Source organism: Neoarius graeffei, chromosome 4, assembly GCF_027579695.1.
Source record: "Neoarius graeffei isolate fNeoGra1 chromosome 4, fNeoGra1.pri, whole genome shotgun sequence".
NCBI classification, from domain to species: Eukaryota; Metazoa; Chordata; class Actinopteri; order Siluriformes; family Ariidae; genus Neoarius; species Neoarius graeffei.
In genome coordinates, this window is record NC_083572.1 from 30,285,805 (window position 1) to 30,574,162 (window position 288,358).

General features: G+C 43.1%; 1 protein-coding gene across 1 annotated transcript; it reads right to left on the minus strand.

Moving 5' to 3' along the window:
• Positions 1 to 106,963: 106,963 nt before the first annotated feature.
• On the minus strand, positions 106,964 to 193,345 carry LOC132884556 (peripheral plasma membrane protein CASK-like). The gene is made up of 6 exons (XM_060918415.1): positions 192,715 to 193,345; positions 171,164 to 171,244; positions 171,011 to 171,091; positions 170,124 to 170,326; positions 169,949 to 170,032; positions 106,964 to 107,140 (listed from the first exon to the last, which is right to left on the minus strand). The coding sequence occupies exons 1-6, from the start codon at positions 193,343 to 193,345 to the stop codon at positions 106,964 to 106,966; spliced, it is 1,257 nt and encodes a 418-aa protein (XP_060774398.1).
• Between the last annotated feature and the right edge of the window lie 95,013 nt (positions 193,346 to 288,358).

A 288,358-nucleotide genomic window follows, 5' to 3' on the forward strand; every position in this document is an offset into this window, starting at 1 on the left:
TGCTGTTAGGACGGGACATACTGCAGGTCCACAAAGTACATCAGCAATACAATGGCCCACCAAGCAAACCCTTTGCCCAGAAGCATGACCTTGGGTGGGTGATTGTCGGCGACATCTGTTTGAGTGGAGCTCACTCTCCAAAAACAGTGAACACATTCAAGACATGCTTTATGGAAAATGGCCGTCCAAGCTGCATGGATCCTTGTCTAAATGTTGTCCGAGTCAAAGAACACTTGAGTCAGAGCTTCAAGCAAGATAGCCCTTGGTCATATGCTACTGTGCGACAAGAGAACCATCTGGGCAGAATAGTCTTCTTGAGGTCTGACAAGGACTATCATCTAGTGCCATCTATTGATGATCTGATGTTCCTGCAACTAATGGACAAAGAGTTTGTCAGGGATGACAGCGGAAGTTGGGTAGCACCACTGCCGTTTCGGACCCCAAGGAAACTACTCCCTAACAACAAGTGGTATGCCAATGAACGCTTCATGTCACTGCAGCGCAGCTTCCAGAGGCGACCCAACATGAAGGAAGATTTCCTACAGTTCATGCAAGGGATTCTGGATAATCACCATGCAGAGCAGGCACCGCCTTTAGAGGATGGAAAAGAAGCTTGGTATCTTCCTATCTTTGGGGTTTACCATCCCCAGAAGCCCGGGAAGATCCGGGTCATGTTCGGCTCAAGTGCTAGCTTTGAGGGAGTGTCCCTGAACGACGTTTTGCTTCAGGGTCCCAACCTCAACAATAGCCTTCTCAGAGTGCTTCTAAGGTTCCGGAAAGACCCAGTAGCAGTTACCACAGACATCAAACAGATGTTCTACTGTTTCTTTGCGAAGGAGGAACACAGGGATGTATTATGCTTCCTGTGGTTTAAGGACAACAACCCTGAGAATGAAGTGGTAGATTACCGCATGACAGTTCACGTGTTCGGGAACAGCCTGTCACCGGCAGTTGCAACCTATGGGTTGAGAAGATCAGCCCAAGAGGGAGAGAAGGACTTCGGCAGCGACGTCTCTGAGTTTATCAAGACTGACTTCTACGTTGATTATGTCCTCCGGTCCTTTCCCTCAGAGGCCGAAGCCGTGGATGTCTTGACGCGAGCTCAGCAGTTGCTGAAGTGCTACAACATAAAGTTTCACAAGATTGCCTCCAACAAAGCAGAGGTTATGGAAGCTTTTCCTGCAGACGATCGGGCCAAGAGCATCGAGGCTTTAAATATTGCTGTTGATGACTTACCTGTTCAGCGCAGTCTAGGTGTTGCCTGGGACATGACTAAGGACACCTTCACGTTCACCATTCCTAAGTTGCAGAAGTCTTTTACACGCAGAGGCATTCTGTCCACAATTAACAGCTTATTCGATCTGCTCGGATTCTTAGGACTCGTGACGATTCAAGGCAGGTTTCTCCTGAGAGAATTAGTGTCCCAAGGTACAGGCTGGGATACGCCATTACCTGATGAGAAGTTCCTTAAGTGGCAGAGATGGCAGGAGTCTCTGTAGGAGCTGAATCAGCTGAACATTCCTTGCACTTGCGCTTCCTTCCCAGTAATGACAGCAAAGTGCACAGAGCTATGCGTCTTTTCTGATGCTTCAGTGAAGGTGATTGCAGCAGTAGCTTGCCTCAAGGTAGAGGAAGAGAATGGCCACACAGAAGTAAGCTTTGTGTTGGGCAAGGCCAAGCTTGCACCTCTGACGGAGCTCACTATCCCCAGACTGGAGCTTTGCGCAACAGTGTTAGCTACAGAGATCGCAGACCAGGTCAAAGAAGAATTAGGCCAAGCACTGGACAAGATCACATTCTTCACTGACAGTAAGGTGGTATTGGGCTACATCAACAACAGGTCCAGAAGGTTTTACGTGTTTGTGAGCAATCGCATACACCGGATCTGGCAGTCCAGTCACCCGAGTCAGTGGAGGTATGTTGCCACCAAGAACAATCCAGCAGACCATGCTACGAGGTTAGTGTCAGCAACCCAGCTGCAAGCAACCAATTGGCTTATCGGACCAAAGTTCTTGCTACAGCCAGACAGCTCATCACCAGATGAAAGTGGCTTTCAGTTGATCGATCCAGATGCAGATCCAGAACTTCATCCTGAGGCCGCAACTTTCCTGACCAAGGTTGCAGGGATACAGCTGGACTTACAACGCTTTGAGAGGTTTTCATCCTGGGAGCGTCTGACAAGAGCTGTAGCACATCTGAGGCACATAGCCCAGAGTTTCCACGAACTCTCACCTGACACAGGATGTGTCGGATGGCATCTCTGCAAGAAAGGAGTAATAGCTTCAGAGCTTACCGCTGCAGAGCGCGTCATCATCAAAACTGTGCAGCCTGAGGTGTACGCAGATGAGATAAGATGTATCCAGCAGGGACAAGACTTACCTGCACAGAGTCCTCTGAAGAAACTTCACCCTGTGTTAGATGCAGAGGGTCTGCTACGTGTCGGAGGCCGAATCACTCACTTGAACTTGCCGACTGATGAGTCTCACCCACTCCTTATTCCTGGCAAGCACCATGTTGCCACATTGCTCATTCGTCACCACCACTTCAGAGTGCATCACCAAGGAAGGCACTTCACTGAAGGAGCAGTGTGTGCAAGTGGTCTATGGATAGTGGGAGCCAAGCGAGCCATCAGCAGTGTGGTGTTCAAGTGTGTGATATGCAGGCGGTTGCGCGGCAAACTGGAACAGCAGCAGATGGCGGACCTTCCTCAAGAGTGCCTAAAGCAAGAACCTCCATTCACCTACGTAGGGTTGGACATCTTCAGACCCTGGGAGGTCGTAACCCAATGGACTCGAGGTGGTAGTGCCAACAGCAAGAGATGGGCAGTACTGTTCACGTGCATGTCCACGAGCGGTTCACATAGAAGTGATTGAGACAATGAGTGCCTCAAGCTGCATCAATGCCCTCCGCAGGTTCTTCTCAATTAGGGGACCAGCGAAACAGCTACGTTCAGATCGTGGAACGAACTTTGTGGGTGCCAACTTGAAGGTTGCAACAGAAGCTGAGGAAGAAAGTGTGAATACTTACCTGTGCTCTCAGAGGTGCACCTGGGTCTTCAACCCGCCGCATGCCTCCAATATGGGTGGGAGCTGGGAGCGCATGATAGGTACAGCACGCCGCATCCTTGCTTCTGTGTTGCTCCAAGCTGGAAGGTCAAAGGTCACTCACGAAGTCCTGTGCACATTCATGGCAGAAGTCACCGCTATAATCAACTTCAGGCCGTTAATACCAGTCTCCTCAGATCTTGAAGCGCCGCTGATATTTACTCCAGCGATGCTGCTCACGCAGAAGAGTGGTACCCCACCAGCTCCTCCTGCAGACGGCTCAGAGGCCAGTCTGTTGAAGCAGCAATGGAAGAGAGTACAGGCCTTAGCAGAGACATTTTGGGCAAGATGGAGACGGGAGTACTTGAGCGTACTTCAAGCCAGGCAGAAGTGGCACGCTAAGAAACCAAACCTCAAGGAAGGAGACATAGTGCTATTGAAAGACAAGCAAGCCAGAAGAAATGAGTGGTCCATTGGAAGAGTTGAGAAGACCTTCCCAAGTGATGATGGACTTGTCAGAAAAGTGGACGTCAAGGTTGCATCTCATCATTCGCCGAAGACTTACCTGAGACCTGTCTCTGATATGGTTCTACTCCTGGAGGCAGAGACTGTTTAGGTTAAGGGGGTGTGGCATCTAGGGATGCCAGGCAGGGAGTGTGATGCCACGGGGAACATATTTTGATAAGGGCTTTTATTTTGATATTCTAATTTCTAAGACTTTGGTATGATGTAACTTCCTAGCTGAAATGATAGCGATAATATTGGCCCTGCAATGGGTAGAGGAGACAAAACCCAGTAAAGCGGTAGTATGTTCAGACTCAATGTCTTCATTAACTAGTATTCTTAGTGGAAGGTCTTCAAACCGTCAGGATCTTTTGGAAGAAATATATCAGATAATATACAAGATAACACAGCAAAAAACATTGCTGCAGTTTTTTTGGGTTCCTGCCCATAGAGGAATTCAGGGTAATGAGGCAGCAGATAAGTTGGCAAAAGAAGCAACTGGGGCTGAGCACGTAGAACTTGAAGTTCCTTTAAGTAGATTAGAAATGAAAATTATACATAAGGAAAACATTAACAAATTGTGGCAGGATCGATGGGACCAAGAGGAAAGGGGAAGACATCTGTACAGCTTACAGAAGAAGGTTGGCATTAGATGGAGTGGGGAACTGAAACGTAGAGAGGAGGTGTGGATTACAAGGCTGAGGATTGGACACACAGGTCTGAATAGTGGGTTATACATTGTGGGAAAGCACCAGACAGGAGCCTGTATGCATTGTGGAGAAAGGGAGGGAGTGGAACATGTTTTAGTTCACTGTTCAGCGTACTCCTAATGAGAGGGAGAAGATGCAAAGGGCAATTAAGACACCCATATCACTGAATACCTTGCTTAGTGCACCCAACAGACAGACAGCAGCTATAGTCAGGTATCTGATGGAAACAGGATTAGCCAATAGAGTCTGAAGTTTTCACTGCTCTCCACTTTTTTTTTTTTATTGGTTTGATAAAGCAGTAGTATAACTCCCTCAAGGATTACACCTCAGCCCTGTAGATGGCGGTAGTGCACGTCGTATGCAAGCTGCCAATAAAAAACACAGAAGAAGAAGATGATGTAACTTCCTGTTTCTGGAGTAGCCATTTTTCAGTTGTTCAAGGTGCAGGACACGTCAGCTCAGCTCCTCTGAAACTTTATCTTTCCTTTGGTGTGGTATTGCCAGTAAGTACATTTGTTGATTTACCTGTGGAAATGAATAGATAAATAGTTTAATTGAATATTTCATGAGAAAATAAGTTAATTCATGTGAAAATAGTAAGGCAGTTAATGTACTGGAAATGGTTCATGACTCGGCTAAATTGTTAGCAGTTCCTTTGTGTGACTTATCATAAACCTAATTAGCACGGACGCTAAGCTAAGTATAGCATTTAGTTACTTACCTGTCCTACCTATTAATGTAGATATTTTGTAATACTTACCTGATTAGTTGATACTTACCTGATGTTTAGATATTATTTTATACTTACTTGCTGTATTTGTATTTATTTCAGTTTTACCTTTTCAATAAACCTTGCTAACTACAAGACCTGCCTCTTCCTTGAGGGATTTGTTGAAGAGATGAGTTTAGCTGGCTGTTGGCTTTAAGAACAGTACAGTGGAACAGGAGTTGCTTCTTATCTAGAAATCAAATACGTTTTAATAATCCTGTGTTTTTCAAAAAAGTAAACAAATAAGATAAAATTTTCCCATTACTTCTTTGTAAGATATTTCTGACATTAAAGGGTGTATTATTGGCCTCAACTTGAGCAATAAAATTCTGTCTCTCTTGATAGTATTTTTGACAATGAATAAGAACATGCTCTACAGTCTCTGGGCTTTGTGATGCACAATACTCGCAGTTACCATCAGCATGCCTACTCATAATAGAGTACTATTAAGATGGGAGTGCCCAATTCTCAGCCTGGCCAATACCACTTCCTCCTGTCTTGCATTAAGTGAACCAATAGCTCTATGTATTTCAGGCTGAATGTTAAAAAGATGCCTCCCAGAAGACCCATTCTCTCAAAGGTACTGCCATCTCCCATGTACTCTGGCCTTAATGATGCTTTTGACTTCAGCCTTACTATACTGTATATTAATATCTATATTGTCCCTACTTGCCACTCTTTTGGCATATTTGTCAGCCAACTCGTTCCCCTCCACCCCTACATGAGCTGCAACCCATAAAAAGGAAAGTTTAAAACCTGCCTTCATTAACACACTTGTCAACTGTAAAATGTCAAGAAGAATGTCGTTCCTGGATGTAGAATGTGAGTTCTGAATACTCACAAGAGCAGAGCTAGAGTCAGATGCTATGACCACTTGCCTGTGCCTATCCCCATTACCCTCTATCCAGAGCAGGGCAAACCATATGGCTACCAGCTCTGCTGTATACACAGCCAGGTCATCAGTTATTCTCTTTTTAATGGCCAACCCCAGCTCGGGTACCACATACGCCACTCCCACCCTTTTATCAGGACCCTTTGAGGCATCTGTATATATGAACATACTCTTGCTGTAATGTTCATGACTGTACCCATCAAATCTCCACTTGTCCACCTCACATTCCTGCCTTTCTTCAAGCAGCCCCTGGTCTACTTTAGCTTCCTCAAAGGTCCAAGGGGGAACTGTAGAATATGATACTGTAGGGCAGATATTAAAGCTACTTAATCCCATATTCATAACCCAATCCCTGACTGTCCACCCAAAGCTTTTCCCTCCCTCATACAGTCGCTCTTGGCAATATCTCAGGACTGGCTGAGTAATGTGGCCATCATTGTGACCCCTGAGGTTAGCCCAGTACACCAGGGCAAGCTGCTGTCTTCTTAAATATAAGGGCATTTCCCCAACCTCAGTTTGAATGGCTGCCACTGGTGATGTTTTAACTGCTCCGCAGCAGATTCTCAAAGCTTGGTTGTGTATCACATCTAGTTTGTGCAACGATGACTTGGAAGCCGACCCATAGGCTATACACCCATAGTCTAATACTGACCTCATGAGGCCAGTATAGATTGATCTCAGTGCTGCACTGGATGCACCCCATTCAACCCCACACAGGCACCTCATTATGTTTAGAATTTTTTTTACACCTATCCACCATTTTCTGGATGTGGAACACCCACGTCAACTTCCTGTCAAACCATACCCCCAAGTACTTAAAAAAACCCGACTCTTTCCAGCTCTCTGCCTGCCAGGTAAATTTTAAGCTCAGGACTAATACTTCCCCTAGAGAAAATCATAACTTTTGTTTTCTCCACTGAGATCCTAAATCCCCACTGAACCGCCCATTGCTGAACTTCATTAACTGCACACTGCATTTTAATTACAATGAAACCCAAATTCCTCCCCTTCTTCCACATGGCTCCATCATCAGCAAACAAGGCTACACCATCAGGCTCCTGTACATTCTTAAATATTTAATCGATCATTATATTAAACAGTAATGGACTAACAAGACTTCCCTGAGGAGTGCCATTTTCTGCTACATAGCTGGAGCTTATGTCCCCATTTATTTTAACCCTTAGCCGTCTGTCAGTCAGGAAAGCCTCCACCCACTGGAGCATTCTACCCCCAACCCCTAATTGCTGCAGCTTGATTAACAAACCTTTTGTCCAAAGCATGTCATAAGCCTTTTCAATATCAAAAGATATTGCTACAACTGATTATTTACTTGGGTTCTCCTTATGAAGTCTTCTAGACACACTACTGGATCCATGGTACCTCTACCTCTCCTAAAGCCACTCTGGTAGCTTTGGAAAAGTCCCTTAGTCTCTAGCCAGTAGGTCAGCCTATCATTTACCATCTTTTCCATGGTTTTTCCCACCTGGGAAGTCAAAGCTATTGGCCGGTAACTACTTGGGTTATGAGGATCTTTACCAGGTTTCCTGATTGGCACAATCAAAGACTCTTTCCATTCCCTAGGAATCACCCCCTCTACCCATATTGAATAGCAGCAATAGCTTGTCTTTTCCCCCATCACTGAGCCTACTCAACATTTCATAACAGATAGTCCTTCCCTGAAGCAGACTTCCTTATTTTCCTCAGGACATTGTTTAACTCTAATCTTGTAAACAGGACACTCAAACTGCTTTCTTCCTGACCAACACTCACATTCTCAGTGTATTTTAAGATTGTTTCTTCCCTTCCTTTCCTTTCCACCAGACTTAGGTTATCAGAGCTATGTACTCTAGCTAATGTTTTAGCTATAACCTCTGCCTTATCTTTGCTAGTAGCTGCAACATTATCTTCATCAATAATCAAGGGGTAGTCATAGCTTCTGTTAATGCCATTCATTTTCTTAATCATACCCCACACTCTCTCTATGTGGGTAGTACGCCCCAAGGAGTCACAAAACCTCCAATACTCCTTTTTTGCCTTCTTCACAGCCCTCCTCATTAGAGCCTACGTTCTCTTATACTCAATCAAAGACTGAAAGTTATGAGATTTCTTTAATATCCTGAATAACCTATTCCTATTCTTCACTGTGTCTTGACATTCTTTTGACCACCAAGGTACAATCCTGCTCAAAGGCTTGGCTTCTGTCTTTGGGATAGCCTCCCCTGCCACAGCCACTATAGACCCTTTTCAGTCACGTGACCTTCGTAAACGCGACCACCATTTTGGACATGTAGCGGACTTCGGCTCGAATTGGTTTGAATGCGAGGAAGGCGACAAATGGAGAACATACAAGAAAAAGGAGCGAGATGCAGAAAACACCTTCGCTATCCAGCGACATAGGGCATTTACAGGGCGAGCAGAGGGAGAAATAACAGTAACGACACATTAGCAACGCCGTACAGAAATAACAGTTTATGGCACAGACCCTTTCGGTTCTTGCTCATCTAGCTGCTACAATGACTGCTTAGACTGCAACAATAATACCTAACACACATTTACAGTGGTGCTTGAAAGTTTGTGAACCCTTTAGAATTTTCTATATTTCTGCATAAATTTGACCCAAAACATCCTCAGATTTTCACACGAGTCCTAAAAGTAGATAAAGAGAACCCAGTTAAACAAATTAGACAAAAATATGATACTTGGTCATTTATTTATTGAGGAAAATGATCCAATATTACATATCTGTGAGTGGCAAAAGTATGTGAACCTCTAGGATTAGCAGTTAATTTGAAGGTGAAATTAGAATCCGGTGTTTTCAATCAATTGGATGACAAATCAGGTGTGAGTGGGCACCCTGTTTTATTTAAAGAACGGGGATCTATCAAAGTCTGATCTTCACAACACGTTTGTGCAAGTGTATCATGGCATGAACAAAGGAAATTTCTGAGGACCTCAGAAAAAGCATTGTTGATGCTCATCAGGCTGGAAAAGGTTACAAAACCATCTCTAAAAAGTTTGGACTCCACCAATCCACAGTCAGACAGATTGTGTACAAATGGAGGAAAATCAAGACCATTGTTACCCTCCCCAGGAGTGGTCGACCAACAAAGATCACTCCAAGAGCAAAGCATGTAATAGTTGGCGAGGTCACAAAGGACCCCAGGGTAACTTCTAAGCAACTGAAGGCCTCTCTCACATTGGCTAACATTAATGTTCATGAGTCCACCATCAGGAGAACACTGAACAACAATGGTGTGCATGACAGGGTTGCAAGGAGAAAGCCACTGCTCTCCAAAAAACTTGCTGCTTGTCTGCAATTTGCTAAAGATCACATGGACAAGCCAGAAGGCTATTGGAAAAAATGTTTTGTGGATGGCTGAGCCCAAAATAGAACAATTTGGTTTAAATGAGAAGCGTTATGTTTGGAGAAAGGAAAACACTGCATTCCGGCATAACAACCTTATCCCATCTGTGAAACATGGTGGTGGTAGTATCGTGTTTTGGGCCTGTTTTGCTGCATCTGGGCCAGGATGGCTTGCCATCATTGATGGAGCAATGAATTCTGAATTATACCAGGGAATTCTAAAGGAAAATGTCAGGACATCTGTCCATGAACTGAATTTCAAGAGAAGGTGGGTCATGCAGCGAGACAACGACCCTAAGCACACAAGTCGTTCTACCAAAGAATGGTTAAAGAAGAATAAAGTTCATGTTTTGGAATGGCCAAGTCAAGGTCCTGACCTTAATCCAATCAAAATGTTGTGGAAGGACCTGACGTGAGCAGTTCATGTGAGGAAACCCACCAACATCCCAGAGTTGAAGCTGTTTTGTATGGAGGAATGGGCTAAAGTTCCTCCAAGCCGGTGTGCAGGACTGATCAACAGATACCGGAAACATTTAGTTGCAGTTATTGCTGCACAAGGAGATTACACCAGATACTGAAAGCAAAGGTTCACATACTTTTGCCACTCACAGATATGTAATATTGGATCATTTTCCTCAATAAATAAATGACCAAGTATAATATTTTTTCTCATTTGTTTAACTGGGTTCTCTTTATCTACTTTTAGGACTTGTGTGAAAATCTGAGGATGTTTTATGCCATATTTTTGCAGAAATATAGAAAATTCTAAAGGGTTCACAAACTTTTAAGCATCACTGTAAGTATCCGTTGTAAAGACGTGAAACTTGTCGAGTGACGAGTGTGTTCATTGATAAGCTAACACAATCTAAAAGTAGACATACCATCACACTGCCCTGGCGCTGTGTACAGTTTACCTTCTATGGTTTGTGCACTCACTATTTGCCATTACTTTCTCCAACCGTTGTTACAGATTACAGGGAACGGCCTGGATTTAAGAGACAAATACATGTTCCTCTTGTTTTGAACACTTATTTGTAGGCAGTGCTTAATTTGTAAAGTGGGAGGTCCCGGAGCGCAGAGGATGAGCGGCTCCGGTGCGGAAAAAAAGAGGGGGGCACGGCGCTGCGCCTCTGGGCATGTTTTGTAATAACACTGCAAATTAAGTTCATCTGCAGATATTTTGTGGATGTCATTTCATGAGAGAAATCACCAACAAGACAGATATCAAAATCAGACATTAACACTAAATAAACTTGCATTTTTTTATTTAATTATTTGTTTGTTTGTTTTTTTGTTACATAGTCAAAAGAGGTGTCGGATCACCGGATCCAGTGTAAATAGCTGCCAGAGCCAATGCCCGAGGTTCCGGCGGGCGCTCCGGCTTGCTCCCCCTCAAATTAAGCGCTGTTTGTAGGACACTGCCTCTGATCTGTCCTACAGTCTACCAACAGCAAAGGAACACAACGCTAGCTAATGTCGTTAGCTAATAGCTACTACAGAAGAACAGAGGTTACAATGGGTTATTTTAGCCTATTTGGTTACACACTCACCGCCACAGAATGTTAACAGCAATGTAATGCCTTTTCTGGCTAATTTTATTCGTCTTACCTCCAACAAAGTGGTCACTGCACAAGTGCTGGTATGCCGAGGGCTGCTAATCTTTCCTGTTTATGGCCGCTATCCATCATCTTCGTCGGTCAGCATCTACCGGGATCCGATAAAATGATAACCCTTGCCTTGTTTGTTGATGGTTACTACATCCAGGTGCACAACAATATAGTGGCATGATGGAAGTCTTGCTGAAAATAAACACTTTCTTTGCTGCCGTTCCTCAATGCTGGCTGTGGTAAACTACTGGTAGTACATGTCCAAAATGGCGGCCGCGTTTGTCGTGACGTCACATGAAAAGGGTCCATACTTGCACTAATTCCCTTACACATCTCTTCCACACCCACATCATCATCCACCAATGATAGCCACTCATCACTCAACTCTGTATACTTCTCCCAATTAGCTTTTTCTAGTATCCATCTGCCCCCTCTTGTCACCCCATCTTTTAGCACCTCCACCCCCACCTGAACCCTAATAGGGAAGTGATCACTCCCAATTGTATTACTATCAAGCACCTCCCACCCACACTTATCAGCCATGTCCCTGGAAACTATGGTCAAATCTATTGCTGATTCTGTCCCTCTGGAAATGTCTATCCTAGTGGCAGACCCATCATTTATACAAACTAATCCTTCTTCACCCATGAACTCCGAGACATTACCATTACCATCATCCCTATACCCCCATAAAGTGCTATGTGCATTAAAGTCACCACACCAAATTATTTTCCCAGACATATCCTTAAAAATTTCAAGTGATCTCATTTCCAACTGCCTACAAGGATTATAAAAGTTAACAATTAAAACTTTACCAACATCACACCAAACTTCAACAATAATATATTCCATGTCATCTCCTTTCCTTACCTCCCTAAACTGTACCCCCCTCTGAATGAAGGTAACAACACCTCCACCCATACCAGAGTCCCTGTCCCTTCTCACTGAAATAAACCCTTTTTAATAACAAAGTCCAGCCTAGGTATCAGCCAGGGTTCCTGAATGCAAATAATATCAGGCATTACATCAAGATTCTCAATGTACTTCTTAAATTCCTGGCCATTGGAAATCAAACTCCTTGCATTCCATTGAAGGATATGCAACACCATTAATACGATACTAAAGGTCCTGAATATGATTGATAAAGAGAGGACTCCTCAACAGTAGTGTCTTGTTCATTAAGAGCATCCACAACACTTGCCCATTCCAACCATTGCACGTTCAAAAGCTTCCTGGCAGGCTTAACTATGATTTTAATCCTGTCTGTTCTGCTACTTGTTTGAGCCACTTTGTTAATGACATCGGCCATAAAAAACACAAAGTCCCGTTTCTTAACAATCAGTGAATCTTCTTGAATCTTTTTGCATGTTGTGCACTCTCCTTTCGATCTGCCATTATCATTCTTTGCCACATTAACTGGTCTAGGAACTTGCTTAACTGCCTCGGCATAAGACTTTCCTTGCTCAACTTTAATTCTCTGAACTTCTCTCATTCATTTATACACCTCACAGCCTCCATATGCTGCACTGTGATTACCACCACAATTGCAACATTTTTGAATTGACCCTTCCGCACATTCCCCATAATTGTGTTCTCCTCCGCACTTACTGCATCTTAATTTCCCTTTACATACTGCCGCTATATGCCCATACCTTTGGCACTTGAAACATCTCAATGGAGGAGGGATATACGCCCTTACATCAAAACTCATAAACCCTATAAACACTTTTTGGGGAAGCATGATTTCATCAAATGTAAGCAAAACCGACAGACTGTCGCTCAACACCCCATCCCTTTTCATTTTTAGGCGCTTAGCCTCTTTTACTTTGACCTTTCTAATACTAGCCATTAGGTCTTCCATTGAATCCTCAACAGGGATCCCAGTTATTACTCCCCTAATCAGTTTTTTATCCCGGCCTACCACACACTTTACATTCTGCCCAGCAAATTTAGTCATCTTTACTGTTCTCATTAATTTTGCCTCATCCATACATTCTACCAGAAGTGACCCACTCCTTGTTTTAATGGTACGCACAACTTCTCCTAACTCCTCATACACCTTCTTCGTCAACTGGATAGGACTCCAACCTGTAAACGAATCACCCTCTTTAACCAACGTAATAAATACCTTATACGATTCCTTCCTCACCAATGTATCCATATTCTCATTAATAATGTTATTAATCCCCTTTGATTTTTTACACTTGGGACCCCCATCCTCACCAAACCCGCGCTCAGATTCATCCATCCCACACTTCCTACTCTGTCACTTCCCACAAGCAACTCCTGACCATTCACCCCGCCCAACACCAGATGTCTTCCGACAGCCCTCCGGTGTCATGGTCTGATCGTGCGCTGGTATAAATTTACCATGCGCATGCGCAGACCGATTCCCCCCCCCCCCCCCCCGGTCAACTTCCAGGAAGTCTAAATTTACTTGCTGCGATTTTGTACCGAGCATTTCAACACATTTGTGGACTAATAGAACGTGAATTGTGACTACAATTGTGAGATTTGATTATCAGTAGACAAGAATGGTTTGGATTGAATTTTATTAGTATATGTGTAAATGAAGTTAATAAAGTTGTTCAAAACACTTTTTACATTCTGACTTCATTCTTTCATATATACTTAAATCAATATTCATGAAGACCAAGTTCATCATTCCTGGCTGCTCCTGATCAGCCTACTTAGTGCATAAACTGGAACTAAAACACTGGTAGCATTCATTCATCAAGATAAAGTGAAAATTTATTTGTGGATCAAGTATGAACATAAATCCCATATCATATTGGGCTGTTAAATTCTGACTAGGTCCAATGACAGGAGTCTAATTATACCAGGTTGGTAAATTTGACAGAAGAACTATATTATAATCATGATGAGTCTCACTCAAACACTAAACTAACTAAACTAACTCAAACACTAAACTAAAACACTGGTAGCATTCATTCATCAAGATAAAGTGAAAATAATTTATTTGTGGATAAAGTATGATCATAAATCTCCAATCATATTTGGCTGATAAATTCTGATTAGGCCCAATGACAGCAGTCTAATTATACCAAGTTGGTAAATTGGAGAGAATAACTAAATTATTATAATCATGAGTCCAAATCAATATTCATCAAGATAAAGTGTAAATAATTCAAGTATGAACATAAATCTCATATTAGGCTGGTAAATTCAGACTAGGCCCAATTACACCAAGTTGGTAAATTTATACTGTGGTAAATTCAGACCGTGGCTGCTACAGTATAAATTTACCTGGTAAATTCAGACTGGTGGTAAATTCAGACCGTGACACCGGCTTCGTTTGGGAGGGCAGGCCGGCTTCGGTTTGTTCCACGCGAATTCTGGCAAGATTGCAACGTGCTGCCGAGTTCAACAGAGACTGCAGATGCGGTGAGAGAACCCGGTTAACGGGATAGTTAACTTGGGCTGAACTGGACTATCATACCACAATTTTCTGATTTGATTCAAGTAGGGGGTAATGTGCTTTTAATTGTGAATGCAGCTTTGAGTTAAATGCTTGAGATGAAATCTATTGCTTGACATGCTTAGTGTAGCCTATGAAGTGAATGTTTAATGGCTTTATTTCAAATGCAACTTGTTTGTTTGAAATTTACATGTTTAAGATAAGCCTTTTACATTTTGAAGTTAAACCAAACACATGCTTAGCTTAGGCCTAATTTATTGAATGCAGTTTAATTTATCCTATTCTATATATTTGTGGAAGGTCCATCGTCATTTTACTTGGCATGCTCTAATTTTTAAAGTGAGAAGTGATGGTCTATAGCACTTTTAAAAACATAGCTCACTTTCAGTTTATTACTTCACTTAAAGATAATTACAAATCACATAATCAGAAGTTTAAAATTAAAGATGTCAGTGTCAGAAGGAAAAGGGAAATCCACTGAAGAGAGACTTGTCTGAAGAACCTGCAACAGGAGAAGGGAAATCAGTTGGCACGCAAGAAGTAGTCTCTGGTTCTAGTGAAAGGCGACTAACTGAACGAGGCAAGCAGATGCGTGAAGAAGATGTTAAAAGGCATTCTTGAAAGCTTATGAATCCTGGAAGCAGATAGCAAGAGAATGTAGGAAAAGTCTTAAGAAATTTTGTTCAAAAGATGATCTTGACAAAATAAACCAGCATATTCAAAGTGGATATGACTGTGTAAATCAGAATTATGAACCACTCCAACACAATTCTATTAACACTCTAGATATTGTGCAGAAATTGGATGCTTGTAATACACTGACTACTGAAGTATGTGATTTAGTGAGTAAACGAATGGAAGTGGACCTTGTCCAAGATGCCTTTAAAGCAGAGGTTGAAAAAGAAAGAGTGCAGATGATTTTAAATAGGGAAGAATATAAATCCATCTTTGGCGGAACAAACACTGAAAGTGTCATCTCAGAAGGGCTTGAAGGGTTGGATAATGCATCTGTTGCCAACTCCAAAGCTTCTAGTAAGTGAGCAGAAGCAGATCTTGCAGCCAAATTAGAGCAAGCAAAGTCAATGCAGGAGATACAAGCTCAACAGACTAAACTCAGTAAGCTGGAAAGTGAATGGAAACTTCATGAGTCACAGATGATGGTTGAAATGAAGCAGAAGCAAGCTGAAGTTGAGCTGAAGCTAGAGGAGGAGAAAACAAGGCTGAAAATGATGTAGGCAGACATGGATGTTAAGGTGGCTGCAGCTCGGGTCTGAACATGCAACAAATTTGAAGGTGAAGTGAAGAATGTAGTGGGAGAGCTCTGTGAGACAGTCCCTGTTAGAACCACTACAGGTATGACTTCAAGTAGACCAATAAGCACAGGAGTCACATTGTTGCAACCACATGCTTCTCCTCAGAGTTCAACAGCCAGCTTGGCTGAAGCAATTGCAAGTTCCCTAAGCTTAAATCGTCTTCCTGTTCCTGAATCAACTGTGTTTGCTGGTGATCCTTTGAAGTTTGTTGACTTTAAGATGTCATTCCTAACTTTAATTGGCAGGAAACCTATCCCTGCCAGTGAGATGCTTTATTTGAAAGGCTACCTTGTAGGAGAGGCCCGTAAAGCCATAGAAGGGTTATTTTACTGGAGCTCTGAAGACGCATATGAGGGTGCTTGGACTGTTTTAGAGGACCGGTACGGAAATCCTTTTGTTGTGCAGAAAGCTTTTTGAGACAAGCTTATGAAATGGCCTAAAGTTATTTCAAATGATTGTTCTCCATTAAGCAGACCCTCCAGGATTTCACGATGTTGCGATTTGCAACTTCAACGCAAATTCAACCAATCCCCACGAATTCAGGGCAGTATTGCAATTTTATCCAATCACCGCAACTTTCCCGCAAATTTGACCAATTGTTGGCATCATCTTGAGGTGACGTTGACAAACTACCTTCCGCCTTACTTCTGTGTATACGTTCAAGAGAAGCAGCATGTGCGAGTCAGTTTTTATATAGGCTTAAATTCTGTTACTGAAAGTGTTATGTTTACAGTGAAGGACTGTGTGCACTTTACATTATTTTTTTACTTAATACAAGAAATTAATGGATGCCAACATTTTTGCCAAAATGGTATTTTATTTTCCATTGTTTAGGCAGCTTCAGCATCATACTGTGAGATTCTGTTCAAATTGTTTTTTTCTTCTATGAAGCCTAAGCCATTTATTTTATTAGTTTATAATTATTGTTTAATTTAGTCTTCAGGAGAGACTGCCTGCACACAGTACTAGTATTAATAGTTTTTTTTTTTTTACAAGAAAGCTGAGGCATTAATATTATATTTTAAGGTAACTTCATGTTGTGCTGTGAGGTTCTATGCACTTTAACTTTTGAACCAACAGGTGCATTTGGATAAGTAAAGCCTATTTTTCTGCATTTTTGTAGTCCTGGTAATCTTTTATTTTGGTAAAGTTGTTTATAGGACCATTTCTCAGTGTCCTTTGTTTTTTTTTAATCAATATTTTTTCAGTAATAACTTAATATTTAACATATCACTCAATTTTAATCACAAAAAGAGAAAATCGCAACAATTTCTCGCAACTTTCACTTCCTCCCGCAATATAATCGCAACAAAAACCTAAAAAACACCGCAACTTTCATCGCAATTTTTTGGAAAACCCCCCGCAACATCAGCAGGGTTCCCGCGGGTCCTTAAAAAGTCTTTAAATACAACTTTCGGTTTTCAAGGCCTTAAAACGTCTTAAATTGTTTGGAATGACTGGAATTTTCGAAAGGGAGGTATTAAATTTAATATTGGACCGAATGAGTGAAATGTCTCCATCCGGTTTGGGGTATTTTTTTAACCGTAATTTTAAAAGTGACCAGCGTAGCTTTTGGGGGCAGCATTGGTTCTGTGCGTTCCGTAGAACAAGAACTAACGTTAGGAGGTGGAAGTGTGGTGTAGTGGTTGTGAGGAGTGAGAGATGCGCAGGTAGCTTACGCGGGCGCTAGAAAGCATTGATAATTATGGGAAGATGTCTGTTTAACGACAAGTGGTTGGGGGATGCCAAATACCCCCCAAAATAAGGAGAAGAATCGTTTGCGATAAAAAGCGCTGGATCGCACAAATGTGTTTAAAGACAGTACCGCAGCGCTGGGGACACGGCCCACTGGGAAACTGGTTTTTCACGGACACGAGGCGCGCGCGCGCTCCGGAGTGAAACACGGGGGTTCACGCATGCGCACAAGTCAGGTGGAAAATGGGACTTGTAGGAAATACTACTAATAATAGTGATTAGCATAATTTTTTTTACATACTTAACATTGTTTATTATAGCAAGTTTAATATAAATATATAAACAACCTTTATTTCAAAACTCAATTAAAAAAGAACTCCAGAAAATACAATAATTCTAAATATAGTACAATATAAATAATTTGTACAAAAAGTTTTATAGTTTTATTACTTATCGTCTACAACAGTGTTTTTAATATTATAATAATAATAATAAAAATATTAACAACCACTAATAATAATTAGTAGTAATAGTAGTTATTATTGATTATTAATCATTACTACTTGTGAATTAGTGATGAATAGGTACTAGGGATTATTAAATGTTATAAAATTAAGTTATTAAAAATTATTACAAATAATTATTAAAACGTAGTGTAGAGAGTTTAACGTGTGGGTGGAGCACAGAAGACGGCAGGACAGAGTTCAAGTTCATAAGGCGCTTTTATTGTTACACTTTTCAGTCTAACATGCGATAATAGACGCGCACACACACAACTGGCGTCTCGTTCGGGGGAGCGTCTCCTCTGCTCTCGCTCTCCTCCGTAAGTAGGGCATGGTTTACTGGGGAGAACACACACAAAACACAGGTTAATTACACTCAGGTGTAGCGATTCTGCCACTTACCTTCCCCAACTCCGCCCTCCCGTCACAGACCGGCACTTGATCACGCCCCCGCTGCCACATACCCCCACCGCCCGACTCAGGCCAGGCGCCCGTCCGGCCCGCAGCCGACCCCCCCCCCCCCCGACGGGAGAGGAAGTCCGCCACCACCATCTGCGCCTCCGGCCTGTGGACCACCTTGAAGTTGAAAGGTTGGAGCGCCAGATACCAACGGGTGATCCGCGCGTTGGCATCCTTCATGCGGTGGAGCCACTGGAGGGGCGCGTGGTCCGAACAGAGGGTGAAAGAGCGCCCCAGCAGGTAGTAACGGAGGGTGAGGACCGCCCACTTGATCGCCAGGCACTCTTTCTCGATGGTGCTGTAGCGCCCCTCACGCACTGACAGCTTTTAGCTGATGTATAACACTGGGCGGTCCTCTCCCCCCACCTGCTGGGACAAAACGGCCCCCAGCCCTCTGTCCGACGCATCCGTCTGTAACAAAAAGGGGAGAGAGAAGTCAGGGGAGTGTAAAAGTGGCCCCCCACACAGTGCAGCCTTTACCTCAGAGAAAGCCCGCTGGCACTGCTCCGTCCACTGGACCGGATCTGGCGCCCCCTTTTTAGTGAGGTCAGTCAGCGGGCTGGTGATGTCCGAATAATTAGGTATAAACCTACGATAATAGCCAGCCAGCCCCAGGAAATGTCTCACCCCCTTTTTGGTCTTGGGCCTCGGGCAGGCCACAATCGCTGCTGTCTTATTAATTTGGGGACGCACCTGCCCATTACCCAAGTGGAAGCCCAGATACCGTACTTCCACCCGCCCAATCGCACACTTCTTCGGGTTGGCAGTGAACCCCGCCCACCTCAGTGACCTAAGGATGGCCCTCAGGTGTTGCAGGTGCCGCTGCCAGTCATTACTATAAATGATGATGTCATCTAAGTAAGCGGCCACATAGGTGGCGTGGGGCCGGAGGCCCCGGTCCATCAGCCGCTGAAACGTAGCGGGCACCCCAAACAGCCCAAACGGAAGTGTGACGAACTGGTGTAAGCCAAACGGTGTGGAAAAGGCCGTTTTTTTCTCGGGATAGTGGAGTCAAGGGGATCTGCCAATATCCCTTCGTCAAATCCAGCGTCGAATAAAAGCGAGCCGTGCCTAGTCGATCAAGCAGCTCGTCAATACGAGGCATTGGGTACACGTCAAATTTAGACACCGCGTTGACTTTCCTATAGTCCACACAAAACCGGACCGACCCGTCGGCCTTGGGTACCAAGACCACCGGGCTGCTCCAGTCACTGTGGGACTCCTCGATGATGCCCATTTCGAGCATGGCCTGAAGTTCTTCCCAAACTACCTTTTTTTTGTGTTCGGGTAGCCTGTAAGGGCGGCTACGCACTACCACCCCCGGGAGCATCTCGATGTGGTGCTCTATGAGGTTAGTGCGACCGGGCAGGGGCGAGAACACATCCGAAAACTCGGCCTGCAACTGGGCGACCTCCGTGAGTTGGGTCGGGGAGAGGTGGTCTCCACAGGGGACCGGAGAGGTACGTGATGCCAATGTTCCCTTTTGAACCTCCGGCCCCAGCTCCGCCTTCTCCGGAACCACCGACACCAATGCCATGGGGACCTCCTCGTTCCAGAGTTTAAGCAGATTGAGGTGGTAAATCTGTAGCGCCCCACCCCTGTCCGTTCGCCTCACCTCATAGTCGACGTCCCCGACTCGCCGTGTGACCTTGAAGGGTCCTTGCCACTTGGCGATCAATTTGGAGCTCGACGTGGGCAACAGTACGAGTACCTTATCTCCCGGTGTGAACTCTCTAAGGCACGTACCCTTGTTGTACAGGCGGGCTTGCTGTTCCTGAGCCTGCCGCAAATTCTCCTGAGTTAGGTAGGTGAGCGTGTGGAGTTTTGTGCGCAGGTACATAACGTACTGAATTTCGTTCTTACTTTGCGAAGGTCCCTCCTCCCAATTTTCCCACAGCACGTCCAGGATGCCGCGCGGCTTACGCCCATATAATAATTCGAACGGGGAGAACCCCGTGGAGGCTTGGGGGACCTCTCGCACTGAGAACAGCAAGGGTTCGAGCCACTTATCCCAGTTATGTGCGTCCTCACTTCCGAATTTCTTAATGATATTTTTGAGGGTGCGGTTGAATCGTTCCACTAAACCGTCCGTTTGTGGGTGATACACGCTGGTGCGGATCGGCTTAATCCCCAATAACCCATACAGTTCGCGCAGTGTTCGTGACATAAACGTAGTGCCTTGATCAGTCAGAATCTGTTTCGGGATTCCAACTCGGGAGATGACGCGGAAGAGAGCCTCTGCAATACTGCGTGCTGAGATATTGCGCAGAGGCACTGCTTCCGGGTATCGCGTTGCATAGTCCACCAGAACTAATATAAAGTGGTACCCTCGTGTTGACCGATCTAATGGCCCGACGAGATCCATCCCAATTCTCTCAAACGGGGTCTCGATTAACGGTAGAGGGCGCAATGGCGCTTTTGGAATGGCCACTGGGTTTACTAACTGGCATTCGCGGCATGCCGTACACCACCTACGGACATCGCCGCGAATCCCTGGCCAATAGAATCGGGCCATTATTCGGGCTAGTGTTTTATCCTGCCCCAAGTGTCCAGCCATGGGATTAAAGTGAGCTGCCTGGAATACCAATTCCCGGCGGCTCTTCGGAATTAAAAGCTGCGTGACTCGCTCTTCAGTTTGAGTGTCCTGCGTCACTCGGTATAATCTATCCTTCATAATCGCGAAGTAGGGGAAGGACGGGGTGGCGTTCGGCTGGAGCGTTTGACCATCGATTACTCTCACTTGGTCAAACGCATGCCGCAGAGTCTCGTCTCGCGACTGCTCTAATGGGAAATCCGCGAGGGATTCCCCAATAGAGAGAGGAGGAGCCGGTGGCTCCTCACTCTGACGCGGAGATGACGTAGACGGCTCTGTGACAGCTGCTCCCGCCAAAGCGACACCGGGACCTCCCCCTGTCAAATGTCAGGACCCACTCTCGACTAGGCATGTCATTAAACCCCGAAATCCTGGCCAATCAGTCACCAAAATTAGAGAGTGGGTGAGGCGGGGATTAACTGCCGCCTTCACTATAAATTTTTCCCCTCCTAAAAATAATGTGGACCGACACCAAAGGGTAGCTGTGAACATCCCCGTGCGCACACAACACCTTCACCCCTTGTGCTCCCCCCAATGCCTCGTTTTGAACCAGGCTTTGGCGAATTGAGGTCTGATTACAACCAGAATCCACCAACGCCTGATATGTAGCCCCTTGGATACTCATCGGTATGCGATACGCTCTGGCCCGATCGAGGGCGGCCTCTGGCGCGTCGGGGATCCGAACCACCGCACCCACTTCCATTGCCGTGCACTGCTGTTGAAGGTGGCCCGGCTCCCTGCAGCGCCAGCAAACCGGCCCGGGCTTTCCCTCTGCACCGGTGGTTTGAGGGTCACTCACCTGAGGCTGAGGGGGGGAGAGACAGACACAGAAGGGAGAAACGGGAGGGCACCACGGGTGCGGCGGGCCGGCTGGGGTGGAGCCGGCCCCCGCCTCCATGGTGGGGGAATGGGGCGAGGACGGGACACAGGAGGAGGGGGAAGAGAGAGAGAGAGAGAAGAGGAGAGAGAAGACGACGTCCTCCGTTGTCCTGCCGCCAGGACAACTGCCAGATGATCCTCCGCCAGTCCCACGGCCTGATCCAGTGACGCCGGGCGGTGGCACTGGACCCACTCCACGGTTCCGGCGGGTAGGCGGGCGATGAATTGTTCCAGCGCCACCTGGTCGATGATCCCCTCGGCGTCGCGATCTTCGGCCCTCAGCCACCGCCAGCAGGCGTCCCGGAGCTGCTGGCCGAACGCGAACGGGCTGCCAACTTCCTCCATTCGCAGTGCGTGGAAGCGCTGGCGCTGCTGCTCCGGCGTTCGCCCCACGCGCTGGAGGACAGCCCGGCGAAGGTCGGCGTAGGCCAGCCGGCGGTCGGCAGGGAGCTGTAGTGTGGCTAACTGCACCTCTCCCGTCAGGAGGGGGAGGAGGCGCACCGCGCGCTGCTCCATCGGCCACCCCGAGGCTTCGGCAACCTGCTCGAACAACGCGATGAAAGCCTCAGAGTCGTCCTGCGGGCCCATCTTGGTCAAGGTGAGGGGAGATGGGCCCGCAGCCGGGGCGCTGGTGGACCCCGCCGACGCGAGGAGGCGCCGGAACGCCTCTCGGTCTTCCTGTTGAGCCAGCACCAGGGCTTCAAAGCGGCGCTCCTGCTCCTTCCAGAGCGTGACGAGTGCCTGGTGCTGGCTCTGCTGAGCCGTGGCAAGGGCGTGGACCAAGTCCGCGAACGGGGAGGATTCCATGGGGCTGCAGGACAGGTGCTCCACCTTCCCAGGTTTCGGCACCACTGTAGAGAGTTTAACGTGTGGGTGGAGCACAGAAGACGGCAGGACAGAGTTCAAGTTCATAAGGCACTTTTATTGTTACACTTTTCAGTCTAACATGCGATAATAGACGCACACACACACACAACTGGCGTCTCGTTCGGGGGAGCGTCTCCTCTGCTCTCGCTCTCCTCCTTAAGTAGGGCGCGGTTTACTGGGGAGAACACACACAAAACACAGGTTAATTACACTCAGGTGTAGCGATTCTGCCACTTACCTTCCCCAACTCTGCCCTCCCGTCACAGACCGGCGCTTGACCACGCCCCCGCTGCCACACGTAGTAATTGGTAGAATACAAACAAACACTCATGGATTATAGATAATTTTTTAAAATAGTGAACATTGATATGAAATAACTATACTACTAATAATAATAATAATAATAAACAATAATACTACTAGTAATACTTGTTGTTAATGTTATCAGTTCAATTGTTATATCAATGTTCACTATTAAAAACAAATTATTATCTATAATCCATGAATAATTGTTTGTATCACTACTACTAATATTTACTACTTTTTTAATAATAGTTTTAACTAATCTTATAACTCAATTTTATAGCATTTTAATAATCACTACTTATTAGTATAATTTAGTTGATGATAATAATAATTACTACTTATTAAATTAGATTTTGATAATCACTGCTTATTAATTAGTAGTAATTAATAATACTGAATTATAATAATTGCTACTCTATTAATTAATATAGCTAATAAGTAGTGATTATTAAAATGTTATAAAATTGAGTTAATTTTTTAAAATTATTATTAAAAAAGTAGTTATTATTATTATTATTAGTAGTAGTAGTAGTAATACAAACAATTATTCATGGATTATAGATAATGATTATTTTTGAATAATGAACATTGATATAACAATTGCACTGATAATTAGTTTAGTTATTACAACACATTGATTAATATTGATAATGGTTATGAAAGGTGACAGTTGTTTTTCTGTGTTTTAATGTAACGCTCTGATGATTGTATGACTGCATAAACAGGTTTATGTTGTTACCTGCTATAATGCAGAAGATACTCGAGAACTTCCTCAGCCAGCTGTATACTGTATGACACTCAGACTGATTTTGCTGTCGGACACAATCACACATCATCAAAGATAATCTTTGGGGATTGAAATAATGCTGGCTAAGGTTGTTCAGCTGGTTCTACTTGCCGTTTATTGTTTTCATTTTTGAAATGATTCATGGTGTTTTCTCCAGTAAACACCAGTCTTCTCCTTGCTGCTACAGTAGTTCTGCAGGCCCAAAACACACGACTTTGCTTCAGCTGTTTGCATGTCTAACAGTTGCCATTGATGCACCCTGTTGTTCACCAATTGTGTGCATTCTTCTTAAAGTTAGTAAAAAAAACTATTGCAGAAAACAGTTTTAAGTTGTATTTATCATTTTCTTTGCCATGATACAGTCTTAATTTTTCCATTTAGAGGTCTTGAAAAGGTCTTAAAAGTCTTTAAATTTGTACTTGAAAAATGTGCAGATACCCTGCATCAGACTTTGCTGCCAAGCCTATGGGAGATAAAAGGGCATTTATACATCAGAATCATCTTTGCTTTGGATGTTTGCATAATGGCCATATCACTAAGGACTGTAGGACAAGACATGCCTGTAGGGTGTGGTCGCTGCCATCCGACTTGTTTGCATGAAGAGAGAGAGAGGAAATCTGGGGAAGCTGCGATGAAAGGTTCCATGTCTACAGAAGGCCAAGCAACTCGGGAAGTCCATAAGGTCAACTCCTTTGCGCTGATTCGAGATACATCCACCACTTCAAGTATCGTGCTAGTTTTCTTGTCATCTGTGAAAGAACCTGAAAAGGAAATTCTTACATATGCTCTTCTGGATACACAGAGTGATTCAACCTTTGTCCTGGAGGATCTTGTTAGAGAGCTGAATATAGTCATTCAACCACTGCAGTTGAAGCTCAGTACAATGACTGCTGTAGATACAGTTATAGCCAGTCAAAGTGTGGGTGGCTTACAAGTTAGAAGCTTTCATAATGAAAATCATAATGTTACGGCAAGCATATACAGTACACGACTTTATTCCTGTTGACAAGTCCTGCATACCTACTAGACCTACAGCTTTGCAGTGGTCTCATCTTAAACATCTTGCAAATGAGTTGCCGTCACTTCAAGACTGCGATGTGGGACTGCTAATCGGATATGATCAAATCAAATCAAGTTTATTTGTATAGCGCTTTTAACAATAAACATTGTCGCAAAGCAGCTTTACAGAATTTGAACGACTTAAAACATGAGCTAATTTTATCCCTAATCTATCCCCAATGAGCAAGCCTGTGGCGACGGTGGCAAGGAAAAACTCCCTCAGACGACATGAGGAAGAAACCTCGAGAGGAACCAGACTCAAAAGGGAACCCATCCTCATTTGGGCAACAACAGACAGCCTGACTATAATATTAACAGTTTTAACAGGTATAACCCTCAACTGTCCTCATGGGGCCGTCCTTCACAGGAGTGGGGCGATAAAACTCCGACCAGACACAGGGCACCAGGATGGATCAAGCAGGTCCGAGGGGCAGAAGAGGCCAGCGTCCCAATCCCAGGATCAACATGTAACTCAGAGGGACAGATGGGGGGGGGGGAGAGAGAAAGAAAACACGTTGTTAGGTATGCCCTAAAAATGACAAGTATTAAATCTGTGTGGTAGGCTCGCAGAGACGAGAGTCTTTACATCAGGCATGACGCACAATGGCATGTTAATATGGTAAAAAATATATCATGACCTGCTCTGGCTGGATGCTTGATTGGGTGATGGGAGCACACTCCTCAGCAATGATGAGATGCAGATGGGACTCTTAGGCCTGGCCAAGACAATTCAGTTACATTTCACCGGGTCTGGGACATGCGACAGAATGTCTGACGGCCGATTCCCTGCAGGCTACGATAGCCAGTCGAGGTCCCCACCGTCTCCACCAAAAGATTTCCTGTTGACTCCATGTAACTCAGAGGGACAGATTTGGGGGGGGGGAGAGAAAGAAAACACAGGTGGTTAGGTATGCCCAATGTCACCTGAATAAGTAGGAACAGTATACATATTGCACCGAGTACAAGCAGGGACTCCGGCAACTAACTATGTGACAGCATAACTAAAAGGAGAGAGCCAGAAGGTAACACAGGCATGAGGGAGCCCCGGGACATAAAGCAGCCAGCCACTGCACCGTCAACAAACTCGAGTGAGCAAGCGAGTGGGGACTGACAGCATCCATACATCCCAGTTTACCAAAACACTCTATGTCTGAGGACCCTCCAGATCTACTCCTTTACCTCATAAACACCATTAACAAAAGGCTTGACTAAACAGATATGTTTTCAGCCTAGACTTAAATGCTGAGACTGTGTCTGATTCCCGAACATTACTTGGAAGGCTGTTCCATAACAGTGGGGCTTTGTAAGAAAAGGCTCTGCCCCCTGATGTAGCCTTCAATATACGAGGTACCAGCAGATAGCCTGCACCTTTTGATCTAAGTAGGCGTGGCGGGTCATAGAGGAGCAGAAGTTCACTCAGGTACTGTGGTGCGAGACCATTTAGTGCTTTAAAGGTCAATAGTAGTATTTTATAATCAATACGAAATTTGATTGGGAGCCAATGCAGTGTGGATAAGACAGGCGTGATGTGGTCATATTTTCTAGTTCTAGTAAGGACTCTTGCTGCGGCATTTTGAACTAACTGGAGCTTGTTTATGCACTTATTGGAACATCCAGACAGTAAGGCATTACAATAATCCAACCTGGAGGTAACGAAAGCATGAACTAGTTTTTCTGCATCATGCAATGACATTAAATTTCTTATCTTTGCAATATTTCTGAGATGAAAGAAAGCTATCCGGGTGATGTTATCAATGTGAGTTTCGAATGAAAGACTGGGGTCAATAATCACTCCGAGGTCTTTTACTGCTGCACGTGAAGAAACAGAAAGGCCATCCAGAGTTACTGTGTAATCAGAAAACTTACTTCTAGCTGTATGTGGTCCTAGCACAAGTACTTCAGTCTTGTCAGAGTTAAGCAGAAGGAAATTAACGAGCATCCAGTGTCTAATGTCCTTAACACATTCCTCAATTCTATTAAGCTGGTGTCTCTCATCAGGTTTTGCAGAGACATACAACTGTGTGTCATCAGCATAACAGTGGAAACTAATACAATGTTTACGAATAATATCGCCCAGAGGTAACATATATAGAGAAAAAAGCAGTGGACCCAAGACAGAACCTTGTGGAACACCAAACTTTACCTCGGTACGTCTAGAAATATCACCATTTATATCGACATACTGATAACGATCAGTTAGATAAGACCTGAGCCAGGAGAGGGCCATTCCCTTAACTCCCACAACATTTTCTAGTCTATCCAGAAGAATGGAATGATCAATGGTATCAAATGCTGCACTAAGGTCAAGCAACACAAGTAGCGAGACACAGCCCTGATCAGACACCAACAGTAGGTCGTTTACTACTTTAACCAGTGCTGTCTCTGTGCTATGATGAGGTCTAAATCCTGACTGATACATTTCATGGATGTTATTCCTATGTAAATATGAGCATAACTGCTGTGCCACAGCTTTTTCAAGGATCTTGGAGATAAAGGGGAGGTTTGATATTGGCCGATAATTGGACAGCTGACAGGGATCAAGGACAGGTTTTTTAATCAGGGGTTTGATAACTGCTAGTTTAAAGGATTTGGGTACATAGCCAATCATAAGAGAAGAATTTATTATTTTTAGAAGCGGTTCAATTACTCCAGGCATTATCTGTTTGAATAGATGTGTCGGTAAGGGATCTAGTACGCAAGTTGAGGCTTTTGATGTAGAGATTAATGAGAGTAATTCAGTTTCTTTTAGGGGAGTAAAACATTCTAACTGATGATCTGATACAGTTATATTGTTAACTACAAGGTCACTTTCATTGTCTAACCTTAAATTAGTAGTTTGAATTTTTTGTCGGATATTCTCAATTTTGTCATTAAAAAAATTCATGAAGTCGTTGCTACTACATACTGCAGGTGTGCATGTGTTGATAGTGGACTTATTCCTGGTTAATTTTGCTACAGTATTAAATAGGAATCTAGGATTATTTTTATCTTCTATTAGGGAGGAGAGATATGTTGATCTCGCAGCACTAAGAGCTTTTTTATACTTCAGGAAGCTCTCCTTCCACGCCAATTTGAACACTACCAATTTTGTTTGACGCCATTTACGTTCCAATTTTCGAGTGGTCTGTTTTAATGTGCGAGTGTCATCATTATACCAGGGTGCTAATTTTTTGTCTCTGACCATTTTCCTTTTTAGAGGAGCTACATTATCTAAAGTATGGCGGAATGTTGACTCTAAGCATTCAGTTGCCTGATCGAGTTCTGCAGGGGCTGACAGTGACCCAATCAAAGTTGACAGCTCTGGGAGATCATTTATAAAGCTCTGTGCAGTAGTTGACGTGAAAGTACGTTTAATACAGTAGCGTGGTGAGGTGCATATATTATTACTCAGACATATTTTGAATGAGATGAGACAATGATCTGAGATAACTTCAGACTGTGGAAGTATGACTATATTGTCTACGTTTAATCTGAATGTTAGTATTAGATCAAGGGTGTGACCACCATTATGGGTCGGTCCTATGACATTCTGCTTAATCCCGACTGAATCTAAGATGGACACAAACGCTGTTTTTAAAGGGTCTTCTGGGTTATCAAAGTGAATATTAAAATCTCCGACAACTAAAGCTTTGTCTAAGGAAATAACCAAATCTGAGATAAAATCTGCAAATTCAGAAAGAAACTCAGAATATGGCCCCGGGGGCCTGTAAATAATAAGCAATGGAATTAACTGGGTAGACTTATTTTTTGAGGCTACATACATTATATGAGTATGAAGAACTTCAAATGTATTAAATTTATAACCAGGTTTGTGTGTTACACCTAGATAATCGTTATAAATAACCGCGACGCCTCCTCCTCTGCCAGTTAGACGAGGCTGGTGTATATAACTGTATCCAGGAGGACTCGCTTCATTTAATGCTATATATTCATTTGGCTTAATCCATGTTTCTGTTAAACACAGTACATTAAACTCCTGATCAGTAATGAGTTCATTAACCATTAGCGCTTTAGATGTAAGAAAAAAAGTTAAAAAAGGATTAGTAATTAACGCCGGCACTCGCGGGAAAAAAGACTCGGCGCGAACGCCATATGACTGTCCTTCAGCTTTGGTGCCCCTTGAGGTCATCATTGGTCATAAAAATAAGCCATTTGCACAGAAGACCGAGCTGGGATGGAGTATCATAGGAGCAGCGAATCCCCATCTGGATAGACAAGGAGGTCAAAAGTTTGTGCACAGAGTTGGAGTGAAGAAAATTGCTGTTCCATCTGCCGCAGACATCCTGAGAGTTCTTGAGTCAGACTTCAAGAGAAATTCTGAGGGCAAACTTGTCTCTCAAGATGATGTGCACTTTATTCAGCTTCTTAGTAAAACCATTCGACAAAGAGCAGATGGCCATTTTAGAGATGCCCCTTCCGTTTAAATGCCAAAGTCTTCCCTCACTGCCAAATAATAAGAAACTGGCCACAATTCGCCTTCAGCATTTGAAGAGAAAGTTAAAAGCTAATCAGCAGTTCCATGATCGTTATAAAGCCTTTATGGAAAATGTGATCAACAATGGTGATGCAGAGCCGGTTCCAGAGGCAGCGGTTGAAGAGGTCCTTTGGTGTATATACCTCACCGTGGTGTACATCATCCTTAGAAACCTGGCAAGCTAAGAGTTGTCTTTGATTGTTCAGCTAAATTTCGTGGCATCTCTTTAAATGACACTTTACTGACAGGCCCTGACCTGATTAATTCACTGGTGGGAGTTTTCTGCCATTTCAGAAAAGGGGCAGTAGCCATCATCTGCAATATTGAAAGAATGTTCCATTAATTCTTTGTTACATCTGAGAGCTAGAGTTATTTGAGGTTTCTTTGGTGGGAGCATGGAGACCTTGATCGTGAGCCCAAAGAATATCAGATGGCTGTTCACCTTTTTGGCGCCGCGTCTTCTCCAGGTTGCGCCAACTTCGGCTTGAAGTATTTGGCACAGCAATACAAGTCACTATCCTTCTACAGCAGCCTTTGTGGCAAACAGTTTCTATGTTGGCGATGGGCAAGTGAGCGTTCCTTCAATCAAAGAAGCCTCTGAGTTGATAGTTGAAGCACGAGTTGTGTAAAAGAGGAGGCTTGTGGCCCCACAAATTCAACTCGAATCAGAAAGAAGTTCTTAGTTGTGCAGAACCATCTGAAAGAGCGGCAAGTGTTGAAAGCTTTGACCTCAATCAAGAGTCAGCCTCAGTGGAACATGCATTGGGCATTCAGTGACTAATCGAAAGTGACTGTTTCAGTTTTAATGTAAACTTGAAAGACAAGCCTGACACCCACTGTGGCATTCTTTCAGTCATAGCCTCCTTGTATGATCCACTGGGGTTTGTGGCCCCATTCATTCTGAGTGGAAAATGTGTTCTTCAGGAGCTGTGTCGTAGGAGCGTTGAATGGGACGATCCACTTCCTGATGACTTGCGTCCACGGTGGGAGGAGTGGAAAATGGGTCTCGAAGGGCTGATGTGTGGCCAGATGTTACTGTCCACCACACTTTGGCAAGAATGTGAGTGTTGAATTGCACCACTTTTTGGACACTACTAGTGTGGGATATGGTGCATGCTCTTACCTTCGATACAAGAATGACCAAAATAAAGTCCATTGTAGCCTCATCATGGCTAAGGCTAGAGTTGCGCTATCAAAGGTCACAAGTATTCCCCATTTAGAACTTTTCAGCTGCTGTGATTGCAGCCCGACTGAGTGTTCTGCTGAAATCAGAGTTGAGTATGAAGGTTGATAGAGTTCTGGACAGATTCTCAAGTCACCTTGGCATACATCAGTAATGAAGCGCAGAGGTTTCACGTGTTTGTAGCAAATCATTTCCAGCTGATAAGGGAGAATAAATACCAACTCAAGTCAGTGGCATTATCACTGTAAAACTTAATTTGTTGACTTAAAACTTAGGAAACTGATTGCCTCAATTTTCAAGTAAAGTTGATCATCAATTTTAAGTTGTTATAGCTGAAAAGAAATGTTAGGACAACTCATGTCATGGTAGTACACTTGAGTACAGTTAATCATTAGTTCCTTTCACTAAGGAAATGTCAATTCAGAGAACTGAGTTATGTTCAGTTAGCAGTACTCATTAAAACAAGTTATCCTTACAAGGCTAAGTGTTCACAATACTCGGAAAATCTTAGGAAACTGATTGCCTTAAAATATTCAAGTAAACTTTACTAAAAGTGTTAAGTTGTTGAAACAGAGACAACAGTTTGAAGGAATCACTGAAACACTATTTGTTCTCACAGACAACTTAGCAATCAAACTTGGTCGATTGAAAGTCTTCCATGTATAAAGTGAACAGCAGATGTGGATCTGCTCAACAAAAGCCTATGAAGGCAGTAAAACAAAAAAAAAATTCTCAGACAAGTTTGCAAACAAACCTGGTCAATTGAAAGACCTCCATCAATAAAATAAGCGATCATGTGTGTGTAAGAGAGAGAGGAGAGAGTAGTCGATAGAGAGAAATCAAGGTACATTTCAGTAGGGTTCAGACAAAAAAAAAACGGCACTAAAGAATTCAGAACATTTTGTTCCAAAGGCAACCATCTCGCGAGCTGCATGCCGAACCCAGCAACCTTTGAGACAAACTTTGACACACACTTGCAGTTCGTTGACGAAACGCAATTGTTGGGTTCGGCTCAACAAAAGCCTGTGATGGCTGTGAAACGTCCTTCTCTTCTTGAACATACAGCAACTGTTTCCCAAAACCATAGTTGCTAACTGTGATGGCAACTACCTTGGTTGTGACTGCCAAATGTGAGTTCATAGATTTGAGAAGTGTATGCACACAAATTAAAGTGGTAAGGCCAAGCACAAGATCTCATTAAAGTGGTACAGCTTTATATGTCGCATCACATTTTTAATTTTGGAAAATTCAAAAACGAGCATATTTTTTTGGCTTTTACTGAAATGTGACCGAAATATGACTGAATATCAATGCTGTATTTCTGTATTGTTTCTGTGTGACTCAAATGCAGTCAACTCACATTTGGCAGTGACGCTACGGAAGATGCATCGTAGTCACCAACTATACTTTTGGGAGACAGATCACATCAACTTCACATTCACTCACTGCACAAATGATTGTATTTTTGGTTTTAGGGATTTGCGTCCAAGCGAAAGAAGAACTCTTTGAATAAAGTCAAACGTGTTCTTCAGTTGTTCAGGGTACTGCAAGTTCAGGGCATAAATGAGCCCAAACAGCTGGCACATAGCATCTGGAAGATCTTCCAGGTCCTCCATTACCAGTGTTCTCTCCAAAATGAGGGCAGTACCTGAAACCTGTAGATGCAGCGAGTCAGGAGAAGATGGAGTATCTTCAGGGATTACTGTTAGAATCCTGATGGAGGTGTTGGCCAGGTCCAGTTCATCACAGTCCTAAAAAATACAATTACATGAGATATTGCACATTGACATGTAACCTTGCATTTCGGTATAGAAAACAAAACAGCCACTTTAGAAAGGAGGTTGATGGGTAGTCCTGATCAGGACCGACTGGGGGTATCTTCACAGCTGCTAGTCACATTTACATCTAAGGAGGCTTCTGTACAACTTCACCTGTCTGCTTATAACTATAGGGGTTCTAATAATTTCTTCTATGACCAAGCTAATTGTAATACGTGATTAAACACTGAACTAGAATTGTGGGTATTTTTTTCTTCTCATTAATGTTGTTTCCCTATTGAATATGGCTTATCCATATTACCAAACTGTCAATAGAGTGTGTGGTTTATGTTCATGCACTCTTCACATTGCAGAATAGCTGCTGTTGTCACCAGCTAACAAGGCTCCTCCTTTGCTGTTGTCACACAGGAACGTTTACAACATTTTTGTGTATAATTATGGCACTCTTACACTGGTCATAGGCAATATTGGCAGAACCTCTCTACATTCACACAGACAACTGAAGGTGTGTGGAGGGGGATTTTTCAGATACCTTTAAACAGACATGCAAACTGGTCAGGGGTAAAAAAGCTGAGAAGAGTGCACAAGATTAGTGGGGGAGTGGGTCATATGATTGATGCTTTTATGCTTGCTGCTAACATAGCAGCCTACCCTAATGGAAGCATAAAAATGGCCATAGACTTAGCATTCAAAATAGCCTATTAGATTATGATAAAAAAATATTACACTGCATTTTAGATAAAAGCAGTCAATAAATAAACCTAGTCCTAGATATGTGCATTTTGTAGAGTCTGTAGGCTGGCTTTAAAATGTTACATATTGTAGACCTCGCCTATACAATTCAGATTTTACTGTGGGTTTTTTGTTGTTGTTGTTGTTTAAAGAGCAACATGCAGGTTGGACACCCCTCTATAGCATAGTGTATATAATGATAAAACAACTAGATTTTCAGAACTGGAGAAATACAGTATCTCTCAAAAGTGAGTACACCCCTCACATTTTTGCAAATATCTTTTCATGGGACAACACTATAGAAATGAAACTTTGATACAACTTAATGTAGTCAGTGTATAGCTTGTATAACAGTATACAGGGTTTTTTCTAGAAAAAGTCGTATGAAGGAGCGAAGCGACTGGGGGGGATGGTGCGGAAGGGGGGATTCTCCCCCCCCCCTTCCGCAGTGCGAAGCCTTTGAAAAATTGAAGCTTAAATGGGACATTCTGAGGCTATCTTAGAGAGAAATTCTAGCACTTGCGGCCATCCTGAAACTTAAGAAAACAAGACATTATCAACAGTTGAACTATTGAGGAACTGTTCTGTTAGAAGTGCACAATCCTGTAAATGAAAACATGACAAATTTAAAAATATTGGCCAAACTTTTATTTACTTAAGTCTTGGATTGTACTTGCATACTTGTACACTTGTACATGATGTGTTACAGTACTTGCAATCACACACTAACCAGGGTTATACCACTATGACATTAACAATAACAGAGACTGTCACTGCTACCAGTAAAACAAAGACTGTTACTACAACAGTCGCCTGTTCCTTAGGCTGCCCCAACGCATCAATGCCTTGTCAAAGTCAAAGCTGTTGATGGCAGACCCCTGAATGCTGATCCGGAGGAGATGGTTAAGGTTGGTGTTTGTCAGTGTGGACCTCAGCCTTGTTTTTACCCTTTTGAGAGTGGAGAAGGCCCTCTCACAGTCAGCTGTGTGCACAGGGATAACCACCATTCTGACATAGAGGGAGGCTATTACCCTGTCCACACTAGGGATTTTGTACCGATACGAAACTACTTTCGTACCGCAACACCTGTCCACACTAGCAACTATACCAGTACTGTAGCGGTATAACTGTATCGGTACGAAACCCACAAATGGGTTTCGTACCGGTACAGTATCGGTACTGTAGTGCTTCGCGTAGTGTGGACAGATGAAGCGGCTCTGTATCAATATAAATATAACGCACATGCGCAAAGTCACACACCTTAATCGATGTCTTCGCTGAATAAAATAGTGAAGAACGGAGATTCATTTGTTTCTTTCTCAACTGCCTTGCGCGTTTTATACGATTCAACTGAATAAATGACCACCAGAAATACAGACTGTACATTGACAACAAAAAGCACACACACATTGTTTCATCCGTACGGAAGCCGAGAGAGGCCCTTCATATAATCCTTTTTTTTATTCACCTTGTTATCCCGAGATAACGACATAATTAATTCAGGATCTCGAGAAAACAACACAACTAATTAGAGATCTCAAGAAAACAAAACCGTTTTTTCGATATCTCGAAAAAACAAAATGATTCCGTGATCTCGAGAAAACAAAACAATTATTTCATGATCTCGAGTAAACAGCTGAGAAATGGTTCATTCAGGTGCGCCAAGAGACTTGTGATATGCTGACTTTGGGGCTATTTCTCATTCTGTATAGACGCAACTTTGGTCATTAGAATGTCTGGAATAATCGATCACCTAATAAGGCAATATTTTGATCAGGGGTTGACACAGGGAGAGATTGCATTAAGTCTTTTAATAAGGGATAATTTCAAAATTAGTCCGCGGCACCTCCGCAGAAGACTGGCCCGGCTTCGTCTCTACTGACGGCGATACAGTGATCCAGCTGAGATCATGAAATAATTGTTTTGTTTTCTCGAGATCATGGAATAATTTTTTCTCGAGATCTCGAAATAACGGATGCCATATATTCTCGGAAGGAAGTTACTCAGTAACCACAGAAACATTTCGCGCACGCGCATTTCAACTACCGTGAAAGAAAACTGCAAACATTTCTCGCTAGTGTGGACAGATGCACTAAACTGTACCGGTATACTTTGTATCAATACAGTTATACCACTTTCGTACCGGTATAAGTGTGAACACAGCATATGTTTGGATATTGGCAGGCTAGTGTTGGGTTGGCAGATAGCACCTGGCACATGTCCTTTGGTGACTTCTGATGGTAACTGCCCAGGTGCTGTCTGAAGGCAATCCATTCATCCTGAAGTGCTTCCCTGTCAATGGGGGAATGGCCATCTGAGTAGAAGGTGGACAGCTTGTCCATCTCCGCCCATCCGTACTCTCCAGTCATGGAGTCTGGTAGGCAGCCAGAGTCCAGCACACCAAATGCTGCCAGGATTTCCATTTGGGGGAACCGCTCCTCCAGGTTCTCTACAAGATTGTCGACGAAAGCACTTCGAACACGTGCAAATTCCTCCCGCTGCCGGTCAGAGACTAGGATGTCTAGAGCATCCAGCCGTCCCCCTGGGCCCAGGTCCACATCCAGGTCGGCCAGCCATCCGCCTTCAAATGGCTGATCCCTGGCCAGCTGCATCACTTGCTTTTTTTTTTTGGTCTCCACTGCCTTGTGGATTTCTGTCAGGTCAAGCTTTTTTTTGGTTCAACTTCATCTCCATGTCCTGGAGGATGTTCTGTAAGAATAATTCAATAAACGTTGTAATGATAAACAAGTTACAACTGCTTTGAAACATTAAAACAATACTTTATTGCAGTTTCCAGGACACATGGCTCTTGTAAAAATGAATATGGTTTACCTGTACCTCTTTCAGGCCTTCCGATCGAACTGCACTGCCATTGTAGTAGAGGTGCAGGCTCATGAGGTTCGGCTTGAAGACGTTGCCAATGTATTTCACCTTGTTACCAGCTTGTCCAACAGCAAGGGCCAGTCTGTGCGCAATGCAGTAGATACTTACTATTTTTGCATTGTCCTCCTTAAGCTGTGTGGCAACACCACTTCAATTTCCTGTAGAGGAAATAAAATAAATTGTTTGCTTTTATTAGCTGATAAGTAACCCAGTAGGGGCATTTAGATAACATCTCATCTCATTATCTGTAGCCGCTTTATCCTGTTCTACAGGGTCGCAGGCAAGCTGGAGCCTATCCCAGCTGACTACAGGCGAAAGGCGGGGTACACCCTGGACAAGTCGCCAGGTCATCACAGGGCTCACACATAGACACAGACAACCATTCACACTCACATTCACACCTACGGTCAATTTAGAGTCACCAGTTAACCTAACCTGCATGTCTTTGGACTGTGGGGGAAACCGGAGCACCCGGAGGAAACCCACGCGGACACGGGGCGAACATGCAAACTCCGCACAGAAAGGCCCTCGCCGGCCACGGGGCTCGAACCCGGACCTTCTTGCTGTGAGGCGACAGCGCTAACCACTACACCACCGTGCCGCCCATTTAGATAACAAATGTATTTAAAACTCACCTATCATACATGCTGCTCCATCTGAGCCAAAACCAGCCACCTTCTGGATGGACAGATCATTTTCCTCCATGTAGTGACTGAGGGCAGCTTTGACAGTGTTGGCCTTTTCATCTTTTAAGGCCACAACCTTCAGAAAGTTGGCCTGAAACTTGCCATCACCATCGATACACCTGCAACAGATAATATTGTTACATGTGATCAGCTAGAACAAATATGGAATGTTACATGACGTTTTATGTAACACTGTCACATATTACATGTATAAGTAATTTACATTCAACGTGTACCTGCAGTATAGGACCAGCTCATTGGTTGTCTATGTCCACAGTTTCGTTGCACATCAGTCCCAGGAATGGGCTACCTTTGATGGTCAGCTGGTCCTCCTCCAACTGAGTGCCAAGGACACTCAAGAATTCATCTACAACTGTGCTGCTGGTGTATGTGGCATTTCCACCAACATTCAGCCGGTTGAACACCTCACAACCTGTCACGAAAGTCATGAAAAAGGCCATGATTAGCAGTGTTGAAATTATAACAGTTTTTTAGGCACAATTTTTTTTTTAAGAATTAATTTACTCAATGTAAGGGTACTCCTTACCTAACTCGGTGACTGCAAACTTCACCAAGTCCTTGAAGTTGGTGTGGTGAGGTATTTCCTTTTTTGCTAGGTGATAGACCACCTTCAGTGCCACCTTCACGGCTTCTCAATTCCTGGACAGGAAGATCAGCAGAGGAAACCATGTCAAGATAAACTCAAATTAAACCAAGAAAACATGCACAAGGAGAGAAATTATATTTTGAGATTGTTGAACACCGACATGAAGACTTTTTACTTAGTGTTTGCCATGGCTTGGCCAATGCCTCCATTCATCTCTGCAGCAATGCGGGCATTTTCCTTTGCCTGCGCTGTTTGGATTTTGCGTGATCCCACACCTTGTCAGCCCGCAAGCTGGTGCAGGGAATCTTGCTCCAGATATATTCCCCATTTTGTTGGTGCTGGTTGTGTCGCTTACAAATGCAGCATGTCATCCCTAGTTTATTGTTGACAGGATAAAGCCAGGGGTATCCCTTCTCCCATGCCTCCTGGTATCCAACTAGATGTCCTGAGTTGTTGTTCTTGGGCCTTCGTTTCATATTGGTAAAAAGAAAAAAAATCAGCTTCATTGTAGACCCCATTATATTGGGACTTCGGGAGTCTCAGTTTGTTACTACGTACAGTATAAGTTGAAACCAAACCAAAAAATGGACATAGCTTTGCTGTAGACCTGGGGTCTTTGTCTATTTTTGTCAACAGTGGAAATTTAAATAACACTTTGACACAAACTAAAAACAATACTCAATTCAAATTACACACAACTACAACTACTAATTCCTCATTATTCAAATTGTGACTTACTCTACTGTGATTGAAATTTATATTTAGAATTCAAATGCATTCAAGTTGCACAGAAATAAACATTCATTAGAGAAATCTGATGTTTTCTTATACAGAGTTAGTTGTTCATAATGAATGGAAAAAAATAATTCCAGAATTATTTTCTCTAAAAGGAAACTATTATAAATAAAGTATATTTTGTAAAGTTGGAATCCAACTCAATTAACAAACTTTTAAAGTTTGAGACCATGCAAAAAATGTATTTAAAAAAATACATACATGAACTTTTCCAGGAACTCGGCCCTTTTCTCATTTTGCTTCTCCATTGAACACTCGGGGCTTTCATCTGAACAAGACACCTGGTCTTCGTTCGTCGCCAATTTTGCGGCGCCGTTGTCACAGCACTCGGTTGACGCGTCCTTCAATGTGGCCCCAGACCCGTTGTCATGGACTGATCCCTCGATTGTCGTGACCTCGCTATTGGAAACATCTTTATCTGCTTTGTGACTGAAAAAAGAAGTCATTATCTTCTGCCCCGGACATTCTTTAGCTTTCTTCCATTTCATGCCGTGGGATGACATCTTTAAATGCCCAAGCGTAAACAAAAATAACTCGCGATCGTAAGTTCCCCTGCTGGTGGGTGAAAGGTCATTCAAATTTGAGAAATCATGCTCTACAAGTCAGCTGACCTTACATATTACCTATATCAAATCTCGCGAGAGCAGAAAACAACAAACAAAACAACATGGTGACTCAGTCGGGGGAAACCCCGATTCAGACCGTTTTTGCAGTGTCAAACAGTCGGATCGGAATATTTTTGGAGTAATTATAACGCATTTGGGGAACAGACACATTGTCAGGCGGTGGTACTGGGATATTTTCACAGAGAAAAGATCGTTTTGAGAAATATTGTATATTGTACAGCAGCATGTAAGTACACGGCCCAAGTGTGACTTAGGTGAAATCGGCATTTCGGTAAGAGGGTGCAAGCTGGGAGTACGAGGGCGCAGAGCCCCTATTCCCTTATTTAGAAAAAAACCTGGTATAGATTTATTGTCCTCTGAAAATAACTCAACATACAGCCATTAATGTCTAGACAGCTGGTAACAAAAGTGAGTACACCCCACAGCAAACATGTCCTAATTGTGACCAAACTGTCAATATTTTGTGTGTGAGCACCATTACGCTGCACAGGTTTCTACTGGAATCCTCTCCCACTCCTTCATGATGACATCACGGAGCTGGTGGATGTTAGACACCTTGCTCTCCTCCACCTTCCGCTTAAGGATGCACCACAGGTGCTCAAATGGGTTTTAGGTACTTGGCCAGTCCATCACCTTTATCTTCAGCTTCCTCAACAAGGCAGTTGTCATCTTGGAGGTGTGTTTAGGGTCATTATAATGCTGTAAAACTGCCATGCCATGCATGCAGCCCAGTTTCCGAAGGGAGGGGGGAATCATGCTCTGCTTGGAATTCATGTTTCCCCTCTATGAACCACAGCTCACCAGTGCCAGTAGCACTCATACAGCCCTAGACCATGATGCTACCACCACTATGCTTGACTTTAGGCAAGGGACAGTTGTCTTGGTGCTTACCAGAGTGCCGCCACACATGCTGGACACCATCTGAGCAAGTTTATCCTGGTCTCCTCAAACCACACAACATGGTTCCAGTAATCCATATTCTTGAACTGTTTGTCTTTAGCACACGAGACTAAGATCAACTTGTTTGGCTCAGATGGTGTCCAGTGTGTGTTGTGGCACCCTGGTGAGGAGCACCAAGACAATTGTCCCTTGCCTAAAGTCAAGCATAATGGTGTCAGCATCATGGTCTAGAGCTGCATGAGTGCTGCTGGCACTGGGGAGTTGTGGATCATAGAGGGAAACATGAATTCCAAGCAGAGCATGATCCCCTCTCTTCGGAAACTGGGCCGCATGCATGGCATGGCAGTTTTACAGCATAATGACCCTAAACACACCCCCAAGATGAAAACTACCTTGTTGAGGAAGCTGAAGATAAAGGTGATGGACTGGCCAAGTACCTAAACCCATTTGAGCACCTGTGGTGCATCCTTAAGTGGAAGGTGAAGAAGAGCAAGGTGTCTAACATCCACCTACTCCGTGATGCCATCATGAAGGAGTGGAAGAGGTTCCAGTAGAAACCTGTGGAGCTCTGGTGAATTTCAAGCCCATAGGGGTTAAGGCAGTGCACCATAATGGTGCTCACACACAAAATATTGACAGTTTGGGCACAATTAGGACATGTTTGCTGTGGGGTGTACTCACTTTTGTTGCCAGCTGTTTAGACATTAATAGTTGTATGTTGAGTTATTTTCAGGGGACAATAAATCTATACTGTTATACAACCCCGATTCCAAAAAAGTTGGGACAAAGTACAAATTGTAAATAAAAACGGAATGCAATAATTTTACAAATCTCTCAAACTGATATTGCATTCAGAATAGAACATAGACAACATATCAAATGTCGAAAGTGAGAGATTTTGAAATTTCATGCCAAATATTGGCTCATTTGAAATTTCATGACAGAAACACATCTCAACGTTGGAACAGGGGCAATAAGAGGCTGGAAAAGTTAAAGGTACAAAAAAGGAACAGCTGGAGGACCAAATTGCAACTCATCTCATCTCATTATCTGTAGCCGCTTTATCCTGTTCTACAGGGTCGCAGGCGAGCTGGAGCCTATCCCAGCTGACTACGGGCAAAAGGCGGGGTTCACCCTGGACAAGTCGCCAGGTCATCACAGGGCTGACACATAGACACAGACAACCATTCACACTCACATTCACACCTACGGTCAATTTATAGTTACCAGTTAACCTAACCTGCATGTCTTTGGACTGTGGGGGAAACCGGAGCACCCGGAGGAAACCCACGCGGACACGGAGAGAACATGCAAACTCCACACAGAAAGGCCCTCGCCGGCCACGGGGCTCGAACCCGGACCTTCTTGCTATGAGGCGACAGCGCTAACCACTACACCACCGTGCCGCCCCAAATTGCAACTCATTAGGTCAATTGGCAAAAGGTCATTAACATGACTGGGTATAAAAAGAGCATCTTGGAGTGGCAGCGGCTCTCAGAAGTAAAGGTGGGAAGAGGATCACCAATCCCCCTAATTCTGCACCGATAAATAGTGGAGCAATATCAGAAAGGAGTTTGACAGTATAAAATTGCAAAGAATTTGAACATATCATCTACAGTGCATAATATCAAAAGATTCAGAGAATCTGGAAGAATCTTTGTGCGTAAGGGTCGTCTGGAAAACCCTACTGGGTGCCCGTGATCTTCAGGCCCTTAGACGGCACTGCATCACATACAGGCATGCTTCTGTATTGGAAATCACAAAATGGGCTCAGGAATATTTCCAGAGAACATTATCTGTGAACACAATTCACCGTGTCATCTGCCATTGCCAGCTAAAACTCTATAGTTCAAAGAAGAAGCCATATCTAAACATGATCCAGAAGTGCAGATGTCTTCTCTGGGCCAAGGCTCATTTAAAATGGACTGTGGCAAAGTGGAAAACTGTTCTGTGGTCAGACAAATCAAAATTTGAAGTTCTTTATGGAAATCAGGGACGCCATGTCATTTGGACTAAAGAGGAGAAGGACGACCCAAGTTGTTATCAGTGCTCAGTTCAGAAGCCTGCATCTCTGATGGTATGGGGTTGCATTAGTGCATGTGGCATGGGCAGCTTCCACATCTGGAAAGGCACCATCAATGCTGAAAGGTATATCCAGGTTCTAGAGCAACATATGCTCCCATCCAAACAACGTCTCTTTCAGGGAAGACCTTGCATTTTCCAACATGACAATGCCAAACCATATACTGCATCAATTACAGCATCATGGCTGCATAGAAGAAGGGTCCGGGTACTGAACTGGCCAGCCTGCAGTCCAGATCTTTCACCCACAGAAAACATTTGGCGCATCATAAAATGGAAGATACGACAAAAAAGACCCAAGACAGTTGAGCAACTAGAATCCTACATTAGACAAGAATGGGTTAACATTCCTATCCCTAAACTTGAGCAACTTGTCTCCTCAGTCCCCAGACGTTTACAGACTGTTGTAAAGAGAAAAGGGGATGTCTCACAGTGGTAAACATGGCCTTGTCCCAACTTCTTTGAAATGTGGTGTTGTCATGAAATTTAAAATCACCTAATTTTTCTCTTTTAAATGATACATTTTCTCAGTTTAAACATTTGATATGTCATCTGTGTTCTATTCTGAATAAAATATGGAATTTTGAAACTTCCACATCATTGCATTCCGTTTTTATCAGTGATGCAGTGCCTAGGCACGTATAACTATTGTTCTTGTGTGTGTTTCTTATTATTATTAGTGAAGGAGTACCTCGGCTCCCTAGAAATTTTGATTCTTAATAACCCAATAACCGAACATTGGTGCTATTACTTTGTTCATCGTTCTGTGATTTTTTTTTTCGCGACATAGTCGCGAAAAAATCACCCAAAATTTCCCATTCATTTCTATGGAATTAATTGAAAAACAACGCACTTTTTCAACGTTTTTCAAACCTCCGCTGCTCTGGCATGCTTTCACCTAGAGACATGATTCAAACTTTAAAACAGGGGTGTCAAACCTGATCCATAAAGGGCCGTGTGGCTGCAGGTTTTCATTCCAGCCATGCAGCAGCACCCTGATTTGGCTTATTCAATCAACTGACACACCCACCCTTTAATCAAGGGTGGGTGTGGCTGCAAGTATTTGACTGTGTGAAGACAGTTCAGTTGATTGAATGAGCCAAGTCAGGTGTGCTGCTGCATGGCTGGAATGAAAACCTGCAGCCACAAGGCCCTTTATGGATCAGGTTTGACACCCCTGCTTTAAAACATAGAGAAACTTCTCCTGTGTGGATCTGGCATTCGACTTTTTTGCTAGGTTCTATACTTTTGGATCAGTCCCAGCTCAAACACCATGAGCAAACCTGGAGAAATTCAGACTTTATAATGGGTGTCTATTGCGTTACACACCAGTGTGGCTCAGGAATTTAGAGTGTAGGCAGCCTGAAAAAAAAGGCTCTAACTTTCTCATTTAAACTGTGTTTTCAGCCACATTTTTCACTCTAGACACACAATTTTCTCAAAAGTTGTAGTCACACTTGTCCTGATTCACACAATGTCTCTACCTGCATGATAGGATTTACAGTTTTTGAATGAGAAGCCTGAAAGTAAGGAGAGGACAGGCGCGCTGCCCCATAGACTCCCATTATAAACGTGGCAGCACTTTTACTGCAAAATCAGAAAAGTCACTTGTTTTTAACTCACTCTATTGTCCTCAGTTTTTACACTACATACAAAAAAAATTACATCAATGTGTTCAGGAGAGCCTTGTGGCGCTCAATGTGAAAGAATTTTGTGAATATCTCCTTCTGTTTTCGTGTAAATCCCCGTTGTTTGGAGGGAGAACTCTAAGAAAATCCTTCACTTTCTGTGTGACACTGTGTCTCTGCGCTCAGCGCGCGGATGGGGGAGGGGCTGCTCACTCTCACACACGCGCACACACACACATGAGGGAGGGGCTGCTCCCTCTCAGAGAGACACGTGCTTGTAGCATCATGGCAAGTAACTCATTCACACAGTTCAGTGCAGCTCCTGCAATAGCGACTGCTACGCGCAGGGGTGCCGCCAGAAATTTTGGGCCCCATGAAAGATTAGAATTTTGGGCCCCCCAACTTTGCCCACCCTTGTCACAATTGCACTATTGTCATTATTTGACTTTTGATAGCCCATGGACCTTGAGTTTGTGACTTTATTACATTTTATGTATTAACCTACCAGGGACTAGATGAAAACTGGTCAGTGACTAATTCTGGTGCATTTACAATCACAAATGAAAATTCAAGATTTTGCCACATGCCTTCTTGTGCTAGGACAATTGGTAGTGAAATGTGTGATGTGACTGCTAATAAATCATAGAAAAAGTTTTCTACCCAGCATCAAAATACCTATGGAAATCCCATGGATGAAAAAGTTTAATGCATTCAAGTTTGATGCATTTAAATGAACTCCATACTCAGTAGCCTTACAAATGTTACCCATAAAAGACAGGAAACATCTTATTATAAATTTATTTCCAAGTGACACGGAGTGATATTTCAATTTGATCAATTACGTACGTATTTCTTCATATGTTGTAACCTCTATCCCTCTTTTATGTGTGCTGCACTTTCTCCAGCTCCTCAATTTGAAACCAATGGTTTAAAACATATGAACATTCCACACACGTAACCATGTCAAACACTTTACTGGTGTCCGTTATTAGCAACACTTTAATCTAGCAAACTGTATATGGCGCTCACTCATTAAAAACTTCAATCCTAAAGCATTTTGGGTTGTATTGCTGCTTACCTCCTTCTCCAAAGGGGGGTTCAGTGGTTTGGTAGAGCAGAGGTCCCCCTGAGGCTGAATCTGTGCATATTTAGGGCACCCCATTAGTTATGAAACTGGTTATTAGCACTAGTTATTAGCACCAGCATAACGTAATATTTCATCTTGTTTATCACACAAGTCAGTTCAGTTATTAAAATGGAAAAAATGTCACTGTACAAACTGTAAAAGTGTTCTCTTGATAGGCTAATCCAACCACGTTCATACTGTTCATTTACCATTCGCTAATATTTTGAACACACATGTGAGCGATAACTACCTTTCTTTGGGAAAAACTGAGTGACCAGTTGCCTGCCTCTCCGGTCCCTCTCAGCTTTCAGCTGCCTTTCTTTATGTTTTTGACAGCCACTCTTCATATTTAGCGATCATAGACTGTACGCACTCCACTGCTGGCTGGCTGGCTGCTGCACCGCGACACAGCAGCAAGTAGCGTTGCACTGATCAGCACACAGATTTAACGCATCACGCTTCTACCAGAACTGGACCGTACCATTTCGCAAAAGGGGGAGGGTTAAATGACTATGTTGAAGAACTCAAGAAATAGACAACCTTGTTCAATTAGCTCATTTTACCAGATGGAATATTGCATTGTTGTTATTTCAGAAGTCTTATTAAAATCATTTAAAAGTATATTATCAGCTCCTTAAAGGGCCCCATGACAGTGCTGGGCCCCTAGAATTGTTCTAACCTTTCCCCCCCGGCGGCGCCCATGGCTACGCACACTGCATCACTCTCACAATTTCCCACAGGGGAATTGTCTCTAGTTTATAATTTGTACTTTGTCCCAACTTTTTTGGAATCGGGGTTATACAAGCTGTACACTGACTACATTTAAGTTGTATCAAAGTTTCATTTCTATAGTGTTGTCCCATGAAAAGATATAACAGAATATTTACGATAGTCGTTCAACGACACTTTAGGGAAACGCACCCCTGGTCAGGTTGAACTAAACTTCAAACACTTTAGTAAAAGCATTAGCCTAAACATAGAATTGGATCATTTGATACCAGCATGGCAAGTCACCTCTGACATGGATAATTGGCTTTCAAATGCCAATTCTGTACAATTGTGGCTTGTTTGCACAATGTCCCAGGGATCTACAACAATTAACTATTTTTTGACTTAAAAATAAACTCAAAAGCTCAGACACATTGGATTTTCAATTATGTATGATTTGATTTGTATGGTAAGGACGTTTGTAATAAGAGTGGCAAACCTGTCAACATTTGAGTGGCAAAATCTATGGGATTTCAGCATATTGATTGATAAATTTGGACACTGTAAGTTACCATAGAGTAGCCTGCAGGGATAGAAAATCATACAGGAGGGGGGGCGGGAGAATGGTCTGAGTTGAAATGCGGGGGAAACGGGAGTGTTGGGCTAGCTGCCTGACAACAGCTCATATTCTAGCTTTGTACAAACTGCAAAATTGATGTCGGAAGGCAGACAATAATAAAAACCTGTTCTGAAGTTCAGTCTCTCTCTCTCTCTCTCTCTCTCTGTGTACAAGTTCTTCACTATAATAATACACACACAGTCGGCGCATTTTTAATCCAGATGACTGAATGGTTTCAGACGCAATTTTAGCTACCCCGGTCATTAAGTCATCAGCTACAAAATGTTTGCTCCAGGTCGATAATTCTCCAGGGTGAAATGAGCACCACAAATGACTGAGTGTATGGTGACAGACGAGGCAGAGAAGTCTGCTCTCTTCACCTGCACAAAATGGACCCAATGACGAAAAGCCTTGCTTTTCCTGGAAGGAAAATGATGGACATGATTAGGGATGCAACGGTTTTCGGTATTTTATCGAACTGTTTGGTTCGCTACAGCAGCCAGGTGAACCGTGATATTTCCGTACGCACGACATTTAAACTTTACTGTTTAATACGTGGTTATTGTGCACACATTCTGTGTATTGGGCGATAGTCAGGACTGCTTAGGACTCGGGGGATGTGTTTTCTATGTAGTTCTGCTCAGCGTGTCTCTCCACAACCATGCAACAACCAATCAGAATTTCTCTGAATTTCCCAGGAGCCAATCAGCGATTTGAATGCAGATGCTGGAGATGTGAGGGGAAAACTAATAAAACTTATAAATCCACTGTGCGGGAACATTTTGGCTTCAGCATTGAGTATGATGAGCAAGACAAAGACCCCATTTACATGTAGCCGGGTATCTATAAAAACGGATATTTATTTATGCGGTTGCACCCATCATTTACACGTAAACGGAGGTTTCAGTCACTGAAAACGGCTGCTTTCGAAAACTCCGGGCAAAGTGGAGATTTGTGAAAACACTGTTTTCATGCCTGCATGTAAAAGGTGGAAAACGGAGTTTTCTCCGTGTTATGGGGAAAACGGAGTTTTAGCATTTGTGATCTGACCGTCCGTCCCTCCTTGGCTTTCAGATCTCTGGTTGGCTTTCTATTTGTTTGACATGTTTTTGACAGCCTTCCCTTGCTGTTTTTGAGCATTGTGTAAATGGAATTATTTTCTAGTACGGGGGAGGAGAATATACCCGTTTTCATAAATACCTGGCTACGTGTAAATGAAGTTAAAAAGACAGTCAGCAAACAAAGCACGGTGTGCAAGCATTGCTTTGCAACTATCGCCTACTAGTAGTAGCAGTAGTAGTATAGTAGTAGCACCCTGTTTATTTGAAATAGGAAGGGCAAATAACCTACTGCATGTTAGAGCTAAGATAATATTGATATATCAAAACTGAACCGTTACCGTGGCCCAAAAACCACAATACAAACCGAACTGTGGGCACACTGTACCGTTGCATCCCTAGACACGATGTCCTGACGGGCAGGAATTCACGCAACCAGCACTTATCTTAAAAAAAAAAACCTCTCACTACTGCTCTTCTAACTACATCTACTTCCACAATGAGAGAGCGGAGCGCAAGGTATTGTTTGCCTCTGCCTACGTCATATGACTCGTTGCTAACAGGAAAGGCATATTTCAGAGCCTAGCTTAAAATGGGCACATTTTCATTAAAATTTCTGTTTTAGGTTTTGTGTAACAGTAATTTCTAGATATGTTTTTAAAAGGCCTCTTCAGACAAGATCAAGTATTAATCCAGTTATAAATTTAACCTGCACGTTGCTCTTTAACCAAGGCTAAATAAATGGCATGCCTTAGCCTTCCTTATGAAATACGTCCACATGTGTTGGGTCTGTTCTTTAACTTAAATTTGATCCTATAAGCATAGCCTATACATTACACATTGTACTGTGCAGTTTGCATTGCATGTCAAAATTGCATATATGAAAATAATAGGCTACTTTTATGACACCGTTTATTTCTGAATTTGGGAGGTGTTGTCTGAAAATGCAGGTGTTGTGGTATTTGCAGCGCATGTGTTGTGACTCCTCTCGGCCACCGTAAATTAGGACCTAAAACTACTTACAAAGCATGTCTTGAAGTCTTTTGTTCTCATTTCCAAGGATAAAAGGAAGGCCATGGAGGATTGCTGTTCACTTTGCAGTAATATCTGTATTCTGAAAGATCATTTCAAACACATGGCACCCCTAAATGGTCAAGGACAGTCAATTAACAGCTCTGCATATACAATGTGGTTGCACTATTTTGCTGACACCATTAAATAATTAAAGTGTATGAGAAACTTACCCCTGGTGCCAGGGACAGATTATGAGTCCGTGGGCCCCTGGGCCAGACGACGAGAAAGCCCCCCCCCCCCCCCCCCAACAATGCGCACACACGCTGCTGCAGCGGCACCCAACTCGCACACAACTCAGCAGCAGTACAAAGGTTGCGCTAAAAACTATACTACATTTTTATTCATGAAACATCACTTTTTGAACAAACAACTCACACAGAATATCTGATCTGAAATGTAGGCTATATGTAATGGTAACGTATATCAAACGAATAACTTTGTCAGACAAGAAATCGCTAATTACTATTCACATATTAACTGCATCTCTTCTGGACTTCGCACTGCGCGAATTCATGTACAATGTCATTAAAGTCCAATGACTTAGTCAGCTCACTCTCGATGGCCATCAGAGAAAGCCAGCAGAGACGTTCTTGTTTCATCTTTGTCCTTAATTCATTTTTAATTCGACCCAAAAGAGAGAATGATCGCTCTCCTTCACAGTTGGTAACAGGCAGTGTGAGGAATAACCGAAGCACAACGTATATGTTCGGAAACATAGACTGAAGGCCATACTCCAAAATAAGTCTGAGCAGTCCTTTTGGGCTTGTCATTCCCAGCCTTGATGAATGACCTCAGTTGGATTAGTTCGTCGCCTAAACATTCACCCAGATCAGATGGGTAGGCAGATGCCAGAACACTGGCCTTCTGCATCACTGAGGCATCCGATTCAGTCTTTTCGAGGAAAAGCACACTGAACAAGTCATACAAGTCCCTGTATGTCTCCAGACGGTGTCGGAGGCTCTGTGTGAGTCTGTCGATGGCAACATTAAAAGTCTCTATTTGAAATGTGCGTTTCTCCCCAAACTCAATGCAATGCCCTCCAGAACTGGCCCTGGACCTGCGCACTAATGAAGCAGATAGAGGGGTACGTGACATTTAATACCCCACGTTATTTGATTGAGAGGCCCCTTTTAGATATCAAGGATGACTAACATAATAGGGCCCCTGAACCACAGGTTAAGACATATGACATATCATACCCCATGCTATTTAATTGAGAGGCCCTTTCAGATACCAGGGATGACTAACATATTGTAACCTGTGTTTCAGGGCCCCATATGACATATGACCTAATTGAGGGGCCCTTTTCCAATATCAAGGATGAATAACATACACAACCTGTGGTTCAGGGGCCCTATATGACATATCACACACCATGCTATTTGATTGAAGGGCCCCTTTCACATATCAGGGATGAATTACAAAGCCTGTGGCATATAATGGAGGGGCCCTATTAAGACATATTACATAATATAACCAGTGTTATATGGCTTCAGGGTCCCAATAGGATATCGGGATGTATAATGTTGTAAAAACAATGTTGAAATGGTAGCGCGGAGGCTTGGGTTTCAGGGCCCCCTTGGGCCCCTGGGCCTGGTAGGCCTGTGCAGTAATCCATCCTTGCCTGGTGTGACTTGTTGCAAATACACCTGAAGTGTCTGGCCGGCACGTCCACCGTTGGACTTGAAAATGTCAAAGAAGCGAGGAGTGTATTTGTCCAGTTCTTTGAAGAACTTGATTTTGAGGTTTTTGCTGGTCAAGCAACAGAACTCTGCCACAATCTAAAGAAATAGTTAGACAAATTAGCATTGAAGAAAGTCATTTTGGATGCGTTTTAAGAACAAAACACTTGGCAACACTGGCCACAAAACTAGTGTTCCACTAGCCTCGCAAATGAACATGCATTACTGAAACTTCTGCATCCAGTCAGCTCTAATGAGTGCTTGGTGACAGTAAGGCACTTCACAAAGAATGGTAGGTAGCTTCACAGGGCAGTTTAAGCCCATCAAATACAGCAGTAGTAGGCCAGTGGAACACTTGTTTCCTAGAGTGAGACTTAGTATTTTGTTAGGATACTGTTTGATCATACTCTGGAACTGTTATTTACAATGATGAAACTGTTAGGAGTAGTTAATTCTAAGACTAAATAAAAGATACAGTGGTGCTTGAAAGTTTGTGAACCCTTTAGAATTTTCTACATTTCTGCATAAATATGATCTAAAACATCATCAGATTTTCACACAAGTCCTAAAAGTAGATGAAGAGAACCCAGTTAAACAAATGAGACAAAAATATTATACTTGGTCATTTATTTATTGAGAAAAATGATCTGATATTACATATCTGTGAGTGGCAAAAGTATGTGAACCTCTAGGATTAGCAGTTAATTTGAAGGTGAAATTAGAGTCAGGTGTTTTCAATCAATGGGATGACAATCAGGTGTGAGTGGGCACCCTGTTTTATTTAAAGAACAGGGATCTATAAAAGTCTGATCTTCACAACACATGTTTGTGGAAGTGTATCATGGCACGAACAAAGGAGATTTCTGAGGACCTCAGAAAAAGCATTGTTGATTCTCATCAGGCTGGAAAAGGTTATAAAACCATCTCTAAAGAGTTTGGACTCCACCAATCCACAGTCAGACAGATTGTGTACAAATGGAGGAAATTCAAGACCATTGTTACCCTCCCTAGGAGTGGTCAACCAACAAAGATCACTCCAAGAGCAAGGTGTGTAATAGTCGACGAGGTCACAAAGGACCCCAGGGTAACTTCTAAGCAACTGAAGGCTTCTCTCACATTGGCTAATGTTAATGTTCAAGAGTCCACCATCAGGAGAACACTGAACAACAATGGTGTGCATGGCAGGGTTGCAAGGAGAAAGCCACTGCTCTCCAAAAAGAACATTGCTGCTCATCTGCAGTTTGCTAAAGATCACGTGGACAAGCCAGGCTATTGGAAAAATGTTTTGTGTATGGATGAGACCAAAATAGAACTTTTTGGTTTAAATGAGAAGCGTTATGTTTGGAGAAAGAAAAATGCTGCATTCCAGCATAAGAACCTTATCTCATCTGTGAAACATGGTGGTGGTAGTATCATGGTTTGGGCCTGTTTTGCTGCATCTGGGCCAGGACGGCTTGCCATCATTGATGGAACAATGAATTCTGAATTATACCAGCGAATTCTAAAGGAAAATATCAGGACATCTGTCCATGAACTGAATCTCAAGAGAAGGTGGGTCATGCAGCAAGACAACGACCCTAAGCACACAAGTCGTTCTACCAAAGAATGGTTAAAGAAGAATAAAATTAATGTTTTGGAATGGCCAAGTCAATGTCCTGACCTTAATCCAATCAAAATGTTGTGGAAGGACCTGAAGCGAGAAGTTCATGTGAAGAAACCCACCAACATCCCAGAGTTGAAGCTGTTCTGTAGAGAGAAATGGGCTAAAATTCCTCCAAGCCGGTGTGCAGGACTGATCAACAGTTACCGGAAATGTTTAGTTGCAGTTATTGCTGCACAAGGGGGTCACACCAGATACTGAAAGCAAAGGTTCACATACTTTTGCCACTCACAGATATGTAATATTGGATCATTTTCCTCAATAAATAAATGACCAAGTGTAATATTTTTGACTCATTTGTTTAACTGGGTTCTCTTTATCTACTTTTAGGACTTGTGTGAAAATCTGATGAAGTTTTAGGCCATATTTATGCAGAAATATAGAAAATTCTCAAGGGTTCACAAACTTTCAAGCACCACTGTACATGACAACTAATGAAATTCAATTTTACATCAGGAGTCAGGAACCTGGTACATAAAAGATGTAAAAATCTTTTTGTCTGACTCTGTAAAAAGTGCAGGCCACCTCTCTATTGTGTCCTTCACTGGAGGTTCATAGTTCACCAACTCCTGTCTTCTCAAGGCATATGTACTGTCCATAATGTTGGCAGCAGCGGTTGGACACCGTTTCATCATCTCCTCTACAAGTTCCTGTCGTTTGGACTCCATGCTCTTCTCATCTTCACCATTAGGAAAATTGGGAAAAAAATTGACTTCACACCATTTGGGTTTTTTGACACTTCTTTGAGGTGTTCAGCTTCTTTGTCCTTGATTTACGGCTACATCTACACACCCAGCTCAGTGCAGTTTTCTGCGATAGTTGGCAACTTTGAACTTGATGCTATTTTTCCAGACATTGCATCCAGTGGAGGAGGCTGGTTCAGTGAGACATGGATGTTTGTGAATCAGTGCAATTGCAACATCTTGGCACTCCATCATTGACAAATGACTTGAAGCTAAAAATCGTCTCCACAAGTTTTTGAAGTGTATCATGCTTCATGTCCTTGGGCACAGTGAAGTATGCCTTATTGTGGCGAGACGCACTGAGTTAAGTGCTCATTGGTAATTGGGGCAGCCTCAACCAATGGCGTGCATCGCCAGCCTATTTATGGTAGAGTGATTTTGAACTCTGGAGGTGGAGCGATCTGTCCCCTCCCTCGCTGTTTCCTGTCATATCCCTTCCCGTTTACCTGTGGCCGTGCTCCCACCGCTTGGCTTTGTCCACTTTTTGTCAGCAGTGCACCTTCCTGCGATGTGATTTCTTGTCTGTTGGTGACTGGTATGTATGCTTGTTTGAGCATGCTATTACTTTTGTTTACTTTGCTCAATTCGATGCTGATCCGTCTTTGGTCACTTGACGGTGCATCCACTGTTTGGCTTTCCTTTGGTCTTGCCCAGCTGTGCATTTTGTGTGCGGTGATTTCTGAACATTCTCTTGGCGTTTGTTACTAAGTGCAGATACTCATGGAATTCGGTGAGCCTCGCTGGGACTAGGCGAGAAGTCTTGGATCGCTTGGTACGTGCCCTCTCCCTTCGAATTCCTACTACTCTGAGTTTATTAAGCATGGCATTAATTGAGTATTTTGCGTGTTCTTTAGGTGTTGCCGGTTTTGGTTCGGGTTTGCTGCTGTTCTTGCCAACGCGTTTCTGCCAAGTGCTGCTTTCTCTGATTGGTGCAGCTGCCTGCATGAGGAGGGCTGCGAAACCACCACAGCACTTTAACACTAGTTTTTAACTTTTGTTGTTGGTGTGTGTGTGTGTGTGTGTGTGTGTGTGTGATCATCATTCATCTATAATTAGTGTGCGTGTATGTGTGCTTGGAGTGTGGTGTGAGGGATATTTTCTTTTTTGTTAAATTGGGTATTTTTGTTTATTTGCTTTAGCCCTGCTCACATTCCACCTGCTGGCAGGAGGCCCTTTTTCTATAGCTGCGGATAGCCAGTGGGCTATCTTATTGGGCCTGATTTATGTTAATGTTTTTTTCTTTATTTTTTATCTGTTTATTTGGTTTAACGCTCTCGAGAGCTTATTTTATGTGAATTTGTGTGTAGCTAGCAACCACGTCTGCTAATCCCTTTTTTTTTGTGGCAAGTAGCCTCTTGTTGCCAGTTGTATGCCAGTACTGGTGGAAGGCTATTGCAAGCTGTGGATCATCAGTGGTCCACGTAGTTCCCCTCCCTTAGTTTATATTGTGTGTGGTTGTGCATTTTAATTGGTTAGTTTGTTGTGACCAAGCTGTATGTTATTTCTTGGTTTCTTTGTTTGATTTTTTTTCTCCTTGTACCTTTTTTCTGTTTATTTACTTTTCAGGTGTTGAGTGTCCAAGGTGGGGTGGCAGTTGATCCCCTAGGTGGTGGTGTTCCCCCATTTTCCGTGTGTGTGTTCACGTGTGCCTGTGTGGAATTCTCCTTTTGCCGTGTTTTTGATTTATTTGATTTATTTTGATTTGGTTTACAGTGAGTGTGACACGTGTGCTTGCATGGTGTGCCTCTTTGGATCCCTCCTCTGTTTCCTGGTATCTTGCCCCCTGCTGGTAGGCCTCAGCCCTGTTAATATTGATTTCTCCCTTGCCCCACATACATGTCAGTCAAACTTGTGGATTGTGAGTGTGAATGAAAGTGATTGTTTGTGAAGTAAAAGGAAAGAACTTTTATTTTTGTAAACATTGTAATAAAATAAAATAACCTTTTTGTATTTTCATAACTTTGGTCTCTGGTGTCTTTAGTCAAATGAACCTTGCGTGTCAACATTGTGAAGTGTTTTCTGGTTAATATTCCTGAGGTGAAAGTCCCCTGGTGGCATAGTCAGTAATTGCTCTTCTGCTTAAGGTCAAATTTAGTCAAATACTTGCTTTTCTGCCCACCAAGGCCACATTATCTCTCATATACAGTAGGTTTCTTTGGTGTAATCTGTACTCTACATCCACAGGAAATTTTGGAATTTCAAAGGTCTCTGGCCATGGGGACAGTCTTGGAGAGAAAAAGGGAGAATCTCTGTCAGCTGTAGATGTGCTAGGTGTGCCCGATATGGCTGCTGGCACCAGGGTGACTTTTAAGGTGGCTTTGTCAGACAGGTCAGCAATGTCAGTGAGGTTGACAAGAGCATTGTTAAACTCTGGATCCTCATACTGAAGATCCAACACCACCTCATGTTGTTGAACAAGTGAATCAAGGGTCTGTGGCTTCCCAAGGAGAGTAATTTTCCTGATATCAGTGTCATTTACAATTATCTGCAATGTTGTCTTCTCCATTTCTTGTTGTGATTCTGTAAAAGATTGATAAAAATGCAATTTAGTTTCCAACATCAAATTCTTCAGCATTCAATCAACAAAAAATATAATGTCTAAGGGTTACAAAACTTGTTCCCCTAATTCTGTAGGCTGCCAGAGGAAACGGGTCATTAAAATCAGAGAGCATGTTGATTGACAGTACCGTCACATGACTGCATAGCTCATAAGAATGCAGATGCTCATTATACCATGTCAGATCTTTGCACACAAACAAAACATCACTGTTAATGACAATTTTGTGAATTTGCTTAAATTCAGGTAGGCATGAAAAAGCACCAATAGACACAATCATATCTGGACTGTATTTGATGCTGTCAATGCTCACAGATGATGTAACAAGGACAGTGTTCTGAGCTGCATACTTCTGTTTCAGCAAGTCCTGAATATTATCAGGGAATGATGACACCAGAGAAACAGTCACCTTGTCCATTTGGATTTGTGGCTTGAAAAATGGAGTCTACATTGTATACCATCATTCTTTGATGCCGGACAGCCAGAGTTCGCGGGACATTTTTAAAGTTTTTTTTGTATTGTGAATGACTTGCTTAAAGAACTTGTGCTTTCCTTCACACCTCATTGTCCACATATCTCTAAGTGGCCCATACATCCTCATCAACTGTGGATAATGCTCAGTGAAATTATGCTTGGGTCGCAGTCTAAAATGAGGAAATATTGTTAAAAGTAAATCTCTGTGGTCTGAGATCTTTGCATCAAGAAAGTCAAGGGAATATTCTGTATATTTGAATGACAGTCAGTTCTAGGATGTTCTTTAACACTTAATTTCCCTTGAGCCATCATTCTCTGGGACATCAAAACCAATCATAAGTGGGAGAAGTCTTCTTTAGTGCCCAGTTTTCGTGGGTGTTCCCATCAATGGTACCTCTAGAGGCAAATGTGGCTGGGATGGTCTGAGGCTGATCAGTTCTGTCTGTGAATTTGTAGGGAAAAATTTTGTTGGCTTGGTTCAAGGACTCAAGGGAGATGTACTTCTTGGAGATTAAATCGTTAATGCACAACGACATCTCAACAGGAATTATACCTTCCAAGAGGTCATGCATTATGTCAGGTGGAAATGTTCCAAATTTTCTCTAAAAACACAAGGACCTTTCACACCATACCCTTTTGCCAAATTTGGATTCTCTAAAACTTCAGAAACATGCCGGTCATGATCCTGGCAGCTTCGGAGTTCAAATGCTCCTGACCGGACCTCTTTGTTTTGAATGTCACTCCTCTTTGCCATACAAAATTGACACGGATGCGTCACTGTGAAACACTCCTGAAAACCACCCAAAGAGTGAGCACCCAGGTTATCAGCTGACACAAACAGCACAGTTCCTTTCACACACTCACCCAACTGCTCAACATAAACACCATGTTTTTCAAGAGTTGCCAGGTCTTGAAGAGGGTGAAGGACATTAGCATAGCCATACTCTTTGACTGCACTTGCTTTGCATAACATCGCTAGCTGAATTGAGTGGAGAGAGGAGCGGTGTTTTGCAGGAAGATTGGCAAGAACCCAATAAATTCCACAAAGTTTGTGCTTCTTTTTTGAAGTGCCCAGAGGATTGGCAATCTCAAAGTCATCGATGTAAAGGCCAAGCGCAATCCTTAAGGCCTCAGTCTTAAAAAAAATCATTCCGATGATAGTAAGTGCCATCTCTGTATGTGTTGAATCCATCAACAGCACCATCTTGACTGAGAATTTTTTCAACATCAGGTCTGTTTAGGAGTGTTTGCAACACTGGCAGAATTGGCACATATGTCAGTGATTGTGTTTCTCTGTTAACCTTGTATTCAATTGGCATGACCAATGGAAATTATTTTTGAAAATATGATGTTCTTTTACTAGCTGTGTAGAGCAACTGGCCAGCATCAGTCATTTTCAAAAACTGGTTATTGTCTTTTGGCATTCATAATTTCCCTCACAACTGACTCATTGTCACTGACACCATGTTCATTGAGGATATCTTGAATGTCTACGCAGTAGGGCAGGGGTCTTCAATCCTATCCGCAAAGGGCCGGTGTAGCTGCAGGCTTTCATTACAGCCAAATTGGAGGCTCACTTGATTGTTGACTGGAGACGAGGGTGAAATGATTAAATAAGTGAAATCAGGTGTAGCTCCTGCTTGGTTGGAATGAAAGCCTGCAGCCACACTGGCCCTTTGTGGATAGGATTGAAGACCCCTGCAGTAGGGGTTCTGACAGAAGAACAATTTGATTTAGTTGTTGGATTACCTCCTGTAGTGCCATGTCAGATATATGCAAGACTGGCTGCAGTTTAAGAAAAAGCAAAGCTAAATTATGCTCTAGTTCAGGGGTCTTCAATCCTATCCACAAAGGGCCAGTGTGGCTGCAGGCTTTCATTCCAACCAAGCAGGAGCTACACCTGATTTCACTTGTTTAATCATTTCACCCTCGTCTCCAGTCAACAATCAAGTGAGCCTCCAATTTGGCTGTAATGAAAGCCTGCAGCTACACCGGCCCTTTGCGGATAGGATTGAAGACCCCTGCTCTAGTTGATGCTGTAAATCATCCAGATTTTCCACTGGAGCATCTTCCTCATATTCCTCTAGGCCAAAATCTGTGGGATCATTGCAAAGTGTTTCATCTGGATTAGAATTGTGAGGAGCAATGTGCAGGGTGATGTCGGGCCTCAACTTCTCACTGAGAAGCCTATGATATTTACTTTTATGAGCATTAAATGTTGAGTAGACATTGCTCTCAAAAGTGCAATTTGTATATGGACACTTCAGCATTTCCTGTTTTTTGAGATGTTGGCGCAAATGTGATAAAACAATGGTTTCCGTACGTTTCTTCAAAATCACAATGAGGACAATGGAATATCGCAGGGATTTCATCAGCTGCACTGATTTGTCTTTTGTGATTCCTTGTTAAATGCACTTTGAGGGCATTAAATGATTTGAATGAGCACAGGCAATCTGCGTGGAGGCAAGGAATTGGAGTAGTTCTGGTATAGCTTCCTTTTTTTAAGCGGTAGTGTTTAAACAGTTGAGCCCTCTTTTCAAAAGAAAAAAATCAGTACTTACACTTCCAGTCCATACCACAGTTTCTGTTAATGATCAGAACCTACAAAAGAAACAAATTAATCATTCGTCTCCATTAATCATACAAATTTAATATAATCATAGCCATCCCTCCATTTGATAACAGACCTCAATATATAGCGACAAGCTCTAAATAAATAAACATTATTCTACAACAGCATGAAGATCCTTGCAATAAATGGATTAACTTTGACAAATGAAATGCCAAGACATGTCTTAACAAATAGCAGGTTAGCTACCTCAATATCAATGCTGCAACAATATTGACTACAACATTCACAAAATATATTTGCACCAAAAAGATTTTTGGTTTGGTAAAATTAAATCAGATGAAATGTCTGCAATGCTACCTTAAATTTAAAACCGAGAAATCAATATCGAAAAACATTGATAGGTCAATCCATTGTTGCCTAAATTAACACCTTTTCATTAATGCCAGCTAAATCAGAATTGTAAGCTAGCTTAACCAAAGTTAGGGTCATGTTCATGCTAGCCCCGTCCTTCAGATTGTTTGACCCTTCAGCAGGGGTGAAAGTCAGCTGGTGCTGTCCTGAACTAAGTACCACTAAAAGATTCCCAGGCGGTACGTAGTTGTGGTAAGAGAAGCGAGCTGCTGCCTGCCAAAAATCCATATTCAAAACCAGTCACGACCGCAGTTTCAGCAAAAACGCATAACATGTCATCTGAAATAAACGTTTTTTTCTCCTCATTGAATGCTTCAGACTCGTCCCGAAATACCTCTGAACTGTCAGTGTGGTTATTTTGATCGGTGCATGCTGGACGTTAATGCCTGGTGCAGCCAGCTGACTATTAGGCTATTTACTGTTAGAGTTTGGCAGGAAGACGTTTATTGCAAAAAATCTCCCAAATAAAATGTGTAGCTGTTTCACAATATTGTGTACTTTTATTCCAGCATCACAGAACGAGGCTCAGACATTTTTCTGACATGGTTTCAATGTGTGCTACGTCAATGCGCATATTCCCCTGTGAAAAGGTGCACTTCATTTATCAACTCACATCTAGGTGTGATAATGCCGACAAGAAATTAAAACTACTTTCACCCCTGCCCTTCAGCTAGCTTACCACTCTGATTTAGCTGGTGTTAATGAAACGGGTTCATTTATCTGCTAGTGCCACTTGTTAAGGTCAACATGACTCCAACTTTTAGCACTAGGTAATTATGCTACTCTCTGAGCCACTTTTCAATGTTCAAGTCTTACTTCAAGTTTTTAGCAACTTTTACTGCACCATCACCGAATCACCATCAGTCTAATTTCTCAGTCCTGCTTAACAGCTAGCAGTTAAGTTTTACTGCGCCATCAACAGTTATAGCCTACGCATTCAACAGTTAATAAGCACAGTGCGTTTGCTGCTAGTTATTCATATTTACACTGAATGTGGAGATTTACATGGTGGGACTGTGGAGAGCTAACGTGGTTAGCTAGCTTTAGCTTACAGGTTACCTAGGGTGACCAGACGTCCCGGTTTTACCGGGACAGTCCCGATTTGGGGTTGTGTGTCCCGAGTCCCGACAAAAGTCTGTCGGGACACGGATATGTCCTGGTTTTCGCCACTTGCGACATTTGCGACTGAACAGTGTGGGAATCATTAGCGGAGAAATGTCTGCATTTACTATTTTGATGAATTGACAGGAATCGCGGCGGCATGGTGGTGTAGTGGTTAGCGCTGTCGCCTCACAGCAAGAAGGTCCTGGGTTCGAGCCCCAGGGCCGGCGAGGGCCTTTCTGTGTGGAGTTTGCATGTTCTCCCCGTGTCTGCGTGGGTTTTCTCTGGGTGCTCTGGTTTCCCCCACAGTCCAAAGACATGCAGGTTAGGTTAACTGGCGACTCTAAATTGACCGTAGGTGTGAATGTGAGTGTGAATGGTTGTCTGTGTCTATGTGTCAGCCCTGTGATGACCTGGCGACTTGTCCAGGGTGTACCCCGCCTTTCGCCCGTAGTCAGCTGGGATAGGCTCCAGCTTGCCTGCGACCCTGTAGAAGGATAAAGCGGCTAGAGATAATGAGATGAGACAGGAATCGCAAACTTTCCTGGTTACTGCCCCCTGGCCCTGTGGCATGGGTGTTTATTTAGCCACATTATTCCAGACAACAGAACGTGTTGCCATGCAACAATAAAATAAATATTAACCGGCGCGAATGTTCTTTGTCTAGCAGCTAGCAGCAGTAATGCTGCAGCAATTATGCCGAAAAGAAAATGTACCTTTTCCAAAGATTTACAGGGCACCTACCCCTTCCTCCGAGAGGTGCAGAACAATGCGCATGAAGCCTACTGCACACACTGTAAGTGCTTTGTTCTTGTACTGAGTTGGGTAGCCTATGTTGCAAATGATGTGCGCTCCTGTGGGGGCTTTCCTCGGGCTGTTGCCCCTCTCCTCCTTTACTGCTGTTTTGTTTGAGTGTATATTTTCCGGAAGCCGCGAGAGGCCCTTCATATAATCTTTTTTTTATTCACCTTGTTATCCCGAGATAACGACATAATTAATTTGAGATCTCGAGAAAACAAAACCGTTATTTCGAGATCTCGAGAAAACAAAACCGTTATTTCAAGATCTCGAGAAAACAAAACAATTATTTCATGATCTCAGCTGGATCACTGTATCTCCGTCGGTAGAGATGAAGCCGGGCCAGTCTTCTGCGGAGGTGCCGTGGACTAATTTTGAAATTATCCCTTATTAAAAGACTTGATGCAACCTCTCCCTGTGTCAACCCCTGATCAAAATATTGCCTTATTAGGTGATCGATTATTCCAGACATTCTAATGACCAAAGTTGTGTCTATACAGAATGAGAAATAGCCCCAAAGTCAGCATATCACGAGTCTCTTGGCGCACCTGAATGAACCATTTCTCAGCTGTTTACTCGAGATCATGAAATAATTGTTTTGTTTTCTCGAGATCATGGAATAATTGTTTTGTTTTCTTGAGATCTCGGAATAACGGTTTTGTTTTCTCGAGATCCTGAATTAATTATGTCATTATCTCGGGATAACAAGGTGAATAAAAAAAGGATTATGGATTATATGAAGGGCCTCTCTCGGCTTCTGTAAATATTCTCAAATCACTTCTCTTTTTTGTTTCTGTTTAACATACCATTCTGACAGTTTGGCCATATTGCTGTGTTGAACAGCTTGTTGCACCTTCCAGTAAAGTGTTCTCTTTTGTACACATCATCTTGCTTTATTCATTCAGTTGTGGGGAATGGTTAGTAAGGTTGATTCTGACCTAGGCTATGTTGAGGTCACATATCTACTTTTTAAGTTCATTCTATAGTGCATACAATTTTAGAGATATAGCCTGCATGTGCATATGCATTCTTCTTGGTGTTCTCACAAACAGGTGAAATAAATCAGTTTAAATTTGGCCTATGGACATAGCCTGACCTATTCTCAGCCATTACAAAATCTGTTGTCTGACCATAATTTAACTGATCTGTATACCACTATGCTACTAGATAACAAAATGCCTGTTTGTTTTATTTCATGTGAGATGTTGATAAATGTGAGCTTCAACAAAATGATAAGAGCACCTCTCTGAGTGTCACGTTTACGTAAAAAAAAGGTGTGCGTGCACGAGCATGGTCGCATGCAAAAGTGTCCCGGTTTCAGACTAGGGAAATCTGGTCACCCTAAGGTTACCTCACAAACAAAACTCAACATTTTCAAAGAACATAGTCCTGACTTTGCTAAATTGAAGAAATCAAGTTAACCTGCAAAATCTGACAAGCAGATAAACAATATGGCATGCGACTGACCAAGTATTTGATAGATGGCCAGTCAGAATTAACATTTTGCAATAACTTACCTTCAGGCAACTTGTCCGGACAAATGTTCTTCCCGCGTGTTCTAGTTCACCAATGTAACATGTCTTCAGGAGAACTGCGCATGTGCAATCTTCAAAGTCTGTCTATTGAGTTTCCCTGAATATTGAGGATGGTAAATCCTCACTCATACCGTACTTCTCAAGTAAAGGTTACTTAAGGCTGATTTAGTTTAATTACTCTCCTCACCAAAATGTTGTCAACTCAGTGTAAGCTAGTAGAGTTGTCAAATTATGAAGAAACTAGTTATCACTTTTATTTTAAGTAAAGTTAGCTATTACATTTTACAGTGTATGTTGATGCAGCAGAAAACCTGGCTGATCACGCCTCTAGGGGGCTTCGTGCATCAGAGATTCTGTCAACCAACTGGCTATCAGGTCCCAAGTTCTTGTGGAGGGAAGAAATTCAACTTTAACCCTGTCCATTAAATTACCTTTTGGTTGAGGACCCAGAGGTTAAGGCAGTTCAAGCATTTGCATCAAGTGTGAGTGAGTGCGCAGATGTACTTGATTGCCTGTCTAGATTTTCATCCTGGACAACACTCCTTAAGGTAGTGGCAAGAATTAAAAGACTGTGCTCTGAACGAAAGTGTCTCACAGATGTGACTGTCAAAGAGTGTGAGCATGAAGCCAAAGTTCTAATAAGGCTTGTCATTTAGCCAAGAGATAAAGACACTCAAAATGGGGCAAAGTCTTCCAAGTTCCAGTTCTCTCTTCTGTCTCGATCCAATCTCGAGTGAGGGCATACTTCACGCTGGTGGAAGATTGAAACATGCAGCTCTCCGTGAAGAATTTCGGCATCCATCTATTTTGCCCAATGATGGTCATGTCACTCAGCTTATTCTATCTCGCTATCATTCTCAAGTAAGCCATCAGGGCAGAAGTCAAACTCAAATGGAGCTTAGAGCAAATGGATTCTGGATCCTTGGTTGTAGCAAGTTGGTTTCTAAGCTCATGCATAAGTGCGTACAATGTCGGAGACTGAGGCGTCCTGTTGAACAGCGGATGGCTGAGCTCCCTAAAGAACGTGTTGAGGAATCTGCTCCTTTCACAAACTGCGGAATGGATTGCTTTGGACCCTTTCTCATTAAAAGAAGTCACAAGGAGCATAAGAGGTATGGCCTGATGTTTACTTGCCTTTACTCCCGAGCTGTGCACATAGAAATGCTAGAAGATCTATCTACGGATTCATTCATCAACGCTCTTAGGTGCTTCATCAGTCTAAGAGGAGCTGTGCTCCAGCTTTACTGTGATCAAGACAGGAATTTCATAGGAGCCAAGAACGAATTAAAAGAAGCACTCAGTGTGACTACCAGGCCTTGGAAAACTTTCTGGCTGAGAAGCAGTGTGAATGTGTTTAATGCCCCATCAGCAAGCCATGCTGGTGGTGTTTGGGAGCGTCAGATATGCACGATTCGAAATGTCCTAAACGCTACTTTGGCCCAAGGTGTAGGTAGGATCGATGATGTCTTCCTTAGAACATTCTTTTACGAGGCCATGGCTATTGTCAACAGCTGCCCACTGACCATAGATGGAATAAATTACCCTAATTCTCTTGAGCCTTTAACGCCCAGTCATCTAATTCTAATGAAATCAAAAGTGGCTCTTCTGCCTCCTGGGAAGTTTGTGAAAGAGGATGTATATTGCGCAGAATTCAGTATTTGACTGAGCAGTTCTGGAGCCGATGGAAGAGGGAATACCTTTCCAACATCTCCACACGGCAAATGTGGTATGTGCCCCGATGCAAGGTGAAATGATGTCATTTATTAAAGAAGAAATCCTTCCACGAAACCAGTGGCAGTTGGGACGAGTGGTGGAAGCGATTGTGGACTGTGATGGTTTGGTCCAAAGAGTCAAAGTACAAGTGGGGGAACAGAGATCACTTAAACACAATGCTCCATCTAGACTCTCCATCATAAAGACCAATACAAAAGCTAGTTCTGCTACTTGAGAGTGAATAGTTGAGAGGTACACATACATATATCCACACACAAATATACGGATAGACGAACATGCATAACTTACTTCATTAACATACCTTATGCTTATTTGCACATTTTTCTACCTTGGGATAGTAAATGGTCCTTAGAATTTTGGGGAATCATGTATGATTTGGGGCAACATGAGATGATTGGTGGGAGTGTAAAGGACCACCATTGTCCTTGTATGTGTGTTGTCATTTTGCCTGGGGAAAAACAACATACCTGTATATGTCTAATTTATTCTCTAACTTATTCACAAATATTTCTATTTTTGTATGTGCTTTGATCTGATTTGTGTGTGAATTTGTGATTGAATATTGTGTGTGCTCATAGTATTGAATTTTGTCCTGTGGGTGACACCATAGTTTGCACAAGGGGGAGCTCTTTGTAAAAGTAGCCTGCAGGTGGGAGTGATTGGAAGCTGCTTTGTTTGGGCCTAAGCCGCATGAGTTTTATCTCCAAGTTTTTTGTATTTTATTTACACAAGAAAAGCTCATTTTGATGCCTGTTTTAACGACAGGTTATTGTATCATACATTTTTCTTTGCATTCCTTGGTGAGCGCAGCGAGGTATGTTTTGTTTATTCAGTCATGGTTTGTAAGTCATATCTATGTATGTATGAAATGTGGTTGTGTATATGATTTGTTGCTTTTACATAAGTTTGTACTCGTGGAAACTAGATGCTAAGATGTTTGTATGTCTTGATAAAGTTTTCATGGTGCTATAAGGCTAAGACAAAATGGATTAAAGTTGATGCTATTACGAACTAAAATAAAAGAAACCTTAAACATCTGTCGAGATTCTCTTTGGGATCCAAGGGCTGCTACAGTGGTTCTGAGCCCTGCGATGACCAGGTGACTTGTCTAGGGTGTACCATGCCTCTCGCCCATAGTCAGCTGGGATAGGCTCCAGCTTACTTGCGACCCTGTACAGGATAAGCAGCTACAGATAATGGATGGATAGCGGTTCTGATCCATACAAATTCCTCGAAACGACTGGAGTGATGGTGCAGATTTGATGCTGAGCATTAGCTTTAGCTACGTGGTGGAATATACCTTCTTTTTCCCGAAGAGTCTTGTCATGGAAAAACAGTATTAAAAAAAAAACCTACAAAAGCAAGAAAACCTTCTGTGTAAATGATTTTTCCCGACATCAGTTTTTGGGAACCGAGTGCTGAAGAAGCCAAAGCATTTACTCTCAAAGGACTCAAATCTGAACTGTAGCTAGATGGTATTCCTGGCCCTTCATGTCTCAACAGCCCCAAGGACATCTAGTTACAGAGCTATTTGCACTCTTATCATTTATACAGTGATACTTATTATTGTTAAACAATATCTAAAGCGTTATTTGTAAAATAACAAAGAATTTTATCTTATAGGGGATGGTACAATAATTACGAACACTAACAGAATCAGCACATTCCACTTGTTGCAACAGTCATATAGTAATTATCACCCTTGTAGTAATAATTTCAATAAATGGTTAATGTTCAGTTCCCTCTTCATTTATTCTCTATTTAAAAGGCACAACTGAGTCACACAGGTTGATAAGTGTGTAATGGATGGTAACAGACCGGATAAGCAACTACAGATAATGGATGGATGGATGGATGGATGGATGGATAGTAACAGTTTTATCCAAAATAGTTTTTCCTGCCTTAGTCGATTTATTTCCATTTCACATACATGCAGCTGTTATAAAGTTCAGTCTGTGTTTTCAGGCTTACCTCTTCTCATCTCCTTTTCAGGCTTAGATCCTCTTGTCATATTCTCTTCAACCACTCATTTCTTTGTTGTTCTTGAAGAATTTGCTTCTCTTTGTTAAAGTTTTCCTTGATAGCAGGGACACAGTAATACCTTTTTATCTATTTGAAAGATTTGAACAACCAGAAACGGCACAAAAATTAACCATGTTGTAGACAGATGCCTTGCTTACACAAAAGACGGTGTCTGTTTGACCCCCAGGTGAAATTATCATGTGATGTGTGATGTCATGTGCAAGGGGTCTATAGACCCCTTGCACTGACAACACATTTACGTTAGCAACCATAGCTACCCTATACCTGGGGGACAAGCAAACTTTGTTTACATCCTGTTCACATACCGAAGCCAAGTGAAGATATCCAGCATCTGTTGCTGTTGTCTGAAGAAAACTACAGCTAAAAAAGCTCTACTACTGGATTACTTGGATAATCTAAGTCAGAAAGAAGCAAAGGATAGATATCCGTGGGAATTAGTTTATTAGCGGTCATGATCCCTACAAAATTCCTCAAAACGAATGGAGTGACGGTGCAGATTTGAGGCCTAGCGTTAACTACATGGTGGAATATACCTTCTTTTTCCCCAAAGAGTCTCGACACGGAAGAACAGTTTAAAAAATAAATAAATAAATAAATAAACAAGAACTTTCTTTGTCTCAAGACTTTTTCCTGACATCAGCTTTTGGCAACAGAGTGCTGCGAAAGCCGAAGCATTTACTCTCAAAGGACTCCTATCTGAACTGTGGGCTACATGGTATTCCTGGTCCTCCATGTCTCAGCAACTCCAGACATTTAGTTACAGAGCTATTTGCACTCTATCATTTATAGTGGTGCTTGAAAGTTTGTGAACCCTTTAGAATTTTCTATATTTTTGCATAAAAATGACCTAAAACATCAGATTTTCACACAAGTCCGAAAAGTAGATAAAGAGAACCCAGTTAAACAAATGAGACAAAAATGATACTTGGTCATTTATTTATTGAGGAAAATGATCTAATATTACATATCTGTGAGTGGCAAAACTATGTGAACCTCTAGGATTAGCAGTTAATTTGAAGTTGAAATTTGAGTCAGGTGTTTTCAACCAATGGGATGACAATCAGGTGTGAGTGAGCACCCTGGTTTATTTAAAGAACAAGGATCTATCAAAGTCTGATCTTCACAACGCATGTTTAAGTGTATCATGGCACGAACAAAGGAGATTTCTGAGAACCTCCGAAAAAGCATTGTTGATGCTCATCAGGCTGGAAATGGTTACAAAACCATCTCTAAAGAGTTTGGACTCCACCAATCCACAGTCAGACAGGTTTTGTACAAATGGAGGAAATTCAAGACCATTGTTACCCTCCCCAGGATTGGTCGACCAGCAAAGATCACTCCAAGAGCAAGGCGTGTAATAGTCAGCGAGGTCCCAAAGGACATCACGGTAAATTCTAAGCAACTGAAGGCCTCTGTCACATTGGCTAATGTTCATGAATCCACCATCACTGAACAACAATGGTATGCATGGCAGGGTTGCAAGGAGAAAGCCACTGCTCTCCAAAAAGAACTCCCCCCAATGGGACAGGAAGTCCTCCATCACCATCTGTGCCTCTGGCCTGTGGAGCACCTTGAACTTCAATGGCTGGAGGGCGAGATACCAATGGGTGACCTGCGCATTGGCATCCTTCATGCGGTGGAGCCACTGGAGGGGCACGTGGTCCGAACAGAGTGAAAGGGCACCCCAGAAGGTAGTATCAGAGGATGAGGACTGCTCACTTGATGGCAAGACACTCTTTTACAAAAGTGCAGCTTTTACCTCAGAGAAGGCCTGTTGGCACTGCTCCGTCCACTGGACTGGATCTGGAGCCCCCTTCTTAGCGAGATCGGTTTGTTGGCTGGTAACATCCAAATAATTAGGTATAAACCTACGATAATAACCAGCCAGCCCCAGGAACTGTCTCACGTCCTTTTTGGTCTTGGGCCTCAGGCAGGTGGGAACTGCAGTTCTTACAAATTTTATTTCTATTATATATGTCTAGCTTTTCAGCTGACTCACTCCCACACACGCACATGCACACACATGCATTCTGGACGGGAGAGTCCCTTTTCTCTGCTCTCTCCCTCTTTTTATGCTCCGTCCCTGTAAAATGTGTGTGTAATAAATATTTTATATATATATATATATATATATATATACACACACTGTGTGTGATTATCACACACAGTGTGTGTGTGTGTGTGTGTGTGTGTGTGTGTGTGTGTGTGTATTGTGAGGGAATTTTAATGGATGAACATTATTATTCTGTGTGTTTCTGTATGTTGAACTAAAGTGGCTTAGTTACTGAGAAGAGATGTTTTTCCACATGCTGTAATCGCTTTTCTGTGGCCTTGGTGGTAATGAGCAGGGTGCTTGAGTTCGTCCTAACTACGCATCTTCTCATGATGTAACCACCTTTCCTGACCTCGGTGGTGATAAGCAGGGAGCTTGAGCTCTCCCTAACTCGCATCCGCCTGCACATACCAGAGCACACCAGGTGCACGCTTTAACAAAGCTTCATAGAAAATCTTGAGCCAATCACGTGAAGACACAAGCAGTGAGCAAATGCTTTCAGAGTATAATAGATAACATTCCTAAAACACAACTCGGAGTGTGCGTACTCTCGGCATCATCAGAAGTGATGTCTTCTTCTATTCTTCTTTCCTTTCCTATTTTATATATCTTTTATATGATCTATAATAAATGACTGAAAAGACAACTGTTAAGCGTTCTGAAGTGTTTATTAGAAATTTCCATTACAATTTGGCGTCCCTGGGTGGGCCCTATGCGTCTGATCCTCGGACGACGGAACACTCCCAAGGCTACGGTGCGGAGCTGAGAACTCGGACGAGAGACCAGGCTGTCAGGGCTCACCGAACCAGTAAGTGATAACTTTGCATTCTTGTGTAAAGAAATTAGTGGAAACAGTATTTAAAGAATGATATAAGAAATGGACAGAGATTTGTCCTAGTATTTAAAGAATGATATAAGAGATGGACAGAGATTGTCCCAGTCAAGGAAGACTGATATAAGAGACGGACAGAAGTTTGTCCGAGCCCAGGAGGACTGCTAAACTGTGGTACCATCAATATGTTTGCAGACAATGGATAAAACACAATTTTGAGACAATAAACTGCGAGTAGTTTATTGGGTTGTGTAAGAGAATTATCCGCCTAAGTGACGACTGGGTAATTGCTCGCCTACTTGAGGAGGGGAAGTACGGGTGTGTGTTTCGACGGATTCACGTTCAGCGATTCGTGGGAATTGAATCTTGCTCCCTTTGTTCTGTGTGAACAACTGGCCCGTCTGGGGAATGGGATAGAGAGGTTCGATCGTGAAAACGCAAAGACACACCGGTGTGCACGCAAAATATTGATGAATTAACAGAGTACTGTCCTCCTTCAAATTCTGAAACCAAGAAACAGATTTTGTACACATGCGCTAGTTGTCTTTGAGGTTGTGTTAAATGATACCTACTTTGGTTTAAGGCAAATGTCAGATAAATTGTTTACTAATAAGAACACACCTAAAAGATTATTGTGTCGCATTTTTGGACATAGTCCAACCTGCTCTTCTTGTGATCCTAATAAAAACTCAGCCATTGTTGTCATAACCTATTGATATAACAGTGTACAATGAGGAACAGAAACAGTAACTTAGGGAAAGAAAAGAAAAAGCAAGTAAGTGTGAAGCTACATGTGCTATAATAAGAATTGGATGTTCCTATGACAGCCCAAACATCCAGTTTATGAAAACCTCGTATGGCGAGGATTATTTGGCACAGTTTGATATATGGGTAAAGGACTTAGGATTCCCTGGAAAGGGCAGTTTTAGTCCCAGGCAGATAGGACAGTTAGAAGAAAAGTTGAAACAGAAGGAAAAAGAAGAGTCTGCAGATAATGTTAAGTTCTTAGGGGACTGGAGGGCGCTTTCTGCATGGAAGGAAGAAACACTTAAGAGAGAGTACAAAAGAGAGAAATGATAGGCAGGGCTCTCACCCTCTTCTCAGTGTTTGAAATTTCAGATGGACCCTGACCTGGAGTCTGCCCCACCACCCCAACACACACTGCCTCCTCAGCGAGGCGGAGCATCATTCCCACAAGCACTTCACCCACAGAAAGGGGGAGAAGTCAAGACAAAGAAAAAAAAAGAAAAAAACTGAGCCTCTGGAATCTCTCCCAGCCTACCAGCTGCCTCCAGCATCAGCGCCTCTCAGCGCTTCTCTGTCACACACGAGATCCGGTCTTGCATATGGTGATGGAAAAGACACCCTCCTGGACCTGACCACGTGCTCACCAGTGGGTCCACAAGGCCATAATCTAAAGTCTGAAGTCCTTCATCTTCCAATGATGGAAGTGGCTGGAGCTGATGGCGTGCTTTTAGTCCACAGACCCTGGATGACAGCTGATATCAAGGAAAGCATGGCTTCTCTTCCCAATGTGAGAGAGGTAGGAGGAAAGAGATTTCGTAATGAACTGTTGATATTTTGCAGAGAATTCCGACCGACCACCCATGAACTTCGCTGCCTAATCATGACCAAGATGGGTATAGATTGGAACAAAGTTTCCAAAGAGTGGCTGGAAGCTGACCAGCGAATGACTACACCAGACTGGAGCGTGGCTGGCAATGGTGAGTATAGAGATACCATCACTGCTCTCTGTGCTCGTCTGGACAGTACTTTTCCCTTGAACATAGACATTACTAAGATCAGTATGTGTAAGCAAGAAGATGTGAAGTGGTGTCAGCATTTTTCGCCCGTCTCACCGCCGTGCATGAGAGAAAAAACAAAACAAAACACAGTGGCCTGACCAGACCCGTGAACCTGGCTGCAGTGGAGGGCACTCCTGAGTCTCACCAAGATCGAGCAGTACGCTGTGCATGCAGAAAAGCTGCTGAAAGAGAAGAAGACAAAGTCGACACAAAGAGACCAAGATCTACACGCCGCCAATCTCACTCTTTTCCAGACTGTTCAGCCTGGAGAAAAAGGAACAAGAGGAGGAAGAGGTCGAAGTAGGGGCCGAGACAGGACAACCTGGAGTGACTCGTCCTGGATAAAAGGTGCAACCTGCTACAACTGCAATCAAAAGGGACACATTACTCGAAATTGTCTCCACAGTAACAGGCAGAAGCCCCGTGAGGAGTACAGCAAAGCAGACTGATGGGCGGACTCCGGGAACGGGCCCCAGACAGAGAACAGGGGAGGTAACACACACACACCTGATGATACACATAGACAGGAGCATTCACATAACATTAAACACATTAGTAGCAGCACCTGCATGCAACAGCAAGACTACACAGAAACGCCCGATACACCAGTCCAAATAAATACACCTGAAGTTGCATTAAGTTTGTTAAAATACACAACTACTCCCTTTTCTAAACTCCCTTGTATGCCCCTCACTGTGTGTGGGCATGTGTTAGCCTTTTTAGTAGATTCTGGAGCAGCACACTCAGTGATACAACATGGGGTACTTCCAGTAGACCCACCGCTCAGCTCAAATTCTATTCAGACGATGGGCATCTCAGGACAACCTGTAACCGAAACTTTCTCAGTCAACCTCCCATGTAAAAGCGAGGGAGGAATAGTTACGTCCCACTCATTCCTCATCTCACATACATGTCCAGTAAATTTGTTAGCACATGATTTAATGTGCAAATTAGAAGTAAATCTCACATCCACTCCAGATGGAATAACTATTGAAGTAAGTGAAATGTGCGGTGTGCAGTATGGGTTTGGAAGCCCCCTGTATGTGTATGTCTGGCAGCTCTGCTCAGATCAGCTCACACAAACTCCAAAACACCTTGTACAGCTCGCATACTTGAACACTTCATCAGTTGACACAGATTATATGAAAGAGGAAGATTTGCATTGTACAGCACATGTTCACCAAGGTCAAGATGTAGAGTTTGAAAAGACTTGGTTTGCAGACCCCCATGCACGTGAAAGATTGACCCTCAAACTATGTATTGGTCTAAACATTATTGCGCTGTGCAGGTCCATTTTACTCATTGTCCAAACAGCTGCATCAATGTTCATTGCAGTGTTCTCAAACATGTTATACGCAGCCTCGTATCAGAGGACTCTGAGGTCGGCTGCTGCCAACATTATTTCTTTGACATCATTAATTCTATATCCCATGTCTCATTACCAAGGCCACGAGCCGCCCATTGGAAAGACATGGGGAAGTGGGTCAGGAAGTGTGCAGTCGATGGCAATGAATGGTCCCAAACAGAGGACCCTAGTGTGTTGTTTTGTCAAAGGCTTGGGGTCTACAAACAAAGTCATGCTGTGTGTGTGTATGTTAAGCGCAGCGTAATATTAGCCACTGATGACCAGGGTCCTGGGGACCCCAGCCATAGTGGCCTGTTTGTCTCTGTTTCCACAGGCATAACTCCAGCAGAGGTGCACCCCAAATTGGCGGGAGTTCCAAATTCCGTTTGGGCAAAGGGTAAACATGATGTGGGCCTAATAAAGAATGCTGAACCAGTGGTGATCACCCCCAAATCAGATTTCAGTCCTAAACAGACCCAGTACCCACTCAAACCAGAAGCAATCGCAGGTATAAGACTGGTCTTTGATTCGTTGCTGAAGGCAGATGTAATTGTCCCTTGCCAGGACTCTCCAGTGTGCACTCCTATTTTTCCAGTTAAGAAGGCAAGAAAACCGTCCCAGCCCAATGAGTGGAGGTTTGTCCAAGATCTGCAAGCAGTCAATGCTGCGGCTGTCCTGCACGCGCCTGACATCCCTAAAGAGCGCTCTGCAGACCACACCCACTCTGGGACTGCCTGACCCCAATAAACCATTTGTTCAAACTGTCGATGAAAAGAAGGGTTTATGACCTCTGTTCTTTTGCAGAAACACGGGGATAGATTGAGACCTGTAGCTTACTTCTCCAGCAGGGTGGATCCAGTGGCGGCTGGACTTCCTGTTTGCCTGCGTGCAGTTGCTGCAGCTGAAAAGGCGGTAACTGCCTCCAGAAATATTGTGGGGTATTCTAACCTCACCCTTTGGTCCCACATGCTGTCTCCCTGCTTCTGTTGGAAAAAAAAAAAAAAAAAGAGACGTCACATTTGTCAGCACAGAGATGGTTGAAGTATAACACTGTCATACTTGATATGCCTAACATCACTGTGAAACATTGTTCTGTTCTGAATTCTGCCTCTCTTCTCCCTATAGAGGACGATGGAGAGCCACATGACTGTGTAGCTCTCACTAACAATTTTTGTTCCCCCAGGGCAGACTTAAAGAGCGACCCTTTGGAAAATCCAGACATGATCCTCTATGTGGATGGTTCAGCCTCCAGAGACCCAGAGACGGGAAAGAACAAAGTAGGTTTTGCCGTAGTCTCAGATCACGAGGTCCTCAAGGCGTCGTGTCGGCCCTCAAACCTGTCGGCACAGGCCGCAGAGCTCTGTGCCCTCATTGAGACATGCAAATTGGCTGCAGGGTGATCTGTCAATATTTTTACGGACAGTAGGTACACGTTTGGCGTTGTGCATGATTTTGGCACCATTTGGAAACAGATTTTCTCACTAGCACAGGATCTCCCATTGCACATCATAAACTGGTCTCTGAGTTGTTGGATGCTGTTCTACTCCCTAGAGCCATTGCTGTGTGTAAGTGTGCTGCCCATACTAACAATACTGATCTTGTGTCTCAAGGGAATGCCAGGGCGGACACGGCAGCTAAGTGTGCAGCCTCAGCTTCCAGTTCACCCTCTAACCTTGCCTTTCCTCAGGTTTCTACCCCTTGTTTACAGCTAGCGGACCTTCAGAGCACTGCCACCCAGGACGAGAGACGAGTCTGGAAACAGGCAGGCTGTATCCTTGCAAACTCGGTCTGGGTTTGTCCCTCGGGCCGTCCCTGTCTACCAAAATACATGTTCCCTTTCTATGCACAATTGGCACATGGGCTCACCCATGTGTCAAAAAGGGGGGATGGTAGCAGAAGTAACAAAGAGATGGTTCACAAAGGGGTTTTCAAATTATGCTGCGAAATTTTGCAAGCAATGCTTGATATGTGCACAATATAATGCAGATCAAGGTATCAAACTAACTCAAGCAGCACACCCAATACCAGACAAACCATTTGATCACCTCCAAATGGACTTCATTGAACTGACACTTGGAGAGGGAAAATGGGTCACTTAAAAATAAACTAAGCAAAGCTTGTGCAGAAACAGGGCTAGGATGGACAAACGTCCTCCCTGTAGTACTCACACAAATGAGGATGCAAACTAGGCCTAAACATGGGTTAAGCCCATTCGAAATTCTGTTTGGACGAGTACCCAACACGGGGATAGGGCCTGTTCAAGGAACACTGACGAACACCACACTGTGTGATGATGCAATGTTGAATTACTGTGCAACGTTGTCCTCTGCTTTGAAATCTATCCACAAACAGTAAAGAAGCACTTCCCAAACCCGCTGAGGGACCTCTGCACGATCTACAACCAGGGGATTGGATCGTGGTAAAGGACTTCCGACAAACCAAGTGGAACAAGCCATGGTGGAATAGCCCATTCCAGGTCCTGCTCACGACCCCAACGGCAGTGAAGGTCACAGGCAGAGTGACGTGGATCCACGCTAGCCGCTGCAGGAGGGTACCTGAACCGGCTGAGCAGGAGGAAAAGTAAGGCCTAAGTGACCAGACGCTGACTAAAGCTCATGAGGAAGAAAGGCATCACTGCATGGAACAGTGCGAGTATCACATCAATCATGCACGCACCCTCAATAGGGAAGAGTATTTCAGTGTCTAGCCGATAGACAAGTCTTAGGGTTTCGAGTTTCCTCCAAGTCCCGGTGCCCGCCCTCTGAGCACCAATACATGTCAAGAAGGGCAAGGGTTAACTCGGTAACATTACTGAGGCACTGAACAAGATGCGCAAGGTTGCTGAACAATTATGAGCAGACGAACATGGAGGAGACAAAGACAGCTGGTGGCATTGGTTCAGTGGATGGAAGACTCTGATTCTATCCACCATACTGGTCCTGGGCTTAGTGATTGTGATGCTATGTTTGCTCCCTGTTTTCTGTCAATGTTGTCTGTCTGTGTTTCAGAGGCAGCTGACAAATATTGGTTACCAGATGGTGAAAATAGACTCTGATGACTTGCCTGACTGGCCTCCAAACTCACATGAAGACTATAACCCACCATTCGATGACATCAGCACAGTTGACATGAAACTAGCCCTAACTTAAAACACTTTCATTATGATTGTTTCCTGTTCTATTATTCCTGATCTATGTATATGGCTTGCTAGCATTCATTTAAGATGTCTATGTCTTATAAAACAGCCTTAGCATTATCCCTGTACACTCAATGACGTGTTAAGTCGAATCTCTCTGACAACTCTTATCACTGAAACTGTGTACAGTTCTTTTCTTTCCTTTTAGCAATTTATCCTATAGGATAAAAAGGGGGGAATGTGAGGGAATTTTAATGGATGAACATTATTATTCTGTGTGTTTCTGTATGTTGAACTAAAGTGGCTTAGTTACTGAGAAGAGATGTTTTTCCACATGCTGTAATCGCTTTTCTGTGGCCTTGGTGGTAATGAGCAGGGTGCTTGAGTTCGTCCTAACTACGCATCTTCTCATGATGTAACCACCTTTCCTGACCTCGGTGGTGATAAGCAGGGAGCTTGAGCTCTCCCTAACTCGCATCCGCCTGCACATACCAGAGCACGCCAGGTGCACGCTTTAACAAAGCTTCATAGAAAATCTTGAGCCAATCACGTGAAGACACAAGCAGTGAGCGAATGCTTTCAGAGTATAATAGATAACATTCCTAAAACACAACTCAGAGTGCGCATACTCTCGGCATCATCAGAAGTGATGTCTTCTTCTATTCTTCTCTTTCCTTTCCTATTTTATATATCTTTTATATGATCTATAATAAATGACTGAAAAGACAACTGTTAAGCGTTCTGAAGTGTTTATTAGAAATTTCCATTTGTGTGTGTGTGTGTGTATATATATATATATATATATATATATATATATATATATATATATATATATATACTGATATATAATCACACAGTGTGTATGTACAGTATGTATGTGTGTATATTTATTTTTACATATAAATAAAATATACACAAACGCATATCTGTGAGTGGCAAAAGTATGTGAACCTTTTGCTTTCAGTATCTGGTGTGACCCCTCCTTGTGCAGCAATAACTGGAGCTAAACGTTTCTGGTAAATATTGATCAGTCCTGCACACTGGCTTAGAGGAATTTTAGCCCATTCCTCCATACAGAACAGCTTCAACTCTGGGATGTTGGTGGGTTTCCTCACATGAACTGCTCGCTTTGGGTCCTTCCACAACATTTTGATTGGATTAAGGTCAGGACTTTGACTTGGCCATTCCAAAACATTAACTTTATTCTTCTTTAACCATTCTTTAGTAGAACAACTTTTGTGCTTATGGTCATTGTCCTGACATTTTCCTTTAGAATTTGCTTGCTTGTTTATTTTGAATTTGAATTCAAAATTCATTGTTCCATCAATGATAGCAAGCTGTCCTGGCCCAGATGCAGCAAAATGGGCCCAAACCATGATACTACCACCACCATGTTTCACAGATGGGATAAGCACAATATCCAAGCTCCATCGGTAGTAATAGAGAAATTATCCTATTATGAAAGTAAAATTCATTCATTCATTTGTTCACAATTATCAGTAGTAATAATCCTGCACTGAAGATTGTATTTCATGAAAATAGCATGTATTTTATTATCCTGAAAGGCACATGACTGCATAATGTTAGTGTTAGTAAACTACAAATGTATATGAATATTCAATTTGCTACAATTCAATGCTCAAACATGAGATAAATAAATGCATGCTTACCTGATATGGATTCACAAATGAGATGTGTGGGGTGCAGTAATGCTGGTTTACCATGCAATGTTATCTTAGTCAACTATAATTCCCTGACTTTTCAAAAATACCACGTGTTTCCCAGTCAACTAAAAATTGATGGCTTTTCAATAATATCACATCATTCACCAGCCAACTATAAATTGAAGCTCAGTCAATTACAATCAGGACAACAATAAATCAATGTTGTTATAATGCCCCTGTCATCAACATTACTGTACTGCCAGCTTTCATCAGTTATAATGTTGATCCAACATTTATTTAGCATTGAGAGATCAGTCTCAACCATAAAGATGATTCAGATGGAAAACTAAGATTTTTTTCAATGTCACCTTGCTATCTACTGGATGAATTCTAACCACAAAAGCTCTTATACAGAAAGTAATTATAACAAATTCTTGTTCATAGACAAGAGGCCTACCTCTCAATTTAAATGCTGCAAGTGATTAGAGGCTCACCAAACTAATTAAATGTTTGTCTGTCCTCTTTTATAGTTTATTACCAAACCCATAAATGATCATGGTGGGAAAAATATTTTCTCAAACTTTTTTGTTTGTTTTCCCTTGTAAAAGCTTCACATTGTCTGGTAAGTTGTGATAAATGATATTTACATGATGATTGGGATGCGAGTTGCATTAAAGATAGACTGCCTTTCAGATTTTTCAAGTGTAGGTCATAAAAAGAATTTTCCCTGACACCCAATTATTTTTGTTTAGTGGACCAAAAGCCACTGAATTTGAATTGCAGACTTCCAGTTTTATTAGTTTTTTTTTTTTTTTTCAAAATAAAACAATTAATAAATTTAGGGCAATGTGGCCCTAAATTTTCCGCTATGTTTGCCTGCTTCAACATGACCCAATTCAAGATACTACATCATACATCATGTGGTAGGCTTTCCCTGTTTGCGCAAGGAATTGTGGGATACAAATTTGAAACAGGAGAGAAAAATGGAGGACATGAGGATGCGAATGAAACGTGGAAGACCGACTCCAGTAACAGAAAGTGAGAAGACGTTATGTTGCGAAGGAAAGGAAACGCAGGACCAAACTAATAAATATTGGTCAGTGAGCAACTTGATGTGATCAGCTGTTCGTTTAGCGACAAAATGATGTAACGGTCAGTGCATGGTCAAAGGTAAACCTGTGCATGTGCACACAGACTTCCTCTGTCTGCTTTATTGCACAAAGCGGGTGATTTCATGCACATTATTTTGCTAGGGAACCCCCTCAAATTAAATAACATCCCAGTCACAGAATGGCCTGATATTTTATATTACAGAACTAAGCATGTATCACAGTGACCAAATTTCAGAGGGAAGTAAATTTCACCGATTTTATGAAATTGAAGGGCAGTCTCGCTTTAATGGGACTTTTTTTTTCTTAATAAAGGGAACATAAAAGTAGGCCGATTAAAACCCCACTGTTGGTTTGATCAAATGCACACATAAAGTAGCACTCATTTTCAAAAGAAGTCATCAAATGCTACATTGAAATATTCATGTGTTTTGTGTTGCAGAACACGCTGAATACAGTTGTTAGAATGTGGGTGAATCATCACAATCGATCAGTTGGAAACAGACATGATTTGCATTCTGGAAACCATTTTTTGCATCCAGTAGAATATGACAGAATGGACATAATTCTGCAAGAAGACATCTGTCTGTGGAAAACTGATATTCCCTGCAACCTTTACCTGTATGATCTTTGTTTGCTGGTGATGGAGGAAAACATAGCACAGTTTCGTAATGCTCCAGAAGCAAATAAGACGTTACAAAGACTTGAGACCTTCAATAAGGCCACTTCTGCCAGGGCCTGATTAGTGATGTCATTTGTAGCATCCATCCATTGTCTGTAGCCACTTATCCTGTGTAGGGTTGCAGGCAAGCTGGAGCCTATCCCAGCTGACTATGGGCGAGAGGCGGGGTACACCCTAGACAAGTCACCAGATCATCATAGGGCTGACACATAGAGACAAACGGCCATTCAAACCTACGGTCAATTTAGAGCCACCAGTTAGCCTAACTTGTATGTCTTTGGACTGTGGAGGAAACTGGAGCACCCAGAGGAAACCCAAATGGACACAGGGAGAACATGCAAACTCCACACAGAAAGGCCCTTGTTAGCCGTTGGGCTCAAACCGGGCCTGGTGCGATGGGCAGGCCTTTGGGGGCCCGGTGCGATGGGCAGGCCTTTGGGGGCCGGGCCCGCCCATTTAGTCACGTGGGCCTGCCCTGTCATAGGCTCGGGCCAACAGCTTAACACAATATTTAAAATAAATAAATCGCAGGCTACTACAATTAAACGCATTTTTTTTTAAAGGGCACAATATTAAAGAAAAAGTCCTTAATTTAAAATGTGTATACATGACACACTGTTTTCTTAATGTTTCGGCCTGCGCCCATCTCGTCAGCCCTGCGCTGTCATGCACTTGCCGTTTGATTTGCAAACTAAGCACTGGAGGTAAGAAACTGGTTTTGACGTTTCAGTTAACCTACAAAACACATCTGTATTAAAGATTAATATTGTCATGTTTCACAAAAGTAGATTTGAGACATAAAACTTTTAATGCGCATGGTTTCACTTAGAAGGGATTCAGTTACTGCAGTTAGGCTTTGTGCAGGGAGGATGAGTGTGATGTAATCTTCTGTTGCGCACTCTTAATTGTAAATATCAATCTTAATTTGCTGTCAACATTGATCACAATCATCCGTTTGCACATTCAGTGTTGGGTATTCGGAACGAGTTTACAACATGACTCGTGCGCAAACGGAATACTGCCAATATTCCGTATGAAACAGAATATTCCCTGCAAATGCGCTCAGTGACGGACAATATATAGCAGCGGAACAGGGTGTCTGAAGAGCTCAAAATACACCATTTTAGAGTGTTTTTCAAAAATTTCTTCCGGGGGAGCATGCCCCCAGACCCCCCAGTAAAATTGGGTTCGCCGATGCATGCCCACTCCCAGCCAGTGCAATGCCCGGCTACTAGACCACTTCTGCCGTGGGGTCTGGCTCAAACCCAGGACCTTTTTGCGATGAAGCGACAGTGCTAACCACTACATCACTGTGCTGCCCTGTTTGTAGCATATATAATCATAAATAGATGTTACTGACGACTAGAGACAGCTGAGTCACAGCACTTTGAATTCATGATAAACAGCCTATTCTCCCTCCCTGACTAATTTTGTTTATGAATTATGAGTTATGAATTTTTCTGATATGAAATTTCATCAATTCTTGCATATGGAATACCTTGGCAAAAAAGTCTATGTAGAAGTTTCATTTTTTTAATAGTATTGAGCTCAAACAGACACAGAATGATACTTTGCCTGGTGAATTTGTGACTGTTGAGCATATATAGGGAAGTAGTGCTTCAATAATTGGAGACAGGTGGCCTCAGTATTCCGGAGATGAGGGGTGCTGTGGCTCTTCAGAGTTGTAGTCCGTAGCAGCCATGTTTGGAGGCTGCTCCGAACTCAGGTTTTCAGCACTGTTACTGACAGCATACAGAGATTTCTCCAGATTCTCTGAATCTTTTAATGATCTTCTGTACTGTAGATGATGTGATCCCCAGATTCTTTGCAATTTTACATTGATGAATGTTATTCTTAAATTGTTGCACTGGTTACCCAGGCAGTCTTTCACAGACAATTGAACCCCTCCCCATCTTTACTTCTGAGAGACTCAGCCTCTCTGGGATGCTCTTTTTATGCCCAATCATGCTACTGACATCTTACCAAATTAGTTTCTGTTAGCATTACACAACTTTTTCAGTCATTTGATGCCTCTCTCACATTGGCTAATGTTCATGAGTCCACCATCAGAAGAACACTGAACAACAATGCTGTGCACGGCAGGGTTGCAAGGAGAAAGCCACTGCTCTCAAAAAAGAACATTGCTGCTTGTCTGCAGTTTGCTAAAGATCACGTGGACAAGCCAGAAGGCTACTGGAAAAATGGTTCTGATGATATCCACGTGCCCAATTTGATCCTGTGGTATAGCGCCACCATTTGGAACTGGACAGTAATTAATCCAGAACCTTTTGGTTTAAATGAGAAGCATTATGTTTAGAGAAAGAAAAACACTGCATTCCAGCATAAGAACCTTATCCCATCTGTGAAACATGGTGGTAGTATCATGGTTTGGGCCCGTTTTGCTGCATCTGGGCCAGGATGGCTTGCCATCATTGATGGAATAATGAATTCTGAATTATATAAGCCAATTCTAAAGGAAAATATCAGGACATTTTGTCCATGAACTGAATCTCAAGAGAAGGTGGGTCATGCAGCAAGACAACGACCCTAAGCACAAAAGTTGTTCTACCAAAGAATGGTTAAAGAAGAATAAAATTAATGTTTTGAAATGGCCAAGTCAAAATCCTACCCTTAATCAATCGAAATGTTGTGGAAGGACCTGAAGCGAGCAGTTAATGTGAGGAAACCCACCAACATCCCACAGTTGAAGCTGTTCTGTATGGAGGAATGGGCTAAAATTCCTCCAAGCTGGTGTGCAGGACTGATCAATAGTTACCGGAAACATTTAGTTGCAGTTATTGCTGCACAAGTGGGTCACACCAGATACTGAAAGCAAAGGTTCACATTACTTTTGCCACTCACAGATATGTAATATTGGATCATTTTCCTCAATAAATAAATGACCATGTATAATATTTTTGTCTCATTTCTTTAACTGGGTTCTCTTTATTTACTTTTAGGACTTGTGTGAAAATCTGATTGTTTTAGGTCATATTTATGCATAAATATAGAAAATTCTAAAGGGTTCACAAACTTTCAAGCACTACTGTACATACATGCATTTTCACTGATAAAATGTAAAAGGTTAATTAAATAATCAGATGAACTGAGAATCACATTCTGAAGCAAATTAAATAATCTTATACTGGTAACTTAAGCACACAATACAAGTTACATGTATTAATCTAAATGCAGGTAAACAACGTGTTGTGTTTGTTTTGTATCCAAATGAGAGTCGCAGCTTACCTGTCTGTGTTCTTGCTTCTTGAAGGCCGATCTTGTGGCCAATTGTTTTGAAATAATCTGACTTTCAGTTGTTCGTTCTGTTCTCTGTTCATTTGCTTCTTCCACGTAAGGGCGAGATATTGCTGCTGAGGCAAATATATCCAGCGGAAAAAATCAGATGGCTGGTCCACTCATTCTCCATTTTCTCCATACTGAGTATTCCGCCATTACTGCTTGGCTCAGGCAATTACTAAAACCCAGGATGGGACATCACCGGTTTTAGCAACAACCGCGGGGAGGTCACTACCCGAGCGATAAAGTCACGTCCTGTTCCGTCCCGGGTTTTACCACCAACCCTTGGCTCACACTCCAGGAGAACTGGTGCAACTGAACTTGCTTTCCTTTTTTAAATAAATAAATAAAAATAATTAACTACTTTCCTTTTCTTGCAGTTTTATTTAATTGTTGGTACTGCACCCTCTTTCAATATGGACTTATAGCCAACGCTCCAACAGATCAGAGGTTTCGCATGAGTCATCAGTAAAATGTGCAGAGCAGAGGAGAGACCATTTCGTAGGCGCCCAATTTGCCCGTGAACTTCTTGCAAAACGCGTCCAAATCTTTGCAGTTTGAACATTCTTGGGCCATGAATGCAATGTAAATCCACCTTCTGTCGTGTTGCTGCACCAGCCAGCAACACATCTCCGTGGCATGGTGATAAATTAGCTCAAAATGGAGGATCGCAGTTGCAGTCAGCTCTGTGTTTTAGTATAGCGGAAATGGCGATGAGACCAATAGACTTCCTGCTGTGACGTTACGGATGTCAAGGTCATTCACTCAAACCGCTACCTATATGAATCACTTTAATTGTAAAAAATTACTATATTAGATTTATTGTTAACACTTAACTATTCCTGTGCCATTCTTGAAGTCTCAAGGCATTTTTATAAACAAAGTTCTGCATATCTCCTTTAAGTTAACATTTAAGCTGAGCCTAAGTACACTTTGAGTTTAAATATTTAGAGGACCTCGTGTGTATGTGATCATCTTATGTTCTCCACCACTGATGATAATTGTAAAGGCATTTCACGTGACAAACATAGACTCGTCATTAAATAGTAAAACCCTTAGAATGCCATATGGTAAATGCTAGTATGTCTGTTTTCTTTGGAAAAATAGTGGGAACTAGGAATGTTTTCAAGGAACATGAGGCCCCTCCTGACCAGCATTTTTGTAGGCAATCATGCAGCTGTCATGAATGATCAGTTACCTAGGTTTTTCTATGATTTTTTTTTTATGGAAGTTTAATCACGTTTTCTGTTAAAAAGCTTATTATGGCATTCAAACCTGTCATAGTTCTTTGTCGTTTTCACCATAGAAAGCATGGAAACAACAGAGGGGACCAAAGACAGGAGGCCAATCTATGCTGTTGATTTTTTTTTGGACAACATATGCCATTAGCCTTATAATTACACATAGTGTCAATGAGATCCAGAGCATTACATTACGATGCAGAGCATGCACAATGTAAGAGGAATATCAAGTGTTTCATATTTAAATTTTTTTCAAGGCATTTTTGGCATTTCAGCAGAAATAATCCCCAACCTGTTAAATGAGAACACGACTGGAAAACATTCTCAGAGAAATCCAGCCTGTTCAGCCACTGCCATGGCAGCTGGATAGATGCCTGGTTCATTAAATATAAGTAAGTCACTTTTCTCATATGAAATTTTGACAGATTGATTCCAAACTGTAGCCAGGTCTAGAAAAGGGCATCCCCAATATATTTCTGCCCATTAATGCTGACCCCACACCTTCGTATTTCCTGGAGTTTGGTGACAAAAATGGTCACGAATCCACGCAAGTGAATCTATATAAATGTGTGGTGATGAGGACCGGTTGACGGAATAAAGGTCATTGAACATTCAGTCCCAGTCTTAATTTATCTCTCAGTAAAAGGCCAACATCAACAATGCAGCGCACTGCACCATGCAAAGGACACTGGGAAATGAGTAACCAATCACTTTTTCTAATAACACTGGTCGGGAATTTCCATCATCAAGTTTCCTCCTTGTGGAGACTTATCATGGTTCAAGCAAGACTCGTGATGGATTTATTTTTCATAATACAGTTTACAAACCCCATAAATTTTGGTGCCCTTATTTCGTGTGTGTGATCGGAGTTTTGTGGAGAAATTTTTTTACAGCGAAATTGCCGTAAATAAATTTTACTTATTATAGGGACTTACTGGTATGTTGATATTAGTAATAGTGAATCCTCCTCCTATATAGTGAATCCTCTTCTTGTCTGTCTTGTAACATGCATGCACACAGGTACGAGAACATGATTGGAATACATTCTCAGAGAAATCCAGCCCCTTCAGCCACTGCCATAGTGGCTGGATGCCTGGTATTTAATAAAAGTCACTTTTCTCATATGAAATGTTGATAGATTGTATCCAAACTGTAGCCAGGTAGAGAAAAGAGCATCCCCAATATATTTCCACCCATTAATGCTCACCCCACGCCTTAGTATCTCCCAGAGTTTGGTGACAAGAATGGTCACGAATCCACACAAGTGAATCTCTATATAAATGTGTGGTGACAAAGACCGGTCGATGGAATAAAAGTCAGTTTTCTGATATTAGATGTTGACAGTTTGTTGCCAAGCTGTTGCCAGATCGAGAAAAGGGCATTCCGAATATATCTGCACCCATTACTGTGCATCCCACACCTTAGTATTTCCTGGAGTTTGGTGACAAGCATTTTTGTTTTAGCCAATGTGAAGCCCCATATTGGACAGCTAATCGTAAGTCTGTGTTTCAAATAAAGAAAATCATTTTACAATTATTTTAATAGGAGCTGCCATTTTGTTTTGGGGCAGTTCTGGGGTGGGTCTCCTAAAGGGAGACCTGACTTTAAAAACTGTTAGCAGAAGTTCAGAAGTCAGTGTTTTTTCCAGGAATCACTCAGCGCTTTGTATTGGGTCTGTGTAATAAAAGTGTTTAAGGCAGCTTCTTTTGTGCAAGTATATATTTTGGCTACTTTTGAGATACAGACTTCCATGACACAAGAAAGTGGCTGCTCCATGGTGAGCTTGTGACTGACAATTTTTGCAAAAGGGTCTCTGCCAACAGCTTCAGCTTCTATATTCTTGGTGCCAGGTATGACTTTCAGATCAATTGTATGAGTGCACTTAGACACTCAGCACTGCTCACAAGTGTCAAGCTTAGGTTTCACCATGATATGAATGAGGATTGCTGTCAGACCATACTGTAAAAGAATGGCCTCTTAACCAATGACTGAATCTCTCACACCCACTTGACATATATATTATTATTATTTATTTATTTATTTTTCCTGAGAACTGCTCAGGGTCAAAGTAATGGTACATGCTTTTTTCTTCCCCAATGGGTATTTGTGACAATACAGCTCCCAACCATCTAGTAAGGCATCAATGGATAGAATCAGAGGCTGAGAGAAATTAATATACATCTGTAACTTGTCATTTCAAACCGGTACATTTCAAAGCAATATGAAAATAGCAAAAGTAATTCCATTGTATAAATCTGGGGATAAACACAACTTCACAAATTACAGACCTGTTTCTTTACTTCCTCAATTCTCCAAAATTCTTGAAAAACTATTCAATAACCGATTAGATAAATTTATTGAAAAATACAAACTACTCAGTGATAGTCAATATGGATTTAGAGCAAATAGATCAACAGAGATGGCACTAATTGAATCAATTGAACTCAGTAACTCTATAGATGATAAGAAATGTCGCTGGAATATTTATTGATCTTCAAAAAGCTTTTGATACTATTAATCATGATATTAATAAGATGGAACAATATGGGAGAAGGGGAGTTGTATTAAATTGGATAAAAAGTTATTTGAGCAACAGGACACAATTTGTGAAGTTGGGTGACTTTGTCTCAACTCATTTGAATATTGATTGTTGTGTCCCTCAGGGGTCAGTATTGGGTCCTAAACTGTTTATTCTTTTATATAAATGATATGTGCAATGTATCAAAGATATTTAAGATGGTATTATTTGCAGATGACACAAATATGTTTTGTTCTGGAACAAATTTACATGAGTTAGAAAACATAATCTCTTCAGAATTGTGCAGGTTAAAAAGTTGGTTTGATCGAAATAAATTATCATTAAATCTGTCAAACAAAAATCATGTTATTTAATAATTATAAAATAAATAGGGCAATAAATGTACAGGTAGATGATGTTGATATTGAAAGAGTTTCTAATAATAAATTTCTTGGGGTAATAATAGATGATAGAATTAATTGGAAATCACATATAAAATACATACTAATGAAACTATCAAGAAGCATATCTGTGAGGAAAGCTAAGCATGTCCTGGACTATAATTCACTCCGCATTCTTTACTGTTCCCTGGTTTTACCGTACTTAAATTACTGCTCAGTGGTGTGGGGAAATACGTATAAATGTTCACTCCATGCAATAACTATACTTCAAAAAAGAGCTATAAGAATAATTCAGCAAGTGGCACGGTGGTGTAGTGGTTAGCGCTGTTGCCTCACAGCAAGAAGGTCCGGGTTCGAGCCCCGTGGCCGGCTAGGGCCTTTCTGTGCGGAGTTTGCATGTTCTCCCTGTGTCCGCGTGGGTTTGCTCCGGTTTCCCTCACAGTCCAAAGGCATGCAGGTTAGGTTAACTGGTGACTCTAAATTGACTGTAGGTGTGAATGTGAGTGTGAATGGTTGTCTGTGTCTATGTGTCAGCCCTGTGATGACCTGGCGCTTGTCCAGGGTGTACCCCGCCTTTCGCCCGTAGTCAGCTGGGATAGGCTCCAGCTTGCCTGCGACCCTGTAGAACAGGATAAAGCGACTAGAGATAATGAGAATGAGATGAGAAGAATAATTCATAGTGCTGGTTACCGAGATCATACTAATTCACTATTCTTAAATTCAAAATGTTTAAAATTCAGGGATATTATAGAATATAAAACTGCCTTAGTAATGTACAAAGTAAGGAATTATAAAGTACCAAGGAATATCCAAATAATGTTCTCGGATAGAGAGGGGGGCTATAATTTTAGGGGGAAATTGAAATTTAAAATTCGCAGTGCTAGGACAACATTAAAAATGTTCAGTATCTCTATTTGTGGAGTAAATCTAAGGAACAGTTTGAATGTGGAGCTCATGAAATGTACAACTATAAACCAGTTCAAAAAAAGGTATAAGGAACAGATCTTTGAGGTATAGGGAGGAGGAATTACAATAACATGCTATTGATAATATAAGTGTATATATGTGGGTATGGGTACATACGGATACAGTGGTGCTTGAAAGTTTGTGAACCCTTTAGAATTTTCTATATTTCTGCATAAATATGGCCTAAAACATCATCAGATTTTCACGCAAGTCCTAAAAGTAGATAAAGAGAACCCAGTTAAACAAATGAGACAAAAATATTATACTTGGTCATTTATTTACTGAGGAAAATGATCCAATATTACATACCTGTGAGTGTCAAAAGTATGTGAACCTTTGCTTTCAGTATCTGGTGTGACCCCCTTGTGCAGCAATAACTGCAACTAAACGTTTGCGGTAACTGTTGCTCAGTCCTGCACACCGGCTTGGAGGAATTTTAGCTCATTCCTCCATACAGAACAGCTTCAACTCTGGGATGTTGGTGGGTTTCCTCACATGAACTGCTCGCTTCAGGTCCTTCCACAACATTTCCATCGGATTAAGGTCAGGACTTTGACTTGGCCATTCCAAAACATTAACTTTATTCTTCTTTAACCATTCTTTAGGAGAGCGACTTGTGTGCTTAGGGTCGTTGTCTTGCTGCAAGGCCCACCTTCTCTTGAGATTCAGGTCATGGACAGATGTCCTGACATTTTCCTTTAGAATTCGCTGGTATAATTCAGAATTCATTGTTCCATCAATGATGGCAAGCCGTCCTGCCCAGATGCAGCAAAACAGGCCCAAACCATGACACTACCACCACCATGTTTCACAGATGGGATAAGGTTCTTATGCTGGAATGCAGTGTTTTCCTTTCTCCAAACATAACACTTTTCATTTAAACCTAAAAGTTCTATTTTGTTCTCATCTGTCCACAAAATTTTTCCAATAGCCTTCTGGCTTGTCCACGTGATCTTTAGCAAACTGCAGACGAGCAGCAATGTTCTTTTTGGAGAGCACTGGCTTTCTCCTTGCAACCCTGCCATGCACACCATTGTTGTTCAGTGTTCTCCTGATGGTGGACTCACAAATATTAACATTAGCCAATGTGAGAGAAGCCTTCAGTTGCTTAGAAGTTACCCTGGGGTCCTTTGTGACCTCGCCGACTATTACACGCCTTGCTCTTGGAGTGATCTTTGTTGGTCAACCACTCCTAGGGAGGGTAACAATGGTCTTGAATCTCCTCCATTTGTACACAATCTGTCTGACTGTGGATTGGTGGAGTCCAAACTCTTTAGAGATGGTTTTGTAACCTTTTCCAGCCTGATGAGCATCAACAACGCTTTTTCTGAGGTCCTCAGAAATCTCCTTTGTTCATGCCATGATACACTTCCACAAACATGTGTTGTGAAGATCAGAGTTTGATAGATCCCTGTTCTTTAAATAAAACAGGGGGCCCACTCACACCTGATTGTCATCCCATTGATGGAAAACACCTGACTCTAATTTCACCTTCAAATTAACTGCTAATCCTAGAGGTCCACATACTTTTGCCACTCACAGATATGTAATATTGGATCATTTTCCTCAATAAATAAATGACAAAGTATAATATTTTTGTCTCATTTGTTTAACTGGGTTCTCTTGATCTACTTTTAGGACTTGTGTGAAAAGCTGATGATGTTTTAGGTCATATTTATGCAGAAATATAGAAAATTCTAAAGGGTTCACAAACTTCCAAGCACCACTGTAGGAAGTGAGTATTTGTGTGTGTGTGTGTGTGTGTGTGTAATGTAATATATATATATATATATATATATATATATATATATATATATATATATATATATATATATTACCCCAAACATTTGAACGGTAGTGTGTATATCTATCTATCTATCTATCTATCTATCTATCTATCTATACACACACACACACACACACACACACACACACACACTACCGTTCAAAAGTTTGGGGTCACCCAGACAATTTTGTGTTTTCCATGAACAGTCACACTTTTATTTACCACCATAAGTTGTAAAATGAATAGAAAATATTGTCAAGACATTTTTCTGGCCATTTTGAGCATTTAATCGACCCCACAAATGTGATGCTCCAGAAACTCAATCTGCTCAAAGGAAGGTCAGTTTTATAGCTTCTCTAAAGAGCTAAACTGTTTTCAGCTGTGCTAACATGATTGTACAAGGGTTTTCTAATCATCCATTAGCCTTCTGAGGCAATGAGTAAACACATTGTACCATTAGAACACTGGTTGCTGGAAATGGGCCTCTATACACCTATTGCACCAAAAACCAGACATTTAGTAGAATTTAGCTAGAATAATCATTTACCACATTAGCAATATATAGAGTGTATTTCTGATTAGTTTAAAGTGATCTTCATTGAAAAGAACAGTGCTTTTCTTTCAAAAATAAGGAAATTTCAAAGTGACCCCAAACTTTTGAACGGGTGTGTGTATGTCAAATCAAATCAAATCAAATCAAGTTTATTTGTACAGCGCTTTTAACAATAAACATTGTCGCAAAGCAGCTTTACAGAATTTGAACGACTTAAAAGATGAGCTAATTTTATCCCTAATCTATCCCCAATGAGCAAGCCTGTGGCGACGGTGGCAAGGAAAAACTCCCTCAGACGACATGAGGAAGAAACCTCGAGAGGAACCAGACTCAAAAGGGAACCCATCCTCATTTGGGCAACAACAGACAGCCTGACTATAATATTAACAGTTTTAACAGGTATAACCCTCAACTGTCCTCATGGGGCCGTCCTTCACAGGAGTGGGGCGATAAAACTCCGACCAGACACAGGGCACCAGGATGGATCAAGCAGGTCCGAGGGGCAGAAGAGGCCAGCATCTCAATCCCAGGATCAACATGTAACTCAGAGGGACAGATGGGGGGGAAGAGAGAGAGAGAGAAAACATGTTGTTAGGTATGCCCTAAAAATGACAAGTATTAAATCTGTGTGGTAGGCTCGCAGAGACGAGAGTCTTTACATCAGGCATGACACACAATGGCATGTTAATATGGTAAAAAAATATATCATGACCTGCTCTGGCTGGATGCTTGATTGGGTGATGGGAGCACACTCCTCAGCAATGATGAGATGCAGATGGGACCCTTAGGCCTGGCCAAGACAATTCAGTTACATTTCACCGGGTCTGGGACATGCGACAGAATGTCTGACGGCCGATTCCCTGCAGGCTACGATAGCCAGTCGAGGTCCCCACCGTCTCCACCAAAAGATTTCCTGTTGACTCCATGTAACTCAGAGGGACAGATTTGGAGTGGGGGGGGAGAGAAAGAAAACACAGGTGGTTAGGTATGCCCAATGTCACCTGAATAAGTAGGAACAGTATACATATTGCACCGAGTACAAGCAGGGACTCCGGCAACTAACTATGACAGCATAACTAAAAGGAGAGAGCCAGAAGGTAACACAGGCATGAGGGAGCCCCGGGACATAAAGCAGCCAGCCACTGCACCGTCAACAAACTCGAGTGAGCAAGCGAGTGGGGACTGACAGCATCCATACATCCCAGTTTACCAAAACACTCTATGTCTGAGGACCCTCCAGATCTACTCCTTTACCTCATAAACACCATTAACAAAAGGCTTGACTAAACAGATATGTTTTCAGCCTAGACTTAAATGCTGAGACTGTGTCTGATTCCCGAACATTACTTGGAAGGCTGTTCCATAACAGTAGGGCTTTGTAAGAAAAGGCTCTGCCCCCTGATGTAGCCTTCACTATACGAGGTACCAGCAGATAGCCTGCACCTTTTGATCTAAGTAGGCGTGGCGGGTCATAGAGGAGCAGAAGTTCACTCAGGTACTGTGGTGCGAGACCATTTAGTGCTTTAAAGGTCAATAGTAGTATTTTATAATCAATACGAAATTTGATTGGGAGCCAATGCAGTGTGGATAAGACAGGCGTGATGTGGTCATATTTTTTAGTTCTAGTAAGGACTCTTGCTGCGGCATTTTGAACTAACTGGAGCTTGTTTATGCACTTATTGGAACATCCAGACAGTAAGGCATTACAATAATCCAACCTGGAGGTAACGAAAGCATGGACTAGTTTTTCTGCATCATGCAATGACATTAAATTTCTTATCTTTGCAATATTTCTGAGATGAAAGAAAGCTATCCGGGTGATGTTATCAATGTGAGTTTCGAATGAAAGACTGGGGTCAATAATCACTCCGAGGTCTTTTACTGCTGCACGTGAAGAAACAGAAAGGCCATCCAGAGTTACTGTGTAATCAGAAAACTTACTTCTAGCTGTATGTGGTCCTAGCACAAGTACTTCAGTCTTGTCAGAGTTAAGCAGAAGGAAATTTATAAGCATCCAGTGTCTAATGTCCTTCACACATTCCTCAATTCTATTAAGCTGGTGTCTCTCATTAGGTTTTGCAGAGACATACAACTGTGTGTCATCAGCATAACAGTGGAAACTAATACAATGTTTACGAATAATATCGCCCAGAGGTAACATATATAGAGAAAAAAGCAGTGGACCCAAGACAGAACCTTGTGGAACACCAAACTTTACCTCGGTATGTCTAGAAATATCACCATTTATATCAACATACTGATAACGATCAGTTAGATAAGACCTGAGCCAGGAGAGGGCCATTCCCTTAACTCCCACAACATTTTCTAGTCTATCCAGAAGAATGGAATGATCAATGGTATCAAATGCTGCACTAAGGTCAAGCAACACAAGTAGCGAGACACAGCCCTGATCAGACGCCAACAGTAGGTCGTTTACTACTTTAACCAGTGCTGTCTCTGTGCTATGATGAGGTCTAAATCCTGACTGATACATTTCATGGATGTTATTCCTATGTAAATATGAGCATAACTGCTGTGCCACAGCTTTTTCAAGGATCTTGGAAATAAAGGGGAGGTTTGATATTGGCCGATAATTGGACAGCTGACAGGGATCAAGGTCAGGTTTTTTAATCAGGGGTTTGATAACTGCTAGTTTAAAGGATTTGGGTACATAGCCAATCATAAGAGAAGAATTTATTATTTTTAGAAGCGGTTCAATTACTCCAGGCATTATCTGTTTGAATAGATGTGTCGGTAAGGGATCTAGTATGCAAGTTGAGGCTTTTGATGTAGAGATTAATGAAAGTAATTCAGTTTCTTTTAGGGGAGTAAAACATTCTATGTGTGTATATATATATAAAATGCATAATTGTATATAATATATAAGCATAATATGCATAATTATGATATGGGTGTCTGTGTAAGTATGGATGTGTATAGTTATAGGTATGTGTATATATATATGTATTGTATGTGTGTATATATGCATAGCATAAGTATTTGTGTATATATATGATTTGATTTGGGCGATATTATACCATGTTGTTTTTTTTTTTTTGGTTGATTTTGCTTTCTTTTGTGTATATAGTTTATTATGGTGGAAAGTGACATTTGATTAACGGTGGTATAGAGGGTTAGGGTTTGATAAGTTATTTACTTCTTCCTAATCCTTTCCGAACATTATGATGTTATTGCCTTGTGGCTACGCTATTCTGTTTATGACGATGTTTTGATGATTGCATTTTTAATTTTTTTTGTTTGTTTTTATATCTTCTTTACTGTTCAGAATAAAGCAATCAATCAATCAAAATCTGGGCGTAATAGGATAACACATATCAAAAGACCACCCTTCACCTTACACAAGGCTGTATCACATTCATCCATCCAATCAGAGGGTCTGAGATTCCTGTTAGAGCCATCATTTGAATTTGCCCTGGATTTCCCACATCTCTTCTGTCCACTGGTGAGTGTGAACAGTGACTTGGGTATTGAGGAGCAATTAGAGAGAACATGTTGGTAATAAAACACCATCCCCAGAAAGGATTTTACCCTTTCCACAGCGTGCAGCTATTGTCCTCCATCAGGTCCGTCATTGACATCTTTCATATGACCTTGATTTTTGCTGGGTCCACAGCCACCCCTTTGCCATCCATAATGTGGCCCAGAAACATGACCGAGGATCTCAAGTGGCATTTCTTAAGACATGGTTTACAGTTATGGAGTCTCAGCTACTGAAAAACAATCTCCGGTCTCTCCAAAGTCTCTTCTTCAGTTGTGGCAAACACAAGCAGATCATCAAGGTAGCACAACAGGCTGCTGAAATTCAGATCTCCAAATATGCTGAGCATCATGCACATGAATGAAGCAGGACTGTTACACAATCCCTGCAGAATTTGATTGTACTCATACAAAGCAATTGTGGATGTCAATGTATTTCTTGTCTTCCTCAGCCATCAGAATATTATAAAAGCCTGAGGTCAGATCTATTTCGCTGAAGTAGATGCTTCTGCCTAGTGCAGCTGGACAGTCTGACTGGTGTGGAAGATGGTGTACATCCTTGAGTGTCCTCGCATTTAAACACCTGAAGTCAGTACATAGTCTCAAAACATTAACTTATTGCCATCTTTTTTCCACACTTGAACAAGAAGAGAAGCATACTCACTTACAGATTTCCTTATTATCTCCTGTTCCTCCATTTCAGGCAAAACCTACTGCAGTTTTTGGTAATGAGCTGGTGGGATCTGCTGGTAAGGGAGACGGAATGGTTGCTCATCAGTGAGCTGGATGCGATTTCACAAAAATCTTTTGCCTCACTCTAGTCTAGTGCATGTCTGGAGAAAATGTCAGCTTGTCTGACATGTTTGTGACTTTCATTGGCATTCAATGATCATAATGGTGTGATCACATGACTGACTGATGAAGGTTGATGACATGGGCTCAACAACTGTGTTGCTTAGTGACATGGGAATATTATTTGACAATTTACCCCAGACCAGATGTTCTTGCCTCACGAACAAGGTGATTTACTGCTGAAGCTTAACACTCCCAGTCCCCTTTGGAATTTCCTCACAACTCTAGAGTAGAGTTGACCAAACGGTTGATGAACTATTCACACGCTGGAAGAAAATTGCCACTGGAGATGAGACACCAATAGTCACTGGTTATTTTCAGCTGGTGCATGAGAAACCTAATGACATTTGTACCTATGATTAAATCATTATGTTGGCTGGGCACCACAAGGATGGGCACAATACAGCTCTCCCCATACACTTTCATTTCTGTCTCATACATTTGTAAAAAGAAATATGCTTTTAAGCCCTAAAAAGAAGATTGAGACACCAAAGAAGGAAGCAACTCTACCGCCAGAAGCTCAACTTGCTCAAGCATCAGATAAACCAGCTCCAGGAAATGCACAGAAAAGAGTCCCTGAGACAGCAGGTGGATCATATGCTGATGCATTTAAAAGCTCTTGAACTCAAGGCTGCATGGAGCTGCACATGGAAGAGTGGGGATGAGCAGCATAGAGCAACCAGTTAGCATCTTCTTAGCTCTTAGTAATTGTATAAACGAAACATGGGGACGCATGTGTGGGTTTGAAAACTTGTGCAAGATATAACCTTTTTTTGCTTGCTGTTTACAATAAAGAGTAGAATATCACAGAGACAGCACTTAAATTTTCCTTTGAGTCAAGCTTCACTTACTCTCATTGTCTCTGCTGATAACTTGGGGATTACAGGTCCTCTTTGAAAGCTTATTTTGCTATTTGTTAATTTTTATCCTGTTATTTTTGTTTTGTTTTATTCTTCAAGAAATATACTGAAACCCTGAGAGAGGGTGATTTCATATACCTTATTTCTGGCTTGAGTTTGGTTTATCTCATCCCCAAGACCTCATGGACTGACTACAGAAGACTTAAAGGTAAGACTTTACTCTCTGTACTAAGTACTGTACTTGTGCTGTAGCTCATCCTGCTATAACAAAGAATGCTAAGCTGTTGTACCTAGCTGAAGGATATGACTTTATAAGGAAAATGTGTGCATGACTACTTGCAAAAATAGACTCTCTTAGAATTGAAGATGGCTCTATAACTTCTGAAGAAGAAGCTAAAACAGATAATGAGGCACCTGATAGTGAGGATCAGGAAAATGGAGATACAAGTCCCTGGTTAAATAGCCCCTTCCCTTCAAGACCATATGGTCCAATTCCACAAAAGAACTACTGTAGCACAACCTGCTGAAAAATGTAATGCTGGCTAAAACAGAAAAGTCTCTTTACCTGTCAATGGTCTTAATGTTATGGTTGATCGGTATTTGAAGGACACTAGGTCATGTAGGGTTTTGCATGCATAATTCTATGCATTTGGAATTGGCAGGGAATTTGTATGGTGTAAAAGGCATCATGGTAATCTAAGGCGGTCTAAGGCCTGAGCACACTCCTCTCTGAACCACTGAATGCTTATACAGCTGAAATTAAAACTTAAGAGTTCTGCACGAGTCCTAGCCAGGTTTTCGCATTTTGTCTCAGTTGCACCAGTCATTTGTATAATTAGTACAGAAGTATGTCTTGGATTTTGGTGAAATCTAGGAGTGGTGGATATAGCTGATGCATTAAATCTATAGGTTTATATTTAATCAATAATCAATTTTCCATTTTTGCTTCAGTGTTATGATGTATATATCTGCTTATGTATATGTCTATTTTGGGGAGCTTTTATTTCATTCATTACTTTTGGTATAGGGCTTTTGACATTTTGGTGAGATTTCCTGTGATTTTATGGACCTTCTCAGTTGGCTGGGAGCCTTCCTGATGAGAGGTAGATGTATGCAAGTGCTCACACTAATAGTTTGTGAAAATGAGCTTGCAACAATAGACAGAGGTGAAAGTTTTACTTTATGCAAGTCACTTTTTTTTGTGTGTGTGTTTTTTTTTGTGTGGAAATGTTTATTTTTGTGTGGCATGTAGAAGCCTACTCGTATGTGAAACTGGTGTGGTATTATTGTTTTATACAGAATAAATTCCCTTCCTAGTTAGCAAGGTGCCAGTTGTCTTTGACTCATTCCCTTTCATCCACAAACATGGGGCAGATTGTGTGTGTATAGATAGATAGATAGATTTTTTTTTTTTGGGGGGGGGGTCAGGACAGGCCAGAAAATAGTCCCTTCCAGGCCAGGATCTGGTCTTCCCAGGCAGTCTCCTGTCCCAGTACTAATCAGCTCTTTGAGGCACAGGAGTGCGGCACCAATCTCAATTTCTACAGCCCTCGGCCTCTCACCTATTATGTAGCTAGGGTTACAGTGGGGGGCTAGTCTTCTGGTAACCGTGAGAGTTTGACTCCCTACTCGCATCTGTATTGCAGCTTGCCTTGCCAGATGGCAGTAGGTCCAATTTTTTATGATGGTCTTTGGCATGACCTTACCGCATGTAGAACTCGCGATCTCCCAGTCGAGAGGTGGACATGTTAACCACTAGGCCAACAGGGGGTCAGTCAGGACAGGCCAGCTACATTTAATTGAAGAAAGCTAACTGATTTACTTTGGAAAGGAAGGAAATGTGTGTGTACATTGAAGAACGTGTCCACGAGAGGATCAGGCAGGCGTGATATGTCACCTTATTGATTTCAATGAAACTTGATCATTTTGAAGTGTTCACCTAAAAATACAATTAGCCCAAATAGTAACAATTTCGAATTAAACCAGGTGTAGTCAGACCAGACCAACAATCCCCCCCCGATGTCCCTCCTAGTTTTGGATTTCAACACCAACTAAAATTACATACTAGCAAAGGATCCAGTGGAGATTAGATGGCAGCCAGAGTTTCAGTGACAAGATCTGCACATGTCTACCACGTCAGATGGCTAATTACAGATAGCAGAAAAATAGTAAATTTCAGAGCCGCCCATTATTTCCATCCATTATCCGTAACCACTTATCCTGTGCAGGGTCATGAGCAAGCTGAAGCCTGTCCCAGCTGACTATGGGCAAGAGGCGAGGCAGGCTTAGAAATTCATATATTTTTTCACCAGCCAGCCGGACTAGTTACCTTCCAAAGTAACGAGCCAAACAGAAAATCAACTAGCCAAAATTTGTTCATGTATGAATTTTACTTCTGTCAAAAATAACACAAAAGAGAGTAGTTACCATTGTTCATGACTTAATGTGCATTTATTTCAAGACCCGAGTATTTTGATACTGTTGTTAAATACATAAATGAGAACAACACAGCACCATAATATAATATCAACAAATAATAATATATTGGAAAACTTGGCAACTTGGTGTATGAGTATTGAAAACAAATATACTTACTATCATGACTATAGCACCCAAAATATGTCCAACATGCTTTCTGTATTTAACCATTTATGAGAGAGAAAGCATTAGGAGCTTCATATTGACTAGGAATCAACTTGAAAAAAATTAATTATTCCATAAAAATCATATCGCAGCCAAGGCCTACCCTGCTCCCACGTTTGCTTATAAGTCCTTTGTCGTTTCTCCGTCTCGTATGCTTTATCGGCGGCCTTTTTCTCCTCTTCAGACCGAGGTCGCTTTGTCCCCGTCTCTGGCGGTTTCTGTACACCTTTCAGAAAATTCCACATCGCAACGTAGCTTTGGCAGATGTAGATGTAAACAACAACAAAAACACGTGTTTAAATGGGCAATAATGTGGCCACATCTATTGAATTTGATAACATGATTACTGCGATATTCAACAAGATGCGTTATATGCATGCGCAGTAGTGAGAAAACCGACAGCCTGACTCGTGCACGATATGATTCGGAATTCTTCGGTATTTTCCGTCCTGCTGATAAACACATCGATTAATACAGACACGGCACACGCTTAATATGTGGCGGCTTTAGTTGACGGTGTGTCTGAATCTTCGCTTCATATATATATTTTTATTTTCAACTAGCCAGCTGGGCTGGCTAGTGACAGGAATTACCCACCAAATGACAAATTAAGTCGCCTCGGGCGACTGGACCACCGTGAATTTCGAGCCGTGCGAGGTACACCCTGGACAAGTCACCAGGTCATCACAGGGCTAACACACAGAGACAACCAACCATTCACACCTATGGTCAATTTAGAGCCCCCACTTAGCCTAACCTGCATGCCTTTGGACTGTGGGAGAAACTGGAGCACCCGGAGGAAACCCACACAGATACGGGGAGAACATGTAAACTCTTCAGGGTGCTCCAGTTTCCCCCACATTCCAAAGACATGTGGTTAGGTTAGTGTGTGTATGACTGTATACTGTGTGTATAACTATATGAGAACCCCATTGAAAAGATGCTCATGGTGGCAATTTATGAAATTGTGAACTGTGCACATAACTGGGCTATCCTAAATAAATATATTCCATTATTGAATTTTTTATGACTAGAACCAACTCCTCAATGTGACCTAACCATTTTTTCAAAACGGGTATCTGCTTACATTTTTAGTAAATAAAATACTGTTAAAGCCATTAACTAGAAAAGAATTACAACACAATATTAGCTATGTCTACTGATAACATCTAAGGAAGTATAAATGTCCTGAGTTGGATAAGACCTGAAAAATAGTTTTTATCTGCAATTCTGAAGCAATACAGATTCCCCTCTATGAAAATACACACTTTCGCCAATTTTTCATTCAGCTGTAAATTCTGCACAACTTATTTCAAATGAACCGAATTATCTGACACTTCAGTTGCTCGACAACTTGGATTTGTAATGAATCTTCTTTCTGATTATCTACTTGACCTCAGTTTGTGGGCTTGTCATGTAAACTTCTGGTCAAGCATAGATAACTGACAAAACAATTTAAAAAAAAGAGTGCAAGCAAAGAAGTGGCTTTTAAGGCCCGGTCCCACTGGCCAATGGACACAAAACGTATGCAAAAAGGACACAGCGGACAAGCAAAATTTCGGGGGTGGCTCTATCCGTTTTCATCCGCTCCAGAAATGGACAAAATTTGCGAAAACAGAACGGAAAAGAACGGACGTGGGTAGTATATAGCGGGGATGTTAAACGCATGTTCATAGGAAGCCTAGCGGATGAAAGCGGATGGAAGTGGATGACAGCTCCGAAGGGGTTACCGGTGATAACTGAGAAGCGGACGCATAGCAGAAAGAGCGGATGCATAGCGGATGAAGGGGCTGCATCACGTACGCCTAACGGAAACAAAGGGCATGTTGCGCGGATGTATATCGGATGCAGACCGATTGTCCGCTAGGTGTCCTTCTACATACTCTAGACATACTCCAGACATCCTAAATATACGAGATACATCCCAGATATAAACGCTTTGTCCGTTTTGAATACTTTATATACGAGATGCATACGCTTACATCCTTTCTATTTCCGTGCTACTAACGATGGATAGACGTTTCATGTACCTTATCTTTCCTCCCTCTTTCCGTTTTCAGCTGCAGCGGATGTGAGTTGCGAGGATGCCCAGAGGATGCAGAGAGGATACAGCAGACGTTTAACGGATGATAACGGACATAGAACGTTTGTTGCTCGTATATGTCGCGGATTTACATCGTACACAGCGGAAAGTTCATCCGTTCTAAAAGTTTTGTGCAGCTCAAAACTTTTTGCGCGGATGAAATCACAGTGGACGGATGCTCGATGGATAGAGCGTATGAAGCACGTATGCAATGAGTACACAACGGATGCATAGCGTTTTCCAACGGATGGCAAAGATTTTTTTACGTTTTACATCCTCTTTGCATCCATAAGTGCAGTGGGACCGGGCCTTTACTCAGGAATTTTTTTTCAATTCAAACTTTTGAGTGATTTAATCAGCTAACTAGAATTTTATATTCCCCATGAAAAACAGATGCCTAAAACATCAAGAGCACAACAATGTACAGTAATAGTTAATTTGCATGTATTGCATGATGCATGACCGCACTGTATAAATTGTTACGTTGATGAAGCGTAGAGGCACCAAGCTCGATAAGTTCTCTTACTACTAATAATAACAATAATGATGGTGATGGTCAATGTGATCATGGGATAGAAGTTTGCATAATTTAAAGAAAAACAGATGCATTGAACATCACAATGGACAGTGTCAGGTACGTGAGGGAGGTGGATGTATGTGTAGAAGTGTTCAGTTTAATAATAAAGTTTAAAAAAAAAATATGCAAACAGTCCAAATCGGCAGGCTAGCTCAGATCTGAGCTAGCCTGCTGATTTGGACTGTTTGCATATATATTTTTAAACTTTTCGCTTAGCCTTTCGCCTGTTTTCACGTCTCGAGACGTGAAAACAGGCAAAAGGCTAAGCGAGGACAATAACGAGAAACAAGCACAAGAATAAAGAAACCAGGAAAACAAGAACACTGGTAGAAAGGCTTGGTAATGCGTATACTCAATGTAGCGTAAGGCTTGGTAATGCGTACTCAATGTAGGCCAATTTATGCTGACAACCCAGTCCTCGCAGACGGTGTCGCAGACAGTGTCTGCGCAGCCCCCCCACCTTCGCAGACGCTCTGCGCGCACCTCCCAAAAATTGTGACCACCGCAGAAGCCTCGTAGACAGCGCCGCAGACAAGAGGGCTCTGATTGGTCCACTCTACCCGCTGTACACGCACTTCCGCTTCCCTACTTTCCCGGTTTTTGTTTTCACGACCGTCATTTTTAAAAACACGAGCGAAGATGGAGCAGCATGAAGAGTGGTTGATTGAGGAAGTACGTACATCTATACGACTCCAGTTCTAGTCATTATAAAAAAAAAAAGTTCTAGTCATTATAAGTAACCGGAGGATAAACACTCCACTAACCACACCCACCAACTACTCCTAGCGACTTCGCCCCCCCCCCCCCCCCGCGTTGTGCCGGTGAATAACATCGCGCACGCCTATTTCCCCGCTCAACAATAAATTACAACTGTCTGCGAAAAGCTATCTGCGAAAGCCTTGTCACAAGAGCATGCAGAGGCCTTTAGGCGCGCCTTCAGGTGCACACGCCACAGCGCGCAGGACTGACATACAGTAATAGTTCTTGTGTTTAAACACTTTACTTTTCTGTGAAGCTGCTTTGCGACAATGTCTGCTGTTAAAAGCGTGATACAAATAAACTGACTTGATTTAATAAAAAGGCTTGACTAAACAGCTGTTTTTTCAGCCAAGATTTAAATACTGAGACTGTGTCTGAGTCCTGAACACAACTTGGAAGGCTGTTCCATAACTGTGTGGCTTTGTAAGAAAAGGCTCGGCCCATGATGTAGCATTCACTATCTGAGATACCACAGTCTGCACCTTTTGATCCAAGTAGGCGTGATGGGTCATAAAAGACCAGAAGTTTGTTCAGGTACTGTGGCACGAGACCATTCAGTGCTTTATAGGTCAATAGTAGTATTTCATAATCAATGCAAAATTCACACCTGTCCAATTACTTCAGGGCCCTTAAAAGGGGAATCACATAAAATTACTTTTCAAGAAATTTCTCTGTTGCAGACAAATGTCCAATGTTGGAATTAAAAGAGCTGTGGTGCACTCCTGTCATATTGATCATTTGGTGTAAGGTGGTCAGAACAGCGGTCAGAAGTCAGCCCTTTTCATGTCCTGAAGTTCTGATAAAATCAACTATGTTTATTATCATAAGTTTTTGGTTTTGGCTCATGCAAATAGTGACATGGATATTGTCAATAACCAATAGGTGAAGTAAAGAAGCAAATAAGAAGCAGCAAAGTGGATACAGGAACATCTCTCAAAAGGAATCTAGTTGCAATCTTGCAAATAGTAACCCTGCAAGATCCCGAGCACAGTCTTTGCAAAATCATAGTCTGTGACTAAAAAAATCTGTTACTAATGACACATTATCTTTAGATGTGAGAGGCAATCAGACTTTAGCCTTTTAAAAGTCTTTGAGTATATGGTTAGCATACAAGAATAGGTATTCAATTTCAACAATACTCAAAGTATAAATAAGGAAAAATAATTCTTAAGTATAGTAATGAAGGACAATTTAGTCAAGTATTTTCCACCCCTGACATTCACAATTCAATTATAACTCAACATCAGGACAGTGTTATTACCCATTACAATTATGCAGAATTTGTGGAAGATATCAATTACATTTATTTAACCAATTAAATTATCTTTAAACAGATTTCATATAGGTGAATAGTGCAAGCATGAGATTATTAACTTCATACTTTGATTACCCAAAAATATAGAATATGCAAAAAAAAAAGGGGGGGTTGCATCGTCATTTCTATACTCTAGCAAATACAAAGCATCGAAACCAAATTTTTTTTTTAAGTAGGTCATATTTGGAAGGTCAGCATTGTGGCACAGGTTTACTTATTTAGTTTCTCTGCTCAACGTTTTACTTTAGAGTAGAGTGGGGTAATACGCCCCCGTGGGGTAATACGCCCCCGGCCTGTTTTACCCAAAATAACCACCAGATGGCGCAAAGTTACATTTCTATTGTTGCTATGGACTGGCTTGACAACAGGGATATACAAATATCCACTGTGGATCGCATATCAGCAACGCAGCGGAGAGAAATCAAATTTCATGGTAAGTGATATAATTTTCAGATATCAGTAAAACTGTATTTAGATAGCTGCTATTTCGTCAGATATCACAGCTGTGTATGTGGTATGAGTAGACAAGTCAGTACGTTAAAAAAAATACATTAGGTATAAAAAGTTGAATCACATTTTGAAAGTAAGACCCTTTTTTGTAAAACTGTAGTCTGTGGGGTAAAACGCCCCCTTAATGGCGGGGTAAATGGCCCCTGGGGGCATCGTTTCCTTTTATCATAATTACTGTATTTATATGATGTTAATGTAATGAATTCATTGATTCAATTAGCATTATTTATTGATGCACTTGTTCTTTGTTAATTCATGTTCAATCCACACAAAATGTGAAATTTAATAAAATAATGCATCTATTCATTAATTCAGGGATATTTTCTTGTTTCTTTCACATTATAGGCTTAAGTAAACACTTTTGCTATCCAAACAGCTTTTTTTGAGTGAGGGGGCCTATTGCCCCACCTCAGGGGCCCTTTTACCCCACTGGGGGGGGTAAAAGGCCCCCTTGGCACAATGTTTGTTTTTGTTTAAAAAAAAAAAAGTATTAACTTTAGGCAAACTTTAGGTGGCATTATTGTTCATGTCACTGTTGTCAAAAACTATGATTAAAACTAAACACATGGTTCATTTCAACTTGGAGAAAAACTGAATTTTCCTTAAGGGGGGCTTTTTCCCCCACTCTATATTAAAGAATCTTTAATCTCATTGTACATGTGTATAGTGACAATAAAGGCATTCTATTCTATTCTAGAAATGTTTATTTACACAATTACAGAAGCATAGAGGTCAGCAAAACTACAACCCCGATTCCAAAAAAGTTGGGACAAAGTACAAATTGTAAATAAAAATGGAATGCAATGATCTGGAAGTTTCAAAATTCCATATTTTATTCAGAATAGAACATAGATGACATATCAAATGTTTAAACTGAGAAAATATATCATTTAAAGAGAAAAATTAGGTGATTTTAAATTTCATGACAACACCACATCTCAAAGTTGGGACAAGACCATGTTTACCACTGTGAGACATCCCCTTTTCTCTTTACAACAGTCTGTAAACGTCTGGGGACTGAGGAGACAAGTTGCTCAAGTTTAGGGATAGGAATGTTAACCCATTCTTGTCTAATGTAGGATTCTAGTTGCTCAACTGTCTTAGGCCTTTTTTGTTGTATCTTCCGTTTTATGATGCGCCAAATGTTTTCTATGGGTGAAAGATCTGGACTGCAGGCTGGCCAGTTCAGTACCTGGACCCTCCTTCTATGCAGCCATGATGCTGTAATTGATGCAGTATGTGGTTTGGCATTGTCATGCAAGGTCTTCCCTGAAAGAGACGTCGTCTGGATGGGAGCATATATTGCTCTAGAACCTGGATATACCTTTCAGCATTGATTGTGTCTTTCCAGATGTGTAAGCTGCCCATGCCACACGCACTAATGCAACCCCATACCATCAGAGATGCAGGCTTCTGAACTGAGCGCTGATGATAACTTGAGTCGTCCTTCTCCTCTTTAGTCCGAATGACACGGCGTCCCTGATTTCCATAAAGAACTTCAAATTTTGATTCGTCTGACCACAGAACAGTTTTCCACTTTGCCACAGTCCATTTTAAATGAGCCTTGGCCCAGAGAAGACATCTGCGCTTCTGGATGATGTTTAGATACGGCTGCTTCTTTGAACTATAGAGTTTTAGCTGGCAACGGCGGATGGCACGGTGAATTGTGTTCACAGATAATGTTCTCTGGAAATATTCCTGAGCCCATTTTGTGATTTCCAATACAGAAGCATGCCTGTATGTGATGCAGTGCCGTCTAAGGGCCCGAAGATCACGGGCACCCAGTATGGTTTTCCGGCCTTGACCCTTACGCACAGAGTCTTCCAGATTCTCTGAATCTTTTGATGATATTATGCACTGTAGATGATATGTTCAAACTCTTTGCAATTTTACACTGTCGAACTCCTTTCTGATATTGCTCCACTATTTGTCGGTGCAGAATTAGGGGGATTGGTGATCCTCTTCCCATCTTTACTTCTGAGAGCCGCTGCCACTCCAAGATGCTCTTTTTATACCCAGTCATGTTAATGACCTATTGCCAATTGACCTAATGAGTTGCAGTTTGGTCCTCCAGCTGTTCCTTTTTTGTACCTTTAACCTTTCCAGCCTCTTATTGCCCCTGTCCCAACTTTTTTAAGATGTGTTGCTGTAATGAAATTTCAAATGACCCAATATTTGGCATGAAATTTCAAAATGTCTCACTTTCGACATTTGATATGTTGTCTGTTCTATTGTGAATACAATATCAGTTTTTGAGATTTGTAAATTATTGCATTCCGTTTTTATTTACAATTTGTACTTTGTCCCAACTTTTTTGGAATCAGGGTTGTATATGGATATGTGTCACCATCTGCTGGCATTAACTAAAATTCCAAAACTTACAGATGTCCATTAAGATTAACAGAGGTGGACAAAGTAACCGACTTCATTACTTAAGTCAAAGTACAGATCCCACTGGTCAAATGTTACTCCAATACAAGTGAAAGTTGTACAGTCAAATTTTACTTAAGTTAAAGTACAGAAGTACTTGCTTCTAAAAGTACTTAAGTATTAAATGTACATTTTCTGTCAATGCATTGTTGTATTATTGCCACAATGCTTACAAAACCTAATGCCTCTGAAACAACTGACTGGATTTACTGACTAGCTTGTATAACTTGTAGAATAAACACCTGGTCGAATGTTACTAAATTTTCATTTTTTTAATTGTAACACTCCTCCCCACCCCCACAAAGCAGCATGGTAGTGTTCTGACCCAGCTCTGGCAGTGTGTGCGCACACGTATGTGTATGTTAATCAGGAAGACAGTGGAATAGCTGTAAATGCAGCATGCTCAGAAAATAAAAATGACAGTCCAACCTGCTTAAAACCCAGGTCCACACCTTGAGCTTAATAACTACCCAATAGCAACACTGCTTTAAGCAAGACAAAAAAAAATGCAAGACCATCTGACATCAAAATAAAAAATTCCAGCAATTTGTTGTGACTGACTAGTACAATACTGTCCATCTCATAAGTCTCGTGTGCATGCGCAAGTGTAATGCACGTAGGAATCTGCCTGTGGAATCATGGCGGTTTAATGTTAAGTTAGGTAGTCAGTGAAGCACCACCTGACATGCTAGCAAAATCTTTTCAAACTTGAAATCGTATTGGGTAGCAAATGTTACTAGAAAAGAGAGATTTCTACATTTTGTTTATTTGGCAAGATTATGCTAAAACATTTCTGAAAGCACTTCAGATAAGTTAACATTAGCCTATTCATGTTAGCGTAACTCCTGTTTTTACATGCTAACTAACAGTGTCCAAGTTAACTAGCTATGTGTTTATCATTAGCCGTGGACAAGGCTGTAGCAACTTGGCAGGAAAATCCATAGAAAGTCATTTGACTAACCAGACTGCGTAGCTATTGCAACATTATTGCTAGCTCTTAAAGCACATAAAACTTCATTGCAAGCTTTCTCTTGGAATAAAACATTTATATACCTCAATATGCTCCCGCAGGTCGGACAGCAAGTTTTTGTAGGCCGTGATGTGGTTCGTTTTAGGCAAACAAAGCAAACATTTAAAACAAAACGACTCTTTAATCCTTTCAGAAAACTGAAACATGGGTTCTAGCTATAGAACCATGGGTGCGTGCATTCCCCAGAAGAACCGCCTCCTTCCATTCTGCCATCAACTGATCGTGTTAAATAATGCTGCTGAGAAATCATTGAACTTGATTTTATACAGTCTATGGATGTGACCTGACCCTGGTGATTATACTGATAGGCTGTCTTAGTGTCACCTGCGAAAAAAAAACCCCATCCACTTTCGAAGTCACTTCATGGTAACAAGTAATGAGGACCTTGATAGAAATGTAGTGGAGAGAAAAAAGTACAATATTTGTATTTCAAATGTAGTGAAGTTAAAATCATAAGTTGCCAAAAAATTAATACTCAAAGCACAGATACTCAAAGTGTACTTAAGTACAGTACTCAAGTAAATGTACTTCATTACTGTCCACCTCTGGAGATTAATCACCATTTCGATATGATTCCAGATCTCTGGTTATTGATGGCAGGCTCTCTGATACTGATCCTTTCCTGACAAACCCGTTTGCAAGTTAAGACAGTTTGTGCCAGTTGATGTAAGATGAGACCAAGAATAACACATTTTGCTTGAATTTAAAAGCGGTTTACTTTTCCCCACACATGAAATTAAATCTATTTACAAAAGCCATACAGCCATACTGAGGAGTAACTTATTTTCAGAGAAATTTATACAAGGGAAATATGAAATGATGCTGAGTTCATCTATGTCTATGCACCCAACAATTCTTCATTTCAGAAGACATGAAATACCATGGAAATGATAGACACAGTAAAATCCCCTCAGGCTCCATCATCTTGGCATAAACATAGAATAATAGCACTCTTAAGACAACACATTTCTGAAATGGCAGATTCAGGAAATTCTCTTTCCTCCCACCCACATGACAAATAAAATTCAAAGACAAAATTTACAAACCTCAATGGGCAAGTCATGAAAAAGGTTGTCCACGCAGAGGGTTAACCAGTGTTCCAGAGTTACAGGGATGTGCATAGATGTTTGTTTCCCCAGCACTGTTTTGACAATATTCTTATAAGTTTGATACTGGTAACACCAAACACACTGCACTCTTGAACCATACTGAATTATTCATTTGGAAAGAAACAAGGAGAAATTGAGAGATTGTGTGTGTGTGTGTGTGTGTGTGTGTGAGAGAGAGAGAGAGAGAGAGAAAGAGCAACAGAGAGAGAGCACCCATACACTCCACTGTCCATTGTGAAAATTAAGTGTTAAAGAAACAGAGGAATTTATAAGAGAGTTTGACAGACAAGCACAGGCTAAAATCATCAAAAGTCTAACATGTTCAGTCCAGTCTCTTTGAAAAATAAATATAGCATTTTGGCACACTCAAGCCAATTGTGCTTAACAATTGCCTATGGACATACCACTATGAACATGTCCAGGAAATGTGACATTGGACTGGTGAGGTAAGACAAAGAAGAATGCTTCTGCCCAATTAATCTGTGCCCAAGTATTAAGTCTGTGTATGGACACTTCCTTTCAAACATTCATGTCACCCAACACCCCCCAAACAATCACTGACCACCTTACTGTGCTCATCAATGCTCCTGAGGTGCAGTCTTTTACATTCAAAAAACAAATTACAAACTAGCTATAAGTACAGAACCATATTTATTCTTTTCATATTATTTGCTTATATATGTACAGCATTATGCTTTTGCCGTCCCACAGGAGGGTCTTGAAGATATCAACACATGGAATAGTAGTTTCTAAGTCCCTTAGAGATGAATGTGTTTTTTTTTTTGTTGTTGTTTTTTGAGGGAGATGAGTCTGGACCACACTGGTGTAAAACTGTGGCCTACAGGGGTTGCTAATAGACCCAGGACACAGGCACCCACTGAGCAGTGGTAGACACGACATCAATGGCTTCCTCCAGTAGCCAGATGGTTTCATCAGTCTCATTGTTGATGATGTTCATATCGAAGTAACGAGCATAGGACTTCTGCAGGGTCTCAGATTCTTTCTGTAGCCTTTGTAGAGACTCGTCCTGATGTAGGATAGGAGGAGAAGAAGAATTAGAGTGAGCCAAGAGCATACTGAGTAACATGCAGAAGGTTTTCTTGTGTTTTGAATTTTGATGGAGTTTGAGCATTGGCTTGTGTAACATAAGTTACTCAGGATATACAGCCCCAAATCAGAAAATGCAAATAATTAAAAAAAAAAAAAGAATGCGGGGATTTCTAAATATACTTGAATTGTATTTAATTATACAGTATGAACCCAAGATATTTTATGTTTTGTCTGGTCAACTTAATTTCATTTGTTAATTGTGTTTCAGGCCTGCAACATGTTCAAAAAAAAAGTTGGGATGGGACAATCTAGGGCCAGTAATGAGGTAAAACAATTGTGTAATGATGTGATTTGAAACAGGTGATGTCAATAGGTGACTGCAATCATGATTTGGTCCAACCTCTGTATTGAAGAAAGGCCTAGTCTTTGTGGGACAATAATCTCCAGTTTGTCAACAAATATGTGAAAAAAACTACTGAAATGTTTAAAAACATCCATCCATCCATCCATTATCTGTAGCTGCTTATCCTGTACAGGGTCACAGGCAAGCTGGAGCCTATCCCAGCTGACTATGGGCGAGAGGCGGGGTACACCCTGGACAAGTCACCAGGTCTCGCAGGGCTGACACATGGAGACAATCATTCATTCACACTCACACCTACAGTCAATTTAGAGCCACCAATTAGCCTAACCTGCATGTCTTTGGACTGTGGGGGAAACCAGAGCACCCAGAGGAAACCCATGCAGACATGGGGAGAGCATGCAAACCACACAGAGAGGCCCTCGTCAGCCACTGGGCTCGAACCCAGGACCTTCTTGCTGTGAGGTGACAGTGCTAACCACTACACCACTGTGCTGCCCTGTTTAAAAACAATGTTCCTCAAAGAAAAAAAAAAGTAAACATTTCATCTAGCATTTTATTTTTTAACTATTAAAAGCGTTAGACATTATTACAGTATTTTCTTGTTACTAATTTCAAAATGTTAAATGTGTCACAGTTAAGGAAATAAAATTCATAATATGTAAAGGGGCGGCATGGTGGTGTAGTGGTTAGCGCTGTCGCCTCACAGCAAGAAGGTCCTGGGTTCGAGCCCCGGGGCTGGCGAGGGCCTTTCTGTGTGGAGTTTGCATGTTCTCCCCGTGTCCGCATGGGTTTCCTCCGGGTGCTCCGGTTTCCCCCACAGTTCAAAGACATGCAGGTTAGGTTAACTGTTGACTCTAAATTGACCGTAGGTGTGAATGTGAGTGTGAATGGTTGTCTGTGTCTATGTGTCAGCCCTGTGATGACCTGGCGACTTGTCCAGGGTGTACCCCGTCTTTCGCCCGTAGTCAGCTGGGATAGGCTCCAGCTTGCCTGCGACCCTGTAGAAGGATAAAGTGGCTAGAGATAATGAGATGAGATGGGAATATGTAAAGGGTAAATTGTAAAAATGCTGAAGCCTTTTTAAAGGTTATACATACAGTACTAAAATGCTGCTATGATACTCCATATGTTGCAAGGTGGTTGTTATGCTAACTTGTTGGTTGCTAGGATGTTGATATGAACACTTAAGCATGTTTAAAGGCTAAACTCTACAGCTATGGTCAGAAGTTTACATACAGTGACATGAATGTCATCTTGGATATGAATGTCATGGCTATATTTGGGCTTTCAATTATTTCTCTGATCTGTTCTTTTTCTGTGGCAGAATGATTGTACAGCATACATCTTGAACAAAAACAAAAAACACTTGAATTCGGTGCACAATTTTCTTTGGGTTTTCTGAAATCAACATAGGGTCAAAAGTATACATACATGGCCAAAAATTTACATACACTCACTTAGATTATTAATTCAGAGATGCTGAGACTTCCAAAATGTCTCTTATCTTGCCAAGGCCTCTTAACTTCCTGTTAGTGATTGACTACAGCTGGTAGCTTCTCTGTGCCTTCATAAAAAGGGTTTGTTTACAGCACTCATTGGATTAACCAACACACAATACAATGGGAAAGTCCAATGAGCTCAGTGCAGAACTGAGAAAGAGGATTGCAGATATACACAACTCAGAAATGTCTCTTAGAGCCATTTCTAAACAACTGCAGATCTGACAATTAGTTCAAACAATTTTATGTAAGTTACTAGGAGGTGTAGTCACTTTGCCAAGCCACTTTGTTTCAAGAAAACCCAAACTGTCACCCTCAGCTGAAAGGAAATTCGTTTGGATGGTCAGGAATAATCTGGGAACCACCATGTCACAGCCCTGCCATGAACTGAAAGCTGATGGATCACCGTCTACAGTTAAGTGAGTTTTATATCACCATGGACTAAGAGGCTGCTATCCAAGAAATAACCCCCTGCTCCAAAATTGACACCTTCAAGCTTAACTAAAGTTTGCAACTGACCATGTGGACAAAGAAAAAGCTTTCTGGAGGAAAGCTATATGGTCATATGAGACAAAGATTGAATTGTTTGGCTACAATGGCCATGATGTACAGAGGAACACTGTACCAGCTGCTGGTGGTAGCAGCATTATGCTCTGGGTCTGTTTTACTGCCAGTGGAACCGGTTCATTGCACAAAGTGGATGGAATAATGAAGAAGGAGGAATTCTTCAGCTAACCTCACATCATTGGAAACTTGAACATGATTGGGAGTCACAACAGGACAATGAACCCAAACATGCATCAGAGCTGGTTGTGGAGGATAAAGCAGGCTAACATTAAGCTTAAAACAAACCCTGACTTCAACCCTATCAAAAATATATGGACCGTGCTTATAAGTCGAGTCCATGCCAAGAAAAAAAAATTAATTGAACTCTACCAATTCTACCATGAAGATTCATGAAATATCCAACCAGCATTCTGCCAGAAGCTTGTTCATAGTAAACAAAAAATTTTTGGTCAAGGTGAATCTTGTGAAGAGACATTTTGCCCAAATATTAGGTGTGCTGTATGTAAATTTTTGACCCTGTATGTATACTTTTGACCCAGTGTTGATTTCAGAAAACCCAAAGAAAATTGTGTACCGGATTCTATTTAAGATGTATGCTGTACAATCATTCTGCCACAGAAAAAGAATAGTTCAGAGAAATAATTGAAAGCCCAAATATTGCCATGACATTCATATCGAAGATGACACTCATGTCACTGTATGTAAACTTCTAACCAAAACTGTATGTTTAAAGCATATACGCAGAGCCATGGCCTCACTTTCATTTATAAATGCCTTGAGACCTCAAGAATGGCACAAGAATAGTTTTAAGCATTAACAATAAATCTAATATAGTAATTTTTACGATTAAAGTGATTTATATAGGTAGCAGTCTGAGTGAATGACCTTGACGTCCGTAATGTCACAGCAGGAAGTCTATTGGTCTTATCGCCACTTCCGCTATACTAAAACACAGAGCTGACTGCAACTCCGATCCTCCATTTTGAGCTAATTTATCGCTATGCCACGTAGATGTGCAGCAACACGACAGATGGATTTATGTTGCATTCATGGTTCAAGAATACTCAGACTGCAAAGATTTGGACGCTTTTTGTGAGAAGTTCACAGGCACATTGGGCGCCTATGAAGTGGTCTCTCCTCTGCTCTGCACATTTTACTGAAGACTTGTACGAAACTTCTGATCTGTTGAGGAGTGTTGGCTATAAACCCGTATTGAAAGAGGGTTTAGTACCAGCAATTAAAGAAAACTACAAGAAAAGGAAAGTATTTTATTAATTTTTTTAAAAGGAAAGTGAGTTCAGTTGCACCAGTCCTCTTGGAGTGAGCTGAGGGTTGTTGCTAAAACCCGGAACAGAACGGGACATATCACTCGGGCAGTGACCTCCCTGCAGTTGTTGCTAAAACTGGTGACATCCCGTTCCGTCCTGGGTTTTAGTAATTGCCTGAGCCGAGCAGTAATGGCGGACTACACAGTATGAAGAAAAGTGAATGAGTGGAGCAGCAGTCTTATTTCTAAACTGGATATTGCTGCCATCTCGCCCTTACATGGAAGAAGTGAATGAACGGATAACTGAACAAACAACTGAAAATCAGATTGTTTCAAAAACAATCGGCCTTCAAGAAGCGAGAACACAGATGGGTAAGTTACTAAGGAAACTTAGCTGGTTGCTATGGTGGTGTTGGTGGCTGTTAGAGTCCCAGGTGGTTTTGATGTTTCTAAGAGGTTACAGTTTGATCTTAGTTGGTTGCAAGTTGTAACTAGTTGCCAGACCTGTACTGGAGCTGTCTTCAGTTTCTGCTTGTTCTTAGGACATCTTGCCTTCATTTTTATGGTCAGCAAGTGAAACGCATACTCAGTTGAAGCATAGGAAGCATTTTCAATCAAATGTTTTGAAGCATTTGGCTGAATCTGAGCAGATAATATAGATAAGTGGTACACTTTGAATCATGAGCACTTCATACCCTGACATTCCTATAATTCTTGTACAAGTTGAAGCTTGTTTTAGATGTTTATTTTTTGGGTGATGGTGATGGGGGGGGGGGGGGGTCTCACACACAATTTCTGTAAGTCCTACACTGTTCACCCAATGTGGTTGCACTTTGAGTTCATAGTGGAGCTCCCAAGCGGAGCACCATACCTAAGAAAAAATGGTAAATCCATCGAGTCAATTTTTTGTGGTTTGTACATGTACCACCATTCAAACACACTGCCTAGTGGCCAGTGTTAGTAATTACCAGTCATACACACTGCCTAGTGGCCAGTGTTAGTAATTACCAGTCATACACACCGCCTAGTGGCCAGTGTTAGTAATTACCAGTCATACACACTGCCTAGTGGCCAGTGCTAGCCAGTAAAGAAATAAAACAAAAGAGACTGGCTATCACATCACACACACATCACATTATCTCTAGCCGCTTTATCCTTCTACAGGGTCGCAGGCAAGCTGGAGCCTATCCCAGCTGACTACGGGCGAAAGGCGGGGTACACCCTGGACAAGTCGCCAGGTCATCACAGGGCTGACACATAGACACAGACAACCATTCACACCTACGGTCAATTTAGAGTCACCAGTTAACCTAACCTGCATGTCTTTGGACTGTGGGGGAAACCGGAGCACCCGGAGGAAACCCACGCGGACACGGGGAGAACATGCAAACTCCGCACAGAAAGGCCCTCGCCGGCCCCGGGGCTCGAACCCAGGACCTTCTTGCTGTGAGGCGACAGCGCTAACCACTACACCACCGTGCCGCCCGAGACTGGCTATGATATAAGAAAATTCTACAACCCAGAAACAGATGGGAGCTCCGCTTTTAGGCAGTGCCTAAATCTGTTATTCATTACTTAATTCGAACACAGTACATCAACTCCAGTATACCATGGTAGACAGTGTGATGGTGGCCCAAAGAAGCCACTGCCCAAGCAGTGTATCACTCCTCACTCTACCACTGCTATGGTGCTGAAGAGACAGTGACACATCAACACAACTATTTTGGACTGCCAAAAGCAGTGTGGCCATGGGGCAGAGCCCACTGATTACACACTGCTGGAGTGGCTTAAACTACGCCTCAACCTACCTTCCTCAAGCAGCCACGGGAGTAAAAAGAGGAACAGCCATAAAACAGGTTCGTTGGATTTTCTCAGAGCATGGTGACCAATTCCTCCATCCTCTTCCTGCACAGGTCATCTCACCAATGCTGAGGACGACAAGGAAGACAACAGAGAAATCAGTGCTCTCACTGGCAATCGTCCCTACTTCTAACAGTAGAGTGACGAAAGACCCAGATGCATCCAGCCCTTGCTTGTGACTCAATGCTAGGCCAGCTCTGGCCCACCACTGCCTGCACCTGCAATACTTCTCTCACCCCTTGCACTTCCTCTGCCTTTTACTAAATAAAAAAAGCACTTAACTAGTCCACTGAATCCTGGGTTGAGTATGTGTTCCTTGCCGCAGATGCGACTGCCATACTAGTGGAAAATTTGGGCATGAACACGACACTGGGCAGCACTGTGGCGTAGTGGTTAGCACTGTTGTCTCACAGCAAGAAGGTTCTGGGTTTGAACTCAGTGACTGACGGGGGCTTTTCTGTGTGGAGTTTGCATGTTCTCCCTGTGTCTGTGTGGGTTTCCTCTGGGTGCTCCAGTTTCCCCCACAGTCCAAAGACCTGCAGGTTAGGTTAATTGGTGGCTCTAAATTGATCATAGGTGTGCATGAGTGTGAATTGTTGTCTCTGTGTGTCAGCCCTGTGATGATCTGGCAACTTGTCCAGGGTGTACCCCACCTCTCACCCATAGTCAGACAGTATGGGCTCTGGCTTGCCCGTGACCCTGCACAGGATAAGCGGTTACAGATGGATGGATGGAACACAACACTCCACCCACCCACTCACCCCCATGGAACCTTTCCTGCAGCATCTACTGGAAATCAGCCTCCAGCAGTAGTAGGTGACAGAGGCCCTTCACAAGCTCTTACAAGTTGTCACCCAGGAGCTGCTGCAGCAAAGAACTCTGCTCCCTGGCTGCCTTCCAGATCCCCACCAAAAGGTTCTTCATCTGGTCCCCAAGTTGACTCCATCTGACAATGTCAATGCTTACCTCTACACCTTCAAACAAACTGCTATATGAGAAGGCTGGCCTGAGGAGGAGTGGGCCCAGACTTTGGCCATTTTACTCACCAGAGAGGCCCAGCTCACTGAATATGATCTCCCACCAGGCTTGGCAGAAGACTACCCACTCTTGAAAGAGTAGATCCTGAAATGCTGCTGTTCTCCCTTGTGGGGCTCCCTGAAGCTCCTTATGAACCATGGTACACAGTTTGTGTCAAAGTTAATAATGGATGTGTGTCGGTTGTTGCAGTTCAAACAGATCCACACCTCAGTCTATCACCCCCAGACCAACAGAGTGGTTGAGAGGTTCAGTAAGACACTGAAGAAGATGCTGCAGCAAGTCGTAGATGAGGATGACAGGAACTGGGACCTCCTTCTCCTGTACATGTTGCTCATGATCCGAGAAACTCTGCTAACATGAACAGGCTTCATGCTGTTCAAGCTCTTGTTCAGGAGAAGGCCCTAGAGCCTCCTGAATGTGGCAAAGGAGGTCTGGTAAGAGGAGTCTTCACTCTTCTGAACCACCATCCTTTGATGATGGAGTGGCTGGCTGCTCTATGTCCCAGGCCTCCCTCATGTCTGTTTCTTCTTCTGACTCTCCCTTTTAGTTATGCTGTAATATTTAGGCTTCCCAGAGTCCCTGCTTGCACTCTTCACACAATGTGTAGGGGAGAGTGGGGTAAGATGAGCCACTTTTTACATTTTTCATCATAACTACATGTTAAAGCCATTTTTGCTTCCAGTCTACACACCATACCAAATTTCAAAGTGTACTGTTACTATCTGAGCAAAACATAATTGATAAGCTCTTATGGTTAGAGTGATATTACCTCTTGAAAAAAAATGTCAAGTGGCTCAACTTACCCCATGCACGGGGTAAGATGAGCCACTGTGTGGGGTAAATTGAGCCAACACAAAACATGTTAGGTTAACAAAGTAAACAACTTTTATTATTAGAAATGCAATCAATGAATCAAGTCAAGTCAATCAAGTGGGGGATAGGGCCGTTGCATAGAGAAGGGGAGATGAAGAGAGAGGTGATAGAACGAGATGGGATAGGGAGGGATAGATAGATGGATAGAGAGAGAGATATGCGTAGATAGATAGAAAGAGGGATGGTTAGAGAGGGAATGAGAGATATACTATATTATAGAAATTACTAAAACAGTAGAACAGTGCCAAAAGAATCTTATTTCTTTCAGTAGGTTAAAACATTGCTAAAACATGCAGCAATCATTCCATCAATCATTCAATCATTTCATCATTATTCAATGTTCCAAGCGTTCAAATGGCAAGGGAACACCATTTGCCTCTCCCTCCGTGCTGTCCCCCCAACAGTAAAGGGGCGGGGCAATTTTTTCACAATATCCTGTCTTGACAGGACAGCCTCATCTTTCTCTTTGAAGACAAAGGTTGGCTTTCTTGCAGAGCCATGGCATGACCGGCTTCTTTTGAGAAATCTTGCCTCTATTTCGAAGACATCCAATTTGATTATCTGGCCAATGAAGAAATGCACTTTCTTCTTCCCCGTGTATTTTGCCACAACATAATCCCCCACACCTAACAACTGGTCTTCCTCATCTGATGTCATATATATATATATATATATATGTTGTTGTCATATATGACCAGTAAATGTGAAAACTTAAGTGTCATCCATATTGGGTAAGCTCAGCCACCAATGGGGTAAGTTGAGCCAGTGGCTCAACTTGCCCCACATCTAATGGCTCATCTTACCCCATGGCCACCATTTTGTAGAAAAATGCTAATAAAGGGGATTAGGCTAATCAAAATTATTTTTATTAGCATTCATATCATAGCTTAGAAAGCCACTAACTTAACCCTAATGTGTCTAAATATTATTCTACTTTTGTCTTCTCTAAATCATCTTCACTGTGGACAAACATGGAATTGACTTAGAAAGCACAAAAACACATTTTTATAAATATGTCCCTCACCTAGTTTGACATGTGGTGCTCCTCTCCACAAGTGTAAGTAAATGGTCCCGGCCCCCTTTGAATGTGGTCACATGGTCACATTTGTTTACTGTTTCTTAGAAACAGGGGGTGGCTCATCTTACCCCCTGGCTCATCTTACCCCGCTCTCCCCTACTGTTCTTAACCATTAGGTGACAATGGACATACCCAACAACCTGTTTTCCCTCTGTCTCTCCCTCTGTCAAGTTACACATCAATCCTAAGATACCAGTGATGCTGGCCTCTCCTACTCTTTGTACCTGCCTAATCCATCCTGATGCCCTACTTCTAGCTGGAGTCTCATCACATCACTCCTGTAGAGGATGGCCCCATATGGACAGTCAAAAGAGACACTTAGAAGATGGCTCTGGAGATTTACAGTTTTGATATGATGGTTTAGGACTGCAGTTGACAAGATAACTTTAGGTCTGCAGTTGTCATGAACAGTTTTGCACAAAAGTCTACGGTACATCAATGAACAGTTGATAACATCAACAAAATAGACTTCAGGCTAAAATGATAATGAATTTCCTGGTTACACAATTATACACACAGTTATAGAAGCAAGTTATTTATAATCATGCTATTTGTTATCACCCAAATGAGGATGGGTTCCCTTTTGAGTCTGATTCTTCTCAAGGTTTCTTCATGTCTTCTGAGGGAGGTTTTCCTTGGCACCATCACCTCAGGCTTGATAATTAGGGATAAATATATTTATTAGGGATAAAATTAGTTCATATGTTCAGTCTTTACTTTTCTGTAAAGCTCCTTTGTGATAAATGTCTTCTGTTAAATGCATGTTTGTTTTATCTCTTTTTGTATATTCTTCAACTTTTTTTAAACTTTGATTACACACCTTGTGTTGTGTTTTACTTTATCCTATGGATATGACTTTTTCTCAACAGAATAGCAGCAGCAAACTTGTTTATTCAAGAGATCAGCTGTTCACACTATGAAGAAATGCCAGTGGTGTTTACCCTATACCAGAGGAACTGAGGCGGAACAACTGAGGCTGCAGAGCCAGTGCTAAGGTGAAAACTAGGCACCTAGAGAAATGGTGGAGGTACAAGCCCTCTATTCCATCAGTCATGATGGGGAATGTGAACTTGCTGGCTAACAAGACCGATGAGTTGGCTGCCCTGGTAAGGAACCTGGAGATCTCCAGGGAATGTAGCTTGTTGTACTTTACTGAAACATGGCTAACTAGCAACATCCCGAACGCTAATGTGGATCTACCAGGATTTATTATCGTAAGGGCAGACAGACACCAAACAGATGGGGGTCTCACACTTCATCAACAACAGGTGGTGCGATCCGGGGCATGTTACAGTTAGAGACTATATGTTACAGGGATATTGAGCTGCTGGTGGTGAGTCTCCAGCTGTAGTACATGCCAAGGGAGTTCTCACATGCCATTGTTGTGTGTGTTTACATCCCCCCCCCACGAGCGCTTGCAGAAACTGTGTGGGATGTCCTCCACTCTACAATTGTGAGGCTTCAAACTCAACATGCAGAGGCTTTTATGGCAATCACCGGTGACCAATCATGTCACACTGGATTCCACCCTCTCTGACTTTCATCAATTTGTGGACTTTCCTACCAGGGAAAACAGGACAACAGACCTTATGTATGCTAACATGAGAGATACATACAGTGCTACCCCCTGCACCTGCTGGGGAAAATCGGACTACAACTAAATCTTTCTCCAGCCAAAGTACAATATATATTTGCTATATGTGCAAAGGCAACCCACAACCACATGCACCTTCAGGAAGTGGACTCCTGAGGCAGAGGAGGCTCTGAGGGACTGTTTTGAGTCTACAGATTGGAACGTGCTACAGGAGCCACATGGTGAGGACATAGAGGTCACACACTGCACAACTGAGTATCTCAACTTCTGTATGGATGTTGTGGCTCTCACAAGGACTGTATGCTGCTTTCCAAATAATAAATCTTGGATTACTAGTGATGTCAAGGACCCCCTTAATAATAAGAGGGCATTCAAGGATGGAGACCAGGTGGAGTTCAAGCGTGTACAGGGTGAACTCAGTCAAGCTGAAAGAGGCAAAGGAGTCATACAGAAGGTGGAAAAAAAGCTGTGGGAGAACAATTTGAAAGAGGTCTGGGATGGCATGAAAACCATTATGGGATGTGGGAGGAGCAGTGGCATGGCAGACGGTGATGTGGTGAGAGCAAACCAGCTCAACCACTTTTACAACAGGTTTGATAGCCCTGCTGCTGCTATCTTTGCCATTGCCACTGTCGCAGCAACCACCCCAATACCTCCCCCCCCCAAGCTTATGCCATTGCGGACTGCACAGCTAACACCCCCACACTTCCCCCACCAACTGCTGGTGACTGTCCACTTGACACAAACCCCTCCCCCTCACATCAGCCATCAGACACAACTGGGGCCTCCTCACCCCCATCACCACAGACCAGGTCAGAGAAGAGTTGAGGAGACTACATCCCATGAAAGCAGCTGGCCCAGATAGAGTGTGCCCTAGGATGCTCAAGGCCTGTGCTGTGGAACTGGGAGAGCCACTTCAACATGTCTTCAACTTGAGTCTGAGACTGGGGAGGGTAACTACACTGTGGAAGACATCATGCCTCATACTGGTACCAAAGGTGGCACACCCCAGTGAACTCAATGACTTCAGGGCTGTTGCCCTTACATCACACATAATGAAGACCCTGGAATGGCTGCTGCTCCATCTCCTAAGATGCCAGGTCCACCATGCACTTGACCCACTGCAGTTCACCTACCAGGAGAATGTGTGTGTGGAGAATGCCATCCTCTATCTGCTACACAGGGTGTACTCTCATCTGGATTAAGAGAGTGGTGCTGTGAGAATCGTGTTCATTGATTTCTCCAGCACTTTCAACACCATCTACTGAGAGATAAGCTATTGCAGAATAGAGCAGATCCATGCCTGGTGTCCTGGATAACGGACTACTTCACAGGAAAACCTCAGTTTTTCAGACCGAGGGACTGCACTTCTGAGACTGTGGGCAGCAGCACTGGTGTGCCACAGGTGACTGTGCTCTCTCCTATCTTGTTCACCCTGTGCACTGCTGACTTCAAGTACAACTCTGAGTCATGTCACATGCAGAAGTTTTCGATGATACTACAATATTAGGGTGTATTTGGGATGGACAGGAGGATGAGTACAGGAGCCTGGTGGAGTACTTTGTGAAATGATGCAGAACAAACCACCTGCAGCTGAACACCACCAAGACCAAAGAGATGGTGGTGGACTTCAGGAGGTCCAGCCCCCCCCTCCCGCTACCAATCTCCATTGAGGGGGTCAATGTGGAGGCAGTTAAGACATATACAAATACATGGGGCTGAATCTGGATAATAAACTGGACTGGTCAGCAAACGCTGACGCACTCTACAGGAAGGGTCAGAGCTGGTTCTACTTCCTGAGGAGGTTGGGGCCCCTCAACATCTGTAGCAAACTCCTCCTGATGTTTTATCAGTCTGTCATGGCCAGTGCCGCCTTCTATGGTGTGGTGTGCGGGGGAGGTAGCACTAGGAAGAGAGATGCTGGGCGACTGGAGAAGCTGGTGAGGAAGACTGATTTTGTCGTTGGCACTGAGCTGGAACCCCGGACATCAATGGCGGAGAAGAAGACCCTGAATAAGCTGCTGTCAATAATGGACAATGACTGCCACCTCCTGCACAGCACATTCACCAGACAGAGGAGCATGTTTAGTGGCAGACTTCTGTCACTGTCATGCTCAACAGACAGGTTGAGGAGCTCCTTTGTCCCCAGGGCCATCTAGCTCTTTAACTCAGCACAGAAGGAGAGGGGTGAAATGGACTTTGGGACATGAGACTGCCTCACTCTGCTCCCAACACATCATTCACCCAGACAATCTTTTTTTTTAACTGCCTATAATTAGCCCCTACGCACAACCTTTTTTTTTTAATTCTTGACTTTAAAAAAAAATTAAAAATCTTGTCTGTATTGTCCTAAATTTTCACCTTGTTGTTATCTTTCAATTCAAGTATTTGTTTACAGGTATGAAATGAATTGTATGGTTAATTTCTATTGCTGTTTACATTTTTGTATTGGTATATTGTGTTTTTATTTTGAATAAGATGGAGTAATTGCACTGGCATATCCCTGCACTGTTCACTTTTTGCACTACCACCATGGTACACATTCTGTTCTACCATAACATTCTATTGAACCACTTCCACTATGCATATTGCTTTAGAATCTGTGATCATCTCACAATTGTCTTCTAGAATCTGTGATCATCTCACAATTGTCTTATGCAAGTTTTTTTTTCACATTTGCATGTGTCATGTTTCTATGCGTCATATAAGCTACTGGATGCCTTAATTTTCTTCAGGATGAATAAATCTATCTATCTATCTATCTATCTATCTATCTATCTATCTATCTATCTATCTATCTATCTATCTATCTATCTATCTATCATACAAATAAACTGACTTGACCATCAAACACATGAAGGGGATGCAGGGTCATATTGAGAAAGTGGCTCCCACCATCTGCCAACACATGCCAAACAGAGCTGCCTCTGTACCCACTCTGCCCAGTCCTGGGAGTTCCAGCCTGGCAACTGTGTCCTGCTGTCCAACCCCACCACTAACTGCAAGTTCCTTGAGTGGTGGCAGGGCCCCTTCACCATGCCTGAGCATGTCAGACCAGTCAACTATCACCTGCAACAACCAGGTAAGAGGAAGAGAACACAAGCTTATCACAATCTTCTGAAATTTTGGATCAAGTGTCTCCCACTGCTCTCAGCCCATGCTTCTCTTTCCCCAGAACCACCAGGGTGCACCTTGGTATAGCTAGGTGAGGACCTAATTGGCCAGCAATGCCAAGAACTAGGAGAGCTACTGGACCAGTTTGGGGACCTCTTTTCAACAGTACCAGGCCTGACCCATCTGATCCAACACAAGATCAAATCCCCCCTGGGGTAGTGGTCCGACAGTGCCCCATCCAGTGCTACGCAGTGCAACATGAGTGTTGGCGTTAATTGCTAATCTTTTTTTATTTTTTCTACAAATAATTTTCCAGTATCCTCTTCATTTTTTATTGTACTTTTGCTTTCCTTTCTGTACTTTCCACTTTCGCTTTCCTTTTTCTTTTTTTTCTCTTTTTTCTGAAGAATGTCGAGACCGGAAGCTTTTTTTTTTTCTCCTCCTGTGTAAAGACCACAAGCGGAGACCATCCACATCGGATCTGCTTTAATATCAACAGATCTTCGATTAAGGTACGTGAATCCTTTCATCATGGCACACTTTCAGCCTGTTCAGTATACTGAGTGCAGGATGTTTAGTCATTCTTCCTCCGTCACTAGCAATAGCTTTATTTGTGATAACTGCAGATTAGTTAGCTCTCTGATGGAGAAGATTATAGTGTTAGAAGTGCGCATCCAGGCTTTAGAGAAGGTCAATGAGAATGAGAACAGTGTAGTTTCTGTAGGGGAAAGTCTGGATGCCCTAGGTGGAGTTAGTAATCCCCCAACTCCGGCATTAGAGCCCTTACAGCAGAGTGAATGGGTGACGACTCGGCGGCATAAGCGTAGAGCCAAAGCTACCACTGAGGTTTGCCCACGGGAGCACCACTCCTCTCTGCATCACGTGTCAAACAGGTTTGCTCTCCTTAGTGATGCACCCACTTAGAAACCTGAAAGAGCTCTGGTTATAGGGGACTCTATCATACGGCACATGAAATTAGCCCAGCCTTTAGGGGCACCAGCAGCTTTAGTCAGGTGTATACTGGGAGCCAGGGTGCTGGACATAGCAGGTAATCTTAGGATCCTAGGCAAGCACAGGTTCTCAAAGATAGTTATGCATGTAGGAGCTAATGATATATGCCTTCGTCAGTCTGAGGTTACTAAGAGTAACTTTGTAGAGGTGTTTAAATTAGTGAAGGCAATGTCCGGTGCTGTAGTACGCTCTGGCCCCATCCCAATGCGGTGCGGCGATGTAGCTTACAGCAGGTTATGGTCGCTGAACTGCTGGTTGTCCATGTGGTGCACTGAAAACATTGTGGGCTTTATAGATAATTGGGATAATTTTGAGGGCACTGCTGGCCTGTTAGGGCGGGATGGTATCCATCCCACTCGGGAAGGTGCTGCTCTCATTTCCTGCAGCATAGGTCATAGTCTCAGAACAGGCCTAGTTAATTTCTGACAATCCAGAGCCAAGGCCAGGGAGCAGACAAACAGGCTAAACCCACTGTCTGCTAGCTGCACAGAATCGTCACTCAGGGTCCACTACATCGAGACTGTGTCTTCCCCGAGCTCAACAAAAAAGTAGAAATACTCAGTGTGTTTGTTCCAGGAACCTAATCAGTATAAAATTAGATCATACTGACTGTAGAGCTGCTGCCAACACCTTTGATCTAAAGGTGGGGCTATTAAATATTAGATCTCTTACATCTAAACACTAATGGTTAATGAACTTATTACTGATCAGGAGTTTAATGTACTTTGTTTAACTGAAACATAGATGAAGCCAAATGAATATATAGCATTAAATGAAGCGAGTCCTCCTGGATACAGTTATATACACCAGCCTCATCTAACTGGCAGAGGAGGAGGAGGCGTCGTGGTTAATTATAATGATTATCTAGGTGTAACACACAAACCTAGTTATAAATTTAATACATTTGAAGTTCTTCATACTCATATAAATGTATGTAGCCTTGAAAAATAAGTCTACCCAGTTAATTCCATTACTTATTTACAGGCCCCTGGGGCCATATTCTGAGTTTCTTTCTGAATTTGCAGATTTTCTCAGATCTGGTTATTTCCTTAGACAAAGATTTAGTTGTCGGAGATTTTAATATTCACTTCGATAACCCAGAAGACCCTTTGAAAACAGCGTTTGTGTCCTGTGGCAGCGGGGGCGTGGCCGAGCAGCGGTCTGTGAATGGAGGGCGGAGTCAGGGAAGGTGAGTGGTCATGTCATTACACCTGTTAATTAATGTGTGTGTGTCTCCTCCAGTGACTGTGCTCTATAAAAGGAGAGTGAGAAGGGGAGGTTGGTGCTGAGGGCTTGCTAGTAGCCTGTGTGTATGTGTGTGTCTGTGAGAAGAGAGTCTGAGTTATGTGCTGAAAAGCAGCAATAAAGCAAATAATTAAGTCTCTAACAACTGCCTTCTGTGCTTCTGTACTCCACCCACATCAGAGTCTAGCTACAGTGGTGCCGAAACCCAGGAGAGTGCAGAAGGGAACAGCCCCATGGAGTCCTCACTGTTTAAGACCTGATCCATGCCCTCGCCACAGCCCAGCAGAACCAGCACCAAGCGCTGGTCACCCTCCAAAAGGAGCAAAAACAACGGTTCGAAGCATTGGTGCTGGCCCAACAGGAGGACCGCCAGGCGTTCCAGCACCTGCTTGCATTGGCGGGGCCCACGACTGCCACCGAAGCGGACCCTCCCCACCTCACCCTAATGAAGATAGGTCTGCACGACGACCCGGAAGCCTTCCTTATGCTCTTCGAGGTGTGGGGTTGGCTGGTGGACCAGTGCGCAGCGTACCTCCTCCCCTTGCTGATGGGCGAGGCACAACTGGCTGTGCTGCAGCTCCCCACCAACAGCTGGCTCGTGTACTCAGACTTTCGAAGAGACATCCTCCAGCGTGTCGGCCGCTCCCCAGAGCAACAACGGCAGTGCTTCTGCTCGCTGCACTTGGAGGAGGTCGGCCAGCCATTCGCATTTGGGCAGCAACTCCGGGATGCCTGCTGGTGGTGGCTGAGGGCAGACGACTGCGACACCGAGGGAGCTATCAACCTGGTGACACTGGAGCAATTCGTCACACGACTTCCGGAAGGAACGGCGGAGTGGGTCCAGTGTCATCGCCCAGCATCGCTGGACCAGGCAATTGAGCTGGACGAGGACCACATGGCAGCCGTTCCAACAGCAGGATGGTGTGTCTCCTCTTCTCCCCTCTCTTCTCTCTCTCCCTCTTCATCTGCTTCCCGTCCTCGCCCCATTTCCCCCACCGTGGAGGCAGGGGCCAGCTCCCCCCTAGCCGGCCCGGTGCACCCATAGTGTCCTCCCGTTTTCCCCTTTCCTTGTCTGTGTCTCCTCCCCCTCAGGTGGGTGAGTGTCCATATTCACCGGTGCAGGGGGAGAGCCTAGGCCGGTGTACTGGCGCTGCAGGGAGCCGGGACATCTCCAACATCAGTGCTCCGCAATGGAGGTGGGTGCAGTGGTCCGGGTCCCTGACGCGCCAGAAACTGCCCTCAATCGGGCCAGAGTGTATCGAATACCGAAGTGTCCAAGGGGATGTGTATCAGGCTTTGGTGGATTCCGGCTGTAACCAGACCTCAATCCACCAAAGCCTGGTGCAAGGTGAGACATTGGGGATTTCCCGTTAGAGCAGTCGTGAGACGGGACTCTGCGGCATGGACAAGACACTAGCCTGAATAATGGCCCGGTTCTATTGGCCAGGGATTCATGGGGATGTCCGTCGGTGGTGTGCGGCATGCCGCAAATGCCAATTAGTAAATCCTACGGCCACTCCAAAAGCACCTTAGGGCCCTCTCCCTTTAATTGAGACCCCGTTTGAAAGAATTGGGATGGATCTCATCGGGCCATTAGATCGATCAGCACAGGGAAATCGCTTTATTTTAGTTCTGATGGACTATGCAACGTGATATCCAGAAGCAGTGCCTCTCCGCAATATCTCAGCATGCAGTATAGCAGAAGCACTCTTCCGCTTTATCTCTCGGGTCGGGATTCCAAAAGAAATCCTGACAGATCAAGGCACTACATTCATGTCACGCACACTGCACGAACTGTATGGGTTACTGGGGATTAAGCCTATCCACACCAGCATCGATCACCCACAAATGGATGGCTTAGTAGAACGGTTCAATCGAACTCTCAAAAATATAATTCTAAAGTTTGTAAGCGAAGATGCACATAATTGGGATAAGTGGTTCGAGCCCCTGTTATTTGCAGTACGAGAGGTCCCACAAGCCTCCACAGGTTTTTCACCATTTGAATTGTTATATGGGCGTAAACCGTGTGGCATTTTGGATGTGCTATGTGAAAATTGGGAGGAGGGACCTTCACCTAGTAAGAACAAAAGTTCAATACGTTCTTGACCTGCGCTCCAAACTCCACACACTCACGCACTTAACCCAGGAGAATTTGCGGCAGGCGCAAGAACATCAATCCCGACTGTATGATGGGCACGCGCCTTAGGGAGTTCACTCCAGGAGACAAAGTACTCATATTACTGCCCACGTCGAGCTCCAAATTGGTCGCCAAGTGGCAAGGGCCCTTTGAGGTCACACGGCGAGTCGGGGACGTCGACTATGAGGTGAGGCGAATGGACAGGGGTGGGGCATTGCAAGTTTACTACCTCAATCTATTCAAACATTGGAATGAGGAAGTCCCCGTGGCATTGGTGTCAGTAATTCCGGAGAAGGCGGAGCTGGGGCCAGAGGTTCAAAAAAGAAAATTGACATTGCCCACCACTCTGGTCCCCTGTGGAGACCACCTCTCCCCGACCCAGCTCACGGAGGTAGCCCAGCTGCAGACAGAATTTTCTGACATGTTTTCGCCCCTGCCTGGCTGCACCCACCTCATAGAACACCACATTGAGACATCCCCGGGGGTGGTAGAGCGCAGCCGCCCTTACCATCTGCCCGAACACAAAAAAAAAGTGGTCTGGGATGAACTTGAAGCCATGCTCAAAATGGGCATAATCGAGGAGTCCCACAGCGACTGGAGCAGCCCAGTCATCCTAGTCCCCAAGACCGATGGGTTGGTCCGGTTCTGTGTGGACTATAGGAAAGTCAACACGGTGTCTAAATTTGACGCATACCCAATGCCTCGCATTGATGAGTTGCTCGATCGATTAGGCGCTGCTCATTTTTATTCGACACTGGATTTAACAAAAGGATATTGGCAGATCCTCTTGACTCCTCTGTCCCAAGAGAAAATGGCCTTTTCCACGCCGTTTGGCTTGCACCAATTCATCACACTTCCTTTTGGGTTGTTTGGGGCGCCCGTGATGTTCCAGCGGCTTATGGACAGGGTCCTCCGCCCCCATGCCACCTACGCAGCTGCGTATCTGGATGACATTATCTACAGTAATGACTGACCACCTTAGGGCTGTCCTAAAGTTGCTGAGGCAGGTGGGTCTCACAGCCAACCCAAAGAAATGTGCGATCAGGCGGGTGGAAATATGGTATCTGAATTTCCACTTGGGCCATGGGCAGGTGCGTCCCCAAATTAATAAGACGGCAGCGATTGCGGCCTGCCCAAGACCATAAAGGGGGTGAGACGGTTCCTGGGGCTGGCTGGCTACTATTGGAGGTTCATATCTAATTATTCAGACATCACCAGCCCGCTGACTGAGCTCACTAAAAAGGGAGCACCAGATCCGATCCAGTGGACAGAGCAATGCCAACAGGCTTTCTCTAAGGTAAAGGCTACACTGTGTGGGGGGGGGGCACTGTTACACTCCCCTGACTTTTCTCTCCCCTTTGTTTTGCAGACACACACATCGGACAGAGGGCTGGGGGCTGTTCTGTCACAGGAGAGGGAGGAGTGTCATTACATTACATAGGGAGGAGTGCTGTACATTAGCTGGAAGCCATCAAGTGGGCAGTCCTCGCCCTCCGGTACTACCTGCTGGGGCACCCTTTCACCCTCTGTTCGGACCACACACCCCTCCAGTGGCTCCACCGCATGAAGGATGCTAACGCGCGGATCACCCGTTGGTATCTTGCACTCCAGCCATTTAAATTCGAGGTGGTCCACAGGCTGGGGGCAGAGATGGCGGTGGCTGACTTCCTCTCCCGGGGGGGGGCGGTCGGCTTCAGGCTGGATGGCTCCCTGGCCTGAGTCGGGCAGTGGGGGTATGTGGCGGGGGGGGCGTGGCTGAGCGTTGGTCTGTGAATGGAGGGCGGAGTCAGGGAAGGTGAGTGGTCATGTCACTACACCTGTTGTCAATGTGTTTGTGTATCTCCTCCAGTGACCACGCCCTATAAAAGGAGAGTGAGAAGGGGAGATCGGTACCGAGGGCTTGCTAGTAGCCTGTGTGTGTGAGAAGAGAGTCTGAGTTGTGTGCTGAAAAGCAGCAATAAAACGAATAATTAAGTCTCTAACAACCTCCTGCCATGCTTCTGTGCTCCACCCACATCGGAGTCTTGCTACATGTCCATTTTAGATTCAGTAGGGATTAATCAGAATATCATAGGACTGACCCATAATGGTGGTCACACCCTCGATCTAATATCAACATTCGGGTTAAATGTAGAAAATATAGTTGTACTTCCACAGTCTGAAGTTCTCAGATCATTATCTCCTCTCATTCAAAATATGTCTGAGTAATAATATATGCACCTCACCACGCGACTGTATTAAACGTACATTCACGTCAACCGCTGTACAGAGCTTTATAAATGACCTCCCAGAGTTATCAACTTTGATTGGGTCACTGTCAGCCCCTGCAGAACTTGATCAGGCAACTGAATGCTTAGTCAATGTTCCGCCATACTTTAGATAATGTAGCTCCTCTTAAAAGGAAAATGGTCAGAGACAAAAATTAACACCCTGGTATAATGATGACACTCGCACTTTAAAACAGCCCACTTGAAAATTGGAACGTAAATGGCATCAAACAAAATTGGTAGTGTTCAAATTAGCGTGGAAGGAGAGCTTCCTGAAGTATAGAAAAGCTCTTAGTGCTGCTACATCAACATATCTCTCCTCCTTAATAGAAGATAACAAAAATAATCCTAGATTCCTGTTTAATACTGTAGTAAAATTAACCAGGAATAAGTCCACTATAGACACATGCACATATGCAGTATGTAGTAGCAATGACGTCATGAATTTTTTTTTTAATGACAAAATTGAGAATATCCAACAAATTCAAACTACTAATTTAAGGTCAGACAATGTAAGTGACCCTGTAGTTAACAATATAACTGTATCAGATCACCAATTAGAATGTTTTACTCCCCTTAGAAAAATTTAATTACTTTAATTAATCTCAGCATCAAAATCCTCAACTTGTGTACTAGATCCCTTACCTACATGTCTATTCAAACATAATACCTGAAGTAATTGAACTGCTTCTAAAAATAATACATTCTTCTCTTAGGATTGGCTATGTACCCAAATCCTTTAAACTAGCAATTATCAAACCCCTGATTAAAAACCTGACCTTGATCCCTGTCAGCTGTCCAATTATCGGCCAATATCAAACCTCCTCTTTATCTCCAAGATCCTTGAAAAAGCTATGGCACAACAGTTATGCTCATATTTACATAGGAATAACATCCATGAAATGTATCAGTCAGGATTTAGACCTAATCATAGCACAGAGACCGCTTTGGCTAAAGTAGTAAACGACCTACTGTTGGCATCTGATCAGGGCTGTGTCTCGCTGCTTGTGTTGCTTGATCTTAGTGCAGCATTTGATACCATTTGATCATTCAGTTCTTCTGGATAGACTAGAAAATGTTGTGGGAGTTAAGGGAACGGTCCTCTCCTGGCTCAGGTCTTATTTAACTGATCGTTATCAGTATGTTGATGTAAATGGTGATTTTTCTAGACATACTGAAGTAAAGTTTGGTGTTCCACAAGGTTCTGTCTTGGGTCCACTGCGTTTTTCTTTATATATGTTACCTCTGGGTGATAGTCGTAAACATTGTATTAGTTTCCACTGTTATGCTGATGACACACAGTTGTATCTTTCTGCAAAACCTGATGAGAGACACCAGCTTAATAGAATTGAGGAATGTGTGAAGGACATGAGACACTGGATGTTATGGGTGCTGGAGGTGTGGTGAAATTTGGATCCAGAAGCAGAACATATACACAGACAGTAATCCAATAAATAAGGTGGGTTTAATCCAGGGAAAGGGCGTGGCAAAAAGGTAAACAAACTAGACGATGAAACAATAGCAAAATAGTCCAGGTAAAAAAGGAGGCAAAAACTTGACAAAAAAAACGAGGCAGGCAAGGACAAGAAAAGTGCTAGTGCAAAAAAACATGAACAAGAAAAACATTAGTGAGAAAAACCATGAAAAGTATACGAGACACAGAAATGGCTAGAGTAAACAAACGAGATGTTCTGGCAAAGTCTGTTTCTGAGAATGGCATTTAAAAAGGCAGCGGTGAAAACCAGGAAATGAATTCAGGGGAGCACTCGCTGAACAAGGAAGCAGGCAGGATGGAATTCCCATTCCCGATCAGCGTTGACGCAGGATTTACGCAAGCTCTGGAGCGGATGTCCGGGTGGAGCATGACACTGGATGCTTATTAACTTCCTTCTGCTTAACTCTGACAAGACTGAAGTACTTGTACTCAGACCACATGCAGCTAGAAGTAAGTTTTCTGATTACACAGTAACTCTGGATGGCCTTTCTGTTTCTTCACGTGCAGCAGTAAAAGACTTCGGAGTGATTATTGACCCCAGTCTTTCATTCGAAACTCACATTCATAACATTACCCGGATAGCTTTCTTTCATCTCAGAAATATTGCTAAGATAAGAAATTTAAGGTCACTACATGATGTGGAAAAACTAGTTCATGCTTTCGTTACCTCCAGGTTGGATTATTGTAATGCCTTACTGTCTGGAGGTTCCAATAAGTGCATAAACAAGCTCCAGTTCAAAATGCAGCAGCAAGAGTCCTTACTAGAACTAGAAAATATGACCACATCGCCCCTGTTTTATCCACACTGCATTGGCTCCCAATCAAATTTTGTATTGATTATAAAATACTACTATTGACCTTTAAAGCACTGAATGGTCTCGCACCACAGTACCTGAGTGAACTTCTGGTCCTCTATGACCCACCACGCCTACTTGGATCAAAAGGTGCAGGCTATCTGCTGGTACCTCATATAGTGAAGGCTACATCATGGGGCAGAGCCTTTTCTTACAAAGCCCCACAGTTATAGAACAGTCTTCCAAGTAATGTTTGGGAATCAGACACAGTTTCAGCGTTTAAGTCTAGGCTGAAAACATATCTGTTTAGTCAAGCCTTGTGTTAATGGTGTTTATGAGGTAAAGGTGTAGATCTGGAGGGTCCTCAGACATAGTGTTTTGGTAAACTGGGATGTATGGATGCTGTCAGTCCCCCACTCACTTGCTCACTTAAGTTTGTTGATGGTGTAGTGGCTGGCTGCTTTATGTCCCGGGGCTCCCTCATGCCTGTGTTACCTTCTAGCTCTCCCCTTTTAGTTATGCTGTCATAGTTAGTTGCCGGAGTCCCTGCTTGTACTCAGTGCAATATGTATACTGTTCCTAATTATTCAGGTAGCATTGGGCATACCTAACAACCTGTGGGTTTTTTTTCTATCTCGCTCTCTCTCTTCTCCCCCCCCCCAAAAAAAAAAAAATATTTTCCTCTGAGTTACATGTGGCGGCACGGTGGTGTAGTGGTTAGCGCTGTCGCCTCACAGCAAGAAGGTCCTGGGTTCGAGCCCTGTGGCCGACGAGGGCCTTTCTGTGTGGAGTTTGCATGTTCTCCCCGTGTCCGTGTGGGTTTCCTCCGGGTGCTCTGGTTTCCCCCACAGTCCAAAGACATGCAGGTTAGGTTAACTGGTGACTCTAAATTGACCATAGGTGTGAATGTGAGTGTGATTGGTTGTCTGTGTCTATGTGTCAGCCCTGTGATGACCTGGCGACTTGTCCAGGGTGTACCCCGCCTTTCGCCCGTAGTCAGCTGGGATAGGCTCCAGCTTGCCTGCGACCCTGTAGAAGGATAAAGCGGCTAGAGATAATGAGATGAGATGAGTTACATGTCAATCCTGAGATCGAGATGCTGACCTCTTCTGCTCCTTGGACCTGCCTGATCCACCCTGGTGCCCTGTGTCTGGTTGGAGTCTCATCGCATCGATCCTGTGGAGGATGGCCCCATGTGGACAGTTGAAAGTCACACCTGGAGGACGCTCTGGACACTTACAGTAATGCTTTTATGGCTGAGGACTACAGTTTACTTGCTAACTTTAGGACTGCAGTTGTCATGAACAGTTTTGTACTCAAGTTTCCATCAATGAAGAGTTATAACATCAACGAAACTGACTTCATGTTAAAACTGTTAATGTTAGTCATGTTGTCTGTTGTTGCCCAAATGAGGATGGGGTTCCCTTTTGAGTCTGGTTCCTCTTGAGGTTTTTTCCTCATGTCGTCTGAGGGAGTTTTTCCTTGCCACCATCACCACAGGCCATTGGGGATAGATTAGGGATAAAATTAGCTCATGTTTAAGTCGTTCAAATTCTGTAAAGCTGCTTTGCGACAATGTTTGTTTATTGTTAAGAAAGTGCTATACAAATGACTTGACTATCACATCCCAGCGGCCCACCATTGTGCAATCAAGGAGGAAGTGGCTTGAATGCTGCAGGATGGAATTATTGAGGAGTCTTCCAGCCAGTGGTCAAACCCCATCATGGCAGTGCCCAAGCCCAACAGAAGTCAGAGACTTTCTAGACTATTTCTTCTGCGGGGGTGCTATAACTGAAACACTGCAATATATTAACCCTCTAGGGTCAAGAGCTTCACCGGCAAAGCTCAGCAGGTTTAGAATGAGTAGGTCATGTATTTAGATTAATGTCTGTTAGTTTTTATCATACAAGCATGATAAACATATTGACAAACTTTATACTTGACACTTTCCTATGTGCCCACTGCCAAATAATATATATATATATATATATATATATATATATATATATATATATATATATATATATTTTTTTTTTTTTTTTTTTTTTAATTATCTAAATTAGATAAAACATAAAACTTGTCACCTTACTCAGTCACACCTGAATTGGAATGCTGGGTGCCTACTTACATAGTCATAAGACTATTCACATGGTAATTGCATAATAATTACTTTCACTCTTTTGGTTTTGATTGGTTTCTCTTTCGTAGTGGAAACGCCCACTGTAAACAGGATAAAATGTCAGCCATAGTTTAGGCTAGCTGTTTGGAGGTAAAACTTGTTGCAAGATGGCATGCGGAGTTTATGCTCAGAAGGTGCTTTGTATGATCCAGGACAGCGATTCAATTTGAGGACAGTGATCCAATTTATGATTCAATTCATGATTCATATCAGTGATTCAATTCAATCTTGAGAACTGCAACATTGATGATGAGTGGTGCCTTTTTTAATTTCGACTCGATCCGGCTGAAGATCAACTCGAGCAAGTGTAAATATTTCTTCTATTTCTTATGATATATAAGAAATAGAATATATTGTATATAGGTTGATATGCATGCACTATTGTGCATACACAGGAAAAATGACTGAGCAATATTTCCAGAATTCAAAGTATTTTCCTTAAAAATAGTTCATTTTGCTCTATTCTGAGTATAGAGTAAAATTTGGAGTGGGAGCAAAATTACACAGTAATTGTGTAACCAAGTAAGAGTTGGTTGTGGCTCTGAACTGAGTAAAACAGTACAAGAGTTAATTTCAAGACACTGAATAGAGTCAGATACCACCACAAAGAGTAGAATATTAACACTGAATTGAGGAGAATTGACTCTGGAAAAACAGCTCTATCAAAAGAATAACATTTACTCTTTTTAGAGAGATAACAAATGTTATCTGGCAGAGTGTAAATTTTTCTTCAATTTGAGTAAATTGTATGCAGGCAAATTTCCTGTGTGATCTTTGCATGCTTCTTGAGTAAACACAACTGGCGCTTGTTTACTCTCTTTTTTTGTCTTTTTCTGACACTAATGATTTTGGCATGCTCTGATGTCAATTTCAACAAATCTAAGCAGTATTTTCAGTCATATGACTTTTGTATTCAGCACAAGTTCAGCTACAATAATATTTGTTGTATGTATATCATGATTGTACTTTAGAAAAAACAGATAAATGAAAATGTTGTAAAAAGCAGTTTTAGAACTGTGTTGGAATGTGTGAAAAAACTTTATCTTACCTATTGTGTATAAACAATATGAATTGTTTTGATCACTTGACCTGATGGGATTAGAGTTGGCAGTGGGAGGGGTATGAATGAATGGAATGGAAATTTTTACTATTCTCTCATTGAATACCCCTCCCACTGCCAACTTTCTCCCAAAACAATTGAGCAGATTTAAGTTTTTATGCTCAATACATTCCTAAGAGTGAACAGAATCACCGCAAGTGATCAAAATGGTTCATCACAATGGGTAAGGTAATGTTTTTTCACACATTCCAACAGTTCTAAAACTGCTTTTTGCAACATCTTCATTGTACTTTTAAAAAAAATAGATACAATCATAACATACATATTACACATTATTGTAGCTGAACTTGTGCTGAATACAAAAAAGTCATATGACTAAAAATACTGCTTAAATTTGTTAAAACTGACAACAAAGTCAGAGTATGCCAAAATCATTAGTGCCAGAAAATACCCTCAGACCCCAGAAGGTTAAGAAAAGCTTTGTACTTAAACACTTATCCTGTTGAAGATGTTGATCCACTTCTAATTCCACCATTATTTGCAACTTCTGTGATGCTGCTTGAACTCTGATGATTGCCACTTGCAGCTTTGTCATCATTTTACTGCTAATATTTTAACATACTCTTTTTGTTACTTCTGATAATGAGGACGCATTTGTGAAATCCAACACTAAATACAGTCAGGTCCATAACTGTTTGGAAAGTGACACAATTTTTATAATTTTGCCTCTGAAAACCACTGCAGTGGATTTTAAATGAAGCCATCAAAATGTGTCATGATCCACCCTGGACTTCCACTCCGGAGATTTACTATCTCCCAGTTCAGCGCAATCGGGATCCGGGATGGGACTTCCATCTTGCCGGCATTCACTTCCTGGTCTGCTCTGCTGTGTATAAATAGGCCGTTCTCAGAAGGGGACTTTGCCAGAATGTGTTGTCTGTTTCTCATGTCGTCTCTGTGCCATTTTTTGCTTCCTGATTTCTGCTCTGTTTTATCTAGTCTTAGCCGCAGTTTTTTGTACTTACGTTTTGTCTTTTTTTTCTTGTTTTTTGCACGATGTTTGTTGTCTGAACTATTTTTCATGTTTTTTCATATTAGCACTTTGTCTACCTTGTTGTCTGGATTATTTTTGCTATTTTTGTTTGTTGACTTTTTTGGACTTTAATTAAATCATTTTTTATTCATTGTGGGTGGTAAAAGAAAGCAACTGGACTTGCTTAAAGATTCTTGAAGACGTTTCACCTCTCATCCGAAAGGCTTCTTCAGTTCTGTCTGACTGGTAGGGAGCATCAGGTATTTATCCTCTCATGGATGAAAAGCTCATCTAAGGTGTCATTGAGTCATCCTGCTGGTGTGGGTCACTGGGGGCTGGTTGTGAACAGCCTCGAGAGTCGTTAGGATGACCAATGGATTGCCCGTTAGGGTGATCAATGGAATGCTGATTCTCTCTGTCCTCCTGTGAGTCACTGAAAACAGCTGGGTTTTGGTGTGCATTCAGTTGTCTGGGAAGTATGCCAAGGACTGCATTGTAGGTGGCTGATAAATGATGTCTTAGACCCCCACCTCTGTTCAGTGAAGGCCGTTCCAGGTTGACAAAAATGGCTTCTTTAACTCCTCGCTCATACCAACGATCCTCTCTGGCTAAAATGTGTACGTTGCAATCCTGAAATGAGTGTCCTTTGTTGTTAAGATGAAGGTAGACAGCAGAGTCCTGGCCTGAGGAACTGGCTCTCCTGTGTTGAGCCATGCGCCTGTGAAGCGTTTGTTTTGTCTCCCCAATATACGAGTCCGTGCATTCCCCACTGCACTGAATGGCATACACTACATTGTCCTGTTTGTGTCTGGGTATTCTGTCCTTAGGGTGGACCAGTTTCTGTTTCAGAGTGTTACTGGGTCTGAAATGTACCGGAATGTTGTGTTTGTAGAAGATCCTCCTGAGTTTCTCTGATAGATCAGAAATGTAGGCAATGACAATGTTCTTGCATTTGTTCCTGTTATCCTCCTTGTCCATTCTGTTCCTTTTTCTGCTCTTGAGGAAAGACCAGTTGGGATACCCACAGTTCTGAAGTGCTTTCTTGATGTGATTCTGCTCCTTCTCTTTTCCCTCTATCGTTGTAGGGATATTCTGAGCCCTGTGTTGCAAGGTCCTAATGACCCCCAATTTGTGTTCCAGTGGGTGGTGAGAGTCAAAGAGTAGGTACTGGTCTGTGTGTGGGTTTCCGGTAGACCTCGATGCTCAGGCTTCCATCTTGTCTAATGTGTACATCACAATCCAAGAAGGCTAGATTATTCCCACTGACGTCCTCCCGAGTGAAGTTGATGTTAATATCCACTGCATTGATGTGCTTAGAGAAGGCTTCCACCTCATGGGTTTTGATTTTAACCCAGGTGTCATCCACATATCTGAACCAGTGGCTGGGAGCAACTCCTGAAAAAGTGGTCAAAGCTTTATGTTCCACTTCCTCCATGTAAAGATTGGCCACAATAGGGGATACCGGTGAGCCCATGGCGCATCCATGCTTCTGTCTGTAGAAACTTCCATTAAACTGGAAATAAGTGGTAGGCAGGCAGAGGTCCAGCAAGGTGCAAATCTGGTCTGTGGTGAGGTTTGTTCTATCCAATAAGGTGCTGTCTCAAAAGAGTCGTTTTCTAATCGATTCAACTGCTTGTTGCAAAAAGGCATCTCGTGCGAGAGAAAAAGCGGGGAGATGATAAACAAGACCCCCAGACCAGCGAGGCTATCCCTGCAACAGTGACTGGCACGACTCCGACAAGGAAACTTCGTTCCAGATCAAGCCTGCCCATCTCGAGCTCTGGCCCCATCCTTCCTGCCATCTGTATAATATGCAAGAAAACCTGCAAATATGTCGTCAAGGCTGTCAGACGACAAAAAGAAGCTTTGTCAAAGACACAGACTTTAACCGCAGGTAAGCTAAAAGGCATCTCACCCTCATCCCCCACTACACAGTAGGTAATCTATGCAAATGCATCCCATCCCCCAGCACACACACACACACACACACACACACACACACACACACACACACACACACACACACACACACACACACAGAGTAGTTGAATGACTACACTGCTACTGACTGCACACAATCTCCTTGCATTTGTCTAATTTCTAATTTATACTTTTTCACAGGGACGGGCAACAGGACATCATTGACATTACCAAGGTGTCATCAGCTCTTGGAGCCAGTGTGTGTTCAGCCTTGATTGGGATACATACATTCACTGGGTGTGACTCCACAAGTGCCTTTTATGGCAAAGGCAAAAGGAAGACATTTGCTGTGCCATGTGAGAAAGATGTCGACCTGAAGGCTTTCAAAAATCTGGGGACTGACTTTAACTTAGACCACTCAACATTTGCATTACTTTGCAAATATGTATGCCATCTGTACGATCAGCCAGCTGCAGAAAATATCAATGAGGCTAGGTACAAGGCTTTCTGTATGGCATCATCAGCCTTGCCAGAATTATCTATCCCCCCAACAAGTGATGCCCTCCACCAGCACTGCAAAAGGGCAAATTATTAGGCTGCAATCATGAGGTCATGTGTGAAACAAAACATTGGCGCGCCATCTCCCGCTGGATATGGTTGGCATCTGGAAGATGGAAATCTACAAGTGACATGGATGACAAGAAATCCAGCCCCTGACACTGTTCTGCATGTGATACACTGTGGTTGCAGAGGGAGTGCCTGTGAGACAAACAGATGCTCCTGTGTCTCTGCAGGACTCTGTTGTACAGACTTGTGCAGGTGTTCCAGCTGTTCGAACACAAAGGAAACAGAAGAGAAAGATGATAACTGCCCTGACACTGAGGAATAGCATGTCATGTGGTTTTTACCTCTATTCTATTCCATTGATATCATTATCATTCATTTTATGATGTTTATTTATATATGTATATGTTTATGCCAGTCAATGTATACTTGTTATGATTGTTTTTATGTGTTGTATATAGTTGTGAGTGAATAAATGAACAAATGAATACCTGAATGTTCCTTATCATTGATAATTAGAATTATTTCCATTTACTGATAAAAATGACAACATGAAAAGGTCTACCTTATCACCCACTTGCATCATTGTTCTTTGTGCTATAAATAAAGCACTGTTTGGAATCCATTTAGCCCACTTTAGAAATACATGAATGGTTATCACTGATAATTAAATTGTTTCCATTTATTGATCAAAATGACAACATGAAAGGTCACTTCCATCATTGTTCTTCGTGCTATAAATAAAGCACTATTTAGAATCCATTTGGCCCACTTTAGAAATACATGAATGATCATTATCATTGACAATTAGAATTATTTCCATTTATTGATCAAAATGACAACATGAAATGTCTGCCTTTATCATCCATTGCATCATTGTTCTTCGTGCTATAAATAAAGCACTGTTAAGAATCAATTTGGCCCACTTTAGAAGGATATTTTGGGAGATTCTTTTATGTTGGTTACATTTGACAACACCAGGCAGGCTGTCATTTTTCCAGTTTGTTGTCGTAAATCGGCTATGCAATTGGTTTAGCATGGTCACGTGGTGTCTCGTGACGTCAAAATCGCATTCAGCTCTGAGGAAAATATTTCTTCAGAAAATGTCTCGATTTAAAAAACGAGTGCGATTCTGTGACGTGGAAAGTTTGCTATAAGTGTAACATAACTCGGTCCTTTTTATCAGCTAAAGAGCATGTGGTTCAGAGACGTCAGAGCGACCTAAAGCGAAAACAGGGTTCACCTTATGGTCTACTTGGGAGTTTTTGATGTGATGTGGCGTATTCCCAATGAGAGGAGCCAGGATGCTGGCTAGGTGTTTGGCAATGTTGTAAAGTAACAGAGTTTATACTGCTGATGATAGGTCTGAGTGGAGCTCCTTCTTTGTGAATCTTATGGCCCTTTTCCACTACCCTTTTTCAGCTCACTTCAGCTCGCTTCAGCTCATTTCAGCCCGACACGGCTCGCGTTTCGACTATCTCAAAACAGCATGACTCAGCTCGCTTCAGCCCTGCTTAGCACCCAAAACTCGCACGGTTTTGGAGTGGGGCTGAAGCGAGCCAAACCGAGCTGAGTGAGGCTGGGGGTGTGAGCAGACACTCCCCTGTGCACTGATTGGTGAGGAGGAGTGTCCTCACATGCCCACACATGCCCTGCGAGCACGCTGGGATCTGTAAACACCGTAAACCCGGAAGAATAATAATTACGAATTACGAGAATTTCTGAAGCCTTATGCGCCTCGCCTCATCTATACGCTCTTGCCAGTATCTGTTGGCGTTGTCGGTGACAACAAGCCACAGCACCAAGACCAGCAACACTAACGAGTCCATGTCCTCCATATTTATTGTTTACTATCCGGGTCGTGAGACTACCGCTTAAAAGATCACTGATGTCACTGTTTGCGCCGCTTAACGACATCACGTGACGTCCACCCACTTTCGCTAACTCCACCCAGTGTGTCCACCCACTTCCAGCCAGCACGGTTCAGCGCGGTGGTAGTCGAAATGCAACTCCAACAGCCCCGCTCAGCTCGACTCAGCCCAACTCAGCACGGCACGACTCAGCCCAACTCAGCCGCGTTTGTAGTGGAAAAGCGGCATTAGGGAGTAAGATAACAGGAGGACAGAGAGAATCAGCATTCCTTTGATCACCCTAATGGGCAATCCATTGATCATCCTAACGACTCTCGAGGCCGTTCACAACCAGCCCCCAGTGACCCACACCAACAGGATGACTCAATGACACCTTAGATGAGCTTTTCATCCATGAGAGGATAAATACCTGATGCTCCCTACCAGTCAGACAGAACTGAAGAAGCCTTTCGGATGAGAGGTGAAACGTCTTCAAGAATCTTCAAGCAAGTCCAGTTGCTCTCTTTTACCACCCACAGTTTACCATGACCTGGATGACTGAGAATCTTCAGACATTTTTATTCATTGGATTTTCTGGTTTGTATTCTGCTATTGGATCCTAACCCGCCACATCTCGCCACCCTTCACAATGTGATTGAATTATAGAATTTCAAATTTAATTAATGGTGTTTAACAAAAATACCATTTAGGACTTAGTCATTTCTACATCGACCTTCCATTTTCACAGGCTCGAAAGTAATCAGACAATTGCTTGTAAACAGTTTCATGGCCAATTATGGACTGTTTCCTTGTCATTTCATGGCAAATTATGGAAATAAAAGGTCTGGCATTGATTCTAAGTGTTGAATTTGCATTGAGAAGCTGTTCATGAGAACTCTCAAAATGTGGTCCAAAGAGGTGTCATCATAAGTAAAGGAGGCCATCTATGAGAAACTTTAGAAGTGGCCACATCTAAAATTTAGTACATTCTTAAAAAAAAAAAGAAATGCACTGGCAAGCTCAACATCAAGCCTGGAAGACCAAGGATGATAATTAAAATGAATGATCATATAATTCTTTCTTTGGTGAAGAAAAACCCCTTCATGATATGGCCAAGTCAAGAACACTCTCAAGGAGGTATGTGCATCTTTGTCAAAGTCTACAACCAAAGAGACACCATCATGAATGTAAACTACAGAGGGTTTATACCTCAAGATGCAAACCAGTGGTAATACTGAAGAAGAGAAAGCCAGATTAGACTTTGCAAGAAAGCTTTCCCATTTCTGGAACAAAATTATTTGGACAGCCCTGCAATGACCTGGCAACTTGTCCAGGGTGTACCCTGCCTCTTGTCCATAGTCAGCTGGGATAGGCTCCAGCTTGCCTGCAACCCTGTACAGGGTAAGTGGCTACAGATAATGGATGGATGGATTATTTGGACAAATGAAACCAAGATTATCTTAACAGAATGATGAGAAGAGTATGGGGAAGGAAAGGAAGGGGTCATGATCCAAAGCATGCCACATCATTTATTAAACATGGTGGGCATGTATAGCTTCCAGTGGAACTAGGTTACTGGTGTTTATTAATGTAACTGCTGATGGAAGACGCAGGATGAATTCTGAAGCCAATAGAGCTCAACTTTCTGCTCAGATTCAGTCAAATGCTGTAAAACTGATCAAACAGCGCTTCACAGCACAGAACAAATAATGACTCAAAACACAACATGAAAGTAACCCAAGAACTTTTTAAGGCAAAGACAGTGTTCCAGCCAATTTATTTTACCGGGGCACCGCATCCTGCCCTGAAATACAATGCCATGCACAAATTTATATGCATCCTGCTCATAAACGCACCCTTGACATATATTCCACCGCATATAGGAAGTGTGCCCTCACGAGTATGAAAGAATGATGCCGACCTTCCAGTGAAGGTCCTCGCATCGAGTTCGTTACAAAGTAAAGCATGTTGACCAATCACAGCACACAGTGTGGGTCGTTGTCATACTCTGTCGACCATTTTGTCTTAAACTGCAAGTCTTATGAAAATGACATCATAAAATCCTGGGTTTTCTGTGTGTGATATGCTCAAATAGGTTGTAAAGTTCACTGATAGAAAAAAAAATTGGTTAAAAAAGATTTTTTGTGTCTGAATTCTGTTCCAAAAATCACTAAAAGCTTGTCCGCCATTAGATTGCAGTGATTTATAGGTCAGCGGTGCTGCATGTGTGACGTCATATGCACCACTGCCTTCTTTTGTGTCCACACTGACACTATAATATGACTGCAATAGCGTGCGTTCTCGATGCTAATTCTTTTGAAAAAGATGGCGAAAGGTACAAGGGGATGGTACACAAGTGTCGTAATAATTTTATAATTTTAAAATTGTATTTTATGCCTCTAGTAGGGAATGTTGAATGCTGTTTTATGCCCCAGTCCGACAATACCGATAACTATGACTATACCTATACCTGAATTTAGTTCCAGTCTGGAGCAGTCACAATACAACTATAATCCCAACTATCGGTTGTTGTTTTTTGTGGGAAAATGTAGCGGTTGTATGCTGTTTGAGTGCACACCCAGTGCGCTCAGCAGCACACAATGGCCGACAGTAACAGCGAGGAAGAGCTGCTTTTGATGCTCATTTTGCACAGAAGTCAAAGCTGAAAGAAGAAGAAAAGGAGAATCTGGGTACATGAAATTGCACATAGACAGTGTTGGGAGTAACGCGTTACAAAAGTAACGAATTAATGTAATGCATTGCTTTTTGCAGTAACGCGGTAATGTAAGGCATTACAGAAAAAAAAATTGGTAATATTTTACTCGGTACAAATGTCAGTAACGCGCGTTACAGTGCATTTTTAACCTGGAATGAAGTGGTGGGGTTTTTTTTCCTTCATACAAATTCGCCAAAATCACCGCAAGATCAGCAGAGGTGAAACGTCCGCGCAAAATGTTTCACTTCCTTTTCCTTTAGGCTAGTCACACAGGAGAGAGAGAGAAGAGTGAACCTGCAGCTGATCTAACCTCGGATAGCACATTCTCCAGATGGGCACACACCCATTACTTTAAGTTTGTGAAAAATAAGGATGTGAAGAACATCGTAGTCAAATGCACTTTGTGTGCTAAACTGTCCACTTCCCGAAATAGCACCAGTAATTTAACTAAACATTTACAGAGGTGCTATAGTAACATGAAGTTAGCAAGGAAGCAAGCGGAGGATAAGAGTGGCGATAAAATCACAAAGCAGCCAGAATTAATGTTCTCCCGCTCTGAGATGCTCCTTCAGCCTCAGGAGGTTAGGAGACTTGTGGCGGAGTATGGTGTTGAAGATATGCTGACAGTTTGTTTACATTTTTGTCCTGTATAACTGAGTTTTTTTTTTCTGGTCGGAAGTCAGACTAAAGTGATTGAGCTGCCTTTCCTTCGAGGGCTAATAGGCCTAAGCACTTCAATATCATTAAAAGCACTTTGATTTTGTTATTTCTAATTATGTTTTTCGAAATGTGACTGGGTAGCCTCATATAGCTAATAGTCATTGTCTAGCTGTGATTTAAAAGGCTTGTGGGTTTTTTCAGGCCAGTTTTATTGTAGGCTATGATTTGCCATAATATGTTCATTTTTGTTAAATTTCTGAAATGGAGTCATATCCCTTAGGGCTAATCTTTTTTTTTATTTTTATGAAGCATAAACTATGCTTAATGCTGTAAACTTGAAAACAATAAAGGCATAGAAATGCTAATTTTGTATCCTATCATATCTTTAGACATTACAATACAATACAGTTCAATTAATGTTAATATGAATAGGCCTAAAGTTACAGTATTTCTATCACAATTTGCCAGACTTTGACCTTTTGTCTGTTCTTGCGATGATTGTTCCTTGTATTGTGCCATAAGCCATCACTGTGGCTATTATATTCTACTGTTTTTAACCATAAGCCTAGCTCAGTCAGATACCACATCACCTTCCACTGGATGTGTGATGAGCTAATTGAGCGTCTTGAGCTACATTTAGATTGCCAAATCCATACTTCCAGTTATTTTGGTGAGAGTAACTTAAAAGTAATGCAACAGTAGTGTAATGCCTTACATTTTAAATACAGTAATATTGTAATGTAACTTATTACTTTAAAATGACAGTAACAAGTAATAAATAATGCAAAACAGTTTTGAAGTAACTTGCCCAACACTACACATAGATGACATCTAATCTCAGACTCCCGGCACTCCTGCATGTAATAGACCAACTTGGACAGTCAGTGGCATGGCAGACACACCTATACACTGTCCATACATAAGCCTGTGTGCTTAACTTTGAGAATGCTAATAAATTAACCTTTAACACAAACAGGTAGTCTAAATTATGACTGACATATTTTATCCTGTTTACAGTGGGCGTTCCCACCATGAAAGAGAAACCAATCGAAACCGAAAGAGTGAAAGCGATTATCATGCCGTTACTATGTGAATATTCTTTTGTGAATGTGTAAGTGGGCACTCAGCGCAACAACTCAGATGTGAGTAAGGTGACAAGTTTTATATTTCATCTAATTTAGGTAATTAAAAAAAATTGTTATATATATATATATATATATATATATATATATATATATATATATATATATATATATATAAAATACTATTTGGCAGTGGGCACATAAAGTGTATCAGACATAAGACCTCGCACTGCAAAATCTTTTTTACATGATCCACAGATAGTATTTGTGGCTGTGTGTGTACGTGTGTTTTTATATCCTACTGAGGACCAAATGTCCCTACAAGGATAGTAAAATCTGACAATTTTGACCTTGTGGGAACATTCAGATGGTCCCCACAAGGAAATTGCTGGGTTTTTTTTAAACAAAAATTAAAAATAAAGAGCCAACAAGTTAGGTTTAGGTGCAGGCACAACATTAATTGACTGCAATAATAATTATGTCAATGGAAAGTCCTCACAAAGATAGTGAAACATGCGCGTGTGTGCACTCTAAAATCTTGGTTTTAATCTTGCGCAGCCACACACACACACTTACCAGTCATACCAGCTCTACTGCTGATGATCTTCCATACAGCTTCCTTTTGGGCTGGATCTTTGTACAGCTTGTGCTTTTTGTCCATGGGATTCTTTGACACTTCTATAATCAGCTTCTCCTCCACTGAAGCAACAAGGATGTACAAATATGCCCAGGAAAAATAGCACGTGCTCAGACAACGTCACATGTAAACAAGTACCTGATTGGTCAGATGTTTTATCAGATCAGGTTCAGGTTTGAAAAATTCGGTCCAGAAGCAATCTCATTGATACCAATAAACCCAGGCCTGGGCTACAGGTATCATTATCGGTCCGGTGTGACCACCAGGCCCGCCGACGGGGGGGACAAACGGGCATGTTGTCCCGGGCCCAGGAATGGGGGGGGCCCAGAACTGGGCTCTCATGAAGTTGCGATTATTTTATTTCATTTCAAAATGTGTTGATTTGGGGGAGAAATGTGCTATATTTGCATTCAATAAATGATTTCTAGATCTTTTGCCTTTATTGTCTTTGAAAAAGGCATCAAGAACCCCCTACCACCCCTAATGCAAAAATGGTTTGGTCTGACTCTTTGATTAACGGGAAAAAACGACATCGTTCGATCATAGCACTTCGACAATCAGCGTGCGTGCCATTTGCCAACATGCACAAGTCAGGAGCACAGAAAAGAAAAGAGAAAAAGAGAGGAAGAAACCAAGAGACTCAGGGGCTCACTGCATAAATATTTTAAAAAAGATTCGGATGATGCAGCAGGTACTAGCAAAGGCAGTGGGGCAGCTGAGCCAGGTAAGAGTAAGACACAGCCAACTTTTTCCAGCCCCGTAAAGTAACCCCAACCAAGGCACGCGCGGCACGCAATTCATGTTACAAACGAGGGGAGAGCAAGTCACACTGAACACCATATCAAACGCATAGGGCATTGAATCATTTCATAACCACAACGGCTTAATAACATTGTGTTTCATATATCTGATTGAAGCTAAGAATATTCACATTAGCCCGCAATCATATCCCGCCGTTTCTCGAGCGGTGTGTTCTTCTCTGCTTTTCACGCTGGACAGTACGCACGCACGCACAACAAAAGTCCGGCGCATTGCATTTCGCACCTGAATAGTTGCAGACTAAGGAAATGTTAAAATGTTAAAACTGTAAAAATGTTGAAATGCTAAAATGAAATGGTTGTTGACCGGTTGAATGGTTTTTGAATACCTGTCATTTAAGGGTTGGAGTGAGTAGAGACTGGGATAAGAGAGGTGGGTGTGTGTGTGGGTTGGCCCGGGGGGGGGGGGGGGTTGTTAGGGGGGGCCCATTCAGAGAATTTCGTCCCGGGCCCAGCCAAAGCTGTCAGCGGCCCTGGTGACCACCAACCACATAAACTGCAGGGGACCGATTTATTTATAGTTATCGTTATAAGTTGTAGTAATAGAGCAGCAACTACAATTATAGACACCTTAATGATCTTTTGGCCATTGCAGAAGTAGAAAAGACTTCAATACGTAAATTGTGCATGATCAATTACTCAAACTTCCACTGGGAAAAAAAAAAATTAGTTGATTCCTGATTACTTAGTGTATCAGATCATGTGACACCGTTCCACAGTTATCGACATCCAGATGATTATTTATAAAAAAATTAAATAATTGGTATGTGGTATTAAGTTAACAAAACAGTTTTTATTTAAAATTTGTTTTACGAAGACTTGTATTGAGTACAAAATCTCTTTTATATAAATATATCAATGTCTGTGCTTATGTAAGTGAGGAAGTAATTGTAATGTTTGTAAACGAACTGATAATGCTTAACCTGTGTCAATTTTTTTTGTTCCACTTTCTACCCAGTTTCTAACTATTTTCAGAGATCACATTTTGTTAATCATTCGTTGTTGTTTGTATTCATTTCTAGTTTTGTAGTTTACCAATAAATGTCAACAGGCAATTGACATTGTAACCACATGAAAATCCAGGTCAAAGGTCGCATGCCATTCCTCAAACCAAAATATAAAATGTCTAGTGATATTATAATATGTGGTAGATATTTACAAGAAACTGCAAAAAAAAGAAAAAAATTCTGAATGGAATAGAAAAATCTGAATATTTCATCTCATCTCATTATCTCTAGCTGCTTTATCCTGTTCTACAGGGTCGCAGGCACGCTGGAGCCTATCCCAGCTGACTACGGGCGAAAGGCGGGGTACACCCTGGACAAGTCGCCAGGTCATCACAGGGCTGACACATAGACACAGACAACCATTCACACTTCTGAATATTTCAAGTATATCTCATCTCATCTCATTTCATTATCTCTAGCCGCTTTATCCTGTTCTACAGGGTCGCAGGCAAGCTGGAGCCTATCCCAGCTGACTACGGGCGAAAGGTGGGGTACACCCTGGACAAGTCGCCAGGTCATCACAGGGCTGACACATAGACACAGACAACCATTCACACTTCTGAATATTTCAAGTATGTAATTTTTTTTATATGCTAGGAATTTAATTCTGGTCTAATTCTATTTATTGCAATAGGATTCCAGATACTCTATAAGCATTCCATTCTGTCGTGAATCAGAAAAGAAAAATTATAAAAATCACAGCACTTTTATTTTTTTTAAAGTACTTAAAAATCAACTTCAACAATGTTACACAAAGATTGATACATAACAGTATTTACATTTACAGTTATAAATGTCACTTAATTCCACAGGGTGTTGATAATGGTGGACACCAGTGAAAGTGATCACTATAAGTGATCACTGTTATCGGCACCTCACGTGACTTCTCAAACACGTGTTTAGATACAAAATGGCGACTGTCAAATGAAAGAGTAAGAAACAAAAGTTTCAAAAAGGATATTTGCCACAGGCTTGCTTAATGGGGATAGATTAGGGATAAAATTAGTTCATGTTTAAAGTCATTAAAATTCTGTAAAGATGCTTTGCGACAATGTCTATTGTTAAAAGCGCTATAAAAATAAATGACTTGATATCATGAAATGTCAGTGAATTTGATAAGTAAAAACATGTCCATGATCTTTCCACCATGCTTACCTGTGATGATCACATCCGGGTTTTCCTCAAATTGCTGATCGTGCTAAAAAAAAATCCATCTCAGGTAACGAGCTGTGTCATCAGACGACAAGATCAAAGGGCGAGGGGGTCTTCTGGTTGATTAATTAATCAATAATAACTGTTGTAACTGAAACTCACATTTTGTATAATTGCTTTTTATTGATAAATCTGAAAAGGTTTTGATAATTATGGACTGTCGATAATTGTAGCTGCTGCTCTAGTTATAGTTATCAGTATTGTGGGACTGGGCCTTTAAGCACACCAGATCCATTATATTCATTACATGTTTTTCTATAAATGAAAACCAAATAAAAAGTTAAATTACAAAAAAAAGGAATGCAATGGATTTGAAGTCAGATTAAATAAAGGAAATAAAAAATAGCACAAATAAAGAAATGAGAAAATGAGAGTAAGTGCCTAACACAAGCTTGACACTTACTGTGCAGTGAGCTCTTTGGGATGGCGCTTCTGACTTTTGTTTCCAGATCGTAGGAACTGCTCCTTGTACCAGATGTTGTTCAAATCCTTCTATGTGAATTTGCCTTACAAATGTATCTTTTTCAAAATGTATGAAGCAGACACCAAACCGTCCTGTCCGTACAAATCGAACCCATTCATTCTGTAAGTGCCCTGCCAACTTTGGGCTATAATGGATCAAAATTCTGCTTTGTTTTTTTTTTTACTCGGCTACACTTGAACAGCCTTGAACAACATACCTCTTAGGAGGCATGCTTTGGTTTTAATTTTGTCTCATCTCATCTCTCATTATCTCATCTCATCTCATTCTCATTATCTCTAGCCGCTTTATCCTGTTCTACAGGGTCGCAGGCAAGCTGGAGCCTATCCCAGCTGACTATGAGCGAGAGGCGGGGTACACCCTGGACAAGTCGCCAGGTCATCACAGGGCTGACACATAGACACAGACAACCATTCACACTCACATTCACACCTACGGTCAATTTAGAGTCAACAGTTAACCTAACCTGCATGTCTTTGGACTGTGGGAGAAACCGGAGCACCCGGAGGAAAGCCATGCAGACACGGGGAGAACATGCAAACTCCACACAGAAAGGCCCTCGCTGGCCACGGGGCTCGAACCCGGACCTTCTTGCTGTGAGGCGACAGCGCTAACCACTACACCACCGTGTCGCCCGGTTTTAATTTTGTTTTGGAATTTAAAAAAATAATTAAAAACGTGCGACACTTTGCAAAGCAAATGAAGCCAGAAACGCTGTGAACTTTCAAGCATTGGGCATATGATGTCACCTTCCTTTGAATTAACAAAAAACTTACCAGAAACACATTCGTGTAATGACAGACTCAAAGAGCCAAACTTTTTACCTGCTAAATAGACCAAAGTTCCTGGTCTCATATTAAAATACAATTTAGACAGTAAACTATTTAATATGTCTAGTTTTATAAGGTAAAATTTCCAGGGGTGATGTAATTTTCGTAAGATTAGCACTTTAATAATGAAGCAAAGCTAAATACTGAAGAGAATGGTCATGCATCAACCTGATTTTTGATGGCCTTTGCAACCACAGGGAACCTGATCGTAAGTACAAAGCAATGTATTTCATAAATATTTGACCACTGGACCAATAAATAAATAAATAAATAAATAAATAAATAAAGCTTTTTATTTACATAAGATAGATGGGTTTTTATTCAGTGCTTTTTTTAAATTTGCTTTTAAAAAATAATATAGGATTACTTACCAATACATTTTGCAGAAAATATTTACAACAGTTTCAGTTTTTCCTTCACAGATTTCCAAGATGATATGCAGACATCCCAACCTGACAAAATTCATTTCAGGGAGGTCCTCCCTCTCTTTGGGGAATTTTTTTTTTTTTTGACAAATTCATTGCCGGGGGGTTATGGGGATACTTCCCCAGAAAATTTTGGATTTGGTTGATGTGATTTCCTGCATTCTTTGGGGTGGCCTTTTGGAGATGAACAATACCTGAATTCACTCAGATTCATAGCAGACACCCTGACTTGGGGACTTAAGGCCAATTTATGCTGACAACCCAGTCCTCGCAGATAGCGTCGCAGACAGTGTCTGCGTAACCCCCCCACCTTCGCAGACGCTCTGCGCGCACCTCCCAAAAATTGTGACCACCGCAGAAGCCTCGCAGACAGCGTCGCAGACAAGAGGGCTCTGATTGGTCCACTCTACATCCGCTGTACACGCACTTCCGCTTCCCTACTTTCCCGGTTTGGTTTGTTTTCACGACCGCCATTTTTAAAAACACGAGCGAAGATGTAGCAGCATGAAGAGCGGTTGATCAAGGAAGTGAGGACGTACGTACATCTATACGACTCCAGTTCTAGTCATTATAAGTAACCGGAGGATAAACACTCCACTAACCACACCCACCAACTACTACTAGCGATTTCACGACTTCGCGCCCCCTTGTGTTGTGGCAGTGAATAACATCGCGCACGCCTATTACTCCCCGCTCAACGATAAATTACAACTGTCTGCGAAAAGCTATCTGCGAAGCCTTGTCGCAAGAGCATGCAGAGGCCTTTAGCTGACCCCAACCCATAAGTATGATAACTCCAATGTGCCATATATTAAGCTCCTTACTGATTGAATCTGGACATCCCGCCCCCCATAAATAAGGAAGGATGACCAGGATAGATAGATATTTCACCACAGAACATTGTTTTACTTAGATACTGAAACACAGATGAATATAACAGAACAATGAATGAATTGCATGAATGACAATGAATGCAACTGTACATGTAGGCCTAGGCCTAAAGGGCTTTTTCTTTTCCTATGTTCTATGCTTTCATTGTATTTAGAGGCTGCTTGCTTTGCAGATTTGAGCAATTTTCCAGACACCTCCACCTCATAGCACTCTGTGTCAATTAACTTGTTAATCTTGCAAGACGACAGATTCACAAGTGTTTGGTGAGACATCTGACTCCTAAATTCTGTCCTGATGCGACGCACCATGCTGAATGCCCTTTCCACATCACAGTTATAATTTGGCAGCACCAATAGCAGCTTCATCAGCTGACAGAGTTCCCTGAATCTCAACTGCCCTGAGCTCACAGATGTGACTTTGGACAACTTCCCCCAGAACTCATCAACTGGTAAATTCTTATAATTGGCACCAGTGCTTCCAGATTAGATGAGACATAACCCAGGACTTCTAAATGGAGTTGTTCTCTGGCATCTGCCTTCATTACATTTGGAAATCTCTCTGCCAAAGTCAAAATCTGCTCTGGTTTCACATCATGGTTCTCAGGATTGACCACTGACAGATTCGTCAAGATTTTATCTCTTACTGGGAATTTTTCCTTTATTTTTTGAAAGCTTCTGACGTAGAATGCTCTCGCATCTCTGTAGAATTGCTTTGTCTTGTGACTGGAGAGTGCTGATTTTCACATCGGAAAATCACATATTTGATGGAAGATGGATATAATGTGTTAATAGTACCTGAAGATACAGTATTAATTGAACAGTGCAAATTTTGCTCATGTTGTGAGAGAATCTCTTTCAGATCCTATAAATACAGAAAAAACGAAGAGTTGAGAGAGATAACAGGATGGCGTGTCCATTCATTTGATATTGAAATCATGGTTTTAGATGTAATATAACATCACACGTGTTTCAGTGGACAAAAAGGGAACGGCAAGATTCAGAAATACACAGGGAAGTTCATCACAGAGTGATAAATTATAAATTAATCTTGCAATGGCCTTTTCCTTCACGCCAATTCCGTGATTATTGTAGGGACTTTACCTTAAAATTTCAATTCATCTTAAAATCAGCTCTCTTAAGGGACACCACAAGAAGATCATAGGTTTTGGAATTTTGGGAAAAAAAATCTTTTATGGTTGCAGAGATACGATCCATCCATCCATTATTTGACAAAAAAGCAATACTGGACAATGTGCAATATAAATGTGCAATACCTCTCCTGCTGGACTTTTTTCATATCTTTTGAATATATTTGTACATGTAAATACTTAATTTATTTATTTAGAGGTTTTCTAAAGACTTAATTTATCTAGAAGTTCTCTCTTTTTTTCTATTCTATTCTCTGTTTATCCTATAATGATGCTACTGGAATTTGGAACCTTCCTAAAGGGATCAATAAAGTTCTATCTAATCTAATTAATCTAATCTAATCGCTTATCCTGTCCTACAGGGTCACAGGTAAGCTGGAGCCTATCCCAGTTGACTATGGGCGAGAGGCGGGTTACACCCTGGACAAGTCGCCAGGTCATCGCAGAGAGATACGATGATTTTTGTAAAAAAAAAAAAAGAAAGAAAGTATAAATAAATAACGGTAATTGCGCGCTGACCCACAAAACACACACCTCTACTTAACGTTGTAGCACAAAATAGAAAGGGTGTACATGGTCCTAATTGGTTCTGTTTGAACCAGAAAAGGTTGTAGTTTTATGAGCGACTTTGTTTTGGAGGTGAATTCTCACAAATTCCTGCCTGTTGCACGACACCTGCTCCTGCCGCTCCAGCACTGTAAAGTGAAAGTAATTTATTGCCATTATTTAGCCTTGTGCCTAGCAAGTGAGCTTACAAAGATGACAATTACAAAGAGACACTGCTTTATCATAAATGTGAAAGTTGAACACCAAATTAGTTAAATAAATAAATAAATAAATAAATAACCGATGATTTGTATCATGTATAAATTTCCTGGGTTCTTCTTCATGCTCTGCACTGACTGACTGGTCGATAGGTTCGGGATGAAGCTTGCTCTAGATTCCGTGAGATTGTATGTAATTTGCGGGCATCAGGGAGCCGCTATCAATATGTGGGAGACTCCCAGAATTTTCGGGAGACTTGGGATGTATGTGAGTAGAAAAAATAAAACTCGAGTGCCTGTGGTGTTGGTGGGATTCCCCGACGCGTGCGTGCATCCAGGTCATTAACAAAATTAGTTTTGAGTTTTTTCGTTACTTTTTGTTTTCGTACATATAAGCTTGGTACTAAAATACTTCTAATGTCTTGCTTTCTTACAAGGACAATGATACAAGAGAATAAAAACCCATAACCATTTTGGAATTGCTTGAGGAAAAGTTGCAATGAAATGGTGAGTTATCACTTTGTATCCTTTGAAATTGCAATTTGAGAATTCTTGATACCTGCGAAAGAATTAAGCTTACTCAAACTTAACTTTCAAGTCTTGTGGAGAAACTGGATTATTTAAGCTTATTTATGTATTTATTTTTAATAATAATGAGAAGCCTTCAAGCCATGTAATTAGTCACACCTAGTCAGGAACATGGGTAGAAATGGAGTTTAGCGAGTCACCTGACGTTCAATTGTCTCATGTGAGGAGGAAATGCAGGTGGATTAGTTTAGCCTGTAACATGGGCCCACTCTTTGTCTGAAATCTAACAGTGCAGCAGTGGTGAGAGCACTGTTGGCGTGCAGTGTTTGCCGGCAGTGATATAACGTAGAGCGGGTAAGGGAAACATCTTTTAACACAGTTTATGCTACGTTAATCAACATAGAATGCAGACTTACTTGTTTATCTACCTCGCAGTATTTAAGTAAGTCCGGCTGTTTTCCTGGCTTGTGATAGCAGTCCCTAGTAACAACACAGCACCAAAGGTATCAAAACATTAGCCTGGCTAACGCGACTTCAAAGCTCTCCGAGCATTTGGTCTGGCCAAGTTATTAAGCCAAACCGTTTCCCAGAGCCCGTGGTTGACCCGCCTCCCTGAAATGCCTCAGTTTGCTACTGGTCGAAGCCAGAAAAGGCTGTGACGAAGCTTAAACCAATCACATCACTCTTTCCTCTGACGTATGTGACGCGACGGGGCTAACTGGTAGATTAAACTCTTACCGAAGCCAGTCGGGAGCAAGGCGAAAATGTCCTTCCTTTCAATAAATACCTCCAGGGCTGCTCTTTGCTCCGTTTTCAATGAGAACTTCCCGTTGAATGCTTTCAATACAGCATCTACCGCTGTGTTAAAGGCTTGCCGCTGCTCCATGTTCGTGATGTGAATGAAGCGCTTCCGGCATAGATTCTGTAAACAATCTATGGCTTCTGGTCACAGTTCTACTACGTCACTGCCTTGAACACGCCTCTACCCAGGGCCGTTGGAGATGCTCAAAGTTGATTGGTTCCCGATTTTTCGGGAGCTTGGAAATGCTGTAGATAGCCTGCCTGGCCAGACTAAGCTCGGAACAGGCCCTCGTGTTGCGTCATGCTTAGGATGGGCGGGCCCAGGCTATCAAAACATTGTCCATTGCTGCCTATAATGCTTAGTGGAGCTCATTTGTTAATCACGAGCATTTTAACTTCTAGTTCCCTGACCCACGTGACATCTAAGTGAAAAAGGATAGTCTACTGGTATGCGTAGTGGGGATTGTAAGAAGGTAAATTTTATGTCTTAGAGTCTAACTATTTGAACAGAAATGGGGAAATGTATGAATGTTACGATAGTATGAATGTCACGGTAGTGAACATGCAATTGTTGTTTTGTAGTTAATCGTGCCAAAGACTGTTCCTGCCTGTATGGTATGACGCCAGCGTAACAGTAACAGGTAGCCTAATGTTTACATGGATTTTATGTATATTAACATGTCTAAATGTATTCTGTGAATGTTGTCCTGATGAACAGGTGATTAACTGAGATCTTTTGTTAATTGCAGGAGCCTATTGTAGTCACTGTTTTTCCCATTGTAAAGTTTATTTTAAAAACTAATGCGGGCCTGTTTAATGCTCTTTAGGGTAGTCTAATCACCATCAGCATAAGGCCCACTGTGAAATGCCTTGTTATAATGTGTTGTAAGCGTGTGTAAAACCACCTCCACTTTTGTTTAGTTTATTTTTTTATTCGTATATTTATTCGGCGAGGTTTATTCCCTTTTCCCACTTTTGTCAGCCGGGGTGGTGAAGCACAAGGAGTTGTGAGGGCTTATTCCTAGTTTATGCTATTCGGGCTTGGCGAGTGTGTTGATCATACAAGCTTGTGTGGTGTGGTGCTGTGAAGTTTTATGTGAGTGTAGTGGATTCAAACTGACTATAGCACTGAAGTGATATAGTATACTTGTTGTTTGAGTGTGGTGCATAGTTACCTTAGTCATAGTGCTTACTGGTGTAGTACGCTTGCTGCTTGAGTGTGGTGTAGTGCTGAGCTGAAAATAGTAGTTTAGCAGTGTAGTGTATGATCTTGCTGCGCCCCTGTGGGGTTTCTTCTCCGGCTGGCTTCTTTTGTCTTTTTTCCCCCCTCGCCCTTTATAGCCTATTGTGTGTGCCCTTGTTAGGGGTGATTCTTTTTGTTTTGGATTTGTGTATTTGAATAATTTGTTTTTTTTTATAAGGCAATTCATATTAATAGTGGGGCTTTGACCTGTTGTAGTGTTTTTGATAACATCTTGTGGCTCATTGCTTAATTAAAGAGATATCAATCATTAAAGTGTTTTACTTTTGTACACAGTCTCTTGTTTTATTCATTCAGTTGAATAGCCATAGTGGGGGAATAGTGAGTCTTTGTACTCATGGGTTCAATTGATTCTGACTTAGGACAAATGTAAGGTTGGTCAGGTTACATTTTGGCATAGCCAGCAGGATCAAGAGGTTGTGTATAAATTTGCTTAGTTGTCTTTTTTTTTCCTTTTTGCTTTAGCATAAAATTAATTTTTATTGTTGGAGGTGGTTAGTTAAAAGGCATTTAGTAAAAGGGAAAAACAGTGGTTACAGAGAAGAACAATCAGCGCTCTTCGGGTTTGGAGTTGGCCTCGATCCAATCATTATGTCTTCCGAAGAGACCCTTGAAGACCAGGTTAGGGCTTTGACTGAGATGGTGAGTCAGCTTAAAAATGATAATCAGCGTCTTAGGGATGTGGAAGGGTCTTCAACCTCATCCGACTCTCCCCAGGTCCCATCCAGTAATGTAGCTGATGCAACTCCAGTTGAGCGCCTTGTACAACCCCGATTCCAAAAAAGTTGGGACAAAGTGCAAATTGTAAATAAAAACGGAATGCAATGATGTGGAAGTTTCAAAATTCCATATTTTATTCAGAATAGAACATAGATGACATATCAAATGTTTAAACTGAGAAAATGTATCATTTAAAGAGAAATTAGGTGATTTAAAATTTCATGACAACACCACATCTCAAAGTTGGGACAAGGCCATATTTACCACTGTGAGACATCCCCTTTTCTCTTTACAACAGTCTGTAAACGTCTGGGGACTGAGGAGACAAGTTGCTCAAGTTTAGGGATAGGGATGTTAACCCATTCTTGTCTAATGTAGGATTCTAGTTGCTCAACTGTCTTAGGTCTTTTTTATTGTATCTTCCATTTTATGATGCGCCAAATGTTTTCTATGGGTGAAAGATCTGTACTGCAGGCTGGTCAGTTCAGTACACAGACCCTTCTTCTATGCAGCCATGATGCTGTAATTGATGCAGTATGTGGTTTGGCATTGTCATGTTGGAAAATGTAAGGTCTTCCCTGAAAGAGACGTCGTCTGAATGGGAGCACATGTTGCTCTACTACTGTGAGACATCCCGGCTTCGGTAAGAGTTTAACCAACCAGTTAGCCCCGTCGCGTTGCATACGTCAGAGGAAAGAGTGATGTGATTGGTTTAAGCTTCGTCACAGCCTTTTCTGGCTTCGACCAGTAGCAAACTGAGGCATTTCAGGGAGGCGGGTCAACCACGGGCTCTGGGAAACGGTTGGGCTTAATATCTTGGCCAGACCAATAGCTCCAGCTCCTCCAGCTGTTCCTTTTTTGTACCTTTAACTTTTCCAGCCTCTTACTGCCCCGTCCCAACTTTTTTGAGATGTATTGCTGTCATGAAACTTCAAATGAGCCAATATTTGGCATGAAATTTCAAAATGTCTCACTTTTGACATTTGATATGTTGTCTATGTTCTATTGTGAATACAATATCAGTTTTTGAGCTTTGTAAATTATTGCATTCCATTTTTATTTACAATTTGTACTTTGTCCCAACTTTTTTGGAATCGGGGTTGTATCACATGAAAGGAAATGCCCAAGATTTTCTGGGAAAATGTCTGTTGATATGTCTGTACAGGACTGGATTGAGGAGGCTAGCAGATCATTAGCAGCACATCCTAGGCCTAAATTTGAACAGGCTTTGTCTGTGTATGACTTGTTAGATGGAGAGGCTAAGCGTGAAATCAAGTTTAGTCCAGCTGCAGATCGAAATGACCCCCAGAAAATTTGAGATCTTAAAGAATTTTAGGTGCTCCAAGTCTCTTATACCACCAGCTTTATCACCGCTGGCAGGGTGAAAGTGAATCTGTTAGGGAGTATTCCCATGGGTTAATGGAGTTAATGGAGCGGATAGAAGATAAGGATGACAATCTAGAACACTCAGACCACGTCTTTCATGACCAGTTTGTAGAAGGCCTTCGTAATGATAAACTTCAGGGTGACCTATTAGATAAAATTTCCAATAACCAGTGCTTAAGTTTCAGGGATATACGTAGTGAGGCCTTTGATTGGCTTAGTAGGCATGCACAGACACCTCACACCCATGCCTATTCCTGTAATTCTTACAAGGCTGACATAAATGCAGTTACAGTTAGCGCTGCCCCTGAGTTTATTGAGCTGAAGGAATGCCTACGCAAACAGCAAGCCTAGTTAGACGCCATTTTGACCCAGTTGGGACAATCTCAGGGTGCTCCCAGATCTACTCATAGTCCAGTCTCTGCTCAGCCTAGGCCCTACAAATTCCAGGCAGATGGGAAACCCATTTGCCTGTGCTGTAATAAAGCAGGTCACATCGCTAGGCTCTGCAGGACTATAACACCAGGGGGACAGGCTATTGCAACACAGGGTGACTTACCTAGTGGGGAGCAGACTGGGGTAGTCACCAATAGTGGGATGCAGCAGGGAAACTAGCGCCCTCCAGTGTTGGGAGCTCAGCACTGGGAGGGGGTTGGTTGGACTCAGAAGAGAATAAAACTTTGTCTACTCGTATTATTGGAACTGTCCAGATCTTCATTTAAGGTACGTGAATCTTTTCATCATGGCACACCTTCAGCTTGCTCAGTGTGCTGAGTGCAGGATGTTTAGTCATTCTTCCTCCGTCGCTAGCGATAGCTTTATTAGCTTTATTTGTGATAAGTGCAGATTAGTTAGCTCTCTGACGGAGAAGATTTCAGTGCTAGAAGCGCGTGTCCAGGCTTTAGAGCAGGTTAGTGAGCGTGAGAACAGTGTAGTTTCTGTAGGGGAAAGTCTGGATGCCCTAGGTGGAGTTAGTAATCCCCCAACTCTGGCATTAGAGCCCTTACAACGGGGCAAATGGGTGACGGCTCGGCGGCATAAGCGTAGAGCCAAAGCTACCGCTGAGGCTCGCCCACGGGAGCACCACTCCACTCTGCGTCACGTGCCGAACAGGTTTGCTCTCCTTAGTGATGCACCCGCTGAGAAACCTGAAAGAGCTCTGGTTATAGGGGACTCTATCATACGGCATGTGAAATTAGCTCAGCCTTTAGGGGCACCAGCAGCTTTAGTCAGGTGTATACCGGGAGCCAGGGTGCCGGACATAGCAGGTAATCTTAGGGTCCTAGGCAAGCACAGGTTCTCAAAGATAGTTATCCATGCAGGAGCTAATGATATACGCCTTCGTCAGTCTGAGGTTACTAAGAGTAACTTTGTAGAGGTGTTTAAATTAGCGAAGGCGATGTCCGATGCTGTAGTATGCTCTGGCCCCATCCCAATGCGGCGTGGCGATGTAGCTTACAGCAGGTTATGGTCGCTGAACTGCTGGCTGTCCAGGTGGTGCTCTGAAAACAGTGTGGGCTTTATAGATAATTGGGCTAATTTTGAGGGCACTGCTGGCCTGTTAGGGCGGGACGGTATCCATCCAACTCGGGAAGGTGCTGCTCTCATTTCCTGCAGCATAGGTCATAGTCTCAGAACAGGCCTAGTTAATTTCTGACAATCCAGAGCCAAGGCCAGGGAGCAGACGAACAGGCTAAACCCACTGTCTGCTAGCTGCACAGAGTCGTCACTCAGGGTCCACTACATTGAGACTGTGTCTGTTCCCCGAGGTCAACAAAAAGGTAGAAATTTTCAGAGAGTTTGTTCCAGTAACCTAATCAATATAAAATTAGATCATACTGACTGTACAGCTGCTGCCAGCACCTTTGATCTAAAGGTGGGGCTATTAAATATTAGATCTCTTACATCTAAAGCACTAATGGTTAATGAACTCATTACTGATCAGGAGTTTAATGTACTGTGTTTAACAGAAACATGGATTAAGCCAAATGAATATATAGCATTAAATGAAGCAAGTCCTCCTGGATATAGTTATATACACCAGCCTCGTCTAACTGGCAGAGGAGGAGGCGTCGTGGTTATTTATAACAATTATCTAGGTGTAACACAAAAACCTGGTTATAAATTTAATACATTTGAAGTTCTTCATACTCATATAATGTATGTAGCCTCGAAAAATAAGTCTACCCAGTTAATTCCATTGCTTATTATTTACAGGCCCCCGGGGCCATATTCTGAGTTTCTTTCTGAATTTGCAGATTTTATCTCAGATCTGGTTATTTCCTTAGACAAAGCTTTAGTTGTCGGAGATTTTAATATTCACTTCGATAACCCAGAAGACCCTTTAAAAACAGCGTTTGTGTCCATCTTAGATTCAGTCGGGATGAAGCAGAATGTCATAGGACCGACCCATAATGGTGGTCACACCCTTGATCTAATACTAACATTCAGATTAAACGTATACAATATAGTCATACTTCCACAGTCTGAAGTTATCTCAGATCATTGTCTCATCCCATTCAAACTATGTCTGAGTAATAATATATGCACCTCACCACGCTACTGTATTAAACATACTTTCACGTCAACTACTGCACAGAGCTTTATAAATGATCTCCCAGAGCTGTCAACTTTGATTGGGTCACTGTCAGCCCCTGCAGAACTTGATCAGGCAACTGAATGCTTAGAGTCAACATTCCGCCATACTTTAGATAATGTAGCTCCTCTAAAAATGAAAATGGTCAGAGACAAAAAATTAGCACCATGGTATAATGATGACACTCGCACATTAAAACAGACCACTCGACAATTGAAACGTAAATGGCATCAAACAAAATTGGTATTCAAATTAGATTGGAAGGAGAGCTTCCTGAAGTATAGAAAAGCTATTAGTGCTGCGAGATCAACATATTTCTCCTCCCTAATAGAAGATAACAAAAATAATCCTCGATTCCTATTTAATACTGTAGCAAAATTAACCAGGAATAAGTCCACTATCAACACATGCACACCTGCAGTATGTAGTAGCAACGACTTCATGAATTTCTTTAATGACAAAATTGAGAATATCCGACAAAAAATTCAAACTACTAATTTAAGGTTAGACAATGAACGTGACCTTGTAGTTAACAATATAACTGTATCAGATCATCAGTTAGAATGTTTTACTCCCCTAAAAGAAACTGAATTACTTTCATTAATCTCTACATCAAAAGCCTCAACTTGCGTACTAGATCCCTTACCTACACATCTATTCAAACAGATAATGCCTGGAGTAATTGAACCGCTTCTAAAAATAATAAATTCTTCTCTTATGATTGGCTATGTACCCAAATCCTTTAAACTAGCAGTTATCAAACCCCTGATTAAAAAACCTGACCTTGATCCCTGTCAGCTGTCCAATTATCAGCCAATATCAAACCTCCCCTTTATCTCCAAGATCCTTGAAAAAGCTGTGGCACAGAAGTTATGCTCATATTTACATAGGAATAACATCCATGAAATGTATCAGTCAGGATTTAGACCTCATCATAGCACAGAGACAGCACTGGTTAAAGTAGTAAATGACCTACTGTTGGCGTCTGATCAGGGCTGTGTCTCGCTACTTGTGTTGCTTGACCTTAGTGCAGCATTTGATATCATTGATCATTCCATTCTTCTGGATAGACTAGAAAATGTTGTGGGAGTTAAGGGAATGGCCCTCTCCTGGCTCAGGTCTTATCTAACTGATCGTTATCAGTATGTTGATATAAATGGTGATATTTCTAGATATACCGAGGTAAAGTTTGGTGTTCCACAAGGTTCTGTCTTGGGTCCACTGCTTTTTTCTCTATATATGTTACCTCTGGGCGATATTATTCATAAACATTGTATTAGTTTCCACTGTTATGCTGATGACACACAGTTGTATGTCTCTGCTAAACCTGATGAGAGACACCAGCTTAATAGAATTGAGGAATGTGTTAAGGACATTAGACACTGGATGCTTATTAATTTCCTTCTGCTTAACTCTGACAAGACTGAAGTACTTGTGCTAGGACCACATACAGCTAGAAGTAAGTTTTCTGATTACACAGTGACTCTGGATGGCCTTTCTGTTTCTTCACGTGCAGCAGTAAAAGACCTCGGAGTAATTATTGACCCCAGTCTTTCATTTGAAACTCACATTGATAACATCACCCGGATAGCTTTCTTTCATCTCAGAAATATTGCAAAGATAAGAAATTTAATGTCATTGCATGATGCAGAAAAACTAGTCCATGCTTTCGTTACCTCCAGGTTGGATTATTGTAATGCCTTACTGTCTGGATGTTCCAATAAGTGCATAAACAAGCTCCAGTTAGTTCAAAATGCAGCAGCAAGAGTCCTTACTAGAACTAGAAAATATGACCACATCACGCCTGTCTTATCCACACTGCATTGGCTCCCAATCAAATTTCGTATTGATTATAAAATACTACTATTGACCTTTAAAGCACTAAATGGTCTCGCACCACAGTACCTGAGTGAACTTCTGCTCCTCTATGACCCACCACGCCTACTTGGATCAAAAGGTGCAGGCTATCTGCTGGTACCTCGTATAGTGAAGGCTACATCAAGGGGCAGAGCCTTTTCTTACAAAGCCCCACAGTTATGGAACAGCCTTCCAAGTAATGTTCGGGAATCAGACACAGTCTCAGCATTTAAGTCTAGGCTTTTTTTTTGTTGTTGTTGTAATTTATACTTTATGTGTATCCATATTTTATGTGACAAATAAATTAAACTAAACTAAAAAAAAACTAAAAAACATATCTGTTTAGTCAAGCCTTTTGTTAATGGTGTTTATGAGGTAAAGGAGTAGATCTGGAGGGTCCTCAGACAGAGTGTTTTGGTAAACTGGGATGTATGGATGCTGTCAGTCCCCACTCGCTTGCTCACTCGAGTTTGTGGACGGTGTAGTGGCTGGCTGCCTTATGTCCCGGGGCTCCCTCATGCCTGTGTTACTTTCTGGCTCTCTCCTTTTAGTTATGCTGTCATAGTTAGTTGCCGGAGTCCCTGCTTGTACTCGGTGCAATATGTATACTGCTCCTACTTATTCAGGTGACATTGGGCATACCTAACAACCTGTGTTTTCTTTCCCTCCCCCCCACCCCAAATCTGTCCCTCTGAGTTACATGGAGTCAACAGGAAATCTTTTGGTGGAGAGGGTGGAGACCTCGACTGGCTATCGTAGCCTGCAGGGAATCGGCCTCAGACATTCTGTCGCATGTCCCAGACCCGGTGAAATGTAACTGAATTGTCTTGGCCAGCCCTAAGGGTCCCATCTGCATCTCATCATTGCTGAGGAGTGTGCTCCCATCACCCAATCAAGCATCCAGCCAGAGCAGGTCATGATATATTTTTTACCATATTAACATGCCATTGTTGTGTGTTATGCCTGATGTAAAGACTCTCGTCTCTGCGAGCCTACCACACAGATTTAATACTTGTCATTTTTAGGGCATACCCAACAACCTGTGTTTTCTTTCTCTCTCTCCCCCCCCCCAATCTGTCCCTCTGAGTTACATGTTGATCCTGGGATTGAGATGCTGGCCTCTTCTGCCCCTCGGACCTGCTTGATCCATCCTGGTGCCTTGTGTCTGGTCGGAGTTTTATCGCACCGCTCCTGTGAAGGACGGCCCCATGAGGACAGCTGAGGGTTATACCTGTTAAAACTGTTAATATTATAGTCAGGCTGTCTGTTGTTGCCCAAATGAGGATGGGTTCCCTTTTGAGTCTGGTTCCTCTCGAGGTTTCTTCCTCATGTCGTCTGAGGGAGTTTTTCCTTGCCACCGTCACCACAGGCTTGCTCATTGGGGATAGATTAGGGATAAAATTAGCTCATGTTTTAAGTCGTTCAAACTCTGTAAAGCTGCTTTGCGACAATGTTTATTGTTAAAAGCGCTATACAAATAAACTTGATTTGATTTGATTGTTATTAATCTTGGTGGTGTCCCTATGTGCTTCCTCCTTGACACTGGCTCCATGGTAATGACGGTGACTGAGCTTCTTTCGGCAATGGGTAGAACCACAAACCAGTGAGAAGATGCAGTCATGTGATTGGTTACAGCTCAAAGCAGCTAATGGGCTATGTAGTGGAAGTTCATTATGTCTGACTATTTATACCATCATTGGATTTTAGAGGCAGTGGAGATATGCAAGCGGGCACAAAGGACGATAAACCGGGATGAGGGAGCGTATGCGCTGTTGCACACCTGGAGCGCCGTCCTGGGGGAGCGACCTGACAGCAGGAGGCGTGAACTACCTGTCAAATTGGGTGGGACGTTCATGCCTCCGTAACGTAAAATCAGCTGATAAGGCATGTCACCACCTGACATCTGGTGACAGTTCTGAGGAAGGCGGAAGATTCACGCTGAAACTGTTAACAAGGTAACGATCTTAAAATCCTTTTCTAAGAAACAAATTTAAAAATAGCTAATGGGCTGTCCATCCCTTATCTAGGTTACATTGAGCTTGATTTGAAAGTGTTGGGCAAGTTGCTTCCGAAAATAGGGGTGTTGGTGGTTAGGGACTTGCCGGACCCAACCACGAGTCAACAGAAGATGTCTATCCCTGGATTATTGGGGATGAATGCCATTTGCTGCTGTTACCATGAACTTTTCAATGAACATGGGCAAAATCTGTTTCACTGTCCCCCAGTACAGACTGCAGACATTGGATGGAGCACCTGTCTGGCTCTGGATACATCGGTAAAGTAGTGGTTCAGCCAGGTCCTGCCCTCAGGGTACCCGCTGGGAGTCTTAAGTTCGTACCAGCTACATGCTCCATTCTTGGCCCATCACGTCATGTTTCCTGGAACCTCTGCCCTATGGGGAGGGTTGACTTCCTGGGAATCTCCTGATCTCTACAGCCCTATTGCCTGTTACTCGGGGCAAAGTTAACATTCCACTTGTTAATGTGGGAGCAGAGGACCAGTGGCTCCACCCTCATACTACACTGTGCAGCCTTTATGTGGTGGACCTCACCTCTGGTCTCAGTATCGATGGTGACCAGATAGATCTTGTTCAAACAGCAGAAGCCAGTATCAAAGCCCCCATAGATTTTTCGCCTTTACAGTGGCCAAACCTTTCCCTTCTAGAACAGCAGGAGGCTAGGGGGCTGTTAGAAAAATTTCAAGGGGTGTTTAGCAAACATGATGGGGACTTAGGTTGTACATCCTTAGTCCAACATGAGATACCAGTGGTAGACACAGCTCCAGTACGACAGCGCTACCGTCATTTGCCACCATCACAGTTTGCATAGGTCAAGGCTCATGTTCAAGAACTAGTGGAGAAGGGGATAGTTCAACCTAGTAGTAGTCCCTATGCTTCACCGATCGTTGTGGTCCAAAAGAAAGATGGGACCATTCACCTTTGTGTAGACTACAGGCAACTTAATGCCAAGACTAGAAGGGACGCGTATCCTCTCCCAAGAATAGAGGAGTCCTTGGATGTGCTGACAGGGGCCACGTTGTTCTCCACATTGGACTTGGCCTCTGGTTACAACCAAGTGCCCATGGCCGAAAAGGATAAAGAAAAGACCGCCTTTTGTACACCTTTCGGGTTGTTTGAGTTTAACCGTATGCCCTTTGGGTTATGTAACACACCAAGTACGTTTCAGTGGTTAATGGAACACATTTTTGGTGACCAAAGCTTCACTTCCTTGTTGTTGTATTTGGATGATATAGTCATCTTTTCATCCTCTTTTCAACAACATTTGCAGCAGCTTGAATTAGTTTTGGGCTGGCTCAAAGAATACAACTTGAAACTCAAACTGAGCAAATGTCACTTTTTCAAGGAAAAGGTCCAATACTTAGGCCATGTAATATCAGCCCATGGAGTAGCAACTGACCCAGACAAGATCCAGACTGTCCTGCAGTGGAAGCGCCCTCTTACCCTCACTGAATTGCGTTCGTTCTTGGGCTTTGCCTCATATTATCGCCAGTTTGTGGCTGGATTTGCAAAGTATGCAGGTCCCTTACACAAGCTGGTCTCAGAACTGCAAGGGGGAGGAAAGAAGGGTGGTAGATCTAATGCCAAGCTGGGAGACCGTTGGGATGACAAGTGTGAGCAGGCATTCCAGACTTTGAAGCAGGAACTTGTCACTGCCCCAGTACTCCAATACGCAGATTTTTCACTGCTATTCATTCTTCAAATTGACGCCAGTCACCAAGGCTTGGGTGCTGTTCTGTCTCAGGAAGTAGGTGGAGAAAAACGACCCATCGTGTTTGCCAGTAGAACTCTACGGCCGTCTGAGAACATGTTGAATTATAGCTCGATGAAGCTTGAGTTTGTGGCATTAAAGTGGGCTGTGACGGAATGCTTCAGGGAGTATTTGCTCGGGGCCAAATTCGTTGTCTACACAGACAACAATCCATTAAGCCATTTGCAGACAGCAACGCTGGTCGCCGTGGAACAAAAGTGGGCCTCTCAGCTAGCCGTCTTTGACTTCGAGCTAAAATACCGCCCTGGCACCGCAAACCGGAATGCTGATGCCTTATCACGTCAGCATGATCCCTTCAGTCTGCCTATGACAGCCATGACATCAGGCATCACTGTTCCACCAGAGCTGCAAAGGGGGAGGTATGTAGAGATGTCGGGATCCAGTGTAGTCATTGCCACATTAGATGCAGCCCCCATCCGGCTGCTGGCTGACTTATGGTCACTTCAGGCCAAAGACTCCATGATTGCAGCCTTCTTGAGTTACTGGAGGAGAGGCCGTCCATCAAACAGGCAAAAGACGGCTCAAGCGACCGAAATGGTATTGGAGCTGGCTTGGCAGTGGCGGCGAGTCCGAGAGAAAGATGGGATCTTGTTTCGCGAAATCCAACTACCTCCTACATGGGACAAGATACTACAGTTGCTACGACCAACAGCCTTGCATAAGGAAGTGTTAACTAGCTTGCATGACAACCATGGCCATCAAGGCGTAGAAAGAACAACCGAATTGATCCGACAGAGATGTTACTGGCCCAAAATGCATCAAGATATCGAGCATTGGTGTAAGCAATGTGAGAGGTGCACACTGGCCAAGGGTGTAGTGCCCACCTCTTGGACATACGCTGGCCATCTGCTGGCAGCCAGACCCCTGGAGATCATTGCCATTGACTTTACAGTCATGGAAAAAGCTGCTGACAACCATGAGAATGTTCTTATAGTAACTGATGTCTTTTCTAAATTCATCCAAGCCTATCCAACAGCTAATCAACAAGCAGAGACCATGGCCAAGGTCCTTACGGAAAGGTGGTTTTACTCATATGGAGTACCAAAGTGGATCCACTCAGATCAAGGCCGCACCTTTGAGGGAGACCTACGCAAGCGCCTGTGCAAGTTGTATGGAATAGACAAGAGCCGTACCACTCGGAAGGTAACGGGCAATGTGAATGTTTTAATCGTACCCTTCACAATCTTCTACGCACCTTGCCCCCAGAGAAAAAGAAAAGGTGGCCCCAAGCATTACCCCACTTGCTGTTTGCCTACAACACATCAGTCCACAGGCCACTCTTCATACGAACTTATGTTTGGGCGAAAGCCCCAACTCCCAGTGGATTTCTTAGTGGGGTTGGCGGCAGAAGATCCAGGTAGTACATCTCCAGCTGACTGTGTCACTACCCATAAAGAACATCTCACTGCAGTGCATGCTAAGACTCACCTGGAGGCTGCGGCAGCCAGCAGAGAACGTCACATGGTGCTCCCACCCCAACTTCCATCGCAGACGAGGGTATGTCGGACAAGCCAGCCACTTGGCAGACACAAAATTCAAGACCTGTGGGACCCGAGATATAGTATACTTGTTTGAGTGTGGTGCATAGTTACCTTAGTCATAGTGCTTACTGGTGTAGTACACTTGCTGCTTGAGTGTGGTGTAGTGCTGAGCTGAATATAGTAGTTTAGCAGTGTAGTGTATGATCTTGCTGCACCCCTGTGGGCTTTCTTCTCCGGCTGGCTTCTTTTGTCTTTTTCCCCCTCGCCCCTTATTGCCTGTTGTGTGTGTGCCCTTGTTAGGGGTAATTCTTTTTGTTTTGGATTTGTGTATTTGAATTTTTTTTTTATAAGGCAATTCATATTAATAGTGGGGCTTTGACCCGTTGTAGTGTTTTTGATAACATCTTGTGGCTCATTGATTGATTATCTTTTTTTTTAGTTAAGCAATCATTAAAGTGTTTTATTTTTGTACACAGTCTCTTGTTTTATTCATTCAGTTGAATAGCCATAGTGGGGGAATAGTGAGTCTTTGTACTCATGGGTTCAATTGATTCTGACCTAGGACAAATGTAAGGTTGGTCAGGTTATATTATTATTATTATTATTATTATTATTATTATTATTATTATTATTATTATTCAGGTTGATTTTGTGCTCTTGCAAATATTTTGCTCATACACTCATCCGGAGCGCCGCTTTTAGGCAGTGCCTAAATATATTAATGCAGCAATAAATCTAAATGTTAGATCTTTACAGTTAGGTTGCTGTACCTATAGGCCTAATGTTACTGGTATATATTTGGCCCAATATCTCATTTTATGTGATAATGATCATTTACAGAACTGTGTTCTCTAATATTTTTGCGGAAATGTGAATTAAAACTAACAATCCTAATTCAACATGTTTTCGGTGATTTGTGCAAAATACAGACATATGATCAAAGCTAAACTGATTAGATCCATACTGACAGTCAGCTCTAATGAATCCTTTATCATCTTTCAGACTTTTCCTTGAAATTAATTTAATTTACTTCAAAAAATTCCACAAATTGACTGACTAATTATTTGAATGCGGAAACCTGTCGGTGGACTTATCAAATCTGTCTTTGCAGTAATGCCAGCATTCAGCAATTTTCTGTAATATTGTATTAACCAGGACAGTAATATTAAATGTAGTTTGTGTTTCTATAATTTTTTTTTTTGAATGCAGTTAGACTGGGCCTCCTGAAAGCAGAGATGTTAATTGGCTGCAAGGTCTACATTCAGGATGAGTTAGTTTTTATATAAAATAGCCTGCACTGCTTGACAAAATTTTATAAATATTCAGCCTGTTTAGAAAAAAAATCCAGATTTATTAAATTTATTCCCAACAGATCTGCAGCTGGGGGCGGTATGCTGGCGTAGTGGTTAGCACTGTTGCCTCACAGCAAGAAGGTCCTGGGTTCGAGCCCAGTGGCCGACGAGGGCCTTTGTGTGGAGTTTGCATATTCTCCCCGTGTCTGTGTGGGGTTTCCTCCGGGTGCTCTGGTTTCTCCCACAGTCCAAAGACATGCAGGTTAGGCTAATTGGTGGCTCAAAATTGACCGTAGGTGTGAGTGCGAATGGGTGTTTGTCTCTGCGTCAGCCCTGCAATGACCTGACGACTTGTCCAGGGTGTACCCTGCCTCTCGACCATAGTCAGCTGGGATAGACTCCAGCTTGCCTGTGACCCTGTACAGGATGAGCGACTACAGATAATGGATGGATGGAGGTCTGCAGCTGAATGCAGGGACTGTTGCAGAGACAATCATTTCAAATGCTTTTGTTAGAATTATTAGTGAACTCTGATGATGTCACTTTTAATAAATGTGTGTGTAGAGTTCTGCACGGTATTAATAATTCTGCAATAATATTATGAAGCATTGTATTAAACTGATAAACTAAAGGTTTAGATTTGCTTACTTTATTTTATAAAAGTAATTTACCTTGTATAGTTGCCCATTATGACTAATCTTGCATGATAGTCTTTGTTTTAGTGATGTGTGCAAAATTGCCCTAGATGCACAAAAAATTGCCCACAATAATTATTGGCACCTTGCCCTCTTGGAAAGCTAGCTGGAACAAAAAGGAATGTTTTTAAATGGCTGAATCAAACCAATCGAGCATGGTTTTCACTTACTAAAGACAAAATAAAAGGCAAAAAGACCCACAAAAAAGCAGCAACTGTAGTAAACTGCAGTAAAGACCTGGCAAAGCATCAAAAATGCAGCATTTGGTGATGTCCAAGAGTTCCAGACTTCAGGTGGTCACTGACTGCAAAGGATTTGCATCTAAGTATTAAAATGATCCTTATATTTACAACTGTTAGTTTTTCCAATTAATTTTGAACCTGTGAAAATGGAGGGACTATGTAAAAATAGCTTTAATTCCTAAATGGTTAAGATATATATATATATATATATATATATATATATATATATATAATTTTTTTTTTGTTAAAAACCTTGACTTAAAGCTGACTAGTCTACACTTCAGTCACATCTTTAACTTAATTTCAAATAAATTTTGGTGGTATAGAGAGGCAAACTTATGAAAATTCAGGGATGAGAATTTTCTGTGGATCCGCGGAATTCCGAGTTTTTCCCGCTGAAAATGTCATTTTTGTGAAACGTGTAAATCCGTTGAGAAAATTTCGGGTAAGGGTCGGCGCGAGGCGAGGTCCTGCGGGTCCTTAAAAAGTCTTAAATACAACTTTCGGTTTTCAAGGCCTAAAAACGTCTTAAATTGTTTGGAATGACTGGAATTTTCGAAAGGGAGGTATTAAATTTTATATTGGACCGAACGAGTGAAATGTCTCCATCCGGTTTGGGGTATTTTTTTTTTACTGTAATTTTAAAAGTGACCAGCGCACCTTTTGGGGGCAGCATTGGTTCTGTGCGTCTTCTATGCATTCCGTAGATCAAGAACTAACGTTAGGAGGCAGTGTGGTGTGGTGTGGTGGTTGTGAAGAGTGAGAGATACGCAGGTAGCTTACGCAGGCGCTAGAAAGCGTTGATAATTATGGGAAGATGTCTGTTTAACGACAAGTGGTTGGGGGATGACAAATACCCCCAAAATAAGGAGAAGAATCGTTTGCGATAAAAAGCGCTGGATCGCACAAATGTGTTTAAAGACGGTAACGCAGCACTGAGGACACGGCGGACTGGGAAACTGGCTTTTCATGGACACGAGGCGCAAGTGTGTGTGTGTGTTAGAGGTCAAGCACTCCAGAGTGAAACGCGGGGGGTTCGCGCATGCGCACAAGAGTCAGGTGGAAAATGGGGCTTATAGGAAATAATAATAATGATTAGCATCATTCTTTTACATAATTAATATTTGTTTATTGTACCAAGTTTAATATAAATATATAAGCAACCTTTATTTCAAAACTCAATTAAAAAAAACCCAGAAAATACAATAATTCTAAATATAGTACAGTGTAAATAATTTGTACAAAGTTTTATTACTTATCGTCTACAACAGTGTTTTTAATATAATAAGAATAATATTAACAACCACTAATAATAATTAGTAGTAATAGTAATTATTATTGATTATTAATCATTACTACTTATGAATTAGTGATTGATAAGTACTAGGGATTATTAAATGTTATAAAAGTAAGTTTATAAACGTTTTAAACCATCATTGAATTTGAAAACATTCATATATAATATTAAAAAAAAGTGGGAAAGTTGGCAGACATTTCAGAGTTTTTTTAAATGTCCCATTCTCATCCCTGAAAATTGTGTCACTGTCTAAATACTTTTGGACCTGACTATATCCTATAAATTACTTTTTTTTCAATGAATTCCTCCCTTCCCACCCACCATTCAGCTCTCCCAGTCATACAATAGCTATTGACCAGGGGGAGCGAGGGCTATCAAGTTCTCCATCTGTTCAGCCAACTGCATTTTTTTTGTTTGTGTTTTTTTTTTTTAACTGCTGCTCATGCTGCATCACAGACCAGTGTAAATCACTTTGAGGACTTGCCTTCTGCATGCATGACTTCCCATATGCCTGCAATTGTCTAGTGTTACTGTGATTTAAGAGTATGTCATCTCTCCCTCTCAGAGACCATAGCCAATTTTGCTTTCTTGGACTCCTGGCCACTTGTTCTTTGGACAATAGGGTAAATTTTTTCCTGTTGCACCACTCAGAAGCTATAAATTACCATTGTGTGCTTTCTTCATTTTGTCCTATGGATGTGCACAACTGTAAACATTATATATAAAAGCCACAGTTGTGTGTGTTGATGGCTTATAATAGGGATCGTCAATCTTATCCTTAAAGTGCCAGTGTGGCTGCAGGCTTTCATTCCAAGCAAGCAAGAGCCATACTTAATTCCACTTGTTTAATCAGTTAATTTTCGTCACCATTGCCTCCTGGTTGGTTGGAATAAAAGCCTGTAAACGTTAGTACTTTGTGCATAAGCTTGAAGGCGTCTAGCTTATCCCCTTCAGACGGAATGTGTACAATTGTGCACGACGTTCCATAGCATTTTTCCTTGTGTCCGAAGGGGTTATAGAAACAGAGTTTTAAACATGGATGCAAAGCCTACATGTCATGTACTTGCAGGTGGTTTTTTGCACCACCTTGGGAGTTGAGTGCAGTGACAGGAAATATAAAAGTGTCAAAGAAACAACATGCAAAATGACTGACACATGTAGCATGCAATGAGCCACAAACAAGTTCAGAACGTCCTGAGGTTAGAAAGACTAGATCGTATTTTTAGAATCAATGCAGTTGTAAGCAGACAAAAGCATGATTGAAATTAAGTGAAAAGAAACAAGCTGAAACTTTAGCAATGGGTTATAAGTACCAAAAGTGAGAGAAAATTTTGCTTATGTGAATTGGAGGAAAATAGTACTCACCTCATTCATATCAGGGGTGACAGTAGGCGCAGCAATGAAAACAACATAGGGAGCAAATTCAGCTGTCCACAAAACTTTCAGTGCCTGTCAAAAACCACAGAATTACCAGTAACACATTACTATCCAAAGCAACACAATATCACCACAATTAGTCAGGAAACAATTTATCTGGTACCTGTGGCTCTACATCCAAGATGGAGATCATGCTCTGTTTGTGGATCTTTCGGATGGTCTCCAAACGTGTGCCATACATAGCATCCTCATGGCTCCCATACTCCAAGTACTCATTGTTTGAGATGTCCTGCATCATCTGGTCCTGTGACACAAAGTAGTAATTCTTGCCATTTTCCTCATCCTTTTTAGGAGGTCTGGTTGTGTCTGGGAAATTTGAGGGAAGATCCATGAGTTTATATACTGCAAACTGTATAAGTCCTGATTTATAATGGCTGCAGCCACAAATTTGCAAGCATTTGTGGCAGCATACATCAGTGTTTATGCCAACATAATGGGAATATCTGCCCTTGGGGGTACTGTCTGAACCAAGAAAGTGGAGAAAATACATAAACACAAATAAATCTCGTGTTCTCATATTGTAGCAGAGAATGAGCAGAAGAGTCAAATGACTGGATGCACTGAAGAATTTTGCTGTTTGCACTGTTCTTGATCATTTGTGGTAATATGACAGAACTTTATTAGCAAAAATATATATTATAGATTATATTCAGGGGCTTAAAAACATAGCTGTTATAAATCTTTAACTTTTTCTATTAATCATCTCAGCTCAACTAAAATCTTCAATCTTTCTCTGCCTCAATTAAATTATTTTCAATTTTTAATGTCTTTATAAGCATACAGTAAAAGATGACAAATGTAACAGTTCAGCAGTAAATAATCCATAAATGTTCCTCAAATCCCTTTCCCTCATTTTATGATTTCTTGGTTTGAATTAAGCCTAATCATTCTTCCGGAATGTGCAGCAGCATGCAGTAAATCTCTGTTTGCTCACTACTGGTGGCAATGTCAACCAGTAAACAACTGGATAGGTATTCTCTAAAGACTTACGTGGGATGGGGTAAGCAAATCTGTTTGGGTGCTTTGCGATAAGTGTATTCTTGATGTGTCGCCTGCCGACGCCATGGGCTCCTGCAGAGAGCAACATTATAGCAGGATAGTAGACACGTCCACACACACAGTAAATATCATTCAGCGACTTACCTAATAAAACCAGTGTTTTTCTCTTGAAATCGGGTAACTTCACAACTTCTTCATATGTGACAAGATCTAGTTGGTCAAACACTGCAGGAGAATGGAGAGATGAGATTATGTAGAACTGTTTGACACAATATGGCAGCAGTGAGATAATATTGTGTTATGTCAGTGAGGTGAAAATCCTCTTCTGCATGGACTCAGTGTTTGGCTCACAGACACCAAAAAAACCAAACATACAGTACTGGGGTCTGTATTAGCCTGAAAAGCTAATACAGCTTTTCAGGACTCAGTGTTTGGCTCACAGACACCAAAAAAAACCAAACATACAGTACTGGGGTCTGTATTAGCCTGAAAAGCTAATAGTACTGTATTATATGTTCTCAAGTTCTCCATTACAACCAACTAATGTATTTTATGCTGAGAATACATTAAATAATTTTAATTGACGTATAAAATGTCAGCATGTCAAGATTCGGTTTTCCTGCTAACTTTAAAAGTCATTAAGTGCATCATGAAAAGGGGAAACTTGAAATGTGATGTGGTAGATTGCAAATATGCATTATTGCAGAGAATAAAGGAATTTGTCCAAAGACATTTTCGATCTTTAGTATTTTGAGAATGTAGAACTTTTTGAGAACATCCATACCTTTTAAAAAGGTATTTGAAGGACTGGAATTGAGTACCTTTAAATTCCACACTGTTCCAGTGGAGTTATAGATTTTTTTTTTGCTGTTATAAATAAACCTGCATACTATACAGGTGTTTTTACACAAGATATACAATGGAATGTGTGTATGTTCTGTATATAAAAGATGTTGAATCAGGAAAAAAGTATGCATTCTTATAAGAAAATGTGGTTACACCTTTCAACATTCTTATGATTGCTATGATAAAATAAAACTAGTTAAAAAGCACAAGTCCACAGAGGGATAAAAAGGGTAAGGCTAATAAACACAAAAATGCATTATTGTCTTTCCTGTGATATGCAGAAATCACTGACCATTCTTACCAGGAGTGGGCAAATCACAAGCCCAGGCACCCAGGACAAACAGATTTCATGTCTGGAAAATTAATTTTTTTATTTGCAGTGGAAGAGTAGGTTTAACAATCAAAATTAAGTTTTCATTTGGTATGTAGGATTGTGATTCAATGTACCTCAAAAGCAATTAAACTTGGGTGTTTAGGCAGCAAAAAACATTGCACAGGGCAGTATACCACACCATTTTTTTTTTTGGGGGGGGGGGGGGGGGTGCTAGGTAATAAAGTTAAGATGTGTCCAGCCCACTTTCCCTTTCAATTATTCAGCAGTTAGGTTTAAATTACATATGAAAATTAAAACAAAAATGGAGGCATAAGTCTGTTATACTTACATGCAAGAAGGCCATTAAGGAGAGAAAGCATAAAAAATGGACAGGGTAAGAGGAGTGGGGCATCAAAATTGGTTAAATAGACAATATAACTGAGCTGTTATTGCAACACTGCCTGTTGATGTAGTTGCAGGGGCAAAGAAAACAGACACGGTAGCACATTGCTGGAGAGGACAGCAAGGCACATTCAGTCAAATCAAACTATTCCCAATAAAAAAAGGACGGTTCTTTTCTTTCTATAAACTGAAGACATTTGGGTTTGGGAGCAATAGACGAATATCAGAGAGATCAGAATTGCAACTTGTACAACCCCAAATCAGAAAAAGTTGGGTTGAACATGAAGATAAAACTGAAAACAATGACTGAAAAACAATCTTTGATCTGCATGCACTCAAAATGACACAACAGCACATTATTTGATGTTTTACATTGATTTTTTTTTAAATAAAAAAAATTCAATTTTGATTCTTGCAACACATTTCAAAAAAAGTCTGGATGGTAAAGAATTTCCCATTTTATAATGTTGCCATTCTTTCTCACAACATTTAGATGATGTTTAGGGACTGAAGACACCAAGTGATGAGCTACTTTAGGTGTTATTTTGTCCCATTCTTCCTGCAAACAGATCTTAAGGTATACAACAATACAGGTTATCATTGACATTTTTTGTTTCAAAATTCACAACACATTCTCTACTGGGGACAGAGGGGACAAGCACCTCTTCTTCTGAAGCCATGCTTTTGTAATGTGTGTTGAATATGGTTGTTGTATGTCCCTGAGGTAGGTGGAATACTGAAGATGGGAAATCATGTCAAACACAGTCTTTTATTTTTTATTTTGCTTTTCAGCTTAACTGACTCAAGTTCGTTTTACACACACACACACACACACACACACACACACACACACACACACACACACACACACACACACACACAAGTGCTCTGGCTGGGAGAGAACTCGCCTCTTCACTCTCTTCCTCCTTTTCACTGGAACAGACACACACACACACACACACACTCACTTCACAAACCGATGCTTGACCACGCCCTTGCTGCCACATATCCCTACCACCTGACTCAGGCCAGGCAGCCGTCCAGCCTGCAGCGGACTCCCCCCTCTGATGGGACAGAAAGTCCGCCACCATCATCTGTGCCTATGGACCACCTCGAATTTGAAAGGCTGGAGGGCTAGATAGCAATGGGTGATCCATGTATTAGCATCTTTCAGGTGGTGTAGCCACCGAAGCAGAATGTGATCCGAACAGAGGGTGAAAGGATGCCCCAGCAGGTAGTACTGGAGGTTGAGGACCACCCACTTGATGGCCAGGGATGCTTTCTCGATGGTGCTGTACTTACTCTCTTGCATCAAGAGCTGATGTACAGCACCAGACATTCCTCACCCTCCACCTCCTGGGACAGAATGGCCCCAGCCCTCTGTCCAATGCATCCGTCTGTAAAATAAAAGGGAGAGAGAAGTCATGAGAGTGTAAAAGTGCCCCCCCCACACACACTGCAGCTTTTACCTTGGTGAAGGCCTGTTGGCACTGCCCCATGCACTGGACCAGATCTGGTACTCCCTTTTTAGTGAGATCAGTCAGTGGGCTGGTGACATCTGAATAGTTAGGTATGAACCTGCAATAGTAGCCAGCCAGCCCCAAGAACTGTCTCACACCCTTTTTGGTCTTGGGCAGGTGCGGTCCTGGGGGCGGTCTGACCGGGCAGCCGCCCAGGGCAGCATCGCGGGGGGGGGGGGGCTATACGAGCGCGGGTGCGAAAAAAAAAATGGTCCCCCCCAAAAAAAGGTCCCCCCCAAAAAAACCCCGAAAAAAAAACAAGACGGGCAGGGTGTGTGTGTGTGAACATTTTGGATGGGGAAGCCCAATACCAAAGTTGCACAGGTGACGTCATCAGTGTGTGTGTGTGCCTAACTTGTCGTAGCCCCATAATATGCACAATCCCGCCAGCGGAACGTTGTACTAGTCATCAAAAAGACTTTACTACCATAGTACTACACTACTATGACATTACACAGAGTCTTAAGTAATACATTACGACTTGATCATTGCCATTCTGGTAACAGTAAATTTATAACAGGCCGTGTCCGCGACGTACAACACACGACGAGAAATGTTTAAATGACCATGTAAAGCTGTTAACATTCTGTTGGCTAATACAGAGCCCAACGCGGGGGGGGGGGGGGGGGGGGGCACGAGCGCGGGCGCGGAAAAAAAAAATGGTCCCCCAAAAAAAAGGTCCCCCCCCCAAAACCCCCCCCCCCAAAAAAACAAGATGGGCGGGGGCGCCAGCAGGGGGTTTCGCCTGGGGAGTAAATCACTCTAGGATCGCCACTGGTCTTGGGCCTCAGACAGGCCGCAATCACTGTGGTCTTGTCAATTTGGGGATGGACCTGCCCATGACCCAAGTGGAAACGCAGATACCATACTTCTAGCTGCCCACACACTTCAGCGACTCCAGGACAGCCCTAAGGTGTTCTAGGTGCCATGGCCAATCATTGCTATATACAACCCCGATTCCAAAAACATTGGGACAAAGTACAAATTGTAAATAAAAACAGAATGCAATAATTTACAAATCTCAAAAACTGATATTGTACTCACAATAGAACATAGACAACATATCAAATGTCAATTTTGAAATTTCATGACAGCAACACATCTCAAATAAGTGGGGACAGGGGCAATAAGAGGCTGGAAAAGTTAAAGGTACAAAAAGGAACAGCTGGAGGACCAAATTGCAACTCATTAGGTCAATTGGCAATAGGTCATTAACATGACTGGGTATAAAAAGAGCATCTTGGAGTGGCAGCAGCTCTCAGAAGTAACGATGGGAAGAGGATCACCAATCCCCCTAATTCTGTGCCAACAAGTAGTGGAGCAATATCAGAAAGGAGTTCGACAGTGTAAAATTGCAAAGAGTTTGAACATATCATCATCTACAGTGCATAATATCATCAAAAGATTCAGAGAATCTGGAAGAATCTCTGTGCGTAAGGGTCAAGGCCGGAAAACCATACTGGGTGCCCGTGATCTTCGGGCCCTTAGACGGCACTGCATCACATACAGGCATGCTTCTGTATTGGAAATCACAAAATGGGCTCAGGAATATTTCCAGAGAACATTATCTGTGAACACACTTCACCGTGCCATCCGCCGTTGCCAGCTAAAACTCTATAGTTCAAAGAAGAAGCCGTATCTAAACATGATCCAGAAGCACAGACTTCTTCTCTGGGCCAAGGCTCATTTAAAATGGACTGTGGCAAAGTGGAAAACTGTTCTGTGGTCAGACGAATCAAAATTTGAAGTTCTTTATGGAAATCAGGGACGCCGTGTCATTCGGACTAAAGAGGAGAAGGCTGACCCAAGTTGTTATCGGCGCTCAGTTCAGAAGCCTGCATCTCTGATGGTATGGGGTTGCATTAGTGTGTGTGGCATGGGCAGCTTACACATCTGGAAAGACACCATCAATGCTGAAAGGTATATCCAGGTTCTAGAGCAACATATGCTCCCATCCAGATGACGTCTCTTTCAGGAAAGACCTTGCATTTTCCAACATGACAATGCCAAACCACATACTTCATCAATCACAGCATCATGGCTGCGTAGAAGAAGGGTCTGGGTACTGAACTGGCCAGCCTGCAGTCCAGATCTTTCACCCACAGAAAACATTTGGTGCATCATAAAATGGAAGATACGACAAAAAAGACCTAAGACAGTTGAGCAACTAGAATCCTACATTAGACAAGAATGGGTTAACATTCCTATCCCTAAACTTGAGCAACTTGTCTCCTCAGTCCCCAGACATTTACAGACTGTTGTAAAGAGAAAAGGGGATGTCTCACAGTGGTAAACATGGCCTTGTCCCAACTTTTTTGAGATGTGGTGTTGTCATGAAATTTAAAATCACCTAATTTTTCTCTTTAAATGATACATTTTCTCAGTTTAAACATTTTATATGTCATCTATGTTCTGAGCCCTGTGATGACCTGGCGACTTGTCCAGGGTGTACCCCGCCTTTCGCCCATAGTCAGCTGGGATAGGCTCCAGCTTGCCTGCGACCCTGTAGAAGGATAAAGCGGCTAGAGATAATGAGATGATATGAGATCTATGTTCTGTTCTGAATAAAAAATGGAATTTTGAAACTTCCACATCATTGCATTCCGTTTTTATTTCAATTTGTACTTTGTCCCAACTTTTTTGGAATCGGGGTTGTATAACAATGTTGTCTATGTAGGTGTAGAGGTCAGAGCAGGTGGGTGGAGCACAGAAGTACGGCAGGACAGAACTGAGTTCAAAAAAACTATTTATTGTGTTCCTTTTCAGTTAAACACACACACTCCCAGTCACCCAGAGACACACACACACACACAAGTCGTCTGGTGCAGGAGAGAGCTAACTTCCTCTGCTCTCTCTCTCTCCTTATATAGGGCGTGGTTGCTGGGAAGACACACAAACAGGTTAATTGCTCTCAGGTGAAGTGATTCTGTCACTTACCTTCCCTGACTCCGCCCTCCTGTCACAGACTGGCGCTTGACCACGCCCCCGCTGCCACATACCCCCACCGCCCGACTCAGGCCGGGCGCCCGTCCGGCCTGCAGCCGACTCCCCCCCCCTTGACGGGAGAGGAAGTCCGCCACGACCATCTGCGCCCCAGGCCTGTGGACCACCTTGAAGTTGAAGGGTTGGAGTGCCAGATACCAACGGGTGATCCGCGCATTGGCATCCTTCATGCGGTGGAGCCACTGGAGGGGTGCGTGGTCTGAACAGAGGGTGAAAGGGCGCCCCAGCAGGTAGTAACGGAGGGCAAGGACCGCCCACTTGATCGCCAGGCACTCCTTCTCAATCATGCTGTAGCGCCCCTCACGCACTGACAGCTTCCGACTGATGTACAGGACCGGGCGGTCCTCCCCCTCCACCTGCTGGGACAAAACGGCCCCCAGCCCTCTGTCCGACGCATCCGTCTGTAACGTAAAAGGGAGAGAGAAGTCAGGGGAGTGTAAAAGTGGCCCCCCACACAGTGCAGCCTTTACCTCAGAGAAAGCCCGCTGACACTGCTCCGTCCACTGGACCGGATCTGGCGCCCCCTTTTTAGTGAGGTCAGTCAGCGGGCTGGTGACGTCCGAATAAGTAGGTATAAACCTACGATAGTAGCCAGCCAGCCCCAGGAACTGTCTCACCCCCTTTTTGGTCTTGGGCCTCGGGCAGGCTGCAATCGCTGCTGTCTTATTAATTTGGGGATGCACCTGCCCGTTGCCCAAGTGGAAGCCCAGATACCGTACTTCCACCTGCCCAATCACACACTTCTTTGAGTTGGCAGTGAGTCCCGCCCACCTCAGCGACCTAAGGACGGCCCTCAGGTGTTGCAGGTGCCGCTGCCAGTCATTACTATAAATGATAATATCATCTAAATACGCGGCCGCATAGGTGGCGTGGGGCCGGAGGACCCTGTCCATCAGCCGCTGAAACATAGCGGGCGCCCCAAACAGCCCAAACGGAAGTGTGACGAACTGGTGTAAGCCGAATGGTGTGGAAAAGGCCGTTTTCTCCCGGGATAATGGAGTCAAGGGGATCTGCCAATATCCCTTCGTCAAATCCAGTGTCGAGTAAAAGCGAGCCGTGCCTAGTCGATAAAGCAGCTCATCAATACGAGGCATTGGGTAGGCATTGAATTTAGACACCGCGTTGACTTTTCTATAGTCCACACAGAACCGGACCGAGCCGTCGGCCTTGGGAACCAAGACCACCGGGCTGCTCCAGTCACTGTGGGACTCCTCGACGATGCCCATTTCGAGCATGGCCTGAAGTTCTTCCCGAACCACCTTTTTTTTGTGTTCGGGTAGCCTGTAAGGGCGGCTATGCACTACCACCCCCGGGGGCGTCTCTATGTGGTGTTCTATGAGGTTAGTGCGACCGGGCAGGGGCGAGAACACATCCGAAAACTCGGCCTGCAACTGGGCGACCTCCATTAGTTGGGTCGGGGAGAGGTGGTCTCCACAGGGGACCGGAGAGGTACGTGATGCCAATGTCCCTTTTTGAACCTCCGGCCCCAGCTCCGCCTTCTCCGGAACTACCGACACCAACGCCACGGGGACCTCCTCGTTCCAGAGTTTTAGCAGATTGAGGTGGTAGATCTGTAGTGCCCCACCCGTCTGTTCGCTTCACCTCATAGTCGACGTCCCCGACTTACCGTGTGACCTCAAAGGGCCCTTGCCACTTGGCGATCAATTTGGAGCTCGACGTGGGCAACAGTATGAGTACTTTATCTCCCGGTGTGAACTCTCTAAGGCGCGTACCCTTGTTGTACAGGCGGGCTTGCCGTTCCTGGGCCTGCCGCAAATTCTCCTGAGTTAGGTGGGTGAGCGTGTGGAGTTTTGCACGCAGGTCCATAACGTACTGAATTTCGTTCTTACTTTGTGAAGGTCCCTCCTCCCAATTTTCCCGCAGCACGTCCAGGATGACGCGCGGCTTACGCCCATATAATAATTCGAACGGGGAGAACCCCGTGGAGGCTTGGGGGACCTTTCGCACTGAGAACAGCAAGGGTTCAAGCCACTTATCCCAATTACGTGCGTCCTCACTTACGAATTTCTTAATAATATTTTTGAGGGTGCGGTTGAACCGTTCCACTAAACCGTCGGTTTGTGGGTGATATACACTGGTGCGGATCAGCTTAATCCCCAATAACCCATACAGCTCGCGCAGTGTTCGTGACATAAACGTAGTGCCTTGGTCAGTCAGAATCTCTTTCGGGATTCCAACTCGGGAGATGACACGGAAGAGTGCCTCTGCAATACTGCGTGCTGAGATATTGCGCAGAGGCACTGCTTCTGGGTATCGCGTTGCATAGTCCACCAGAACTAATATAAAGCGGTACCCTCGTGCTGACCGATCTAATGGCCCAACGAGATCCATCCCAATTCTCTCAAACAGGGTCTCGATTAACAGTAGAGGTCGCAAAGGCACTTTTGGAATGGCCGCTGGATTTACTAACTGGCATTCGCGGCATGCCGTACACCACGTACGGACATCGCCGCGAATCCCCGGCCAATAGAATCGGGCCATTATTCGGGCTAGTGTTTTATCCTGCCCCAAGTGTCCAGCCATGGGATTAAAGTGAGCTGCCTGGAATACCAATTCCCGGCGGCTCTTTGGAATCAAAAGCTGCGTGACTCGCTCTTTAGTTTGAGTGTCCTGCGTCACTCGGTATAATCTATCCTTCATAATCGCGAAGTAGGGGAAGGACGGGGTGGCGTTCGGCTGGAGCGTTTGACCATCGATTACTCTCACTTGGTCAAACGCATGCCGCAGAGTCTCATCTCGCGACTGCTCTAATGGGAAATCCGTGAGGGATTCCCCAATAGAGAGAGGAGGGGCCGGCGGCTCCTCACTCTGACGCGGAGATGAGGTAGACGGCTCTGTGACAGCTGCTCCCGCCAAAGCGACACCGGGACCTCCCCCTGTCAACTGGCAGGACCCACTCTCTACTAGGCGCGTCATTAAACCCCGAAATCCCGGCCAATCAGTCCCCAAAATTAAAGAGTGGGTAAGGCGAGGATTAACCGCTGCCTTCACTATAAATTTTTCCCCTCTGAAAATAATGTGGACCGACACCAAAGGGTAGCGGTGAACATCCCCGTGCACACACAACACCCTCACCCCTTGTGCTCCCCCCAATGCCTCGTTTTGAACCAGGCTTTGGCGAATTGAGGTCTGATTACAACCAGAATCCACCAACACCTGATATGTAGCCCCTTGGATACTCACCGGTATGCGATACGCTCCGGCCCGATCGAGGGCGGCCTCTGGCGCATCGGGGATCCGAACCACCGCGCCCACTTCCATTGTCGTGCACTGCTGTTGAAGGTGGCCCGGCTCCCCGCAGCGCCAGCCAACCGGCCCGGGCTTTCCCTCTGCACCGGTGATCTGGGGTTCACTCACCTGAGGTGGGGGAGAGACAGACACAGAAGGGAGAAACGGGAGGGCACCGCGGGTGCGGCGGGCCGGCTGGGGTGGGGCCAGCCCCCGCCTCCGCGGTGGGGGAATGGGGCGAGGACGGGACACAGGAGGAGGGGGAGAGAGAGAGAGAAGAGGAGAGAAGAGAAGATGCCCTCTGCCATCCTGCCGCCGGGACAGCCGCCAAATGGTCCTCCGCCAGCTCGACTGCCTGATCCAGCGACGCCGGGCGGTGGCACCGGACCCACTCCGCAGTTCCTGCTGGCAAGCGAGCGACGAACTGTTCCAGCGCCACCTGGTCGAGGATTCCTTCGGCGTCGCGGTTGTTGGCCCTCAGCCACCACCAGCAGGCATCCCGGAGCTGCTGGCCAAACGCGAACGGCCGGCCGACTTCCTCCAAGCGCAGCGCGCGGAAGCGCTGGCGCTGCTGTTCTGGAGTGCGCCCCACGCGCTGGAGGACGGCCTGGCGGAGGTCCGCGTAGGCCAGCCGGCGGTCGGCGGTGAGCTGTAGCGCGGCCAGCTGTGCTTCTCCCGTGAGCAGGGGGAGGAGGCGCGCCGCGCGCTGCTCCATCGGCCACCCCGAGGCTTCGGCGACTTGCTCAAAGAGCGTGATGAACGCCTCGGGGTCATCCTGCGGGCCCATCTTGGTGACAGTGAGGGGAGACGGGCCCGCGGCAGGAGCGCTGGTGGACCCCGCCGACGCGAGGAGGTGCACGAACGCCTGTCGATCTTCTTGTTGGGCCAACACCAGGGCCTCGAACCGCTCTTCTTGCTCCTTTCGGAGGGTGAGTAGCACCTGGTGCTGGCTTTGCTGGGCCGTGGCAAGGGCGTGGACCAGTTCAGCAAATGGGGAGGACTCCATGGGGCTGAGAGGCTGCTGTGCTCCAGATCCCGGGTTTCGGCACCACTGTAGAGGTCAGAGCAGGTGGGTGGAGCACAGAAGTACGGCAGGACAGAACTGAGTTCAAAAAAACTATTTATTGTGCTCCTTTTCAGTTAAACACACACACTCCCAGTCACCCAGAGACACACACACACACAAGTCGTCTGGTGCAGGAGAGAGCTCACTTCCTCTGCTCTCTCTCTCTCCTTATATAGGGCGTGGTTGCTGGGAAGACACACAAACAGGTTAATTGCTCTCAGGTGAAGTGATTCTGTCACTTACCTTCCCTGACTCCGCCCTCCTGTCACAGACCGGCGCTTGACCACGCCCCCGCTGCCACAGTAGGCTGCAGCATAGGCATCATGGGGGTGGAGGAGTTTGTCCATGAGCCACTGGAACATAGTAGGAGTACCAAATAACCCAAAAGGAAGCATGATGAATTGGTGTAAGCCAAATAGTGTGGAAAAGGCTGTTTTCTCTCAGGATAGAAGAGTCAAAAGGATCTGCCAAAATCTCTTTGCAAATCCAGTGTCAAATAAAAGTGAGCAGAGCCTTATCGATTGAACAATTCATCAATGCGAGGAAACTGGGTACACATTGGATTTAGACACTGCATTGACTTTTCTATAGTCCACACAGAACTGGACAGACCTGTCGGTCTTGGGGACCAGGACCACCAGGCTGCTCTAATCACTGTGGGACTCCTCAATTATTCCCATTTCAAGCATGGCCGTGAGTCCATCCTGAACCACTGCTTTCTTGTGTTTGGGCAAGCAGTATGGGTGGCTATGCACCACCACCTCTGGGGGCATGCCAATGTGGTGCTCTTTGAGGTGAATGCAGCCAGGAAGGGGAGAGAACACGTTGGAAAACTCCGCTTGCAACCTGGCAACCTCTGCGAGTTGGGCCGGTGAGAGGTGGTCTCCACAGGGGACTGAAGTGGCTTGAGTAGTTACTTTCGTTTTTACCTCCAGCCCCAGTTCCACTCTCTCCAGAACTACTGACGCCAATGCCATGGGGACCCCCTCGTTCCAATGATTTAATAGGTTGAGATGGTATATTTGTAGTGCCCCACCCATATCTGTTCACCTCACCTCATAGTCGATGTCCCCGATTCTCCATGTGATCTCAAAGGGCCCTTGCCACTTAGTGATTTGTTCTGTGAGCACTTTATCTGCCGGTTTGAACTGTCTAAAGCATGCAACCCTGTTGTACAGCCGGGCTTGACATTCTTGTGCCTACTGTAAATTCTCCTGGGTTAAGTGACTGAGTGTGTGGAGCTTTGTGCACAGGTCGAGAACATACCGAATTTAATTTTTACTGTTTGAAGGTCCCTCTGCCTAATTTTCCTGCAGCATGCCCAAAATGCCAAGAGGCTTACACCCATATAATAATTTGAAGGGGGAGAATCCCGTGGAAGCTTGTGGGACCTTTCATACTGCGAATAACAGGGGCTCGAGCCATTTCTTTCTATTACATGCGTCTTTGCTTACAAACTTCTGAATTAAATTTTTAAGAGTTTGGTTAAATCATTCTATCAGGTCGTCTGTTTGTAGGTGATAAATGCTGGTGCAAATGGATTTAATTCCTACTGTAATAACTCATACAGCTCGCAGAGTGTGTGTGACATGAATGTAGCGCCTTGGTCAGTCACGATTTCCTTGGGAATCCTGACTTGGTAAATCATTTCAAACAGTGCCTCTGCCACATTGCATCTGGAAATGTTATGTAGCAGGACTGCTTCTGGATGTTGCATTGCATAGACATCTAGGATTAAAATAAAGCGATATCCTTGTGCTGACCAATCTAAAGGGCTAACGAGATCCATACCAATTCTTTTGAAGGGGATCTTGATCGGGGGAGATGGTGCAAGGGCACTTTTGGAGTGGCTGCTGGATTCACCAGCTGGCATTTGTGGCATGCCACACCCCACCTACAGACATCCTCACAAATCCCTGGCCAAAAGAACAAGGCCATTATTCGGGCTAGTGTCTTATCCTGACCCAAGTGTCCAGCCATTGGGTTAAAATGAGTCGCAGGGAATATGAGTTCCCTATGTTTCCCTTTGAACACTCACCTGTATGCGATGCACTCCAGCCTGTATGCGATACACTCCAGACGGGTGGTCTCTGGTATTTTGGGGATCTGGGCCATGGCTCCCACCTCCATCACAGAGCACTAGCCCTGGAAATGCCCAGGTTCCCTGCAGTGCCAGCATACCGGCCAAAGCTTCACCTCTGCACTGGTGTTTTGGGGATCACTCACATGAGGGGGAGAAGACACAGTAGGGACAGAAGGGAGGGGGACACCATGGGCATGGCGAGCCAGCTGCGGGAGGGCTGGCCCCCATTTCCATAGTGGGGGAATGGGGTGGGGACAGGAAAAGGAGAGGGGGGAGAGGGAGGAGGAGAGAGAGAACAAGAAGAGGCAGGTTGTCTGCCTGCTGCTGGAACTGCTGCCAAATGGTCCTCTGCCAACTCAATCATTCAATCCAGCGATGCCAGGCAGTGGCACTGTACCCACTCCACTCTCCCTTCTGGTAGCCATGCGATCAACTGCTCCAGCGCCACCACTTAAATGATCCTCTCAGTGTCGTGGTCTTCTGCCCTCAGCCACCGCTGGCAGGCATCCCAGAGCTGTTGACTGAAGGCGAATGGCCAGCCAACTTCCTTCGGTGTCAGCGTGCAGAAGCACTGACTGTGTTGTTTCAGGAAATGGCCGACATACTGTAGGATGGCTCACTTCAAGTCGGCACAGTTGAACTAACTGTTGGCAGGGAACTCTTGTACGGCAAGCTGGGCTTCTCTGGACAGGAGTGGCAATAGACAAGGAACGCGTTGCTCAATCGGCCACCCCATGCCTCTGCTGCTTGTTCAAACAGCGCAATGAAGGCTTCATGGTTGTCGTGCAACCTCACCTTCATGAGAGTGACGTGGGGAGGGTCTGCAGCAGTGGTGTTCAAGGGCCTTGCCAATGCGAGCAGGTGCCAGAACACATGGCGGTCTTCCTGTTGGGCCAGCAGCAAGGCTTCAAAGCACAGCTCTTGTTCCAATCAGTGGCCAATCAGTGCTTGGTCCTGGCTCTGTTGGTCAGCAGCAAGAGCATGGATGAGCTCCTTGAGTGGGGAGGACTCCATGGGTGGTTCCCTTCAGTATTCCTGGGTTTCAGCACCACTGTCAATATGTCCCTGAGGTGGGTGGAATGCTGAAGCACAGACAGGTTTGAAATTATGTCAAACACAGTCTTATTTTTGATTATTTTGCTTTTCAGCTTAACTGACTCAAGTTTGTTGTGCGTATGCACACACACACACACACACACACACACACACACACTAGTCAGGAGAGACTTCGGCTCTTCGTTCTCTCCCTCCTTTTTTCGACTCTGTCATCAGTGCAACTGACACACACAACATAAATTGACAACAGGTGTTTACCACTTTACCACTCATCTTCCCTGACCCCACTCTCGCTTAACAAATGAATGTTTGACCATGCCCCCACTGCCACAGTGGTTTTGCATTGCCTTGTTGAAATATCCCTGGAAACAATGTTGTCTTGAAGGCAACATATGTCGTTCCAAAATCTCAATGTACTTTTCTGAATTTGTGCACATTCTGTAACATGGGCAATAATCTTGACACCGGATTAAAGTCAACATTGTTTGCAAAATTACTTTCAAATAAAATAAATGTGAAAATTTGTGATTGCATAAGTATTTCTATAAATATTTAAAAGGTACAAGCCGGCATTGCAGGATTGGTGTGTGACATTTTTGACATTGATATTATTCTTTCTGAGACCAGTGAAAATTCAGACATCTCCATCTACAGCCTCTCAGGTCCACGTGCCTTTCTGCCTCAAATTTCTCCCACTTCTCTCCAATTTCTCCTCCACCAAATTTCTGATCACACAAACATGATGGGGCGGCACGGTGGTGTAGTGGTTAGCACAGTCGCCTCACAGCAAGAAGGTTCCGGGTTCGAACCCAGCGGCCAGAGAGGGCCTTTCTGTGTGGAGTTTGCATGTTCTCCCCGTGTCTGTGTGGGTTTCCTCCAGGTGCTCCGTTTTCCCCCACAATTCAAAGACATGCAGTTAGGTTGACGTGGGGCAGCCCTGGGCTGAGGTGCCCTTGAGCAAGGTACCTGACCCCTGACTGCTCCCCGGGCGCTCTGGTGTGGCTGCCCACTGCTCTGTGTGCGTGTGTTGACTCCTTCAGATGGGTTAAATGCAGAGGATGAATTTCACTGTGCTTGAAGTGTGCATGTGATGAATAAAGGTTTCTTTATGATGCCCAGCAACATTGCTTGCATCTGAAGAGTGTTATAAATGTCTCGCAAAAATGACTAGCAAAAACACCTCAACACTTCGTATTTCCAACATGAAGTGTGTTCTACATCACCCTAGATGCTGACATTCTGTTATGTCACTCTATATAAAAACGTACTCGTGTGGCTTTATGCTGGTTCAGTGTAAACAACCAAAGCTGGCATATTGAGAGGTCTTCTTTCCAGCAATATTGTGGGATCTCTGTGTAAAAGGAGCTAATGTTTAGGTAGGTGGTATATGTCAAAGTAACATTCACATGAATGCAAGAACCCAAGTTTTCCCAGCAGAACACTGCCTCTGTGAGTCTACCTTCTTCCCATAGTGCATCCTGGTGCCGTCTCTTGCCCAGGTAATTGATGCACATGCATCTGGTGTAGAGGAAAATTGCAGAGTAGTGATTTTTAGAGAAGCAAGTTTCAGAAAAAAAAACTCTATATAAGGTAAGGAATTTTGTTGCTGTGTCATGCTGTTCTGTTTTGCAAGGTTGTTGTACCGGTAAGCATGTGTATGTGTAGATAGCATTGTTATTCATGGCACACACCCAGAGAGCAATTCCAAGGCAGCAATTCCAGGGCCGAATGCCCTGACCAACAAGAGAAGGGAAACAGGAAAACATCTGGTGATCATCAGGACTGTATTAAAAGGTGTGCGTGAAGAAAGGAAGTGCTTCTCTGGGTGAAATGCTCTGTGATTCACTGCCAAGAGCCTGCTCTTGCAAGAGTATAAGAGAGTCAGATTCTGTTTGCTTTCTTCCAACAGTCTCAAGGTGTTAATTTATTACTTTTCCCCCACAATCCATGGGTCTTGTTGGCAGGATTTCACAAGCAGTGGGAATTTCCAGATCCTTTGAGGAGAAAACATCATTATCGAGTCTGATGAGCTCCCAGGAGATAGACTGTTTGATGGATGACAGGGGATCCCCCACTGCCACTGATGTCCAATGAACTTGTGGTGAGGAAAAGCTTTCTCCTTTATTGTTGTAAATTAATGGCAAATGATTATAAGTTGCAGTGAACTGTAAGAAATGTGTATGTAGATGAGTGGACCCATCTGTGTGCATATTTTTGAAAAGGTAAATACGTATCAATCTGAGAGAGACAAAAAAAAACCTTTCTGCTTTTTTTAAGTAAGGTTTTGGGCTAAACTCAAAACCTACCTGTTACTGATGAATAGAAGTAAAAAAAATCGTGATCACGACATGTTTTGGGTAAATGTGAGAGTAAAACACAGTCTTTGCAGTTCCTCTGCGACATATAAGTAAGATGGGACAAAAAGGAACAAAGCAATCAGAAACTGGGACAACTCCTGAAACCTACCCCTCCTTCTCCAAATGTCAAATTTATGTTAACTAACTATGGACTGGACTCGTGTCAGCAATTTAGGATGTGTGTAGAATGATGTGGCTTCCCAGAGGGAGGCAGTTTAAGTGTGCATCAGATACAGAATTTCGAGGAAAGGTTAACCCTCTGGGGTCGAGAGCTTCACCGGTGAAGCTCGACAAGTTTAGAATGGGTAGGTCATGTATTGAGATAAATATCTTCACGAGTTTATCATCATACAAGCATGATAAACATATTGACAGAAACTTTATACTTTCTTATGTACCCACTGCCAAATAATATTATAGTTTTTAAATTACCTAAATTAGATGAAACATAAAACTTGTCACCTTACTCAGTCACACCTGAAGCGGAGCTCAGAGTGCACAATTACGCATTCATAAAAGACGATTCACATGGTAATGGCATGATAATCACTTTCACTCGTTTGGTTTCGATTGGTTTCTCTCAGGAACGCCCACCATAAACAAGATAAAATATGTCAGACAAAGTTTAGGCTATTTGGAGGTAAAACTTGTTGCGAGACAGCAGACAGTTTTTATGTGCTTCGGATAATTCAGGACAGTAAATCAATTCATGATTCATTTCATGATTCAGGACAGTGATTCAATTTCAGGACAGTAAATCAATTCATGATTCAGTTCTTGATTCAGGACAGCGATTCAGTTCAATCTTGATAACTGCAACACTTATGATGAACAGTGCCTTTTTGTTTTGGTTTTTTTAACTTTGACTTGATCCAGCCACAGATCAACTCGAGTAAGTGTAAATATTTCTTCTATTTATTATGAGCAGATCGGTTGATATGCATGCGCTGTAGTGCATACACAGGGAAAATGACTGCGCAGTTTTTTCCAGAGTTAAAAGTATTTTCCTCAAAATAGTTAATTTTGTTCAATTTTAAGTTTAGAGAGTAAAATTTGGAGTTGGAGCAATATTTCTGAGTAATTATGTAACAGAGTGGGTTGTGGCTCTGAACTGAGTAAAATAGCACGAGTTAATTTCAAGACACACTGAACAGAGTCAACTATCAGATAAATGGAACTGTTGTAAAAATCAGTTTTAGAACTGTGTTGGAATGTGTGAAAAACCAATTAAATACCAATTGTGACTTGACCTGATGGGATTAAGAGTTCATTTTATGGGATTAAGAGTTGGCAGTGGGAGGGGTTTTCCCTCTCCTCCTTGAATGAATGGAAATTTTTTACCCTTCTCATTGAATACACCTCCCACTGCCAACCCTTTTGCCCAAAACAATAGGACATGATTTTTTTTGATGGCCAGTTAATTGTCCAAATCAATGAAGCAGATTTAAGTTTTTGTACTTGATACATTAGTAAGACTGAACAGAATCACCTCAAGTGACCAAAACAGTTCAACTGTTTTTCCCTCACATTCCAACATGTTTCTAACACTGCTTTTTACATCGTCTTCATTTATCTGTTATTTTTAAAAGTACAATTATAACATACATACCACATACAGTGGTGCTTGAAAGTTTGTGAACCCTTTAGAATTTTCTATATTTCTGCATAAATATGACCTCAAACATCAGATTTTCACACAAGTCCTAAAAGTAGATAAAGAGAACCCAGTTAAACAAATGAGACAAAAATATGATACTTGGTCATTTATTTATTGAGGAAAATGATCCAGTATTACATATCTGTGAGTGGCAAAACTATGTGAACCTCTAGGATTAGTAGCTAATTTGAAGGTGAAATTTGAGTTGGGTGTTTTCAATCAATGAGATGACAATCAGGTGTGAGTGAGCACCCTGTTTTATTTAAAGAACAAGGATCTATCAAAGTCTGATCTTCACAACGGATGTTTAAGTGTATCATGGCACGAACAAAGGAGAAGGGCATCTTTTTTATGCCCTGAGGACAGCCTGACTAAGGCAATAAAGAACACTGATGAGCGTTTGTCCAAAGTAGAGCAGGACTGGCAAGAACAACTGATTGCACAGAGAACATGGGACAAAGAGAGAGCCAGAAAGTCTGAGAGGGACTTTGAAGATCTCCAAATGCCCATGGTGGCTGTTGCAGGACCACAGGGGCCAATGATGGTTCATAGACCATGGGATCCACAAGATATTGTGCAAATGGCCACTGAGATAAAGGATCCCAGACAGCCTGGTGGTCCTAAGTGTGCTGAGGAACTTGACAGCTTCTGTAAAACATACCTCCCCACCAGCCATGAATTGCACTGTGTGCTTGCAAGGAAACTAGGTTTGGACTTTAACAAGGTCCAGGACCCGTTTCCTGAAAATGAAGAGCACGCAAACCCCCCAGATTGGATCCATGGCAGTAACCGGCTCTACTGAGAGTTCATTGCTAGATTGCGGGATATTGTCAGAACAAGGTTTCCAGTCCAAATGGACATCACACAGATAACAACCTGTAAGCAGCAGGATGATGAGACAGTAACACAATACCTACAGAAACTGACACATGCATGATACACACTCGGGACTCAAAAGGCCAACCAACATGGCAACCAGCAGGGAAGTAAAACCTTATGAAGCCCACCGAAAGAACGCTTTCCTCAGTGGCCTGAAGCCTGACATAGCTAAGATGGTCAAAGATGGATGTGTCAGGTGGGAGGTATGCAAACTTGCTGAGGTGGAGAGACACACAGTACATGCAGAGAAATGGTTGAATGAGAAGATGCAGCAAAAACAGAGGAAAAAAGATGACACTCTTCACAAGGCTATGCTTACAATGGTGCAAATTACACAAGCAAGCCAACAGCATGAAGCAGGATGTGGAAAGGGCTGAGGAAGAGGTTGACAATGCCAAGATGGCTCCTTCATCTGTGGCTCATTTGATCACTGGCATGACCAATGTTCGTAGTATTGGAGCAGTAAGAGTCCCAAGATCACTGAGATGGCAGACTGACCACCAGTCCTAGTCACTCAAGCTCCTTGCAATGAAGAATCTGCTTTGCGCTCACTGCTTGCTACAGCCTGCACAGAGAGTATGATAAGTGAACAAGTAGGTACATATTCATTTTCATTAACTGATGAGTTGTGCTTGAAATTGTCAATATTTTCTCTAACTATCTCTAATAAGCTTTTAGATTTCTTAGTAGATTCAGGAACATGACATTCTGTCATTAGATCCTCAGAGTTTTTCACACAGCCAAAGATCATAAGCTGATCCCAGATCACTGTGGGCACCTCTGGACAACAGGTCCTTGAGAAATTTACTGAGCCATGCCTCTGTAGACTGTGTGAGTCTGAAATATTTAAGTTTTCATTTTTGTTGTCCCATTGTTGCCCAGTAAATTTGCTAGGGAGAGACCTGATGCACAGGTTAGGCATAAATCTCCTCAGTACCCCAGATGAGTTACAGGTAGTGTGAATCCCAGATCACTCACTCACTCACTCCAATCCTTGTCGCAGGCGACAATAAGGAACTCTGTCACGGCGCTTCTGGTGGCGCCGGGCAGCACGGGTTGTCAGTTGGGCCTCTGAGGTGGTCTTGCCCCATCTTAGGTTGTGACGCCACTTGTCTCGGTCTGCGGTCTCCTGGAACCAGGATGAGGGGTTGATGCCATAACACTTGATGTCATCTTTGGCACATAGCCCAAGAGCATTAGCTCAAAATTGAGTCCAACCCGGAACAAATTAGTAACAAGCTGAATTTTTCAGAATATGTTCAGAATACCCTTAGGAATAACATACTAAAAGTCCCCGGGAATCCACCTTGTGCTCTCTGAGAAATTCAAGATGGCGTCCAGAATGGCCGCCGATTGGAGATTTTTCAATATCTCAGGGATAAAACATAATATAAATGCAATTAAAATGTTAGATTACATGTTCTCTCATACAATAAATGCAAATTCACCATTGTCACACTGTTAAAATTAAAATTAACCAAGATTACAAGGTCATTAATGTGGAAATTACATGGAATTTGATGGTTGACATGATTGACAAATTAGCTTAGTAGGCTACCTACATACATGAACATAATGTAAGACAACAATTAGACATCAATTTCCTTAATATTTAGTGCATCTTTAAGCTTTGATAAAATATTAAAAGGAAATTAAATTTGAGAACTCTATCTTCTAAAACTACAATGGCAAGCTGTTTCAGTACACTTCTTCAACATTCCGGCGACTTTCATGACAAAAAGGTCTGCCTCAATAAAAGCTCTTGCTTATAAACAACAAGTAGACTTAAACACTTCTCAGTGCCTCAGTTGTAATGCTTGGACCTTTGTTGTACCATCAGTGAAGTAGGGAATTTATTCAAGCTTGTTTAAGGGTGGAAAAAATTAATCTTTGAGTTTCTAGCACCAGTCTTTACTACTAGCAATGCCAGTGTGTTCGGACAAAAAATGACTAAACTCAGCATGACCTTTTAAAAATGACTGAACTCAGCATGACCTTTTAACATGCCATTTTTCATTTTATACCACCAATTTACTTTAATTAATATTAATGAAAATAAGTGCTCCAACCCCTAGTAATTGTGTTTGTTGTTTTGTGAACAGAATAGGATGATACGGAGTGAACGAGTAACCAATGGATCCACACTCTATAATCGGTAGTGTACATTAAATAGCACATGTATAGATTTACAATTATCAGTCTGTAATTATTATTGATTGTTGAAGTTGAAAGTTATAGAACAATGACCAGTTGTCTTCTTGTAAATAGGTTCATTATTTGAGGAACACTCAGTCGCCATGATTTATTGTGTTGGATTAGCTTCTTGTTATAATGAACAATATATGTAAATAAATTGTTATAATGGATTGAAGGTAATGTTTTGGAGTTCATGATGTTTTTGGTTTTAGTGAAACTCCCAGTGCCAAAAATATGACAATCTAACCAGACATGGCAAGCGAACACATTATACACAAATATACTGTTATAATAATGTGTACATTGTTATTATATAATGTTAATACACAATGTAATTAATACACACATGTTGGAATTTACTCTCCCACCCTACAAAACATATATTCTGACCTTTTAATTGCATTAATATTTTGTTTTGGGCCTGAGATATGGGCAGATCTCCATTTGGTGGCCATTTTGGATGCCATCTTGAATTTCTCAGAGAGCACAAGGGGGATTTCCGGGGACTTTTAGTATGTTATTCCTAAAGGTATTCTGAACATATTCTGAAATTTTCAGCTTGTTACTAATTTGTTCCAGGTATAACCCTATTACTCCTGGGCTAACAGTCTTTCCATCTTTTTAGGGGTCTGCCATGGTTTCGGGAGCCATTCTTGAGTTCTCTGAACAGAAGTTGTTTGGGGATGCGATGTTCTTCCATCCTGCACACATGTCCCAACCATCTCAGCCTGTTGCCTCTTGGTATCGTTTCTACTGTGGTGGTCTTTGCTCTGGACAGGACCTCCTGGTTTGTGACATGCTGCCACCACCTGATATTCATAATGCTCTGTAGGGACTGCTGATGGAATACCTCAAGCCTGTGGATGTGCTTGGCAAGGGTGGCCCATGATTCACTACCATAGAGGAGCGTTGGGAGGACCACAGCTTGATAGACTGTGAGCTTTGTTGTAATAGATAGCCCTGATCTGTCCCAGCACCTGGATTTGAGGGACTTGTATGCAGCTGCAGCCCTTGATATTCTCCTGCTGATTTAATTTTCTAGTGATGCATCATCAGTCATTGCACTACCCAAGTAGGTGAACTTGTTGGCCCTCTTGAGCTGATGGTCATCAAGCATGACTGGAGGAGGGTCCGCACAGTTTTGATGTAATACCTCTGTCTTTGGCTTGTTGATTTTTAGTCCCCAACTGTTGCATGCACTGTTTAGTGAGTTGGTGGCTGTCTGAAGATCTTCAACATTATCAGTAGCAACAGCTGCATCATCAGCATATAGAAATACTCCCATGGTGGTGGTGGGCACCGACTTGTTCTTCAGACATCTGGTATTAAACAGTTTGCCATCCTGCTTGTGCTTGATGGCCACCCCAAAACCTGGCAGCACCTTGAAGGCATGCCTGAGTACAAAGGTGAAGAACAGGATAAACAAGGTTGGTGCAAGAATGCACCCCTGTCTGAGCCCGGCTGTTACTTCAAATGGGTCTGTAAATTCTCCATTTATTGAGACTCTTGCTTTCATGCCATCATGGAAGCTGCGGATGATGTTAAATACCTTGGCTGGGATCCCAATTTTTAACAGCAGGCTCCACATGAGCGGTCTGTTGATGGTGTCGAAGGCTTTCACCAGGTCCAGGAATATTATGTGGCGCTCACGATGTTGTTCCCTGCTCTTCTCCATGAGTTGTCGTAAGACAAATATCATGTCATTTGTGGATCTGTCGCCTCTAAAGCTACACTAAGCTTCAGGTAGATGTCATTCGACCAAGGGCCGGATTCTGTTCAGTATGACTCTAGCGTAAAGCTTGCCTACCATAGCCAGTAAGGTGATACCTCGATAGTTACTACATGTGAAGCGACACTCCTTTTTGTAGAGGATAACAATGTCTCTGTCTTTAAAGTCCTGAAGGACCCTTTCCTCTTCCCAGATGGTAGTTAGGAGTGAGTACAGCTCTCAAAGTAGGGGTTCTCCACCAGCCTTGAGGACATCACTGGTGATGGAATCAGGTCCTGGGGCTTTGTCTGGGGCCAGCTGCTTGAGGGCCTTTACGAGTTCTTCTATCGTGGGGACTTCTTCCAGACTGGTGATCACTTCCTCTTGTGGAATGTTGTCAAGAGCAGCGGGGTCAGCAGTGCTTTGCTGGTTCAGAAGATTGCTGAAGTGCTCCTGCCATCAGCTGAGAATGTCACTCTTCTCTGTGAGGTGGTTGCCCAAGTTGTCATTGATAGGGCTGAGGCCAGATGTTATTCTCTGTGTGACTAATTTGATTGCCTTGAAAAACCCTTTGGAGTCATGACGCTCAGCACAGGATTCAATATCTTTGGCTTGGTCAAGCCACCATTTGTTTTTCATGTTGTGCAGTTCTTTCTGGCACTTGTTCCTAGCTAGTTGGTATCTGCATTTAGACTGTGGGCTGTTTTCACTGGGGTATGCTTTGAAAGCTTGGTGTTCCTCCTCAAGTAGTGTCTTGGTCGTGTGGTCATTTTCATCAAACCAGTTGCGATGCCTCCTTTTCTGGATGCCTAAAGTTTCCTTGGATGTGTTGTAAATGGTGTTCTTTAGTATATCCCAGTGCTCATCAAGGTCTGAGTGATCGATGTTGGTAAGATCATTGGCAAACTTCTCTTGGAGCTTTCATCTGGTATCCGGGTCTTTTAGAGCATTGGTGTTCAGTCTCTTCGGACCTGCATTTCTTCTAGCTTGTCTTGAGATGTGGAATTTGAGTTTGAGACATGCACAGACCAACCTGTGGTCCGTCCAACAATCAGCACTGTGCCGCACATGAGAGTCAATAACATCGCTCTTGAAGTGGTGACTGACAATGATGAAGTCTATCATATGCCATCTGTTGGATCAGGGGTGCTTCCAGGTGCCCTTGTGGATGTTGGGATGGGCAAACAAGGTGTTAGTGATGGTAAGTCCAAACCTGGTACACATCCCAAGAAGCATGTGGCCCTGTGAGTTAGCATCTCCAAGACAGTACGGGCCGATGGTGTTTGGCCATGTCGCTGTGTCAGATCCTACTCTGGCATTGAAATCACCCAGCAGAAATAATCTATCACCTTTGGGGACTTTTGACAGCAGGGTTGACAGTTGATCGTAAAAGAGGATCTTCTCTTCCATGGGCCTCTTGAAGGTGGGGGCATAGACGCTTATAATGGTGGCGTTGCAGTGTCTTCCAAGTTTAACTCGCATGGTCAACTCCTTGAGTTGACACCAGACCAGCTGATGATAGAGGGACACAACTTTGTCTTCATAACAATAGCAACTCCTTCCATTTTTGGCTGTTCACAACTACAACCAGAGTGGTAAAATGAGTAGTTGCCATCGGTAAACTCTCCTTCTCCTGGGATGCGGCACTCGCTCAAGCAGGCAGTGTCGATGTTTAGTTGCTCTAGCTCAGTTGCAACAAGAGCTGATCTTCGCTCTGGGGCCTGACAGCATGACGTAGAAGCGTCTGAAAGTGTGCGCACATTCCAAGATGCAAGTTTGACCTGAGATGATGTTACATGCACATCTGGGTGTGTCAGAGACAGGGGTTCCAGGAGGATTTGCCCGAGGCTCATCATAAATGCCGGATGGCTGCCCAAGCGTGCAATGTGGAGGTTGTTGTCTTTGTGTAGAGTTTGTAGTGGGTTTCAGGTTTCATGAGCCGAGGTTGCTGGCCTTTGCTCATGAGCAAGCAGGCTGCCCACTTCCGTGTTTGCGTCCTTCACTGGTATTGTCACAGAGTGGAACTAAGAGAGACGCATATCACTGTGACATATACTTGTGAAGCGGTCAAAGAAAGAGTCAGCGGGCTGACACCTGGTGGTACTGACCCAAGCATGCTGGCCGACGAGAGTTAGCATGTAGCTCTGTTGTGCCCTCAAAGGCGGTATGCTCAGCACACTCTCCATAGCTGACCATTGGTTCCTATTGATGATGTTACTTGTTGCGCGCCAATGGAACTCATCTGCTCAGATGCTGTGGTACCTCCATGCTTTGTCAGAGACAGGCTGTTGCGCTCGAGGCTCAGTTCTGACAGGGGCATGGACCCTAGACTGTTCTTTGAATCCCAGATAAGGATGGTGCAACCATGACAATGCTTAAGCAAGACCCATTACCACCCCTTTATGTGTACAAGTGGAGGCTGGCATCCTCAGATGTTCTGAATACGAATCGGGAGCTGGCTGAGATGGCAAAAACACACACTAGCCCAATTAGTACTGATTATATGCAACCAAAAGACTTCCACTGTACCACTCGCATTAGCCATGGGCATCCAGATGTTAAGTTTGAGCAGGACTGGTTTAAAGAAGGTAGGGGACATGAGAAACTATTATTAAAGTACTTGTTTTGGAATAGTCACAGGTGCACTACGTTTGTACAGCCACCAAGCAATTATTAACTGGCGTTTAGTTCATGCACGGCCTGGCATGTGTCATTGGCAAAACAAAAGGGGATAGGTGGAAGGATTTGGGCCTATGGTTGTTGAAGTGTGTAAATGCAAGTGATTGGCACTATACCACCAATCTAAGAGTACTGTAGAGTAAAAATATAAATGTGTTTCAAACAAATCTGGATTTCATTATCTCTATAAAGAGAGATGTAGTGTTAATTGGTGAAAAAACTGTGCCAGGGACATGGTCAGGATGGCAATTTACTAAACTTACAGTTGACTCCCCATGTTTAGTGGAGGTTCCTAAACAGCTTTGGGCACAGGGCAAAAGCGACATAGGGCTGATAAAGGGTATTGAGCCAGTGGTGATCACCCCAAAATCTAATTTAAGACCGTGTAAGTCCCAGTGTCTCCTGAAACCCAAAGCCATAGAGGGCATTAGGCCTGTGTTCAACTCCCTAAAGGCAGCAGAGGTAATTGTAGATTGTCCTAACTCCCCCATGCACGCTCCCATTTTCACGGTTAAGAAACACACTGGGGCAGCATGGTGGTGTAGTGGTTAGCACTATTGCCTCACAGCAAGAAGGTCCGGGTTCGAGCCCTGTGGCCAACGAGGGCCTTTCTGTGCGGAGTTTGCATGTTCCCCCCATGTCCGCGTGGGTTTCCTCTGGGTGCTCCAGTTTCCCCCACAGTCCAAAGACATGCAGGTTAGGTTAACTGGTGACTCTAAATTGACCGTAGATGTGAATGTGAGTATGAATGGTTGTCTGTGTCTATGTGTCAGCCCTGTGATGACCTGGCGACTTGTCCAGGGTGTACCCCGCCTTTCGCCCGTAGTCAGCTGGGATAGGCTCCAGCTTGCCTGCAACCCTGTAGAAGGATAAAGTAGCTAGAGATAATGAGATGAGATGAGATGAGATGAGATGAGATGAGATGAGATGAGATGAGATGAGATGAGAAACACACTGAGCCAGACTAACCCACTGAGTGGAGATTTGTATAAGACCTACAGGCAGTAAATGCAGCTGTAAGAGCTTGAGCTCCCAATGTTCCTAATCCCCATACTATTCTTTCACAAATACAATTAAATAGCATACATTTTTCCATAGTAGACCTCATGAATGCATTCTTTAGTGCCAATTCATCCAGACAGCCACTTCTGGTTTGCTTTCCAATTTGATTGTCAACCATACACTTTTACATACTTATGTCAGGGCTATTGCAAGTGCCCTGCTATTTACAATGAAGCATTGAGATAAAGCATCAGTTCTCTTGTGCTGACAGAAGGCTCTGCCCTAATTTAGTATGTCGATGATTTACTTCTGGCCGTCCCTTCTGAGGAGCAGTGCTGAGCTGACACAATTTCTTTGTTGAAACATATGGCTGCAGGCGGTCATAAGGCCAGTCTGCATAAACTCCAGTGTGTCCAAACAGAAGTGAAATTTCTTAGACACACTGTGTCAGGCTTGGGTAAGTCTCTGGGATCAGAAAGAATCACAGCCATATAAAATATACCACAACCTGCAACCAAGAAGCAAATTATGTAATTTTTGGGTATGTGCTCATATTGTTGTGCATTTATTCCTAACTATGCTATTCTTGAGGTTCCCCTCAGTTCACGGATCCATGGCAAGGGCCTACAACCTCATGACAAGGTGACATGGACCACTGAAGTGGAAGATGTGTTTCTCATCTCATCTCATTATCTCTAGCCGCTTTATCCTGTTCTATAGGGTCGCAGGCAAGCTGGAGCCTATCCCAGCTGACTACGGGCGAAAGGTGGGGTACACCCTGGACAAGTCGCCAGGTCATCACAGGGCTGACACATAGACGCAGACAACGATTCACACTCACATTCACACCTACGGTCAATTTAAAGTCACCAGTTAACCTAACCTGCATGTCTTTGTACTGTGGGGGAAACTGGAGCACCTGGAGGAAACCCACGCGGACACAGGGAGAACATGCAAACTCCACACAGAAAGGCCCTCGCCGGCCACGGGGCTCAAACCCAGACCTTCTTGCTGTGAGGCGACAGCGCTAATCACTACACCACCGTGCCGCCGGAAGATGTGTTTGTCGAGTTTAATTTAGCTCTCCAGAGCACCCCCACACTGGAGATTGCAGACCTCACTCATCCTTTCATCTAGACAGTTGATGAGAAATCAGGAAATATGATGTCAGTATTACTACAACAACATGGAGGTAAGTTATGACCAGTTGCATACTATTCTGCTCAACTTGACCCTGTTGCAGTGGGACTAAAAGAGACCTTTGTAAAGAAGGCACATGCACATTCTGTGTGACGTACTTCCTGGTTTCCGAGTTGTTTGCGACAAGTCTTTTTTTTGTTCGCAAGTGTTAGCATTAAATCACTAATATTTTTTATTTTCTCTACAAATAATTTTCCAGTATCCTTTTCATTTATTATTGTACTTTCACTTTCGCTTTCCTTTTTCTGCATTTTAAATTTTTTTGGAAGAATGCCAAGACCAGAAGCTTTCTTTTTTTCTCCTCCTTCCTGACGTACTTCCTGGTTTCCGAGTTGTTTGCGACAAGTCTTTTTTTTTGTTCGCAAGGGTTGGCATTAAATCACTAATATTTTTTATTTTCTCTACAAATAATTTTCCAGTATCCTTTTAATTTATTATTGTACTTTCACTTTCGCTTTCCTTTTTCTGCATTTTAAATTTTTTTGGAAGAATGCCAAGACCAGAAGCTTTCTTTTTTTTCTCCTCCTGCGTAAAGACCACAAGCGGAGGCCATCCACATTGGATCTGCTTTAATATCAACAGATCCTCAATTAAGGTATGTAAATCCTTTCATCATAGCACACCTTCAGCTTGTTCAGTGTGCTGAGTGCAGGATGTTTAGCCATTCTTCCTCCGTCACTAGTGATAGCTTTATTTGTGATGAGTGCAGATTAGTTAGCTCTCTGACAGAGAAGATTGCAGCTTTGGAGGTGTGTATCCAGACTTTATAGAGGGCTAGTGAGAATGAGAACAGGGTAGTTTCTGGAGGGGAAAGTCTGGATGCCCTAGGTGGAGTTAGTGATCCCCCAACTCCGGCATTAGAGCCCTCACGGTGGGGCGAATGGGTGACGACTCAGCGGCATAAGCATAGCGCCAAAGCTACTGCTGAGGCTAGCCCACAGGAGCACCACTCCTCTTCACTTTACATGTCTAACAGGTTTGCCCTCCTTAGTGCTGCACTCACTGAGAAACCTGAAAGAGCTCTGGTTATAGGGGGCTCTATCATATGGCATGTGAAATTAGCTAGGCCTTTAGGGGCACCAGCAGCTTTAGTCAGGTGTATACTGAGAGCCAGGGCATCAGACATAGCAGGTAATCTTAGGGTCCTAGGCAAGCACAGGTTCTCAAAGATGTCAATATTTACATATGCATGTAGGAGCTAATGATATACACCTTCGTCAGTCTGAGGTTATTAAGAGTACCTTTGTAGAGGTGTTTAAATTAGCAAAGGTGATGTCTGATGCTGTAGTATGCTCTGGCCCCATCCCAATGTGGTGTGGCGATATAACTTAGAGCAGATTATGGTTGCTGAACTGCTGGTTGTACAGGTGGTGCTCTGAAAACAATGTGTGCTTTATAGATAATTGGACTGATTTTGAGGGCACTGCTGGCCTGTTAGGGCAGGATGGTATCCATCCCACTTGGGAAGGTGCTGCTCTCATTTCTTGCAGCATAGCTCATAGTCTTAGAACAGGCCTAGTTAACTTCTAACAATCCAGAGCCAAGGCCAGGGAGCAGACAAACAGGCTAAACCGACTGACTGCTAGCTGCAAAGAGTCATCACTCAGGGTCTACTACATCAATACTGTATCTGTTCCCCGTGCTAAACCAAAAAAGTAGAAATACTCAGAGTTTGTTCCAGGAACTGAATCAGTATAAAATTAGATCATACTGACTGTATAGCTAATGCCAGCACCTTTGATCTAAAGGTGGGGCTATTAAATATTAAGATCTTTTACATCTAAAGCACTAATTGTTAATGAACTTATAACTGATCAGGAGTTTAATGTCCTGTGTTTAACTGAAACATGGATTAAGCCAAATGAATATATAGCATTAAATGAAACTAGTCCTCCTGGATACAGTTATATACACCAGCCTCATCTAACTGGCAGAGGAGGAGGCATCGCCGTTATTTATAATGATTATCTAGGTGTAACACAAAAACCTGGTTATAAATGTAATACATTTGAAGTTCTTCATACTAATATAATATATGTAGCCTTGAAAAATAAGTCTACCCAGTTAATTCCGTTACTTATTATTTACAGGTCCCCAGGGCCATATTCTGAGTTTCTTTCTGAATTTGCAGATTCTATCTCAGACCTGATTATTTCCTTAGACAAAGCTTTAGTTGTCGGAGATTTTAAGATTCACTTTGATAACCCAGAAGACCCTTTGAAAACAGCGTTTGTGTCCATTTTAGATTCAGTAGGGTTTAATCAATGTTATAGGACCAACCCATAATGGTGGTCACACTCTCAATCTAATATTAACATTTGGGTTGAACGTAGAAAATATAGTCACACTTCCACAGTCTGAAGTTATCTCAGATCATTATCTCATCTCATTCAAAATATGTCTGATTAATAATATATGCACCTCACCACACTACTGTATTAAACATACATTCACATCAACTACTGCACAGAGTTTTATAAATGAAGAAGAAGAAACCTTTATTTGTCACATGCACACTTCAAGCACAGTGAAATTCATCCACCGCATTTAACCCATCTAAAGCAGTGAACACACACACACACACAGAGCAGCCACACTAGAGCGCCTGGGGATCAGTCAGGGGTTAGGTACCTTGCTCAAAGGCACTTCAGCCCAAGGCCGCCCCACGTTAACCTAACTGCATGTCTTTCGACTGTGGGAGAAACTGGAGGAAATCCTCACAGACATGGGGAGAACATGCAAACTCCACACAGAAAGGCCCCCGCCCGCCACTGGGTTCGAACCTGGAACCTTCTTGCTGTGAGGCGACTGTGCTAAACACTACACCACTGTGCCGCCTTCAGTGATGATCTCCCAGGGTTATCGACTTTGACTGGGTCACTGTCAGCCCCCGCAGAACTTGATCAGGCAACTGAATGCTTAGAGTCAACGTTTAGATAATGTAGCTCCTCTTAAAAAGAAAATGATCAGAGAGAAAAAATTATCACCCTGGTATAACGATGACACACTTTAAAACTGGAACGTAAATGGCATCAAACAAAATTGGAAGCATTCAAATTAGTTTGGAAGGAGAGCTTCCTGAAGTATAGAAAAGCTCTTAGTGCTGTTAGATCAACATATCTCTCTATCCAAATAGAAAACAAAAATAATCCTAGATTCCTATTTAATACTGTAGCAAAATTAACCAGGAAAAAGACCACTATAGACAGATGCACACCTGCAGTATGTAGTAGCAACGACTTCATGAATTTTTTCAATGACAAAACTGAAAATATCCGACAAAAAATTGAAACTACTAAGTTAAGGCCAGACAATTTAAGTAACCCTTTAGTTATTAATATAACTATCAGATCAGGAGTGTTACTCCTCTTAGAGAAATCAAACTATTTTCATTAATATCCACATCAAAATCCTCAACTTGTGTAATAGATCCCTTACCTACATGTCTCGTCAAATAGATAATGCCTGAAGTAATTGAACCACTTCTAAAAATAACAAATTCTTCTCTTACAATTGGCTATGTACCCAAATCCTTTAAACTTGCAGTTGTCAACCCCCTGATTAAAAAACCTGACCTTGATCCCCGTCAGCTGTCCAATTATCAGCCAGTATCAAACCTCCCCCACTTTATCTCCAAGATCCTAGAAAAAGCTGTCGTGCAGCAGTTATGCTCATATTTACATAGGAATAACATCCATGAAATGTATCAGTCAGGATTTAGACCTCATCACAGCACTGAGACAGCACTGTTTAAAGTAGTAAATGACCTACTGTTGGCATCTGATCAGGGCTGTGTCTCACTGCTTGTGTTGCTTGACCTTAGTGCAGCATTTGATGCCATCGATCAGTCAATTCTTTTGGTTAGACTAGAAAATGTTGTGGGAGTTAAGGAAACGGCCCTCTCCTGGCTCAGCTCTTATTTAACTGATCACTATCAGTATGCACATGGTGATTTTTCTAGACATACTGAGGTAAAGTTTGGTGTTCCACAAGGTTCACTGCTTTTTTCTTGATACAGTATATGTTACCTCAGGGTGATGATATTCGTAAGCATGGTAGTAGTTTCCACTGTTATGCTGATGACACACAGTTGTATGTTTCTACAAAACCAAATGAGAGACACCAGCTTAATAGAATTGAGGAATGTGGAAAGGACATGAGACACTGGATGCTTATTAACTTCCTTCTGCTTAACTCTGAGAAGACTGAAGTACTTGTACTAGGACCACATGCAGCTAGAAGTAGGTTCCCTGATTACACAGTAACTCTAGATTGCCTTTCTGTTTCTTCATGGGCAGCAGTAAAAGACCTCGGGATGATTATTGACCCCGGTCTTTCATTTGAAACTCATATCAATAACATTACCCGGATAGCTTTCTTTCATCTCAGAAATATTGCTAACATAAATTTAATGTCACTACATGATGCAGAAAAACTAGCTCATGCTTTTGTTACCTCCAGGTTGGATTATTGTAATGCCTTACTGTCTGGATGTTCCAATAAGTGCAAAAACAAGCTCCAGTTAGTTCAAAATGCAGCAGCAAGAGTCCTTATTAGAACTAGAAAATATGACCACATCACCCGTGTCATATCTATACTGCATTGGCTCCCAATGACATTTCATATTGTTTTTTATCGTTATTGTTATTTAACGCACTGAATGGTCTCACACCATAGTACCTGAGCAAACTTCTGGTCCTTTATGACCCGCACCGTCTACTTAGATCAAAAGGTGCAGGCTATCTGCTGGTATTTCATATAGTGAAGGCTACATCAGGAGGCAGAGCCTTTTCTTACAAAGCCCCACATTTATGGAGCAGCCTTCCAAGTAGTGTTCAGGACTCAGACACAGTCTCAGCATTTAAATATAGGCTGAAAACATATTTGTTAAGTCAAGCCTTTTGTTAATCGTGTTTATGAGGTAAAGGGTCCTCAGACAAATAGTGTTTTGGTAAACTGGGATGTATGGATGCTGTCAGTCCTACACTTGCTTGTTCATTCGAGTTTGTTGATGGTGTAGTGGCTGGCTGCTTTATGTCCCAGGGTGCATTCATGCCTGTGTTACCTTCTGGCTCTCCCCTTTGTTATGCTGTCATAGTTAGTTTTGACGGAGTCCCTGCTTGCACTCAGCACAAAATGTATACTGTTCCTACTCATCGGGTGACATTGGGCATACCTAACAACCTGTTTTTTTTTCTACCTCTCTCTCCTTTTCTCCCCTCCCCCCACTCTGTCTGTACCTCTGAGTTACATGTCAATTCTGAGATCGAGATGCTGACCTCTTCTGTTTCTCAGACCTGCCTGATCCATCCTGATGTCCTATGTCTGGCTGGAGTCTCACCACATCGCTCCTGTGGAGGATGGCCCCATATGGACAGTTGAAAGTCACACTTGGAAGATGCTCTGGACACTTACAGTAATGCTTTTATGGCTGAGGACTACAGTTGACTTACTAACTTTAGGATTGCAATTGTCATGAACAGTTTTACATTCAAGTTTCCATCAATGAAGTGTTATCAACAAAATAGACTTCATGTTAAAACTGTTAAAAATGTTATAATCACATTGTCTGTTATTGCCCAAATGAGGATGGGTTCCCTTTTGAGTCTGGTTCCTCTTGAGGTTTCTTTCTCGTGTCATCTGAGGGAGTTTTTCCTTGCCACTGTCACCACAGGCTTGCTCATTGGGGATAGATTAGGGATAAAATTAGCTTGTATTTAAAGTCATTAAAATTCTGCAAAGCTGCTTTGCAACAATGTCTACTGTTAAAAGCACTATAAAAAATAAACTTGAAACTTGACTACCGCTGTGTCTCAGAGCCGTTGCTGCAGCTGAAAAGGCTGTCGTAACCTCGCTAGAAATAGTGGGCTATTCAGAGCTAGCGTTGCTGGTTCCACATGCTGTTTCTGCTCTTCTCCTAGAACAGGGATGGGCAACTGGCGGCCCGTGGGCCCACCTCCTTACTCAGTGCGGCCCGTAGATCATTTATTAATTATCAGGAAAAAAAATAACTGCGGCCTTTTTTTTTTTACAGTTGTAATTACACTGTTGACCGATAGAGGGCGCTTCCTATGCAAACAATATCAGGGCCCTGGGGCTTACCCCCTTCAGCGAGGAAGAGAGATGAGAGAGTGCAAAAAAAGACAACTCGATCAAGAAAACCATACCTTTCAGTCAAGATGGGAAGCAGATTATCTCTTCATAGAATTCAAAGGCAAACCCATGTGTCTGGTTTGCTTAGAAACCATAGCAGTCATGAAAGATTTCAACTTAAATCGCCACTACAACACCTTGCACAAAGTTAAATATGAGAAGTACACTGGAGCTGCAAGGGCCGCTGTTGTAGCCGACCTCAAATCAAAAGTAAACCAACAACAGAGCCACAACTACACAGGAATCAGCACTCAAAGCCTCTTATGCTGTTTCACTTGAGCTTGCCAAAGCAAAGAAGCCATTGTCAGATGGGGAAATTGTCATGGTGTGCACCGTGGAAATGGCTAAAGCTTTTGGTGACGATAAGATCGTTAAACACTTTGAAACGGTCTCTTTGTCCTGACACACAGTGACGCGCAGAATTTTTGACATTCCCGATCATGTCGAAATTAAGCTGAGAAAAGTCATGCATGACTGCAAGTACTTCTCCTTGGCTTTGGATGAGAGTACAGATGTGATGGATGTTAGCCAGTTACTGATTTTTACGAGAACTATTGACAGTTCATTTGAAGTGCACGAGGAGCTATTAAAATTGGTTTCTCTGCATGATACAACTGAGGGCACCGATATATTCAATGCCGCTGACAGTGTTGCAAGTGGATATGGTGGCTCTGACAAGCTGTCAACTGTTGTTACGGATGGCGCACCCGTGATGCAGGGAAGACACGGAGGTTTCGCAGGGCTCCTCCGACAGAGCGGGGTAAACTGCCCTATACTGCACTGTATCATACATCAGGTGAGTAGCCTCATATTAACTGTGAGATGTAGGCCTGAGTTTGACATGGCAGGACAAAAATATTTTTTTAACATGCCATGCATTTTACCGTCGGGGGCAGGCCAATGTGCCCGCATTGACGCGGCAAGCACGCGGTATAGACGCGGTACGTACCGCATCTGTTTTGAACTGAGCTGCAATGTACCCAAACGACCACCAGGTAGCACTTGGGAGCACTCGCCCCAGATAGCAAAATCCTCCGGCCCCCCTCTAATCGCGGGGTAGCCTATTTGCATATGAATAGCAGCGAAACTGCTGCATCAATGGGTAGCCTATTTGCATATGAATAGCAGCGAAACCGCGCGTGGTCCGAGAATTGCCTGGCTTGCCTCGAATTTCCTCACTCAGTATTGGATGAAAACACTACTTTTAAACCAAAGAAATCACTCGTGATTGGTTGGCAGATGCCACTAGGCCTAGGCTATTGGTTACCCTGGGTCATCATAACCACAACCTATATAAAAAATCTCCTTCTCACCCCCGGCGGGGGGGTGGTATCCATGTCATCCTCAAGCTCGGGTCCTCTACCAGAGGCCTGGGAGTTTGAGGGTTCTGCGCAGTATCTTCGATGTTCCTAGGACTGCGCTCTTCTGGACTGAGGCTTCAGATGTTGTTCCTGGGATTTGCTGGAGCCACTCTCCCAGTTTGGGGGTTACTGCCCCAAGTGCCCCCACTACCACGGGGACCACGCAACCCTTGACCTTCCACATCCGTTCCAGCTGCTCTTTCAACCCTTGATACTTCTCAAGTTTCTCATGTTCCTTCTTCCTGATGTTGGCGTCAGCTGGGATCGCCACATCTATCACCACCACCCTCTTCTGCTCTTTGTCCACCACCACTATGTCCGGTTGGTTAGCCAGGATCTGTTTGTCAGTCTGGAAGCTGAAGTCCCACAGAATCTTGGCCCTGTTGTTCTCAGCCACCTTCTGTGGTATGGCCCATTGGGACTTGGGTATTTCTATTCCATACTGGTTGCAGATATTCCTGTATACTATCCCAGCCACTTGGTTGTGCCTCTCCATGTACGCTGATCCAGCTAGCATCTTACACCCTGCTACTATGTGCTGGACTGTTTCAGGGGCTTCTTTGCACAGTCTGCATCTTGGGTCTGATCTACTCTGGTAGATCCTGGCCTCTATGGCTCTTGTGCTTATGGCCTATTCTTGTGCTGCCATGATTAGTGCCTCTGTGCTGTCTGTCAGTCCTGCATTATCCAGCCACTGGTAGGATTTCTTGATATCAGCCACTTCCTCTATCTGACGGTGGTACATGCCATGTAGGGGTTTGTCTCTCCAGGTTGTCTGTTCCTCCTCCTCCTCTGCACTCTCATCAGGGTTCTGCTGCCTGAGACATTCACATAGCAGTTCATCCTTTGGGGCCATCTTTCTGATGTATTCTCGGATTTTCGATGTTTCATCCTGGACCGTGGTCTTGACGCTCACTAGCCCTCGGCCTCCCTCTTTCCGCTTAGTGTATAGTCTCAGGGTGCTGGACTTGGGGTGGAACCCTCCATGCATGGTGAGGAGCTTTCTAGTCTTGATATCTGTGGCTTCTATCTCCTCCTTTGGCCAGCTTATGATACCAGCGGGGTATCTGATGACTGGTAGTGCGTACATGTTGATGGCTCGGACCTTGTTTTTACCATTCAGCTGACTTTTCAGGACCTGCCTTACTCTCTGGAGGTATTTGGCTGTGGTTGACTTCCTTGTGGCCTCTTCATGGTTTCCATTAGCCTGTGGGATGCCAAGGTACTTGTAGCTGTCTTGGATATCACCTATGTTGCCCTCTGGTAGGTCAATCCCTTCAGTCCGGATCATCTTGCCTCTCTTTGAGACCATCCGGCCACACTTGTCCAATCCGAATGACATCCCTATGTCATCGCTGTAGATCCGGGTGGTGTGGATCAGCGAGTCTATTTCTCGCTCATTCCTGGCATACAGCTTGATGTCATCCATGTAGAGCATCCAGAAAACCAGATATATATATATCTGTTGTAGTTATGATTAGCTATGATGCTGTATATTCATGTCATTGTTATCCTATCAATGACACATTTATTGAGGAAGGAAAATTTGCAAGGAACGTTGTATCAAACAAGAGCTTTATTTTCAAAATCAGAGTAAGTACAAGACGTTAAAAAATAAACAAAATGGCAGGATTCAGTCAAAGACAAACAGTAGTTGCCTATACATTCTCTAGTGCAAGAGAGATGTGCAGGATACAAAACTAAACAAAAGCAAATAAGCACCGTATTTTAGTCCTACAGCTCCATGAAGTGCATGCTTGCGGTCTCTGAGCTGTGGGGAGCAGGCGGCATCGGACCAACATGCAGTCGTCTGTGGTGGGTTGCCCTGTACTTTGGATCTGCCTCAAGCCTTGATTGCAGCGTAGCACATATGGCCCTTTTCCACTACCCTTTTTCAGCTCACTTCAGCTCGCTTCAGCTCATTTCAGCCCGACACGGCTCGCGTTTCGACTACCTTAAAACAGCACGACTCAGCTCGCTTCAGCCCTGCTTAGCCCCCAAAACTCGCACGGTTTTGGAGTGGGGCTGAAGCGAGCCAAACCGAGCTGAGTGAGGCTGGGGGCGTGAGCAGACACTCCCCTGTGCACTGATTGGTGAGGAGGAGTGTCCTCACACGCCCCACGAGCACGCTGAGATCTGTAAACCTGGAAGAAGGAGAATTACGAATTACGAGAATTTCTGAAGCCTTATGCGCCTCGTCTCATCTATAAACTCTTGCCAGTATCTGTTGGCGTTGTCGGTGACAACAAGCCACAGCACCAAGACCAGCAACACTAACGACACCATGTCCTCCATGTTTATTGTTTACTATCCGGGCTGTGAAACTACCGCTTAAAAGATCACTGATGTCACTATTTGCGCCGCTTAACGACATCACGTGACGTCCAACCACTTTCGCTAACTCCACCCAATGTGTCCACCCACTTCCAGCCAGCACGGTTCAGCGCAGTTGTAGTTGAAATGCAACTCCAACAGCCCCGCTCAGCTCGACTCAGCCCAACTCAGCACGGCACGGCTCAGCCGCGTTTGTAGTGGAAAAGCGGCAATAGTTCGCTGAGCTCCAGGTTATGGGACGGCGGAGGCTTAACGATCCACCCAGACACCCCATCCACCACCCCATTTTCCTCATCCGACATCAGGTCTACGGTAGCACACTGCCATACATCCATCTCATCCATAGCAAGGACACCTCGTCTCGCGTCAAACAGCTGTAAAAACGATCGATAAAGAGAATAAGTACTGAGCAATGCACTGCGTATGGACACAACACATGAAAAACACTGAAAAAAAAAGTTACATTGACCAAAACTGAAAAATCTTACCCTCTTTCTTCTGGAGCGACTACGAGCCGGCTACTTCATTGCTTCCGCCTGCAATGAAAGATCAGGCTGCTGGTACCTGTAGCTCCTGCGTAAGGTTTCGTAATACGTCTTGCAGGCAGCTAGAAAAACAAATGAGAGTACGATTAACAACATAGCAGTAGGCTAAGCTTAATAAGGGAAAGGAAGAAGGGAAGTGTAGACAGCAGAGAAAGGACAGTATAGGCTACCATAATATTTAGTGAAATAGTTGTTACTTACACACAATGTTGTCTTTGTCAGCATCATGAAGATTTGGATTTGTCGACAAAGCCCGCACTAAATAGCTTGTCACGGCTTCGTTATGAGGCAAAGTTAGTCTGTGAAAACAAGATGGCTACAGTTAGGATCAGGCTAGGATCTGCATCTATTAACGTATCTCATACAGAATGAAAGCATATTCTTTAAATCTTACCCTTGCGCCGGCTCGTATCGCCTCGTGTTTGTCTCCGAGTTGTGAAGATGGCGTACTGTTTCCTGTGAAAAGAACAAAACAACGTTTTTAAGTCACTTGTCCCTCATAGCTAGCTACTGGCTACTTTTAGCTTGGGCTAGCTGCTATGCTTACTTTTAGGCTATTTAGCTTAGCTAGCAGACACCGGACAAATTCTTACCGCAATCATGGGACTCTGCACCCGTCTTTTCTTCCTGGAGTTTGCGTTTTCCCCAAAGTTACGTCCCTCCAAAGCAGTCAATCTGTCTTCCACGGTGTTGAATCTGTCGTCCATAGAGTTGAATCTGTTGGTTACGAACGTAGTCAGCTCTGCAATCTGACAAGACAACCCACTGAGAGCAGACAGCAGTTTTCTCTCATCGGTCTGCGGACTTCCCGACACAGGTCCATCGCGTCCAGACACAGGAGTCGACGGAGAGTAGAACGCGAGGCGCCGTCCAGCCATTGAAGATCACCAAGCAGCAAAAATCCCAGAAACCAAGAGAAAGTTCCGGAGCACATGAAAACTACGGTACCTGGTACGCTACGGTACACCTGTTTATACTGTATGAGCCACGCCCATGACCGCCTGGTCCTGGTCCAATCACATGCGAGGTTATTGTTATATGGTACATGCTCGTATGTTTGTGATATAAACCATTTTGGATATTTTTGAATATAGAAGTATGAAGTTCCTGCTTACTGACTGAATTAAACAATTCAATTATAAGTAATTTCAAGATTCCCCTGAAATAAACACAGAGGCCACAGATTAGGCTTCTTTTAACAGCAGTTTGAGATGCATATGATTTTTTTAAACTATAGTTTCACAATCTTTTCATACTCAAATGGTCATGTTAACGATGGCCTATTCACAGTGTTCAAACTATGCCGATATTTTCGGGGGGTCCCTTTTTTTCCCTTGGGGGGGGTGCTTGTGCTTGTCTCAGAGTGCGGATCTCCAAACACATGAGAAGCCTATCTTACGCACATATCACGCGGACTCCACACCTCCACACACGCATCACGTCTGAAGTCATAACTCATCAGGGGAAATCATGTCCGCATTGGCATGTTCAAAAAACAACCTCGCATCAACAATGATATTAATGGGAACATTACCAATGGTAACAATGGGAAAATTCTGGGGACACAAACTAGTAGAAAGGAAGTGTGTTGGCACTGTTGGCAAACGTCCTTTCTACTAGTTTGTGTCCCCAACCTGGCAGCAGCAGTCGTTGTCATATCGGTTTATTTTATCTTTGATGTGAACACAACACTTCGGATATGCAAATGCTTCCCGTTACACACGATTGCTATGTCAATAAACATCATTTTGCCAATATTTTAGAGACCCCCCCAACATTTCCCAAATCATGTTTTCAAGGGATCTCATGTCTGTTTCAGGGGATCCCGGATCCCCCGAGTACCCCCGTAGTTCGAACGGTGCCTATTCACTCTGCCATGGACATATTCATGCACTGACTGTGGTCATTTGACTGGTCTCATACTAAAATGGCCATGCTAATGATGGCCTATTCACTCTGACATGGACATATTCATGCACTGAGTATGGTCGTTTGAGGTGTCGAATGTGGGCATTTGCATGCATTGTAATTTATTGCATGGATATGAATTTAAATGTGTGTTTTACATTTGCATAGGATGAGTATGTGACTGAAGAGGGGGAAAGCCTTGCTGAGGAGCAGAGTGAAGCCTGTCCAGACATACAAGATGGAGAGGGGCATGGAAGTGATCAGTCCAGAAGTGAAAAACCAGAAGACTTGATGAAATTTCTGGCCATGATGCTTTTGTCATGGCAATCAGCCTTCAAGATTTCTGATAACGCCATCACATCGCTTCTTCTGTGCATCAAACAGTTTGTGTGGATACTTGGAAATGTTCTCTGTGTTAATTCCCTCACTGCCTTTTCCAGCAATATTCCAGCAATATACAGGTTTTGTACTGTTGCTATTATTGATAGACATATACCCTTGGCTACTACTTTCACAGTACACTGTTGAAACACATTATTGTTGCATTCATGTCTTTGTTATTTTTAGTACTAGTAAAAGTTTTTCATCTCACTGTGTACTATGTATGGCTTAAATGACAATAAACCTTCTTGACTTGACTTGTGTGCAGCAACTCAGTTTTAAAAAGCTTACAATTCTACAATTCTTACAATTAAGTTAATACCTTTTAGTAAAATGTTACCTGGGAACTCCCCCTGCTCTCCTGATTTGCATTTGTATAGCCTTCCCTAGGCTTAGGGGAAGGGGGGTCATGGGGGACAACTGCCAAAGCAAGTTACACGTCCATTTCCGACAATTCACGGCAGTTTTCAGTGTTGCCTGCAAATTGCTGTAAATTGTCATAAACCTGAAATTCCACAGAAATCTACAGTCCCGTTTGCTCACGTAAATCCCACTTTTCATGCAGTGTCATTTCTGCTGCGCATTAAGCTGGAATGCTGAGAAATTAAATGAAACGTCACTGCATGATAACTAGGCTATGTGTTTAAATTCCACTTGTGCAAAAATGCTCAGCCTTCGTCCCAACAGTTTAGTAGCCTATCTTAACTTTTGTCATTAGATGCGTAAAATAGCGTAAATTATAAACCAAGTTTCACTAGTTCGCCCTTGAGTGCTTGGTGTACAGTAAGCATGTTTGGCATGTCAGCTGGCCTCGGTACCTGGATGCTTTCAGCGGAGATCATACGGGATGAGATCCGCTTCACACAACCCCTATGGACCCTTTTCACGTGACGTCACGACAAACGCGGCTGCCATTTTGGACGTGTACTACCAGTAGTTTACCACAGCCAGCATTGAGGAACGGCAGCAAAGAAAGTGTTTATTTTCAGCAAGACTTCCATCATGCCACTATATTGTCGTGCACCTGGATGTAGTAACCATCAACAAACAAGGCAAGGTTTATCATTTTATCGGATCCCGATGGAGAAGATGGATAGCGGCCATTAACAGATTGGCAGCCCTCGGCATACCAGCGCTTGTGTAGTGACCACTTTGTTGGAGGTAAGACGAATAAAATTTGCCAGAAAAGGCATTACATTGCTGTTAACATTCTGTGGCGGCGAGTGTGTAACCAAATAGGTTAAAATAACCCATTGTAACCTCTTTGTTCTTCTGTAGTAGCTATTGTTGACTAGCTAATGTCAACAACATCATAGCTAGTATGTTACTGTAGCAATGTTTACGTTCAGTCATTTGGATGACTGTTAAAACCTTTCAGTCTCAAGTTTTTCCTTTACTGGATTTACTAGTTTACTGTAATTATGATCCGGCAGCTATTTACACCGGATCCAGTATAAATAGCTGCCGGAGCCAACGTCCGAGAATTAAGCAGCGCGCTCTGGCTTGCTTCCGGAGTGCTCCGGCCGAGGTTCCGGAGCTCGCTCTGGCTTGCTCGCCCTCAAATTAAGCGGCTTGCTCCGGAGCAAGCCAGAGCGCGCTGCTTAATTTGAGGGCGAGCAAGCCAGACCGCGCTGCTTAATTTGAGGGCGAGCAAGCCGGAGCGAGCTGCTTAATTCTCGGACGTTGGCTCCAGCAGCTATTTACACTGGATCTGGTGTAAATAGCTGCCGGATCATAATTACAGTAAACTAGTAAATCCAGTAATGCCGGAGCGCGCTCCAGAACCTCGGCCGGAGCACTCCTGGAGCAAGCCGGAGCGCGCTCCGGAACCTCGGACGTTGGCGTGTATGTGTATGGCAATGGGTTTTTAATGACATAGGTATACAGATCATGTGGGCCGAAGTCAGGTAAAGACGAGGGCTTCGTGTACTTCCGTACGTCAGTGAACAATCCTGGTGGAAGCAGGTAAACGTCGTTCTCTAAGCCTGCTAACCTCAATTTTTGCAAATACCTCTCCCTCTGCTCGCCCTGTAAATGCCCTACGTCGCTGGATAGTGAAGGTGTTTTCTGAATCTCGCTCCTTTTTCTTTTATGTTTTTCGTTTGTCGCCTTCCTCGCATTCAAACTGATTCGAGCCGAAGTCCACTACATGTCCAAAATGGCGGTCGCGTTTACGAAGGTCACGTGACTGAAAAGGGTCTATAGAGGAATTGCAGCTGGGTGCTCTAGTGAAATGGAGGAGAAGGGGGAGGTGGTGGGACAATTCGAGAAGGCTTCGCGCATGACAGGTGAAAGGAGCAGGAGGGATTAAATCTCCGGGAAGGCAGGAGCAGGTAATGACAGCTGTCAATCACTCCGCAGGCTTCCTCCCGAACTACGTTTATACAAACAACATTTATTTTAAATACCGAAATCACGCACAGCCACTTCACCTCTCTAACTTAAATCCTGGAAGTGTGCTAGAGAATACTGTGCAGTTTAATGATCTTGTTATCAGCTGAATCGGCATGCGCTAGAATATTAATGTTATAAATTAAGTTGGGATATTTATTAATAACTAACATAACCAGACGAACTGTCTTCACCTACAAAACAACAGCAGTGTCTGTACAAAAAATTAAGTGACGGGGCATGCCAAACAAACTGTGCAATTGCAAATTTTTTTTTTAACAGCTGCATGGAGGAAAGGAGGTGAGAGGAGAAATTGGCGCATCTGCTCAAGTTTGTGGCATGCAATTATCAACTCGTATGCGTTCAATTGTCTCTGTTATTAGTTAGCAATAGAGGTAATTTGCTATCACCAAATCGCCGATTATCAATGAAAGGAGAGGGAGAGATGGCGGGCGCACATGTTTTGGCGGCCACTGACAAAGCCTACTTCAGTGTTATGCTGCCCCCATGGCTGCAAGGTGTAACTGCACCCTTATCGCAGCTTACCACGAGGGCCCCTACCGTTCTGCGGCAGACAGGCGAGCATTCTGAGTATGTCACTAGCGGTATCTCTCCAGGAAGCCCTCTGCGCGAAGACACTGAACTTTAGCCAAGTTATGGATTTAGTGACCAAAGTAACAAATCTCATCAGAGGGGGGAACAGGTCCCTTTGTCACAGGAGGTTCATTGCCTTTTTGGATGAAGTGGACGCCACGTATGGGGATTTACAAATGCACGCTGAGATCAGATGGATGAGTTGAGGGAAGTGTCTGGAGCATTTTTTTGCGCTGCGCTCTGAACTACCAGTATTCTTGGAGAACAGTATTAGTGGTGATACAAGCACCTACTGCAGAAAACTCAGACACACAGTTTATTTGCGACATGGCCTTTCTGACAGACATCACCTCGCATCTCAAACACCTTAACACACACTTGCAGGGGAGAGACCAAACTATTTGCGATCTGTATGCACACATAACCGCATTCCAGTGTAAACTCGACCTATTCATAGAAGGATTTTCTTCCCATCGTCCAAATTTGGCACACTTTCCCGCTTGTGAGGAGATGCGAAAAGATAACCCCAGGTGCGAGAAACTACTTCAGAAGTATAGGGCCGACATCGAAAAATTGCAGGAGCAGTTTAATGATCGTTTCCAAGATTTTCATGTGATGAAACCACAAATTACGCTATTCACGGACCCTGTCTCTGCTGCTGTCAGCGAGCAACCATCAGAACTGCAGCTCAAACTCTGCGAGTTGCAGTCATATCCGTATTTTCAAGCAAAGCACAATGAGAGGGGAATTTCATTTTGGAGACTGCTACCAGAGGCACGTTTTCCACTCCTCAGAGATTTTGCTCTGTCACTGGCCAGCATGTTTGGGAGCACTTACATTTGTGAGAGCAGCTTTTCAACAATGAAGCACATTAAGTCAAAAGAGAGGAACAGATTAACGGACAATACTCTTTTTCATTTGATGCAGATTGGATGCACAAAGATTGACATTGATATCCAGTCTATTGTGCGCCTATCTCATTGAGTTGCACTTAATGTTGGGCCGCTGTTTTTTTAGTTTTGTGCCTCATTGAATGCGAGCCCTTTGCACTTTGTTTCTTTTAAAACAAACTTGTGTTTGTCGTTTAACAAGACGAGCATTATGTTAAAAATGCATTTCAGTGTGGAAAATATTAAATAAATGTATGTTGGTTCAATAAACATACAGACATAAGAATATACAAATATTTTGTTCTTATTTAAAATTCTTTTGTAACTTCTCTCATATTTGATTAGTTGAAGTGCGCAGTCATGTGGCCCTCTGATGGTGGTGATGAAAAATTGTGGCCCTCTTTATCATGCAAGTTGTCCATCCCTGTCCTAGAACAAAAATCTGTCATCTGTCAGCTGCTTGCTGGCTCAGATACAACGTGGTGTTACTCAAAATGTCTAACATCACAGTGAAACCCTGTTCTATCCTAAACAACCCCACAACACTGTTACCCACTGAGGACAATGGTGAGCCTCACTGTTGTGTGTCCACCATTTCCCAGATTTGTTCACCTCACCCTGATCTCAGCGAGGTTCCTTTGCAAAAACCAGATTTAGTGTTTTGTTTTGTTTTTTTTTGTGGATGGCTCCACCTAAAAAAATCCAGACTCAGGTAAGAACCTTGTTGGCTTCACAGTGGTCTCTGCCCATGAAACCCTTGTTTTAGGGTCACTTCCAAGTCACCTTTTGGCACAGGCTGCTGAACTAGTGGCAGTCACAGAGGCCTGTAAATTCGCGGAAGGTAAGACAGTGACCATATACACAGACAGTAGGTATGCTTTTGGAGTAGCACACAATTTTGGTACATCATGGGTTCCTAACATCTACAGGTAAACCTATAGCACATCACACACTCATCAAAGAACTACTAGATGCCATTTTACTCCCTAAGCAGGTTGCCATTTTTAAATGTGATGCCCATATTAACTTGACTGATCCTGTCTCTGAAGGTAATGCTGCTGCCGACAGAGCTGCTAATGCAGCTGCCTCCAAATGTTCTCCATTTGCACTTGCTTTAACCCTAATTGTGTCTCAGAATCCTCTTCACAAGTTTGCTATGTTGGAGCAGGTTCAGTCATCAGCCACATCACAGGAGATAGCACGCTGGAAAAAAGCCGGTTGCATCAAATGTAATGGGGTGTGGGATGGTCTTCATACCAGGCCAGATCATGTGGGAATGTGCTGCCTCTCTAGTTATTTTCCCATGTTTGCTAAGTTAATACATGGGTGGGACCATGTATCGAAAGGGGGAATGATGAGCTATATGGCTAAGTATTGATTCACAAAGGGGTTTTCAATTTTCTCCCAAACATTTTGTGAAAAATGTCCCATCTGCATAGTACACAATATAGGGAAAGGTCAGAGTATGCCTACAGCTGCACACCCAACACCAGACATGCCATTTTCTCACCTGCAGATGGATTGAGCTCTCGCCCGCTGAGGGAAAAAGGTACTGCCTAGTGATTGTTGACATGTTCTCTAAGTGGGTAGAGGCATTTCCAACCTCCAAACAAGATGCAGGTGCAGTAGCAAAGGCCCTGCTGACTGAAATTATTCCACATTGAGGCATCCCAAAGAAAAACAGCAGCGGCAATGGAACCCCGTTTGTTAATCAGGCACTGAAACAAGTAAGTGAGGTGATGGGCATTGACTTAAGACACCACTGTGCCTATCACCTGGTGAGTGCTGGTGCAGTAGAGAGAGAGAGAGAATGGCACATCGAAGAACAAACTGGCCAAATGCTGTGAAGATACAGGCCTGAATTGAGTAAAGGCCCTCTCTATTGTGCTGTTTCATATGAGAACACATGTAAGAGCAAAAAACAATCTCAGCCCCTTTGAAATTCTGTTTGGCAGGCCACCCAATACTGGCATGGGCCCAGGGCCTAAACCACAAGCCCTAACTGTGTTGTGTGAAGATGAAATGTTGCATTATTGTATGGCTTTCTTCTCTGCCCTCTCTACCACTCACAAGCAGGTGAAGGACGCACTTCCAGTTCCACTGTCTGGACCTCTACATGATTTGAAGCCTGGCGATTGGATTGTTTTGAAGGACCTGAGAAGGAAGAGCTGGAGATAGCTGTGGTGGTTGGGACCATATCAGGTGCTGCTGATGATGCAAACAGCTGTTAAGATTGGGAAGAGAGCCATCTGGATACACACCTCACACTGCAAGCGCATACCACTGCCAGGAGGAACAGAGGAGGACGAAGAGGAACCATCGGAGACAAAGGAGGAGGAGAAAGAGAGCAGTGAGTAGGTGAAGTTAGTGGGGTGTCATGGAGTTTCGGTGAGGTGGGAAGAGTGCAAAAGGGCATGCCTGCACTTGGAGCACCAAAATACATCAACAATAGTGAAGTGTCACCCTCTAACAGCACCTATCTGTGTTTTCCATCTGATGCCACAATACTGACTGGCTGCCACTTGGTTCTGTAAGTTGCTGGGGCATAAACCTACTTGTACAAAGTGTTTTCCTGAAGGTGAAGTGCAACCATTAGTAGCTAACACCACTGACATGACACAGCCAAGGACCACCCAAAGAGTCAAGAATGAACCCAGTGGTGATTACAATTCTATTTCTCATTGTAAGAAATAGGGCAACGGCTGTGATTGAGTCATTAAGTGTCACAGGAACACAACATGTGCCCTGGCTATAGAGACTGCAAAGAACCTATCAATTAGTGACTCGTGCTGGATATGCTACTCATTGCATTCAAACTGGGTCAATGTGCTGCTGGACAGTGAGACAGCTGGAGAGCTCAACAAGGACAAAACCAAGTGCTGGGTGGGTGGGAGTATGCAATTAGTCCTCTCCATAGGACAACTACTTCGTAATACAAAAACTTCTAGGGGTATACATCAAACAGCAGATGGCCTAATCTCAAACTGTTCTAGACCCCCTGAACCAGTGCAGCACATGGTTTTATATCTAGTTCCACATGCCCACGGAGACATGTGTATGTTCTGATGGCTCCTCTTGGGATGTCTGAATGTAAAACATATATACAGTGCTCCCAGAATGAAACAAGATGCCACATCAGCTTTACTAATTCCATCAAAAGTATGAACAAAAAAAAGTATGTACCTTTTGATCATGTGGGTCTGCAGTTCGCACGCACATTCAAGAATTCCAACAGATTGGAACTGGAATGGGTGTTCTTACCCATCCATGGTGTTTCCTGGCCTAATGATTGCTCAAGGTAATCCATTCCAGAAGAAAGCTCACCATATCAACACCTGCTAGATATAATGGGTATGTTCTCGCTGACCCCTGGACATCACCCGGACTGAATGTGGGGTGGTTGCTGTTCCTGGATGGAGGAACAACAGCAGCACTAAATAAGATCAATGGGCTGGCATGGCAGCTGCTAAGATTAGCCAATGAGACAGACTCAGCCCTCACCCTCATGAATAACGAACTGGATACCCTTAGGAAGGCTGTGATTCAGAACAGACTTGCACTTGACACTTGATTGGCAGAGAAAGGTGGAGTGTGTAAGATATTAAACACCTCCTCTTGTTTCTATAGACCGGACAACTGCCAGAACATCTCCATTATTGCTCATATGCAAGAAGCAGTGATGACCCCGCCACCTCCCAATGATTCCTGGTTCTCCTGGTTTCTCCAATGGGATAATGGATGGGGACATTGGTTATTGACCATACTCACGCTGGTAATGTGTGTGTTGCTCCTGATATGCCTGGTCAGACCATGTGCCCTACGATGCTTGAGAGATATGGTGATGAAGATGGTGCATGCCATCATGGGAAGTTACCAGATGGTGTGGATGGATCCAGAGGAGTTCCTGGACTGGCCTCCAAGCCCATATGAGAATAAAAACCCCCCTTTCTCAAACGTGAATGATTATGAACTATAGATAAAATGAGGAACTGCTTATTTTCACTTATGCTTATTGCTGGCTGAAGAAATAACATGATAGCTATGTTTAACCTGTATAATATAAAACTGCATATTTTTCTACCTGTTCATTTACCATTTGTGTAGAGATGCCTATGTCTCACAAAAACAGCAGTGTCATCATTTCCATTTCCCTGTTAATGAAGTGCCTGTTGAAAACCTGTACAGGAGAGACAGGGACAGAAAAGATGCATTAGGGAAAGTCTTTTGCTTTACTATAGTTATCAAAGAATTGATAAAAGAGGGAATGTGTAGAGGAAAATTGCAGAGTAGTGATTTTTAGAGAAGCAAGTTTCAGAAAACACAGTCTATATAAGGTAAGGAATGCTGTTGCTGTTATGTTTTGTAAGGTTGCTGTAAGTATGTGTAAAGATAGCACTGTTATTCATGGCATACACTCAGAGAGCAATTCCAGGGCAGCAATTCCAGGGCTGAATGCCCTGACCGACAAGAGAAGGGAAACAGGAAAACATCTGGCAATTATCGGGACTGTATTAAAGAGTGTGCGTGAAAACAGGAAGTGCTTTTCTGGGTGAAATGCTCTGTGATTCACTGCTGAGAACCTGCTCTTGCAAGAGTATAATAAAGTCAGATTCTGTTTGCTTTCTTCTAACAGTCTCAAGGTGTTAATTTGTTACTTTTTCCGCCACCCTGGCCATCCATATGAGGGAAAAGAAAATGTGATTCATTACACAGGCCACATTTTTCCATTGCACTCTGATCAGTCTGCGGCTATGCCACCCCATACACAGCAAGCTGCAATGCACTGCGTGTTATAATACCTTTCTATCAAAGCCAGCATTAACTTTTTCAGCAATGTGTGCTACAATAGCTCTTCTGTGATCAGAGCAGATGGGCTAGCCTTTGTTCCCCATGCTCCTATGACCCTGTCACCAGTTCACCAGTTGTCCTTCCTGCTTCCAAAACATCAACTTCGAGAACTGACTGTTCAGTTGCTGCTTAATATATCCCACCCCTTGACAGGTGCCACTGTAATGACATCATCATCTTCTTTTGGCTGCTCCCAATTAGGGATCCCACAGCGGATCTTTTGTCTCCATTGCTCCCTGTCTTCTGCATCCTTCTCTACCACACCTGCCACTTTCATGTCCTCTCTCACCACATCCATGTATCTCCTCTTTGGCCTTCCTCATTTTTGTTTTCCTGGCAGCTTCATCCTCAATATTATCCTTCCCACATGCTCTGCATCTCTTCTCAGGATGTGCCCATACCATCTCAGTCTCATCTCTCTTAGCTTAATTCCCAAGCCCTCCACATGTGCTGTCCCTCTGATGTGCTCGTTCCTTATCCTGTCCAACCTTGTCAATCCCATCGCAAACCTTAACATCCTCAACTCCGCCACCTCCAACTTTGCCTCCTGTCTCTTCATTAAGGGTACAGTCTCCAATCCATACATCACAGCTGGTCTCACCACTGTCTTAAACATCTTACCTTTCACTTTTGCTGGGACTTTCCTATCACAAATGACTCCCGAAATCCTTCTCCAACTGCACCACCCTGCCTGCACTCTCTTTCTCACCTCACTATCGCAGCCCCCATTTTCCTGCACAGTTAACCCCAGGTACTTGAATTCACCAACTTTCTTTACGTCTGCTCCTTGCATCTTCACTACACTCTCATCCCCATTCTCATTGATGCACATGTATTCTGTTTTGCTCCTGCTCACCTTCATTCCTCTTCGTTCCAATGCATACCTCCATCTCTCCAAACCCAACTCAACCTTCCTTTCTACTTTCACCACATATCACAATATCATCTGCAAACATCATGTTCCATGGTGACTCTTGCCTCACTTTGTCCGTCAAGCTATCCACCACTATGGCAAACAAGAAAGGACTCAAAGCAGATCCTTGTTGGAGTCCCACCTTCACCTTGAACCATTCAGTTGTTCCAACTGCACACCTCACTGCTGTTTCACTGTTCTCATACATGTCTTGCACCACTCTAATATACTTCTCATTCACTCCACTCTCTCTCATACAATACCATAACTCGTCTCTCGGCACTCTATCGTATGCCTTCTCCAGGTCTACAAACACACAATGTAGCTTTCTCTGGCCTTCTCTGTACTTCTCCATTAAGATTCTTAAAGCAAAAATTGCAAACGACGTGCTCGTCCTTGGCATAAACCCGTACTGCTGTTCACAGATTGCTACCTCTCTTCTCAATCTCGCCTCCAATACCCTTTCCCATAGCTTCATGGTGTGGCTCATCAATTTTACTCCTCTGTAATTACTGCAGCTTGGTACATCTCCCTTATTCTTGTATATAGGGATGAGCACACTCTTTCTCCATTCATTTGGCATTTTCTCATTCTCTAGGATCTTATTAAACAATCTTGTTAGGAACTCCACAGCCGTCTCACCCAAACATCTCCAAGCCTCAATCGGGATACCATCTGGTCCGACTGCTTTCCCAGCCTTCATTCTTTTCATGGCTGCCCTCACCTCATCCTTACTAACCAACTCTGCTTCCTGATTTGCTGTCTCCAATAAATCTGATCTTTTCTCTCTTGGATTCTCCTCATTTAATAAATCCTCAAAGTACTCTTTCCACCTTCTTAATACACTTTCTTTGTTTGTCAACACATTTCCATTTACATCTTTCATCACTCTTACCTGCTGTACATCCCTTGCTTCCCTGTTTCTCTGTCTAGCTAGTCTGTCCAGGTCTTTCTCTCCTTCTTGGTCTCCAGTCTTTCATACAACTCCTGGTATGCATCTGCTTTCGCCTTCGCTACCACTCTTTTTGCCTTCTGTTTAATCTCTCTGTATAACCGCCTGCTTTCCTCATCTCTCTGATCGTCCCAATTCTTCTTTGCTAGCCTTTTCTCTTTTATAATTTCCTACACCTCTTTGTTCGACCACCATGTCTCCTTGTCTTCCTTCCTCCTTCCCGATGACCACCCTTGCACCTTCCTTGCTGCCTCTCTTACTAGTACAGCAGTAGTATTCCAATCTTCTGGCAGACTTCCATGACCACTCAATGCTCATCTCATTTCTTCCCTAAACTCTTTCTGATGTTCAACCTCTTTTAGTTTCCACCACTTAATCTTCGGCTCCACTACAGGGAGTGCAGAATTATTAGGCAAATGAGTATGTTGACCACATTACCCTCTCTATGCATGTTGGCCTACTCCAAGCTGCATAGGCTTGAAAGCCTCCTACCAATTAAGCATACCAGGTGATGTGCATCTCTGTAATGAAAAGGGGTGTGGTCTAATGACATCAACACCCTATATCAGGTGTGCAAAATTATTAGGCAACTTCCTTTCCTTTGGCAAAATGGGTCAGAAGAGGGATTTGACGGACTCAGAAAAGTCAAAAATAGTGACATATATTGCAAAGGGATGGAGCACTCTTAAAATTGCCCAGCTTTTGAAGCGTGACCATCGAACAATCAAGCGCTTCATTCAAAATAGTCAACAGGGTCGCAAGAAGCGCGTTGAAAAAAAAAGGCGCAAACTAACTGCCCGTGAACTGAGGAAAGTCAAGCGTGAAGCTGCCAAGATGCCACTTGCCACCAGTTTTGCCATATTTCAGAGCTGCAACATCACTGGAGTGTCAAAAAGCACAAGGTGTGCAATACTCAGGGACACGGCCAAGGTAACAAAGGCTGAAAAACGACCACCACTGAACAAGACACACAAGATGAAACGTCAAGACTGGGCCAAGAAGTATCACAAGACTGATTTTTCTAAGGTCTTATGGACAGATGAAATGAGAGTGAGTCTTGATGGGCCAGATGGATGGGCTCGTGGCTGGATCAGCAAAGGGCAGAGAGCTCCAGTCCGACTCAGACGCTAGCAAGGTGGAGGTGGGGTACTGGTATGGGCTGGTATCATCAAAGATGAGCTTGTGGGACCTTTTTGGGTTGAGGATGGCGTCAAGCTCAACTCCCAGTCCTATTGTCAGTTTTTGGAAGACACCTTCTTCAAGCAGTGGTACAGGAAGAAGTCAGCATCCTTCAAGAAAAACATGATTTTCATGCAGGACAATGCTCCATCACACGCATCCAAGTACTCCACAGCATGGCTGGCCAGAAAGGGTCTAAAGGAAGAAAGATTAATGACGTGGCCTCCTTGTTCACCTGATCTGAACCCCATAGAAAACCTGTGGTCCCTCATCAAATGTGAGATCTACAAGGAGGGGAAACAGTACACATCTCTGAACAGTGTCTGGGAGGCTGTGGTTGCTGCTGCACGCAATGTTGATCGCAAACAGATCAAAACACTGACCGAATCCATGGATGGCAGGCTTTTGAGTGTCCTTGTAAAGAAAGGCGGCTATATTAGTCACTGATTTGTTTTTTTTGTTTGTTTGTTTTTGAATGCCAGCAATGTATATTAGTGAATGTTGAGTTGTTATATTGGTTTCCCTGGTGAAAATAAATGAGTGAAATGGGTATATGTTTGTTTTTTGTTAAGTTGCCTAATAATTATGCACAGTTATAGTCACCTGCACACACAGATATCCTCCTAAGATAGTTAAAACTAAGAAAGCCCTACTCCAACTTCCAAAAATACTCAGCTTTGATATTTATGAGTCTTTTGGGTTCATCAAGAACATAGTTGTTTTTCAATAATAAAACTAATCCTCAAAAATACAACTTGCCTAATAATTCTGCACTCCCTGTATTTCATGCTTCCTCTTTTTCACTTTCAAGCTCATCCTGCACACGATCACTTGATGTTGTCTAGCTACATTCTCCCCTGCCATCACTTTACAGTCTCCAATCTCCTTCAGGTTACCCCTTCTGCAGAGTATGTAGTCCACCTGTGTAGATCTTCCTCCACTCTTAAACACCCTGTGCTGCTCTTTCTTCTCAAAGTATGTATTGGCTATTGCCAAATTCACACTCTTTGAAAAATCAACCACCGTTTGGCCTTCCACATTTCTCTCTCTTACACCATATCTGCCCATCACGTCCTCATCTCCTGTTTCCCCTCGCCAACATGTCCATTGAAATCTGCTCCTATAAGCACGTGCTCCTCCCTCGGTATACTTTCTACCACTTCATCCATCGTTTCCCAGAAAGACTCTTTCTCTTCATTCTCACATCCAACTTGTGGGGCGTACACGCACACAACATTGATTACCACTCCTTGAATCTCCAAGTTCATGCCTATCACTCTATCTGACACCCTCTTCACATCAATCACACTGTTGACCAACTCTCCCCTCAAAACAATACCAACACCATTTCTCTTTCCATCGACTCCATAATAAAACAACTTGCATCCACCTCCAATGTTCTTGGCCTTGCTTCCTTTCCACCTCGTCTCCTGTGCACACAAAATGTCCAACTTCCTTCTTTCCATCATACCTGCTAACTCTCTCACTCTGCCAATGTTCCCACATTCAGTGTTCCTACCCTCAATTCTAAGCTCCTTCCCTTCCATCTTTCATGCTCTCTCCTAACACGCCTCCCCCTCTCTTTCACCTTCTCTGTTTTGGCGCAACAGTAGCACACTTTCCACCAGCACCCTGTTGACCAACAGTACCAGAGGCGGTCGTTGTTAACCCGGGCCCCGACCGATCCGGTATGGTATTTCTCTTTTCATTCCGCATGTTAGATTTGGCGCAGTTTTACACTGGATGCCCTTCCTGACGCAAGCCTCTCCAATTTATCTGGGCTTGGGACCAGCACCAAGAGTACGCTTATGCATCCCCAGTGGCTGGATTGCCATGGGGGTGCCACTGTAATGGCATCATCAACATTATTCACTTCACCTGGTGAATGTTATGGCTGACTGGTTTATCTAAACAACACAATCTAATAGACACATGCACACCTGCAATATGTAGTCGCAATGACTTCATTAATTATTTCAATGACAAAATAAAAAATATCTGACAAAAAATTCAAATGACAAATTTAAGGCCAGATACATGAACAATGTATCTGCATCAGATCAGCAAAGAGAATGCTTTACTCCCCTTAAAGAAACTGAGCTAATTTCACTAATTTCCACATCAAAATCTTCAACTTGTGTACTAGATCCCTTACCTACATGACTCTTCAAACAGATAATACCAGAAGCAATTGAACTACTTCTAAAAATAATCAGTTCTTCCCTTAGAATTGGCTATGTACCCAAATCCTTTAAACTAGCAGTTATCAAACCCCTGATTAAAAAAAAGCCTGACTTCGACCCCTGCCAGCTGTCCAATTATAGGCCAATATTAAACATCCCTGTTATCTCCAAGATCCCAGAAAAAAGCTGTGGCACAGCAGTCATGCTTATATCTACATATGAATAACATCCATGAAATGTATCAATCAAGATTTAGACCTCATCATAGCACTGAGACAGCACTGGCTAAGGTAGTATATGACCTACTACTGGCCTCTGATTAGGACTCTGTCTCCCTGCTTGTATTGCTTGACCTTTGTGCAGTCTTTGACACCAATCAATCATACCATTCTCCTTGATAGACTAGAAAATGTTGTGGGAGTCAAGTGTACGGCCCTCTCGTGGTTCAGGTCTTATTTAACTGTTCGTTAAAAGTTTGTTGATGTAAATGGTGATTTTTCTATGAATACTAAGATAAAGTTTGGTGTTCCACAAGAGTCTGTTTTAGTTCCACTGCTTTTTTCTTTATAAATGTTACTTCTGGGTAATATTATTTATAAGCATGGTATTAGCTTCCACTGTTATACTGATGACACACAGTTGTATGTTTCTGCAAAGCTACATGAAAGACACCAGCTTAATAAAATTGAGGAAAGTGTAAAGGACATGAGACACTGGATGCTTATTAACTTCCTTCTACTTAACTCTGACAAGATAGAAGTACTTGTACTAGGACCACTTTCAGCTCGAAGTAGGTTTTCTGATTACATAGTAGCTCCAAGATGGCCTTTCTGTTTCTTCATGTGCAGCAGTAAAAGACCTTGGGGTGATCACTGACACCAATCTTTCATTTGAAACTCATATTGATAATATTATAAGGATAGCTTTCTTTCATCTCAGAAATATTGCTAAGATAAGAAATATAATGTCACTACATGATGCAGAAAAAAATGGTTCATGCCTTTGTTACTTTTAGGTTGGAATACTGTAATGCTTTACTGCCTAGATGTTCCAATACGTGCATAAACAAGCTCCAGTTAGTTCAAAATGCAGCAGCAAGAGTCCTTACTAGAACCAGAAGCTATGACCACATCACATGTATCATATCCCCATGCATTGGCTCCCAGTAAAATTTTGCAGTGATTATAAAATACTACTATTGACCTTTAAAGCACTGAATGGTCTTGCGCCACAGTACCTGAGCGAACTTCTGGTCCTTTATGACTCATCACACCTACTTTTAGTGGCTGGCTGCTTTATGTCCCAGGGCTCCCTTATGTCTGTGTTACTTTCTGGCTCTCCCTTTTAGTTATGCTGTCATAGTTAATTTTGCCGGAGTCCCTGCTTGCACTCAGTGCAAAATGTATACTGTTCTTACTAGTTAGGTGACACTGGGCATACCCAACAACCTGTGTCCCCCCCATCTTTTCCCTCTGTCTGTCCCTCTCTCTCTCTGTTGAGTTACATGTCGATTGCAAGACACCAGTTATGCTGACCTCTTCTGCTCCTTGGACCTACCTGATCCATCCTGATGCCCTACATCTAGCTGGAGTCTCATCACATTGCTCCTGTGGAGGATGGCCCTATGTGGACAATCAAAAGTTGCACATGGAAGATGGCTCTGGACACTTACAGTTTTGCTATGATGGCTGAGGACTACAATTGACATGATAACTTTAGGACTGCAGTTGTCATCAACAGTTTTGCACTCAAGTTTCCATCAATGAACAGTTGATAACTTCAACAACACAGACTTCATGCTAAGCCTATTATGAATTTCCTGGTGACAATTGTACTTTGTGACTATATAGGACAACATTATCGAAGCAAGTTATTTATAATCACGTTATCTGTTATCACCCAAATGAGGATGGGTTCCCTTTTGAGTCTGGTTCCTCTCAAGGTTTCTTCCTCATGTCATCTGAGAGAGTTTTCCTTGCCACCATCACCACAGGCTTGCTCATCAGGGATAAATTAGGGATAAAATTAGCTCATGTTTAAAGTCTTTAATTTTCTGTAAAGCTGGTTTGCAACAATGTCTGTTGTTAAAAATGCTATACAAATAAACCTGACTTTAATACAAGCAGTCAGCTCCATGCAATTTCAGTCCAAAACAGTTAAATACACACAGCCAAGCACTTCTCTGTACTCACCACTTCCTCCCATAACCCTTTCTGCACCATGCTGCTCTTCTGAAAACACTTCAACTAATTCATTTTAATTTCCTTTTGTTCAAGTAGGTACTAAACTCATCTCATCTCATCTCATTATCTCTAGCCACTTTATCCTGTTCTACAGGGTCGCAGGCAAGCTGGAGCCTATCCCAGCTGACTACGGGCGAAAGGCGGGGTACACCCTGGACAAGTCGCCAGGTCATCACAGGGCTGACACATAGACACAGACAACCATTCACACTCACATTCACACCTACGGTCAATTTAGAGTCACCAGTTAACCTAACCTGCATGTCTTTGGACTGTGGGGGAAACCGGAGCACCCGGAGGAAACCCACGTGGAGACGGGGAGAACATGCAAACTCCACACAGAAAGGCCCTCGCCGGCCACGGGGCTCGAACCCGGACCTTCTTGCTGTGAGGCGACAGCACTACACCACCACGCCGCCCCAGGTACTAAACTTGTCCAAGTAAAACCTTTTACCATGACTGAAGTTAATGAAATTGGGGAAAAGTCTGCCTTCCTCTAGTAATGTACATGCATTTTTTGATGACCTGTGCTCATCCACTTGTTATGCGCAACTCACAGGTCCCGATTTTCACCATATTCTGCTTCATGCATTACAGCATTCATGTACTAAAGAGGACCTCATAATTGATGTCCTCTCTCTGAAACTTGAAAATAATTTGCACCTTAAATCTGAAGCAGAATGCTTTCATGTTTATTTCTGGTCCAACCCTGAAATCTCAAGTACTTATACACACAGCTTTGGCATTTTTTTTTTAATCAAAAGATATTGTGGTGCACAAGATTTCTCTCATGCCATTAATTGTAAAAAACAGACTCAGGAATTAGCCTCCCTTTGTTCACCTGTTTCCATAAAGCACATACTCAACATGCTGGGTTATCTCTACATAGAAATATGTCTGTTTTCTCTGTGGCTATGTTATTTGGGCAATATGTTAGAGGTGAATAGTTAGACCATTAAATCCACCACTGTTGGATTGTACAAATTAATTCCTGCACAGCTTGCCAAGAATGTTTGTGAATTAGAATCAGTCAAGCCCACATGAACACACCCTAAAAATAATGTTCTCAGTGTTTCTTATCCACAAGGTCAGACCTGACCTTCACACAATAAAGGGAGCAAAAGGCACCCAGGCACCTGCCACTGTTGTGGAAAACCAGGCCACTGGGCACATGAATGTCATTCTAAGGGTTCTAAGGGTCAGAAAAATCAGTGCTCATGAAATAAAGCTCACTCTGCCCCTCTGAGGAAAGTAACTTCAGCACCTCCCTTCATAATGGAAGGTTGTGAACTTCCATGGCCCACAAGATTAGGGCTGCCCACAGAGTAGGAATCCCTCCCTTTTAAGTGCTGTTCTTACTAAGTACTATGAACAACTTCCTGTTTTGGAAGTAGCCATTGGTGGAACCATGTACCCTTTCCTTGTTGATACAAGTACTACCTGCTCCTCTCTTACTACACAGCAGTACAGTGGGGCAAAAAAGTATTTAGTCAGTCACCAATTGTGCAAGTTCTCCCACTTAAAAAGATGAGAGAGGCCTGTAATTTTCATCATAGGTATACCTCAACTATGAGAGACAAAATGAGAAAAAAAAATCCAGAAAAATCACATTGTCTGATTTTAAAGAATTTATTTGCAAATTATGGTGGAAAATAAGTATTTGGTCAATAACAAAAGTTCATCTCAATACTTTGTTATATACCCTTTGTTGGCAATGACAGAGGTCAAACGTTTTCTGTAAGTCTTCACAAGCTTTTCACACACTGTTGCTGGTATTTTGGCCCATTCCTCCATGCAGATCTCCTCTAGAGCAGTAATGTTTTGGGGTTGTCGCTGGGCAACACGGACTTTCAACTCCCTCCAAAGATTTTCTATGGGGTTGAGATCTGGAGACTGGCTAGGCCACTCCAGGACCTTGAAATGCTTCTTACGAAGCCACTCCTTCGTTGCCCAGATGGTGTGTTTGGGATCATTGTCATGCTGAAAGACCCAGCCACGTTTCATCTTCAATGCCCTTGCTGATGGAAGGAGGTTTTCACTCAAAATCTCATGATACATGGCCCCATTCATTCTTTACTTTACACGGATCAGTTGTCCTGGTCCCTTAACAGAAAAACAGCCCCAAAGCATGATGTTTCCACCCCCATGCTTCACAGTAGGTATGGTGTTCTTTGGATTCAACTCAGCATTCTTTCTCCTCCAAACACGACAAGTTGAGTTTTTACCAAAAAGTTATATTTTGGTTTCATCTGACCATATGACATTCTCCCAATCCTCTTCTGGATCATCCAAATGCTCTCTAGCAAACTTCAGACGGGCCTGGACATGTACTGGCTTAAGCAGGGGGACATGTCTGGCACTGCAGGATTTGAGTCCCTGGCGGCATAGTGTGTTACTGATGGTAGCCTTTGTTACTTTGGTCCCAGCTCTCTGCAGGTCATGGCCCAGTCTGAGTTCATGTGCACTAGAGCAGGTTTTCTTCTAGGATCTCTCTATATTCAGCTTCATTCATCATTCCCTCACTTCTGACCAGTCTCTCATTCCCTGCTACTGAGAGGCACCTCACGGAATGATGCTTTACCATAGGGATCGTATTACAAATTACTGAGCAGTTTTTGCCAGATGTAGTGCTTGAAATTCAGCCCAAAACTTTTTGTCTCATCAAAACAGAGAAAAATTTTGAGTCCAGCCACTCTACCATGAAGGCCTAATTGATGAAGCATTTCTGAAGTAGTTGTCCTTCTGGCGTTTTCTCATCTCTGCAGAGGACTTCTGAAGAATTGGATTCTTGGTCAACTCCCTGAACAAGATCCTTCTATCCCAGAGTTTTACTGGGTGGCCAGGAAAATTCTTGGTAGTTCCAAACTACTTCCTTTTTAAAAGGATGGTGCTCACTGTGCTCATGCAAACATTCAATGTTTTAGAAATGGTTTGATGTCTTTGTGCAGATCTATTTCTTGAGACAATTTAATTACAGATGTCTATGGAGAGCTCTTTGGACTTTATTGCTTGGTTTGTGGTCTGACATCCATTTGCGTTACCTTTTAAACACAAGTGTGTATCTTCCTAAATCATATCCAGTCAACTGAATTTGCCACAGCTGAACTCCTAGAAAATCAAAGCAAACAGAATGCACCTGAGCTCAATTTGGAGTGTCTTAGAAAATGGTCTGAACACTTAGCGACATGAGATTTTTAAATAATCATTTTTTTATTCTGGGTTACTCTGTACAGATTGATGGCAAAAAAAAAAGAAATAAATCTCATCCATTTTAAATGAAATCTATAACACAGTAAAGTGTACAAAAACTCTAGAGTTCTGAACTGCTGCAAACAAAGACATACCGTAAAAGCAGATTTTTAAAATAAATGATCCAGCAAGTACATATTCCAATTTTGCTATGGCTACATACCAAACTGCATATTAATATACTCTGACTAAGATGATTAAGGAAGCTTTTATTTGTCAAATCACACTATAGTAAAGTGTAATTCTTTTCTTTGTATATTCTATCTTATTAATTCCAAAAAAGTTGGGACAAAGTACAAATTGTAAATAAAAAGGGAATGCAATAATTTACAAATCTCAAAAACTGATATTGTATTCACAGTAGAACATAGACAACATATCAAATGTTGAAAGTGAGACATTTTGAAATTTCATGCCAAATATTGGCTCATTTGAAATTTCATGACAGCAACACATCTCAAAAAAGTTGGGACAGGGGCAATAAGAGGCTGGAAAAGTTAAAGGTACAAAAAAGGAACAGCTGGAGGACCAAATTGCAACTCATTAGGTCAATTGGCAATAGGTCATTAACATGACTGGGTATAAAAAGAGCATCTTGGAGTGGCAGCGGCTCTCAGAAATAAAGATGGGAAGAGGATCACCAATCCCCCTAATTCTGCGCCGACAAATAGTGGAGCAATATCAGAAAGGAGTTCGACAGTGTAAAATTGCACAGAGTTTGAACATATCATCATCTACAGTGCATAATATCATCAAAAGATTCAGAGAATCTGGAAGAATCTCTGTGCATAAGGGTCAAGCCCGGAAAACCATACTGGGTGCCCGTGATCTTTGGGCCCTTAGACGGCACTGCATCACATACAGGCATGCTTCTGTATTGGAAATCACAAAATGGGCTCAGGAATATTTCCAGAGAACATTATCTGTGAACACAATTCACCGTGCCATCCGCCGTTGCCAGCTAAAACTCTATAGTTCAAAGAAGAAGCTGTATCTAAACATGATCCAGAAGCGCAGGCGTCTTCTCTGGGCCGAGGCTCATTTAAAATGGACTGTGGCAAGGTGGAAAACTGTTCTGTGGTCAGACGAATCAAAATTTGAAGTTCTTTATGGAAATCAGGGACGCCGTGTCATTCGGACTAAAGAGGAGAAGGATGACCCAAGTTGTTATCAGTGCTCAGTTCAGAAGCCTGCATCTCTGATGGTATGGGGTTGCATTAGTGCATGTGGCATGGGCAGCTTACACATCTGGAAAAACACCATCAATGCTGAAAGGTACATCCAGGTTCTAGAGCAACATATGCTCCCATCCAGACGACGTCTCTTTCAGGGAAGACCTTGCATTTTCCAACATGACAATGCCAAACCACATACTGCATCGATTACAGCATCATGGCTGCGTAGAAGAAGGGTTCTGGTACTGAACTGGCCAGCCTGCAGTCCAGATCTTTCACCCATAGAAAACATTTGGCGCATCATAAAACGGAAGATATGACAAAAAAGACCTAAGACAGTTGAGCAACTAGAATCCTACATTAGACAAGAATGGGTTAACATTCCTATCCCTTAACTTGAGCAACTTGTCTCCTCAGTCCCCAGACGTTTACAGACTGTTGTAAAGAGAAAAGGGGATGTCTCACAGTGGTAAACATGACCTTGTCCCAACTTTGAGATGTGTTGTTGTCATGAAATTTAAAATCACCTAATTTTTCTCTTTAAATGATACATTTTCTCAGTTTAAACATTTGATATGTCATCTATGTTCTATTCTGAATAAAATATGGAATTTTGAAACTTCCACATCATTGCATTCCGTTTTTAATTACAATTTGTACTTTGTCCCAACTTTTTTGGAATCGGGGTTGTAGATAGATACATCTACTATGTCCACATATAACTCATGATACTGAGCAGCTGCATGAATGTTCCAGCTACTGAATGAACCATTTAGTATGAAGCCACGAGCCCAGTTATGTTCATCTTGACGTACCTGCATTATGCTTAGCTAGGTATTTATCTTTGTACTGTTTCTTCTTGCCAAACCAGGTACAACTGGCTTGCTGCTCCTGCTTGGTTTTCTCCATTGCTAAGCAGGCCACACGCCTAAGAGACACATATACACTTGATGTTAACTTGTACACCTTAAATACCTTCATACAGCCAACATGCATATTTTTCAGATGTTTTGGCAACTAAAATGTTGGAACCATCACAATACACTATCAAAATAGTCGTGCTATATTTAAAATACTTATTAGAAACTGCTTTTTCAAAATTCAGAATTTCCAGAAAATAATGAATAACATGGATCAGACAGTACAAATAAATTTAAAATAATGTCAGCATATTAGCCCATAATGCTATTATTTCTTCCTGAACTTTATTGGCTACCATAAATGCTACTTGGTACCTATTGGACATCAAAATACCAGAAATAATGCTGTCATGGATTTTAGGGTACACAAGAATAAAGCATACTTGTTATGACTGTCTATTAATTCGTGTTTTTGTATTGCCCAAAACTAACCCAGACAGCAAAGTTGTGCTGGCCCAATGCTGGGCCGAAGTCATTTGATGATTCTTTTTTGAAGTCGCACCGAAGCTGGTGAGCAGATTCAGCTCAGCGCCTTTTTGAATCTGCCTTTGGCCCAAACTCAGAACTGACTCACATTTATGCCCACATAAAAAATAACTATAGAAGACTATGGTAAATTAACTATAGCATACTCTCCATTTTACCGTACTAAATAATGTGTTTTTGAACACTACAATAGTAATTATGCTGTAGTATATTATAGTATTCTCAAATTATTATGCTGCAGTATACTATCATTATTGTACTATGGTATATGAAACTTAACATTTTACATATAGTACACTGCAAAAAAACCCCTGAAAACTGAATTTGAGGAGAAAATTCCTTAATACTATTGAAATTATCTTGCTGCATGAACAGATAATTTAACTTGACAAGACATCTTGGAATAAGTTGGTTACAGTCTAAAACTTGTCTTAATAATCTCAGAGTTGGTGTCTTGTATTCTTCTACACTGAAAAAATGATATCTTAACAAGTTAGAATATCTTGAATATAGTTGAAACGATCTAGCATTTCCGATTAGAAGAATACAAGACACCAACTCTGAGATTATGAAAACTAGTTCTAGATTGTAACCAACTTATTCCAAGATGTCTTGTGAAGTAAAATTATCTGTCCATGCAGCAAGATAATTTCACTAGTATTAAGGAATTTTCTCCTCAAATTCAGTTTTTTTGCAGTGTACATTTTAGGCCTACAATAAATGTAATGTATACTGTGGCAGCGAGGCGCCACAGTGGTGTAGTGGTTAGCACTATCGCCTCACAGCAAGAAGGTTCTGGGTTCGAGCCCAGTGGCCAATAGGGGCCTTTCTGTGTGGAGTTTGCATGTTCTCCCCGTGTCTGCGTGGGTTTCCCCCACAGTACAAAGACATGCAGGTTAGGCTAATTCGTGGCTCTAAATTGACCATAGGTGTGAATGTGAGTGTGAATTCTTGTTTGTCTCTATGTGTCAGCCCTGTGATGATCTGGCAACTTGTCCAGGGTGTACCCTGCCTCTCGCCCATAGTCACCTGGGATAGGCTCCAACTTGCCCATGACCCTGTACAGGATAAGTGGTTACAGATAATGGATGGATGGACTGTGGCAGCGCCGTATCCACGGGGGATAAGTTTCAAAGTTCTAATGCGTAGAGTTAAAATCACGGATCAAAGCAAACCACACAAAGGCTGTTTATCATGTAAATGTTTATCATGTAAATGTTATCCCTGTGATAACATTTATTTATGATTACACAAAATATGACATCAAGAATTAATATAATAAAATAATTATAACAATATACTGTCACAAAAGTTATGTGAATGTGATCTCTCTTCGGGATTCTAACATTTCCACTTAATATTTTTATTATGGTTGAGGTGTGGAAGTGGAGGCAAGTGTGGAAACCTTTAATTTACATGGGACAGTCAAAGTAACAAAAACTGGGGTTTAAATGGCAAATAGTAAGTGTTCAAAGAGAAAACGTGTGGGGATACGGCAGTCCCACTGTACAGCGTAATTTACACTGCCGTTTTCTACAATACAATAAGGACAATGTTAAAACAAATTTAAAAATCGAGATTAAATTGAAGCACAAAGGCTTCTTTATACAGTTGATAGACTATTTATTGAGTTTGGTTGCATTGTTGAGTTTCTGGCGCATAAAAGCCTTGAAGTTGCTGTCAATCACATATGGGAATCTGGCTTTGGCAGCACCTGTAATGGACACACACACACACACACACACGAACATAAGACAAGAATGTATCATATGCTGGGATGATGCAAGTTACTGTATATAATATTTTGATGGAAATGGAAATGAAATTTGATGGAAATATCCTGAAATGTGTAGTTTTTAGTAATTATTTCATAACCTACAGTAATGTGTTATTGTAGTCTCAAGAGTATAGCCCATGGATGAGGTCACTTGTAAATTTCTGGGTATTCTGGGTTGAGCATCTGTCCATTATTCTTTTTGACATACCTGCTGGAATGTAAACAATGGCACAACATAATTCAACATAATCATCATACCATCAAATCATGTGCCGAGAAATGTTTGTTATTAGATTTGTATATTAGAATAAGCAGCTGACAAACACTCGAAATACCCGAAAGTGTTCGGTTTTTAGATTAAAAAAAAGTCAGTTTTCTTAGATAATAGACAAATGTAAAATGTGTGGTGAATGCCTACTTTGATAATGTCTAAGTGGATGCACCTATTTAGAGGGAGTTAATGTCAGGGTAACAATAGGTGTCAAACAGTAGGAGAAGGAACAACAGTATGTGTTTTGTTATTACACTCTCTCTTTTGTTGTTACACAAAATGGAACCTATTTTAATGTTATGCTGATTTGAACACACTTGCTGTCTTCATGTCATATTTCCATCTATGATTTACTGCATGATGCCTACATGCTATTGTACAAGTCACAGAGGAGCCTGTATAGTCTGAGATTAGGACCAGATGCCATTTCAAGCACAGTCCCTTCAATCCTGTCGATCCATTGAGAACCCACATTACTCCCTTGTTGAAGCCCAAGTGCCATGGACACCTCTGAACTACTTTGAAAATTACTTTGATGATGACTTCTGGGGTCCAGTTAGTGACCAAACAAGAGTGCTACAGAATGGTTTACAGCTCAATACATTTCAAAGTGAAATAAGACAACTTGTGGGTTCTCATATTATAATGGGATGCTTGAATTCTCCATGCATAAGACTGTTACAAGTCAACAATACACATTCCCATTATCACTCAGATTCTAAGGCCCTGTCCACACGGCAACGGATTCAGGTGACTCCGATACAATTGCTTATCGTTTAGGCCTGGCGTCCACACGGCACCGGCGTTTTGGGTGCCCAAAACGCAATCTTTTTGAGAACGGGTTCCAGAGTGGAAAGATCTGGCAACGTTGCCGTTGTGAAGTCGTCTGGATGAGTAAAACGGATTTGTTTACGATGACGTCACAACCACATGACTGTGAGTGCTTCACGCCGGGTAGAAGTGTAACGAATATCACCAGGAAAAAGCCTTACAGAGCACTAGTGAGAGTGAAACACGAGCTTAGATATTATTATTATTATTATTATGTTCAGTGTTAGTTCACAGTAGTAATGCAAGAAGCAGAATAGTGACAGTAATAGTGAAGCAAAAACATGCAATTGTACAAACACTGCAGCTCTACAGCAAAATATTCATTTATGAAATGGTCTGATTCTTAACACCAGTAGTGCCAATGAGCTTCTCATTGCGATGCGAGTTGTCAACAAATCCTATAACTCGGTTCATGAAACGCACTTACAAAATATTTTCACTGTGAATATTTATTGTGTAATGGTGCAAAGTGAGAGAGAGAGAGAGAGAGAGAGAGTCAATCCCGCCAGCAAAAATAGAGAAAAAAAGAGCGATCTCACCTCTTCAGATGTGGGTTTAAGTCCTACAATACATTCCTCAAAAAGGGCGTAGAGGAGCAAATTAATCATTATTTAATTAGCATTCAATTTATTCCGGACCATTAAAGACACCGCCTTCCGCGTAGAATCATAGGTCATCCTCGCCGCCATTTTGGAGAGGTCAAAGCGGAGAATAAAGATTAGCTGCGTTTAACTGTACCAACAGGTTTGCCATCCAAACGAGATCACATGGGATTACCTTTCACAGGTGAGACTGGAAAAATACTTTTCATTGTATTTGGTCATTATAATGTAATTTTACAAACAGATTTTCCTGACTTTGTGGCTAATATGCATCCTTACTTCTTCTATTGTTCTGGTGTCTCCGAAGGGACCGTCTTACAGCGCCCCTAGAGGTGTGGCATGTGTATTGCATCGTTTTCAGCAAGCGTTGCGTTGCCATATGGACCTGATATTTTACTGATTGTTGCCCATTTGGACGCGATATATTTTTAAATAACATCTCGTTGCCGTTGTCGTGTGGATGTAGCCTAAGAGACAAAGTGTTCAAACTAAGAAACTATTTACACTTTGGAATGATTTGGATGTCACTGATGAAGAAAGCAAGTAACAGATTGTGGAAAGTGTGGCCAATGTTGAAAAAAAGTTTGAGATGTTTGCCAGAAATTGCCCAGATCAAAACATGTGGCTGTGGACAAACAAATGATTCCCTTTTCAGGAGCCACACCACTGTCAATATGTGCTAGGGAAGCCAAACCCTGTTGGCTTAAATAATTTCATTCTGGCTCCACCTAGGGCTGCACGATTATGGAAAAAATGATAATCATGATTATCTTGATCAAAATTGTAATCACGATTATTAATCACGATTATTCTTGATGTTAGGGAAATCACTTAAATTTTATTTCACTATATTCAAACAAACAATATGAACAGCTTTCAGTGCAGAATGAAATTTAAAAGAGAAATTCTGATTTCCAAATGACAAATAAATGAAATTTATCCAAGAAATTACCAAAGGATGAAGGAACTGAAAACTCAATTGCAACAATTACATAGCATTATACTGAGGCCTACAAGTTTTTAGCTAGAAAGACCAGCCTATCAACATGCTCTGGCTTTAAACATGAGTGAAGGCAGGTCACAACATTGCCTCCAGTGCTAAATAGTCTGTTGTTCCGACATAGTTAGCTTTTCTCTCTCACCTCAATCTGCTACCTACTCTCACACTATCACCCCTTGAAGAAGATATCACTGCACTGAAGCTCTGCGCACTTGACCAGTGTTGCCAGATGCTGCTGACGTTTTCCATCCCAAAATATGTTCAAAACCCGCCAAAATGACTTAAAACCGCCCAATCTGGCAACACTGCACTTGGCTTGCTTGCTTATTTAGGCGGAGTAATGAAACCTTACATGCGTCGGTCCGCCCCCTAATGGTTTGGCGGAGTATTGGTCAAAAAGTGCTTGATCAGATATACAGCAGAGCTCGCATTTTAAATGGAAATAAATCGCGATTTTCATTTAATTTAATCGTGGCAGCCAAAATCGCGATTTTCGATTAATTGTGCAGCCCTAGCTCCACCCATAGGATGTGTCCTTGATTTCTTTATTTAACAGGGTGCAACAACATGGTCTGACAAAACCCTTGGCATAGGTGGATCAGTTGTAATGAAACTTGTTCAAACCCTACCTATGGGCACAGAATTGTATTTTGACCACTAGTTGACATGCATTTTTTTTAATAGATCAATTGAACAGAGTTCCTACAGATTTTCCATTTCAAAATTACACACTTTTTTCATACTTAAATTTCCAAACTTCATGGTACATTGTTCAAACCATATTTGACACCAGAGAACAAACAACTAGATGTTTATTATTTAAATAAATTATTTTATGATTGAACTGTTAATATGCATGTTACATTGAGAGTATGTAAGCTACTATGTTGCCAAATAATTGCCAGAAGCAAGCAAGTAATTGCTGATATTCTTTCATAGAGCCCAAAATAGTGGCACCCCTGTGGCAAGGTACTGTAGCTCTGTGGCAGCAGGGGCATGGTCAAGCATCAGTCTGTGAATGGAGGGCAGAGTCAGGGAAGGTAAGTGGCAGAATCACTGCACCTGACGTGAATTAACCTGTGTTTGTGTGTCTTCCCCAGTGACCGCGCCCTATAAAAGGAGAGAGAGAGAGCAGAGAAAGGGAGCTCTCGCCCGACCAGAATGCATGTGTGTGTGCGCGCGCGTGTGAGAGAGTGAATGAGCTGAAAAGCCACATATACAGTGAAAAAATAAAAGTTTCTGAGAACTCCATTCTGGCCTGCCATGCTTCTGTGCTCCACCCACCTGCTCTGGTTGTACAGTGGTGCCAAAACCCAGGACGGAGCACAGAAGGAGACAGCCCCATGGAGTCCTCCCACTTTAAGGACCTGGTCCATGCCCTCGCCTTGGCCCAACAGAGCCAGCACCAGGTGCTGGTCACCCTCCGGAAGGAGCAGGAACAACTGTTCGAAGCCCTGGTGCTGACACAGCAGGAAGATCGCCAGGTGTTCCGGCACCTGCTCGTGTCGGCGGGGTCCACCATCACCACCGCCGCGGACCCTCCCCACCTCACCCTAATGAAGATGGGTCCGCATGATGATCCCGAAGCCTTCCTTGCTCTTTTTGAGCAGGCAGCAGAGGCATGGGGTTGGCCGGTGGAACAGTGCGCCACGTGCCTCCTCCCCCTACTAATGGGCGAGGAGCAGCTGGCCGCGCTACAGCTCCCTGCCGACAGCTGGCTGGTCTACGCCGACCTCCGCAGGGCCGTCCTCCAACGTGTGGGGCGCACCTAGGAGCAGCAAGGGCAGTGCTTCCGTGCGCTGCACCTGGAGGAGGTCGGCTGGCCGTTCGCGTTTGGCCAGCAACTCCGGGATGCCTGCCGGTGGTGGCTGAGGGACGACAACCGCGATGCCAAGGGAATCATTGACCTGGTGGTGCTGGAACAATTCATCACCCGACTTCCGGAAGGAACAGCAGAGTGGGTCCAGTGCCATCGGCCAGCGTCGCTGGATCAGGCCATCGAGCTGGCAGAGGACCATATGGCGGCTGTTCCGACAGCAGGACAGCATGTCTCCTCTTCTCCCCTCTCTTCTCTCTCCCCTTCTGTTTCTCATCTTCACCCCATTCCCCCGCCGTGGAGGCGGGGGCCGGCTCCACCCCAGCTGGCCCGCCACACCTGTGGTGCCCTACCATTTCCTACTTCTGTGTCTTCCCCCCCAGGTGAGTGAGCTCTGAAACACCAGTGCAGAGGGAGAGCTTGGGCCGGTATGCTGGCACTGCGGGGAGCCGGGGCACCTCCAGCATCAGTGCTCAGCGATGGAGGTGGGCGCGGTGGTCTGGATCCCCAACGCACCAGGGACCGCCCTTGATCGGGCCGGAGCGTATCACATACCAGTGAGTATCCAAGGGGATATGTATCAGGCTTTGGTGGACTCCAGCTGTAATCAAACCTCAATCCACCAAAGCCTGGTGCAAGATGAGGCATTGGGGAGAGCACAATTGGTGAAGGTGTGTGTGCACGGGGATGTTCACAACTACCCTTTAGTGTCAGTCCACATTCTATTTAGAGGGGAGAAATTTAGAGTAAAGGCGGTGGTTAATCCTCGCCTTACCCACTCGATAATTTGGGGGACTGATTGGCCGGGATTTAGGGAATCAATGTCACATTTAGTGAAGAGTGGAGCCTGCCATAATTTAGCAGGGGGAGGTCCCGGTGTGGCATTGGCAGGAGAAGCTGTCACAGAGCTGTCTACGTCATCACCACGTCAGAGTGAGGAGCAGCATGCTCCTCCTCCTTCTCTCGGGGAATCCCTCGCGGATTCCCCGTTAGAGCAGTCGCGAGACGAGACTCTGCGGCATGCATTTGACCAAGTGAGAGTAATCGATGGTCAAACTCTCCATCCAAACATCACCCCCTCCTTCCCCTATTTTTCCATTATTAAAGATAGGTTATACCAAGTGACACAGGACACTCAGACTAAGGAACCGATAACACAGCTTTTAATCCCAAAGAGCCGCTGGAAATTTATATTCCAGGCGGCTCACTTTAATTCCATGGCCGGACACTTGGGGCAGGATAAGACACTAGCCCGAATAATGGCCCGGTTCTATTGGCCAGGGATTCGTGGCGATGTCTGTAGGTGGTGTACGGCATGCCGCGAATGCTAGTTAGTAAATCCCGTGGCCATTCCAAAAGCGCCATTGCGCCCTCTGCCATTAATCGAGACCCCGTTCGAAAGAATTGGGATGGATCTTGTCAGGCCATTAGATCGGTCAACATGAGGATATCACTTTATTTTAGTTCTGGTGGACTATGCAACGCGATATCTGGAAGCAGTGCCTCTTCGCAATATCTCAGCACGTAGTATTGCAAAAGCGCTCTTCTGCGGGAATCCCCAAAGAGATTCTGACTGATCAAGGCACTATGTTTATGTCACGCACACTGCGCGAACTGTATGGGTTACTGGGAATTAAGCCTATCGGCACCAGCGTGTATCACCCACAAACAGATGGCTTAGTTGAATGGTTCAATCACACCCTCAAGAACATAATTCGGAAATTTGTAAGCGAGGACACACGCAACTGGGATAAATGGTTCAAGCCCCTGTTATTCACAGTGCGAGAGGTCCCACAAGCCTCCACGGGGTTCTCCCCATTCAAATTATTATACGGGCGTAAGCTGCGTGGCATTCTAGATATGCTGCATGAAAATTGGGAGGAGGGACCTTCAACAAGTAAAAATGAAATTCAATACGTTATCGACCTGTGCGCCAAACTCCACACACTCACGCACGTAACCCAGGAGAATTTGCGGCAGGCCCAAGAACGTCAAGTCCATCTGTACGACAGGGGCACACGCCTGAGGGAATTCACACTGGGAGATAAAGTACTCGTGTTGTTGCCCACGTTGAGCTCCAAATTGATTGCCAGGTGGCAAGGACCCTTTGAGGTCACACGGCGAATTGGGGATGTTGACTATGAGGTGCAGTGAATGGACAGGGGTGGGGTGTTATAGATTTACCACCTCAATCTGTTAAAACTTTGGAACGAGGAGGTCCCCGTGGCATTGGTGGTTCCAGAGAAGGTGGAGCTGGGGCCGGAGGTTCAAAAAGGAAAATTGACATCGCCCACCGCTCCGGTCCCCTGTGGAGACCACCTCTCCCCGACCCAACTCACGGAGGTCACCCAGTTACAGACAGAATTTTCTGACGTATTCTCGCCCCTGCCCGGCCACACCCACGTCATAGAACACCACATTGAGATACCCCCGGGGGTGGTAGTGTGCAGCCACCCTTACAGACTGTCTGAACACAAAAAAAAGGTGGTTCGGGAAGAACTCAAGGCCATGCTCGAAATGGGCATCGTCGAGGAGTCCCACAGTGACTGGAGGAGCCCGGTGGTCTTGGTTCCCAAGGCCGACAGGTCGGTCCGGTTCCGTGTGGACTATAGAAAAGTCAACGCTGTGTCTAAATTCAATGCATACTCAATGCCTTGTATTGATGAGTTGCTCGATCGACTAGGCATGGCTCATTTTTATTCGACACTGGATTTGACAAAGGGATATTGGCAGATCCCCTTGACTCCACTATCCTGAGAGAAAAAGGCCTTTTCCACACCGTTTGGCTTACACCAGATTGTCACACTTCCTTTTGAGCTGTTTGGGGTGCCCGCTATGTTCCAGTGGCTTATGGATAGGGTCCTCTGCCCCCACGCCACCTACGTGCCACCTGGCTGGCTACTATTGTAGGTTTATACCTAATTATTCAGACGTCCAGCCTGCTGACTGATCTTACTAAAAAAGGAGCACCAGATCTGGTCCAGTGGATGGAGCAATGCCAGCGGGCTTTCTCTGAGGTAAAGGCTGCACTGTGTGGGGGGCCACTGTTACACTCCCCTGACTTTTCTCTCCTCTTTGTTTTGCAGATGGATGCGTCGGACAGAGGGCTGGGGGCTGTTCTGTCCCAGGAGGTGGAGGGGGAGGACCGTCCAGTGCTGTACATCAGCCGGAAGCGGTCAATGCGCGAGGGCCAGTACAGTACCATAGAAAAGGAATGCCTCGCCATCAAGTGGGCAGTCCTCGCCCTCCGCTACTACCTGCTGGGGCACCCTTTCACCCTCTGTTCGGACCACGCGCCCCTGCAGTGGCTCCGCCGCATGAAGGATGACAACGTGCAGATCACCCATTGGTATCTGGCACTCCAACCGTTTAAGTTCGAGGTGGTCAACAGGCCGGGGGCGCAGATGGTCATGGCGGATTTCCTCTCCCGTCGGGGGGGGGTCAGCTGCAGGCTGGACGGCTCCCCGGCCTGAGTTGGGTGGTGGAGGTATGTGGCAGCGGGGGTGTGGTCAAGCGGCGGTCTGTGAATGGAGGGCGGAGTCAGGGAAGGTAAGTGGCAGAATCACTGCACCTGATGTGAATTAACCTGTGTTTGTGTGTCTTCCCCAGTGACCGCGCCCTGTAAAAGGAGAGAGAGAGCAGAGAAAGGGAGCTCTCTCCCGACCAGAATGCATGTGTGTGCGCACGTGCGTGTGAGAGAGAGTGAATGAGCTGAAAAGCCACATATACAGCAAAAAAATAAAAGTTTCTGAGAACTCAGTTCTGGCCTGCCATGCTTCTGTGCTCCACCCACCTGCTCTGGTTCTACAAGCTCATACAAATCAATTAAAACCAAACCCAGACAAGTTCAATGCACAGCATTTTATTCAAGCTGCAATGCTAAAACATTGCAGTGTGATTCTGTTTTTGCCATTTAAATTTAAAAAAATAAACTGATACCTTCTACCCATAACAGTAACAGAAGGGATGTTGATGTACAACTCATCAAAAGAAAAGGGAACAGAAGTCGACTGACTTTGCTTCATTAAATATTAGATGGATTAAAACTGTTTACTATAAACACTTTAACACACTGTTCAATAAAGAACTATAAAGTCAAATAATAATTAACAATCATACATTAAAAGACTACATTTTGTAAACTCACAAAAAGTTTAAAACACTCTCCTGTGTTGTCTTTTTATGTCTCTCCTTCTGTCATAAGTGCGCGCACACACACACGCACACGTACACACACTTGCCAACCCCCAGAAAATGAAAAGCAGTCGATCAGATTGTGTGATGCAATCACGCCCTTCTAGGGGGGTCTGGGGGCATGCCCTACTGGAAATTTTTGGGAAAAAAAGGTGCAAAATGGTGCATTCTCCTGCATTCTGAATGCCATATTTTAAGAAAATTGATCAGGAAATCGGCCCGACATTAGGGTGCATCAGTTGCCCCCTAAAAATGAAAAGTTCCTCCGATCATAATGCATTTTTGTTATGTTCCTTTTGGTAAGAAAGCGGCGGCACGGTGGTGTAGTGGTTAGCGCTGTCGCCTCACAGCAAGAAGGTCCTGGGTTCGAGCCCCGGGGTCGGCGAGGGCCTTTCTGTGCGGAGTTTGCATGTTCTCCCCGTGTCCGCGTGGGTTTCCTCCGGGTGCTCCGGTTTCCCCCACAGTCCAAAGACATGCAGGTTAGGTTAACTGGTGACTCTAAATTGACCGTAGGTGTGAATGTGAGTGTGAATGGTTGTCTGTGTCTATGTGTCAGCCCTGTGATGACCTGGCGACTTGTCCAGGGTGTACCCCGCCTTTCGCCCGTAGTCAGCTGGGATAGGCTCCAGCTTGCCTGCGACCCTGTAGAAGGATAAAGCGGCTAGAGATAATGAGAATGAATGAGAGATGGTAAGAAAGCACACTGGGTGAAATATTTTGACAAAATTCAAAACTTTAATGGTGGCACCAGGAGCTCAAAGTTATGGAAAAAGCTGCTATTTTATGACTTTTATGACAAAATTTCGATCGATGTCAGGGGGTCCCAAAAATATTCTGAAGTCCAAAAGGGGGTCCCCAGCCAAAAAGTTTGGGAACCACTGCTACACTGTGCTGATAACTGATGCAAGGTCAGAAGAGCGAATCCAACAGTGTTCACTGATTACTTTGTAATGCAGTAATTTTTAGGACTAAAAGTGGTAGGCAGTATTCACCATACCTGCAAACTCGTCAGAGAAAAAAAGGTGACAGTGTGAGAAAAAAAGGTGACGGGGGGGGGGGGGGGGTGTGCGGATAATGGTGACGCCAACGCTGAACTCAAGTAAGTGTTAAGAAATAAGAAAACAATAAAAGAACCAAAACACAAATTATATTATACTGAAAAACATTTATTTTTTCCTTCTCTAGCCTGGACAAGGGCTTCACAAACACTCTTACGCACGCAAACACCATGGAGGGAAACTGAAAAACACTATTTTTCAGTATGTTTTGCATGAATAATGAAAATGAATGAATACTGATGCACGAGTTTTAAAGATCATAGGATGAATCGCAGCTCCCTGTGCGTCTGTTTTGCAACAATGAGACTGTTGCGCAACATTTTATGTAATCTTGCAATGTTTTACTATCAGTGCGCGATTTATCAGCTTCAATTTGCCACGCTTTGTCACTAGTATATAAACTCTGTATAGTCAGCTGCTTCAGACCACCACTGACCATGGATGCTGCTGCACCAATACCTCCTCGCCGTCTATTGGGATTGCTGAATGTCCGAGTACAACTCCAAGAACTCCAGCGAAGACGTTTGGGCGTGCTGGCATTACTTATCCGTCGTCGACTCTAACCTGACTCGTACGTGCACTCGTACCATGGATTCGTTAATTGCACGAGCGCCGCGCGTTCAATCGTCCAATTACCAGATGATTCGCGCCACCCTATCGCACTATCTTACAACACCTGCTTTCATTGTACAACAGTCGCAAGATATATCGCAAGATTTCATGCTTTTGCATTGCACAACGGTCGCTTTAGACGTGCAGGTTTTGCACGACTACTTTTTCATATGCGATTATTTCGGCAACAGTTAACGATCAATATGAAAATGTATCGGTCGCACGAATGTTTGGTCGCTTCTGATCATGATCCAATTGTGAAACATGCTTTAGCAAACAAATATCTGTTGTTTTAGCTCCAAAAAGGCTGACTTACCTTCAATTACCATCAGAGTTTCCACATTAGGTTCAGGGGTCTCTTAACAAGCGCGAACATAGATGGCAGTGTGTTTCAAGATCCTGAGGCAAAGGCTGAGATTCCGATTGGTCCAGAAAAAATGTCAATTATAAGGATTGTCCAATAATGGCCTATAACATGGCAGCAAGCCCACCCCCCCTCTCTTGACAGGCGCGAGCTCAGTTGAGATTACGATCGGCCCAGATGCCCCCCCCCCCCCAAAAAAAAAACCTCTCCGGTTCTACACGATTCACGTGAATGACCCAATTGACAATGAAAAAGGTGACTGTCGCCAAAAAGCGACAAGTTTGCAGGTATGATTCACCTGTCAAAAGCGGTAGACTGCCACATGAATTGGTTGAGTTGGCAAGTATGTAAGCAATGAGACACAGAAGAAACCAGTTGCATCCTGCTGCAAAGACTGGTTGAGTGACAGACATCCATACACACGTCCAAATATGAAGATAAAACATGGTAGTAAGACAGATCAGGCTAAGAAGTATGGTGTGTGAGTGCGCCACACACAAATATGTAAGGGCAAATCCATTCTTACACACATCTGTTCTAACACATAAACCTACACACACACACACACACAAAAAAAAAAGACAAATGCAGTATTATGTAGATACACAATTTTACACACACACACACACACACACACACACACACACACACACACACACACACACACAATGTTAGCCATCATTCACACCTGGGGGCCGCCCCACAACACTGGTAAAACTTGCCAGCTCTCAGAAAACTTGCAATTAGCCATTCTTATATTTGTAGTGTTGCAATGTACATTTGTGCCAATTTTTTTTTATTTCTTTTCTTTTATTTTTGCATAGGTACGACATAGCCCAATGTGCTAATGTCAGATAGTTCACTGATGGCAGATACCACAGAAATCACCTAAGACATATTGTACACACGTCTTGCCTCACTTAAATTCAACATCATCAAACTAACACTGGTTTGATCATTTTGGCTGAATTTTACATTTTAGAAAAGAAAATAGGGGCAACAGTCTCGTACCAGAAATGTTTTTCCATACTCTATTTTCCTTTTTCCATTCTTATTCAGAACTGGAAATGACTAAAATAAAATTCTATACTTTTTCATACTGTGTAAGAACCCTGATTGAAAGAGAAAGGGTTGCTTGCAACTGGAACCATTCTGACAAAGAGATTGTGGCTAAGGCAGTTCTTTCTCTCTGATTTAAAAAAAAAATTAGGGCATGAAATGGTAAAGTATGATGACACACTAGTAGCATGAAAGTGGATAGATAAAAAATCAGTTGCCATGCTTTACACTGTTCAGAGATATCAGTAGTCGGAAGCGACTCAGAAAAAGACTAGAAAAACACTCGGAGAGCGCAGACCTCCGCCAAGAATCCTTTAAAAAAATTCCAAGATCTAGACGGTGATCCGGATCACCGCCAAAATTTAATGGATTGTTACTTGTGCCCAGTCACACCTCTGGAAAAAATTTCAGAGCAATCCGTTCATAACTTTTTCCGTAATGTTGCTAACAGACAAACCAACAAACCAATGCTACCGAAAACATAACCTCCTTGGCGGAGGTAAAAAAGCATACATAGAGAACAATTAGCTGCTTTTAATGAAAACATGGGTGAAGTAGATCTCTATGACATCATGATTTCATTTTACAGAATCGGCACTTGCATAAAAAAAAGAGGCCTGTACAACTTTCTTCATTTTTTTTTTTTACATTTAAATGACATTTCAAAACATGGTCAAAACATTTCAATAAATTTTCAAGAATAATTTTGAAAAAGGAAAATATCTGTTTTAACAAATTTAATGCCTATTGTATGATTTCAATTAATTTCCTAATGCTTTTGTCATTTTTCTATATTTGGAAATTGCATCATTTGTATGTTATAAAAGTGTGGCATGTACATTTAGCAGACACTTGGAATGTGCAACACCACTTTTTTGTCTGTTTATATTTGTGAAAATAAATATCTGAATCTTTAATTTTGATAATTTTGTGTGTTTAATTTCAATGTCCAGTATACTGGACACTGGGTATTAAAAGGGTTATACACTAAATGGTAAGAATTATTGTGTTTTGTTGTTTAATAGCCATTAATATAAATACGCAGGTAATTATAGAAAATTGTGCACACTGATTGGTCGAGAAATTTGGACTATTTCTAGATAATCACCTCGAGCGACTTAACAAAATGGCTGCCAGTTGCTTTGTCATCATAAGTGAGGAAGAATTACAAATTATAAAAGAAAATGCTGTTCCTAAAAGCACTAAAGATGCTACGAAGTTTGGTCTAAAACTATTCAAAGGTACAATGGAACTATGATTTATTTTATCTATTTCAAAGCAAAGTATTTTATGTGAGTTGGCATAGATAAGTGACAAGTTACGCACCTTTATTACATTTGCATGCCGTTTTTGAAGTTTGAAATAAATTATTTTTAATACGATTTTTAAAAAATAATCACTTGTGTATTTATACTAAAACAATTATCCACCTCAGGCTCAGTGAATATCGGTGAATAATAACTTTGACTTCATCTCGATTATTATTCAGAGATATTCACTTGACCTTCAGCAAATAATTGTTAATTAATGAACAATGTCATCACAAAACATATGCTGTTTGAAAAAAGTTCACTCTCAGAACTGATTGAGGCTATATACATGCTACAAATTACAGGGAATTTTTTTTGCATTTCATTTACTTGGTTACTTACTTAGAGGCTGTCCACACGGCAACGGATTCAGGTGAATCTGATAAAATTGTTTATCGTTTCGGCCTGGCGTCCACACGGCACCGGCGTTTTGGGTGCCCCAAAATGATATTTTTTGAGAATGGGTTCCAGAGTGGAAAAATCTGGCAACGGCGCCGTTGCGAAGTCGTCTGGATGAGTAGAACAGATTTGTTTACAATGACGTTACAACCACATGACTAGAACAAGCAGCACTCTCGCTGTTTTGTATGAACCACTGCATTGCATTCACTTTTGTATACAGCTTTTCTTTTAAATAAACAAGTAACTGAACCATTTCTTGAATTTCCTTTTTTTTATTGGATAAGACTGCTTTTCAAAATGTTCACACACAATATAAAAAGTTATATAAATTATATAAAAATGCTTTTCAAAATGTTCACACACAATAAGAAAATTAAGTTATATAAAACTATGCACACTAATAAAACTAATTTGTACACACAGAAGGCACGATTTCCTCGCGTAGTCACAGCCATCTTCTTGTTGTTGTGTGTTTGTTCCTGACTGCTTCACGCCAGGTAGAAGAAGGGGTTTATGCGCATGCGTCCTACTTCTTCTATTGTTCTGGTGTCTCCGATGGGACCGTCTTACAGCGCACGTAAAGGTGTGGCATGTGTATTGCATCGTTTTCAGCAAGCGTTGCATTGCCATATGTACCTGATATTTTACTGATCCGTTGCCCATGTGGACGCGATATTTTTTTTAATAAAATCTCGTTGCCGTTGTCGTGTGGATGTAGTCTTAGTTTTCTTCAGTATCTGTGGAACATAAGGCTGTGACTATCTGCTGCCATCTGGTCCTATCCTCTGCAACATGTTTTGCCTCTCCCAAAGTTAGGTAAGCATTTAATTTACCACCCCATTTACCATTTTTTTTTTTAAATAAAAAAAAGCCATTACAGTTTAAGCTGTGGAAAATCATAAACAAATACAAGTTTGGTCTTACTGAGTGGATCTGGTCTTCAGTTGCAATCAGCTGAGTGGTTTTGATGCTGCTGGTGCTGACACTGGTGCTGGGTGATGGCCTGGTTTACTGACCTGGGGAAGTTCCTCTAACCTCTGCACAACTGCCGGCAGCACTAAACAAGCAACACACAGCAGCCATTCAGCAGATGTGTGGCATATAACCTTCATTATTAACAACGTGTTCATACTTTATAAAGCTTTTGCTTAGTGATAGCATTACTTTTCACTGCTGTTATTTTAAGGTCCTCATTCTTGCTCTTAAGCCTTGTGATTTCCTCCTGCAAATGTTGGCAGGCTGGATGGTGGCACTGAAAAGGAGGAAATATTTCAGGAGAGATGATGCATACCCACATGTTCTTGTGTAAATCCATTTTAAACTAAGCTTCAGTGTGTTTTCTGCATAGGAGCACATATCTAATTCAATTATTTATTTTCTTTGGTAGATCTTACTTGCTTGGTTGGTTGATCTTTAACTAGGGACTTTTTGTTTGAGGTTGATGGGGAATTATGTGATGGTGTTCCTTTATGACATGAAGATGAAAATTAAGGGTTACATCAAAACTTCCATGCAAAATCCATGACTTTATAGCACTATGGGTACAGTACTTTTTCTCTAGATGGCTGCATATGCTCTCTCCTCATTGGGGACAATTGAAAAGAAAAAAAAAAGACGCTGGTGCTCAGGGGGAAAAGAAAACAGCTATTTGGACACCCAAAGAAAAGCCAGACGCTTTTCTTTTTTCCCCCTTCTATTCCCCTTACATTTGCACTTCGGGTTTTAAATAATGTCTATAAGAAGAAGAACAACAGCAATAATAATAATAATAATAATAATAATAATGGGCGGCACGGTGGTATAGTGGTTAGCACTGTCGCCTCATAGCAAGAAGGTCCAGGTTCAAGCCCCGTGGCCGGCGAGGGCCTTTCTGTGCGGAGTTTGCATGTTCTCCCATTGTCCGCGTGGGTTTCCTCCAGGTGCTCCGGTTTCCCCCACAGTCCAAAGACATGCAGGTTAGGTTAACTGATGACTCTAAATTGACCGTAGATGTGAATGTGAATGGTTGTCTGTGTCTATGTGTCAGCCCTGTGATGACTTGGCGACTTGTCCAGGGTGTACCCCGCTTTTCACCCATAGTCAGCTGGGATAGGCTCCAGCTTGCCTGCAACCCTGTAGAACAGGATAAAGTGGCTAGAGATAATGAGATGAGATGAATAATAATAATAATAATAATAATAATAAGCCATCTTGCTCAAAAGCTCTCATCTATTTCCTGAAAACAAAAACTAGCATGTGTAAGAATATGAAGTTTGTCCGTTGACTGAGAATTGGTGTCCCAGGCTTGTGTAAGTGCTGTTTCTATAGTAATGTATGACGCCCCATCACTAACAAGCTAGCAACCACTAAACTATGCTAGTGAGAACTAGCTAGACACTGATAGACATACATCAACATCAGAAAACTATTTTGATAACTGACCAGATAGTGGATAGCTTCAGATCTTCACTTTTGACCCAGAATTATTAATTTTATAAACATAAATGAATAGAATGATAACAAAAAAGTTTTATAACTTACCACTCACTCACAATATCCATGCAGGACATGGTAGGCTATTGTTGTCCACTCCTTCCACCAGTTTTCTTTGTACGCCTGAAAGGGGTCTTACAAATCCATCTTCCCTTTCACCCAAAATAACTCCCCAATTTCGACAGTACCCATTTGGGAAATCAAAAAGAATTTGGTCATTTTCTTCTAACCAATCAAAATGACAGCTGATGCCGGGCAAATGTAAATACTCTAATATGGCCACGGTGCGTGACAAAGAATATTATCAATTTGAACACCAACTGAAATGGTTCACGCGCTTAAGGCACTTATGATAAATTGTCTGTATGCAGTACAACACCACAAACTGCAGCCTCCAAAATGAATACACAGTTGAATCAACAGCTCTCTAAATTTGTTTAAAAAATATTGAATATTATAACCTTCATTAAGCTAAGATTTGTTGCAGGACTGGTGCATTCACCTGCATTAGTTTTAATTTGGTCTTCCTAATAATCTGGCAACTGTAAGTATTTTGTACGTGTGTCCTAATCTTCCTGATCTGTAATGATGTGTTTATTTAAAACAAACAAACAAACAAACAAACAAACAAACAAACAAAACCCTGTTAAAGGTCACCAAAGTCATACTACTGCCTCATAAAATTTAATGGGGTTATAACAGTGTAGTATGTACTGTAAATACCCAGCCACTGGGGTTGCACAAGCCAGTGCATACTTAGTGCCCGTCCCAAGCCCGGATAGACTGGGGAGGGTTGCATCAGATGTTAGATAGAAAAATTCTTATGCTTAAATTTCTGAAAATGGCCTGAAAACAGTACATTTGTCTCAGTTACATGTTGTGTGGTTGCACTGTTCGACTTTATCTACTGTATAGCCAGTGTATTAATGTTAAGTTAAAGCATACCAGCTTGGTTGTGTTCATACCTCTTAATTTGTTTTCTTAATTAGTTCTCTTAATTAGCATGTTACCATTAAGTGTTACCATCTAAACAATTGCAGTGAAAGATGTACAGGAGAAAAATAGTTTGGAATATTTAGAGTAGTTTCAGAGTCTTGGACAATAGTGAGTAATAGAAATATATGTTTGGTTTGAAACTGGAAGAGGCAGGTTATTCTGATTGCTACTTGTTTTGGTTATTTAAATCCTTGAGATGCATCTTCTCTTGTACATTCTGCTGTTTGCTTAATGAAAGTTATATTGATCAGTAATGTCTTTCTTCTTTTCATAAGAAAAGAAGATCCTGACAGGTGATGTAATGGTACATAATGTCTCTCTTCTTTCATAAAGTAGTGTAGTCTAAACCAGTGATGTAATGCTTCATCACCCATTTACATTATACATAGATAACTTAGCTTTGTTAATTCAAATCACCATCAGCCAATCACATACAGTGTCTTGCAAAAGTATTCATCCCCTTTGTTGTTTGTTCTGTTTTGTCACATTACAAGCTGAAATTAAAAGGGATTTTTGGGGGGTTAGCACCATTTGATTTACACAACATGCCTACAACTTTAAAAGGTGCAAATTGTTGTTTTATTGAGACACAAGCAATAATTAAGATGAAAAAAACAGCTATTCACCCCCTTTCATATGAAACCCCTAAATAAGAGCTGGCCCAATCAATTCACTTCATAAGTCATATAATTAGTTGATTAAGCTCCACCTGTGTGCAATCAAAGTGTCACATGATGTCTGTATAAATCAACCTGTTCTGGAAGGACCCTGACTCTGCAACACTACTAAGCAACATGAGAACCAAGGAGCACTCCAAACAGGTCAGAGACAAAGTTGTGGAGAAGTATGGATCAGGGTTGGGTTATAAAAAAATATCCCAAACTTTGAATATCCCTCAGACCACCATTAAATCCATTACAGCAAAATGGAAAGAATATGGCACCACTACAAACCTGACAAGAGAAGGCTGCCCACCAAAACTCACAGACCGGGAAAGGAGGGCATTAATCAGAGATGCAACAAAGACACCAACGATAACACTGAGGGAGCTGCAAAGATCCACAGCAGAGATGAGGGTATCTGTCCATAGGACCACTTTAAGCCATACACTCCACAGAGTGGGGCTTTATGGAAGAGTGGCCAGAAAAAAGCCATTGCTTAAGAAAACACTTTTAGAGTTTGCCCAACAGCATGTGGCAGACTCCCCAAACACATGGAAGAAGATTCTCTGGTCAGATGAGACAAAAACTGAACTTTTTGGCCATCATGGGAAATGCCATGTATGGTGCAAACCCAACACCCTGAGAACACCATTCCTACAGTGAAGCATGGTGGTGGCAGCATCATGCTGTGGGGATGTTTTTCATCTGCAGGGACAGGAAAGCTGGCCAGGACTGAAGGAAAGGTGGATGGCATTAAATACAGGGCAATTCTGGAGGAAAAGCCTCTGGCTGACTCAAACAGGTTGAGACTGGGACGAAGGTTCACATTCCAGCAGGACAATGATCCTAAACATACTATTGAAGCTACAGTGGAGTGGTTTAAAGGGAAACATTTAAATGTCTTGGAATGGCCTAATCAAAGCCCAGACCTCAATCCAATTGAGAATCTGTGGCATAACTTGAAGATTGCTGTACACCAACGCAACCCATCTAACTTGAAGGAGTTGGAGCACTTTTGCCTTAAGGAATGGGCAAAAATCCCAGTGGCTAGATGTGCTAAGCTAATAGAGACATACCCCAAGAGACTTGCAGCTGTAATTGTAAAGCCACCTTTTGCTGCAAAGTATTGACTTGGGGGTATACTTATGCACACTCCAGATTTCTGGGTGGGGTTTTTTTTTCATCTTAATTATTGTTTGTCTCACAATTTAAAAAAAAAATCACCTTTAAAGTTGTAGGCATGTTGTGTAAATCAAATGGTGCCAACTCCCTCCCCTCCCCAAAAAAAATATATATTTTAATTCCAGCTTGTAATGTGACAAAACAGGACAAACACCAAGGGGGATGCATACTTTTGCAAGACACTGTAGCCATAACAAACTATTGAATGTGAATATATACTCATGTTTGTCCTACAATAAACTGAGAAACATCTTGGAACAGCTGTGTCTGTGTCAGTGACTGCTCCTGGATTGATCCGTGAGGCAGAATTTCTTAGGCAGCAGGGGTCTGTTTCTCCTGGATATCTATGAGGCAGAATCTTCTAGGCAGCAGAGGTCTACATTCCTCGATCATATTTTGTCAATTCAACCTCCTTTGGTAGAGACAGAGCAAAACCTAACAATGAGTTGGTTTTATCCTTGGGATATTTCAAGCACATTTTCCTCATATGTTATTTGGTGAGTTAATATACTCTTTGGTTAGTATATTGCAGGCTACAGGGTGTTTTATTTTTGGTTGGTGATTACTCACTTCACCAATCAAAAATAAAACCTCCTGTAGCCTGCATCAACTTTAAAAATGACTTGTGTATGTGCAAGCACATTGCAGTCATTTTTAAGTTGGCTGCCAGATCAGAGACGAGTGTGTAGAATTGCAGTCGGCTTCTAAATTTGGCCTTACGTTGCTTTGTGATTGATATGTGACTGCGACTCAGAGTCGCACCAAGTGACTCAGAAACAATGTTGGGCCAGTTTCGCTGGTTGTCTGGGAAGCATGTCCATTTTAGGATGACAAATGTATTTAAGCAGTACAAAGCAGCTCAACATGGTGTACACAACAGACTATATGCTCAATAGTCTTCCATGCATCTTTTCTTGTGGAATATGAATGTGGGCTTAAACAATTTTCAAGCTAACTCAAATGTGTTAAGTGCATGCTCTGCTACATGAAAGTTTAAAATCGCCTAGTATGCTCAAATACAAATATTGTTGAGTATAACATTCCTTCAGCTATCAAATGAACACACTCAAGAAAATGCCATTGTATTAGCGCTTGCACAATTTTACTGAAATGCTCTCATCGTGTGGAGTTATGCAGTGCAATGGTCACTTTTAAATGTAACTGAAAAGTATGTTCCACATGCCTAACATCAGGAGTTTCATTAAAGAAAACAGTAATAAGAGGCATAATCATCTCATTCTGCAGTCATAAAAAAGAAAGAAGAAACAAGACGCAGCAAAAATGGAACTGAATCTACAAGAAACTATAAAGATTAGGCCATTAAGCCTCTCAAACACAGATAGATGAAACCCACAAAGAACTTCAAAATGCTTGCCTCATTTTTCATAACATTATTAACAAACAAACAAACACAAAAAAACCCCCATAATTTTTGCCTCTTATATTGTGCCAAGAACACTTTGAACAAATCAGGGAAACTCTTAGTGTCAATCATAGCACTGAAAACATGAGTTCAGAGCAGCATCCAAACATGGTTGCTCTGGACTACTTTTCCCAAGCGCCACAGCGCCCATCATCTCCCGAATACTAGGAAGTTCACCTGTTTCCCATTTTCCCAGTAAATCACCCCTCTATATAAACTCAGCATACACTCACCCCATTTGCAAAGTATCGTTCTGTGTCCTCATGCCTGATCGTACCAATCCTTGATTATTGTTCCTGACTTCCAGTGACTTTGACCTTGTTTCCTGTTATTTCTTTGACTTTGAAATCTCCCCTGACCTCTGAAATCCTGTTTGCACATTGACCGACCGTTGTCCAACCCTTACTATGTCTTCAGTTTGCAATGCACCCACTTTCCCCTGCGCCTGCATCTGAAAGTGCCTGCACCCTGACAGGATACTTTGCCACTATGGATGCAGCAGAGGAGGTGAAGCAGACTGCTCTCAATGGTCAGGGATGATTGTTGGGAGAGCACCAACAGATGTTAAGTGAACTAAACACCAGAATCTCATAACTAACAGCTGTTGTCTCACAGGCCCTCCCAACACGCCCCTCGTCCTCTGCTAGTGCAGCCACAATGGTGCCTCGATCAGAGAACTACTCCGAGGAGGTCTCTGAGTGCAAGGGTTTTATTCTCTAGTGTTCATTGTACTTCACAACCCTCACAGGAGTTACAGAGGAGCAGAAAATAGCGCAGTTTATCAATCTCCTCACAGGCAAGGCCATGTTTGGGAGTGTGGTGGTGAGCTGTTTGGGAATGTCGTGGTGAGCACACCTCTTCCTATGGTCATTTTATTGAACTATTTAACCCTCTGAAGTCTAGAGCTTCACCGGCGAAGCTCAACAAGTTTAGAATGAGTAGGTTATGTATTTAGATAAATATCTTTTCAAGTTTTTCATCATACAAGCATGCTAACATATTGACAAACTTTATACTTTACACTTTCCTATGTGCCCACTGCCAAATAATATTAGTTTTTAAATTACCTAAATTAGATGAAACATAAAACTTGTCACCTGACTCAGTCACACCAGAGTCAGAACGCTGAGCGCCCACTTACACATTCATTAAAGACTATTCACATGGTAATGGTAGGATAATCACCTTCACTCTTTCAGTTTCGATTGATTTCTCTTTCGTGGTGGGAACACCCACCGTAAACAGGATAAAATCTGTCAGACATAGTTTAGGCTATTTGGAGGTACAACTTGTTGCAAGATGGCATGTGGGTTTTATGCGCTTCGGATGATTCAGGACAGCGATTCAATTTAAGGACAGTGAATCATTTCATGATTTAATTCATGATTCAGGACAGTGATTCAATTCAATCTTGAGAACTGCAACACTGATGAGCTGTGCTTTTTCTCTTTTTTTTTTACTTCAACTTGATCCAGATAAAAGATCAACTCGAGTAAGTGTAAATATTTCTGATATTTATTATGAGCAGATCGGTTGACATGTGTCTGCTGTAGTGCATACACAGGAAAAATGACCGAGTAGTTTTTCCAGAGTTACAAGTATTTTCCTAAAAATAGTTAATTTTGCTTGATTTTGAGTTTAGAGAGTAAAATTTGGAGTTGGAGTGGGAGCAAAATTACAGAGTAATTGTGTAACAGAGTTGATTGTGTCTCTGAACTGAGTAAAATAGTACAAGAGTTCATTTCAAGACACACTGAATAGAGTCAAATACCAAAATAAAGTCAAATACCAGATAAATTAAGCTGTTGTAAAAAAGAAGACATTTTAGAACTGTGTTGGAATGTGTGAAAAAAAACATTACCATTGTGACTTGACTTGATGGGATTAAGAGTTAATCTGATGGGATTAAGAGATGGCAGTGGGAGGGGTTTTCACTCTTCTCACTGAATGGAATGGAACTTTTTTAACCTTCTAATTGAATACCCCTCCCACTGCCATCCCTTTATTCCAAACCAATAGGACATAATTTTTTGATGGCCAGTTAATTGTCCAAATCAATGGAGCAGATTTAAGTTTTTGTGCTTGATACATTCCTAAGACTGAACAGAACCACCTCAAGTGACCAAAACGGTTCATCACAATGGGTAAGGTCATGTTTTTTTTTCACACATTCCAACACAGTTCTAAAACTGCTTTTTACAACATTTGTTTATCTGTTGTTGTTGTTGTTTTTTTAAGTACAATCATGGCATGCATACTACATAAATATTATTGTAGCTGAACTTCTGCTGAATACAAAAAAGTAATATGACTTTGAAATACTGCTTAGATTTGTTGAAATTGATAAAATCAGAGCATGCCAAAATCATTAGAGTGCCAGAAAAATACCCTCAGACCCCAGAGGGTTAAACGAGTATTTGACCATCAACCTGAGGGTGTTGAAGTAGGTGAGAGGCTACTCACAATCTGGCAGGGTAATAGGAAAGTGGTCGAGTATGTCCTGGAGTTCCGCACAACAGTAGCAGTAAGTAAGTGGAATGAACCAGCTTTGAAAGTGACCTTCCAGTAGGGATTATGCACAGAAGTTTTCACAGAGCTGGCATGCCATAATGAGCAACTCCCTCTCAATTCCCTTATTGACTTGGCAATCTGACTGGATCACCTACTCCACAAAAGACCCTCCCCTTACAACACTTTGCAGCCCTTCCACAATCTCCACAATCCCCAATACCTGTGGAGAGCTCTCATACTTGCATGCAATGCTCCGAGAGGAATAGGAGGCATCGTGAGGAGTTGTGCTTCTCTACTGTGGTGAACAAGGCCATTTTCTATCCAAGTGCCCAGTCTTCAACCTAACCCCAGAAGGGAGGGTCTCCCCGGTAAAGAATACAGTCCTTCCAGCCCGGTGAGTCCTGAATCCACTTCCACACCACATTCACTAAAGATTCAAGTACTGTTAAAGCTCCCAGACTCAACCCATGCTCTCTCTGCCCTCATAGACTCAGTGGCAGAAAGCAATTAAATCAACCTTGAGGTCATCCAGAGGTTCAACCTACCCATAGAGGAGCTCCAGTGACATGTAAATCTCAAGGCCATTGACGGGGAAAACATTGGTGAAGATCTCATCACGACCCACACCTTACCACTAGAAATTCAGGTTGGATCCCTTCATATAGAAAATATCACCTTGTTCATCACCCACACAGTACATCATGCCATAGTTTTAGGTTTTCCTTGGCTTCAACTCCCCGATCCCCTCACCTACTGGCAACACAGAGAAATTTTACAATGGTCACCCTCATGTTTTCAGAATTGTTTACAATTCCCACAAGACAAATTAGCATCCACGTCCATAGAGAAGTCCTTCACTCGGAGGTATCGAACATATTCCTGCCTGTTATCATGAACTTTAAAGAAGTGGGGAGTTCCAGGTATTTATTCTCTAGTGGACCAAAAGAACCCTAAGGAGGGTCATTGAGTCATCCTGTAGATGTAGGTCACTGGGGGCCGGGTGTGAACAGTGTTAGCAGCCTAGCGAGTTGTTAGGGTGATCTGTAGGTTGTTGGCTCATCTGCCATCATGTGAGTCATTGAAGTCAGCTGAGTCTTGGTATCGATGTGTATTCAGTTTTCTGGGAAGTGTGCCAAGGACTGCATTGTAGGTAGCTGATAAGTGATGTCTCAGACCACCTCCTCTGTTCAGTGATTGTCGTTCCAGGTTGACAAAGATGGCTTCTTTTACTCCTCTTTCAAACCACCGGTCTTCTCTGGTTAAAATGTGTACCGTCGGGGGCAGCCCAATGTGCCCGCATTGACGCGGCAAGCACGCGGTATCGACGCGGTACGTACCGCATCTGTTTTGAACTGAGCTGCAATGTACCCAAACGACCACCAGGTAGCACTTGGGAGCACTCGCCCCAGATAGCAAAATCCTCCGGCCCCCCTCTACTCACGGGGTAGCCTATTTGCATATGAATAGCAGCGAAACTGCTGCATCAATGGGTAGCCTATTTGCATATGAATAGCAGCAAAACCGCGTGTGGTCCGAGAATTGCCTGGCTTGCCTCGAATTTCCTCACTCAGTATTGGATGAAAACACTAAACCAAAGAAATCACTCGTGATTGGTTGGCAGATGCCACTAGGCCTAGGCTATTGGTTACCCTGAGTCATCATAACCACAACCTATATATATATATATATATATACGGTATATATATCTGTTGTGGTTATGATTAGCTATGATGCTGTATATTCATGTCATTGTTATCCTATCAATGACACACATTTATTGAGGAAGGAAAATTTGCAAGGAACGTTGTATCAAACAAGAGCTTTATTTTCAAAATCAGAGTAAGTACAAGACGTTAAAAAATAAACAAAATGGCAGCATTCAGTCAAAGACAAACAGTAGTTGCCTATACATTCTCTAGTGCAAGAGAGATGTGCAGGATACAAAACTAAACAAAAGCAAATAAGCACCGTATTTTAGTCCTACAGCTCCATGAAGTGCATGCTTGCGGTCTCTGAGCTGTGGGGAGCAGGCGGCATCGGACCGACATGCAGTCGTCTGTGGTGGGTTGCCCTGTACTTTGGATCTGCCTCAAGCCTTGATTGCAGCGTACCGGTAGCACATATGGCCCTTTTCCACTACCCTTTTTCAGCTCACTTCAGCTCACTTCAGCCCGACACGGCTCGCGTTTCGACTACCTTAAAACAGCACGACTCAGCTCGCTTCAGCCCTGCTTAGCCCCCAAAACTCGCACGGTTTTGGAGTGGGGCTGAAGCGAGCCAAACCGAGCTGAGTGAGGCTGGGGGCGTGAGCAGACACTCCCCTGTGCACTGATTGGTGAGGAGGAGTGTCCTCACACGCCCCACGAGCACGCTGAGATCTGTAAACCCGGAAGAAGGAGAATTACGAATTACGAGAATTTCTGAAGCCTTATGCGCCTTGTCTCATCTATACGCTCTTGCCAGTATCTGTTGGCGTTGTCGGTGACAACAAGCCACAGCACCAAGACCAGCAACACTAACGACACCATGTCCTCCATGTTTATTGTTTACTATCCGGGCTGTGAGACTACCGCTTAAAAGATCACTGATGTCACTGTTTGCGCCGCTTAACGACATCACGTGACGTCCACCCACTTTCGCTAACTCCACCCAATGTGTCCACCCACTTCCAGCCAGCACGGTTCAGCGTGGTTGTAGTCGAAATGCAACTCCAACAGCCCCGCTCAGCTCGACTCAGCCCAACTCAGCACGGCATGGCTCAGCCGCGTTTGAAGTGGAAAAGCGGCAATAGTTCGCTGAGCTCCGGGTTACGGGACGGCGGAGGCTTAACGATCCACCCAGACACCCCATCCACCACCCCATTTTCCTCATCCGACATCAGGTCTACGGTAGCACACTGCCATACATCCATCTCGTCCATAGCAAGGACACCTCGTCTCGCGTCAAACAGCTGTAAAAACGATCGATAAAGAGAATAAGTACTGAGCAATGCACTGCGTATGGACACAACACATGAAAAACACTGAAAAAAAAAGTCACATTGACCAAAACTGAAAAATCTTACCCTCTTTCTTCTGGAGCGACTACAAGCCGGCTACTTCATTGCTTCCTCCTGCAACGAAAGATCAGGCTGCTGGTATCTGTAGCTCCTGCGTAAGGTTTCGTAATACGTCTTGCAGGCAGCTAGAAAAACAAATGAGAGTACGATTAACAACGTAGCAGTAGGCTAAGCTTAATAAGGGAAAGGAAGAAGGGAAGTGTAGACAGCAGAGAAAGGACAGTATAGGCTACCATAATATTTAGTGAAATAGTTGTTACTTACACACAATGTTGTCTTTGTCAGCATCATGAAGATTTGGATTTGTCGACAAAGCCCGCACTAAATAGCTTGTCACGGCTTTGTTATGAGGCAAAGTTAGTCTGTGAAAACAAGATGGCTACAGTTAGGATCAGGCTAGGATCTGCATCTATTAACGTATCTCATACAGAATGAAAGCATATTCTTTAAATCTTACCCTTGCGCCGGCTCGTATCGCCTAGTGTTTGTCTCCGAGTTGTGAAGACGGCGTACTGTTTCCTATGAAAAGAACAAAACGTTTTTAAGTCACTTGTCCCTCATAGCTAGCTACTGGCTACTTTTAGCTTGGGCTAGCTGCTATGCTTACTTTTAGGCTATTTAGCTTAGCTAGCAGACACCGGACAAATTCTTACCGCAATCATGGGACTCTGCACCCGTCTTTTCTTCCTGGAGTTTGCATTTTCCCCAAAGTTACGTCCCTCCAAAGCAGTCAATCTGTCTTCCACGGTGTTGAATCTGTCGTCCATAGAGTTGAATCTGTTGGTTACGAACGTAGTCAGCTCTGCAATCTGACAAGACAACCCACTGAGAGCAGACAGCAGTTTTCTCTCATCGGTCTGCGGACTTCCCGACACAGGTCCATCGCGTCCAGACACAGGAGTCGACGGAGAATAGAACGCGAGGCGCCGTCCAGCCATTGAAGATCACCAAGCAGCAAAAATCCCAGAAACCAAGAGAAAGTTCCGGAGCACATGAAAACTACGGTACCTGGTAAGCTACGGTACACCTGTTTATACTGTATGAGCCACGCCCATGACCGCCTGGTCCTGGTCCAATCACATGCGAGGTTATTGTTATACGGTACATGCTCACATGTTTGTGATATAAACCATTTTGGATATTTTTGAATATAGAAGTATGAAGTTCCTGCTTACTGACTGAATTAAATAATTCAATTATAAGTAATTTCAAGATTCCCCTGAAATAAACACAGAGGCCACAGATTAGGCTTCTTTTAACAGCAGTTTGAGATGCATATGATTTTTTTAAACTATAGTTTCACAATCTTTTCATACTCAAATGGTCATGTTAACGATGGCCTATTCACAGTGTTCAAACTATGCTGATATTTTCGGGGGGTCCCTTTTTTTCCCTTGGGGGGGGTGCTTGTGCTTGTCTCAGAGTGCGGCTCTCCAAACACATGAGAAGCCTATCTTACGCACATATCACGCGGACTCCACACCTCCACACACGCATCGCGTCTGAAGTCATAACTCATCAGGGGAAATCATGTCCGCATTGGCATGTTCAAAAAACAACCTCGCATCAACAATGATATCAACGGGAACATTACCAATGGTAACAATGGGAAAATTCTGGGGACACAAACTAGTAGAAAGGAAGTGTGTTGGCACTGTTGGCACACTTCCTTTCTACTAGTTTGTGTCCCCAACCTGGCAGCAGCAGTCGTTGTCATATCGGTTTATTTTATCTTTGATGTGAACACAACACTTCGGATATGCAAATGCTTCCCGTTACACACGATTGCTATGTCAATAAACATCATTTTGCCAATATTTTAGAGACCCCCCCAACATTTCCCAAATCATGTTTTCAAGGGATCTCATGTCTGTTTCAGGGGATCTCGGATCCCCCGAGTACCCCCGTAGTTCGAACGGTGCCTATTCACTCTGCCATGGACATATTCATGCACTGACTGTGGTCATTTGACTGGTCTCATACTAAAATGGCCATGCTAATGATGGCCTATTCACTCTGACATGGACATATTCATGCACTGAGTATGGTTGTTTGAGGTGTCGAATGTGGGCATTTGCATGCATTGTAATTTATTGCATGGATATGAATTTAAATGTGTGTTTTACATTTGCATAGGATGAGTATGTGACTGAAGAGGGGGAAAGCCTTGCTGAGGAGCAGAGTGAAGCCTGTCCAGACATACAAGATGGAGAGGGGCATGGAAGTGATCAGTCCAGAAGTGAAAAACCAGAAGACTTGATGAAATTTCTGGCCATGATGCTTTTGTCATGGCACTCAGCCTTCAAGATTTCTGATAACGCCATCACATCGCTTCTTCTGTGCATCAAACAGTTTGTGTGGATACTTGGAAATGTTCTCTGTGTTAATTCCCTCACTGCCTTTTCCAGCAATATTCCAGCAATATACAGGTTTTGTACTGTTGCTATTATTGATAGACATATACCCTTGGCTGCTACTTTCACAGTACACTGTTGAAACACATTATTGTTGCATTCATGTCTTTGTTATTTTTAGTACTAGTAAAAGTTTTTCATCTCACTGTGTACTATGTATGGCTTAAATGACAATAAACCTTCTTGACTTGACTTGTGTGCAGCAACTCAGTTTTAAAAAGCTTACAATTGTACAATTCTTACAATTAAGTTAATACCTTTTAGTAAAATGTTACCTGGGAACTCCCCCTGCTATCCTGATTTGCATTTGTATAGCCTTCCCTAGGCTTAGGGGAAGGGGGGTCATGGGGGACAACTGCCAAAGCAAGTTACACGTCCATTTCCGACAATTCACGGCAGTTTTCAGTGTTGCCTGCAAATTGCTGTAAATTGTCATAAACCTGAAATTCCACAGAAATCTACAGTCCCGTTTGCTCCCGTAAATCCCACTTTTCATGCAGTGTCATTTCTGCCGCGCATTAAGCTGGAATGCTGAGAAATTAAATGAAACGTCACTGCATGATAACTAGGCTATGTGTTTAAATTCCACTTGTGCAAAAATGCTCAGCCTTCGTCCCAACAGTTTAATAGCCTATCTTAACTTTTGTCATTAGATGCGTAAAATAGCGTAAACTATAAACCAAGTTTCACTAGTTCGCCCTTGAGTGCTTGGTGTACAGTAAGCATGTTTGGCATGTCAGCTGGCCTCGGTACCTGGATGCTTTCAGCGGAGATCATACGGGATGAGATCCGCTTCACACACCCCCTATAGAGGAATTGCAGCTGGGTGCTCTAGTGAAATGGAGGAGAAGGGGGAGGTGGTGGGACAATTCGAGAAGCCTTCGCGCATGACAGGTGAAAGGAGCAGGAGGGATTAAATCTCCGGAAAGGCGGGAGCAGGTAATGACAGCTGTCAATCACTCCGCAGGCTTCCTCCCGAACTACGTTTATACAAACAACATTTATTTTAAATACCGAAATCACGCACAGCCACTTCACCCCTCTAACTTAAATCCTGGAAGTGTGCTAGAGAATACTGTGCAGTTTAATGATCTCATTATCAGCTGAATCAGCATGCGCTAGAATATTAATGTTATAAATTAAGTTGGGATATTTATTAATAACTAACATAACCAGACGAACTGTCTTCACCTACAAAACAACAGCAGTGTCTGTACAAAAAATTAAGTGACGGGGCATGCCAAACAAACTGTGCAATTGCAATTTTTTTTTTTAACAGCTGCATGGAGGAAAGGAGGTGAGAGGAGAAACTGGCGCATCTGCTCAAGTTTGTGGCGTGCAATTATCAACTCGTATGCGTTCAATTGTCTCTGTTATTAGTTAGCAATAGAGGTAATTTGCTATCACCAAATCGCCGATTATCAACGAAAGGAGAGGGAGAGATGGCGGGCGCACATGTTTTGGCGGCCACTGACAAAGCCTACTTCAGTGTTATGCTGCCCCCATGGCTGCAAGTTGTAACTGCACCCTTACCGCAGCTTACCGCAAGGGCCCCTACTGTTCTGCGGCAGACAGGCGAGCATTCTGAGTATGTCACTACCGTACATTGCAGTCCTGAAATGAGTGACCTTTGTTATTGAGATGAAGATAGACTGTACTGAATTGCATACACTACATTGTCCTGTGGGGTGGCACGGTGGTGTAGTGGTTAGCGCTGTCGCCTCACAGCAAGAAGGTCCTGGGTTCGAGCCCCGGGGCCGGCAAGGGCCTTTCTGTGTGAAGTTTGCATGTTCTCCCCGTGTCCGCGTGGGTTTCCTCCGGGTGCTCCGGTTTCCCCCACAGTCCAAAGACATGCAGGTTAGGTTAACTGGTGACTCTAAATTGACTGTAGGTGTGAATGTGAGTGTGAATGGTTGTCTGTGTCTATGTGTCAGCCCTGTGATGACCTGGCGACTTGTCCAGGGTGTGCCCCGCCTTTCACCCGTGGTCAGCTGGGATGGGCTCCAGCTTGCCTGCGACCCTGTAGAAGGATGAAGCGGCTAGAGATAATGAGATGAGATGAGACATTGTCCTGTTTGTGTCTGGGTATTCTGCCCTTAGGGTGGACCAATTTCTACCTCAGAGTGTTACTGGGTCTGAAATGTACAGGAATGTTGTGTTTATCAAAGATCCTCCTGAGTTTCTCAGACTGTCATTCCCTACATTTCTGGACTATGTCCTTGCATTTCCTGCCGTTTTCTTCCCTGTCTATTATGTTTCTTTTTCTGGTCTTGATGAAAGGCCAGCTGGGATACCCACACTTCTAAAGTGCTTCCTTGATATGTTTTTGCTCCTTCTCTTTTCCCTCTACAGTTGTAGGAATGTTCTGAGCCCTGTGATGTAAGGTCCTAATGACCCCCAATTTGTGTTCCAGTGGGTGGTGAGAGTCAAACAGAAGGTACTGGTCTGTGGGGGTTTTGGTCTCTTTGAAGCGATGTAAGAGCCATCCTTCCTTGGATGGTGAGGTTGTAGGGGGGTGCTTTTGCACTGGTGAGGGCAGCTGATAATTTCAGCCTAAGTTGTTCCACCTCTCTGTTGGTCAAATTATTGTTTCTGATGGCTGACTCTGTGGCTGTGATGAGATCTACCACTGGTATCTGCTCTGGTAAAACTGCAAGTTGTGAGCTGTGTACAACAGAAGCAGTCAAATCGGTTAGGAAACAACTTCCCTTCAAGACAGCACCTTACTGGACAGAACAAACCTCATCACAGACTACATTTGCACCCTGCTTGACCTCTGCCTAACCACCGCCTATTTCCAGTTCAATGAATGTTTTTGCAGACAGAAGCATGGGTGTGCCATGGGCTCACCAGTGTCCCCTACAGTGGCCAGTCTATACATGGAGGAAGTGTAAAACAAAGCCTTGACCACTTTTTCAGGATTCGCTCCCAGCCACTGGTTCAGGTATGTGGATGACACCCGGGTTAAAATCAAAACCAATGAGGTGGAAGCCTTCACAGAGCACACCAATGCAGTGGATATCAACATCATGTTCACTTGGGAAGACGTCAGTGGAAACAACCTAGCCTTTTTGGACTGCGGTGTGCACATCAAACAAGACCGAAACCTTAGCATCGAAATCTACCAGAAACCTTCTTTAACACCTACAGTTTTACTATGGCCTGGATGACTGAGAACCTTCACAGACAGATTGGGCATAATACCTTCCCTGGGCAGAATACACCCAGAACTTCCTGAAACACTTGGCCACCAAGTTAACACCCTTTCAGTACATCCTTGGTTATCAGCCACCTCTATTCCCTTGGGACGACTCACCTACTCATATCTTGGCAGTAGATTCCTGGTTTAAGAGGAGTAAACAAGTATGGGGAGGAGTTCATCAGAGGTTGGAACTGGTAGCCAACAAATATAAGTAATATGCAGATAAATGCAGAGGAGAAACACCCAAATACTCTCCAGCTGACTGAGTATGGGTGACTACAAAGGACCTATGAGAGCCAAACTCTTGCCGAAAACTTCAGGCCCGATACATTGGCCTGTTCAGGGTTCTCCACAGAATTACAAATTAGAGCTCCCACTACACTGCTTAATGTCACCCACATTTAATGTGTCATGCCTTAAGCCCACCATTCAATGATCCTTAGCAACTAACACACCCACCAGTGAACCTGGGAGACCCAATGTACCAGGTGCACAAGATCCTCAACTCCCAGCATAGACAAGGCCAATTAGAGTATCTAGTGGACTGGGAAGGATACAGCCTGGAGGAACACAGTTGGGTGAACATTAAGGACATTAGAATGTTTGATCCACTCCTCACCCAAGAGTTCCACACAGAAGGTCACCCCAGAAAGGAGATCACTCCCAAAGTGAGTGCAGGGGAGCATTCTGTCAGTAACAGTGCCAAAAACCTGAGTTGAAGGTTTTCAAAAACATGGCTGTTCCGGACTACATTTCCCAAATGCCACAGCACCCCTCACACAAGTGAGCAATGAGCACAGAGCAGCGGGAAGCTATGCTACAGCACCCAGGGAGCAGTTGTAGGTTAGGTGCCTTGCTCAAGGGCACTTCAGCCCAACCTCATGCTAACCTAACTGCATATCTTTGAACTGTGAGGGAAACTGGAGCACCTGGAGGAAACCCACACAGACATGCAAACTCCACACAGAAAGGCCCCCAACAGCTGCTGGGCTCAAACCCAGAACCTTCTTGATGTGAGGTAACAGTGCTAACCACTATACCATGCTGCCATGTAGTATAAACTCAGCAAACACTCACTCCAGTTGCAAAGTATTGTTCTGTGTCCTTGTGCCTGATCATACCAAGCCTTCATTATTGTTTCTGACTTCTGGTGACTTTGACCCTGCTTTCTGTTGTTTCTTTCACTTTGAATTCTTGCCCGACCTCTGAAATCCTGTTTGCACATCAACTGACGTTTGCCCAACTTTGATTATGTCTTCAGTTTGCTGATTTAGATTTGGTTTCCAGTTTGCAATGCACCTGCTCTCCCCTGCACCTGCATCCATAAGTGCCTCCACCCTGACACTTAGCAAATTTATGAAAGCAAAGTTAAGAAGAATCGATGATTGCAGACACCTCTGGAAACATCCAAGATCCAATGGAAATGAACAATAACTTTTAATTCTAATACCTAATTCTAAACCTTTATAAACCTGTGACCCTGTAAAACAGAATAAAGCAGCTACAAATAATGGATGGATGGATAAACCTTTATAAACCAGAACATCACACCACAAAAAAGTGGTGGAAAGTCCCCCCCCACACACATACAAAAAAAGTAAAAAAGCAGAGCATCTTTGGAAATTAATTAAACTTGAGGTTCATAGGCTTCACATTAGTGAAACAATGGCTTCCTTAAATAAAATGTTGAGTGATGCTGGAACGCAATACTTTTCCCAGCTAATACCCTCAAATGAGAAAAAAAACAACAACTCTTGTTTGACACCATTAATTCCATTGTTTCCCCTTCTGTTCAAGTTCCTGTGTTCTCTAAAGCAGACAGTAATGATTTCCCTAATTTCTTTGTTGATAAGATCAGACATGTCAGGGCAAACATCTCACAATCAACATTTTACAACTCTGCTTGTGACTTGTCTCTTCCTCATACTTGGTCTTCCTTTAAACCTGTGTCATTATACAACATCACTGCTCTGCTTGATAAAATGAAACCCTTCTTTTGCCCTATTGATATTCTCCCAACTGTACTGTTCTTTTTTTATTATTCTATTGGTTCCTGTATTGTAGAAATGCTTAATACTTCACTTTTAACTGGTGTGGTTCCCAGCTTTTTAAAACATGCTGTTGTTGAACAAAAGACCAGTTTGGATCCATCACAGCCTATGAATTACAGGCCAATATCTACACTACCTTTCATGTCAAAAATCCTAGAAAAAAGTTGAAGCAAAGCAACTTACCAATTTTTTTTTTACTGGTTTCCACAAAAAGCATTCCACAGAAACTGCACTACTTAAAGCGAGACTGCCTTTCTATTTCATAAAATGGGTGAAATTTAGTTCCCTCTGAAATTTGGTCATTGTGATATCTGTTAATTTCTGTACTATCTCACAAAATATCAGGCCATTCTGTGGCTGGGAAGTTATTTAATTTGAGGGGATTCCATAGCAAATAACGTGCATGAAATCATCAGCTTTGCACAGTCAAGCAGACAGAGGAAGCCTGTGTGTGTGCATGAGCAGGTTTATCTTTGACCATGCACTGACAGTTACACCGTTTTGTCACTACAGGAACAGCTGATCACACAGAGGTGCTCACTGACCGCTGATGTTTATTAATTTGGTCCTGTGTTTCCTTCGCAATATAACGTCTTTTCTTCTCACTTTCCATTACTGTAGTCGGCCTTCCACATTTCATTTGTACACTCATGCCCTCCATTTTTCTCTCCTGTATCCCACAATGCCTTGCACGAATGGGGAAAGCCCACCATGTGATGCATGACCTAGTATCTTGAATTGGGTCATGTTGAAGCAGGCAAAAATGGCAGAGAATTTAGGGCCATGTGGCCCTAAATTCATTGTTTTATTAGAAAAAAAACCCTAATAAAATCGGAAGTCTGTGATTTGAATTCAGTAGCTTTCAGTCCACTAAACAAAAACAATTGGGTGTCAGGGAATTTTTTTTATGACCTACACTTGAAAAAGCTGAAAGGCAGTGTACCTTTAAAAGTCTCTAATGATATTATGATGTCTGCTTACTCTGGGTAATACACAGTTTTGGTTTTATTGGACCTTTCATCTGCCTTTGATACTGTTGATCAAAATATTATGGTTAACAGACTTCAAGACCTGGTCAGGATGTCTGGATCAGTTTTAGAATGGTTTTCTTCATACCTTTCTAGCAGAAGTTTTAGTGTTTTTGCAAATCAGATTATGTCTGAAACTATAGGACTCTCATGTGGGGTACCTCAGGGTTCTGTCCTAGGACCGATTCTATTTCTCTTGGATATACTCCCTCTAGGACAGATATACATTGCTGAACTGCCTGATTATCTTACCATCTTTATGCTGATGATATCCAACTGTACTGGCTCTGTCCTCAAGGCTACAGAGTTCTGTAAACTTATTTAACTGCTTGACTTGCATCAAACAGTGGTTAAGTGGCAATTACCTGCAGCTGAACTCGGATAAAACAGAAACGCTAATTATTGCCCCTGAAAGTAGCATTCCTCAGCTTAAGCAGCATATTGTAGCTTTATCCTCATCTGTCCAGCCAAGCCTCAGGAATGTAGGTGTTGTTTTTGATTCAGTGATGTTCTTGGAGCATCACTCCATGCAATTAATTATAGTTGCTTTGTCCAACTGAGGGACATATCTAAACTAAGAACACTGGTGTCACTGATCAAATTGGAGATGGTCATTCATGCTTTTTTGTCCAAGTTGGATTATTCTAATAGTCTTTTTACTTGTTTTAATAAGAAAGAGCTTGATCACTTCCAGGTCATCCAGAACTCTGCTGCAAAGATTTAAACTCACACACATAAAAGAGCACACATCACACCTGTTTTAGTGTCTCTTCACTGGCTGCCAGTTCAGTTTAGAATTAATTTTAAAATTTTAGTTCTTACTTTTAGAGCTTTGCAAAGTCAAGCTCCTTCTTACATATCTGACTTGTTAAAATTTCACACCCCCACCTGCAGCCTCAGGTCATCTGGTCAGAGGCTAGTAGTTGTTCCCCTCACTCACTTTAAGATCAGAGGGGATTGATCATTTTAAGCAGTTGTGACCAGACAGTGGAATACAACGCCTCTTCTTTACGCTGCTTAAATTATGTAGTTTCTTTTAAACAGCAGTTGAAAACACTGCTATTCAAACAAGTGTTTAGTTAAACAAGGGTTGTTATGGCTGCCTGACTTTTTGTATCTATTGGCCCTTTTCCACTACCCTTTTTCAGCTCACTTCAGCTCGCTTCAGCCCGACACGGCTCGCATTTCGACTACCTTAGAGCAGCACGACTCAGCTCGCTTCAGCCCTGCTTAGCACCCAAAACTCACATGGTTTTGGAGTGGGGCTGAAGCGAGCCAAACTGAGCCGAGTGAGGCTAGGGGCGTGAGCAGACACTCCCCTGTGCACTGATTGGTGAGGAGGAGTGTCCTCACATGCCCACACACGCCCCGCGAGCACGCTGGGATCTGTAAACACCGTAAACCCGGAAGAAGAATAATTACAAATTACGAGAATTTCTGAAGCCTTATGCGCCTCGCCCCATCTATACGCTCTTGCCAGTATCTGTTGGCGTTGTCGGTGACAACAAGCCACAGCACCAAGACCAGCAACACTAACGATTCCATGTCCTCCATGTTTATTGTTTACTATCCGGGTCGTGAGACTACCGCTTAAAAGATCACTGATGTCACTGTTTGCACCGCCTAACGACATCACGTGACGTCTGTTAGGGTTTTGCTGGGATTCGAACCTGGTTCGTTGGTGTGATAATCCAGCAAACCCCCACTAGGCCACCAGGGGGATGACTCAAATGCAGAGGCGTGAGGCGGAAGTAGAAAAAGAATCAAAAGGTTTATTTAAACTATATACACTATATACAGGGCAAAACAAAAGACAAAAAAAACCCCAAGAGTATAATCCAAAAGAAAAGCAAAGTGCAAAAATTCAAAAGCTAAGAAGATCAAAAAACACAGTACAAAGGAAACTGGAGATAAACATAACAGCACAAAGACTCCGTGACAAGAGGACTGAACTCAGGGGTATAAATAGACAAACTAAATAAGGACACAGGTGAAGATAATTAGGCAATTAACACAAACACAAAACACAGGAACAGTGGCGGCCTCTAGAGGCCAAAATAAACACGACATGAAAAGGAAATAACAGCGGCCTCTAGAGGCCAAAACAGTCCTAGTCCTAACAGGACCCCCCCCTCTAGGAGCGTCTCCTGACGTTCCCAGGGCGATCCGGATGGGCCGAATGGAAGTCCCGACATAGTTCTTTATCAAGGACATCCCGAGCAGGAACCCAGCAGCGCTCCTCAGGACCATAGCCCTCCCAGTCCACCAGATATTGCAACCCGCCGCGGACCCGGCGGGAGTCAAGCAGGCGATTCACAGTGAACACAGTCTGCCCCTGGAAGATGCGGGGGGGTGGGGGGTTCCTAAGGGCAGGGGCATACGTAGACGTCAGTACGGGCCGTAACAGGGAAACATGGAAAGTGGGGTTGATCCTCAGAGTCCGGGGCAACTGGAGCCGGTAGGAGACAGGGTTCACCCTGCGCACCACCTTGAAGGGGCCAATGTAGCGAGGAGCAAGCTTGCGGTTCTCCACCCGCAGTGGAAGGTCCTTAGTGGACAGCCAAACACGCTGCCCAGGGCGGAAAGCGTGTGCAGGTCTTCTATGGCGGTTGGCCTGAGTCTGGTTGGTTCTGGAGGTCTGTATGAGGGTCTTCCTGACCTTACTCCAGGTCTTGCGACACCGTCTCACATATTGGTTGACCGAGGGCACCCCCGCGTCCTCCTCCTGGTCCGGGAACAGAGGTGGCTGGAACCCGAATTGGCACTGGAATGGCGACAGCTTGGTGGCCGATGACTGCAGGGTGTTGTGGGCGTACTCCGCCCATGGCAGCCAGGTGCTCCACGATGTCGGGTTATCCATAGCCAGGCCTCGCAGGGTGGTTTCCAGGTCCTGGTTGAGCCTCTCCGTCTGACCATTGGACTGTGGGTGAAACCCAGAGGAGAGGCTGGCAGTGGCTCCAATGACCTTGCAGAACCCGTGCCACACTCGGGAGGAGAACTGGGGCCCTCGGTCTGAGACGATGTCCTGTGGAAGACCAAAGACTCGGAAGACATGATTAAACAAAAGTTTCGCAGTTTCAAGAGCAGAGGGGAGTTTGCACAGTGGTATGAAGCGGCAGGCCTTGGAGAATCTGTCAACTAAGACCAAAATGACCGTGTTACCTTGTGACTCAGGGAGACCCGTGATAAAGTCAACTGCCACGTGGGACCAGGGACGCCGGGGAATGGTCAGAGGATGCAGGAGACCCTGGGGACGCTGTCGTGGGTTCTTGGTTCTGGTGCAAACCTCACAGGACAGGACAAATAACCTTACTTCCTTCTCCATGTTAGGCCACCAGAAGCGTCTTTTCAGGAAGTCCAGGGTCCTCCGAGCTCCCGGGTGGGCGGTGAGAGGGGAAGAGTGACCCCACTGGAGAACCTTGGCCCGGGCTTGATGTGGGACGTACAAGAGGCCTGGTGGCCCCGTCCCAGGACCGGGGTCCTGGCGTTGGGCTCGTCGGACAGCCTCCTCAATACCCCAGCGGACAGGGGCCACAATCCGGGACACAGGGATAATAGGCCCGACTTCATTTTCCCTGTTAGTGGCAGAGAACAGTCTGGACAGTGCGTCAGGTTTGGTGTTCTTGGAGCCGGGGCGGTATGAGAGGGTGAAGTCAAACCGACTGAAAAACAGGGCCCACCTAGCCTGTCGAGGGTTCAGTCTCTTGGCTTGCTGGAGGTACTCCAGGTTCTTGTGGTCAGTCCAAACCAGGAATGGATGTTGTGCTCCCTCCAGCCAGTGCCTCCACTCCTCAAGGGCCAGTTTGACCGCTAGCAGTTCTCGATCCCCCACATCGTACCGGGACTCAGCAGGACTCAGGCGGTGGGAGAAGTAAGCGCAGGGGTGCAGCTTTCCTTCCGAACGTTGAGAGAGCACCGCGCCGACACCACTGTCCGAGGCGTCCACCTCCACGATGAATGGTTGGGAGGTGTCCGGGAGGACCAGAATGGGTGCCGTGCAGAAGCGGTCCTTGAGGTCTTTGAACGCCTTTTCTGCCTGAGGAGACCAGCCATAAGATCCACCGGTCCCTTTGGTGAGGTCTGACATGGGTGCTGCCACAGAACTGAAGTTCCTGATGAACTTGCGGTAGAAGTTAGCGAATCCTAAGAACCGCTGAACCTCCTTAACGGACTTGGGAGTAGGCCAATCCTGGACGGCCAGGGTCTTGGCAGGGTCCATTTGGAGTTGGCCTGTCCGTACAATAAATCCCAGAAAGGAGACCTCGGGAACATGAAATTCGCATTTCTGGGCCTTGGCGAACAGATTGTTCTGTAGCAGCCTCTGGAGAACCTGGCGGACATGGTGGCGGTGCTCCTGCACGGTCTTGGAAAAGATAAGGATGTCGTCGAGGTAGACAAAAACGTATAGGTTAATCATGTCCCTTAAGACGTCGTTGATTAGGGCCTGAAAAACAGCTGGTGCGTTGGTGAGTCCGAAGGGCATCACCTGGTATTCGTAGTGCCCAGACGGGGTGTTAAAGGCAGTCTTCCACTCGTCTCCCTGTCGGATACGGATGAGGTGGTATGCGTTCCGTAGGTCCAACTTGGTGAAGACGGTGGCGCCTTGGAGCAGGTTGAAAGCAGTGGACATCAGCGGAAGGGGATATCGGTTGCGCACAGTAATCTTGTTCAGGCCCCTGTAGTCAATACATGGTCGAAGCCCCCCATCCTTCTTGCCGACAAAGAAGAAGCCGGCACCAGCAGGTGAGGTGGAGGGTCGAATGAACCCAGAGACCAGGGCGTCTTTGAGGTATTCCTCCATAGCCTTGCATTCTGGCTGAGAGAGGGAAAACAGTCTGCCACGAGGAGGGGTAGTCCCAGGGAGCAAGTCGATGGCACAGTCGTAGGCCCGGTGCGGAGGAAGAACGGCGGCCCTGCTCTTGCTGAATACCTCCTTGAGATCCCAGTACTCTGTGGGAACTTGAGATAACTCGGTGAGATCAGGGGGCTCGGCAGGAGACACAGGAGAGCTAGAGAGCAGACAAGAGGCATGGCATGCAGGGCCCCATTCCACAACCTGGCTAGTTACCCAGTCTATGCGAGGGTTGTGGCGAGTAAGCCAAGGAAGGCCTAGAATAACTGGGAACTCAGGTGAAGGAATCAGGTGCAGGGATATTTCTTCCTTGTGACCTTGAGACTGGAGGAAAACTGGAGAAGTAACTTGGGTGACTCTTCCATCACCTAACGCTTGGCCATCGAGGGCAGACACAGACAGTGGGACTTCAAGAGGTGCAGTCGGAATATTGATGCTTTGGGCGAAGTGAATATCCATAAAGTTCCCAGCCGCCCCTGAGTCTATCAAAGCTTGACAAGAGTGGACAGACTCACCCCAGGAGATGGAGACCGGGATGTAGATTCCTTGGCCAGGGAGTCCGGGAGAGAGGGTAGGCCCCGTCACAACCCTCCCTCGGCTGGACGGGGCGGTCCTTTTCCCAAGAGTTCGGGACATGATGCTCGGAAGTGACCAGGCTTGCCACAGTAGATGCAGCACTTGTCCCTCCTTCTGCGCTCCCTCTCAAATGCGGAGAGGCGAGTACGACCCACTTGCATGGGTTCTGGACAGTCACTGAAGGAGGTAGACGGTCTCCAGGTAGAGGTAGGGAGGCTGGGGGGGCTCAAGGCTTGGTGGCGTTCTCTCATCCTGTTGTCCAGACGAATAGCATGTGAGATGAGGGTTTCGAGGTCACTTGGGCATCCAATAGAGGCCAGACCGTCCTTGATGGGGTCAGACAGACCATGGTGGAAGGCTGACACCAGGGCAGTCTCATTCCATCCTCTTACTGCTGCGAGTGTTCGGAACGAGATGGCGTAATCTGCGACGCTTCCTCCTTGCCGGATGGACATGAGCTTTCGGGCTGCGTCGGTACTGATGTCTGCCTGATCGAAGACCCGAAGCATCTCTTCAGAAAACAGCTGGAAATCAAAGCACTCAGGTCCCTGTCTTTGCCAGATAGCAGTAGCCCAGGCTCGCGCCTTACCAGCTAATAAGGTTATCACAAAGGCAATCTTGCGGCGATCCGTAGTGTAGGTGGTAGGCTGAAGCTCAAAGGTGAGTTGACACTGGGTAAGGAACTCTCGGCACTCACTGTGCTTGCCGTCATACCTCTGTGGTGCAGGAAGGCTGGGTTCGCGAGGTGAAGAAGGCAGCATTGCAGGAGGCACTGGATCAGGAGCAGGAACTGGATCAGGAGCAGGAACTGGATCAGGAGATGCAGGCAGAGATGTCAGCTGTGCCAGGGTTTTCCCAATTTGCTGAAGCAGTTCCTCGTGGCGAGCGAGGGCCTCACGTTGGCTGGTGAGTGTACGTCCATGAGCGTCCATGGTCGCTCCGAAGCGTGTCAAAGCTGCCATAATTCCCTGAAGGTTGGCCGGGTAGACAGTTGAAGCAGCCTCTGCTGAGTCGGTCATGACGGAGTCTTTCTGTTAGGGTTTTGCTGGGATTCGAACCTGGTTCGTTGGTGTGATAATCCAGCAAACCCCCACTAGGCCACCAGGGGGATGACTCAAATGCAGAGGCGTGAGGCGGAAGTAGAAAAAGAATCAAAAGGTTTATTTAAACTATATACACTATATACAGGGCAAAACAAAAGACAAAAAAAACCCAAGAGTATAATCCAAAAGAAAAGCAAAGTGCAAAAATTCAAAAGCTAAGAAGATCAAAAAACACAGTACAAAGGAAACTGGAGATAAACATAACAGCACAAAGACTCCGTGACAAGAGGACTGAACTCAGGGGTATAAATAGACAAACTAAATAAGGACACAGGTGAAGATAATTAGGCAATTAACACAAACACAAAACACAGGAACAGTGGCGGCCTCTAGAGGCCAAAATAAACACGACATGAAAAGGAAATAACAGCGGCCTCTAGAGGCCAAAACAGTCCTAGTCCTAACAACGTCCACCCACTTTCGCTAACTCCACCCAATGTGTCCACCCACTTCCAGCCAGCACGGTTCAGCGCGGTTGTAGTCGAAATGCAACTCCAACAGCTCGACTCAGCACGGCACGGCTCAGCCCAACTCAGCCGCGTTGGTAATGGAAAAGCGGCATAAGTTTCTCCATTGTTTTTCTGTCTTTTACAATCTATTGTATTGTATTTCTTTATATTTATTGTGAAGCTCTCTGTGATTTTTATCTGTGAAAGATGCTATATAAATAAACTTTACTTACTTACAAAAGAAATAATCAACACATTTCTGAGGAATACCACCCTTAAATGACTCAACTCAAACTTAAACTGATACACTCAAAAGGACTATGTTTGAAGTAGAACTCCAAACAGTGCTACAATGCATGCAAAGCAATAAATCCCTAGGACCAGATAGTTACCCAGCAGAATTCTATGAACATGTTTGGCATGCATTGCACATTTATACAGTACCAGTCAAAAGTTTGGACACACCTCCTAATTCAATGTTTTTACTTTATTTTTTTATTAATTAAAAGACACTGCATGTCTTAAAGTAATGATGGACTGTCATGTCTTTTTACTTGAGTCCTTGGCAGGGGCGGCACGGTGGTGTAGTGGTTAGCGCTGTTGCCTCACAGCAAGAAGGTCCGGGTTCGAGCCCCGTGGCCAGCAAGGGCCTTTCTGTGCAGAGTTTGCATGTTCTCCCTGTGTCCGCATTGGTTTCCTCTGGGTGCTCCGGTTTCCCCCACAGTCCAAAGACATGCAGGTTAGGTTAACTGGTGACTCTAAATTGACCATAGGTGTGAGTGTGAATGGTTATCTGTGTCTATGTGTCAGCCCTGTGATGACCTGGCGACGATGTACCCCACCTTTCGCCTGTAGTCAGCTGGGATAGGCTCCAGCTTGCCTGTGACCCTGTAGAACAGGATAAAGTGGCTAGAGATAATGAGATGAGTCCTTGGCATACAGTAATATGGATGAGTAAAGTTGCTGAATAGGGCTATTTACAGTATTTTTATTATTTAGTATTTATTGCTTGATGGTCTCAAATTAAATTAAGAAGGTAAGAAATTCAAATAATTAACTTTTGACAAGGCACACCTGTTAAATGAAAAGCATTCTAGTTGACTACCTCATGAAGCTGGTTAAGATAATGCCAACCATGTGCAAAGCTGTCATCAAGGTAAACAGTGGCTGCTTTGAAAAATGTAAAATATGAAGTATCTTGTTTTAACACTTTGTTTTCTACATAATTCCATATATTATTTCATAGTTTTGATGTCTTCAGTATTATTCTACAATGTAGAAATTAGTCAAAATACAGAAAAACCTGTGAATGAGTCGGTGTGTTCAAACCTTTGACTGGTACTGTATACGGAAATGATATCTGAAACCCTCTATAATTCAATCTTACCCCAACATATGATTCATTGAAAGGACTTGATGTTACATATCCCTAGTATTTGCACCATTTATAGGACGGGTGGGTGCTACACAGCTTTTACAGCAGGACACATCGTCAGTTGTGTACCTGAGCGTCACCGGGTGTTTCGGCCACTTAACACAATACACCCTCTGCTGAGGCAGGCCCACCACAGGTTGATCAGGCCTGGGTGTGTGTCCCGCTGCTAGCTGTTCCTAGTAGCCCAGATGGTATCGCCTCTCTTCAGCCATAACCAATGGCTTGTTCTCTCTGCAGTGTTGGCCAGTTCTTTGATGGCTTGTCTGTGTGCCTGCCCCCTGACTCCAATCTCCCTAAGGAGCTTTGCTGTTGTGCTTGCCACAAAGCCCCTGCAGCCCACCTCCACTGGACGCACCCTTATCTTCCAACCTTTGTCCTCTGCCTCAGCTGCAAGGTCAGAATAACGCAGCTTCTTGCGCTCAAAGGCTTCTTCAAGGGCATCCTCCCAGGGAACTGTTAGCTCAATGATGTAGACGAGCCGGCAGGAATTAGACCAGAGGACGATGTCTGGACGAAGGGTTGTTATTGCTATCTCTGGAGGGAAGATGAGCCTCCGGTCTAGATCCACTTTTATCTGCCAGTCCCTGGCTGCATTCAGTGGGGACAGATCCACACTTGAGGGGCCCCCCCTATGCTTATCTCCCTCCCGCACAAACAATGGCTGGTGACTGTGCGCATTCTGGATGCTGACGAGCTTGCTGTTAGTTGCTACTCTCTTGCGCTCAAGTTTGTCGGCCAAACACTTGAGAACTTGGTTATGTCTCCAAGTGTATCTGCCTTGAGTGAGGCTAGTCTTGCAGCCAACCAGAATGTGTTTGAGTGTTGCAGGGGTTGTACACAGGGGGCAAGATGGGTCCTTTCCAAGCCACAGGTGCAGATTAGTGGGAGAGGGTAGGACATCATATGTCGCTCGGATGATGAAACTCAACCGGTTGGACTCCATGCCCCAAAGCTCGCTCCATGTTAGTTTCTTCCTCTCAACCCCCTCCCACCTCATCCAGCGGCCCTGTTTGGCTTGTGCCACAGCTTTGGAGCATCTGGCTGCTTCTTCCTGTCGTCGCACCTCCTCCACCACCAAAGTGCGACGCTCAGTTATAGATGCCTTCTGCCAGAGAGGTGTCATAGCTCCAAGGCCAAATCCTGCTCTTCCTTGTTGGACGTGGCCCACTACGTCCCGGTGCAGGAGGGCTGATTTGGCCTGTATCACCGCTGTGGCAGGGGTCCACTTCCTCCCAGTTGCTAGGGTAGGAGCAGCACCTCTTACCATGGGGTCCCGGGAGTCGGCAAGGGACATGTCCAGCCTCACCTTCGCACACTTAAAATCTTCCACCAGACTTGAGATAGGCAGTGACAGGGCTCCTTTACAGTACAGTCCAACACTGCTGATGCACTTCGGAAGCCCAAGCCATTTCCTCACATACGTGTTCACTAGCCTTTCCAAGCGATTGGCATGGCTAAGTGAAACCTCGTACATGGTCAATGGCCACAGCAGCCTGGGTAGCAGCCCAAACTGGTAACACCACAGCTTCAGCTTCCCTGGCAGTGCAGTGTTGTCAATTTGCTTAAGGCCATTAGCCACATCCTGCTGAAGTTGCTGAAGTTGCTGAGTGTCTTTGAGGTCTGCATTATACCATCGCCCAAGGCTCTTAATGGGCTTCTCGAGGACTGTTGGAATTGGTTCCTCGCTGATGTAAAATCGCTCGCCTCTTAGTTGGCCTTCCACAATGGAGATGCTGCATGACTTGCTTGGTTTGAATTGCATTCTTGCCCATTCGATGTTTTCTTGGAGTTTGTGGAGCAATCGTCTGGTGCAAGGTTTTGTTGTTGTAATGATGGTCATGTCGTCCATGTAGGCCCTTACTGGTGGAAGACGCAGGCCGCTCTTGGTCCTCTCACCTCCCACCACCCAACGAGATGCCCGTATTATTAGTTCCATAGCCATGATGAAGGCCAACGGTGAAATTGTGCAACCTGCCATGATGCCGATTTCCAGATGTTGCCAGGCCGTGGTGGTGTTTTCAACCGTTATACAAAACTGGAGATCCTGAAAGTAGCCCTTGACCAATTTTGTGATGTGCTCTGGTACCCCAAAATAACTGAAGGCTATCCACAAGATGTTGTGAGGGACTGACCCAAAGGCATTTGCAAGGTCTAGAAAGATCACATGCAGGTCTCTACACTCTTTCTTGGCCAATTGTATCTGATGCCAGATCATATTGGCATGCTCCATGCATCCTGAGAACCCCTGGATCCCAGCCTTCTGCACTGATGTATCAATGAAGTTGTTTCTTTGCAGGTATGTAGAGAGCCGTTGGGCCAAGACTCTGAAGAATATCTTTCCCTCTACGTTCAGAAGGCTGATCTGGCGGAATTGACCGATGGTTGCAGAGTCCTTTTCTTTAGGGATCAGAATTCCTCCTGCCCTTCTCCATGCCTTTGGAATCACTCCCTTCCGCCAGGCCACCTTCATTAGTTTCCAGAGGTACTTGAGAACTTCAGGAGCGTTCTTGTAAAACCGGTAAGGGATACCATTGGGCCCAGGTGCTGATGCTGATCTTGCCTGCCTCACGACCTTTTCCACTTCGCTCCATGTGGGGGGCCTGACATCCATCTGGTGTTCAGGTGCATGAATTGGTGGCATGTTGTCCGGGATGGTAACTGACTCATACCTTCGCTCATCAGAGTAGGTCTTCCTCAGGTGCTCTTCCAGGTATTTAATCGGTACTTTCAGGCTCCCACTCCTTTCTTTGTCAAAGATGCCCTTTACAAAGCAGTAGGGGTCAGTATAGAAACGGGTCCTTGATCTTTCTTTCCTCTTGCACTGCCGCCTGAGGTGCTCAGACCTTCGCAGACTTGTCAATCGCTGTTTTATACCAGCCTGCAGGTCATCCAGTCCCACTCTCTCCATCTCTGTAGCCTTCCTCCACTGCTTTCTCAGTTGTCTTCTTTCCTTCACCAGCCTATCGATTTCCCGCTGCCTCCTGGACTTCGCCTGGTTTATGGGGCTTATCCGCTGCCTCTGCGTCATGGGTTTTACCCCAAACCTCTCCGCGCCATAGCTGTAAATAATGGCCCCCATGTTCTCCAGTTTTCGATCAACTGGACCCTTCTGTTGTTCTAGAAGGGCAACCAGGTCTAACGCCGTTGTCTTCCACTCTCGCTTCTGGCTGGATTTGGGCCACAGGATCTGCGATTTCCTTCCTTCCATCTTCTTCTCTGTTGTTGCTTGTAACTGGCTGGGTGCTGAGCTAAAGAAGGATGTTGGGTGAGGCTGGCTGAGTACTGGGCTAAAGCCTGCTGTTAGATGTTGCTGACTGGGTTCTGAGGTTGGGACTACTACTACGTATTGCAGTCCTGGCTCCAAGTTGGGGAAAGTTGGTGGTTGTGGATTGCTGTACGCTGCTGCTGGCTGCTCTTGCCTGGGCTCTGCGCTGGTGCCTACTGGAGGGTCAATGCAATGCTGAGCTTCAGTTGAGGTACTGATGCCCTGAGGACTGTGGGGGTTCTCCTGCCTCTGGGCTTCATTCGACTGATTTGGCCGACTTCTCAAGAAGTACTGCTCAATGCGAGACCCCTTGCTGAGCTTGCTGAGGCATTTCTTTAGCCCTTGGTGGATTTTAAGGCCCCTCTCTGTTGTTACTTTTGACCAGCCGCAGATGCAACTCCGTCGTTCTTCTCCTGCCTGCGTTTGCAACCCATCCATTGTGGTGCTTGTTGTCCTATTCATCATCTGTTCCATTCCAAGGTCTGTTACCATGTAGTCCGTCCGTGCTGGGTCATCTTCCGCCCCCACTCTCGCAGACCCTGGGGGTGTTTTCTTCTTTGAAGTCTTCGTAGCACTGATGGGTGGGCCCAGGAACGCTAGCCAGCGCTGGACCCTGCTAGTGTGGGACGCTAACCCACACTAGCCCCGTTGGGGTCTCTTCCCTCCTGTCAGCAGTCTTTCCAGGCCGTCATCTGGTCTTTCCCTGATTGTCAGCTGCTCTTTCGCAGCGGTCACTGGATCACTCCAGATATCAAGATTCATTGAAAGGACTTGATGTTACATATCCCTAGTATTTGCACCATTTATAGGACGGGTGGGTGCTACACAGCTTTTACAGCAGGACACATCGTCAGTTGTGTACCTGAGCGTCACCGGGTGTTTCGGCCACTTAACACAATACACCCTCTGCTGAGGCAGGCCCACCACAGGTTGATCAGGCCTGGGTGTGTGTCCCGCTGCTAGCTGTTCCTAGTAGCCCAGATGGTATCGCCTCTCTTCAGCCATAACCAATGGCTTGTTCTCTCTGCAGTGTTGGCCAGTTCTTTGATGGCTTGTCTGTGTGCCTGCCCCCTGACTCCAATCTCCCTAAGGAGCTTTGCTGTTGTGCTTGCCACAAAGCCCCTGCAGCCCACCTCCACTGGACGCACCCTTATCTTCCAACCTTTGTCCTCTGCCTCAGCTGCAAGGTCAGAATAATGCAGCTTCTTGCGCTCAAAGGCTTCTTCAAGGGCATCCTCCCAGGGAACTGTTAGCTCAATGATGTAGACGAGCCGGCAGGAATTAGACCAGAGGACGATGTCTGGACGAAGGGTTGTTATTGCTATCTCTGGAGGGAAGATGAGCCTCCGGTCTAGATCCACTTTTATCTGCCAGTCCCTGGCTGCATTCAGTGGGGACAGATCCACACTTGAGGGGCCCCCCCTATGCTTATCTCCCTCCCGCACAAACAATGGCTGGTGACTGTGCGCATTCTGGATGCTGACGAGCTTGCTGTTAGTTGCTACTCTCTTGCGCTCAAGTTTGTCGGCCAAACACTTGAGAACTTGGTTATGTCTCCAAGTGTATCTGCCTTGAGTGAGGCTAGTCTTGCAGCCAACCAGAATGTGTTTGAGTGTTGCAGGGGTTGTACACAGGGGGCAAGATGGGTCCTTTCCAAGCCACAGGTGCAGATTAGTGGGAGAGGGTAGGACATCATATGTCGCTCGGATGATGAAACTCAACCGGTTGGACTCCATGCCCCAAAGCTCGCTCCATGTTAGTTTCTTCCTCTCAACCCCCTCCCACCTCATCCAGCGGCCCTGTTTGGCTTGTGCCACAGCTTTGGAGCATCTGGCTGCTTCTTCCTGTCGTCGCACCTCCTCCACCACCAAAGTGAACATAGTTCTTATCTCACTTATCCCAAAACCAAATAAAGACCACACAAAATGCTCTAACTCTTGTCCCCCATCAATAATAAATACAGATGAAAAAATATGTAAGGCTTTTGTTATCACATGAGAATCTCTAATACCGTTCTTAGTCCATCTTGCTCAGGCTGGTTTTAAAGGAGGCATTCCTCTAAAAATAGGCAAAAACTATTAAATCTTATACACCTCTGCAACATGACAACTGTTATAAATGTTATTCACTCAACAGCTGGTGATAAATTTTACACTTTACAATAAAGCTCCCTTTTGCCAGTTCTAAATAGTAACAACTCATCAATAGATCAAATTCACCTACAGTAATAAGAAAGGACCCTGCCAAACATCCATAATTATTTTGGTGGTTAAATGGTTGTAGCTTGTTTACAAATATTTGATGAAGTTTAACAGTTCGACATGCTGAGTGAGAAATGGACAAAAAGTAAGCTAAACAACTGGTAAGATCTGAGATTTAACAGAATAGATAGATAAAATGTGCAGCAGTAATTTGAGCTTGCCAAATAGTGAGCCTGCATTGATGTATGAAAAATGTGCTGTAATTTGTTTAACATTATTTATTAATGATTTATAAAGGGTTTGCAACCCAAGTATAAACCATTTATACATCCTTTATAAGGGTAGTCTTGTAAAATGGTACCCATAATACTACATAACTCACCTACATCTTCAGTTATAACTAACGGCTGTACCTCTAAACCATTTACCTTACTCAGAGGAACAAGACAAGGAGTGCCCACTGTCACCATTACTTTTTACATTATTCATAGTACCACTTGCTGCAGCAATCAGAGAAAATAAAAACATCACAGGACTACAGGGTAACTAACACCCTCACAGAAAAAGACTTTTATGCAGATTACATTATCACATCTAACAAATCCATCAAAGTCCATCCACCATGATCTCAAACAGTCAAGGCATCTGGTCATTCAGTTAACTGGTCCAAATCAGAAACTCTACTGCTGTCTGAACCACATTGGAGAGTGGGGGTTGGTGATCCACTTTTCGAACCAACTGTCTCATCCATTAAATACAGTATCTATGAATTCACACACCTTTGAAACTTCAATATATTTTAAAGCTTAATTTCACACCTCTACTGCAAATAATAAAAAACAGATCTGTTTAGATGGAACAAATTATCTTTATCCCTAATAGGAAAAAAAAATCTCTACAAGATGCTTTTAAAAAAAATATATATTTTTTCCAATGAATCACACCTTTCCACCCCACAATTGGTTTTCCTCTCTTGACCTGGCTGTAAGTTTTCTTTATTTAAAAAAAAAAATCAAACTGACAATTCATTATAAATCAAAATCACTCACGAGACTCAATACTCCCAATATTTCATTACTATTTCCCCTCTGACCAATTACAGTACAAACACCACAAATACTATATGGTTAGAAACTGAGCAAACAATAGCCCAAAGTTTGCATTTAAAAGATTTACAATTTATAGACAATTCCATTAAAACCTATCCCTGTTACAAAAGCAACACTGTTCATATTAATCTGACAGCATGGTGGAAAGTAAACAAAATGATGAAAAGTAATCATTCACCTTCCACTTTGACCCCACTATGGCATAACCCTAGTACCAGATCAATTAAAAAAAAAAAAAATTAAAAAGTAATATTTTAGAAGAGAACTGACAAGCTACCCCAATGGATGGTAGCTTGTTCATGACCTTCAACCAATTACAACAGAAATATAATTTAACTCAGTGTTTTTCCCCCAATACTTTCAAATAAAAGTACTTACGAAAGAAAAAAAATTCCCTCAAATTTTCAATATAATTTTCCAGGGTTCCATGTCATGACTCAACCAAGTCAAATCAAGAAAACCAACATCCTTCCCATAATCAACAACCTTCCCAACAGAAAAATGGTTATCCAATGTCAACCTGGAAAACACACAAACTGGCAAACCATAGCTGGTAATATGCTCTCTATGGATGTGATTCTCCCATACGTGTTCAGACCAAAAGTGGCAAGTGTCAAAGCAACCAGAAGGCTTTCATTTTCTATGTGAACCAGTATCTCTTGGCAGCAAGTGGCGGCATGGCCACTGGCGGCACATCTTGGGTGGTGAAGGTGTCAGAATAAACTGGAAGTCCAGGCAATTTTATGGAAATGGACTAGATGCAATTTGGCAGCAACCAATCAGAATTTAGAAGTGCTCCACTCTAGAGAACACAGTTGTGTAAATTTTGGTTCCATTCAAAAATGTTCCCAAGTACAATGGACAAGAAATTTTTAATTGTGGTGGCAGGTTTCCCCATTACTTATGATGTATCCCTGTTTGCAACACCATGTTATTAGTAATTAGTGATTAAACTTCAACCAGGACCACAGCTATTTTATTACAGGCTACACACAAAGTAATGTTAAAGGCCAAGGCTAGTAAGTGTGTCCTATATACAGTATGTTGAAATTTAACTTAGCATTTGGCACAACACAAAAGTCGCACCACACAAATGGCTTTAATTATTTTATGTCACAAGTTTATTTTCTTACCAAACATGTAATCATAACTGTTTATTATGTTCCTTCATCAATTTATTTCTTACCTCTGCATTTACAGCCCCCATTCCAAAAAATAGTTGGGACACTGTGTAAACTCTATATAAAATCAGAATGCGATAATTTCCAAATCATGGAAACCCTATATTTTATTGAAAACAGTACAAAGACAACCAGAGTTCTAACTAGTCCAAAATATCAGCCTGGTGGCACCAGTCATAACAGTCAGGGTTTCAGGAGCCACCTTATGCCCCCTAAAGCTCATAGGTTCTACAAACTCTGAGATGCATTCTAGTGCATTTCCTGGCACTTGCAGGCCTCCCTAAAAGTCACATTTTTTTTGTTAATATGAGTGGGAGTGGAGTATCTCCGAATGTAGAACATTCGCATGACAATGTGCCACTGCATGGAGATAACAAGAGAAAATAAAACAAAAGTCCACATTTTCAAGCTTAAGAAGTCTTTTTATTAGTGTAGCAACAACTTTGATAGGCATGTCAGCAATATTGTGGGCATAGTGGTAAGGAAACATTGATGGGAGACATGTCTGGACTTCAAGCAGGCCAGTTTAGCACCCAGCCTTTTGTACTACGAAGCCATGCAGTTTTAATATGTGCAAAAAGCAGTTTGGCATTGTCTTGCTAAAAGAAGGAAGGCCTTCCCTGAAAAAGATTTTGTCTGGATGTCAGCATGTTGCTCTGAAACGTGTATATATCATTCAGCATTAATGATGCCATCCCAGATGTACAAGGTACCTAATGCACCTTCATATCACAGATGCTAGCTTTTGAACTGTGCATTGATGAGCAAGATGGTCCCTCTCCTCTTTCGCCTGGAGGACACGTTGTCCATGATTTCTAAATAGAATTTCTATTTTTGATTCATCAGACCTCAGGACAATTTTCCACTTTGCCTCAGTCCATTGTAAAAGAGCTCTGGCTGAGAGAAGGTGGTGGTGTTTCTGGACATTGTTTATTTTTTTGTTTTAACTTGTATTTGTGGATGCAGTAATGATCTGTTTTTATGAATGATGGGTTTCTGAAGTGTTCCTGAGCCCATACAGTGATTTCCACTACAGACCCTGTGTCTGCTTTTAAATGCAGTGTTGCCTGAGGGCCTGAAGATCACAGGCATCCAACGTCAGTTTTCAGCCTTGTCTGTTGCATACAGAGATTTCTTCAGATTCTCTGACTCTTTTAATGCTATTATGTGCCATAGATCTAGCCTGGGAAATCCCATGCTGCTTTGCACAATCGTTCCGATCTGAAAAGACAGCATGGAAACTATGGTCTAAAGGCTCGCCTGAGTTAGGGAGCCAATCAGAGAGTGGGGAGGGGTGGAAAGATGGTGACGCATACAACTCGACAAACGGAAGCTTGTAGTTTATTTGGGACTGTTTACGGATCACATTTAACATGGCGGCGAGTGATACGAACCAAACTAACCAAACCAGCTTCTCTCATATATGTCTTGCACAAACGGCAGTAATCGTTTGGTGCCATTGTTTTCCTATTTGTTTTGCCTTCTCTTTCTCTTTCCTTCTCTTCTTCGCCTCTTCGTCTTCTTCGTCGCTCTAACTACGTCACCGGGTACAACTGCCATGATTGGCCATGGGCTACGTATACGCCAAATGATAGACATTCGCACCGTCCAATAAACGGCCATTGACAATCGTAAACCACACCTCCCCTACGAGAAATTCAATAGGCGGATTCCAGACCATATTTCACTTGTGATATGGTCTGGTGTTAACCAGACTACCATAGATCAGGGGTTCTCAGCCTTTTCTGCTTTAAGGCCCACCGATTCATACTTGTAATGAGTTGGGGCCCATTAAAAAAGATCCCCAATTATGTTAGCTCATCTGTTCTATTAGAATCTAATAATGGGCAATTCCATGTAAATGTCAACCTCACCATGCAAAATTAAAGCAACATGTAATACATCAAAACCACTCCCAGAGATATCACCTAGGCCTGTATTTTACAGATGTGAATAAGTTGAACCAATTTGTAACCAACCTAATATGTCACTGTCAGTCTTTCTTTCTTATAATGTAAAACCCAAGCTAAAATCAACTTTGATCATGTACAATTCTATATTATTGCCACAAGCCACAGAAATGTATGCTAAAATCCACAAAACAGCAAAAAAATAGCCATTCTAAATATTATTTAAGAACTTTGATAGTTTTAGCTGATATTTAGAGAGTTTTTCAAAGGGTTATGGTGGTTAAATTGCTGATTTTCTAAACATATGCCATATCTATTTCAGACGCGTCACATCCATAACGGAATTTCGTCACATCCATAACGCTGACTTTTCCTTCCGAAACTCTGCATGAAATACAAAATATTTTAAACAAAGATTTTTTAATATTCACCTTGGACCCCTCTATCAAATGGATATCTCCATTTCGACATTAGGTTTACAATTTCACAGAGTTTGATAAAAATGTACAGTCACCCAAGAAAAGTGATACTTTTTCTGTCACATCTATAATGCATCTTTTATTGGCACTTTCTGGCATGCCCTAGATGTACTATGGGAATTGTTCTTGTTCTATCACTTCTCCAGTATGGTACAGCCTTAAAATATGCAACACCTGTTTAAATACTGGGAGACAATAAAACATGCACTGGGTCATTTGTTGCCATTTTGAGTTCAAGTGTCACGTCCATAACGCTGGAATTGCTCTAATATATTGTAAAGTGCATTAATGGAATGCAACATCACTCCCTGTTACAGATGGGAACCCAGTAATTAAATAAATGCAATAAAAACAAACTGTTTTTAATTGTAGGTATTGTATTTAAAACTGTCTGGATGTGCCAGAAGCCAACATAAAACCATGCATGCAGGGCATGCTCAGTCAAAAGGGATTAATGATCCAAAAGTGGAGTCTGGTAAATTAACACAATAACTTATTGCCATGTTTGTGTGTAGCAAACAAGCAAGTTATTAAAACCAAGAAGTACACTAAAAAAAGTGGAT

What these genes read in the sequence shown, in the direction of transcription:
- LOC132884556 (XM_060918415.1), bottom strand. Translation starts at nt 193,345, where the DNA reads ATGATATTTGTCTTACGACAACTCATGGAGAAGAGCAGGGAACAACAT. An exon ending in TCTTGGATGTAGAGCCACAG is followed by an intron (nt 170,033 to 170,123) that starts GTACCAGATAAA and finishes GGTTTTTGACAG; the next exon opens with GCACTGAAAGTTTTGTGGAC. An exon ending in TCACCCCTGATATGAATGAG is followed by an intron (nt 107,141 to 169,948) that starts GTGAGTACTATT and finishes ATCCTACATCAG; the next exon opens with GACGAGTCTCTACAAAGGCT.